This window comes from Calonectris borealis, chromosome 14, assembly GCF_964195595.1.
Source record: "Calonectris borealis chromosome 14, bCalBor7.hap1.2, whole genome shotgun sequence".
Classification (NCBI taxonomy): Eukaryota; Metazoa; Chordata; class Aves; order Procellariiformes; family Procellariidae; genus Calonectris; species Calonectris borealis.
In genome coordinates this window covers 21,364,383-21,634,827 of record NC_134325.1, presented here as the reverse complement: position 1 = coordinate 21,634,827, position 270,445 = coordinate 21,364,383, and the positions used below count along the sequence as shown (strand labels likewise).

The 270,445-nt window shown below is 52.3% G+C and overlaps 19 protein-coding genes and 1 long non-coding RNA gene across 51 annotated transcripts in view; 10 read left to right on the top strand and 10 right to left on the bottom strand.

Annotated features, from left to right (window-relative positions):
- LOC142088397 (inner centromere protein-like) overlaps positions 1-6,094 on the bottom strand; it is a 10,055-nt gene extending 3,961 nt beyond the window's left edge. The window contains exons 1-5 of the mRNA XM_075163725.1: positions 5,958-6,094; positions 5,482-5,595; positions 2,656-3,344; positions 1,462-1,513; positions 744-777 (exon numbers count right to left, since the gene is read on the bottom strand). Of these exons, the coding sequence (XP_075019826.1) occupies positions 744-777; positions 1,462-1,513; positions 2,656-3,344; positions 5,482-5,595; positions 5,958-6,094 (1,026 nt within the window). The remainder of the gene's footprint in view (positions 1-743; positions 778-1,461; positions 1,514-2,655; positions 3,345-5,481; positions 5,596-5,957) is intronic.
- Positions 6,095-6,639: 545 nt separating this feature from the next.
- On the top strand, positions 6,640-23,377 carry LOC142088391 (inner centromere protein-like). 2 transcript variants are annotated; one of them, XM_075163701.1, is made up of 17 exons: positions 6,640-6,968; positions 7,048-7,158; positions 7,737-8,509; positions 10,486-10,537; positions 10,709-10,742; positions 13,035-13,104; positions 13,661-13,712; positions 14,036-14,153; positions 14,241-14,375; positions 16,678-16,787; positions 17,173-17,293; positions 18,051-18,173; positions 18,734-18,909; positions 19,206-19,296; positions 20,844-20,957; positions 22,134-22,293; positions 23,034-23,377. In XM_075163701.1, the coding sequence occupies exons 1-17, from the start codon at positions 6,823-6,825 to the stop codon at positions 23,246-23,248; spliced, it is 2,601 nt and encodes an 866-aa protein (XP_075019802.1). In that variant the 5' UTR covers positions 6,640-6,822; the 3' UTR covers positions 23,249-23,377. The 2 variants fall into 2 exon arrangements, with proteins under 2 accessions (XP_075019802.1, XP_075019803.1); XM_075163702.1 differs by having other exon boundaries at positions 6,641-6,968; positions 18,737-18,909.
- A 94-nt stretch (positions 23,378-23,471) lies between these two features.
- On the bottom strand, positions 23,472-49,474 carry VPS51 (VPS51 subunit of GARP complex). 8 transcript variants are annotated; one of them, XR_012675846.1, is made up of 12 exons: positions 49,247-49,474; positions 48,283-48,412; positions 48,042-48,188; positions 47,234-47,456; positions 45,739-46,480; positions 45,233-45,451; positions 44,179-44,400; positions 43,618-43,739; positions 43,027-43,114; positions 42,107-42,363; positions 27,226-27,376; positions 23,472-23,738 (listed from the first exon to the last, which is right to left on the bottom strand). XR_012675846.1 is itself a non-coding variant. In XM_075163703.1 (11 exons), exons 1-11 carry the CDS (start codon positions 49,472-49,474, stop codon positions 27,295-27,297), a joined length of 2,460 nt encoding a protein of 819 aa, XP_075019804.1. In that variant the 3' UTR covers positions 27,115-27,294. The 8 variants fall into 8 exon arrangements, 6 of the variants coding, with proteins under 6 accessions (XP_075019804.1, XP_075019806.1, XP_075019808.1 ...); XM_075163703.1 differs by lacking the exon at positions 23,472-23,738 and having other exon boundaries at positions 27,115-27,376; XM_075163705.1 differs by lacking the exons at positions 23,472-23,738; positions 27,226-27,376 and adding an exon at positions 31,856-33,596.
- Positions 49,475-52,365: 2,891 nt separating this feature from the next.
- BET1L (Bet1 golgi vesicular membrane trafficking protein like) lies at positions 52,366-58,034 on the bottom strand. The gene is made up of 4 exons (XM_075163724.1): positions 57,894-58,034; positions 57,191-57,282; positions 56,346-56,402; positions 52,366-54,636 (listed from the first exon to the last, which is right to left on the bottom strand). The coding sequence occupies exons 1-4, from the start codon at positions 57,910-57,912 to the stop codon at positions 54,469-54,471; spliced, it is 336 nt and encodes a 111-aa protein (XP_075019825.1). The 5' UTR covers positions 57,913-58,034; the 3' UTR covers positions 52,366-54,468.
- Positions 58,035-58,044: 10 nt separating this feature from the next.
- Positions 58,045-72,673, top strand: RIC8A (RIC8 guanine nucleotide exchange factor A). Of its 6 annotated transcripts, XM_075163715.1 has the most exons (12): positions 58,367-58,465; positions 59,733-59,924; positions 63,044-63,091; positions 65,255-65,403; positions 65,506-65,869; positions 66,510-66,604; positions 67,431-67,581; positions 68,258-68,353; positions 68,644-68,788; positions 69,233-69,377; positions 70,407-70,526; positions 71,405-72,673. In XM_075163715.1, exons 2-12 carry the CDS (start codon positions 59,841-59,843, stop codon positions 71,523-71,525), a joined length of 1,518 nt encoding a protein of 505 aa, XP_075019816.1. In that variant the 5' UTR covers positions 58,367-58,465; positions 59,733-59,840; the 3' UTR covers positions 71,526-72,673. The 6 variants fall into 6 exon arrangements, with proteins under 6 accessions (XP_075019814.1, XP_075019812.1, XP_075019813.1 ...); XM_075163713.1 differs by lacking the exon at positions 58,367-58,465 and adding an exon at positions 58,045-58,198 and having other exon boundaries at positions 59,774-59,924; positions 65,255-65,869; XM_075163711.1 differs by lacking the exon at positions 58,367-58,465 and adding an exon at positions 58,045-58,198 and having other exon boundaries at positions 65,255-65,869.
- A 2,143-nt stretch (positions 72,674-74,816) lies between these two features.
- SIRT3 (sirtuin 3) lies at positions 74,817-81,373 on the bottom strand. 7 transcript variants are annotated; one of them, XM_075163720.1, is made up of 8 exons: positions 81,064-81,373; positions 80,801-80,924; positions 79,583-79,780; positions 78,765-78,997; positions 78,503-78,603; positions 78,129-78,290; positions 77,492-77,701; positions 74,817-76,131 (listed from the first exon to the last, which is right to left on the bottom strand). In XM_075163720.1, the coding sequence occupies exons 1-8, from the start codon at positions 81,116-81,118 to the stop codon at positions 76,066-76,068; spliced, it is 1,149 nt and encodes a 382-aa protein (XP_075019821.1). In that variant the 5' UTR covers positions 81,119-81,373; the 3' UTR covers positions 74,817-76,065. The 7 variants fall into 7 exon arrangements, with proteins under 7 accessions (XP_075019821.1, XP_075019822.1, XP_075019819.1 ...); XM_075163721.1 differs by having other exon boundaries at positions 74,817-75,754; XM_075163718.1 differs by lacking the exon at positions 81,064-81,373 and having other exon boundaries at positions 74,817-75,754; positions 76,031-76,131; positions 80,470-81,021.
- Positions 81,374-81,408: 35 nt separating this feature from the next.
- Positions 81,409-91,010, top strand: PSMD13 (proteasome 26S subunit, non-ATPase 13). The gene is made up of 13 exons (XM_075163700.1): positions 81,409-81,576; positions 82,118-82,196; positions 83,105-83,139; positions 83,218-83,273; positions 83,653-83,696; positions 83,960-84,046; positions 84,923-85,094; positions 85,575-85,654; positions 85,739-85,864; positions 86,571-86,633; positions 87,597-87,677; positions 89,314-89,430; positions 90,183-91,010. The coding sequence occupies exons 1-13, from the start codon at positions 81,482-81,484 to the stop codon at positions 90,276-90,278; spliced, it is 1,131 nt and encodes a 376-aa protein (XP_075019801.1). The 5' UTR covers positions 81,409-81,481; the 3' UTR covers positions 90,279-91,010.
- A 2,220-nt stretch (positions 91,011-93,230) lies between these two features.
- PGGHG (protein-glucosylgalactosylhydroxylysine glucosidase) lies at positions 93,231-112,767 on the top strand. Of its 12 annotated transcripts, none has more exons than XM_075163691.1 (17): positions 93,917-94,003; positions 96,847-97,464; positions 97,565-97,642; positions 99,562-99,692; positions 100,823-101,090; positions 101,389-101,599; positions 102,147-102,582; positions 103,667-103,786; positions 103,984-104,115; positions 104,444-104,555; positions 105,774-105,846; positions 106,362-106,498; positions 107,280-107,413; positions 107,655-107,750; positions 108,227-108,324; positions 110,912-111,126; positions 111,220-112,767. In XM_075163691.1, the coding sequence occupies exons 5-17, from the start codon at positions 100,838-100,840 to the stop codon at positions 111,282-111,284; spliced, it is 2,082 nt and encodes a 693-aa protein (XP_075019792.1). In that variant the 5' UTR covers positions 93,917-94,003; positions 96,847-97,464; positions 97,565-97,642; positions 99,562-99,692; positions 100,823-100,837; the 3' UTR covers positions 111,285-112,767. The 12 variants fall into 12 exon arrangements, 11 of the variants coding, with proteins under 11 accessions (XP_075019789.1, XP_075019790.1, XP_075019797.1 ...); XM_075163690.1 differs by having other exon boundaries at positions 97,561-97,642; XM_075163698.1 differs by having other exon boundaries at positions 96,847-97,642; positions 100,893-101,090.
- Positions 94,469-94,903, top strand: LOC142088389 (uncharacterized). The gene is made up of 2 exons (XR_012675845.1): positions 94,469-94,555; positions 94,756-94,903. It is a non-coding gene; the product is annotated as an uncharacterized LOC142088389 (long non-coding RNA).
- Positions 112,768-114,194: 1,427 nt separating the features above from the next.
- Positions 114,195-115,437, bottom strand: LOC142088023 (interferon-induced transmembrane protein 5-like). Its single transcript, XM_075162830.1, has 2 exons — positions 115,222-115,437; positions 114,195-114,532 (listed from the first exon to the last, which is right to left on the bottom strand). Exons 1-2 carry the CDS (start codon positions 115,405-115,407, stop codon positions 114,314-114,316), a joined length of 405 nt encoding a protein of 134 aa, XP_075018931.1. The 5' UTR covers positions 115,408-115,437; the 3' UTR covers positions 114,195-114,313.
- Positions 115,438-116,206: 769 nt separating this feature from the next.
- Positions 116,207-117,550, bottom strand: LOC142088022 (interferon-induced transmembrane protein 5-like). Its single transcript, XM_075162829.1, has 2 exons — positions 117,362-117,550; positions 116,207-116,687 (listed from the first exon to the last, which is right to left on the bottom strand). The coding sequence occupies exons 1-2, from the start codon at positions 117,545-117,547 to the stop codon at positions 116,541-116,543; spliced, it is 333 nt and encodes a 110-aa protein (XP_075018930.1). The 5' UTR covers positions 117,548-117,550; the 3' UTR covers positions 116,207-116,540.
- Positions 117,551-117,826: 276 nt separating this feature from the next.
- On the bottom strand, positions 117,827-120,061 carry LOC142088386 (interferon-induced transmembrane protein 1-like). The gene is made up of 2 exons (XM_075163687.1): positions 119,736-120,061; positions 117,827-118,801 (listed from the first exon to the last, which is right to left on the bottom strand). Exons 1-2 carry the CDS (start codon positions 119,949-119,951, stop codon positions 118,634-118,636), a joined length of 384 nt encoding a protein of 127 aa, XP_075019788.1. The 5' UTR covers positions 119,952-120,061; the 3' UTR covers positions 117,827-118,633.
- A 4,413-nt stretch (positions 120,062-124,474) lies between these two features.
- On the bottom strand, positions 124,475-126,172 carry LOC142088385 (dispanin subfamily A member 2b-like). Its single transcript, XM_075163686.1, has 2 exons — positions 125,901-126,172; positions 124,475-125,064 (listed from the first exon to the last, which is right to left on the bottom strand). Exons 1-2 carry the CDS (start codon positions 126,111-126,113, stop codon positions 124,864-124,866), a joined length of 414 nt encoding a protein of 137 aa, XP_075019787.1. The 5' UTR covers positions 126,114-126,172; the 3' UTR covers positions 124,475-124,863.
- Positions 126,173-130,374: 4,202 nt separating this feature from the next.
- LOC142088466 (N-acetyl-beta-glucosaminyl-glycoprotein 4-beta-N-acetylgalactosaminyltransferase 1-like) lies at positions 130,375-145,445 on the top strand. Its single transcript, XM_075163850.1, has 3 exons — positions 130,375-130,525; positions 144,301-144,443; positions 145,401-145,445. The coding sequence occupies exons 1-3, from the start codon at positions 130,375-130,377 to the stop codon at positions 145,443-145,445; spliced, it is 339 nt and encodes a 112-aa protein (XP_075019951.1).
- Positions 145,446-146,208: 763 nt separating this feature from the next.
- Positions 146,209-159,669, top strand: B4GALNT4 (beta-1,4-N-acetyl-galactosaminyltransferase 4). Its single transcript, XM_075163849.1, has 19 exons — positions 146,209-146,316; positions 146,702-146,812; positions 147,322-147,417; positions 147,740-147,830; positions 148,152-148,252; positions 149,010-149,077; positions 149,525-149,603; positions 151,363-151,429; positions 152,977-153,120; positions 153,369-153,478; positions 153,804-153,904; positions 154,293-154,375; positions 155,138-156,416; positions 156,592-156,899; positions 157,158-157,311; positions 157,692-157,764; positions 157,855-158,008; positions 158,380-158,506; positions 158,712-159,669. Exons 1-19 carry the CDS (start codon positions 146,209-146,211, stop codon positions 158,824-158,826), a joined length of 3,369 nt encoding a protein of 1,122 aa, XP_075019950.1. The 3' UTR covers positions 158,827-159,669.
- Positions 159,670-164,702: 5,033 nt separating this feature from the next.
- On the top strand, positions 164,703-172,010 carry PKP3 (plakophilin 3). The gene is made up of 13 exons (XM_075162827.1): positions 164,703-165,284; positions 166,315-166,391; positions 166,594-167,321; positions 167,730-167,853; positions 168,025-168,229; positions 168,460-168,634; positions 168,908-169,025; positions 169,311-169,478; positions 169,848-170,033; positions 170,302-170,455; positions 170,904-171,096; positions 171,510-171,597; positions 171,975-172,010. Exons 1-13 carry the CDS (start codon positions 165,059-165,061, stop codon positions 172,008-172,010), a joined length of 2,478 nt encoding a protein of 825 aa, XP_075018928.1. The 5' UTR covers positions 164,703-165,058.
- Positions 172,011-173,589: 1,579 nt separating this feature from the next.
- SIGIRR (single Ig and TIR domain containing) lies at positions 173,590-180,393 on the bottom strand. The gene is made up of 11 exons (XM_075163685.1): positions 180,041-180,393; positions 178,949-179,019; positions 176,785-176,922; positions 176,288-176,474; positions 176,061-176,191; positions 175,725-175,865; positions 175,454-175,597; positions 175,274-175,376; positions 175,045-175,195; positions 174,320-174,500; positions 173,590-174,169 (listed from the first exon to the last, which is right to left on the bottom strand). Exons 3-11 carry the CDS (start codon positions 176,789-176,791, stop codon positions 173,967-173,969), a joined length of 1,248 nt encoding a protein of 415 aa, XP_075019786.1. The 5' UTR covers positions 176,792-176,922; positions 178,949-179,019; positions 180,041-180,393; the 3' UTR covers positions 173,590-173,966.
- Positions 180,394-185,002: 4,609 nt separating this feature from the next.
- On the bottom strand, positions 185,003-199,346 carry ANO9 (anoctamin 9). Its single transcript, XM_075163847.1, has 24 exons — positions 199,273-199,346; positions 196,763-196,853; positions 196,408-196,524; positions 195,996-196,132; positions 195,642-195,691; positions 195,002-195,060; positions 194,709-194,791; positions 192,796-192,930; positions 192,588-192,684; positions 192,150-192,210; positions 190,967-191,049; positions 190,418-190,522; positions 189,708-189,872; positions 189,581-189,617; positions 188,898-189,009; positions 188,536-188,593; positions 188,256-188,353; positions 187,889-188,052; positions 187,203-187,355; positions 186,718-186,865; positions 185,916-186,035; positions 185,592-185,685; positions 185,329-185,441; positions 185,003-185,117 (listed from the first exon to the last, which is right to left on the bottom strand). Exons 1-24 carry the CDS (start codon positions 199,344-199,346, stop codon positions 185,003-185,005), a joined length of 2,469 nt encoding a protein of 822 aa, XP_075019948.1.
- Positions 199,347-209,130: 9,784 nt separating this feature from the next.
- PTDSS2 (phosphatidylserine synthase 2) lies at positions 209,131-254,530 on the top strand. Of its 2 annotated transcripts, XM_075163682.1 has the most exons (12): positions 209,131-209,330; positions 219,634-219,735; positions 226,096-226,178; positions 233,378-233,445; positions 236,458-236,592; positions 237,645-237,695; positions 240,295-240,408; positions 241,905-242,023; positions 242,757-242,871; positions 245,082-245,227; positions 250,398-250,583; positions 251,416-254,530. In XM_075163682.1, the coding sequence occupies exons 1-12, from the start codon at positions 209,131-209,133 to the stop codon at positions 251,558-251,560; spliced, it is 1,464 nt and encodes a 487-aa protein (XP_075019783.1). In that variant the 3' UTR covers positions 251,561-254,530. The 2 variants fall into 2 exon arrangements, with proteins under 2 accessions (XP_075019783.1, XP_075019785.1); XM_075163684.1 differs by lacking the exons at positions 209,131-209,330; positions 219,634-219,735 and adding an exon at positions 231,143-231,328 and having other exon boundaries at positions 226,100-226,178; positions 251,416-254,528.
- Positions 254,531-262,580: 8,050 nt separating this feature from the next.
- SYT12 (synaptotagmin 12) lies at positions 262,581-269,572 on the top strand. The gene is made up of 7 exons (XM_075163677.1): positions 262,581-262,648; positions 264,126-264,319; positions 264,644-265,036; positions 267,260-267,475; positions 267,577-267,697; positions 267,931-268,064; positions 268,719-269,572. The coding sequence occupies exons 1-7, from the start codon at positions 262,612-262,614 to the stop codon at positions 268,890-268,892; spliced, it is 1,269 nt and encodes a 422-aa protein (XP_075019778.1). The 5' UTR covers positions 262,581-262,611; the 3' UTR covers positions 268,893-269,572.
- The last annotated feature ends 873 nt before the right edge of the window (positions 269,573-270,445 follow it).

Sequence of the window (270,445 nt, the reverse complement as noted above, 5' to 3'; positions counted from 1 at the left end):
CAGCATCCTCGAGTGTCATGAGGCTGCCTGCACACAGGCCATGCTTTCCCCTACCTGCTAAGCTACCACCAGCTACCACCACCACGATCCGGAGCAGGGCCACCTGCCCATTCCTGCTGCCGCTGATGCTTCCCAACAGCACCAGGGAGCTGTTCTGAGGCAGAGCCCACCCCTCTCTCTGCTGGGCTGGTTTTCACCGCGGCTGGTTCGCAGCACAACACCACAAGATGTTTTTGCCAGCTCAGAGGAGGGGATGGGTTTCTTTGTGCTGCTAGCACTGCAGGCTTACGCTAGCTTGTGGCGTACGTAGCCTCGGCGGCCAAGTAAAGCACATTAACTTGAACTGCCCTCCTGATTTTTGTAGCTTAAACCAGCCACGCAACAGAGACAGGCTAAGAATACACACAGCCAATTACCGTGCCCAGGTATGACAGGCAAAAGCTCGCTGACTCCTGGGAACCTGGCCAAGCGCCTCCAAGAACTCCATCTTGAAGAGGCCTTACCAAGGCCCAAAATGTCGCCAGCCACCAGGAGCCAGAGAGCCAACTGGCTTAACTAGCTGCCTAAGCACTAGAAGGGCAGCACTGTGCAACTCGGCAGCGCCGTCACCGAGCTTGAAGGGATGAGACAGAATGATCCCTTGGCCACATTCCGGGCTTCCCGTGGTATGCTCAGCAAAAGGTATCCACTCAGGCAAGAAGATGTCCAGACAGATAGTTTGCGGGTTGTTCCTTGGAACTTACCTTTTCACTTGGGGGATTCAGTTCCAGTCCAAGTCTGTAAAAGAAGAGTTATTTTAATTATTTCAACTCTCTGAAGAGCAAGTTACAGGTGATGAAAGTATGATGGAGCCAGCATATGGAACCCCAAGGAAAGCGCAGATAAATCTAAGTACACCCAGAGGCACAAGCCTGTTTCAGCCAGGCCACACAGAGGTGGAGCTGTAAATTCTTCTGATGGGCTGTTCATTGCATTACTGAACAACACACCGATGAGCTTTTTCCCCTTCTGCAGAACTTCCATGTAGCAGGTAAAAAGGAAGCTCCGTGAGCCTTAGGCTGAGTCTCACCTGCCCACCTTTCAGGTCAGACCACAGCTGACTGACCTCCAGCACCACCAGGCACCCAGAGGCTGGTTACAGCCAGGAATCCCAGGACATAATTCACATGATGCCCGCCAACGCAGGCAGGGAAACTGCTGGCAGCCTCTCAGGCCTCATGGCATAGACTAGACCCCACATTGATGCAGTGCTTAACCTCACCATGCTCCGAACAGACTTCTGAAAAGGAAGGGCTGTGCCTGAACAGCAAACTTTGAAATATCAACCAGACCCAGGTGACAACAGCACCTAAAGAGTCCGTTACAAAACCAGACCTACGTCTGTAATACAAAAGCAACCCATATAGCTTCCTTGCAGGGTTTTCTGTGGTTTCTTCTGCCTGCTTTACACGGTAGCCTCACCTCATGCTGCTGGTCACATCTTCTTCCACAAAAACCTCCAAGGAGCTTTGACCTGGAGGAGAAAAACATCAGCTAGCTTGGGGATTTCATTCTGAGGCTCCCCAACAGCAGCAATGTGTGCGTGGTACAGCTCAGGTCTCTGTGCAGGCTTTCCTCCCAGGGAGCACGCCGATTGCTCATCTCAGCTTTCCACACCAGCACTACCACCTCCCTCAAGTGTCACTGACAAACTGGTGTAGGCTGGGAAGGCAGAGAACTGAAGCCGCAGCTCCTCTGCCTGCAGACTGCTCCAGCTGCACAAACATGCTCTTGCCTGTGTCAGAGATAGCATTTCCCAGTCAATTGACTTCAGCTACTGCCTCCCTACGTGGTTTTTTTCAGAGATTTGGTGGATTTAGGCTGATTTAATTCCCCCCATAACACCACTTAGCTGGAAGTGTTATAACAAATGCCTAGATACAGTGTGACTCAAAGCTGACAAAACTAAATACCAAAGGCCTCCGTGCTTTATTAGAAGCCAGTCTGACTTCAGAAGCAATGATTTTAGAAAGTCCAAATAGCAAAACCTTCCCAGGCGCAGTGGGAACAGAGGATACGAGGAGTTTAGTGCTACCAGGAATAGCCTGGATTTCTGAATCTTGTTTCCTCCGACGGCTGTGCTATTCGGTTCTCAGTCCATCCACTCTATCTTCACCCAAAAAGCTTTTAAGTTCCTCTGCCAATTGGAGCCAAATTTCAGGGGGTGGAGACATTCGGTTCCTGTAGATTTTTTGGAGTTGGCAGAAGACACTGAAATTAAAGCCCCTCCCCAGGGAATGCTATAGTCTCTTCTGATCGGCCAAACCTCACACGGGGCTAGAGCCAGCCAGACCGCACTCTCCCTTTCACTCGTGTTTTTTTGCCCATCCACAACCTATGTAACCCAACCTCCAACCCCTGAGCCTACGCCCCAGCAGACGCTTCCTTGACCTGCTGCAGCAAAGCACGGCCTGAGACTTGGTCTGACAGCAGATGAGGACCTGAAGATTCCACCCCAAACAGGCGGAAGCCACAAGGCCTATCGACAAGGAGACTAAGAGGAGCCAGAGACAGGATTAATACAGATGAGCAGATCCACAGCTGCTTGCTCCCCACACCAAAGCCGAGAAGCAGATTTAGCCAAATGAATGCACTCAGCCACAGAAAGAAACTTACAGCTCACTCTGCTGGAGGCAGAGGATGATTCTCGCGCTGCTGCCTTCTTTGAAATGGTCCTGCTGATAGACCTCCGCATCATGGTCTCTCTTTTGCTGGCCAGCGAACATTTCTCTGCCAAGGAGGCCCTACGGCTCTTGTGGGGGCCACCCACAAAGCTTCGGCGTCCAGAGCAACAGTGCATTTTGGACCTCGTGGTAGTTATTTTGCTGTCGGAGTCCTGGAAAAGCACCTTTTCAAGGCCTTGAAGAGATGGATCTCCTTGGAGCATGGCAGGATCACCATTTCTAGCAGCCTTGGGCGTGGAGGTACCTGCTCTTCTTTTGGGGGCCTCCTCCCCCTCCCTTGCTGTCTGGCCAGCAGGGATCGCAGTGACAGAAGACACATCGTGCAGCTCAGTGGCTGCATCCCCCTTGGGCAACTGCTCCCCGCTAACAGCCTTACAGGCTGCATCACTGCTGTCGGCACCCCGAGGGCAGTCCTGACAATCCGTCTTCGCCACGGGACGTTGTGCCTCTGCCAGCCACTTCCCAGTCAGTGCTGGGAGCTCCGTTTTAACATTGGCCTGAGACCTCACTGCACAGTCGGGCACAGACACCTCCTCCCCCTGACAGCCGGGGTTCTGGGGCTGCTCTTTGCTGTGGCACCTTTGGGAACTTGGCTTGATGCTTCTTCTCCTTCTGGACAACCTTAAATAGAAACAATTTCAAGTGAAGCGATGAAGAAGTCTCCCACTCCCAAATGATTTTTAGAGAAAAAAAGCAGACAACAAGTTTTGACGTGAACCTGCACGTTTCTTCCCTCCACCATCCCCCCTCACAACCCATCTCCTATCACTGGTGAAATGCAGGAGCTGAAGCTTGAGAGCTCGCAGATGCGCTCTGGCAGATTTAGCTGGAACAATTTAGAAATTGCTGCTTACTGCTCTCTGCTGCCTGCAAGATTTTTTTTTTGCTGGACGTTACTACCCTATACCATAGGCAGGAATGCAGGGCACATACCCTCACTGCAACCATCCCAGCTATCAGCCTGGCATGACTCACAAATAAAGGCTGTATCATATGGACACAAACTGCAGCACTTGAGGTACCAGGACACTCGTGGCTCTTTGCAGATAGGAACCCACAGCCCCAGGAGGAGCTGACACCGGTAAAGTCATACTGGTACAACCAGCTCCACTCTGTTTGCCTCAAGCAAAGTACAGACATCCACAGAGGGAGGGATTTTGGATCGAAGATATCGCAGTCTCCCCTGATCAACTTTGTGTGGAAGTCTCCCCTGTAGAGATCTACAAGATCCCAGCTAGAAACAGAAGGCTCTGCTGCTCTCTGGCAGGCTGCTCAGAATAAAACACATCCCCAGCACTGGGGAGGCAGGGACCCAAGCAGTGACTTGTCCTACTGCCGGTACTCGAGCTGATGCCCTCCTTCCAGCCTCGTTCTCTTAATTTCTGATTCTGACCTCTAGCAAGAAGAGGGACATTTTGCTAGGATTAGCAAAAAAGACTACTAATTGGGAAATGTGTAACTAACAATACACTAAGAAATGGGCTTTAAAATACGTACTGAGAAAAACAGAGCAAGGAAAACAACAATGGTCTGACCCCGCAGGATGGAGCACAACGTGCTGAACTGCAGCATGAACTTCCTGCTGACAAATGACCGCCTGCCCAGGCATTTTGTTGCATCAGCAGATCTTTCTCAAAATTAAGTTTAAATGAGGAAAAATACATGCAAGACTTGTCTTCTTCAGGGGAGCCATGCAGCTGCTACCTGAAAACTAACAGTATGTCTTAAGAGCTCTCCCTGTTTAGATCTGCAACATTTTTCTTCTCCTGCCCTTCTTCACCACACACACGCATGAACTTCCCACGCTTCCTTACTATTCTTGCTGTTCTCTCCATCCTCCATGTCTGCTTTCTGACAGTCTTCTAGTTCTAACTCTTCCTGTCCAACTTTCGTGGGTTTTTCACCATGGTTATCAAAATTTAAGTGCCTTAACGCATGAACAGTTTACTACTGCATGCCCAGTGACAAGGTTTGGGTCACACTACAGCAACTGTCAACGTGCCTACCCTCAGCTCACAGCTTCTCTGGGAAGGTAACCTTAAGCGCCTTGCTGCTGACCACAAGATGAGAGCAGATACACAGTCAGCTACCATGAAGCAGTGGCATCAAGGAAGTTAATTAGCATCACAGCCATCCCTGAGTACACATGCAATTAAATCATGCCCTGCACCAGCCTGCCTTGGCATCTGTTTGCAGGCAACTGTTGTCTACTTAGGACTAGTTTTAAAAGCCTCAAGTACAGTTGGTTCTAAGCAAATCGCGTGGAATTTCCACTTCAGTTTCACCGCTAATGCCTTTGAGCCTTTCTGCCTGCCAGTTCAAACGATGACCGCGGACATGCCGTTTCTGCACGTCACTGGTAGCAAGTTCCAGTCTCGGGTTCTCTCAGGCACCAGCCCAAAGGTTTAGGGAGTGAACACCAGTAGCAACCTCAGGTCAAAAATCGTGCTGAAACAAAATCAAATCAAACAAAAACCAACACCAAACAGACAACAAAATAGAATATTTATTATTCTTTGTTTCTAAGCAGACAAATAGAAAAAACAAAAATGAAAGTGAAGGAAACCAGCCAACTCTATCCCAAACTTTCACAAGAATCAAAATGTTGATTGATCTTGACATGCCCTTTTAAAGGTATTGGCTAACTTGCGGAATACAGTGGCTATTTTCTGTTCTTGTGCACATGGAAACAGTTACGATTTTGTTGTTTCACTCTTAAAGGCCACGTGGCAGAGCCAGAACAAACCGACTCACCTACCTGCTCCTGTTTAGCTCCTTATTTTCATCTTTCAGGCAGGAGGACTGCCTTTTCTTGGAACGTCTCCTCTGTGATGGCGTTTTGGGCATTAATTCAGGTTCAGCCCCAAAGTTGCTGTTGAGCAGACAAATGCAGAAAACAGAGATTGCTTCCCCCTGCTGCCTAAAACAGTACTACCCAGGACCTATCCACAAAATTGGGGTCACTCACTGAGGAGGATGAGTGCTGGGTGAGAAACAAGCGAGTGAAACCTACCAGCCACCTGGCACCAAGGCCCCAGCCAAGGTGCTGAACGCCCAGCTACATCAAATCACAGTCGCTCAGCTGTGAAACGCAACACCCACCAGGCCTCGCACCAGGGCGGGCCCCCCAGCAGCTGGGAGCACTCACGGCCTGCTGCTCACAGGGGCTGGAAGCGGTTTGAGACCAGCCAGCTCCCTAAGGGACAGGGAGGTCCCCTTGAGGGCGGCCCCTACCTATCCAGCATCCTCATGCCCTGCTCCTCCACCTCCCGCAGCCAGGCCAGGTGCTTGTGCTCGGCGTCATGGAGGAACCGGGACAGCCCCTGCCTGCACACCTCCAGCAGCCATGTGGGACCGTCAGCCTCCGCCATGGCCCTGCCTGAAACACAGAGGGAGAGGGAGAGGCAAAGGCTCGCCGGCACCCGGGGACACCCCACCGGGGGGAGGCGCCAGGCCCGCTCCCTGCCCCAGGGCGGGGCGTGAGGACAGGCCGGGGCTCGGCGCCGCGCCCTGGGCAGGCACAAGCCCAAGGTTGAGGCCCCGCAGGATCCCCAGGCCCCTCCACCTGCCTCCCCCTGAGGCAGGGCCGGCCCCCGCGGCCTAGACCTGCTTCACCACCACCCCACCGGGACGGCGCTCAGGCAGAGCCCTCGCCTCGCCTCCACGAACACAGCTTCCCCCTCCCGCCTCAAGATTATCCCAGCCTCCGCCAATCACAGCGCGTGCCTCCCGAGGCGGGGCGTTTTATTGGGCCACTGATGGGCCCAGTTATGGGCCATTGCCCACGTCCATCACTCCCTCGCCGTTAAAGCCCCGCAGCCTATTTGCCTGCCTCTTCAAGCCCCGCCTTCCAACCCGAGTCCCCCACGGCCACAGAGACTGGCGAGCAGAGCGGAGCAGATTTTGAGCGCTCCCGTGTGGCCTCGCAGCCAATGGGGAGGGCGAGCTGGTGGGCGGGCCGGCGGCGATAGGCTGGCGCGGCGCTGACGCCGCTGGGGCGGAAGGCGGGCGCTAGGTTTCAATTCCAGGCGGGCGGCGGGCGGAGCGGCTGGGCCGGGGGCGCGCGCGGGCGGTTGGGGCAGGGGCGGCTGAGGCGGCGATGATGGCGGCGGCGGCGGCGGCGGGCCCGGCGCAGCTGCCGACGGTATGCAAGCGGCGGCTGGCGGAGTTCCTGCGGCAGGTGGACGACACCGACCTGGTGTGGCTGGAAGAGATCCGCGAGGAGGCGGCCAGGATGTTCAGCAGGTACCGACCCCCCTGCCCGCACTGGGCCGTTACCGGCGCTGCCCGCGCTGAGGTCCCGCCTCTCCCCTTCCCCTCGCAGCCACCACAGCGACGAGCCGGAGCTGATGCCCAAGACGCCGTCGCAGAAGAAGCGGCAGCGGAGGAAGCGCCTTTCCGCCCTGCAGGAGAACCAGGAGCTGGGCAGGAAGAGGTAGGCCCGCCGGGGCCCTCCCGTGAGGAGGGGCTGGACGCCGGGGGAGCTGGAAGCCGGGGAGTGCCGCCTGGGAGCGGACGGGTGGGCTGAAGGTGAGGTAGGCTTCCCTCGGAGGCTGGGGAGGGCCAGGAGCTCGTGGGAAGCCGAAGAAATGCACTGCAAAGGGCCGCACGAAGGTAGTCTCCTCCCCACGGCGAGTCCCGCGGCGTTCCCTCCTTCGTCCTCACGTTAAAGGTCCGGTTAGGCGCCGTGCTCCGGAGCGCTCTCAGCCTAGTGGCCTAAAAACGTTGTGACACCGCGGATCTCATGAAAAGCACTGCTTTTTGTCACTCGGTTCCATCTTGTATCTCCGCGTTTCTTCCTTCTCTCGTTCTTTCTCCCACGCTAAAGCGGTTACGTACGTCAGTTACTTTCTGCGTTAGCCCCTTTCTGCAGCTCTGTGTACACTGAGCTCTTAGAGGGGCTCGTCCCAGACGTTTTAGCTTTGTTTCTCTGCGCGTTCTCGTTTATGCATAGAAGGGCTTTGGTCTATTGCTGAATCCAGTTCCAGCCTAACGCACTGTTTCTATTGTCAGATTATCTAGAAGGAGGAATAGCAGCCTCAAACTGGTACCCTCCACGCGATATTCTCAACGACTCCGAAATAAAGAGAACCTGGAACTAATCAGGGCTGAGGCCAAAGAAGTCTCTCCACCTCAACGTGTGACAAGGTCCCAGGCTGCAACATCTGCTAAAAGCTCAGAGGTCCTTCCTGAGACCCCTCCTGTCCAGCAAGTAGAAGGGAAGGTTCCCTTAGTAGAAGCTGATGTCGTTAGCACTGAGATACACCTCCAGAAGAGTGCATCTAAACCAGCAGAGAAGTTCTCCACGACCATCCTCCTGAGCTCAGATGATGGTTCTCCCAAGGAAAGCAGGGTTGCCAAATTGCTGCCTGTGCCTGCAGCCTCTGAGCTGATGGTCCCTCGTACCCCCGAGGCAAACGGTGCAGGAGAAAGCGAGGCTGTATCTAAGCTGGAGACAGCCAAGGCAGCTAATACTACCTTCATTGTAAGTGAAGAGCCTGGGCTGGAGGAGGTAGATGACTCTGCTCAGGTACAAGAGGGGTCTGATAAGGAGCCTTCCCAGTGCGTAAGGGATAGCCCAGAGACTCCGACAGGCTCTAGGCTGAGCCGTCGCTCGGTGCGCAGAAGTCTGATGGGTAAAACTTCCATGACTCGCAGAACCTCTTTGGCAGAGAAATACTCACTAGCCAGCAAAAGGCAAAGTATGATCCGGAAATCTATCACCAGGACGATGGTCAAGAGGAAGGCAGCTCGCAAGTCATCTGTGTCCTCCAGTTGCATGGATGGTAAGTTTGAATGTCACGAGATGAGTTTGCTTGGCAGCATTCCTGCTCTTTTTGTTGATCTACCGCTTTTCGCTGCTGAAGGAGAAGAACGTTATGGGGCTAGTTCTTCAGTTTGGGTGCAGCAGCTGATCCTCCTAGGCTAGAGAAGCTGCAATTTAGCATGGATGTTCTAACCGGCTTTCTAGAGACCTGTGTGAATAGAGAAACCCAGGTAACTGTGCTAGTTCGTGGCCTATGAGTTCAGCCTTATGAATCAACTGGGAGAACAGCCTTAATGTCTTCTGAGTTTCTGTGGTGGCAGCTTGCAAAGTTAGAGGCAGCTGGCGAACGGGCTTTGCTGCTGCTGGTGGCTGCTGAAGAGGGTTATGGACTCTCACGAAGGCCTGCCTGTTTTCTGGGAAATGAAGTAGCTCCCACAAATTCACCGCTCTTTAAACAGAATCTGGCTGCTAGTTCTAGAGCTTCTTTTTTGAGAAGGGGATTTTGAGGCTGACCTTTGTAAATTTATTAAAAGTCTTCCAGACTTTTACAGTTTGCAATAGAGGCAGGTCTTAGAAGGACAAACTGATCTAAATGTTCTTCCGTGCTATTGGAACGCAAGCATTGGATTTAGTGCAGGAGAACAAAGTGATGGATATAACCTCTTTTTTCAAGCTGAGGGAAAGAAGTGGCTCGTAAGTGGTGGACTAGTAAATGGCTCCTGAAATGCAGGTGATGTAAGAGAACCTCCTCCACGCAATTTGATGTTGAGGAGAGATTGGTTCTTTTGCATGGCATATTTCTTTTTTTGAAGGGAGAACTAATAATACAGCTGAAGTAACGTTACTGTAATGTGTTCATCTGCAGTGTTCTAGCTATGTGGGATTTGTGCTGTATAAAATTGACTTTTCTTGAAGAGTTACCCCGTTTTTGCTGTAGAAGGATGTGTCTGGAGAAGCACTGTAGCGGTTTTTTTCCATACCAATTTAACTGTTCTGATTGAATGTTTTTGCAGAGCCAGAGCATTGCAGTCCCCAGTACAGGGTAGCGTGGAGTTCTTCTAAGCACAGTGTTGGGGGCTCCCTCGGTAAAAAATGAAACTGTAGGGAAGTCTTCTCATCTGTAATTTTGAAGAGGCACTGAAGTAGCTTTATTGACCCAGTTTAAATGACCAGTCTGTATTGTCCGGATCTGGATTACCTGGGAGGTTTAAGGGAGGCTTTATTTCTTCCCTCTGCACTACTTGACGTGATTGTTCTTCTGCCTTGCCAATATTTCCGGGTGTAAGGAGAGGAACTGAGATGTTTTGGGCAGATCCAGTTGAGCTTGTTAATGCCTGAAAGCCCAAAGCACCTTAATCGACTGCAGAGTGTGTCTGCTGTGTCTCTGATGCATCAGATCTTGCGCTGAATATGTGTACGGCACGTGTGTTTGTGCTTCCTTCGATAACGTCTGCAGTGGAAGTATGGGAGCAGACTGCATGCTCACACACCCTGACTATGCGAAGTCTGCCCTTGTGTGTTCCACTCAGGCTGAAGCTGCATTGCCGCCTTAATTATTAACAGCAGTTTCCGGCTGTGCTGGTACTTAAAAGCGAGCTACCGTTGAGCCAGCTGGAATGCTTAGCAGGAAGCAGCACTCCGACTGTAAATAATGCTGGTTTTAACTACTGCTAATATCTGGAGATGGCCCTGCAATATGAGTCTAAGCCCAAACCTAGTCACTCTTAATGCAAGTTCATTGAATATCACTTTGAACTCATCTATAATTGAAAACATCTGTTCTCTTATATTAAAATTGCAGGCAGCATTTTCTCTAGTGCTACTTAGGTGTATTCAGCTGCCGTTACTTGTAGCAGCATGCGTTTGAATCGCAGGCAGTAACCCAGGAGGCAGAGCAAATGCCTCTACAGCAGTCTTGAGTGAACTTCGCTCCTACAAAGAGTCTTGGCCTGCACCTGGATGTTACAGCTCTAGCATTTTTTTCTTTTCCTGCAGTCTCCAGCTCTGGAGAGGTGCCAGAGGATGAAGAAACAGTTCTCAGAACTGGGTGAGACCGCGTTAAGATATTTCTTTATCCTTAATATCCTGCTTAGAGGATTTTTTTACGGTGACATTCTTAGTATAAAATGCACAGCTTGCAGGTAACGAGTGGCTTCCAGTTTCCTTGATGTTATTAAACATGGCTGCCTTTTTTCTTTTTTGTTTTTTCTTCCTCTAGGCCTCCTCCTGGACCTTGTACCCCCTCCAAGTTGGTAAGATTTGAGCAGAGATTAAAAGCATTTCTGTTCATATGGACTTGTGAGCAACGTGTGTTGAATACACCTCTCATTTGTTGTTGGGGAAGGAGGGAGCTCTGGCCACAGATCGTTGGACTCAGTCAACCTGCTGCATAGTGCTTGAATAAAGAACGCGTAGAGCACACAGCTCGCGTACGTTCATGAGCCTATCCATACCCTCCCTGGCTCCGATACACAGACTAGAGAAAGTCTGAGTTCGCCAAGTCTGTTTTAAGCACAATTTTGCTTAAAACAAAAGCAAAACAAAGCCCAGTACATTTTATTTGGAAAATGAGCGCATGTGATCCAAGGCTTATTCTGGATGCAAGCAGAGGTATTCTGTCAGTATGGTGTTACAATCTCAGATGCTTTCAAAGCCAAGGTTAGCTTTGACTAGGAAATAGCATTCTCTCTGTCACTTTGCATAAATATATTTAAACGTAAATGATGGGTTGACGCACACCGGCGCTGAATACCGACCTTGGTATCGCTGGCATTCAGAGTCGAGTCCTGCTTTCTGGCTCTTGTTTCTTAGCCTCTTGCTAGAGATCAGTTGTATGAGAATTCAATCCTGAATCTATAGAGGTAAATAACGTTCTTATAATTCAGGGAAGTTTTTTTCAGTTGGACAGAGCTTGTACACTATTACTATTTCTGTATTTTTAAAGCTTCTTTTGACCTTTTTGGTAGTCCTGCAGATTATTCAAAGCTTGTCAGTTTGTCTTAAGACAACCACAGAAATTTGTAAATATCATTCAGGTCAAAACATATCCCTCCACAATTCTCGCTGCCCTCCTGAGGAAGAAATCCCAGGATTATGTCAGTGTTTTGTCCAGAATAATTTTCAATAAGCAAAGACTGGATTATTGGAGTGGAGCTGTGTGGCCTTAAGCGCTTCTGTAAGCAAGGACAGGCTTATGCATGCTTTTATGGCTGTGCTTGTCAGTAGATCTGCAGAAGTTGAAATAAACTCAGTTTTTCTAGTGCCTCTGGACTTCCAGCTTGCCTGAATTGCAATTGAAGAAAAGCTTAAAGGGAAAATGGGGAGAAGAGAAAAACGAACAGACTGCTCTGCAGATCTGTGAATAGAGGACTCGTATCTTTTGTTTCTGTACCCTGATGAATTTATAAATACAGTCTAGTCCATGTAGTGTATTTGATCTATTCTTGATCCTCATCTTTTATTTCTATACCACTGCTGTTGGCAGTGGGACCTTGTAGCCTGTCCCATTCTTAGCCTATGTCACCAGGTTACCTTACCCTATCTATCTATCTATCAGCAGTTTTTTCGGCAAGCAAAACGTGGTTTGGTTTCTGCCAGAGACTTCCTTTGGGAGCTGTAAGCAGCGTGAAAATGCGGTGACTCAGCAACCTTCTCAAACCAGAAAATATATTTGTCTGTAGGAACATATAAAGACAGTACCTGTATGCATGCTGTTACTTAAAGGTCAGATTCTTTTCAGGCCTGATCTTGAATTAGTTAGATCTAAGTCCTTCTGTTGTGCTACAAGATGCTTCCTATACCTAGCCTTATGATAAGACTCTACGGAAGTATTTGGGGCGGATAAAGTTTCCGTACTTCTTTTTTCCTCCCTTCCCAACTCCTTTGTGTCTGCCAGCCTACACGCCGGCCAACGCGGGTTTGGGGAGTGGAGTTAATGCTTGTATTGCTAGCAGAGTGCAGATTTCAAAAGCCATTGCCTGCTCTCTCACAGGCATATAAAAGCATTATCACAACAGAATTTTGTATCAGTGTAAGTGCAAAGGCGGCAAATAGCATTGCATACCACACTGATAATAGAAACAGGTAAATCAAGGAAATGAGCTGTTTGTCTTTGCTGTCTCCTTGTTTTTCCATTCATCGCTGCTAAGTAAAATGAGCGCTGCCTGACTCTTTGCCAGTCCAGCAAGCATAAACAGATTTCCAGCTTGAAATGCTTTTGTCCTTAATAGTTTATGAGTTTATTCAGTTTCAGCAGTCAATCCCTCATTGCAGGTACTTGTGTTCTGTTAACGGCTATGCTTCTAGTGATGACATGACATCAAGGAATTTACCAAGATGGTATCCCGAGGTATTTTTCACAGCTGGAGGTTAGGACTTCACTCTGGATACTGGCACCAATACTTTATAATAGTACAGTGGTGCGGTTTTGCATTCTCTGGTAATATTGCAGACTGTGTCCGTGTCAGAATGACATCACGATTTGAAACAGTAATTGGCTGTTTCTGTGTGAGAATTGTGCTGAAACCCATTTGCTTTTCCTACAGAATCCACGAATGTCACTTCGCTCTCGAACTGTCAGCAGAAACGAACAGCCGCAGGAGACGAGCAACAACGGTAGCTTCCAGAGGATTTTTGTGGCAGAATTTTTAAAAAGTCTTCACTTTGTTGGGAGGCTGACTGGGAAGTTTGAAAGATTGGCTAGTTGATTTGAGAGCCCAGTTTGAAAGACTAGTCTAATCTTTGACAAGCGAGGATTTGTTTCAAGAGGTTAGCAGTGAGGAAATTCCGTGCTGGCGTTATTTTCCATCCTGGGAAGCGCATGGAAATGAAGATGGAGGGATGCATGTTCTCCAGGTTACGGCAGGCCTAGCTGAACCCCATTTCTGAAGCGAGCAGTTGCTCTGTATCTGTGCAGAACAGAATAGCATTGCATTAGTGCAAACTGCATACCACAGGTTACTTCAGACAGTGTTGCCTTATTTTGTATTTCTAGGTTTGAACGGTGCTGTGTGATTGCTTGCTGAAAGCAAGAAAGGTCCTGCTGTGCATACTTCATGGCAGCTTTTCTTGCTATTTAGTAAGCTGCTAGATCTGTTGTCTGCTTTCAAAGCTGTGTTGGAAGGGATTTTTCTTCTGCTAGAACTAACCGTGTAACTGTGTTTTCTGTCAGAAAACAACTTAAGTAAGAACGGGGAGACCCCGGAACCACCCCAGAGTGCCAGGTATGTTTGTAGAATCATTCCTGTTGGAAGGTGCCTCTGAAGATCTGCAGTCCGGTTCAAAGCAGGTTCACCACCGAAACATTGTTAAATGGCTTCGGTGTTTTGTGACTATGAAACTTTTGCAGTAAGTTTTCTCTGCTTCTATGAAAAGAGGATTTGATTTGTATCTTCTATCACATTAGAAATTTTTTATTGGATATCTACTTGTGTATACACAATGAAATATCTTTTAAGCTAGGATTTTTTTATGACCTTTTTTTAAACCTGACTTTGAGACCATCAGGAGGATTTGCCATGTATGATGGACTACGTTTTTCTCACAGGAGAAAGCCAAGTTACAAAAGAGCTGTGGATGAACGCTATGACAATCAGCAAGCAGAAGATGGAGGGCTTTCTCCTCCAAGAAGAAAGACCCCATCCCCTACCTTTCCAGCCAGCAAAGTAAGATCCTTGTAACCCTGATGTACTTCACCAAGACTTGTTTCTTACTCACACTCCTGAGGATTGTTTTTGGCATTCCTCTCACAGGTTGTACGTCCTTTCAAAACATTTTTGCACGCTGTGCAGAAGAACCAGCTCCTCATGACGCCAAGCTCTGTGGGGAGAAACGGAGTAATAAAACCTTTTATCAGGTACAACACTCCTCTCCAATCTGATCCCAAGGTAAGACGAGACTGTTGTAAGCTAGTACATGATGGTCTGATGAGTGTCTAAGTTAAAGCACAGATGCGAAAGAAACTTTTCAACCCATATTAGACTAAGTAGTAACTTTAAGCTGTCTGTTTACACTTATATAAACTAAATAAAATTGTGATTAGTCAACTTCCTAAAGAGCTCTACTTTGGACTCTAAGCTTTATTACTGTAGCATTGCCCTGTGGTATTAGCAAGTAACAGTTGGGAAGGAAAACTGGGAAACGAAAGTCAAGGGGATTTTGAATACTGCAGTTGAGGTGTAAATATAACTGAAGTCTGCACATCCAAAGTCTCCTTTCTAGGACTTTTCTAATGAGTGAGATCTGAGCAAATGCCTCTTAAATCCAAACTTCTGGTGTTCTGAGGTTTTTCAGACCTTTGAAGCAGGAAGAAACATGAGGCTGTCCTAAATAGGAGACTGCTGGGCCAGTGAGACAAGTATGCCAGTGTCCAAATCCAACAGGCATCAATATCAATGTAGTGTAATTGCTGCAACCAGCAAAGACAAACAGCACGCTGCTGTTTGCAGGCAGGTGCCTCTACCTATGCGATGCCACAGTGAAGTTTACAGCATCACAGGGGAAGCTCCTGCACCCCAAACAGAGTAGTTGTTTGGGTGGCTGGGATTGAGAAGATCTGGTTCTAGATTTCCAAAGGGAGTTTGTTTTCCCTGTGTTCTGCTTACACAGGAGAGTTTGGTCATAAATCATGATCATTTACTTACATGGGCTGGACTTGCAGTAGGAATACTACCTGCATCACTGATGGGCAGCCCTCGCTCTCACCTGATCTGCATTTAGATTTGGCATTTAACTCGGAAGAGAAGTCAGTGTTCAAGGAAAAGCAGGTTTCAATCAGTGTGCTGTAGTTCCTATTCCAGAATAGTGCTCTGACAGCGTCAGGCAAGTACGAGGGTGTAGCTTCATGGATGCACCTAGGGACATGCTAGAAGCTGGCATGCCGAGCATAGATTGCTCATACTTCTAATACCCAACAACTTGCCTGAAAAATAAGGTGATTTTAGGGCTTGTTTTCACTGGCAGGAGAGTGGGGAGGGAGGGGAGGGTATACTGCAGAAACTGGTTTTCCTGCATCTAGCTTATATCTGGCAACCTAACATCAGAACTTCTCTGTATTGCTTAAAGCTGTCACGGTTGTACGGCTTAGACAGTCTTGCTGTACTCCAGCAGATAGGAGAAGCCTATCATTAGGAAGTAGCGAAGGGTTCAAGCTTCAGTCTTGCTGGTGTTCCTGCTGACGTTGGTGTCTGTATTGGCAAAGGAGCTAATATGATGAGAAAAGAGTCGTCTTAGTGCATGCTTTGTTGCTGTCAGTTCATTGAATGCTATATTTTAGGTTTCATTCCAGTGCGGGCAACTTCCCCTCAGGACTTTTTCCAGGTGGGGGCTAAACATAACTAAATAGCACCAGAGCAACAAGATATCATTGTTAGTTTTAAATTAGCCAGTTTGGATACTAATAACACCAATCATTTACAACATGGAGCCCAGCATAAGGTAATCACTTGAATATTTCACTGTGCTTATCGATGGGTTTGTGCTAAGACCAGGCCTGTCATAGTTAGGCATCTGCAGTATCAAATCTGGCATTAAATTAGTTTATCTTGATCTGTTTGCTGTGACTGTAGTGATGGCTGGACCGTGCTCTTCTAATTGGCAGTACACTTAGGCTGAGTTAGCTGGACTGTTTAGAAAAATGAGAAAAATGCCCTGCATTTCTCTCTAGATCACATCTGGGGCTGACTGTGTGCTTGAAACAAGCTGTAAGCACTCTGTCTAAATGGTGGTGGTTTACCATGAGATAAAGCTTTGTGGGAAGCAAAGCCGCCAGTGGGAGCTCTGAGTTGAAGCAAGCAAGGTGTTTCCTAGAGCACCACCTGTCCCCTACACTCGCGGCAGGAAGTTAGTATCATTGCCAGGCATTAGCCCTGCTTTTTTTGTTCTTTTTACCAACAAAAATCACAGTGCTGTCTGTCTGCAATCTCTGCGGAAGCTGCCTGGACTTCAGGAGCTGATGCTTCTGTTTCAACTTCCCAGATTCCTCTCTTGGTCTCTAAGATTAACACCACTGCCTTTTTTTCCATCGCATCTGTTCCCAGACATCCATGACCACATCACAGGCTACCTGAGCTCTGTTCCAGGGTCGTTACCATTCCTTGGTGTTATCTCTGGGCCCTTACTTGACCAGAGCAAGTTGAGGTAGAAAGAAGCCCTGGGAGGTGGGTATAATCACATTTCAATCCACCTCAGGAAAAGGAGAGACAGAAGCTAGAGACTCTGAGGAAGAAGCAAGAAGCTGAGCAGCTGAGAAAACAAAAACTGGAGGAAGAAAAGAGACGACGACTAGAAGAGGCAAAGCTGTGAGTATATGCTTTCTGCCTTGTCTGGACTGCTCTCTCTGCGCCTGTAGGTCCCTCTATCTAGGTCTTTTATCTTGCAGAGTCCATACACGCAGCAAGAATTCTTGTCGGCTTGCTCTCACACCGCAAAGACAGTATTTGTTCCCAGAGTATCTATCTAGAATGCTAATAAATAGTTAACTATCCTAGCTGACTGCTTCTTCAGCTTTTCGTCTTAAGTGCTTTGTCTGAAATAGAGCTTAAAATATTGCTAATGTTTGAATGAACGGTGTATTTGGTTCACTGAATTTCATGCTGCCCCAGAGCTGTCTCTTGGCCTTGTATTTGAGTTGTAAGGAACTCATCTAGCTGGACTAGAATGATAAAGTTGCCCTGTGTCCTACAGGAAGCGTGAGGAGCGCCTGCGCAAAGTGCTGCAAGCTCGGGAACGGGCAGAGCAAATAGAGGAAGAGAGGAAAAGGCGCATTGAGCAGAAGATAGCTCTGTTTGATGAGAAGACTGAGAAGGTAAGGCCCAATATACCTATAGGGAGAATAAATAATCTGTTGAGGTGGATGATGCCACGCAAGTGTGCCTTCCAGAAAGAGAGGAACTGAGGCTGCTTGAAATCTAGAGAAAATGGAGTACAGCTGCATAAAGAACTTTCCAGAGGCTTGGTGATTCTGATTGACTGCCTTTCTCTTGGTTACAGCAAATGGCAGATGAAAACCCTTATTTTCCAGCATTACGGATCTAAATGGGCTTTATTAAGGCTTTGTTAGTCAGATGGGAGAAGAACTTCAAGTAGATAAAGCCAGTCTAATGGCCCTGAGGCTTTATCCTCTTGAAGTTGTTCTCCCATCTGACTAATAGATGACGAGGTGAAAATAAACATACTTCCTCCAGACCCTTTCTTGTATCCGAGACTTTCAGGCAATTTGCACGTGACCATAGCAGTCATTTGTCTGCTTTATCTCCATCTGCTTTTCTTATTTCATGCTTCTGAGAATATATTCTGATGGCTTTTGTGGTATTAGATGTATACATACCAGAATAGGATCAGCTCTTCCCGTGGAGATGTAAAAGAAGGTAATTTCCCGCAATATTACCTTTTTAAAATGAAGCACAGGTCCCATTGGCTCCTGGTGGCAAAAAAGGAAGCTTTTGCCCCGTGAGAGGGTGGGAGCTCTGCGTCTTTGCGACTTACTGCTGTGATATTTCACATGCACAGAGAACTGTCCCATCTGAGTCTTAAGTATTCAGCTAGCTCTGTGTGTGTCGTAGGTGCGGGAGGAAAGGTTGGCAGAAGAGAAGATCAAAAAGAAAGCAGCTGCCAAGAAAATGGAAGAAGCAGAGGCCCGGCGCAGGCATGAAGAAGAAGCCAGAAAACAAAAAGCACTGCAGCAGGTCTGTGCTGGAGCCCATCCTATCATTAGAATGGCATGCAGTTAGAATGGCCGCAACCTGCCACAGTCTTTGTAAGCAAGGAATCCAGCGGGAGTACTAACACGAACCAACTGGGTGAAAATTAGTGTAGCAGAGAGGCTTTGTCCTTAAAGCTCTCTGCAGTGTTGTGTTTCCTGCTTCCTCTTGCAATACGCGGTAAGCTGTTAGTGATGGTTGTGACCCACATTTCTTCTGCAGTTCTGGACAGATTCTTACTGAAGACCTTAATTTGTGGATCGGCAAATATTAAAATCTCTCAGTTAAACCTGTCTCTCGGAGATCCAGAGCATGGTGGCCGTTAGGCCCTTTGGGGCGCATTGCGGGCCGGGAAAGGCCAGCACTGAAATAGCTGGAGAGATGATGCACCTACCTTGAAAGCCCTGGGACTTTAGCCCTGGGTTGTTTCCCTGCTGTGTAGTGATAGGTGCTAGAGACTTGGGTCAAGTAACGTGTTCCTGCTTCATTATTCTGGAGCCTGTTCCTGCACAATGTAAGGTGAGTAATTGCCTTGTTGGGCTTAGCAGGAGGAGGAGGAACGTCGGCACAAAGAGCTAACGCAGAAGAGGAAGGAAGAGGAGCAGGAACGTGCCAGGAAGGTTGCTGAGCAGAGACAGGCAGAACAGGAGAGAGAGAAACAGCTGGCGGCAGAGAGAGCGCTGGAGAGGAAGAAGGAACAGGAGAGGATGCAGGCAGAAAAGTAAGACAATATCCATTTATGTACTAAGTTCTGTGCTGGGACTTGGCAAAGAAGCAGGAACAGAGGGCACTAGTGGAAGGCCCAAGCAGCGAAGAGCTACTTTGTGCTGTCAGCGCAACTCTGGGCCATCATGGGTACCGAGCAGCCGAGAAGAAATCCTGGGCTCAGTAATGTAGGAAGTATGGCGGGGAGTGCCTTGAAAAGCTGTGAGAAAAAGAGGGGTTTGCAGCAGGCCCTCGATGGGAGGGTACCCCTGTGTAGTTCTGAGAGTAATGGTCTGTTGCTTTGGTTCTCAGGCTACGTGAACAGCAGGAGAAGGCTGCTCGCCTGCAGAAGGAAGTGTTGGCTGCTAAAGAACAGCTCCACAAGGAGAGGGAGAAGAAAGAAGTAAGTACTCTCTTTTTGTAGACAGGTAGAGCCACATGGATCTGACTTCAGTAGGCGCCACTGTTAGGAGCAGCTGAGCTGTGAAGCTATTAAGAACCCCGATGAGTGAGTTGTTGCACTTCTGAACTTGAGCCAACCAACGATGCTGTTCTCTGTCTGTTTCAGAAGGTATGCTTGCTCTTTTTAGATGGCAGCAGTGCAAGAAGAAAGGACAGAAAATGCGCACGTTGAATTGAAGTGAGGTTTTCAGCTTCTCCCCCTTTCTGTGCCCAGGTGTATCTGCACCTCTCTTGATATCAAAGAGTAATTAATCCCAGACCTTTCAGAAGCAACACCTCAATTTTACATTTGGGCCACCTTCAGCAGAACCACGAGTACAGACTGTAGACTTTGTCAGGTTATTTTCTGCAACGGTCATGCCAGCATAGCTTAACTAAGCAGGCGTTTTTGCTTGTGGTGTTGCACAGGGAACTTTTGATGCCTTGGCAGTCCATGCTACTTGAATAAAGCAACTGCAGCTGGATAGGCTCAGGTTTTTGCTTAACACGCAGCACGCAGCATGCCTTTTTGCCAGAGCAGAGATAAAGCCCACAGGTGTTGTTCAGGTAGCTTTTGGAGTGTCCCTTCTGAAGGATTTTCACACAGTAATTGCTGGGAATTGGTAGAAATCCTTTGCTATTTGGACTGTTGCTTTTTGGTTTATATAAGATCTGGGACAACTTGCACTTCCAAGATGATGTGTGAGAAAGAACAGAAGATTGGAATAGTTGGTTGGAAATTGTCCAACGTTTGCCTGAAATCATTGTCACTCCGCTTAGCAGAGCTGTGGTATTAGCAGGCTGACAGCAGTTGTCCAGCTACCTTCAGGGAGCTGAATTCCTTGGTGGGGATCGCTGCGTGCCCACCAAGCTCCTCACCCTGTCAGTTAGCTTCGTGAAGTTGACAGGCAGCTGGTGGTAGACCTCTGTGCAACTTCTCCTGCTGTTAAGACCGGGTGGAGTTTATTTCACGTGATTTTAGGTGACTACTGTTTGAGCTAGCAGCCTCTTGGTTTCCTTTGGATCCAGTAGGAAAAGCTAAGCATTCACAGGGTGAGATTCTTTTGACCTGTTTGGGACGGTTACTGTACAATGGGGTGACTTGGCCTCTAAAAAGACTGTTTATTAGTCTAAAAAGAGGCTAAGATCAGTAGCACAGACTTTTCCATCTGCAGATGGTCAGCTGGTTTCTGATGTTTATATCCTAAAGATAAAGTCAGTAGCAAGTTTTTCAAAGCATGAGGTCATTGCATTATCAGAGGAAGGCAACTAATGCTCTTAAAGGGGAAGGTCAGTTTGTTTGTGCCACTTCGTGAGGAAAGCTCAAACTGTTGCATTGCATTTGTTCACTGTCTGCACTGTGTTCAAAGTGCTCCTTAGCATCGCAGGTAACAAAGACTTGCAATTAGATGCTTAGATATCTTTTTTGCATATCAAAAAAATGGATCCCTGGATTAGCCGTGTAGCTTAGTTCGTAAGATTAATTCATTTGTGATGTCGGCTTGCCAGCAGGAGGAGCAGAGGCTAGCAGAGATGAAGAGGCAGGAGCAAGAACAGAAGAAACTGCCAGAGGAACAAAAGGCTAAAGATATAGCCCAAACACAGCACCTAGAAAACAAAGAGGTAATTCTGCTCTCTCTGGTGAAATTTCTTTAAGAGATGACATCAGAGAACTTTGATTCCAGCACTGACGTGCTGTTACAATGGGCAGTTTTACCCTCTGCTTTTTTTTATTCCCTTTCAATAATGAAGGGATTCTGTGAACATTTTTCCTGGTTACCTGAGGTTGACTCCCGGTGGCCTCGAGTATTTAATTGACTTTTGGGGCGTGAAAAGGAGGGAAGGGAAGTGGCAAGTATTTGTCAGCGTTTTCTAGTTGTCAGGATAAGGCAGTGGCTGTTAAAGTTGCCTTGCCTTTGAAGCTCTTTAAATACTGGATGAACCTCACAGGCAGCAGCGACGCTGAAATAGTGTTCTTTAAGTTCAAAGTTGGAAACAGCCACAGGATGGCAGCAGAGTCTGTGGAATAGTGTTGCATTTGGGCCTCACTACCGATGGAACTTGACAAGATCCTGGAGGTGAGGTACATGTCTTGAACATTGAAGACGAATATACGGATCTTTATCTCCTTCCAAAGCTATATATTTTAGTCTTTGAGTGCAAAACCAGTGAAATATGAGTTAATGTTAATGGACACAAAGCCATGAAGGCAGCCTCTTACGGGGAAGAAAAACTGTCCCTCTAGTTAAGGACTGACTTATGTTTCATGGCTGGTGAAATTTGGAGTTTTAAGTTTTTCTTCATCACTTGCATTTCCCTCAGTCATGCTGGTCCCATCAAAATTACAGTACAGTTTGTCCTGTATTACCTACAAGGTAATATTCAGTTTAATATTATTAAACAAGCCCAGAAGTTTGGTTGCAGAGTATTTAAAACACATTACTTGTCTCCAGCTGTGAGGATGTAACAACTCCATTTAAACCTTGCTTGAATTGAACGGAACTGCTGTATCTATATTAGATGCATGTATCGCTGGCTTGTTCATGCCCTACATAGCCAATTGGGCAGCCTAATTAAAGAGGAGAAGGCAATGCAAAGTTGTAATTGGGTCAAAACTTTAGAACTTGGGTCAAGTTCTTGGGTCAAAACTGTAGAATTGCCAAACTTCAGGTTTTGCAATTATGCAGTAAAGCAAGAGGTGGAATGTTGCGGTATTCTGGTCTACAAGCATCTCGCTGCAACTCGGAAGCGTAGCCGTGCTATTGCATCTAACGCCTGTGGAATATATTTGTCTTCTAGAATTCACCTGCTTGCAATTCATACCAGATGACTCCTCAGGCCCAGAAAGAGCCAAAGGCCCCCACGATAAATCCAAACAACTATGGGCTGGATCTGAACAGTGATGACTCTACTGATGACGAAAGCCAGCCTCGCAAGCCCGTCCCTGCCTGGGCCACTGGTATGTGTTTGCAGGTTGAAATCTGTCCTGAGAGCCCCCAGAAAACTCCACTGCAGCTTTGCTCCAACGGATAATAAGACCTGGTGTAAGATTTTGCCCAGTTCCTCCTACCTGCACACGGCAGTTAAAAGTACTAACCTCTAGCAGTGTGGCTGGAGTGCTGAGTCAAGGGCTTCTCTATCACTTGGGGAGCTTCATGGGACAATATTGGGGAACAATACTCTTAAACTGCCTTAACAGAGCTGCTAGTGTCATTTTGCCAGTGTGAATGGAGTAATTATGAACTAGTGCTCTGGCCTTGAGCCCGCTTGACATCGATTTATCTTTGAAAAGCAAAGTAATGCCAGATGTCACGGGCTAGGCTCCAGACTGGCGGCTGTTCTGGTTCTGAAACAGTCAGTTCCATAATTTCATATTCCGTCTACCCCAGCGGAGCTAAGAAGTTGCAGGGAAACTAATAGTATCTGCAGGAACAAAAGCTGAGAAACCTTGCCTCTTGCAAACTTATTCTAGTTCCTGGACAGAATGCAGCACACGCAATATTCGCCCTCCAAGTGATCTATGCTGAAGCTTTAGGCTTAAACAGGGTGCTTTAAAACATCAAATACTGCAGGATTTCTCCCATTTGAGATCTCGGTGTGATTAGAGATGAGGAGAGCAGGGACACGTTGCATACAAACAGCCTACACAGCAATTTCGATTAAAAAAATTAACGAAAATTTAACCTTTTGTTTCTCCAGGGAATCAGCTTAGCCAAGCTGTAATCCGCCAGTACTACAACCCTCCCAATATTGACGCAATCTTTGGGGTGATCGCAAGCCCCAAGCTGGAGGACATCTTTTACAAAAGCAAACCGCGCTACTTCAAGCGCACAAGCTCTGCTGTGTGGAGTTCCCCGCCGTTTCCAGGTGCCAAATCGGTTCTAGGTCTGCCATACAGCCTGAAAAAGTACTGAGGTGGGCAGGGGCTGTTTCTTGTGGAGCAGTGGGTATGCATTTCTGTCTCTCTAGGTGAGAAAAGGGTTACTGTTCAGTATCTGTAAATCTTCAGGTCTTAGCATTGAATAAATGTCAGCTCTTACTGAGCCTCTTGCCTTTTCTGTTTTCAGGGCTTATTTTCTCACTGTTAGGCAAAACAGCAAGCTCTTGGGACATACTGCCTTGGAAAGATGCATCTCCTTTTACCCTTAGCTTTAAGCTGGCAAAGATTTAGACCTTGAGGTCATGAGAGTGCATCACCTAAGCTATATGATCCTTCCCTCTTCAGCCAAGCAGGCCTGATAGTTGCTGCCCGCAGCAGATGAAAGTCGTGTGTCTGTACTATCGCTGCCCACCTCGTGGCTGAAGCCAGAGTACCTGTACAGCTGAGGACCACTGCGCACGTCTTGGGTAAAATCCAGATGTGCACTGCTGATGTTCTCCAGAAGGTGTGGTCTTCATCATCTCCTGCAAATTGCAAAATGATGTCATTGTTTCATTTTTTTCAGTAATACACTTAATGCCAACACCAAGTGCGATTATGTGCGTAAGCTAGATCGATACTGGTGTTACTGCAGCTCGGGCTGAAACACCCAGAGGATTTTATTGGCCTTTTTTCCGTTGCTGGAGAGAGATGTGACCCTCAGTGTAATCATGTCTCCAGGAATACCGAGAGTAGCGTAAGCAGGCTTTGTTCTTCTAGGGTTCGTTAAAGAGAAATTGTACAAAGGTTCTGATAGAATTTTGTTTCTCTAATTTAAATTCTATGTCCGTGGCATAGATTGGATTGAAAGAATGAGTTTAACCTTAATCCCTGTCTTTCTTTTTTCTCCCCTTGGCTGTTTCATTTGTTCAGCCTCAAAGCTGGTTTTATTTCTAGGCCTGTTTTGCACTTCATGTTCAATAAGGCAGTGTCAAATGGACTGTTATCAAAACAATTTCCTCTTAACAGCAAAATATCAGCTCAGAATTTCAGTTCCAAGAGCACTTGGTGTTTTAGTCATTCTTGCTGCACCTAACTTACACAGACACTCATGTTTTCTCTGTAACAAGCTCCTGTATAGAGAGTAGAGGTCTCAGTAGAACAGTACCTACTGGAAGATTTTAAGGGAAACGGTGACATTGGTTGCTGTGGAAGTCTGCCTTCTGCAAATTAGGCAACCTATGTGGTTCTTGCCTCAGATTCATCTTGTTCTTGTGGCTTGATTTGTTTTAAAGGTGGGCGAGTGTTCATGGCTGCCCTTTCAGTACGCAAAAGACTGAAGAACACCGTTTCTGTGTACATACAACTCAGTCCTTTAAAAAAAACCCACTGTATGGAGATTATACAATGTGTAAGGAGACTTCTACCTTTCCTTGTGCATATAGTTAATGAACTGTTTGCAAGCAAATGTCTTTAAAATGATGTGGGGTTTTATATTTAAATACACCAACTGCTAGATGCTATGCTATTGATCAGTGTTTATATCTGTGAGATGATTGTACCTTGATAGCTGCTCTGTAGATTGAGTTTTGTATCTTAGAATGAACATAACCTTTTTGTAAGAAAGCTTGCTGAAATGGCAAAAACTTTACAGTGGAATGCTATTTCAATGTCGCACAGTTTGATAAAAGTGAGTTAAATCATCTCCTCTGGGCGTCTCTTCTGAACTTGTCATAGCTTTTTATTAGAAAAGTCTACAGTATTTTGGAATCTGTCCTTTTGGGTTGCTTTTTGCACTGTTTCTTTAAGATAGGAATGTTCTGTCTAGGAAGGACTTCATAACTCCTGCTACAGTGGAAAATATTTGTGCTTTGGTAACCCTGCAGAATTTGCTGACTAGTTTTACTTTCTCCTTTTGTTTCTGGAAATTCGAAGAGGGACAGTTTGGCACGATGATATATTCCCAGAAATCTTTGCTAAGGAATACATGACTTGGATTGATCTTGAACTAACCTACATCCCTGTAATTCACTACTTGTATAACTTTAGAAGATACTCAGAACTGCTACCACCAGATGTAGCAGGAACTTCAGTCACAGTATACAACTGGAGCACTGGTATTTAAAAACACACAAAAACCCCCACAAGTAGAAATCTCAGGAAATTACAACCTCAAGATTTTAAGAAAGGTATTTTCACTTTTGATTTCAGGTATTTCACTTAATTTTTACTCCTGCTTGCCCAGGCAGCCTTTCCTGAGCTCTGATGAAGCACTCTGCATGTGCTTTCTCGTACAGTCTGACTCCAGGTTTCTGCCTGACCCTGAGCTGGGCCTCCCTGGAGGTACGGCTCTGGATGGGTGTCCTCCCTGTGGGCTGAATTTCAGTAAATATTGCACAGGCAGATTTTAGAAGCTGCTCCCAAGTGAAGACAGTCTTAACCATAACACCCCAGTTTTTTCGCTGTTGTCCAAGACAGATTCCTGGTTGCATGCAGGGATTATTCTGCCCCCCCAGCTCTGAATCAGCTGTCGTATTCTGTTGGCTGTTCTGACTTACAGAAAAGTTTGATAAAAGCATAGATGACAGCATGGCAAGATCCACCTAACCTGCCACTGCAGCTAGCGCCCAGCAGATACCTAGAAAGGTATAACAGGGAAAGCATAAAGCAGTATTTCCCAAGTGAGTGAATGTGGCCATCAGTAATTTGCAACACTTCGTTCCACTGGGGGGGGGAAATAATCTGATATATATTGTCTTTTTTAGACTGATACAGTTTCCCTGGAGTCACAGAAAATACCTGGAGTCAAATGATACCAAACAGAAAAATGGGATTGCTACCACATGGTAAACTTGTGATCCTTTAAAGTTAGTTGAGGTCTCAAACCTAAAACTGCTCCAAGATAGAACAAGTAAAAGCAAAGATGTTTCTTGATGAGAATATTGAAGGGCTTGTTGTGGCTGGCTTTGGCTCAATGAACAAAACCTCTCCTGTACCTGAGGCTTTCCAGATACCACCTGTGCAGATGACCTCCATCCTCACGGGTACCCACGGGCGGGGAACTAGCAGTAATATGGTTGTGGTGCCTTTTCCAGCATGCTGGTTATTGGAGCATGGGCTGGGAAGACAGCAGAGCTCTACGAATCCAGGGCCTCCAAGGACACACCAAGTGGGTGCCAATAAATCAATCTGGCTACAACAACCCGACTGGCTTCCTAGTCCATCTGGCTTTAGGATACTCATCTACAGATCTGGGAAGCCACAGCCCTTGTTGAAGAGCCTTCTCTGAACAGCCGTTGACAAAAAGCACTCTGCAGCTAGCCTGTGGGCTTAGAGGGCAGGTAGGTCACATCCGCAGAGGACTGCACAGAAGCTGTAGGACAGGCAGGGTCCTTCACAGAACGGAGGGACAGGCGTTTTACGACAGTCTGCCCGAGGCCTCCTAGGGTCTAAGGAATGGGAGTGCCCTTGGGATACTAGAACCTTTTCCAGTTGCTACCAGTTTATTGCAAGTTACTGACAAGTCTGGAAAAAAAAAGGGGGGGGGGTAGTGGCGTGGTTAATACTGTCTCTTTAATCATGATGAGTGTTAGATACCTTATGAAAAAGGAATACTGGGAATTCAAACAGCCAAACAAAAGGTTGAGACGGCAGATTCTTGGCCAAAAGAAAAGCCATTTCCAGTCTTCAAGGACCACTTTAAGCTTAGTAACAATGGTAAAATCTAGAACTGATTTTTGCCATCAGATATTACTTGCAATGATGAGACAGATTCTGGCCTCAAAGCAAACGCTCATAGTATTACTTCTGAGCCATTTAACTCTTATTTTATACCACTGATCTCAACAAATTACCTGAGATTTTTGCTTCTGTCAGATGCTTCAGACTCATCCTTGAAGGTAAGCAGAGTGGGACGACATCTTGCAAACTTCAGCAGGTATGTAGAAAAAGCAGCTAGCCCCTCTGAGCTAAGCTGTCGTGTTTGTTTAGAACACTTTAAAAAAAAAAAAGGACGACAGGGACTTTTCTTACCAGGTCTTCTCAGTAGTACATGATCAGGACTAGGAACGGGAACAAGGGCCTCTCAACACATCCTCAGGATCACTGACATTTCAAAGCATTTCCCCCAGGTTTGTTTTCAGGTGGGATCCCAATCCTATTTGGGTTCAGAGGTGCTGAAAACCTAGCAAGAAAAGCTAGTTTCAAGTAAATAGAACTATTGAAAATTACTTCTAAGCATGCATGAGAGCTTGGCGTCCCAGCCAAAGCCTTACTGAGGTTTGGTTCCCATTGCCTCTGCCCATTTATACTTATGACTTACTCTGGCATTCCCTTTCCCATATTAAACATCTGAGTATCCTTCATCCTTTGAATTAAAATAAATCTAGAGTATGTGGCTGTTCTGCAACTGGTGCACAGCGACTGTGTTCTTTGTGGCTAATGCTTTCTCGGTCCTCTTTCCTGGGAGGGTATGGCTGTGTCCAAGGAGAACAGCCCTGTCCGAGGTAGCCTGCTACTTGCTCAGTAGCAGCCAAACAAACATGAAAAGATTGCAGTTGTGATTGGAAACCGGCCAAGAGCAGGAAGGTTTGAAGAAAATGGAGCCATGCTGGAAGATGTCTGGGTGTAAAACTGAGGTGAAGCACGCAGACCTCGGGAAGAGAGAGCATTGCCGCAGGCCTGGTTCAGGGGCTGCATCCCTCAAGGGGGTTGGCAGAGTTTTGGGGAGAGGACTCTCCACGAAGACCTGAATGTGGGTCCCTCATCTCCCCCCGTTGAAATGACTGGGAAGAAATTGCATGTCCTGGTGAAACCAGCTTCTCTAATTTCTACTTGTAACTTTCAAGTGTCAAGAGTACTTTCTCCACCTCGCCTACTGCCCTTGAGCCCAGGTGGCTGCCTGTCCTCCTGTTTGCACTGCACAAAACATTGACTCCTGGAACAACAAACAAGTGAACAATCCCCCTGTGGCAGGTCAAGCCAAATTCTGCTGCTTCTTGCCTTGAGAACACTGTGTCTATTAAGCCTTTTTCTGTGCGCCTTTAGCCTAAAACACTCACTAATAAGGCAGTTGTAGGTCTTTGCTTATGTCCTGTAGGAAGGCTAAGCTAGGAGTTCTCAGGAAGGGATGTGGCTTCAGTCACCTTCTAGATGCAGCCTCCAACCCACAACTAACGTCGTTCTCTGGAGCTACAGCCCTGCCTTGCACCCAGGACTAGCATTTCGCAGCCTGTGAGTTGTGGATGATGAGTAGCCCGCAGGATACCAGAAAACAGCATGCAAAATGGTTGCAAGAGTTGCATGCACCTGGAAACAAAATAAGAAATAAAAGGAAAACAAAAAAAAAGTTTAGCCTAATGTTTGTTTGGTACAAATTGAGAACCACATGGGCGATGCTGCTAGAAATACTCCTTGGGGTTGGGGGAGGAGGAGCAGTATCTGCATGTATGCTTTCCCCTCCCAGATAGGTTAGATGTTTGTGGAACCACAGAAAATCTGGAAATAGTGCATGAGGCTCGGCTCTGCTCAGACTGGCCTCACTGTCGTGGAAATAAACCCCTCAGCTAGCCAAGTTTGGAGTTACGCCCCTCTCCTGACCTCTTCAATGCTGTCACTGAAACACAACAGCTTTATTTCCAGGTCCCTTCTGCAAAGTAGAAGCAGGAAGGATTCCTAGAAATGAAAATAAATAATAAACGCCCTAGAGATGTGTTTACAGCGGGTCTCGCACTGCATTTTCTCCAACTCGTGCTGCTGGCTCAGCCCCGAGGTGGCAGAGCGCTGCACAAATCGGGACTTGACCCAACCACCCAACACAAACCCTCCCACCAGTCTTTGCCCTGGCACCCTAGGGACAAGAAAGGAAAACCCACAAAGAGGAGCTGCAGAAGTCATTGTGCACAAGCAAACTCGCTTCTGTACTGATCTGTTGTAAGATAAGCCAATAGCTAAATCTTTCAATGTTTGGATTATAAATGAGAATTAAGCAGTTAAGATTTTTATCTGCATGCTTTCTAGATTATCCAACCTGCACCAGCCAAGAAACACAACCCAAAAAATATTCATCACCTACTTTCATGAACTGCAGGTTTTCAACAGCAAATTTGTTAAAACTTACCTGTGTTTTAACACTAGGAACACATGAAAATAACTGTCTCGGTTGCATCCAGCCATAACCCTTTCATGCTGCCCTCTCTTTCTACCAGACACAGAAGGAGAGCCACCCCGTCAGCAGGGGAGGATGTAAAAACGATAGGATTTAGCATCTGTTTTGTCATACAGCCTTTCCTATAGCCCAGCAAAGCCCCTTTTAAAGACAGCAGGGTTTTCTTGCCTGAGCGACGTTGCAGCCCTGCCACCTACTCACTTCTCAGCCACTGCTGAAGTCTGTACAGCACCGGCCAACGCTGCGTTCCCTGGAGGGGTATCCCGTTTGGGACACGCAGGCTCTGCTGCTCCCTGTGCAAGAGAGAGGGCATGATGACAGCTAAGAGAAGGGCTTGGCAGGGCTATAAATCACAAGCAGCACCTTGTGCTGGTTTGACATTCCTGTCTTTCCACCACAAATAAGTCATGGAATTTAGGTACAGATCTCTTGGGATACACGATGCCTTCACGTCCACCTGCCATCTTCTTTGCTGTCTATTTATTTCCCTTCCCTGCAGCACTATCGTGCTCGCAAAGCCATTGTGCCGGTCATTCCAACTCCACTGCATCTTGCTGAGGAGGCAAGAGCCTGTCCATGGAGAAGCCAGATCTCATTTCTGAATCAGGGACAACTTGGAGAGTTTAGTAGAGGCCTCCCCACCCTCCCCAGTTTGTCACCTCCTCTGTGCAGAGGGGGAGCGGGGCCAGCTTTCCCTGAGCTGGCACACTGCGGGACACACTCCCAAGTACACAGGGGTCTTTCCAGTAAAGTTTGGACCCATCTTTTGATTGTTCAGGGATTAGTCTGAAAATATTATTATTAATTAAAATGGATTCTAGTGACCTGATTGCTGACAATATTGCCAGCAGTAGGAAAACAAGAAAAACAAACAGTTTTACGCAAATCCCCAAATGGCATTAAGTAGCTTACAATGAAAATCCAGATTAGCGGTCCTTGCCAAGGGACACGTATTTTCAAATACTGTTTCCTACCTCCAGGGCCACCACAGTTCTTTGCAGGCTTTCTAGAAGCTTATTTTCATTCAAATACATCTTTGAGGGGGAGTTTTCTTCTTTTTGGGGGGTAATAGGGAATAGGACAGCCAATTTTTTGCAGTCTCTCCTTTTGAGAGCGCTGAGCCCCTCAGTAACAGAAGCGCTCAGCATTTACACACCTGGCGCAGGAATAACTCACCAAATCACAGAACGGTTGAGGTGGGAAGGGACCTCCGGAGGTCAGCGGGTCCAACTCTCCCTGCTCAAGCAGGGCCACCTAGAACCGCTTGCCCAGGACCACAGCCAGGCAGCTTTTGAGTACCTCCAAGGAAGGCGACTCCACAAGCTCTCTGGGCAACCTGTGCGAGCGCTTGGTCACCCCCACGGTGAAAAAGGGTTCCCGATGCTCAGAGGGAACCTCCTGTGTTTCAGTTTGTGCCCGTTGTCACTGGGCACCCCCGAAAAGAGCCTGGCTCCGTCTTCTTTGCACCCTCCCCTCAGGTATTGAGATACGTTATGGAAGATCCCCCTGGAGTCTTCTCCAGGCTGAACAGTCCCAGCTGCCTGGATTAGATCTTTACTTTCGGATTCGGTATTTGCTTCCTCGTGTTCTCTCAGTATTTCCTGAAAAAGCACCCAAATTGTCTTTTCTTTCCTAACAGACACAGGACCAGCCTGGGGTTTTGCTAGTGCTTCCACCACCTCTTTCCTCTCAGTTCAACAAGCTCAGATGCGCTCGGCTTCTTGTCACTTTGGGGCCTTACAGATCAGCTTCCAAAAAGAGCAGACACCAGCCATAAAGGTGTAAGCATGTTCCGGATATGCTCCAGTCCCTGTTTACATGCAGGAATGTGTCACGAAACAGATACCGTTACACAGAGCGCAGAAACCTGGGGAATCTTTTATCGCATCCAGCCTGCAGTATCTGATTCACTCGCAAGCAGCTCTGAGCTGTGACTTGGCTCCAGTCACAGCAATGAAAGCAGTAAGCAAGCTCCTCATATAATTTCATCACTTCTCCCAAGGGTACACAAAGAAACTTGAGCTTTTTTTCAGACTAAACAGTATCTGCCACCAAAAAAAAAAAAGAATGTGCTAGACTGTATGCAACAAAGCCATCTTTTTTTGCCATGCTAACAATGTGTTTTCAGCTCCACATTCACTAAGGTACTATATTTTCAGGTGGTCTATTTGAAAATAATTTAGGTTTCTCATTACAATAAAATAAAATAAATAACTGTCTTTGTTCATTAATCTTATTAAAATGTAGGATTTGATAATTTGTTTTGAGATCATCCTTACCAGCTCTCTAACTCATGTGAGACAAGCAGTTGCTGAAACATATATACATTAACATCTATAGTTATCAGGTGAACAAGTGCAATACCACTGCAGTTGTCATTCAATTATACTAAGTTATGCACAATGAAGAGAAAACAGGAATCATTCTCGAAGAAAAATGTGATGCATTTTTACAAAGCAAATGCAAAGCACTCTCTTTTCTTAGATAATTTGTAATATGAGAGAGCATTGCTGGTAACGTAGGGAGTATCTCCAAGGAAGGAGACTCCAAAAGCTCTCTGGGGAACCTGTGTCCAGAGAATTTCCTGTGCTCGGAATAAAAACATATTCAAAGCAAGAAAACCACACGAGTTGAGTGCAGTGCCATCATCCCACAGGGACGGGAATGGGGGTATTTAGTGTCATAGTTCCAGCATGAAGATAATAATAGGATGCGTACGCCATGAAAGGATGTACTCCCCTCCCATCATCACAGACCTTGTTAAGCTGCTTGTCACTAATTGAGGCAAATTGGAAATTCACACTCTTTTAAAATAGAATTATATACATTCTTTGTTTAAAACCAGATGAACATGAAAAAAATACCTCATTTTCAAGGGCACCCTTGTTCACTCCCGGTGGGATCAGCTCCAGGGATGTAAAAATCAGGACAAGTTCCTGCCAGGACAGCTGGTGGTAAAATCTCCCTGGACCTTTTCAGATTGAATTCCTTAAACTTGCAGCTTAGAAACTGAACAGCCACAACACGAAGCATGGACTCAGCCTGTGTCCGGGGAATCCTGCAATACTCTCTTGTCATTTTGCTTTCAGGTGGCCAGACCTCCTAAGTGAAATGAGCTCAAGAGCTGGGCTGGCTGGGGGATTGTGTACGCCGTGGCCCTGCTCAGGCTGCCTCCTGCAGTGATGCTGTGAGGGGAGCAAAGCCAAAGGTACGAGGGTACAGCAGATGCCTTCTGAGACCATGGTTATTATTTCAAAGTCAAATACTTCCTTCTTTTAAAGCATGATGAATAAGCAAGAACATTGAAGCCAAGCAGCTAATAAGATCCCCTGGAGCTCCCAGCACAGTTCTTGCACCTCTCCTGTGGTCCTGCCATACAGAGTCTGATGGTTGCTGCCAGGCTCTGCTTGCTAAATGTCACAGCTTGCTCCTAGCTAAGGAATCCATTTTCTAAGCAAATAGGAAAATAAAACCCCTTTCCCCTTCTCTGGAATTCTCTGCCATGAAATTCCACGCATACAACAAATAAAACCATCTCGAGGACTGCGTGGCTTCCACTTGTGCTGTAGAGAAATGCTTTAGTGTATTATCCACACAGTACACAGCCTGCCTCAAACGGCACCTTGCTCACTCGTTTCTGTGGACATCCTCAAAAACTGGTGAAGGAGCTTTTCTGTACCCTAAGAATTTCTGACTGTCATACAGATATGTTGGAGCACAGAACAGAGAAGCCCCCGGTCTCCTAATTTAAACCAGAAAAATAACCCTAAGCAAATGGACCCAGCACTGAGGGGAAGAGTACAAAAGCAGCCTTTGCAAAACCCTTCTGAGCTAAGCTTCTAAGCAAGGATAGTGACGAAGTCTCCAACACCCAATGCTTCACACCTGAGGTCCAGGTAAGCAACAGCTGATCACGTTTGTCCAAATCATAGGACCGGTCCCTAATTTAATATATCCTGCAGGTACTGCTTATTTGCTCGCTCCATGGCTGCCACATCTTCTTACAGTCCACAGTGCTATGATTCCAGCTCCTGAGACATCCACACTGTGTCCATCTCTTCGTGTGCATCAACTGTAAACCCGAGGGAGTCCAGTCGTTCCTCTGCGCTTCTCCTTTTTGGCCAGGACATGTTTGGTGAACAAGATCTCAGGAGAGGGAAAACCCACCTGGAGAATGAATCTTCTGGCTTTGTTAATGCACTCTAAGCCAGCTTACAACTTGAAGTCAACTGTCAACCTGTCCCAAAAATGGCATGAAATATGAGAACATATTCAGGGAGGAATTTTATGTTATAATTTCAAATTTCAGTACTGTAGTCACGTAGACAATCAACTTCACACCAAAAAAAGATTAAAATCATGTATTTCTACAGTCCTATATGAAGGTCACCAGATATTCACAGTTTATGTAATTCTTCGTACCCATCTAAAAATAAACTATATCCTCCAATAATCCCTTGAGGCCCTGGACACCCCTCCACAACCACTTAACATTTTAAGAGGGGAGGGGGGGGACCTGTTATCTTTCAGGCACCCCACTTCTTCACCACGTTTTACTTGAGTGCTGATGGACTCTGAAACCCTCTGCTAAAAATCAGGGGTAATGACAAAAGAACAAACTGAGAGATGAAGTTACTCAAGACCACGCAGACAAATCCAAGAGGGAGATCTCAGAAGACCTATTCAGCACAGATACTAAAAGGGATCAAGTCGTATAGCAGGAAAATAAGCGTTTCTTTCAAATGGTGTTGGTTGCACATGGAATATGTAAGATCTCGGAGATAAAGCATACTTTTCTGATGTTTGCGGGGAGGAAGAAGATAGGGCAAAGAAGAAGATAGGGGAAAATTTTTAGTCTTTGCAATACCAGGGTCACGTCATTTGACAGTCATAGCTTGTATGTGTGGTAGCTGAATCATTCAAAAAAGCCAACCCCACCTCCCATTTTATTTACTGTAATACACTATTTTTTCAGGTGAAGATGCGGCCCTGTAAAATCTACTGCCTCTTTCTTCCTCACAGCGAGGATATGCTGAGCGTGCAGCATTTATTACCCAAGAGCCACCAAATGAAATCCTAACCACAGGGAGCGTTGATCATGACATGCTTCCCACCTCAGTATGTTAATCATTCAGAACACTCTGACATTTCCAGGGGAGGCTCTCACGCTTCCCTCTTCCCTAAAGGAGTCAGAAGGGAAGATGCCCCATGTCCACAGAAAGGCTCTTCCTTTCTCCTATCTCATTTTGTTCCAAGACATACACTGCCATTACTGCTTCCCTTCTGTCAGGGTAATTTTAGATTTTAGTAGGTTAGCAGAATGGTGCCATATAGTCAGTAATAGCTCGCATCTTACTGGGAAGGTCCACGGATCTGATCTTCGCTCTCCCAACCTCCTTACCCATCCACCTTGGGGCTCTAGTGGGGTCCACACATGCGCCAGGAGCCCTTCCAGCCATGTGAAGCACAGGGCAGAATGAAAATCAGTTGGGCTTCCTGACATGGCAGGAAGGGATAAGGCTACCTGGCTGCCAGCTAGCAGAATTAGGTCTGTAACTCAAGAATTAGCCGTCTGTGCTGAACGTTGCTTCAGCTGGCCAACAGTCCTTTAATTTTTACCTTAAAAACATGCTTCACTTTTTTTAAGTTCAGGAGTGACACTGTGATTCCATTCCGAAGATTGTCAACATATCTGATTCAGCTGCCAGTTCCGAGTTTATGGAGGCAATTTCTCCGTGCCTTGACAGTGCACACTCGGCTAAGAGCAGCTGAAAAGCTGTATAGAAGAAGCTATTAAAGATCGTGTTTTTCCTTAATGTGTGGTTATTTTTATTCAAGTATCAGTCTACTCTTTTTTCTATATATATATTTCTGGGCCACAGATCATGATACTTAAAAAAGACACGTTAGTCCCTGCAGAATTGGAGTTATAGCAGAGAAGCAGGGAAAACAATGGAAGAATAATTATGCAAAAAAAGTGGCAGCAGTTCTGTATGAAATCACATCAGAAGGCTGGAATAAATGAGCTTGAAAGTGCCTTGGATAAAATGGCTTGATGCAGTTTACTGGCCGCTGATTTTGCACTTCTGCATCTGACAGGGACAGAGCAACCTCACTCCTCGTGCTGAGCTTCAAACCCCACATCCCACAGGTAATGTCAGCGTGAACTCTTGCTAACAGAGCACTGTGTTCATTGTTCCAGGTCCAGTGACAGCAGTTGATGAAAGCAGAGGTCACCCACATTTTTCATCTGTCCGCTTCATAAACAAGCATGACCTGGATCCAGTTTTCGTGCAGGTGCACGACCTGTTGGGCCCATTCCTTCCATGATTGTATAATTCCCCACATATATATCCCAGGTCTTTGCGTTCAATTGCAAAGGGCGCTCACTGGCCTTCACAGCTTAACACACAACATACAGAAAATGGCGCGCTCTGCCATGAAGCTCACTGTTCCTCTTCTCATCATCATGGTGCTCTGCAGCTCCCTTGGTAAGTTTTGCAAATTAAAAACCAGAATTTTAAATTTAAATTTTTTTTTTTATAACATCGAACTCATTAAACTTCTGCACAAAGTATTCAAACTATTCAGAATACCATTAAAACACCTGGTGGAAACTATTCTAGGAAGCAACAGAAAGGCATCTTGATGCCTCCTTTAAAATCTGCAGAGAAAGCTGGCAGAAATGATGCCCCCTTGATTAGCACTGAAGACTTTTGGTGACGACAGGGAAATTTAGCTACCTGGCTTCCAAGAAAATACTAATCACAGCAGCTTGTGTAAGGTCTCTGAGATTTCTTTTCACTTGGACACTTACAGTAGGGTTCATCTGACTAAACTTGGTCCCTGCAATGTGATGGCCAGTGTTCGAGTACTCACCCTGGCTCTCCTCTGAATCGAGGGATTGGGCTAGAGTCGGTAACAACGCACCTCATCGCACCACAGTAATCCTACGCTGGATTAGATAATCTGTCCTGCTGGTTCCAGGGACTAGACCAGATGCGGAGGCTCAGCCTTAAGCAAAATGAAGCCAACATTACTCTGTCATTTAATGACGGGTAACTACTACCATCACCTAACATTACCTCTAGGCTTGGCTCCTTGAGCCCTCAAAGGTGCCTAATCTGAGGCATCATTGATGCCAAAGTGTCAGAAAACAGAAAATAAATATGGGGAAAGAAGTAAACTTGGAAGGTGGAAATGCATATGAAAACAGAGGCAATGTAACTAAACATGTTGAGGGGGTGGTGGTGAACTCACAGCCTGGTTAATTCCTCTGAGGTTATTAACCAAGAAGATAGTTATGTGCCATTAGAGTAAGAGAAACAGCAGGGTGATCAGGAACACGCTATACACTGATAAGACAGTCTAAATTATCTCATCAGCTGAAGAACCTCATGATTTTATAAAAGCAGGTAAAGAATATGGATTTTAATCAATGTGACTCTCACATTAAATCTCATAAATTAAGAACAGGGATGACAATAAAAGGAGAGAAGGGGAGGGGAGGGGAGGGGAGGGGAGGGGAGAGGAGGGAAAGGGAGGGGAGGGGAGGAAGAGGGCTGAAGACCAGGCAGGCAGAAGCTTATCCATGAATGGTGGGATTCCACCGAGGGACCTGTGCAACAGAGCAGCTCCTGCAGTGGCAACCCATTTCTCCGAAAGCTTTAACCCCCCCCGCCCCCAGAGCTGAGAACATGCTCTGCAAAAACTTGGTGTGATTTGTATGTCATTACTGGGGTGGAGGGTGTTAAAGGGTAGCAGGAGCTGAATCTGAGCAAGTGAAAGGTTTGTTCGTTACACTCCGCTTTGTCTTTCATACTCCAGGAGCTGGTTCTGCGCATGAGATTGTCCCTAGCTTTCTTCAGACACTTCTTGAAGGCTCTGCTGAACAGCTGTACACCGGGCCAATTTCTCAATATAAAGTCGATGATTTGACTAGAGCTGCTTTGACCGCATTAAAGGAATGTATTGATGAGCTTTCTCCTGAGCATGTAAAAGCCCTAGTCAATCTGCTGGTAATTCATTCCTTTTATTATTATCACAAATGTCTGTAACTGTGCAGCCTTCTACCAGATTCTGGACAAAGAGCACCCAAATACTTTAACTTAAGCATCCCTTGGCCTCAGGTTCGGTTGCATACCAGCATAAAGCTTCCAAGTGCTTTGAGAGAATCGTTAAACAAAAGATGGTCTCTACAACAGATACAATGATTTTTCTTACTGGCTAGAATTTATGGAAATGCTGACTCCCCCGGTGGACGAAGCACCTGCTTCATGCAGGTGTGTTTTCAGGAACAGAGCCAAGATGAAAGAAAACCTGTAGGTAATAGCAAGAAAGACTCCGGCATGTGTGACACTGGCTCTTTGTTAGCGTTTGCACATGAGCTCACGGCATGTCCTGACCTGGTGAGCACCCGCAGGTGAGAGACTAAGCCTTTGTCCTCACGCAAGTTCTGCCAGAGGTTACAACTTCAATATATAGCTCGGGTATCATAGGTAAGTCTGGCTTTTCTCTGCAGTTGTATATTTCGGCATGCTACATTCACTGCTCTTACTTTCTGTTTCAGAAACTTGTTCGGACAGAGACTTAAACTGACAAAATATTTGGCCCAGCTGCTGACAACGCTTCTCGATGACTTCCAGTTTCTCATATACAAAGCCTCTCGGAAAACAACAAATATAAAAATGTAGAAAACCAGGATGCTGGCAGCTGTTTTTCCATACTCTGTGTGCTGAGTACTACACCCTCTCACCTTCCAGTCTATTTTAGATCTTATTTCTTTAGAGGTAACATTAAGTTCTAAATAAAATTCAGATGATGTTTTAAAATTATTTCTGTTGTCTGTTTTTATAAATAAAGGTCTTTTTTTCTCCTTCTCACTGTTAGGACAAGATGCTGTTTGTTTCGATAAAGTCTAAACAACAGCATTATTATGTATACTGACTCACCCACAACACACAGAGGCACAGACACAAACACACACACGGGTCAGCAATTTAACTCTGGATGACCTGAGGGAACCACGTCCTCAACCAAAGCAACTTTTTCCAAGTGTTGACCATTTTTCAAAATAAATGCAGCAATTCTGATAGCAATGGAGCCAAAACTCGCTGAGCATGAGCCAAACAGTCAGCTCGCTTCAGACCACACTCGTGGTCCTCTGAGCATCCCCAGGAGGCACACACAGAGTCACCTGGAGGAGAAGGGATATTTCAGTGTCAGCACTGACTACAGCAAAAACCTGGAAGAAAGCTGGATACCCAGTGATTCCCAAGGGAAAAGTGGGCAGACAGTACAGTTGCACCTCACCACAGAGCTCTCGGCTGCTCCTTTGCAGATGGGACTGAGAGGAAAGTGCCAGAAGGGACAGTGGGTGGTAAACTCCATCTAGGGCTAAATACTGGCACCAGACCGATAGCCAACAAGTACCGTAAGGGAAAGTTGAAAAGAACTTTGAAGAGAGAGTTCACGAAGGCGTGAAATTGTTGAGAGGCAAACAGGTGGGGCCCGCGCAGCCTGCCCGGAGGATGCAACCTGGCGGGTTGCTGCCTTTCAGGATGCCTCCATTTAATTTTTGGATCTGCCACAGAAATCAGTCATGTCACAATTCGTATCTGTCCCCATTCCCCCGAAAGCAAGTCTGATCATTTTTAGGACAGGTTGTCTCTTTGTGAGTGTGAACACCGAGTAGGAAGGGTTCCAGTTTTCAGCTGAGGTTTCAAGCTACTCCTATCCTATAACCCTCTGGCATCTACTTCACTTGAAGAGAGGAAAATCAATAGGAAATTTAATCCAAACCAAACATTTACAGTAGTACTCAAAATGCTTGGAACCAGAGTTTAGAAGGACTTGCTAATGATTTCCTGCCAGTCAAAAACAGCTTTAAAACAACTAGCCTTGCCATTTGGATCACCGCATCAAAAGAAGAAAAAAACCTGAAACATCTAATGAGTATAAACCAAATCTGGATTTCCGTTGCTTGCTAGCAAAATGTTTGCATTATGGATTTAATCTACACAAAGACCCTTTGGGAGGATTTTGATGTTTTACAGTCGTTTTTTTCCAAAGATAATATCCAAACTGTTGGCTGTACAGAATTAGACAAGTGGACAAACAAAAAGTGAGGAAAAGTGGCTAAGCTGATGAGCTGCAAGAACGTTACTGTGAGAAAAATACTTTTTCCTTAGGAAAGTTTTAACATTTTTTTTCTTCCAGATAATCCTATTTGCTCACGTATTCCTCAGTTCCACACTGTCCAGCATGGCTGCAAGACGTCCCTTCATTCCGGCATTTCCCATCGATTCCCATTCCCTGATCACCCTGTGCAAAAGCAACTCTGGATTTTCCAGGTAGCACAGATACAGAGGAAATGGAGAAGAGGTAAGGGTGAATTAGGAGGCATTTCGACTGAGACTCTCCACACTGATAAAACCTCCCTGAACATGTGCTGGATTCAGAGTGGCAATTCTGCCACTTCTTTCTGAAGCAGAAGCAACTGGATTTGGCGGTGAGAATCTGCTCTTCCATTAGCAATCCTATAAAGTAAAACTTTCTCCTCTCAACCAACACACACGGCCCATCCATGCTGCTTCCTCCAATGCTGCAATGCATGGGCAAAAGAGAAGAAGGGAGAAAGAAAATCCTCTAGAAATGTTTTACTCTTGGGAACTAGTCCTAGCTCCAAGCCTTGTTTCTTTCCTAAATGGCTATGAGCACAGAGACTCCCTAGGCTGCAGTTTCTTTGGTCACTTTTCACACAGATATTCTTGCGTTTTCCCAAGAAACTGCTGTGGCAAATTTCAGGTCAGGTGCCAATCCAAATACTCATAATCAGAAAGGTTTAGCATCTCCTTCAACTTCAGCAGATTTTTTTTTTTAATGTACTTGTATTTTTGATCTTTTTGTAAACATCGTTCTAATTTTTTTGTCCAGACTCAGATACTCGTCAAGTGCTAAAGACAACATAAATCTAGGGATCCCCGATCCCCGATCTTTCAAGATACCAAACATCAGCTGACACCTGCTAATACCCAGCACCAAGAATCGCTCACTGAATATATTTTCTTTTTTTCTCTCCCTGCTTAGTAACTAATTACTGTAAAGTAATAGTAAAAAAAAAAAGTGTTGCAGACACTGGGGTTCCTCGAATGGAGAAGCCAGAGCAACTGAAATGAGAGCTTTGCTCTCTCACTTCCCCTGAACATTAAGATCATGACACAGACGGGATGAATCATGAAAAGCTGGATGCCAGCCAGAGATTGGGAGCGTTTTCAGATTTCTCCCCGAGAAGTCAAATGCGCTGTTTTTCATGGGTTTCTTGTACGGCTAAGAACTGTGAGCGGGCACAGAAGGGGTTCTGTACAGGACCTGGCTGGGATGCAGGTAATTTTTTTCATCTCAGCCTGCACGGTGCTGTCTTGAGTGTCAACAGCACCGATGTTTAGCTGTTGCTGAGCAGTGCTTGCACAGCACCAAGATCCTCTCTTCCACTGCTGTCAGTCCGTTTCTGTCTCACCCCGACTCTCATCCCCGCATGGGACAGGTCGGAGACTTCATTCAGTGCATAAACCTCTGCCGTGCCCGCTGCCCCTGAGCCCTGGGGACACCCTTCATCCCAGCCGAGAGGTGGCGAGTCCCTTTTTCCAGGGCCAGTGCTCAGAGAGCTGCTTCCTCAGCACAGCCCTTCCCCGACCACACATCTCGGGCACTACCTGTGCCCCTGACCCTGCTCCTGTCCCCCTTGCGGTGCCCCGCAGCGATGAGCAGGAACTGCATGAGCAGCACTGGCCCTGCTGAGGTCCTGCAGCCAGCTGGGGTGTGCAGGGAGGCAGCACCCTTGCTTGTGCGAGGCCCTGGGCGCACGCGAGCTGCTTGTGAGAGGTGGCTGGGAGGGCACTGGCTGCCATGTGAGAGCTGGACAAGGCTCTAGGTGCCCCCAGGTGCTCATGGAAGGGGCTGGGTGCTCCTTGGGTGCTCGTGCAAGGCACTGGGCGCACCCAGGGTGCTTGTGCAATGGTTTGGCAAGGGGGAGAGGAAGGGTGCTTGTGTGAGGTCGTGCGAGGGGCTGGGTCTGTCCCCCTCTCCACGGGGACACAGGTGGCCAAGGGACCCAGGCATCTAGGTGACCCCCCTTCATCTCTACACACCCCCACTGCCCCCCCAGGGACCCAAGCGTCTGTCCATGTTGTGTCCCATCCCCACCCCAGGCAGGGGACACAAAGCACAGCTCACACATTTATTTATTGTGCCCAACTGTGACAAAGGGGCTGTGCCCAGGGTGGTCCCAGGCACAAGGGGTTGTCACCAAGGTGGGGGGATGACATGGTGTGTCACTGGGGCCACAGGGACAACACAGGGTGTCAGCACATGTTCAGGGCGTCACTAGGGTGGGGGGACAATGTGGGGTGTTACGAGGGCCGGGGGTGGGGGGGTTGATGACATGGGGTGACCCTATGTGGGTGTGGGGACAGGGGGTGTCCCTGCATGTTGCCATGTGTGGGGACATGGAACGTCCTTGTGTGTTGCTGTGTGGTGGACACGTGGAGTATGTACGTGTGGGGACTCACGGGGTACAGGTCTGTCCCCAGATATGTAACAGGACCTAAGACATGTCCCCCTCCCAGAGGTGTCCCCACTCAGCTGTGCCCCATGGTGACATGGATGTCCCATATCCCTGTGTCCCCCCGCTATGTGATGCCATGTCCTGTACATCAACCCACGCCCCTGCGTGTCCCCGTGTCCTACCCGCGCTCGCAGATGAGCTCGACGACGCTGTGCTCCATGGGAACGGGGTCGAGGCAGCGGTGGGCGGCGCTGGCGGCCACCTCGTCCAGCAGCCCCTGCACCACCCGCTCGTCAGCGGCAAAGCGCCAGAGGTAGAGCTGCAGGTAATGACCGTCCACCTGCACCTGCTGCAGCCCGAAGCGCCCCAATGTCCGCAGCCGCACACACTCCAGCAGCGTCTTTAGGCTGATCTTGATGATCCCAGTCAGCACCGACACCTGGGACATGGGGACAGCAGCAACATGTGGCACAGGGGCACAGGCATGCCCCCAGGGCAGGAAGGCCCTAAGTCACATCTGCACGGGGATGTGGGGACATCGGGGACACCCCTCGCCAGGCCATCCGCTCCTAGGATACTCTTATCCTGGTCACCAGTCCCCAGGGATCCCCCGAGTCCTGACACATGGGATGTGGGGACACTGGGGACTTGTGGCACGGGAGAATGGGGGCTCCCTCGGCCTGGATTCTTCATGGGCGACACAAGGGACACCCTTGTCCTGGCTGCCACTCCCAAGCCTGGACACATGGGACAGCGGGACATAGGGGACACATGGCACAGGGGGATGGGGACTCCCTTGGCCTGGCTGTTGGGATCACAAGGAGGCCCTGAGTCAAGTCCGCACAGGGACACGAGGACACCCTCCCCCTGGTCATCAGCTGCAGGGACCCCGAGTCCTGACATGTAGGACACAGGAGCATCAGGGGACAGTGGGAACACCCTTGTCCTGGTCATCAGCTCCTGGGGACCCCCTGGGCCCAACACCTGGGTCATGGGGACACAAGGGACATGTGACAGCCAGGAAGGTGGGCAGTTTAGGGACCTTGGGGACACAGGGACCAGGGGGGCCCTTGGGGACATGGGGATGTCCCCGTTGCCTCACCTTGTTGAACTCAACAGGGCTGAAGATGTCAATGCGTTCGGAGAAGAGCTTCTGGATGTTGCTGAGCAGGTGGGTGTCCATGGGGGCGCTGGGGATGGTGACACCAGGACAGTCAGGGACACGGGGACAGTCAAGGACTTGAGAAAGCCAGGGGATGTGGGGGCAGGGACACAGGGACAGTCAGGAGACACGGGGATGGGGACACAGAGATGGTCAGAGGATGCAAGGTCGGTCAGGACTGTTGGGGGACACAAAGACAGGGGAACATGAGGATGGGCCGTGGATGTGGGGACAGTCAGGGAACGTGGGGATGGTCAAGGACGCGGAGAGACGAGACAATCGTGGGGCGCAAGGCACATGGGGATCATCAGGGGATACTGGGACAGTCAGGGCGAACATGGGGATGGTTGGGACATATGGGGATCATCAGGGAATATTGGGACAGTTTGGGGACATGAAGAGGGTCTCAGGGAAGATGTAGCGGTTACCGCAGGGGTGACACAGGGAGCACAGGGGTGACAAGGCGGCCCTGGAGGTGACCAGGGAAGGCCCAGGGGATGGCTGAGAGGTGGCCTGGGTGACAGGGCTGACCTGGGGGTGTAGCTGGGGGCGTACCGCCCGGGTGCCCGTGAGCTGCTGTAGACGGAGAAGGCGCGCCGGCTCGAGTCGCTGCTCTGTGCCCGCCGCACCCCCTCCTCAAAGAGCTGCCCCACCTGCGGCACCGCACCCTCTCAGTGCTGGTATCCCAGAATCCACCCAAAAACACCCTCTGGGACCACCCCCAAAACCACCCAGGATTCCTCAAATCCTCTGTGACCCTCCCAAACCCTTCTGGGACCCTCAAAGATCCTCAAGGACCGTATGGGGACCTTGACCCAAGAGGGGTCAAGTCCCCTCTTGACCCTTCAGGGACTTCAGCCCCCCGCCCCGGACCCTCTGGGGGTCCCAACTCTCCCAGGAACCCTCTGGGACATCTAGGAACTGCCAGCGGACTTCAGGGGCTCCTGCAGAGGCCCTCTGGGGACTTTCTAAAGTCCTCAAGGACCTTATGGGAACCTCAGGGCCTCTCTGGGACCCTGTCGGATGTCTGGGACCCCCCCGGGGGACTTCAGGCCCCTCCCAGCCCCTCTCGGCTCCTGGTGTTGCCCCAACCTGGACGTCGATAGCGGTGATGTCCTCGACCACACGCTTCATGACGGCACGAACATTGCGGGGCTCGACCGTGCCCAACCAGTCTCGTGTCTCCACACTCTTCCTAAGCATCTGTGCCACCGCGGCGCCCTGGACCTGCACATAGTGGTCGAGCAGCCGCTGTGCTGCCCCCCGCGCCTCTGCACACAGTGCCGGTCCCGGTGTCATTGCCGGACCTGTGTCCTGGGGGTGCAAGGGACGTGGAGACATGTGGAGACATGTAGGAACACTCCCCACACCTCCGCGCACAGTGCTGTCCCCACCGTCACCACCGGCCCTGTGGCCTGGGGATACAAGGGACATGGGAACACGTGGAGATGCCCGCCGTGCCTCCACCATCTGATGTCCTGGGGACACAGGGACATCAGGGGACACATGCGATGCTCTCTGGGCCACCCCACCTGCAGCAGCATCACTGCCATCTTCATATCCTTGGGGCATCTGGGGGGACTTGGGGACATGCAGAAGCCCCTTGGGGACATGTTGAGGTGCTCTTGGGGACATTTGGAAGACACCAGCACAGGTAAGGACCCTTCTGCCTCCATGTGCACTGCCATCCCCAGGGTCATATCCTGGATGGACATGGAGCGACAGCAAGGCACAGGGAGGGACTTGGGGACATTCTGGGGTCCCTCAGGGACATCTGGAGGCACCCAAAGACAGAAGGAAGATCCCCATACCTCCACACACACTGTTGTCCCCACCACCACATCCTGGGCGGACACAGGGCCACAGAGGAACTTGGGGCCATCTGAGGTCCCATACGGCCATTTGGGACCCCCTTGGGGCCATTTTGGGGACAATCAGACCATTTTGGGTCCACTCAAGGATGCTTTGGGGGACACAAACAGAAGGAAGATCCCCACGCCTCCATGCACACCATGGTACCCACCACTGTGTCCTGAATGAACGCCGGGACACTGAGGGATGCAGACCCATTTTGTGACATCTTGGGGACATTCAGAGTTCCCTTAGGGCCATTTTGGAGGCAACTGGGGCAGTTTTGGGGGCTCACCTGGGGGGGAAACTGCTCGTCGGTGAGAGTGAGGATGTAGCTGATGGTGGTGGCCTCATAGTCAAGACAGAGGCGGGCGAGGAGCAGCAGCAGGGCTGGGGGTGCCGCAGGGGCCCCCCGCTCAGCTGGGCCGTCGGCGAAGCCCCGGGCGGTGCGGCAGAGCCAGCGCACGAAGGCCACCACCAGCCCTTCGCGCACCGCCTCCACACAGAACTCCCCCTGTGACCAAAAACGGGGCGTTACACCCCAAAAATACCACCCCGGGGTCCCGAAAACCCACAACCTACCCCATACAAGCTCCAAACCACCCCAGTGACCCCCAAACTGCCCTGTGCAACCTCCAAATTGCCCATGACCCACGCAGTCTGCCTTGTATAAGCCCCAACCCGCCCTGTGCAACTCACAAACTTCCCTGTGCCAACGCCAGATTGCTCCAGTGACCCACCAAATGCCCCATGCAACTCCCCAAACTGCCCCGTGCCACCCTGCGTTGCCCCACAGCCCACCTTGAAGTAGGGAAGGCTGGCGAAGGCGACATCCTTGGCGGTGAAGAGCTGCACGTAGGCCAGGACGGCCTTAAGCTGGCCGAGGATGGAGGAGGCAAGCGTGGCCAGGAGATCGGGCAGGCCGGGACCCTCCTTGCCGGGGGGCCGGGGGGCGGCCAGCGCCTGGCGCACGTCGCCCAGGCACCCCAGGAAGAAGGTCTGCAGTGCCCGCAGGTAGCGGTCCACGCGCTCGCGCGCCGCCCGGGCCACCAGTGCGGCGCCTGCCTCGGCACCGGCTGCGGGCAGCAGCTCGAGGAGGGCGCGGAGGCGGCGGTGGAAGCGGTCGAGCGCCCGCACCAGCAGCGAGGTGTCGCCCAGGCCCCGCTCCAGCGCCAGGCGCCGCTCCAGCAGCTCGAAGTAGCGGGTGGTGAGGGTGGCGGCGAAGGCTTCCAGGCGGCCACCCCCAGCCCCCGGGCGCCCCTCGAAGAGGCTGCGGTACGAGGCCGCGAGGAGGCACAGGTTGCCCACGAAGGCCGAGCTGCCGCGGTCGACGAAGTCGAGGATGTCGGAGGCGGGGGGCGGCGTGGCGGCAGTGCCGGAGGGGTCGGACGGGGGCAGCTCGGCCTCCAGTGCTGCCAGCTCGGCCTCGAGGCGGGCGCCGGCATGGCTCAGGAACTCCTCACACAGCTCCTCAGGTGGCTCTTCCAGCTGCAACAGCATCTCCACGCACTCGGTGAGCTCCTTGGGGTCCAAGGTGTCATCCCTGAGGGGGTGGGGGAAATGAGGGGGTTACTTGGGAATGACTGGGAGGTTCCGGGGTTAACAGTGGCACAGCAAGAAAACAGGGAATAAGCAATAAAAGTCATCAGTGGGCTTCAGAGTAAACAGTAATTATTCATGAAACAAAGGAGGAAAAAAAAATACTTGATAGCATCAGCATGTTACAAAGTTAACAGTGGCTATAGTCATAAAAAAACTCACTAAAGATCATCAATAGGTTCCACAATTTACAATAATAATGAAAAATCACTAAAACTCCTCAGTAAGTTCCAGAATCATCCCTTTATCATAAACACATGAGAAAAAAAACCATATAACGTCATCTTTTAAAAGTTCTCAGCAATGGTCAGAATTAGCCCCCTTATTCTACGAATGTTCTGCACAAGGCATCGTTCCCGACGTTGCTATCAATATGCTCCACGGAAAATGCTCCCCTCCCTAGGATGTTTCTCGGGGGCTGTTATCATCAGGCTCCCCCTAATTTTTAACACCCCTGACCCCTTGAAAAGCTGTCTTTTCCAGCTGTTATCAGTAGGTTTCAGAGTTAATGTACCACAATCACCATCACCCCCCCCCCAAGAAGGCTGTTTACTGGAATGGCTATCACTAGTCTCCAGAGTGAAATCTTCCCCCCAAAGCCTGTTTCCCAGAGCTGTCATCAGTAGGGTCCAGAGTGAACATTCCCCCAAACCCGGTTTCCCAAAGCTGCCATCAGCAGGCTCCAGAGTGAACGCACCGGAGACGTGCACGGAGGCGCTGGGCCAGGTCGGCCATGATGGCGTAGCTCTCATCCTCGATGGCACGGAAGGAGGGCAGGTGGCGGTAGTGGCGGAGCACAGCACGGGCGCGAGCATGGCAGCGCAGGGCCCGCGCAGGCTCCGCCCCTGGCGCCGCCCACCGCCGCAGCCGCCCTGGCACCTCCACCAGGGACTGCAGCTTCCGCAGCAGCGCCTGCACCCCTGGGGGGGCCGGGGGTGTCAGGGGCAGAGTTAGGCATGGGGGCAAGAAAGGGGTGGGGCCATATCACAGGGCAGGGTCAGCCATTGGGGCGGAGTTAGCAAACATGGGCGGGACCAGGAGCTGGATCTGCCCCCCTGGGACCTCCCACCCCCCAGATCTGCCCCTCAGCGCCCCCCCCTCTGTTATCTGCTGCCAACACCCTGGATCTGCCCTCCACCCTGGGTCTCCCAACACCATGCTATCTGCCCCCAACCCCCCAGATCTGCCCCCTAGCCCCTGGATCTGCTCCCCTTGGGGTCTCCTCACTCCCCTGGATAGGCCCCTCAGCCCTCCCCCCCATTATCTGCCCTCCAACCGCCCAGTTCTTCCCCATAACCCCCAGATCTGTCCCCCAAGGTCCCCCCAACCCCCTTCAATCTAGCCCTGCCTACAAGATCTGCCCCCTAGGGTCCCCTCAACCCCAAGATCTGTCCCCAATATCTGCCCCCCAAGTCCTCCCCCAACCTCAAGATCTGCCCCCAACACCCCAGATCTGCCCCTCCACACCCCAGATCTGCCCCCTTGGGCCCCCGCCCACCCCGTACCGGCAAGCTGGGCGCCGCGACGGTGCCGGTCCTGCAGCGCGGCGCTGACACGGGCACTGGAGGTGCTGATGGCGGCCATGTTGGCAGCCAAATCGTCCATCTCTGCCTCCATGCGCCGGAAGTCAACCTTCATCTTTCGGATGGTGTCTGGGGAGAAGGGACGGGATGCCTGGGTCCCGCGGCTGCCTGGGACCCCCCCAGTCCCTCCCAGATGCCTGGGTCCCCCCCACTGGGTGCTCACCAGTGGCGGAAATGAATTTGTTGTAGTTCTCGTAGAGCAGCGTCTGCATGTCACTGTCGAGGGCGCGGATCTCCCGCCCCAGCGTGGCCTCACGGGCCAACAACTGCCCCAGGGGACACTCGCTGCGCACCTGGAGGGGGGCAACAGTTGCACAACTACCCCCCAACCCCACTGGCCCCCCGTGGGGTCCCACTGCCCTCTGCAGTCCCCCGGTTTACCCCCTGGAGCCTCCAGCTGTTCCCCTGGGGTCCTCAACTGGCCCCCTGGGGCTCTAACTGCCCTCCATAGCCCTTCTGGGATCCTCAGCTGCCCCATGAACCCATAACTGCCCCCCCCGCCGAGGCCCTCCCAGGATCACCAACTGCCCCCCTCAGAGCCCTAACTACCACCTGGGGAGACCTAACTGCCCCCCAGGCCCCTGAATGCCCTCCAGGTCCCTCCTGGGATCTGGAAATTACTCCCAAGGACTTCCTTCTGCCCTCCGGGGCCCTCCTGGAATCCTCAACTGCCCCCCAGAAGTCCTAACTGCCCCCCAAGGAGTGCTAGTTGCCCCCCCACAGCTGTCCCCCTGGGGCTTCAATACTGTCACCACAGAGAAACATATGGTATCCTAAAAAGTAGCTATGGAAGAAGATCTGCCTATGGAAGAAGATCCCCGTAGAGTCCCTTTTTGGGGTCCCCAAAGGCCCTGGGGTGGTCTGAGGGTCCTTCGGGGGCCCTATAGAGTCCCCCCGGCCGGGTCCAGGGGACGCCCATAAGGACCCCTCTAAGGGGGCTACAGGGTCCGTTCAAAGGGGTCCCCCGGAGATTTCATAGCGCCCTTTTGGAGGCCCCTGTAGCGCCCTTGGGGCCGACCTGGGGGTCCCCGGAGCCCCCTGTCAGGGGGCGTCTGCGGGAGGGGTCTCCACAACGACCTCGGGGGCTCCTGGGGGGTGGAAGAGGTCGCTGTGGCGTCAAAGGTCACCTTAGTAAGGAAAACCTCCGGGTCGAAGTGGGGCCCGTTGATGTCAGCGGGGTCCGGAGCCGCCTCCGCCATCTCCGCCACGGGCGGTCCGTAGTACCGCTGAAGCGGCCCGTGCGGACGCCGCCACCCGGTGCCGGTGCCGGTGCCGGTGCCGGTGCCGGTGCCGGTGCCGGTGCCGGCCTCAGGGCTGCCCCCCGCCCCGCTCCGCGGCGCCTCCACCTCCGCCATCGCTCCGACACTTCCGGTCCCCTCCGTTACTTCCGGCCCTTCCCCTGAGCGTCACTTCCGCCGGAACGTCCCCGTCGCCGCGGCACCCTGCTGCCCCGCCTGTCATGGCGGCGACACCCCAGCCGCGCCCCCGGCGCCGGCTCCCGATGGCCGCTGCCGCCGCTCTGCTGCCCCCGCCCCGGGACCCTGGGGCCGGCCGCGGGGCCGGTCCTGCGACTGGGCGGGTGACGGGGCGGTGGCTGCCTCCGTCCTGCCGTGCCCCGGGGACAAGGACCCCCGTGGGGACGGAGCAGTGGAGGGAGACGCCAGCCCCCGAGGGGTGAGCGGCCGGTGGCCCCACGTTCCCCGCCGTCCCCACCCGTCCCTCCACGTCCATCCCTCCCCGTCTGCCCCTTCCATCCACCCCTACCCACCGCTGTCCGCCTGTCCCCGTGCCTCCCTGGTGTCCCCGTGCCTCCCTGGTGTCCCCGTGAGGCCCCGGTGTCCCGTGCGTCCCCCATCCTCGTTGCCGCGTGACACTGAGTGGGTCTCCGTCCCCTCGGGGCCGCAGGACCCCCATCTGGAGGGTCCCTCTCCGGGTCCCGGGCTGGCTGGGGACAGCGCAGGGGCTGCGTCCCGTCCCCCCGGCACCTCCAGTTGCCCTCGTGCTCCTCATCGAGGGCTGGCAATGGGCCACCGGCTGATGCCGGCCGCTGGGATGCTGGGGATGGGATCGGGGAGGGGGGTGTGGGAGACACCAGGGAGGTCGGGGATGCAGGCATCGGGGATGGGGACGTCAGCTCCAGCCATGAGCCTGCCCTGCCAGACGGAGTGGGCATGTCACTCCAGTTGGCCTCAAAGACAAGATCTTTCCTTTCAGAGGCCTTCTAAAAACACTCGAGGGGTGTATTTTACCTGCCCCTGAACTCCTTTTCTCTTGCCTTTACGTTCCTCCCCAAAAAGGGGGGAGATGCCAATCGGTACCAGCAGCAGACCATCAGAAACGTCCCGATAACACAGGAAGTTTCCAACAAGCGTGCCACCGGGACAGGGGGAGCTAGCTAAAAGTGCCCAGGCATGCACACAGCAACGCATGACAAAGGCCAAATATACGTACATTAACTTGTCACGCCGGACGGCCGTCACCGAAGACAACTCTTCTTGAGAACAAGGTCATACTTTGTGGGTTTTTTCTCTTCCCCTTCTAGGTGATGCCGATCAAGCTCCAGGCACCTGCAGCTTCCCTGAGACCTGCAATCCCATCTTCAGACAATTAACTGCATTCTACTAATTCCAGTAAACAACTATGAGCATATGGATTCAGAAAGTAATTACTTTTGGTATGTCATCCACTGTTACCAAATAATTTTTTTGATGTTTGCTGCAGTGATCCGAGCTGCATGTTATACACTTTAGCTAGTGCGTTAATTGTGGTATTAGCATTCAAGAAAAATACAAGTTATTCTGTATGTAACGAGTCCCCGTAACGATTTGGAGATGCACCTTTAGATGGCGCTGCAAAACCACATTTAAAGTAACAGTTCACAGCTGCATTCTAATTCTTGGTTTGTTACAACTTCAATAAAAACACCCCCAAATATTTTGTACGTTCACCTTGAGCTGGGTGTGTGTGTGTGAGGAAGATCTGCTCTCTCTAATTTTTATGCCTCAGAAAAAACATTGTAATATTAGCACTATGGGCGAGCACTGAAACCAAAATAAACAAATTACTCAAATAACTAAATGTTTAGAAATGTTGAAGGGCTGGGTGGCGGGATATCTTCACGAGGGTACGTCCCAACGCTAACGCTGTTACATATTTGATCCTGCACCCTATCCTTGTGCTGCCTTCAATTGCTGTGTTGCTATCGTTGTGATTAACCTGTATTCTGAATTCTTCCTTCTCTCAGATTTTGCACTTCCTCAGCACGTTCGCTGCTGCGCAAGATTCTTTTGCAACACGCCTTCAGGTTACACATCCTAACTCATTTTTCCAAGAACTTCTTAATGGTGCAGCTCTAAGTTTCCGAGGATTGAGCACGGTTACGGTGCTATAACCGTTTCCCAAAACGCAACTCTCTACACAGATAAATCCCCGCGATGGAATTCATTGCCTGGCAATGCTTACGCAGCTTCCTGTGCGCATTGAAGCCTTTGCTCCAGCCACATGCTAACACCTAATGGTGGCGAACGCTGCACCAACAGGAGACGGGCACCTGCTGGGAGAAGCAGGCAGCAGCAGCCCGAGGCAAGAGCCTGGAGAAATGCCCGGAGCGGGAGGAGAGTGCGCAGTGCCCACAGGGCCCTACAGATGCAGCCTCCAAGTGCGTGGCTGCGCTAGGACGGGAATCAGCGGGGCACAACTCACTTGAGGTTCAAGAACCTTTACCTTCAATTTTTCAGTTTGAAACTCCTGCAGTTAACTAAGTATATCTTTTTTAAATCCCTTTTTTGAGTTCTAGAGGAATTCAAAGGATCAGAGACAAAGCATTAAAAATAGGAAAAGGTTTCCTTTGCAAAGAAAGGCCAAAGCCAAGTCAAACCTGGACTAACAGCTGACCATTTAGGACCCAGACCAACACAGAAAGATACTAAAGACAGTTCCCCCTGCAGCTTAACTTCTGAAGTATTGCTTGTTCACAGAGAATACTGGAGATACAAGTCATCTTCTGAAACGGCACGGGCAGATGTTGCAGAGCAATGAATGACCTGTTCCTTCCAAGCTAGGGCAGCTCTGCTCAAATCTCCCTATTTCAGTTCATTGCAGATGCACTGTTTCTCAGGATAACGTTGAAATTGGCCTTTGAGGCAGCAGGTTCTCTACTGTCCGAGCAGAACAACTGAGTGATTTGATCTTGGTATTTAGCCTTGCTAACACGTATGCACAAGGAAAAAAACACTTGAGCAAAAAATTCTAAAAACAGAGCTTTATTTACAACAGTAAAAGCAAACCAAAATCACCACCATTATGAAGACCAGGCTGTTCCAGTGGCCTTTCGTCAGAAGTCATCTGCTTCAGAAAATCAAAACAAAGTCCATCAATTCACCCATCATTCTTCCAAATGGAAAGAGTTTGGAGCTGCCACATCTTGCCAGAGAACCAGGAAGAAGAACCAGAGAAAGTCATTGCTGCCTCCTTTGTACTTGCCTTCCGTGCACATTTTTTCCCAAATGTGGAAAAAAAAGACACCTAATCCAGTTAGGGTAGTATTTTGTTAGCAGTTTGGTGCAGCTGGAACAAAGGACAACGCAGTCCATTTACAGATCTGGACCCGGGTTAGTCCAAGGACAAAGTAATTCCTAATGAGTACAAGGGGAAGACCAAAGGAAACATCCAGCCATTGATGAATACAGGCTTGCTGGAGAGGAGAAAGACTGCAAAATCAGACGAGGAATGCTTTAGTCCTGCAGCGGCGGTTGTTACAGGAAGATAAGAGAAGCAAACAAGTGAAGACTTTCAGAAAGGCAAACCAGAGCACATGAGCAGTTGGTACAGAAATAGACAAGATGAAACACAGTGGCTCTGCTCAGCAGCTTTGGAAAGTGAAAGGTTTATACAACAGGCAATGGAGGTTTGTCTGAAGAGACAAAGAGCGTTTTATTTTAAATTCTTTTTTCTTTCTCCCAACAGGCACAGTATTTTTAAAGTTACAGATCTCTTACTTCAATCATAGGCAGACTTAAATGATTCAGCTACGGAAGAATACAGCCGGGGTTGTGACATGAGTGAGCAGCCCATCGATCAGCCCAACGAAAGGCAGGGAGGGTGAAGGGAAGATGGAGTTCCAATCTACTGCACTCCCAGAGCTGCGAGCACCACCTCGGGAGAGGAAATCTGGCATGCATTGCACGTTCATCAGGAATGACTGCTTTGTAAACAAAACTGGTGGGAATGTGCCTTGCCACACATCTCACACGAGCACTGCAGGCAGGGATCCCCAAAGCACTAAGAAAGGCAAAGCAAGAGTTTCTTAGGTTACCTTCTACATGAATAAATAAATAAACAAATCAACCCTCCGATTAAATCCTTCCCTGACCTCCCACCACCACCCCAACAACACCATTTAGGAGGTTCACTTGACCTTAACCTCTGCTTTTATTTGCACAACATCTTCTCCAAATGCTCTAATACCAGGGTACCATAATAACTGAAATTAACTGGACCTTTTGCCATCGGATTTTCTTTATGCTGATTTAATAGTTTAAGGGAGTGCATTTGCAAGTATGTGGGAAGGTACTGGAAGATACTCTACGTGTGTAAATCAAGGTGGCTTACGGACTTTGGCCCTCCTTTCTGGCAGGGTTCATCCCCAGCTTTACCCACAAGGATGATAAAGACGACCAAGCTAGCATTTAAATAAAGTCTTGCTCCTCTGCAACTCTTTCACTGCAACAGTTAGAGAGTATCAGGGTCCAGATCTACTGCTAATTTCATTTCAAAGCAGTACAGATTTCAATTCAACCCAGGGACACCAAGGATATTAACAGGTCTCCAAGTCAAGGGGAAACTGAGACCAGGTATCAGCTGAGGGGCCACACTGGAATGTAAGTCACACATTCATACTTCCAAATCTCATAAATCAGCACCCTAAACTCTACAACTTCCAAAGGTCGGCTGGTTTATTAAACTTTTGAGTATCGACAAGTCTCTGGATTTGTCAGCCACATCTCCTCACAAGCCTAGTGACGAGTATCAGTAATGGAGGCAACACAAAAGTGGCCCTTAAAAATAGGCCGCAAGACATCGACAGCAAGGCAAGAGATAAAGGCGCAAGCATTTAACAACATCAAAATCGTGTTCTACATGAAAATCCATTTAGAATCAAACATACTCATTTTATAAAGAGATGTCTGAGACCAGCCAGAACAATGACAAGAAGCTGGTGGAAAGAAAAGTTATTTGGAAGGTCTGTCTGGAACATCTCAAAGACTCCACCACAGGGCAGACTGAGAAAGGCGTTCAACAAGTCTGTCAATCGTGTTTTTTGTTCTGTAAAACTTGCAAAACAACAAGCTCAAGTCCCTGCTTTGGACACAAGATAGTAGAGGATGAAGAAAACAACAATCAGTCCTGCTGAAAAAGAACAGAGCAACTTGCGATTATCCCTCCCGGACCGCGTCATGGTGGAGAAACGCTTCACGCTGCCGGTTAGCAGGCCAGTCACACTCATAAAATCTGAATCCTGAATGAGAAAGAAAATTAAGATGGAGGCATTACAAACAGATGAAGATATCTCTGAAGAATCTCCCACTTCCTGGCTAAAAAACATTTGCACAGGGAGCTGCATGGTAGCTGCCTGTCTCTCTCAGAAGGTCCTTCCCCTCCTGTGCCGAGGCTCCAGGAGCAGCACCATTCCCACCGCACTCAAAACAGGGAAACAAAAAAGACAGGGGAAGGTCTGTTGCAAATCTAAACCAAACCGCCTCCCCTTTTTCAAAACAGGGTCAAACTACCTGCTGCTGGACTGTTCAATTGTACCCATGCAGCTTATTCTGCCTGGAATAGCTTGTTAACAGCAACTCTACAAGGGAACGCTTCATCCAAAGGAAATGTCCCTACATGAAGCTAGTGCCATTAATGCACACCGGGGCAGGTTCACAAGCACAGAAAAAGGAGCAATTTCTTGCCATTAGTTCTGTTTTTTCTTCAGCATGGGATGGCATGCATGTGCCACTCCGCCAGAGGATGGCAAACAATTCTCAGATTAATGCAGTTCAGGCATTTCCATTTTGACTTCTGGTCTGGTTTCCTTATGCACAAACTACTTGGAGCTTCTGCTCATGTTGCTCCTGAAATGCTTCAAAACCTTCTCTGTAACAGAAGTGCAATTTCTTGCTGATTGAGGGCTTCTCCTTTAAGGTCTTTTGCCATTACGGCTTTTATTCTGATTCTCCATTCTCCTAATTTTTGGGCTGAGCAAATATCCATTTCAGACATTCTAACACTGTCAGCATCCACCGTTATTAAGCTCCCAAGCTGAACTTACACCTTTGACTCAACTGGTTTCCACACTACAATTATCGTTTCTCTTGCTTCCACGCACCAGCTCTCCAACATCCAGCACACGCAGAAAAGGCTCTCCAAGCACCAGTGTTATGGTGCTAATCTCCTTCTCAAATCTCTGGGCTGGATTCCCTTCCTCTCACAATTCAGTTAACAAATTACCTTTCTCCTAAAAAGCCTCAGCAGGTAACCCCTCTGCTACAGGAATGTGCTGTTCTGGCCTTTCCCCATTGCACTGTGATTTTCCCCATTGCACTGTGATTTTCCATCAACAACCAAAGCTTTAGAGGCAGATTACTTGGGAAAGCAATTTTGGTTTTATCGGGTGTTGTGTGTCAGAAAGATGACAGAACAGGGCACCGAACAACCTGAGTGGACCCAGAGCATCAGCTTTGCTCCTTCGAAGAACTACAAAGTTCTGACAGGTAGCCTGTGTTTCAGGTGTTACAGTAAGTAACCCTGACAGATTTATACAGCAATACCAAAAATCACAGGAGCAGCTGAGGAACAGGCCCATCTCTCAGCATTAGCCACAGGAGGCAGCTCTTTAACTCCAGTAAGGAGGTAATCTCCGCTGTACTTCTGAAGTGTGCTGTCCTAGATCAGTCTTTCCACGTGCTAGATACCAACTGTGTCGCCCATTCCGACAAAGCGATACTAGCAGCTGCTAAGTATCTGATGTTTATATATCAAGAAGTCCACTGGAAACAGGTTTAGTTACATTCCCTGGTTTGCCAAACAGACCACTGGGATCTAACTTAGTCTGCTAACTTTGAACTGCTAACTTAGTCTGCTAACTTTGAACTGCTATTAAACTTTCACAGTTAAGGTAACTGCTGAGAGCCAGCACAAAAAAGACATGCTTTTTACATTTCATTGGTTCCTTACCATGCCATCCAGGTAACGGTTTTGTTCGTCAGCATCTTTGTCGATATCCAGAGCCAGCTACACAGGGTAAGGGAGGAAACAGTTATTAATGAACTTTTAATGTAGAGAGCACCTCTTACCTAGTGCTGGTAAAATTTGAAATGCACATTAGAAAAGCAAGCCACTGCTTCCCTGTCTCCTACATAGACAGACAGAGGCTTGTTTGGTAGAGGAACAAAACAAGATTCTCATTTTGTTTCAGGTTGTTGAACTTTTTCAGCTCTGAAACACTGAAAATAAAGCTTGACTGTCTGAAACTGTCACATATAGGGCAGGGGCATTTAAATGCGGGGACACAACAGCTGGAATTCAGTCTTCCCTTCTACAAGGCGAGTCACTGACTTCTATTAAGCTCTAAATCAAAGTATTTCATGTTAGTAGGAGCAAACTAGCTTTAAGAACACCACTTACATAAAGACGTGTATTTTTCAAAACTAATTTACCTGCCTCTTCATTGTGACTTTTTTCCCCGAGAAGGTGTGCTTAGCAGTACCCCTCTGTGCAGCTTTTATGTTTCTCTCTGTGCCTAAAACTCCTTCCCTGAGTGCCGTGAAAACCACATCATTCCCATTAGATGATGTCGCTAACCCTCAAAAGGAAAGTGGAAATTCATAAAGCCGACCTTGGCATTTCACAAGTGAAAGTTAACCATTATATCACCAACAACTAAGAGTCATTAATACACAGGAAGCCCTCTGTATTGACCACAGGCTTGCATCTCCTGCAAGAGCCTGCACGAACAACCTAGATAACTGATGCCCTGTCCTTCCTTCACCGCAGCACCTGGCGTGAACTCGGCAACTCACCGACTTCAGCCTGGTGACCTTGTTGGCCAGGCTGTCTGCCATACGCTTGTTCTCTACATCCAGCATATCCTCCATGGCACTTGGACTCTGACCTGGGGGAAAAAAAGAGGAGAATGAGTTTTATCTGGCCTGACACCAGTACTGTGTATTTGCTCACCCAATGTGGCGGGAGAGGCAGGGCGAGCCTGTGGCCTGACCAGTCATCACTTGCCACGAATGCCATTACAGCTGCCTCCTTGCACCTACGGCCTCGTGGGGTTTGCGCCACGAAACGCTCCCAAACTCTTTTTGACAAAAACACACAAAACTTTCCCCAAAGGGACCGGGTTAAAAACCCCAACACGCACCCCGAGCTGCCCCCACCGCCCAGCAGCAGCTCGAAACAGCACAGGGGCTTTGTGCCCCAGCGACGCCTCCAGCGCTCCCCCAGGACGGGATTTGGGTGAAACCGCGCAAATCCGGGGCACTTTGCCCCCTCAGTCGTTTCGGGGCTCTCCCGGCTTTGCCTCCCCCAGAGGCGCGGGGCAGACGGGCCGCCCCCTCCCCGGGCCCGCAGGCCTGAGGCGGCTCCCAGATGGCGGCAGGAGCCCCTCCCTTCCCCCTCACGCCCCTCAAGCGGCGGCGGGGACGCTCGCCCACCCGCTCCCCAAATGGCAACGGCGGGGGACCCGCCGCCCGGCCCCGGCGCCCCCCGGCCCCTCACCTCGGCCCCACTCCGCCATGGCGGCCACCGGCCCCGCCTCGCCGGGCGGAGCCGCGCCGGCCCCCCGCCTCCACGAAATGTCCGCCACCCTCCTCCCGGCTCCCCCCGCGGCGGTGCTCCTCAGTCCCTCGCCGGGGGGTGGCTGCCGCTCTCCCGGGTGGCACGGGGACCCCTCAGGCCTGTCCCGGGGCCGGGCCCGTCCCCGCTGCCGGCCCCCGGCCAGCCCCGGGCGCAAGGCGGCGGCCTCCGCGGGGGAGGGCCGGGGCCAGGAAATGAGGCAGGAAGCCGGGGCAGCGGAGAGGAAGGTAACGGCGCTTCCCTCCCCGCCCCAGCTCGCTGGCTGCCCCTCTCCCCCGCCGGCGGCCGGGCCTGGCTGCCTGCGCCTCCCCGGGCCGGCCCTCACCCGCAGGGCCGAGGCTGCCGCCCCCCTGCCGGGACCGGCGGGGCTGGAAGGGCGGCGGCCGGAGGCCCGGAGTGCCCCCGCCGAGGCGGGCCGGGGCCGGGCCCAGCCCCAGCCCCAGCCCCGCGGCCCTGGCCCGCTTCGGCCGTCTCCGAGGGATTACGTGCCGCAGGTACCGCCAGCACTCTGCCCGGCTTTTTTGGGCTAAAAAAGGGTCTTGAAAGGGTTTTGAAAGGTGCAAAAAATAGCAGGGGGAGGAGGGAGCTGGGGGGGAATATGGCAAATGCTGCCATCTGCTGTTGCCGTTGCCCCCAAAAAACGGAGAGGAGTCCGCCCGGTACCCCAGCCCCTCGGCGCTGGCGATGCCGTGCCGCCTGCCTCCGGAGAGCTCATCCTCCTGTTCTCGCAGTTTTCTGGCTTCCAAAATGCAGGACTTGCCCTTGGTCCCGAAAAAAACCCCTCTTTGGCCGTGTTGGGGCAGGAGGGGATGACCTGGTGCTCCCATGTGATCTCCCAAAACCGTGCAGGCTCTCGGCACAGAATTGGCTCCCAGGGCCAGCGTGGTTTCTCGTAATTAGGTACGACCAGAGCTTGGTCACATCACAACACAGTGCTTAGCTACGCAGAGTCTAAACAGATGTACGAGCGCACATACGTACTCAAATTTGCTAGATTTTCCATCAGTAGGAGTTACTTTCCAGCACCGCAGACTTGCATGGCTCTATGAGCTGTTAAACTTGTGCCTGTGTCTAAAATAATCTCATCACCCACGTCTTTATGCGCATCTGCTCATTTACATTATTATCATGAGGCACATTATCTTCTGTAATGGTATACAGATTTGAGCTGTGGAGGCCAGCCATCCCCCCGTACGTGCGTTTTTACTGCATGTGCAGTGTATCTGCTGTAAGCTGATGCACAGCCTGTCTCAGGCACTGACCGCACGGAGCAGCAACTGCAACAAAATCCTAATGATCTCTTTCTTTCACCACCTTAAAAGGTAGCTCTGCCTTAAGCCAGGAGCTTAACACCATCTGTCTGGTGTTCCTCTCCATCCCTTTTTACTCCACAGGAATGTTTCTGGATATTTTTTTTTCTCTTATCCTGTGCAGTAACAGAAATCAGGCCAGCCAGGGGAGGAGGAGGCAGAGAGCTATTTCAGGGAGCTGCTGTTATCTGCTCTATGTTAATCCCCTGGCTGGGTGAGGGGAAGGTTTTCCCTGAGTGCTTCACTGGGAGGGCTTATATTAAACATTGAAAAGCAAAGAGAGGAAGGAGAGGATTAGAGGGAGAGAGAGGAAGCTGGCTGCTGGTTTTACTCGGGTTATCCATCTGCTCTGCTTTTATGGATGCAACAGCGTGAGCAATCTCACTTGGGGTTTTTTGTGTTTTGGTTTTTTCCCTCCTTCCTTTCCCACCCCTTTCTCTCTCCCTGTCAGATATCTGTGTATCCAGGTCCTTTTGCATCACTGTTATCCAGGAGCCCTGGAAGCCCCCTCAGTCCCCTTCCTTCTGGTTTCACTTGCTGTAGCTGAGCTGCTGAGATAATGGAGCTCAGGACTGTGGTAGCCACTGTGGAAAGCGGGGAGCAAGACACAGTTCTCAAGGTGCTTCAGATCTACAACCAGGAGGTGAGTGAGCGTCAAACCTCTGCCTGACGTCAGCTGCTGCTGTTTACAAGCCTGGAAGCAGGCTGGCCATGTTGTGGGATTTCTGTGCCATCCGGCTGTCCCCAGTCTGTCTCCTCTGCGCGCATCTGTCTGCGCATTACTGCCATAAAAATGTTACAGATTGCTTCGTCTTTTGCTTGCAGATGGTTTATTGCTTGATGTTTTGCTAGGAAGCAGCTAAGCAGCCTCTCTTTATCTTGGTTCCTTTGTATACTGGAAGTAAAGCATGTAGAAGGGATTTTTTCTTTTATTATTATCCAGATCCCAAGTAAAACCTGGCAGGGAAATAAACATCAGTGTGAAGACTGAGTAGGAGGAGCTTTTATGTTAAGGCAAGGTTTGGAGGTAATAAAACTGAGGCCTGGGGAGGAGCTGCAGGTGAAATGGTTGTCCTGATTTGCAAGTAAAAGATCATTAGAGACGGACAGGGATGGGCTGCTGGAGTCTGATACAGGTGCCAGATCTGAAAGCTGACAAGAAGTAAATAACAAATATAGAATATAAAAAAAAATGGTTGGGAAGCAGAGATGGAAGTGTTTCTAGCCTTAAAGTGGCAAAAGATTATCTGTGGGGGTAAATCCTTTTGAAATAGACTCTGGTTGTCAGGGAAATTTCCTTCAGAGGGTTTCCACCAGGATAGGGCTGGCCCTGCAGATCTCTGTGACTCATTCTGCACCATTCTTGAGTAGGTGGGAAGCCAGCAGGGAAAACCTGTGAATATTTTGCACGAGTGTGCAAGAGGGAGAGTGTGCAACTGTTTCCCGCAGTCGGTTTTGAAACAGGGGAGATACTAGCTAGGAAGGAGTGAGTTCCTGTTAAAGACAGTCTGCAGGATTAACATCACCTACAGCAGGTGTAATGCGGGAGAAATTAGGAGTACAAACAGAGTTTGATGTGTTACCAGCTTGAGGCATCAAACCACAATATTTTCTGTCAAATTCCTCCAGCTGGATCCTTTGTCAGTGTATCAAGTGTAGGAAACTTGTGAGAATGTCAGTGGTTTTGCTAGCCCGTCTAGAAGAAATGGAGCAATCAAAGAGGGTTATGAAACTGCAGATGAACTAAGCAACTTCCTTGCATCATTTTTTTACTGTAAAAATTGATGGTGCTGTATCCTTTTTCTGGGGATATATTTTAATTCACTGTTGCATACACAGTCAATTTTTGTTTGCCAAGAATAAACTACAGCTAAAGCAAAACCACAGGTATGGCAAAAATATACATGAATGAGATTACAGGAGCCTCCAAAGAAGATGCGATGGGAAAAGAACAAGTGGCGTGGTTGTCTGCAGAGCACGTCGGTTCCAGGGCTGAACTGCCGGTTCCTCATAACGCGGTGCAACAGCCTATGCACGGGTCAGCTCGCAGCGCTAAAGCACGGGAGGGCAGCCCCTGGCACACACTACAGGAGCACTGCTGTCCTGCCTCCACACCTGAGGTTTCTCAAGCAGCGTGGCGGCATCGCTTTGTCCATCATGGCTTGCTCTAGGCTAGAAAGACCAAAGCCATCCCTGGGATCTTGGTGACTGTGACACACTTCATCTGCAAACTGTGTCTTCTACTTTTAAGCAGACAGGAATTGGCAGCGTATAAAAAAGATGCTGAATGGCAGGGGAGACTACATTTGCAGAGTGAGCGAGTCAGGGAACACCTGCGATCTCCAAAAGCTCGGTGCAGTCAGTCTCGGGCTTTGCTGAGCAGGAGATCAGGTAGAGTTAGACAACTGAACAATTTGTAAGGTGATAAATACAGTGGGAGATGAGCTCAGCTGTTCAGACCTGTAGATGGGATATCCGTGAATTGTGATCACTCAAGAGAAGAATAAGTGCAGAGTATAAGAATGATTGATTGTGGTAAGACTAATTACCGTTACTGAGCAGCTCCGTACGTGTAAGCAGTGTAACTCAGTAAAAGGTGACAGTGAGTGCTAAGAAAATGATGGGAGAATTATGGTACAATTTTATCCATATATCTCTAGCTATAGATGCAGCCGTATCTATGCATACATAATTAGTGTTTTATAAATTTTAAACATGTTCGTTCTCAAAGCTTGGACCAAATGCTCTCTTGGTGTAAATGAGGATGCATGATTCACTGGAAAGTGCTGCTTTTCACCAGGGCACCTGTGATCTCCTGTACTCTCCAGTTCATTGGAAGCAGATGTAGCCAGAAAGGAGACTGTCCATCGAAGAACAGCCAGAATAGTGAGAAACGCAGAAATGCTTCCCATGAACAAAGAGGAGGGCTGTTTATTAAGGAAAGGGACATGCTGGCAGCGTAGAGATCAGGTCTCTCATGTTTAAAGAACACGACCTGAATAACCACAAGGATCTGTTCGCAAGTAATGAAGCGACAGTAGTACTTTCTTTCGGTCAGGAAAAGGAACAATAAATATCAAGGGGAAAAATGTGTAGGCACAGCTTGGTGGTGTCACTGAGCAGAGGAATTACCAGCTATTACAGGATATATGGATTGTGATGAATGCCCACTTTACTGCTGCAGTTTTTAAAAATAAGTGGCACAGCTTTGGCCTGTGGCAGTCAGCCTCCACTGTAGAGCCAGCGGAGGAGGGCAGTGGGTAATATTCATCACAAATGTTTTTCAAGGATGAGAGAGAAACAGGGGCCTCCAGGGTAGCGGGGATCTCACTCAAGGAAAGCACTTGAGACCTGCTGGCATGGTCCATCTCTGTGCTTTTCAAACCAGATTCATTCCCCCTAGCTGTGAAGTACATAGTTGGAGTTGCCTAAGTAGGAACAGTGTTGGAAAGAAAAGACAGGACCGAAAGAAAAATCTCGGTGGCAGGAAAGTGTTCCTTTTGTCTTGTTCCTCAGGAGCTTGCGCTGCATGTTATAAACCTCACAAATATTGTAGACCTCTCTAAGTGCTGTGGCACTCCTTGCCATGCTGATTCCCTGCCTCTGCGCTGGTGGGGACTGTTCTTGAGAAGATGTGCTTGCTTTTGCAGTGTGTTTTTAGACCTGCTGCTTTTCAGCTCAATGGCCCTCCCCTGCCTTGGGGGGAACAGTGGATTTTTAATCTATTACTGTATTTTGATTGTTTCTGTTTTACCCCCGCAGAAATCTCAGTGCTTCACCTTTGACGATGAGGAGCGGGAAGAGAGGAAGGTAGGCATGCTCTTTGGTTTCTTCCTCTAGTCGGATGGGTAAATCTGCTGCTCCATACTTGTGTCCAGCAGGGAAAGAAATGAGTGTTTTTTCATTAACTTGATTAGGGAATGGTGTGCTCAGAGCATCTGCATCCAGTTTTTCCATCAGTAGTTGGTGTTTTAGGATAAAGGTCAGCATTCTTCCAGCATTAGCAAACCCTTTGGGTTCCATGATGCGTATAGTCTCAGCCACGGGTGTATTGAAAGTGTGATCCTTTGTGTTTGTGGCATGACTTTGCTGGGCAAAGATCATAGCAACATGCAAGCCTCCAGAGGGTAAGTGTTTTTGCTGTGAGCCAGCTGCAGGATTTGACCAAGGCTGTATATTAACAGATACTTTAAGCTGGCGTAAACTGGCACTCAATGGAAAGAAACACTCCTGCCTGTTCATTCGTACTCTTGCAGTTCTTTCATGCCAGGGCAGACCTTTGCATGGCTGCACATGGTTGATGGGCTGATCTGCCTAAAGAATAACAATTTTTTTTCCTGGATTCTTTTCCAGTTGGATCAGTTTTGTGGTCCAGTTCATTGGTTGATTGCGCTAATGCCTATGTTAGCACATCAAGTGTGGACCAAGCAGCCAGGATGGAGAATGGGACCTCTTTTGTCCGTGCTATTGCCAGCTAATGCTAGCGTGAAGATTTTCCGGGTACCACCTGATGCGTAGGACTGGATCTCACAAGATCTGAGCTCTTTGCCTTGCACTGACTTGCTGCTTGAGCTGGGACAGTCACACAGGCCGTGAATTCAGACACAGCCTTGGGGTGGTCCACTTTTGGGGCATATATCATGAAATATGAATTGAGCATCACCATCTAGTTCCTGGTGCTCAGTTCTTCTGAAGGTTTAGCCCTGGGCACATGCTCCGAGATCTCTTTAACCCGAGTCAGTCAGAGGCTTTGGTTACTTATGACTGTATCTTTAACTCCTGTGTCTATCTCCTCGTATGGAAGGAGAAGAGGAAGGACTCTACTTTCTCACTTCTCAAGGGTGTGATTGTGGGGCATACTTCATGAGCTAAAGTTTGTTCAGTTCTGCCAGCCTCACATTAAGGACTAAAATTCATTTTTTCTTCATTCCTTCCCTCAGTCCTTTTATTATTATGAAGTATAACTGATTAGGCTGTGTTAAGCCAATTACAGAGAGTGATAGCAAACCTTGCAATCTTGGATTCCTTTGCTCTTGTAATGGAAATGCATGGAAAGAGGTGCTCTGATATGGTGTTAGGTTAGAGAGATCTGGGGAGATCTTACCAAGGTGTGAATGTCTATGCAGTGGATTACTAGTGTAATGTGAAGTGTTGCCACACATGGTTCAAACCAAGCTGCGCTTGGTTGTGTGAAGCATTACCTTTGCTCTTGTACTCTTCAGTTGCTTGCTGTCACATACGATGCTGTTATCCCCAAGGGTTAGATTTTCAGCTGTTGCGAATTGATGTTAGTGGAGCTCTGCCAGTCTGTACCTACTGAGGATCTGGGCTAGTAGGTCTCCAGACAGCACTGCGGTTTAGGGAGGTAGTACTTATTTGAATCTCCTGAGGCCTTTTCACCTCCTTTCCTATGGCATCACGTGCTCTTCTCACCTTGCTTAGGTCCTTTTCTCCTCTCTTGGCAGTTTTCTGAGTTGCCTCTCAACCTTTTTGGTCTGTTTCTGGAGCACCCAAAGCAGATGCCTCCCTCATCTTAAGGCTCTGGGTGGGAATAGAGAACTTCTGTTGAATTGGTTGTTGCTCCTCAGTGAAGCCATAAGGGACTTTTTTGATCTGCCCTCTCTTAGCTTAAGCAGCTGTCAAGTAAACTGTATTAGCCTGAACCATCCTAACCACGGGTGAAGCTAAAATATGCAATAATAGCAGTTGCTTGTTCATACTTTCCCCTTACATCTGATACCCTCTCCCAGCCGTTCTTTGTTTCTTGCTGGGTGTCCGTGCTCAGACTGGGTCAGGATCAGATGCCAGAGCCAAACACTTCCCGAGTGCTGCCAAGTGCACACCTGAACCAGAGCCGTTAGCAGGCCCATCTCTAGACGACACTCGTGTTTTCCAGGGCAGAGCATTGCAGGGTGGGGGGGGAGCACTGTGAAGTGTCAGTACACGAGGCGTTGCTTGTTTCCAACTGCACAGAAAATGGCCCAGCTGCTGATCAAGTTCCTGGAAAGAGAGCTGCAGCCGTCCTGCCAGGTCACGTGTTTGGAAAGCATCCGCATCCTCTCCCGGGACAAATACTGCCTTGACCCTTTCACCACCAAGGAAGGCCTGAAGACCCTCTCCAGGCATGCTGGCATTGATTACTCAGAGGAGCTCATCCGGGAGGTCCCAGACTTGGATGTAATCCTGGAATCCCTCAAATGTCTTTGCAACATTGTCTTCAGCAGCCCTAGGGCACAGGAGCTGACAGCTGAAGCCCGGCTGGTGGCGGGCCTGGCCAAGCGCATCAAACTGTACAACGAGAGGAGCCTTCCTCATGAAGTCAAGTTCTTTGACCTGCGTCTCCTGTTCCTGCTGACAGCGCTGAGAGTGGACGTCCGGCAGCAGCTAGCCCAAGAGCTCAGGGGCGTTAGCCTGATGGCAGATACCCTGGAGCTGACCCTTGGTGTAAAGTGGTTGGACCCCTGCGAAGTTGCCACTGAGGAGGGACTTCTCCCACCTTTGCCTCGGCAAGAGACAGAGCGAGCCATGGAGATCCTGAAAGTGCTCTTCAATATCACCTTTGATTCCAGCAAGAGGGAGGTGGATGAGGTAAGCTCCTTGGGTGTCCCACCCCGCTGCATCCACATGTCTCTGCGCTGTGGTTTGGCTACTGTTTTTCTCCTCTACTTGCATTTCCTCGTATTACATCCTGGCCCTCATGCAGCCCCCGGGTACATGTAAGGGTAGCAAGAGGCTTGTGTGTCTGGACCTTCCTCCTTAGAGCACTGCCTCTATCCAGTGCATCATTAACTCTTAAGATTTTTAGAGCATTAAAATTTAAAAGTTGGGCATTTTTCCTTCTCAATAACATGATTTTTTGCACAAGTGGGAGAGCAGAGCCCCCAGATAACTTGCTTCTGAGTGTGGCCTTGTACTCTTTCATCTTCCGGACAAGGTCAAAGGAAGGTGTGATGGAGAACATCTCTTGCTAATTCATGGGCCTGTTTTGGGGCCTCTTCCAGCCCTTTACTCAGTGTTGTAGAGTGAGGGAAAAGGTACCGGGCAGCAGGAAGACTCTGTGTTGACCTCAAAAGCAGAATCGGGAGGCTACTTCCACTTAAACACCCTGCTGCCAGTTATCAGGCTGCTGGTGGGAGGGATGGGGCTCTAGGCTGCAGGGACAGCAGGCTCTGGGTTGTGGAGGATCCTCGTTCCTGATCAAGGTTTTCATTTTCTGTTTTGGGGCCAGGAAGATGCTGCTTTGTACCGGCACTTGGGTGCCCTCCTGCGCCACTGCCTCATGATCTCTGCTGATGGAGAAGACCGGACAGAGGAGTTCCACAGGTCTTTGTTAGATATCTAGGTCATGATCTTCACGAGATACTGCCTGATCTTGGCATTAACATCCTCTGCTTGTTTGGCGATTGCTAAGGTCACTGCTAACAAGCAGGCATCTTTGGTTGGGCCCACAGGTTCCTCATGCTGCTGGAGCTGAGAAATAGCCCTGCCCTTCCCACTGTCAAATCATGGGCGCTAATGCCACAGCCTCCAGGTCTACAGGAGGAAACGTTTTCTCCAGGCCTGCCTGGGGCCATATTCAATATCCTGCATCAGGCCTCCTTAACAGTGCCACCCACTTCAGTGGGCAACTTGCCAGAGCAGATATTTGGTACTTTAATTAAAGAGTCCGTGGGCTGGCCTTAATTAACTGTCTGTCTCTTGAGCCAGGCTGAGAAATTGCCTGTGTCACACTGCTGAGCATTATTGGTCCGGGGGGGTCAGCTTTGAGCAGCATAGTCAGAGGAATCCTAAGCAATGCATTGCATTGAACATCAGGGTGAGAATGAGTGATGCAGCAGGAGACCCTAGAGACAGACCTTTGACCACCCAGATTGGTCCTACTTGGCCTCTGTGTCAAGATCCATGGTTTCTCAGTTGTCACGGAAGTCTCTTTGGACTTCCAGCAAATAGTTCAACTACCCAAAAAGCAGTTTAATTTATTCCCTTTTAGTGGTGTGAGGAGCTTGGGATGCAGCCCAAAGACAGCTTGGATCTCAGGGTCCTCACACTCCTGGAAGTTAGTAATGAACCTTCATTTCTGGATAGCTGAAGAACTGTGAACAAAGATCCATGACTATGTGTTCACTTCTTTTCTCTTTCATATGTTCAGTCATACAGTTAACCTTTTGGGCAATCTGCCCCTGAAATGTCTGGATGTCCTCCTGACCCCGAAAGTCCGGCCAGGCTCGCTTGAGTACATGGGTGTCAACATGGATGCCGTCAGCATCCTGCTGGATTTCCTAGAGCGACGCCTTGACAGGGTAAGTTGGGAGGCTGCTGTGCGAGTTTGTCACTGCTCATTTTCACAAGTTCACTGCAGGGCACCTTTCCTTCAGTCTATATTCATCCTTGAAAAGCCCAGTGCCAACACCACAGGAGCACCAGGAAGGCACAGTTAGTTTGGAGATATCCCTTTATAGTTTTTAGCAGAGGCAAAACTGTTATGGTTGGTAGGACTAAAACAACATCTGTCAACTGGGAAGGTGACTGCGTCATTGCTTTAGGGACTGCAGGTAGTGAGATTGGTTGAACAGTAGATGATTAGCTGGGCGATTGAAATATCGGTGCTCTGTTTCACTCGATAGTGATCTGGTGGGTAGCTTCTGAAAGCCTGAATTTGCATTATTTTCAAGCTGGCAGTGGTTTTCAGTCTCTGGAGGTATTCCAAAGGGCCTCCGAATTTTACCGCAGCACTTCTCTACTCTGGGTGCCCTGCACAAATATTTCTAGCACTGCCGTACCACAGAGCAGGGCTTGGAAAACCATCCCGCTTGAGGAGTGATGAAGCACTGAAATTCCTGTAGCAGAGGCTGGAAAGCGTTGGTGTCCCTCTGTTTCCGTGATGTTCTGTGCTCATGTTCTCCACCACAAGCCAGACAAGTTGAGCTCAGTGTGACTAACTAGCTCATGTTGTTTGTTTTGTGGATGCTTCTGCAGGGACACAAGCTGAAGGAGAGTTTGACCCCTGTGCTGAACCTGCTGACTGAGAGCGCCCGAGTCCACCGCCAGACAAGGAAGTTCCTGAAGGCGAAGGTACGCTGTAGTTCAGCCAAAAGTTGAATGATGCTGCACTGAGGAGAGAGGAGAATAGCAAACTGCCTTATTATTGCCATCCTCCAAACAGACCTGCTCTCTCTCTCTCTACTAGGTTCTGATATATGGGTGGTTGAGGCCTTTGGTACTGACAGTGTTTTTTCCACATCTCCCACACTCTGTGGATTTATTAGTTTTAGCTGATTTGTAAAACGCACGTACATTTTCCCCTGTCTGACCTGCCATTGCTGTTCCAGCTCCACTGATTGCCCCTCACTGTGGCCTTGTAGGTGTTGCCGCCGCTCCGGGATGTGAGGAATCGGCCAGAGGTGGGGAACTCGCTGCGGAACAAGCTGGTGCGTTTGATGACCCACATCGACACTGACGTGAAGCACTGCGCGGCGGAGTTCCTCTTCGTGCTCTGCAAGGAGAGCGGTGAGTTGCAGGGGCTTGTTGCGGGCTTTGGTGATGACAGGGAGTCCTGGAGCCTGGCCTCTGGGCAAGCCAGAGAGCGTGGGATGGGTGACCCTTTGCAGCCAACAGGAACTTCTGTCTTCCCTTGGGCCAGATACTCTCCGCTTTTCCCTAATCAGTGTATGCAAGTGCTCTGTGGGAAGGAGTTGCTGTCTCATGGCAGCGGTGAGTGAAAAGCTCTGCTGGAGGGCACCCCAACACTCTGCAGAACCTGGCCTTCATTCAGACCCCCGCCCTGGGTGGGGTTATCCCTGCCATTCCTGGTGCGTAGTGTGGGAGCCTGTCACAGGGTTCAAAGAAGCGTTGGCCTTTCTGGGTCTCCGAGGCCTTGCGCTGATCTTGCTGTTGGGGCACACAGGAGCAGGCGGGGAAGCACAGAGTGGTCTCTTTTCCCTCTCCTGGCAGTGTCGCGGTTTGTGAAGTACACGGGCTACGGGAATGCAGCTGGGCTCCTGGCAGCACGAGGCCTCATGGCTGGTGGTCGGGAAGAGGGAGAGTACTCGGAAGACGAAGACACAGACACTGAGGAGTACAAAGAGGCAAAGCCCAAGTAAAAAGTCTGCTTCCCCTCTATAGCACCCCTCTTCCTACACCTTCTTCCCACTCCTGCTCTGTCCCTTTCTTCATCTGCCTCCCTGCCATTTCCCTTGTCCTCTTTCACATGCGCATTTCCTTCTGCAGTTTCACCCTTAGCTTTGATGTCCTGTTCCACCCTCTCTACCTGTTCCTTGGATGAAATGCCTCTGTGGCTCTTGGTGTGGGTGGTCACTGGTGCATATATTGGGTCCCTGCAGCTGGGCACAGGCTCTAGAGCAAAGTGGGTTCCTTCAGCCAGAGCCCATTCTGCACCAGACCTGTTCAAGATGTGCACGTGGCAGTATCTCTCTCTCTAATCCATATCTGGCACCTTTTTTCTGGCGTCCGCACACCTCAGTACAGTGGCTTTTACTGTGCGCCGGGGTAAGGGATAAGGGTGGTCCCTTCTTGCAGCAGGTTTGGAAGTGCCAATTATTCCTCTCCGTCTCCAGAGCCCTGTGCTGCTGGAGTGAGCTGGTTTTTTTTTTTTTCTTTTTTTTTTCTTTTTTTTTTTCTTTGCCTGCTAGTGGGTGGTGGTAACTCAAGGATGAGGGGTGTGCAGGGGGAGCTCTAGGACTGTGCTCAGCTGTGGGTCCCATACTTTTTAGCATCCTGTTCAATGCGGTCTACAGGCTGGGTTTGGGTTTTTTTTCTGTGTTAGCTTTTTGCCTCCTGACTTAAGGAGAGGAAAGAAGTGTCATCTGCCCTTGTGCACCTGGTTTAAAACTGTGCTGTGGAATTGGCAGGATGGGGATGTTGCTCACACCAGAGAAATGATAGGGATTTTTAAGGGGATGACTGTGTAGGACCTACAGAAAGAGGTCAGAAGCACCACGTTGCACTGCGATAGCACTTGGGGCTAACGAGACGAGCAGCAATGACAACCAGCCTTGCCATTGTGTTCCTGTGCTCAGTAGAGGCAAAGAAGGTTTTTAAACAGCCCTTTTGTCACACCTCTGCTTTACCTCCCTCCTTTGCCCCGGCCTCACTATTCTTCTTGCAGCATTAACCCTGTGACGGGACGCGTTGAGGAGAAACTACCCAACCCCATGGAAGGAATGACTGAAGAGCAGAAGGAATACGAAGCCATGAAGTTAGTCAACATGTTTGACAAATTGTCCAGGTACTAGAAAATTGTGTATGCTCATGTCTGCATTAGCACCTGCGTGTCTGTGATTTACATTTATCACAGACCTTTCTTTGAATGTATTCCCAAGGCCACCGCTAACTGAAGGGATGTAAGAGAGAGTGGGCAACATACATGGGGAAATATTTCCTTAGGCTGGGCTCCGTTATGTGCAGGGGAAGGCACTGCAAGCCCCACTCACCTCTTTGGTGTGATTGGCATATTGCAAAATTCCTCCACGTGCCTGCACTGTCTTTCCAAGCACCTGCTGCCTCACCAGGTTTGGCCAGGTGCTCAGTAAGAACAGCAGCTGCTGTCCTGGCAAGGCTGCTCAGTAGGAAGCAGCATTTTGGGGACAGATGGCAGCCAGTGCCACCAAGTCCCTTTCCCTGCAGGAGTGCTTTCTCCAGTCATCTTTCATCCATCATTAATAGGTGCCACAGAGAAGAACCCAGAGTCTGCCATCTGAGTTCAGGCCACCCCCAAGGGTGGGAGGGAAAAGGGCAGCGCATTTATGGCATGTCTTTCCGTTGTTAGTGTTAGAGGGAGAGGAATGCTGACACCAGTGCTAGTTTTCCTCTGGCAATCCTGTACCACACAGAACAGGACTCTAAAACTGAGCCTATTCCACAGGGAACCTAAGAATGGCAACACTTGTGGATTGTGCTTCCAGCCATCGCCTCAGCACGCTGGCGGTTTTATAGCTAGAACTGTCCCCCACTTCTAAAAAGGGACTTTTGGTGGTGGCACGGGGTTGTTCTGGGCTGCCTCGGGGCAGTTTCCACAAGCCCACATTTCTGCTGTAGTACTCGTCTGTTCCTGCAGCATCTGCTGCAAATTTGTGTTGCCTTCCCCCCTCTCCTTATTGGTTGCAGAGAGCAAGTCATCCAGCCCATGGGCATCACGCCGAGCGGCAACCTGGCCCCCATGGAGAATGCCATCCGCGATATGGCTGACGAGAGGTCGTCGTCCGACTCGGACCTGGGGCTGGACTGATCCAGACCTCTCGCCCCAGCCTCCACCCGCTCTCCCTCCAGAACTGGTGCTGCACCCAGAGGCTAGTACTGGGCCAGGACTCTGCCTATGGGATCTGGATCCAGCCTGGACCCCTCAGTCCACAACAAGGAACACCTCCTGCCTCCTTTCCAGCTCCATAACCACCTCTCCTTGCAGAGGGTCTTCATGGCCTGGCTCCACCTTGGTCTCTCCTGTCAGCAGCCTTGAGGATTTCAGACTCCAAATTGCTTCCAGGACTTTCCAGTAGGATTTTTTTTTTATATACGTGATGTTTGGGAAGAAGGGTGTGTGGGGGGGAGGATCTTTCTGTCACCGTCAGGGTTCAGTAATCTGCAGAGCATCTTGTGTATGTGCCCATACGTGTGTGGCCGCTCATCAGCGCACGCGTCGCTGTGCGTGGCTACATGTGGCCCTATGTGGGGGGAGCCGCTCCCCGGGAATGCAGGTGGGAAGGTGGGACTGCAGGAGAGGGGTGTGAGCTGTTATTCACGGCAGTTCTTGGGGAGCGGCGTCTGTGGGGTGTCTCGGCATAGTGCATCCATTTCTTCAGCAGGTGGCTGTACGTGCGTGTGCTGTGTATGGCTGTGAGCGTGACGGTGTCTGTGCAAAACCAGGAGTGCGTGGACTCAGGAGTGTGTACGTGAGTGCAGAGGGGAGCAGTGGTGTGTGCACTGCGGGGAGGCGAGTAAAGCCTTCGTGTGAAGCTTCCAGCATTCCCATCGGCCACAGGAGAGAAACGCGCAGGTGACTGCCAGGAACACTCTGATACCCAGTCTCTGGCACTCTGCAATGTTCCTGTTACCACGGAGTTTAGTTTTTGGCATTAGCCTTTCCCCATCTCATGCTTTCCAAATGAAAGGCTGAAATCTCTGCTTTGTCTGCTGCCTTCTCGTCTGCCTTGGCTTTCCCACAGGTCCACTGCTGTTTGCACCCAGGGGCTGGTGTTGGTCCTGTCCTTTGCTGTGGCTTAGATTTGTCTTTTTTTTTGTGTTGGGTTTTTTTTCTTTTTAAAGAAAACTGTTTTAAAGAAAATCTTCCACTTTGTCTCATGTACCAGAGTTCCAAAACTTATTAGCGCAAGTATGAATGCAAAAGTGATGCTAGAATAAAGAAAACCTGACAAATGGGTGCATGGCAGTGATTCGTCGAATGTGATAGCTCTGAGCAAGTACGGAAATATCTTTGTTTTTTTCTGATTGGCACATGGTTCTACTCTGATCACCCTGAACTTTACAGTTTTATTTGGGAGGTAAAACTGTAGCATTAGACTGGGGCTAAGCCAGAACCTTTCCCTGCATCACGACCACCAAGTATAACCGAATGGAGCATCCCAAGGTTAAAGTAAGCACTGAAGCCTGAGGATTGCAAAACAATCTTAGCTCGACCCCTCGGGCCTCGCAACATGCAGTTGTTTACAGGACTGTTCATCTCCTTTACAAATAGTCGTAATGGTTGAAAATTGTGCACACCAGCTCTGCTTTCTGTCTGTGCAATAGGGATTTGCTGCTCAGCTTTCGCAGGACACGAGCCAGCCTCGATGGTGGTTTGGCTGTGTGGGTCTGCTGTGGTTTCTGGCTCCCCGTGAGGCAGCAAGTGCAGCGGGGCTGGGGCTCTGGAGCGGAGGCAGGACAGGCTGGCCAGGCTCCGCAGTGCGCACTGTATCGGACATCCAGGAGATCTGGCTCCGGGGAGGCTGCAGGTGCGCAGTGGGGCGAGCAGAGGGTTTGCAAGTGTTTCTGCCTGTGTATTTTTAGGAGTTGGTGCTTGTTCAGAAAACAAGTCGGTCTCTACGACATGAAAAGCTGAAGGTATGCTCCATTTAGTTTAGTTCTTCAGTGATTAAGAATTTTTTTAGTAGTCCTGATTAAAGTTCCAGGCTCTCCCAGGGGTATACAATATTTGTGTAAAACTGACCCACTAAGATTCACGGAGAGGCTTCTGTCATGAGAATAGCTTCAGTGTATCACAGCTGGAGTTTTTAGGCCAACTGCATCTCTTTTTTTTTTTTTTTTAAAGTAACTAGCAAAAAAACCCAACGCAGACCTTCTGTGTGAAAATGCAGACCTCTGATCTCTTTCCAGCTGTTAAAGCTCTCCGAAGCTTTCCATGCAAAAGGGAAAGTGGGAGGTGTATTTTTAATGCAATGCTCTGATATTGTTGTATTCTAATTTTCTATTAAAACCCTGACCTGCAACTGACAGGCCCTGCTTTGAAAAGCCCCGGTGCAGGGGCTGAACTTGGCACAGGGCGCTTCTGGACTAAGGGTTTATAAACAGGGTGCGGTTTAAAAACAACACGCTGCCACCGTTTTCAGTGTGAAGCACTGTGCCACGAGGCTTCTGGTGCTCTGCAAAGTGAGAGAACAATCCATCTGCTTTTCCTGAGTCTGCGCAATGAAATATATCTGCTGGGCTGGTCCCGGCTGTGAGGAGGAACTCGCAGGTACATTTGAATTGTGCATTTGGATAAACAAGTCTGCTCTCCTGAATGGGAACTTGTTCAAACCTTCCTTCAAGGAAGCAGCTGGGACACCAAGCACTGAACTCTCTGTTCCTGTAGCATTAGCAGTAGATGTGCCAGGCTTCTGTGGGGTCCCTAGAGCTAGTCTGATTTATAGCAGATGAGTATTAGGTCCAAACACTTCTAATTATATAAACAGATAGCTGTAAGACAGTGTTTTGAGGCTCTAGCTTTGCCCTGGAAGAGCTTTTAGGCATAGAGGTCAGTAACAGTGTTCCAGTGTTGTGTTAGTAAGACACAGCTGTGTGCTCAAATGCTTTTATTCCCTTCACTTGGGTTTTCTGCAGTTTAGCATTAACTGTAACGAATTGGTGGTGTAAAGTGCTTTGCATTTTGTTGTGCTTGTTCAGAGCTGGTACTGCTTGGGACTGCCTCTAGAACAGGTGCTGTGATAAACAGATGGGTCAGCCAGGGCCACCTGGGTGTGACTTCAATCCCCACAGCCAAATTTGGGTGCTGGGGTAATGAAATTCATGCCCTGTTGCAGGGAAGAGGCTCTGCTACACCTGTGACACGCACAGTGTGTCTGCTAGGGCACATTTGGGAAAGAACAGGACATCAGTGCGGTGCTCTGACTGATACTGCCTCTCCCTGGGACGGTGTTTACAGGGAGGAAAGGCACTTGTGTAAGGTTAAAAAGAAGAAGGAAAAAAACGAATTAAAAAAAGTAGGTGAAGAGTGGTGGTGGGGACGACAGAATGTGTTCAAACACTAGGGAAGATGTGAAATTTACAGGAAAAAACCCTCAGGTGACATCGGCAAAAGAATTAGAACTCTTTTTATTATTAAATAATTAACACTACACCAATTCAAAGCTCTTCCAGCAGCTTGGTGTTCCTGAAGAGAAATGGGGGGCAGCCCCCCATGACAGCATTCATCCCTGATTAGCAGAGATTTCATCTGAGGAATAAACACTACAAGTCTGCAGCAGCTGAAAGATCATGACTAAGAGAAGAGTGTCTGAGGAGGAGCTGTGAAAGGAGTTGGTAGATGCTCAGTCCGGTGGGGAGCTGGAGAACTCACTCCAGACTGAAGTGATTCTGTGTTGTCTTAAGGCCTGACCTTCATGGCATTTTCAACTCCTGATCCTTGAAAACCAGGCCCTCGGAGGTGTCTCAGGTTGGACAGCTCAGAAGGAGGGAGACCCAAACAGCAAGCTGCATACGCACAGCTCGCCTGACGTGCTGCATGAGCCCATGAGCCCCCGGCCACTTACTGGTGAAGCTCTCGTGGCTGGACATTGTCAGATGGTGTGCTGATGGGGTGACAGCCAGAGCCGTGGAAGAGGAAAGTCTCTCCTAGTGGGTGCCGAAATGAGGTAAGACAAGGAGGGAACGGTGCTCAGTGGCTACATCAACTGTTCTGAAGTCTCGGGTAGGAAAGCCTTCATGTGCAGGACCAGTTTGCAGCTTGGCATTTGGGCTTCGCTCCCTTCAGCCCGCCCTCCTTCGCGGGTGAAGGCCTCTCTGCTTTGCTTCCTGGCTGGCTGGATTGAGCCATGAGCACCCCCTCCTCCTCAGCACGACAGTCCTTGTGGATTTGCTGCTGCAGAGCCGGACGGCCTCTTCCATGGCTCCCTGCCATGAACTCTCTCTGCCCATGCTGGGCATGACAACATCTCCTTTTCAAGGTGAACATTGCTCTCCAGCAGCAGGGAGCCCGCTGTCCTATTTGTCTTTTGCATCCAGCTAAAAATAGAAAGACCACACAGTGTTTGCTAGCGTGTTTCAAACCTTCCAGCCCCTGTTAGCTCAGCCAGCAATGCTTCCTAGCACCAAAATTCTGGAGCAAGGAGGAGTTTGTTTTCCACACTTTAACACATTTGCATCAGCTTTATCCGTCAGTGATTTAAAGCAGCACTAGCATTAAACCAAGGGCTGGTTGATCTCATACAAACGCAAAATGGCTTGTAGTGAACAATCAAAAGCCTGACCAAAGGACTAATAGTTTCTATTCATTCCTACCCCATATCCTGATGAAAGTAAGAACAACCTGGATGTTAAAATTGGAATCTTGAAGGCAGATTTTCTCTTGGTTCAGCAGAAGTCATGTACGGACAGTGTACCTGTTAAAAATACAACTGGCTTCTTACTACAGCTAGTTGGCAGAGCCCCACTGCAGACATCGGAGCTGTGCCCTTTTACACAAGCGGAAGAGTTGGCCCAGCCCCCAAGTTACAACTTCTGCTTAAATTAAAAAAATGTTTAAAAAGTGTTTGATGCCAAATGTGGAAAATTCTTCCCAGCAGGTCTAAAATAATGTAACAATTAACATTAGCACTAAACTGAAAGTAATTAAGAACTTGCTCTCCTACAATTTCTCACTTCTGAGGATCTCAAAAGATTACAGATATAAGAAGAATGGCACAGGGAAATAAATGATCAGCGGGGGAAAAGAGTGAAGTCTTTAGTTGGCAATTCGATGCTGCCAGATGGAGCAAGTACCCTCACTCCTGCCTGCTGCTTGCTGTTCGTCGCATGCCCGGCCACTGCAGCACCTTGTTCAGTCTCAGACGTAGTGCAGCTAGAGCCTCCCTTTCCCTACTACTATTACTTACTTCTCACAATGACCAGAAAAACCACTAGAAATGAAACCAAAGCAATTAAGCGAATGTACAGAAAGAGGAAAGCTCCACTAAAGTGATGCTTGGCTCCTTGGTTTAGTTCAGCAATTATTCATGTTAATGTGCCATTAACAGCATCACAGGCTCAGGCTCTCAGCCAGGGAAAAAGCAGCGTAAAAACCAACGCCTGAACAGCAGCCTCAGCACCCGAGAGCGTGCCCCGCTGCGTGTCTGCACGCTCAGTGCAGTTTTCCAGTCTTCTCACACACATCTGAGGGAAGCATTGCCTGAGAAAGAGAATGCCCATGTTTTGTGTTGTTTAAGTGCAAAGGTGAGTCCTCTGCTGACTTACAAGATTATACTGGATTAACCTGATACAGGTGACAGAGGGGATTTCCTGGTTGGTCACTGCCACCTCCAGGAAACTGTACCTTCATCTGTAGGGCTTTTTCAGTGTGTTTGGGAACAAATAAAAAAAATAGATGAAATTAACCAAAAGCTTTTCAGTGCTTGAACAAGCCTTAAAGTACTCCCATTCAACCCAAAGCCTGGCCTTTTCCGTATTCTTCCTATTTAATCTGAGATTCACAGATCTGCATCCTCTCCTTGTGTACCACTGAAACATTCAGCAACACAGCACACTTTCTGCTCTGTGGCACCTTCACTGTGAAATAGTACTGAGGTTTGCCTTTTTTTTTTTTTAACCTTTTTGCACTTTTCTCTGAATGCAGACTGCAAGCATGGCAATGTCTGTGGTGCAAGTCTAACCCCACCAAGCACAAACCTACCCCCCCTGGAATAACTCCAGTACAAGGAACGAAGAGGCTGAGGGAGGGAGGCAGGGCTCCGAGCCCCTTCCCACCTTTTCTTTTTCCTTCTGAATTAGTGTTTGCATCTCTTCATTCCAGTCCAGCAGCTCCACCAGCTTCTTGACCCCACTGACCACGTCACCCAGCTGGGCTATGTCATTGTAGCGTTGCTGCCAGGCGAAGGGTCCTACGAGATTTCGGTTGATCAGGACTCGGGGAACGGAGCTGCGAACAGCTCCTGCCAGGCTGGCAAAGGGCTCCACCTAAAGGAAGGCAACCCGAAGGAGCAGAGAGAGATGGTCACCTTGCTGAGGGGCACTGTGGGCACGAATTTGCTGCACACTAAGCTTGTAACCGCTGTGTTTAACAGTTCTCCCACCGTGGGCTAAGCTGCCCCAGCTTTGAACAGGTTATGGATGTCACCGGTTATCCGGTGGCCTTTCCTCAGGTAGCCGCAAAACTCATGCTTGCTCTCCAGGTGCCCGCCTTTACCAGGAGCACACAAGGTTTTCAGAGGGTCTCTCAGAGTGCATGCGCCCTATTTCTTACCCTGCCACCTCAAATTTTACCTCGATTACCCAGTTTCTCGCCTTCTCCTCTAAACCCTCTCTCTCCTCCAGAGTCCCCTCGGGCCTTGTTTTCTGTGTGCCTTTTTCCCCCTGTAAGCGGGGGTTTCCCTTAGTCCCAGACCTCCAGGGATGTTCCGATGACCAAAAGCAGGTCTGCCATGGGGAAGTCTGTCACGTGCAGGAAGAAGCGCTGCGGGAGCTCCTCGCCAAAGAACACGATGTCAGGCTTGATGACTCCAGTGCAGACGGGACAGTGAGGGACCTTGTCTGCCATGACGTCCCCCTGAAGCAAGAGCACCCGACACCACTCATTACGGGGCAGCGCATACCTGCACGGCAGGGTCAGAACCACAACATCTCCTCGCAGCAACCTCCAGCCCCAAGTCTGGTCCCCTCCAATAAAACCTCTTGGCCCTGAGGGCAAAATAACAGGCCTGCAACAGGTTCTCCTCCTTGCGTTAATTTATGTGTCGATGCCCAGCTGCAACCACTTACCCTGAAGTCCTCTCCTGGGAACTTCCTTCGACAGACCGTACAAGTGGCAGTGGCAAAGGTGCCGTGGGCTTCCACCAGTCTATCGGGAGGGATCCCAGCAACTGGAATACACCGCGTGGGCGAGGACCAGCTCAGTGTGAGGTGACTGAACTGGAAACTCCACATTCACTAGGCATTTCCCCAGTCCTGCCTCCTATTCCGCTTCTCGCCTTCATCTCTTCCCTGTGCTCTGCTGCTGAGAGATGGGAAAGAGGAAACTCACCTCTCTCCAGCCCATCAATATTCTGGGTATAGAGGCGCAGGAGGAGCCCTTTGTCATGCAGGAGTCTCAGGAAATAGTGGGCGTAGTTGGGTCTGTAGTTGCCAGGGTAGAGCTCCTTGGCCAAAGCGAAAAAGGGCTTAGGGTTGACAAAGAAATACATCAGTTCGAAGATGGCTTCTGGGTAAGGGATGTCGTACTGCTCAAGGTTACTGTAGAGGCCGCTCCCCGGGGACCTGCAAAGAGAGGAGAGCAGGGCTGGTGGTCAGAGTGCAGGAAGAGATGCCACCCCCCACAGAGCCAGACCAAGACACGATGGAGTGGACAGCCAGGTCTCTGGGTTCTCTCTGGCTGCTTTGTGCTGTCCATTGTGTGTCAAGAGAGCAGCTGAAACTACCTCTGCATGGAAGGAGAACCTGCCTCACATCCCTGCTCTAGTCAGAGGAGGGGAGGGGATATGCTGTGAGTACCATGCTGTCTTCTAGCTGGAGGGTGTCCGGCCCGCGCCACGGCCACATTGGCTCTTCTCTGGTGGCCAAGGTGGTGCAGTGAGTGCAGCCACAGAATCAAGCAACAGGCATGACTTAACCATCCTGAAGACCTGGGCCAAGGAATGGCCCGAAGTCCGACTGGTGATGCCAGCCTGCCTTTGGCTGGAGAAGGAGGATCAGCAGGCACGGAAACTCCTGTGCCTAGTCTAGCCTGGCACAGGTAAACAAAATGGAGGGGTGAGAGGAGTAGCAGGCACCAGCATTATCTAAGCTGAAGATCTTGGCCCTCCCAGCACTGAAAAGGGACAAACGAAACGATGGAGGCATTACCTAAAATCCGGGATGCCGCTGGGGGTGCTAATCCCAGCGCCGGCCATCACCACCACTCGGCGACACTCCTTGTTCCGAATTAGCTCTGCCACATCCTGCAGGGTGAGCTTCTGCTTCCCACCATCATCTCCCCATCTGCCCATTCCTAAAATGGCTCTGGCAGCAGTAGACAAAGAGAAGGGCCTGGTCCCTTGGATCCTGCTCAGAATAGAGAGAAAGTACAGCAGGTAGCATACTGACAGCGACTTCAGCTGAAAACTGCTCAGGGGGAGAAAACCACCCCAAGAATTTTGCAGAAAGCTCTTCAGTTGGCAGGACTGTGTGCTAGTACTTAACAAGGAGAAAGCTTAAGCATTAGTCTAATCCATACCCAAGAGTAGATACCTTCCATTGCACTTTTTAAGCAGATCTAAAAATACCAAATCACTGGTACCCCATGAGAGGGGTTTTTTTTGGACAGGTGTGGACATAGGGCTGTGGGAACAGTAGCACTGGGACTCACAAGTCTCATAGTTGATTTACACTGCTCTTGGGCTAAGAAAGACTCTTTTGTATGTCCTGAGTTTCAGTAAGTTTCTAACAGGGTGACATGGTCACCCTGGGACAACGCTGCCCAGGTAGCACAGACATTTTCATTTCTCTGTTTCCCCCAAGGGCTCTGCCTTGAGAGAGCTCCACATGTAAATGGCAAATGCCTAAAGGAATCACAGGTCAGCATTATGTACAGATGGGGCAGAGAACAGTCATTATCATCTCAAGGAACAGCTTGTCCCCAGACAATTGGTGCTTGCTGGTGCCGGACATTATGAGCAGTCCAGAGAAGGCGTGGGGACGCGAAGAGCCAAGAGAGAGCTGCTGGATCGTGGCAATCTGCAAATAGCAATTACCGAGCTGTAAGTGTCGACTGTGGCCTCAGTGTGGTCGACACTGTCTTCACAAGGACATGGCTCTGCCTTGTCAGACCAGGTTCCCAGGGAGCTAAATTCACAATCTGGCAACCACTAACGTTTCTCTGGTAAATCTCTCTACTCTTCGAGCTCCCAGGCCAGCTCTGGCTACCAGAGATGGCGACCCATCTGCCTATTTGGACAGGCGAGGTGGTCCTCCATCCCATGCTTTCGTCGTAACAGTACCGGTTCCTTCCCTTCGGCATCCCGGTGCAGAGGCCTGGTGGGCATCAGGCACCGGCACCGGCTGTGAGGCGACGGACAGCCCTACCTCCGTGCTCCGGAGCCAGCCGCCCCTTTGCTGTCCCCAGACCAAAGGGAGAGCCGGGCCAGGCCGCCCGGGCCGCCGCCGCTGCCGCCATCCCTGGGGCCGCGCTCCCACAGGCTCCTCCACGCTGCAAGAAAGCACAGAGCCGGTGACGAGCGGGTGCGAGGGAGAACCGGGGGGCAGCAGCGCGCGGGTGGGGGTGCCGCTCCCGCCCTCAGGGCCCTTCCCCACAGCCCAGCCCCCTCGCTCGGCCCGCCGGGCCTCACCCGCCGCCAGCAGCCCGCCGCCCGCCGCCGCGCCGCGCCGCGCCCCCCGCTCCATGGCCGGCGCAGCGGCCGCGCTCCCCGCCGGGCACCCGTCGCGGCGCTACCGCAATGTCCCGAGTAGCCGCGCCGCCCGTCGCGGCCGCCTCTCTGCTAGCGACCCGGCCTCGCCCCCCCGCCTCCCCCCTCCGCTTTGGGTCGTTTCGGGGATTTTTGGGGTGTTTGTTTGGGGAGGGAGGGGGAAGGCCGGGGGCAAGGCGTTGCCATGGCTACCGCGGGGCGGGGAGGGCGATCGCCGCGGGGCCCTACGGTACCCAGCGTGCCCCGCGCGGCGCCGGAAGTGAGTGTGCATTTCCGGCGGCGGCGGCGAGCGCAGGGGCGGGCGGGTGTCGCTGCCTCCTCTCTCCCTCCGGCCGCCGCCATGAAGGACGTGCCGGGCTTCCTGCAGCAGAGCCAGAGCTCGGGGCCGGGGCAGGCCGCCGTGTGGCACCGCCTGGAGGAGCTCTACAACAAGAAGTGGGTTGGGGGGGCCCGCTGCTGTGGTAACGCCTGCCCCGGGGGGCCGCTGCTCTCGGCGGGCACGGCCCGGCCGCCTCTCCCGGGTGTCCTGGGCCCTTGCTGTAGGCTCTGCCCCTCCACGCACGCCGCGGGGCTGGCCGTGCGCTGCTCTGGCCTGTCCCGCGGAGCTCCGCGGCCCGCTCCCCGGGCGCTGCGCTCGCGGTACGAAGTGCTGGGCTGAAGAGCCCTCCCGGGGTGGGAATGGGCGGCTCCCAGCGTCCTTTTGTCACTCGGTAGTTGTTTAACCGGCACGCACGTAGCTGTGGAAAATCAGGGCGCTGATTTCCCTGTTATTTTCCTTGGGGTTGCTGTACGTTGGTGCTCTGAGCGGGGGTTAGTGGTCTGCCAGCGGTTTTGGTTTCTGACGTGTCTCCGCCGTGAGTCACAGCAGCCGCAGACAGGCGGGGTCAGCAGGCTTTGGGTGTGAGATAGAGTGTGGCACGAGCTGAGGAGCTGGTGTAAAGTGTGAACTCACCGAGTGACCTTCTCGTTTCTTAAGACTCTGGCACCAGCTGACTCTGCAAGTTTTGGACTTTGTTCAGGACCCTTGCTTTGCCCAAGGAGATGGACTCATCAAGGTGAAGTGCTTGATTGTTCCCAAGTGTTTTATGTTTCTGTAGTAGAGACGAGTGATGCTATTTTTGTGCTAGTGAAAAATAAACAGCCTGTGACTTGTCTCTGGAGAATTATGAAATTAGGTGAATTCAGCTTTCTGGGGTTTATGCACTAGATGTGAGTGCAGGATTTGCTTGGTGTATGAAAATTCTGCTAAAATTAAATGTGTCATTTTAGAAGCTTCACAATGAGTCTTCAATTTCATTCACTTAAGATTTTTTTTTTTGGGGGGTGTGCAGGGGGAGCCTTTTTCTTTCCCTTTTGTAACAAGGGGTTTACAACTGCAAGTGTGAGGTGGACTGTGAGGTGTTTGCAAATGCCTCAAAGTATTCAGTAGGTTATTTCACCCACTGTCTGGGCACTTTTTCCATTTACAAAGACAATGGCATACTTAGTCCAGAGTCACATATTTTCTGTATGCTACCAGTAATCATGTATTTTCACTTTCCTTTGTGTTTTTAGGTTAAAATTCAGCTTCCCAGGAGATAGTTATTTCCATGATAAAGAGCTGTGGGTTTCTAGAGGCAGTCTCTCTTCCGAATGTGTGCAAAGAGAAATTTGAAAGCTTTAGGCCTGTGCTTCTTTTGCAGTGATAACTGAAGGCATGCGCCAGGCCAGCCCATGCCAGGGAGGTGTTGTGTTGTAGTACCTACTAGCTTGTGAGCTTCTTGAATCACTCCTTGCAGTTGGAAGGAGACTGCAGAGATACAATTATCTAAAATGAGCAATTTTTGGCTCCTGGATTCTGTACAGTGTAGTTGGATGCCCACTACTTTGCTGGAAAAATGAATTGGGATACAGTGAAAAGCGAGTGTCGTAGCTGAAACGGAATATCCTTTTGCCCTGACTGTCGATATCTTTGTGCCTACAGCTGTACGAGAACTTCATCAGTGAGTTTGAACATAGGTGAGTTTGTTTGCCTGGAAGTGTTTAGGTAACCTACTGTTGGCTAAGGCCGTTCTGACAATGAGGTTTTTGTTCTAGGGTGAACCCCTTGTCCCTGGTAGAGATCATTCTTCATGTAGTCAGACAGATGACAGGTAAGTGTCCTTACCTGTTATTTACAGTATCTTTAGCAACTGATGCATATGAAATTTGACTACTTAATAGTGACGGCTAAATCTTCAATGTTAAGCTATTGTCTTTCTGCTGTATTGAAAAGGGAAAGCACTAACTCAAAGAGCTTAAATAATTACCGCTACATAGAGTAGCAAGTCTACTGCTTCGCTAGAGAAATGGCTGACGAACAGAAAGCCCGGCCTACAATAGTAGCACCTTTTGAAGGCTGAGCGGTACACTACAGAAAAAATATATTCCAGTCTTCATGAATCCAGTAAAAGGATTTATTTCTGGGTTGAGATTTAGTTCCATGGGAATTCCTGATATTGCTGCTTTTTTTTTTTTTCCCCTCTACTTCAGATCCCAATGTGGCCCTTACTTTTCTGGAAAAGACTCGAGAAAAGGTATTTTTGAAATTGCTTTTTCTGGTAGTCCACCTACAGGAATCGTTTTGCTTATGAGCGTATATGGTATAGCTGAAGAGGCAGATATGTGTATGTTGAAACCTGTGCTGGAGAATGCCTACTCATTTTCTCAGTGAACAACTCTGTATTTTAATGCAGGAACATGTTAACAAATGGAACGCAATCAACACAGTCTAGGTTTCAAGAGCCTATCTGGCTGAAAGGGTAACGCTCTCTAAACGTGTATCTTTGTGAAACTGCAGGTAAAAAGCAGCGATGAAGCTGTCATTTTGTGTAAAACAGCCATTGGGGCGCTCAAGCTGAACATTGGAGACCTGCAGGTCACCAAGGTGAGCGATGACTTGAGTAGTTCAAGCGTTTGGATATTTTGGAGCACTGTGCAGGCTTCAGCAGTTAGTACAGCATGGATGTGCCTGTGTCTGTGCTTCAGTTTTGAATGAGAAAATGATAAATTTGCAGCTCCTGGGATTTCCAGGAAGACCTGCAGTTCTGCTTAACATCTTGTAGGCCATAAAAATGCGTGTATAGTACTTATGGCCAAATCTGTGAAGTTTCAATACGATTCTGATGCATGTAGCCTTTGAGGTGCTTTTGCTTATTGGTGGCCTGCAGCTGATCACTGCAACTGTTGGTGTGCACAGCTCAGGAGAGAGGGAAAAAATATCTTGATATATTCCAATTTGCAGTTTAGAGGGTCTCATGAATTCAACAGTATATATGCTGCTTGTTGGCGAGCTGCTAACGATGACTGAATTAGTGTATCATTTCCTGTGCTAAGCGTGTTATTTAATCTCTTGGCTTTTTTTAGAACCGTCTATTAAAGCTACGATGAGCTTTTTCATGCAGTGCAGCTTTATGTCTCTTAGAGCAAGTGCAAAGTTTAATTGGTTTGGTGGGTATAAGTATATATAAAGTGTGTGTGTATATATATGTATGTAAGGGTAGCTGCAGGGTTGTATTTTTGGGGTTTTGGGTTTCTTTTTTTTTACCTAACTACTATGTAAAGGCAGAATGCCATTGCTTTATTTTTAATACTGTGGTAGTGGCTTTGACTGTGGTCTCATCTGCTTTACTACTGAGTGGATGTTACTTCTGGACCACACAAGAATGCTGTAACCCTTACAGTGGTGAACTGGAAGGCCGGGAGCACGGGTGTGTACGAGGTGTGCCTTCACCTGTAACAAACAGTTTTCACCCTCCTCTAGGAGACCATTGAGGAGGTTGAGGAGATGCTGAACAATCTCCCTGGGGTGACTTCAGTTCACAGCCGCTTCTATGATCTCTCCAGCAAGTACTACCAGACAATTGGGAACCATGCCTCTTACTATAAGGATGCTCTGCGGTTTCTGGGGTGCATTGATGTTAAAGATCTGCCAGGTACCTCCTCCTTTGCCAAGCATAGAAAGTCCCAGTTTTCATTCTCTGTTTCATTACTTCAATCTAAATAAATGCACTGGCAGAGAACAGGTTTTCTCAACGTTATTTGAGTGTGCCGTGGTTGGGCCAGGATCTAGCTAGAAAGAGGAAGAACCCACAAGAAGAACAGCTGAGTAGGATTCTGCTCCTAAGCTGCATTGAGGTGATGGGAGGGGGAAGTGCCTTGACCAGAAGGGATTGTTTGTTCTAGTTCCCAAAAATCTTCAATATAGATTCAAAAAGTGCTACTGCTGTAGTTACTGCAGGCTTCTGAATTTCAGGTTTGGGAGAGGATGAGAAGGAGGGCTGAGGATGATTTAATAGAGGTATAGAGAGGAGGGTGAGGGAGGGGTTGCTGCGGCTTAGACTGCTGCTTCATCCCAACTATTTTTTTTTTATTTGGTGTTTGTTTTTGTTTGTTTGTTTGGATTTTTTTCCCAGTATCGGAGCAGCAGGAGAGAGCCTTTACCCTGGGACTGGCAGGGCTCTTGGGAGAAGGTGTTTATAACTTTGGGGAGCTGGTAAGTTGATGCTGCATTGCTTCGCCTGTTGAGTATCAGGAATTGATTTTGCCCTGTTAATGCTGTCCCACCTGGTTTCTGCAGCTCATGCACCCCGTTCTGGAGTCCCTGAGAAACACTGATCGGCAGTGGCTCATTGACACACTTTATGCCTTCAACAGTGGTAATGTAGAGACATTTCAGGCTTTGAAGTCGGCGTGGGGTCAGCAGGTGAGTGCATGAGTTGCTATATTGCTTAAGGCCTAGGCTCAATATTTACAGAGGACACTTAGATTCTGTGGACTTTTACCTTAACAATTCCTGACTCTGGTGCATTGGTATAATTTTAATCACAGAAGTAGTAATGTTTCTTTCATCTTGATATGTATCGTTAGTTTTCATTTGGCTTCCCTCTGTGTCTGGTTGATTGAAAGAAGTAAAGAGAAATCTCTTGTGATCCAAGGGGAAGGCAAACAAAAACGTCATGCCGTCCTGCACAGGAAGATAATCTCTGATTTAGTTTCCATAATGCCATCCACTCCCAGTATTAAACTGCTTCCAATGTAAAATAGTGGTTTTCCCTTGTATTCTAGGAATTTTGAGGAAAACAGTGGTGTTGGATATTAACCACACTGGCTATACGAGAAATTATTGACATAGCAGTAATTTACAGGTCGACTTGTACGTCCACTTGTGCAAGGCTGTGGCCTTTGATAAAAGATTGCCTGCCTTGCGAAGTGCTGCATTTAATTGTGCAGTTCTTATGATTTGTTTTATGGAACTATTGCTAGGCAGTGGGTGGGTTGTAATGGTCACCTCCCTCGTAAATGAGGGTCGTGGGTCCCCATGTGGCTTACTCCTGTGTGTAGCATGCTGTTCTCCCCTGGGATGGAAAAAGTAATAATGAACTTATTTGTTCCATTTTATCCTCTTACAGCCAGATCTGGCTGCAAATGAAGCACTTCTGCTGCAAAAGATTCAACTGTTATGTCTTATGGAGGTGAGCTGAGAACTCTGATGTGTTGAATGTGGAAAATGGAAAGGGACTGCTCCAACTACCTTTTGGTGGGGGTAGCACTGTTCAATATTCTGTTCTCTGCTGGGTGCATTTATTCACTCGTCTCACGGAAACTCGTGGGTATAAATAGTTGACGGCAGATTTTGCCTCTAGGTGGTGCCAAAAGGCAAGTCCTGCAAGGAAAAAAAAGCCTTGTGGTGTACTACTTGTTTGCAATGTCACGGGTGTGCTCTTTCGGGCAGGATATGGAGGTGGGGAAGAAAAGAGCAAGCTTTGTATCTTGAGGATGGTATCTGAAATGGTAACTCTTAAAGTATGTTCTAGTATAACAAAGATTTCTAAAACACAGTTAAAATCTTAGTTTCCTAAGGACTGAAAAACCTTTCCCTGATAGATAACCCTAGACATTTAGACAGTTTCTTTCCAGTCACTTGAAGGCTTTGGCTCTGTTGCTACCAAATAATACTGGTGTATATGTGTGGCCCTGGATCTTTTTAAAAAACTTAAATATTGAGTTATCTGGAGTGTAATATATGTTTATACACACCCACATACCAATATGTCTGTATGTTAATGTGTGTATATATACCACCTGCAGTGTTTTATTGTGAAGGAGTTTTACCACCTATAGGTACTGTGTTATCTCAGGGATTTGATACACACTGGAACATTTCAACACAGATAGATTTGCTTTATTTGGAGATCATGTTGCCTAGGAAATCTGCTGCTTGGAGCAGGAAGGTGTGTGTGGAGGAGGGAGCGGTATTACTCCTTTCTGCTGACGTAAATGCATTTTTCTTTGAAGTATTTTGATTAAATATGAGAAATGCAGTTGCTACTGCAGATGGAGAGCTCAGCAGGACAGTACGAGGGAAGCTGTGCACGCTGTTGGAAAAAACTAAAACTGTATGAGAGAGATTTTTTGTTTTGTTTACTTGAATTCAGATGACTTTCACCCGACCGGCCAATCACAGACAGCTCACTTTTGAAGAGATTGCTAAGAGTGCCAAAGTCACTGTGAATGAGGTGAGTTTAGGTTAAGACAAACTTATTAATGTCTAAGTTCTGAAGATCTAGAAGTGTCTGGATAGACCTACTCCCACAGGTGAACTCTAAGTAGAAATGTTCTCCCCTGTTCTGGTGCATTTGGAGAACTTTTTTCTTTAAGAAGGAATTAACTGCTTGGTGCTCTTGTTTCTTGGTAAATAAATTTTTGAAGATTCATAGTCTTAAGTTGGAAGAGAGCTCTGTAGGTAATCTGTTCCCACGTACTCTTGAAAGCAGGCCTTTGGATTAAGTTATGCAGGGCCCTGCCAAGCTGTCTTGAGTATTTCCAGCGACAGGAAATGTCACTGATGTTTAATTTTTCTCACGGTGAAGAATTTTCTTCTGTTATCCACATGGAATCCCCACTGAAGCAAATCCTGCCTGCGGTCTCTTGTCCTTTTGCCGTGCATCCTTGTGAAATTAATACCCCTTATCTTCTGTGTTACTGCCTTTTAGGTGCTGGAAGACTGTGATGAGGTATCCCCAAGCTGCCTCTTATCTAGGCTGAACAAATAAAATTTCTTCACAATGTCAAGTTCTCAGCCTCCTAATCTTGGTGGCCCTTTGCTAGACTCTCTCCAGTTTTGCAGTGCCCCCCTTAAACTGAAAGGGGGTGATGCAAAACCGGACACGGTGTTGTAGGTATGCTCCAACAAGTGCTGAGTGGAGTAATCGCATCCCTTGATCTGCTGGCTGTGTTCTTACTGATGCAGACCAGGACGCGGTTCCCCTTTGTTGCTACAGGGACACACCTGTAGCACCCGGCTCTGCTCCTTTCCATCAGAGTATACTCTGCTGAGTATATTCAGAGTATGCCGCAGCCAGTCAGACCTCCGTCTGTGCTGTTGCTCGGGACCGTTTGGTCTCAGGTGCGGGACTCCATGCTTATCTTCACTGTACTTCATGTGATTCATGTTAGCCCAATCTATCATGGTAGCTCTTATTTCAAGCACATCTGCCTCTCCCTACCAGTTTGGCGTCATCTGTGAGATTGTCATCCAGCTAGCTTAAAGATAATTAAATAGTATCAGACCCAGTATCAACCCCTAAGAAGTGCTACTTGTGACCAGCTGCCTGTTCAACTTCAAGCCTCTAGCCACTACTGTTTGAGCTCGATGGTTTAGCAGATTTTCCACTCATCTTGTGGTCCTTCTGTCTGTCCTGTAGCTTACCAGCTTGTCAACAAGGATGTGGTAGGTCTTGTTGAGCACTTTGCTAAAACAAAGGTATGGGGCACCTACAGCGTTCTCTTCGACCACTGAGCAAGTTAACTTAATTTAAAAAGGCAACCATATTGGTCAAGCACATCTTACCAGTGGTAAATCCATGTTGACTTTTTCCATATACCTTGTTCTTCCTGGGATTTCAGAGAAAACGAAAGAAAAGAAATCTGCTCTTAGGGAAAAGAAATGTCTCCTGTATTTTTTGATGTCGAATCTCAAGGCAATATTATAACCTAGAAGATGGGTGTGAGAGAGGCTGCAGCTGCTTTTGATTTTTTTGTGTGTAGTAAACAGTCTTCCAAAAGCTAGTGCCATTTAAAGGTTTTACCCATCTCGGGGGAAACTGGATAATTCTCAATTGTTTCTTTGAATTTTTTTTTTTTTATTTTTAGGTGGAACTGCTGGTGATGAAGGCTCTCTCAGTAGGCTTGGTAAAGGGCAGTATTGATGAAGTCGATAAGAGGGTGCACATGACATGGGTCCAACCACGCGTGTTGGATTTACAACAGGTAATGACCAACTTGAATATTAAGGCAGTACTAACTTGTTTTGTTGTGTGAGGTGACCTGGAAATTAAAATAAGAACTGTGAAGAGTCATTATCTGAGAATGTCTCAGTGCTTCTTGAAGATGCTCAGGGAACGAGGACATGTATCAGCTTTTCCTCATTCCTTTTTACATTGCTGCCTTTAGCTTTTACTTTGGGTATATGGTGCATTTCGTACCTGTGTTTTGCGTTAAGTAGTTAGAAACCTGTCAGGAGATAGAATAGGGTGACACTTCTCTTCCGAAAGCCACACAAACCACCATAAAACACAAATGCTGTGACTGTGTCTTCCAGAAGGGTGCAGACATCTGTGTGGCTGCTTCAAGCCTAAATGCATGAAACAAAATCTCGGGAGTTTCTGGGTTGTAGGTGGCACACTTGTCTTGGGAAGAGAGAAATTCAGGGTGATAAAGACAAAGATACTGAGCGTCTCAAGTTCATCCTCGTAACACTTTAGGAGACTGTATAGGGTGCCTTTACGTTTTAAAAAAAAAAAATTCAGTACATGGAATACTAGCTGCAAACAATTCCTTTTGTGCATTTCAATTTAACTTTAAACGTTGTCGTTTTGATGGTAAAAGATGTTAAGTAGCATCTTTTCTAGATGTATGGGGTTTTGAGAAGTTGTTTGGGATCTCAGGTGTTTGTCCTTAAAGGTGAATATTGGTATTTCCAGTAGTTGAGGCATTAAAGTTACTGTGGGCTTGCCTTGCAGATCAAAGGAATGAAAGACCGCTTGGAGTTCTGGTGCACAGACGTGAGGAGCATGGAGATGTTGGTGGAGCACCAAGCTCATGACATCCTAACATAGAGGACCTTGCACTACCCCTGGGAGAGTAATTTTACTGCTGCTGACGCTAGCAGCACTCAGACCACTGACTCTGTACTGAATTATATTGAAGGGGGGTGGGAGGGCAGAGGGGAGAGCAGCTTTTTGACGCTTGTTCGGAGGAGTAAGTGGCCTTTTGCTGTGTAACCCTTTGGTGCTTGGAGTCAAGATTTCCCTATGCGCTAACATTAGTGGCACTGACTGTGAGAGCTCCCATCCTGCTCTCCTAAAAGGAGGACAAAGGCTCCGCAGTGGTTGGTTTATCAGTCTTGTTATCAAACTGTTGTGGGAGGATGTGATGCTGGTGGCATGTTACAGGAGCGGAGGCTGTTTGCCAGGTAAAGGGGGTAGCAGAAGCTCCTTTATGAAAACACGCCAGAGAGGTGCCTGACCAATATCTGGTATTACTCAGTGGTGTTGGCCTTGGGAGGGCATGACCTTCCCCAGTAACCTCTCTCCCCCTGCCCCTGCAGCAGCCCAAAGGCAGCGTTACTGAAATCATCTTTCTCCTTTTGCCCTCTTTCTGCACAACCCCTCCTCCTCATCTGCAGTAGAGGGAGTGTTTACTCCATCAAAGGGTTTTTTCCAGGATTACAGTTTAGTGGATGTGTTTTTATATACTTTTGGGGGTGGTTGTCTTTTACGAACACTTTGTGCTGAAGTGAGGTGCAGCAGTGTTGCTGGAATAAACTTCTCTGCCTTCCCTTTTCTGTAGTTCTGTGTTGTCTTCATAACTTGCAGTTGAGCCTCTGATCTGTTTAAAAATACACTTCCTTTTAAGCTTCCTGTTACAAAAACCCCCTGTCCAAGCACAATACAGACTTAAACAATCTGTTAATCACCAGTGGGATTAGTATGTAATTTACTTAGCTTGTAGTACCTTGGTATGTACTTTATTGTCAAGTTCCTTTGTTTTGTGGGAAGCTGTAGTCCTGATGCCTTTTCTCAAGTGGCGTAAGCATTACTGACTGAAAAGGCGTAAATAAGGCCTGAGACAACAAGTTTTTGTTTTGCTTTTTCCTCTTAACAACTACTTTAAAAGCTTTCTGTAATGTAATTGTTTTGCCGGACTGCTGCTGCGATTGTCTTTACAGGGATGGAAGATAATTGCGCACATCGAGAATTTGAAACAAATGCAGATCTGAACTGGAGGCTACCTCCAAGTATCCATTTGGTTGCATAATACTCCTAATTATAAGGCAGTAATAGCAAACTACACTAAGGTTTATAACAGTAACTTTAAATTGAACGGAGTCATATTCACATACCTGGCTAAATTCCTCGGGATGTAAGTGGATTTTTAAATGCAGCTGCCAATATATCCATAGTCAGTTCTGGCTTCGCAGCGCCAGTTTGGTTACTACTATGATTCAAGATCTCCAGTTATCAGTTTGATTCTCTGGTGTCACTCCAACAAACTGTACTACTGGAATTTTTATACTTTGCATGCTTCTTATAGTTTGCTGTCTTGACTGAGGGTTTAATGCCAGCAATGGAAAAAGCAAGCACATGGCTGATGCTAGACTGCTCTGCAGGTGCAAAGATGCTTCAGGCAAGGGAGACTTAAGCTTTTTTAAAAAAAACAAAACAAAAAACCAAAAAAATCAAACTGTCAGACCCTACACTTGGTCACCCTCCACCCTTCTGCCTCTAATCAGGTCTGGCCTAAATTTCTCCCTGGTTTGGAGCTGTTCAGTTCTGAATGCCTGCCTCTTCCCTGTCCAGTCCATCAGTTTTATCACTTTGCGCTGCCCCTGTTCGTTCAGCTGTTGGAGCGTGCCTTGAACCACATTGTTTTCTCCTCCCGTGTTGTGCAATTTGACTTTCCCTCGTTCATGCTTCATCTCATCTTCCAAAGCTCATTCCTGATGTGGCGTTTACTGACTTCAGAAGAGCATGCAGAGGAGACAAGCGTTCTGATCAGGAAAACGTTTCCTTTATTTCATAGCTAAGGACAGGAAAAGGGCTTCAAAAAGTACAATCTCGTTAGTAGTGTCATGTCACCACATGTTAGGAGTAAGCGAAACGCCAGCCCTGTGGCAAAGCTAACACATAGTAGGGCTGCTATCGCTTTAGATGAGTATCAAAAACCTGAAGTGTTACTGTTGAGACGGCACTAAAGTCTTCTCCTGAGAGTATTTTGACAACCCTCTGTACTGTGGGGAGTGCTCGCTTGTATGTAAATTTCTGAGCAGCTCACTGAAGTGAGTGTGAAGATCTGCAGCCTTAGTGAATTATGACAGTTGTTTCAGAGGTTTTTCCAAGATATCTGGAGTATTATTTGCTACCCAAACCTTCCTGTGTGGGAGCAAATGCTGGATGGCTGCTTCCCTAACACAAATAATTTAGGAAATTTGGTCTGTTTTTGGGGTGTGGAGAGGGTCTTCGTGCAGGAAGAAAAGTCAGATGTGCAGCACCCAGGCTGCAGGCCATTTTAAATGTCACTTGCAGCCTTTGAGTATTAGCTTGCTAGGAATTTAACTTGATTTTGCTTCCTCGCTAGTGCTGCAAGTAGTTCCTTGCTATCTGCCCTATGCTTCGCTGCAACTGTAGAAGGTAAAAGCTCCAGTGGGAAATATGCCTCCCTGCTGGAGCCTGCTGCAGACTTACAAAGGAATACTGCCTTTAGGACAGCGTGTTGTCCAACAGCAGGATTACAGATCCATTCCCCTGTGAACAAGCACATGGTTGACACAGAACCAACAAGCAATTATGCTGGTGCTAATGTGAATTTTAATGACCAAACTCAGAGGGTTCCCTCCCAGTGAAAATCTGTTCTGTGGTTTTATCTTCGCTCATACTTCTGCTCTCAACGGGGTGCAGGTTGTTCTTGCCACTTCTTACTCTGATCTGCTCTTGTAGTGCTCCACGTGTGCCAGGATCCAGGCTGTTGGCATCAGGAAGCATGCAGACATCACGGAAAACGCGATGACTTGCTCCTGCCGGCGGGAGAAGAAACAGAAGAATTAGTGGGATGGCTGCGCGAGGGCCACGCCGTATGTGGGGTTCCTGGGACGGTTGCACACTGGTGCTGCGTCTCATGCAATGGATCGAGCGCGCTTGTCTGTGCTTCTTGCTCTTTCCAGCCCCGGGGCTATCAGGTGGACACACCTTGGGGCTGTGGGAGGGAGATTTGGGTAAGCACAGCAGTTTCCACCAACGGTGGACCAAGCTGGTTGCTCTCTAGGTTTGTTTCCATCACTCTGTGTTTCTTTGTCATGATTCTTGCTGGGAAATCGGAGCAGCCTGTGACCTTCAGTCAGCAGCGAGGCCTGGGCCTGCAGTGTTTCCAAAAGCAGCTGTGCCTGACTTTCAAATGACTTTGAGGCGTGAATTGCAACCAGTAGCAGCCTCTTATATTTCTGGTGTACCAGGGCAGCACTTAACCCCTTGCACTGTCACCTTTATTTCTTTATTTGGCTAGAAAAAGTCTCCAGGCTCGTGAAGCACTTTGTTGCAGACGTTGGAAAGGCAGCAGGGGTAAACCCCACAAGCAAGGGGTGGAAGTGAAACCCTGCCAGGATTTCTGGCGAAAAGCTGCTTTTTCCAAGCTCATTTCACCCAGCCCAGGAGGGTCTCTGCAGCTGGAGCGGCTCCTTTTTTGGTGGGGATCATCCCCAGAGGGAGGAATGACGGAGGGACTTACAGGCTCTGGCTCTGCGATGACAGCAGACCCCATCCTCGCCCACGGGGACACCTGCTTTGGGGTGAGTGTCCCATGAAAGGGGGGGACGGGGCCCAGGTCTGTCCCTGTGCTGGCAGGGTGCCAGTGCCACTACCCTCTCCTCCCTGAGGTCCTCAGCCTGCCCCCTGGCTTAGCCTCCCTGGGGGACACCCTGGGCTGCAGGGGACCCTCAGCAGGTACCCTACACCCCAAAGATTAAGAAAGGATAAAATAAAATGGAAGCAAGAGCCTGAAGGGGGGGAGCAGGGCATGCACCCCCCTGTGGGGTGCAGTCTGGAGCTTGCTCTGCTCTGGGGGCACCTTTCCTCCTTTTTCTCCCCCCTCCCCTTTTGCTTTCACTGCTAACAAAAATAATTTGGCTATAATGCAGAGGGGGGTTTTGTGCCCCTCCATCCAGGGCCCCTGGGAGCAGGGGCTCCCCCCCGTTTTCAGCCCCCCACAAGCTACTCACAGCAGCAGAGAGTGGATGTTCGGGTGGCTTGGAGGTGACCTGCGCCCGGGGGACCCGCGGGGTCCGCAGCACAGTGGCCAGCAGCCGGGAGCCCCGCTGAAAGCCCCACATGGCGGTGGCAGGGTGAGCGCACTGCTCTTCTCACTGCGACCGGGCTGCAGCTGCCCAGCCCGTCACCGCTGCCACCGCCCCCCCGCTGCCACCCCTCGGCACGGGGCCTGCCGCTCTCCCAAGGGCACGGCAGAGGAAAACCCTTACACGGCAAGATTTTTCCAAATTGCTCACTACTTAATTTTTTTTTTTCTCTTCCCTTTCCTCAGCAGCACCCAACTCCCCATGCCTCTGAGGTCAAAAACCGTGTCCCCAGCCAGCAAGGTGGGACCTCTCTGCGATGCTCTGCTGAAGAGCAGAACTCTTCTCTCAGGCTTTTTAAAATTTATAACACTCAAAACACAATGTACTTTTTCTTAAGCTGTTGCAGACATGATGCCTGATCTTCTCTTTCTGATCGCAGTCAGCAGGACCTTGCTTGTCCCATCTGAGGCAATGGCTTCTCCACCTTCCATTTTGCATAGGCTCAAATGCAACATAAGCAGCTGGGAGAAGTCTCACAATCGCTAGCCCCTGTTCTCGTGGGGAACTTCAACTTACCGGATTTCTGCTGAAAATACAATACAGCAGAGGGGAAACAGGCTACTTCTTGACACAGCTGGTGAGGGAGCCAGCTAGGGAAGGTGTCCCACTGGACCTGTTGTTTGCGAAAGAGGAGCACTTGTGGGTGATGTGACGGTTGGAGGCCGTCTTGGGCATAGCGATCGCAAAATGATAGTTTTTGATTCTCGGAGAAGTAAGGAGGGGGGTCAGCAGAACTGCCACTTTGGACTTCCAGACTGCTTGACAGAGTCCCTTGGGAGGCAGTCCTGAAGGGCAAAGGAGTCACCATCCCTGGAGGTATTTAAAAGACGTGTAGATGAGGCGCTTAGGGACATGGTGTAGTGGCGGACTTCGCAGTGCTAGGTTAATGGTTGGACTCGATCTTAAAGGTCTTTTCCAACCTAAACAAGTATATGATTGATTCTAAAATCATGTATGCACAGGCTCCTCCTTACATGGTGGTGTCTGTCCAGCAAGCCTGTCAGCCACGCACTGTTTAAGGTGCTGACAGATCTGTTGCTGGTGTTTGATCAAGTTGGGCTGGAGTTTGCAAAAGCAACTTCCAGCTTTCCCTGAGCTGAGAGCAGAAGTGGCTGAAAGCCTTGAGGCTGGGTCTTGTTCCTCCAACGTGTGGATGCTTGTCCAGCGGGAGAGATAGTGCCCTTTCGATTTCAACACGTGCCTGCTTCGCTGAATAGCCCAGCTTTGTCCTTCCCTCCCTTAAAAACAGCTCTGCCAAAAGTTTGCCGGGATTTGTATGGACCTGCTCAGAGTTCTCCTTCCCGGAGTCGGGAATGCCACCTTCCTCTCCCTGACTCTCCTTGCTGCTCATGGTGGCAGCAGGCTCCTTTGTGGGATGAAATGGGGTCTTGTGTTTAGAAGGAGGTCAGAGCTCTTTTCCCAGAAACTGTCTCGGGAAGGTGCATGTTTTTACCTTAAAAATGGCACGATGGGCTGCACGGACCGTCACTGGTCAAGCACCGGTTTGTTGACCAAAGATGACTGCTGAAATTTAAAAGTGGTAACAGAATCCTCTTACCTTGTGTCTGCTGCTTGCAGCTGGCTTTCCAAAGGATTTCCCTTTGATTTCCTGTCATCAGAGCCTTTTTCCAACCAGCTGACAGTCAGTAATCTCTCTCTGCAGAGACACAAAGCTGGGGGGGTGGCAGAGCCTCCAACAGTAAAGATTTTTCTTTTGAGCAGTTTCACAAATCATCTGCCTCTGTGAGACAAGGGAAAGGAATAAGTGACCTCCAGGAACCCCCCTAGATGACATCTCACACTTCTCTGCTGCCCCCTTAGCCTTAGTTGATTTTCTAGAGCAAACCCGTGTTCTGCTGTGCCTCTTTACGCTGCTTTTAGTGATAACAATACTGACCTGCGTGTCGTTGGGAGCAGCTCTTCTTCCTCCTCCTTGTCAGGAAGAAGCATCCAGGCAGCAACCATCTCCCTCCCTATCTTGCCCCAACTGCCCATGGGCTGTGAGCGGTGCTAGCTCTGTTTCTGTTAGTCTGGACCAGATTATAGAGAAGGACCTGTCTGCTCAGGGAACCACTCAAACAAGAACGGCAGTGCCCGTAGGCACCGGCAGCACGGCCGCTCCAGTCGGCCATTTGCTAGCATCGAAGCAGGCATCTCAAATCCCCTTTTGCCACCAACCCTCACATGTTCAGCATTTCAGAGTGCGAAGGAGGGGGAGCGTTCCTGTGCCTCAGTCCCTTCCTGAAAACCTACCTAGAAACCTTCTTTTGCTCCTGTAGATCGAGCTTCTCGGCAGAGAACTATGGCAGAGTTCGAGGAGGTTTTGGCTGCCTGGGAGAAAGGGCTTTTCTGAAAAAGAATATTTCCATATTCCTTTAATGAAGCAAAGGGAGCGGAGGGCATGCCTGTTGGGTCAGCTGGGGGAGTGAAATGCTCTTCGCCTGTGAGCTGGCGGCTGCTGGAGGAGATACTCGCGCCCCAGAGCCTTGATGGGGTCTCTGAAGCGTGGGCTGAGCCCGCCTGCTCTCTGGCAGGTTGGATGTACTTGCCTCTGCCATAGACTCAGCCCGTGCCTGAGACCAGCTGGCGGTCATGAAGATTAAAGAAAAGACTAAATTAAACTTGCTGTGGCAAGGTATGAGTTTAGATCCTTGAATACAAAGGGAGTAGAGCTGGGAGCAAATATTAACGGTTGGGTCTGCCCTTCGCTGCTCGTCAGGATTTCTCCAAGGCATCTCTCGGGTGGGTATCTGCAGCAATGATCCAGCAAGGCTCTGCTGTGCAGGGAGCATCTGCCTCTTCAGCTGCTTTCCTGGTGAATCTGGGAAGCTGGTGAGGAGAAGACCAGGAGCAGTTGACACAGGAGAGCTCTTTGACCCTTTCCACCTCTCGTTTTGGTAAGGAAGGCGTACAGCAGCTCTTTTTCTTAACCCGGACACCCTTGCTGCTCCTCCTCCTTTTCCTCAGCTTCCTCCCTGGGTGTTTTTTGGCAGGAAGGCCACTCCAGGACACGTTACCTCGTGTGCCCATGGAAAACCTTCCCTTCGGTCCTGTTGAACGCAGCTGGACCCGGAGGTAGGATAAACAACATTGCCTTTACCTGTGCCCCCCAGCCTCTTCCCTACAAGCTCACGCCGTGTTTCCAGAGCGGCCTCTGACCTTGCGTTCCTCCTGACTCAGTCGATGGTTGTATCTGTTCTCTCTGGGGCTGGCAGTGGTGGGCTTGAGGCGGAATCGGAGGGACTCGTCCCGCCTCGCCTGGGAGGAAGCGGTGAGGGGCTCTCAGCTTCCCCAAGCAGCAGCCGGCAGAGAGACGCGGTGTCTTTCACTGCTTCTGGGCTGAGGAAACACTTTTTCGCTTCCTTAATGCTGATGGCAGCTTTGCTTGAGTTGGGCATTGGCTTTTCTGTGGATTTACAGAGAGGAGAACAGATGTGTAATATCTATCTGGTAAATGCCGGATCGTTCAATAAGATGATAATCCTCTCTGAGCAGCAGGGCAGAGGCGGTGGGTTGGTAAGAGAGGCACAGCAGTGGCTGCAGAGCTCTCCGCGTCTCCCTGATCCACGAGGACAGGACCGTAGATCTCCGTGCTAAGAGGGGTTTGTTTCTGCAAGGACCAACCGTGCTGCACGGGGTAGGACAGAGAAACTGCTGACGTGATGCCCCCCTGAGGTGCTGGGGACACGGGCAGTGCTCGGCGGGGGCTGAGTAGGGAACCTTGCAGATGCTCCTGCTGCAGGAGTGTGAAGGCTGACGAGTAAAAGCTGGGGCTGCCCAAGCTTGGGCTGAGCTCAGAGATGGCTTTGAGGTAGAAGAGACATAGGATCAAGTAACAGTGGATCTGCGAGCCTCCATCTTCTAGGGAGCGTGGACAAGTGAGCTGGAGGCATGTCTGGGATCCAGGGGAATATCCATTTAGATCCACGGTGATTTGCTCTTCCCCACACCCCGAGCTTGGGTTTGTAACGCAACACTTCTGTGCTGTCCTACGCTTGCTGTGTTTGATGGGGAGTGAAAGTGTCTATGGAGGGGCCCTCACCTCCCTTTGCTGAAGGGCGTGACGTGGGGTGAACGTTGGCTGTTGCATTCAGCAGCTGTGGGGTCTGCTTTTTGGCTCACCTGCGACACAAGGCCGTAGGAGCTTTGCCAGCTCCAAAGAGGTCTGCAGGGAAACCGATAGCCTGAGCCTTTGCCACGGTCAGAGGACGCGCGTGCAGCACGGTGACTGCCGGCTCTCTTGAGGGCTCACACTGGTCAAACTCCGTTTGGATCTCTTTGGAGAACCACGTTGCAGCGAGGCAAGAGCCGGGGCACGGTCACGCCAGGGCAAAGAGCCTGCTGGGGACGGGTCCAAGTCGGTGTGGCCCTGGTGCGTGGTGGAGCTCAGCCCGGGGAAGGACGGGCTTTTTCTTGTGCAACCTGGCCCTCTTTGGGGACAGCTTGGTAAAACGCTGCTCCGTCTGTAACTGGGCTTTAGAAGTGATAGGAGATGTTGGGGGCTGGGAGAAGCGGGGCTGGGTGCCAGCAGTGCCCCTGCGGTGCGGGAATTCGGGGCGGGTGCTCGCTGGCACCCGTGCTGTGCCCGGAAAAGCGTGCCGCCGCGGCGGCAGAGGGGTCATGGGAAGGAAGCCGGGAAAAGCGTGCCAAAGCTGAAGCCCAGATCCGTTCCCTTGGAAAGCAGGAAAAGGGTCAGAGCGTGGCTGGGGACACAGGGCGGTTATCGCACGTAGCTCCTGCTGCAGAGGTGTGTGTTCTCCTCCGCCCGCGCTCTGGCTGGCGAGCAGCCGCAGCTCTCCGCCGGGGCCACTGCTGCGTTTCTCAGGCGGCTTTTAGATGATAAGTCATCGGAGTCTGGTTTTTATCTCTCGGTTCCTCCTTCCCCAGAGTGCGGGGCAGCCCCGCCACCTCTGCGCTCCCTGCCGTGGGCAATGAGCTCATCTGGGCAAACACCTGCATGATAAGATTTATTTTTTTATTATTTTTTTTTTCAGGAGGGGGAAAAAAAAGTGATTTCCTTCCTTCTTCCTTGTTTGGGTAACTTCCGTCCTTCCCCCGAGCAGGAGCCCCACGTCAGCAGCCTCCGCCTGCACGGCCAGAGTTCACGCTCAGCCCCAGACCAAAGGCAAGATCTAACCTCCTCACTTTCTGCACCCCTTTTGTTTTTGTTTTTTTTTTTTTAACTTTCCTGAAGGGAGGAGGAGGATTTTTCTCACCATTCAATCTCGGGCACCGCCTGGCGTGAGGAAACCCAGCCGTCCCCGAGAGCTGCCAGCAGCCGGCTGCTATCGAGGAGGGATTTGATTTTGGGGACTGCCAGCCTGGCCGGAGCGCGCTCTCGCTGCTCTCGTGCCGCCCCGGCCGGCTTTCCAGCTCCGCTTGGAGAGTGTCTCCATGCCTTACTTTATCGTTTCTATATTATCCTAGTGCTTGGCACTGCCAGGCGCCAGCCACAGCTCCCTTTTGTAAGGTGCTGTTTATATGTGTCTGTATCTTTAATATATATTTCTATATATGTTTATAAATTATATATAAATATATCTTTTATATATTTTTATATATATCAATGAAATAAAAAGCTCCTACCCCAGCAAGCCAGTAACTGAAGCTGAGCCAGAGATGCAAGAGTGAGGGGGGGCACAGGCGTACAGTGAGACGGGAGATGGGAAGCCGCTGAGGCCACAGAAGAGTATTATTTAATAGTGTCACGGAATAGCGGTGGGAGGAAGAGGAGGAAAGAAGAGGAAGGTGGCTGTGTTGTATTGGGAGAAACTGGTGAGATCCTGTCACGGAGAGGGCAGCAGAAGAGGAAGGGGGGGGAAATTGGAGAAGCGACAAAGCCAATGAGTCGGTGAGGTTTGGGCGAGCTGGAGGAGCCGCCTTGCTTGGCTGGGAGACAGCTGGAGCGAAGAGGGAACAAGGGAAACTGCAAAGGAGGAAATGAGCCCGGGTGGAGGAGACCCACCCCAGGCGCTGGGAGGAAAGCTGGGGTGGAGGAAAACCGCTGCTGGAGGTGCTGGTGGTGATCAGAAGGGAGACTAAAAGAAATGAGGACCCTGGGACGAACGAGGCTGGAGGCAGGCAAGCAGCCAGCTTTGCCGGTGTAACTGGGGTGTTACAGGAAGGTTACAGAGAGAGGAGCAGCTTGCAGCCCCCGCTTTCGGCTGGCGTTCAATACGGCCACGCTCAGCCTGCCCCGACGTTGTCCGTGCAACCCTTGTACCTGACTCTGTTGTTGTTGTTGTTGTTCTGCAGCTTGGGTTGGTAAAAATGGCTGATGGCAAAGAGGACCCCGCAGTGTTCACCTCCACTTCTCTGCCCTCAGACCCACGACTGCTGGCTACGGTGACTAATGCTTACCTGGGCACCCGTGTGTACCGAGACATCCTCCACGTCAATGGCGTGTACAACGGGGCGGTGGGAGACACGCACCGTGCCGACATCCCCAGCCCCGTCAACGTTAGGATGACGGTGCCCAGTGCAGACAGCCTGGCTGAGACCTTCACTCTGAACACCCGGACGGGTAAACAGCAGAGCATGGGAAGGAATTTCCCTGTCCTGCTGCCTCCTTTCAGATTTCCATCTTGGGCACCCATCACTCTCTAACTGCTGGTGACCCTCTTCTAGAAGTTAAAAGTCTCTTTGCCTGTGTTGCCTCTTCCACAAGGTCGTATCTTTCTTCTCCCCATTCTCTGTTCACCTGTGGGGTGGTGTTCTTCTGAAGTCGTGTTGAACCAGTAGATAGGGCAGAAATGGGAGTCTGGGGCAGAACATCAGGACCTGATGGTTCAAAAGGCTGACGGTTCTTGTTGTGCTTACAGGAACCTTCAGCCACGTGCTTCAGTCAACTGATTTTACAGCCACCCATCAGATCTATGCTCACCATTCCCTTGTTCACCTGATGGCCTTCAGCATCACCATCCGACGATCAGCTCACACCACCCAACCCATCACTGTCCAGCTCCAGGCTCCTTTTGTGCCAGAGAGCCAGGACTTGGACCTGAAGCTAGGACCAGACTTCCAGGGAGCACAGTGAGTGTGGATCACGGGGGACCTTGCCCTGAATACATCCGTCATAGGCTGTTGCACGCTGCCCTGCTCACCGTTAGGAAATAAATTGCAAAAGTAAGGCTAGAGCTAGACTGACATGGTAAGTAGCACGGCGGCTTGTGCAAATCTGCTTCTTCCTGGAAGGTATATAAAAAAAACAAAATTAAGTATAGAAACATTTTTATTAGTTGCAACTCCAGAACTATTATTTACACTGCCGTGTAAAAGAGCAACGAAGGCCACAGGGACTAGGTGTGATTACAAAGAAATGAGTTTGGGGAAGATAGTGGGTTTGGAGGAGATGACCTCTAAAAATGGCTTGCTGGGATTGGGGACCAGTTGTAAAGAATTTCAGTCTCCTGCGCTTTGGGGTGGGACGGCAGCTAAGCTGAAGTGTGGGGACAAGGAGCTTCCATCCCAGGTGGGAACGGGAGCCTGATACTCAGCTGCTGGGGGGAGGTCCCCTCTGTGTGGGTGGACGTCCACCCGCTCCGCTCTCCCTTTCCCCATTGCTTGCTGTCTCCTGCAGCTACGTCTACGGGAAGACACTGGTTCCCGAGGTGCAGGGGGGACCTCGTCCCACAGTTCACATGCTCTGGACTCCCGTGCCGCGAGCCTTGACGTTGTGCGGGGAGGAGCGGGAGCGATCCTGGGAGTTCCTGACGGCCGTGGCAGAGAGCGAAGAGGAGGCGAAGAGGAGCTACAGCGAAGGACTGGCCCTCGTCGCTGCTGGCTCCCTGCACTCCTCCCACGCCCACGCGTGGGCCGTGCTGTGGCGAGGCTGCTGCATAGACCTGGATGGACCTCTGCCCTTGAGGCAGGCCCTCTTCGGGTGTCTCTACTACCTGCTGAGCGCCATCCCGCCCCGGGGGAGCCTGGGCTTCCTCTTCCACGGCATCAGCCCTGGCGGCTTGTCCAATGGCACTCAGGGCGAGGACTACTGGGGGCACGTCTTCTGGGACCAGGTGCGTGGGCGCCGTGCGCAGCGGCTTTGCACAGCGACTGGGGTGGAGAAGACTCAGCAGGAGGCTGCTGGGAGGCCTCCTCCTCACCCCCAAGCAGGGGTACCTTGGCACCCGCCTCTTGTTGGAGACCACCCTCCTGCCTTCCGTAACAGCTACCCAGACCCAGCTCGATCCCTGGAGTTACTCATCTGGGTTGTCCTGTAACTCAAAAGCAAATTGCCTAAATCGAAGCTAGCTGCCTGGGGCTGCTGCGTAGCCAGTGGGGGTGAGGGGCCGGGAGAGACCCCACCGCAGGGCAGCCCCCTTCCGCAAGCTGAGGTCTGGGACTAAGATAGTTCAGGCTGCTCACCCAAGGGAGCTGCAGTGACTAGCTTAGAGCACGGCCATCAACTTTTAGCTGTTTAAAACGAGGCAAGCTGAAACCTGCCCTTCTCCCAGCTTCGGTGGCGTTGGCAAGCCCCGTTTCGCCTCAACCACTGAAAAAAACAGGAGTGTTTTCAGTAATGGGCACATTCAGCTTTTAAATGTAGGTTTGATGTGTACTCAATAAGCTGGCTGGGCTGGGTGGCTTTGCCACAGCCAGAGGCTTAGACCTGCTCTCGGAGCAGCCACGCTGAATGGGTGCACAGCTCTGCAGCTGAATAACTGCAGCTGATTGCATGGCGTGAGCAGGAGACACTGCCAGATGGTGTTGAGGCTCCTGTGCTAAACCCAGTCCGGCCTTTCAGTGGGCAAGGGCTTTTTGGTCCTGTGGACCTTGTGTGCTTTCTTCCTGGTGATGCGTGTGGTTTTGACCCTCTCCAGAGCCTCTGGCTTTGGAGGACTCCTGCCTCCCTTCTCTGCACGATGGGAGGTCCTGCTGAGATCATCCTAGTGAGGTACCAGAGAGTAGCAGGCATGGGCAGAAGCAATCCCTTGTGTTTTTATTCCTTTTAATAAGCCCATGGGACATCACCTTTAAGTAGTAGCAAAATCACGGTCAGAGCATTTGGGATGGGGGTGGACTTGAAGGGTTAAACTGGTGGGAGCATTTGGGTGCCCCACCAGCCGATCCCACCATCCTGCCTTGCTTGGATGTTTCCAGGACACCTGGATGTTCCCGAACATTCTGCTGTTTTATCCTGAAGCTGCCCGAGCCATCCTGGAGTACCGGATTCGCACACTGGAAGGAGCCTTATGCAACGCGCAGGAGCAAGGCTACAAGGTGGGGATAGAGATGTTGGGCTGAGGGCAATGTGACCCAGCCACTGTCACGCAGGAGGACAGCTGGGCGTTGCTCTTCCTCTCTGGTTCTAGTTTTAGCCAGGGGCTGTGAGCAGGCCATTGCCCGCAGGTGGTGGACTGGGGAGAGCATCTCAAAATGTTGTGCTCAGCTGCCTCATGGATGTCTTCTCCTGGCAGGGTGCTAAGTTCCCGTGGGAGAGTGCAGCCACTGGCCGGGAAGTCTGTCCTGAGGAGATCTATGGAGCCCAAGAAATCCATGTCACTGGGGACGTTTTGATGGCCTTTGAGCAGTATTATTGCACCACGCAGGTAAAGGGAGCGTGTGCCACCTGGATGGCCTGGTGGCAAGGCCTGCAGGGCATCTGGTGACTGTCACTGTCCCTTCCCAGAGAAACTCTGTTGTTCTCAGCTCCTGTCAGAATTGCTGGTAGCACCCCGGGGTCCCTTCTTCAGCCCTGTCTCCTCTGTCCTTGCTCCTTGTGGGCGGCTCAGCATCCTGTTGCCCCAATCCAGGCCAGTTTTCCAACCTTTTCTCCTGCTACGTCCCTCTCCTTAGAGCTCCTGTCCTCCTGCTGAGTTTGGGTCTGGCTGAGTCTCCCTCATGTCCCCGTTTTTCTCTGGCTTTGGCTCCCTCCAGGACCAGAAGCTGTTCAGGGAGGATGGAGGCTGGAAGCTGGTGGGTGCCGTGGCTCAGTACTGGTGCAGCAGGATGGTGTGGAGCGAGGAGGAGCAATGCTACCACATCAAAGGTACTTCTGCAGCTGCTAGACCTGTTTGTAGGGAAGGGGTTTGCGAGCAGAGGCTCGGTGCCCCTCCAGCCAGACCTGGACGGGAGTGCATGGGCTCTTCAGACTCCTGCCCTCTGGAATATCTCACAGATAACGTTTGTGTCCGTGCTAATGCGGGACAAAATGCTTAGCTCTTTTCCAATGCCACAGTATCGGTTGTTTTTTCTCTCAGCCCCTTGCCACTCATAAGACACCTTTAAATGTCTCTTTCCATGGTGGTACAAGCATGGGTGCCTTCAGATCTGCTGTTGTGACTGGTGGCACTTAGAGAAAACAGAGTGCAAGGGCTTTAGAGAGGAAAGACTTCTCTTTTCTAAGTCTTTTCTAAGAGACCTGAGTTTAAATTCCCCAGGAGCCTGCAAGAGTTTAACCCCTTGAAGAACATCTGGTGCTGTTGGCGCCGAACAAGTACAACCGCTGATATGTCTGATAAGGGTCTCTCTGCAGGCAGCAATCCTGCTGAAGCACGTTATGCTAACGAGTGAAGTTACCCACTGATGGGCTGCTTCTGAAAGGGGACACTGAGGAAGAAAACGAGAAGTGAAGGAGAGGTGTTTGTGGGAGGAGGGTCTGGGTTAGAGCGAAGGGGTCTCGATGCAACTGGGGTGATCAGAGCTAGGAGAGCCCCTGGGGTTGCTGCAGGCTGACTCTTGGTGTGAAGATCCTTGGAGACAGCGCCAGTACCCCCAAAGGAGTCACGTATTTAAATGTCTATTTTCACGTTTCTCTTGGGAAGCGGCCTTCTCTCCTTCTGGGGACAATCTGCACGAAAGCAGCAACGGAAGGAACTGAGCTTGTAGCTAGGGAAAGATTTAATGACTTGATCAACTTGATTGAATGACTTGAAAGAATTAATGACTTGAAGGTCACCTTGCCTGTGAAGTGAGGGAGATGCCCTCAGGTTGAGGGCATCTGCTGCCCATCAGCCAAAGCTGTAAGCCAGGTTATTTCTCCTTCACAACAAGCACCACTTATGTCCTCCTCTACGGAGTGTCGCACCGAGATCGCTGTGGGATCCTGCCAGAAGAAGAGAGGCAACACCTTGCCACGTGGGCAGGCATCACTGCCACGGGAGGGGTTCCGTCCTCGTGCCACTTCCCTGAGGAGGGGCACAAAGCCATGCCAAACCTCGGGTGTGCTGCGGTGTGAAGTGTCCCCTTCCCCTTCCTCTTCCTCCAGGTGTCATGCCCCCAGATGAGTTTCATTACCGGGTTGATAACTCTGTTTACACCAACGCCGTGGCCCAGCGGAGGTAACGCGCATGCCTTGTTGAAGCTCCACCTCATCCCTCTTCTTTTCTGCCTAGCAGTCTGGCAGGGGTAGGAGGCAGCAGGGCTCCCGTGTGGGATACAGGAGAGCCTTTCCTCTCTTCACACACCTCTACCTGAGCTGGTCTCCTTTGCCTGCTTTTACAGTCAGCGGAAAGAAGTAGGTGGTCCCGTGGCAGTTCATCTGACATGTTTCAGGCGTCCACATGAGACTGAGAGGGATTTCACTTCACAGGAGGGTTTCTCTCCCTGTATTTTATGAGATGTCTATACAATTAGCCAGCTGGAGACGTCTAAAGCTAGGGGAATGGACTCCCAACTCCAGCAATGAAAGCTGTTACCCCAAGCTTAAACTTTGACCCATGTTCTTTCAGAGTAGCTCTTTCTTTGCAGTTATGGCTCAGTGAGTTCTTTCTGTTCCCTTTCTTCTCTTTCCCTCTCTGAGGAGGTCACAGGCACCCATGCCTGACATAAAGCACCGTTCCTCGCTTCTTTTCAGCTTGAATTTTGCCGCTGATGTTGCTCGGGACTTCTTGATCCCTGTGCCAGAGGAGTGGGTGGACTGTGCCAAGAAAGTCAAAGTGCCCTTTGATGCGGAGAAGAAATATCATCCCGAGTACGACGGTTACAGCCCAGGTGAGTGGAGAGGCAGCAGTAGACCTTTGAGTTGCCCACTGCTCTTTCTTCGTAAGCCTGCAAGAAGTGGGGACTCTGGTTCAAATACTGGGACAGCGGCTGAACGGTTGGCTGAAATAAAAATCTCTAGCGTTGCTCTCCAAGTGCAGCATTTGGGTTGCCAGTGTGGAGACGTTTTTTCTGCCTCTTGGTGGATCGTTTCTCATTAGCAGGCTCATAAAATTGGGAAATTTGGGAACACAGAGAGTAGGAAGAGACTTTTAGTACGGGGCTGCAGATGACATGGTTGCTATGAACCCATTGCTGACAGTTAGGTCTATCTTTCCAAGGTCAAGTGCCATGTGTTGCCCTTCCAGCAACCCCTGGCCCTCTGGCAGTGAAGGGGCCAGTTCCAGTGGAAATGCATGCCCAGTTTAGTGCCCCTTGTCTCACAGTTAGGGGCAGGGTAATCTGGATGCACAGGGTCGTGGGAGCTGTTCCTTTGCACCTGAAGCTTAGGTGACACCGGTCTGGGTGCCATCATGTTAGAGCTGTGCCGGTGTCCTGCCTCAACACAGCACCAAGGACAAACCATAAGCTGCTGTTCTGGACTGCCTTCAGCAAGGCAGCAGTGAGTTGTCCTCCCTGTAGTTCCACTACCTTCCCCCTGCCGATCTGGTGTTTTTGTTCTAAGTTTATGATTCTGTGTGAGTCAGGTTTTTTCCCTATATGAGTAAATAGACAATCAGTCTGCCAGTTATTCCCCGCTGGCGTACGTGGTCTGACCGACTCCTTTCCCCAGGTGAGCCTGTGAAACAAGCTGACGTTGTCTTGCTTGGATTCCCGCTGATGCACCCCATGAGCTCTGAAGTCCGGAGAAATGACCTGGAGATGTATGAACCCGTCACTGAGCTGGATGGGCCAGCCATGACCTGGGTAAGGAGAGGGGCAAAGCCTAAGGTGGGATTCATCCACGAGGTGGTGGTCACTGCCACCCCCATCAGCGGGCACGATTTGTCAGACCTGCTTTAAACTCTAAGCTCTAGTGCAGAGCTAGAGATGTGCGCTGAAAATGTCTACTGTGGGTCAGAGGGGTGGTGTCACTCTGAAGCTTTTGCTGTATTGTCACCCCTGGGGGAGACAGCAGCTGGTGAAAGGCCATTTTTCTCTCCTGCAGAGCATGTTTGCAGTGGGCTGGCTGGAGCTAAAGGAGGTGCAGAGAGCCCAGAGCCAACTGAACAAGTGTTTCAGCAACATCACGGAGCCCTTCAAGGTTAGCTGCGTGGCGTGGGTGCTTCCCGGTGACAAATGCCTCTTGTTTCTCTCTTGCCTGTTCCCAAGTAGGTCGCGTCACACTGAGAGACGCCACTTGGACTGGATGCTGACTGCACTTGTGGTCACTAGGTTATTGTTATATTGAGCTAGGTGGTTGCACGCTCTGTCTCTTCTTTGCATGCTTCTGAAGAGCAGTGAAGAGGCATCCGCTTCCTACCACGCAATACAAAGCCATGGGTCAGTACCATGCTCACCCCAGGCTTCCTTCTGCCTGCCAGGGATGGGAAAGGGAATGGAGATGGTGGTATTTCGAGACACATTGGAGCCCCCCCACCCCCAGGATGGGCGGCAGGGCATGGTCATTGCAACACCCCGATATGTGACAGTGACGATGATAAGCGTATTCAAACCCACGAAACTGTATGAAGAGTCCCAGTGCAACTGTTGAGTCATTTCTTTCTCTTGCTGGAGCAGATCTGGGTGGAGAACTCAGATGGGTCAGGAGCTGTGAACTTCTTGACAGGGATGGGTGGATTCTTGCAAGCTGTCCTCTTTGGCTACACAGGGTTCAGGTGAGACCTATGTTATGTCGCATTTAATTTCTAAGCAACTAGATGTCACTTGAAACCTTACTGTTCAGCTGGAGTAATGTGGTTTTACTCATGAAAAAGAAAGGAACTTGCAGCATCCAGAATATCCTCCAAAGCTCCCAGCAGGTAATGAACAAACAGGAATGTTAATGATCCCAGATGAACTGCGGATACTGGGGACAGTTAGTCACTGGTGGAGGACCGCGTGGCGTTATCAGAAATGAGAAGCTTTGGTCCATTTCTCCTCCAGCTACATCAGTGTTGAAAGCCATTGGCTTCAAAAGGAGACAAAGCTAGGCCAACACCGAGCTCTTCAACGCTAGTTGACACCCTCAGTGAAGAGGGACATCTCAGGATTGTGGCTAGCCTGTATCATTCCAATGTCTGCATATCAGAAACACATCTAGACCTGCCCACTCCATAGGTGGTTTTAGCTTTGGTTTCTTCACTAAGTGGATGAAGCTTAAAGACTATGATCCACCAATTACATTGGCCTTTTGGTTAACTAATTGAGGAGAAAGTCCATACAACCACCTTGCAGGCAAATACAAGACTGCTGCTTATTATACCTTACACACTGTGGTCTTTCTAAGGGGACCTTTGTAAATGGAGACCCTGTCCTTTGCCACCACACTGAGCTGCCATAGGCCTATTCCCACTTTAAAAGCTGGAAGCAGATTTGGAACAGGTAAGAGACTCTCTCCGCGTCACTTGATGAGTTAGTTGCACATTTGGGAAGCTAAATGTCATTCCATAAGTCTGTCGTCTGGCTTAGCTATAACATCATCCTATCTCCTTTGGATCTGGTGTGGAAAGACCCTCTGCAGCTCCTCTGAAGCAATCTGCCATCGGCACACATGTGGCTCTGCAAGCCTCTGTGGAGGAAAGTGCTCAGCTGGCATCGCCACAGCGTTAAAATATTTTAGAAAAAACATTAAGCTATTTGTATAATTTCAAAGCTGTGTCTCGTATCCAAAGCAGCCTGGTGGTTTCAACCCTGGAGCAACAGTCTCTTGAGTGTATTCTTAGTTTAACTGAGGATGGATCAAACTGACAAGCCTTTTGATTTCCAGTGAAACCTTCTAGCACTAACTATGTGTTTCTACTCTGTGTGTGTGGCCAGAAGCTGCTGAGAAACCCACCAGTTTCTTGGTGGAGCTGGGTGTGAGCTACCGTATTCCCAGCTGAAAACCTTAATCTCAGCTTTTGCGAAGCGCGAAGGTCTTCAGATGCTCTGTGTGTGTCAGGTTGGGCCCCTCTCGGCACAGGCTCAAGCCACAGGCTTTGGGGCTCCAGCCAAATTTCCACAGATGTTGAGATGACATTTATGCAGCCCTCAAGGCCGCGCTCTTGCCTTGCCCATTGTAAGCCACGGACCCTGGCTGGCGCGTTGGCCTGCTGCTGAGGCTCTCCAGTCTCTTGGGTCTCTCTTGAGTCCTCTCCAGTCTGTTGAGCCCTCTCAACAGACTGGAGATGATTGTCAAGAGCTCTCACATGTCAAGATTTGAGTAGGAGATAACAGTGACCATTGCCTTTTCTCATCCAAAGCCAAAACACACAACTGGGCTCTGTTTGACTTTGGCTAAGGGCTTGGAGAAAGAATTCAAGCTGTTTGCTTGATTTTTATCTTTTGTTGAGGGAGCACATATAGCGGTGCTGAGTTTAAAGCCCTTCAAACCAGCGGGAGTGGGAGCTGATGCGGATTTCTGAACGTTACCTCACCGACCCGCTTCGGCCGCAGCCCAGAGGGAAAGTGAAAACCGAGCTGTGCGGACGCATCTTTGTTGAGATGGCAAATTGCAGAGAGAGGGACAGTGCTACCAGTCAGGCGTCTTGCCATTTAATTGAGCAGTGCTTCCAGGAGCATCTCCAGCAGGCGAGGTGAGCTCCCACCACCTCCTCACCAGCGTCGTACAGCTTTCAGAGCAGTGGCAGATGAGAACGGATACTTGCTGCTTAGGTATTTTGGCTGAAGCTGAACTCACATCCTAAAAATCCCAGCTACAGCCATCTCCTGAGCTCCTCCCGTGGCTGGAGCTCAGTTCCAGCACATGGCCCAGAGCCTGCGCCCATAGGTTCGTGTGACCAGACTTCAGTGGCAATTCCTGCTTGGGGTCCGTGGCCACCTCTGCTCGTTCCTGTGCCCTGTTCCCCTCCCCGTCTCAGAGCAGGGTATTCCCAAAATTTTGCCAGAGTAGCAGCTGATGAAGCCACGCTCTGAACATGAGTGAGGACCTGAGCTGCCTTAAAAAAGAAGAAGAATCCAACCTCATGGAAACACAGACCCCAAACGTGGAACTGGAAGGAGACAGGAATGCCTTAGGGTGCTGGGCTGTGAAATCACGACCTGAGTAGCTCTTCACCACAGATGCTTCTGCGTATTTGGGATTTGCCCAGAGATCCTTGGGATACACCAAGGACTCTTTCTGCCCACGGATGCACGGAGTAACAGGAGGGCTGTCTGGGATGTACGAGGCTGTGCTGTCTGGGGAGGTGGCCGACCCCACAAAGCTGCTTTGCTTTGTGGCCACCCTTTGTTCCCACCGCTGACCTGCTCCTGCCTTTCCAGGATCACAAAGACCAGCCTCCGCTTCAACCCTGCCTTTCCCGATGACATCAACAAGTTGAAAATCACCGGCGTCTCCTACTTTGGCAACAAAATGAAGTTCACCATCACCAAAGAAGAGATCAGGATCCAAGTGACCGAGTCTCCCCGGGACCCTCCGGCACCTCCCCTGGAAGCTGTGCTGGAGGAGTCGGGGCAGTGGTTTCCCCTGCGTGAAGGTACAGCGTCTCCACCTGGGTCTGTTGTCTAAAACAAAGACAATTTGGGGGGAAACCATTCCCATATCTCACACAGGTTGGTTTTTGTTGTAGGGCAGAGCGTCTCTTTCCCCACGGCGGCCGGCTGGATTCAGAGGTCGTCCACCAAGGCATTTTAAACCTTCGGTTTTACCCACCGAAGCAGCAGAAACAAGTTGAAGAGCAGATGCTGGTGGAGTGGGAAGGTAAAGGTGGAGTGGAAGGTGGGGGTCCCAGGCTGTGCATAAACCCTTTGCCCCCATGGGGCTGTGCGTGCTGTCTTCTTTCTCTTCTGTGGCCCCAGGGAGGGGTGGTGGGCTCGGAGCTCTCACCATGGCTGGGGTGGCAGCAGCTCCCCAAGTGATGCTGAGCATCCTTGCTATGGTGGGGGGCACTGAGCCCCCTGACTCCCCTTCACATGCCTTCAACATCTCACTTAGCAGAGGAGATGAAATCAAGCCTGAAAGTGACTGTTTTAAATGAGTTTTCTAAACACCCATGACTTCTTTATGCTTTAAACAACAGCATTTATAAGGATGCCCCTACTGATAAATCTGTACTTAGTCCAGCCCATACGCGCGCTGACTCCCAGCTCCTCCAGCACGTCCTGGCTTGGTCACGGACGCCTGCGTGGCTCAGGGGGTTCAAAGGGCTGGGGAGACTCAGCCACCGCTGCTTCGCCACGTCACTCCCGCCTGCCAGCGAGCAAAAAGAGGAGGATCCTTGGCTGCAGCGCACAGCTGCCTCTGTGGTCGGGGCCCCCCAGATCCTGCTGACCCCCTATGAGGAACTCTGCCAAGGCAGCGTGGGGCAGCAGGCAGCGCTGCAGAGTGGGCAGAAGTAAGGCTGGAGCTGAGCGTTATTTTGGCGCTAATTAGTCACAAAATACACAGCCAAAAGCATTTTAGCCCCAGTGCACAGCTCCTTTTCTTTTGAGTTATTCGGCATATAACGTCCCTATCATGTTTTAACCCCTTATCTATGTTATCATCTCTCTTTTCAAGCAGTTTTGGAATTAGAGCTCTTCTAACTTGATGTTTGAAGGGCTATGGGAAACCAAGGCATCAGTTATTGTTAATATTATGTCAGGTGACGACATAATGGGGTTTGAGCAGAGTCCTCCTCCAGCTAAGTAGCCTCAGGGCGAGCAAAGACCTGCTGTGTATTTGCTTAAGGCATTTTCAGTGTCCTAGAAAGCGCCGAGGGAGAGAAGAGGAAGGGCTGCGCCCGTGTGCCCGTGCAAACGGGAGCATGATACCCCCACACCCCACTCTGCACCGCCCAGCATCCTCCTTCCTGCATCCGCCTTCCTGGGGCGGTTTTAGTGCCTCATTTCCCAGCCCCACGCCTTTGCTAGAGCAGACCTGGGTCAAAGTGAGGGGGTGTCGAAGGTGCTCCCTGCCCTGCCGGGGTCTGTCCTCTCTAAACAAACCCCAGGAATCTCGGCTGAATCCCGCAGAGTTTATAAAAAGCCCTGCGGCCGCTTCCTGCCGCAGGCAGCATGTGGGAACACTTAGGGAAGGAGCCGAAGCAACTCCCCTGCCTTATAATTACGCTGGCTTTCTGTCAGGCCCCTTCAAAAGTCACCCAACCCCTAATTAGCAGCAGTTCTCGGCAGCAGGGCAGGACCCTTGCCCCGGTAACAGCCCTGTGGACTGCTCCTGGATTTGGATTTGGATTTGGATGTGTCTGGGGATAAAGCCCAGCTCTGAGCCAGGTCCCAGGTGGCACTAAAAGGGGTCCCCTGTTCCCCCCTGAAAAAGGGATCCTTTTAGTCCAGTTGCCAAAATGAGCCAGCTCTGGCCCGGGGAGGGCAAGGGGGAGGGATAGCGCAGAGCAGCAGGGTTGCATCCTGCGCTCATCCCCTCTGTCCTTGCCGGGGACCCGCTGGGGGATGTCTGCTTTCCTGCAATGAATTTGCAAGTCTCGGCTCCCCTTGGAGGGGATGACATCTCATCTGCTTGAGCGTGTCCCCACAGGGCCAAGAAACTTCTCTGCTTCTTTCCCCTCCTCAGTCGCAGGTGTGGCCCCGATACCTGCGGCTGTTTTAGGCTGGGTGGCTCTAAGGGTCACGGAGGTTGTTCCTTCTCCTGGCTGCGAAGAGGAAGATCAGAGTGAAAAAGCCGTATTTGTACTGTCCCTTTAGCATCCTGAAACAAAGAAGTTCCTGACAAACTCTCTAAGACTCAATTTGGAGTTTTAGAAAGCAGGTATTCTTTATTGCGACGTTGGACGCACAGGGGATCGCTCCACCTACTGTGCGTGCCGAATCCCTCAACCATAGAAGTTATATACAATTAGAGTGTACATATTCTTACATTTCTGAGAAATAATCTAAATATTCATGTTATTCCCCGGAATTCATTAACATATGCAAAAGTCTTTGACGCATACGCCCTTGTGTTCATTGGTGGTCTTTCAGGGTCTCCCGGTGGTCTTTTAGGGTCCTCTGGTGGTCGTCGATAGTCTTCCTCACAGTGTGCTTTAGTTGAACTCAGTCTTCACGCATGCTCAGTTTTAACTCTTGGCTTAAATAGTACAATTCTCATTATCACGAACTAGCACTACCCCCTTATCTATTTTACTCAAGATACAAGGTAAGCCTCTTTATCTATTTTACGCAGAATACTAAGTTTCAAGGCCTTTTTATCTACTGGCTGTCCCGCCTGTCTGTTTGCGAAGCATTACTAACCGTCTGCATCATTTCAACCAAAGAACCGTCTGTCTCTTCACTGTTCCTTTGTATTTGGTATCAAGCCCGATCAATCCCCCTGCACTATACACACGCACGCAGAAGACTCGCAATGTGTGAAATGATTTAATGATTTAAATAGTGATCACTGAGGCTGGAGGGATGCTGTGCTCCACACAGGATAAAGGGTGTTAAGAAAACCCAGGGTAATCGAGCTGCCCCAAGAAGCGTGGCCAGGAGCCGGGGTCGGGCACTGCGGGGCTGGGGCTGCTGGGGAGGGTGAGGGGAGATGCAGCGGTGTGGGAGAAGCTTGTGGGGCTGCCCCCCCCCCGCCACGCACTGCCCGGTGGGTGTGAAAGCTTGCGGATGTGGCCCTGGGGGGCAGAGACGGGTGGTGGCTGGGTTATGCAGCACCAGTGGTCTTTGGGGAGGCCACCAGCAATGCGAAGGAGTTTCTACAAGCCCTTCGCCCACTGGTCACTTGTCCTCGTCGTCGCTCCCGCTGAACTGGTAGGTGAAGAAGCCGACGGACTCCTGGGCGAGCTTGGAGAGGTGGATGACGCCTGTGACGAGCAGGGCGGCGAGCAGCAGCGGCAGCACCACGCTCCCCGCCGTGGCCAGGGCGTTGTAGCACCTGGCCTTGGAGCTGAAGCGCCGAGCGGCTTCCACATCCCCGGCCACTTTCCGGTCCCGCGCCTGCAACAGCCAAGAGATGGGGCAGCAGCGCCTGGGCTGCCCGCAGCTCCCTTCCCGTGCCTCCTCCCAGCCTGGCTACGTGGCTTCGGTGCCCTCGCAGCCTGTAATTTAGACCTCCGGGCAGTGCCACGCTGCCGACCAGCTCCCCGCCAGCCAAGAGGGTGGCCATCCATCCGTCCCCGGCTGCCCACTGGCTCCACACACTCCTGCTCCCCCCGGCCCTGCTGTCTTTGCCACTGGGTTTTTCCCTTCTGCTTCTCTCGTGTTTCTTTTGGAGCCTCACTGGCTCCAGCCCTCGCTTTCCCCCATCGCTCCACCCTGGTCCAGTCCAGCTGGAGCTGCTCCTGCCAGAGGGCAGGTGGAGGGGCCGGGGGCATCACAGCTCCCCAGCACCTTCTAGGAAGAAGCAGTTGGTCCTCCGGCAGTGGCAGGAGGCTGTGGTTATCTGGGGGTCTCACCGCCTCATTAATAGGTGGCAGGAAAAGTGTGGGGACTTTACCAGGCAATGGTGTCGCCTGCGGCCAGCTTCCTGAGGGTGTTGGGCTTTCGTCCCTCTCCCCCAGCCCTCCCAGGTACTTATTTCAGATGCTCTGCGTCTCTTTGGGAAGTCCATCCCTCGGCATCAACGTGGGGAGGGCTCCCAGGTGACCCCAAATGTTCAGTCTCCCATCCCCGCTCGGCGCCCATACCTTGACGGAGAAGGCGAGCGCCACGAAGCCGAGACAGCAGAAGTTCATGTAGATGGTGTTGAAGATGGACCAGATGAGGTGGTCGCGGGGCGGTGGGGAGGTGCCGACAGCGAGGACGGTGGGAGACGGCTCCCGCTTGTGGGCCGGCGTGGGCAGGTAGTCCTCCCGCGGGTAGGAGGTGTCCATGGCCACGAAGAGGGGCACCCCGCGGCTCTCCTGCTCCACCAGCCTGGCTGGGGGAGCGGGGCAGGGCGGCCCCTTTATATAGTGCTTGTCTACGGCCCGGCCTCGACTCCTCTATATATAAACCCGAGAAATTACAGCCCTCCCCGGGCTGTGGTTATCGGACATGCTTGGCTGGGAGCTAGGAGAAACAAACTTGGTTTTGCGAGCTTACGGGCTTTTTATATCTAGCCTTCCTCCCGCGATGAGGAGCACAGACGGCTCCAGCATGACGGAGGGAGAGGCCGAGCACTCGGGGAGGACCGTTGGGATGGAGCCGTGGGATGACTTTGAAACCAAGTGACTGTCACCCTGCGGGGCCGAGACAGACCCTCGGGTGCCAGGATCTCTCGCTGTGCCAGCTCGCACCAATACCTTCAGCCTAATCCCTCCAGGCCGTCTTGGCTGGGAAGACCCCTCATTCACAGCGCGTTTGGGCCGTCAGATGCATTAAATGGGAACTTAATGCCAAGATGTGGAAGAGCTGCTTCTACAGGGTTCCCTGGAAGTGGGAGGAGATGGGGCTGTGCGGCGGGATGGGGTGTGTATGGCCAGAAAAACACGGAGATTTTTTTCCTTCAGTTTTCTGCCATGCCTAAACTTTTAGGAAGAAACTTATCTGGGCTGGAAGTGCTCTGCACCGCGGCGGGGATGGAGGCAGAGAGCCATGGAGCCGGCAGCGGGAGGAGGATGCTGTCCCAAAGATGCACAAGGACTCTCTCCTCCTTCCCCACTGTGAGTAAGGCGACAGGTGAGGGGGTTTGGCCGGACAAGCTTTATTTGTGGCAACAGTGACCTATACACGCGTTGCAGCTTGGTTAAACACCGGGAAGCCCAGCAGCTCCCTGCCAAGGCGCACAAGCGAAGAAGAAGGGGGGGCTGTCCTCAGCATCCCAGCCCGGCCCACCCATCCCCTTCCATGCAGCGGCTGTGCTGGGACACCAGGGGTGCAGGCAGCGAGGGCACAGGGCGTCGCGCTCTTTCCCCCGGTGCCATGCACCCAAAGTGGAGACACAGGGACATTTTGGGAGGAAGAGGAGTGGGGAGGAGAAGCACCCCATGTGGTGGCAGCAAGCAGGTCGGTGGCTGCGTGGCAGTCAGATGGTGCTGGATATGGCAATGATGACGATGATGGCCACCACGGCGAGGACCAGCAGCAGGGAGCAGATGATGTTTAACACCTTGGCACGGGCACCATGCCGCCGGGCACCCTCCAGGTCCCCCAGCACCTTGCAGTCGCGGGCCTGTGGAGGCAAATGGGGGGCTCAGCAGGGGGGACCTGGTTGGGGGCCTGGCCCTGGGGTGGCTGCAAGGTGGTGCTGGGACCTCAGGGACGCATTGCCTCGGGACAGGGGGTGAAGCCACTGGCGCTGCCCGTTCCCCCTGCCCGTGGTCCTGGCTCTCGGGATAGGCAGGCTCGGTGGGGCAGTGGATCAGGTGGCGGGGGACCGGATCGGAGGGTCCCAGAGCAGGGTGGAATCAGGGGGGTCTGGGATGGAAGACTGGATCTGGAGGTCCTGGCATGGGAGAAGGGTCTGGGGTGGGCTAGGGCAGGGGGTGTCCCTGGCTGGGGAAAGATCCGAGTCGGGCTCGGTCGGGGGGTTCCGGGGAGTGGGGCTCCCTGGCCGGGGAAGGGTCCGGGTCGGGCTGAGTCAGGGGGGACCGGATCGGGGAGGGTCTCAGCGCAGGGCTGGCGTCGGAGGGGGCTGGGTCGGGGGGTCTCAGGCCGGGGGGTCTCAGGCCAGGGGGTCCCGGGCCGGGGAGAGGGTCGGGACGTGTCGGGGGTCTCGGGCCGGGTTGGCTCTTGGGGCTTGCTCGGGAGGTCCCGGGAGGAGCGGGCTGGCTCGGGGGTCCTGGGACGTCTTGGCCAGTGGAGCGGGGGTAGCGGTGGGGGTCCCTGGACCGTCCCCTCTCTCACCTTGATGGAGAAGACGAGCGCGGGGAAGCAGAGGCAGCCCAGGTAGGCGAGCCCGCAGCCCAGCAGGGCGTTGAGGAGGGACCAGAGCACGTAGTCCCGCGGCTGCCCGTCGGGGCCGGCGGCGGGGGTCGCCCCCCGCCCGGGGGGCTGCAGCGAGATGGACACCTCCGCCTGCCGGGGCTTCATGGCCGGGTCGCGCCGGGAGCCGAGGCGGGGAGCGCCGGGGAAATGAAACCGACCCCGCCCGGGGAGGGGGTCCGGCCCCGCACCGCCCCCAGCGCCGGCCCGGGCCCCCCAGCGCGGGCGGGGCGGCCGGACAGCCCCCCCGCCCCGGGGGCCACCCTGGGGCTCAGCCCCCTCCTCGGTGGGTGGCACTGCCACCCAGGGCACGGTCGTCCCTGTCCCTGTACCCCCACCCAGCGTAAGCTGGCGGGTGTGGGGCAGCATTGGGGATTCAGAGGGGACCTTGGGGACTCAGAGGGGACTCCAGGGGACTTTGGGGACTCAAAAGCCAAATTTCCCCTTCGGAGAGCCGCTCCATGGGCAGCGAAGGGTGGGGAGATGGCACTGCCGTGGGGCAGGGACAGGTGTGGGCTTGGAGGATGGTTTCAGGGTGCCGAAATGAAGGGCAGGTGGGTGCAAGGGAAGGTGGGACCCCCCCAGCTCCGCTGCTGAGCCCCGGGTTCCTCAGCAGGGGCTGCAGAGCCTGGCGGTCCCCCTCCCCGCAGTGGCTATCTCCGCCTGGGATGGTAGCTGACACAGGCAGGAGGAAGCACAGAAATTGGTCCTCGAGGGGTGTGGGGTGTCTCTGAACACCCCAGAAGCCTGGGCAGGGTGTGTGCGTTTACATTTACCTAACAGCACCAACATGGCACCCCCTTTGCAAGCCCCTTTCCTGCTGCTCTTCCTCGCTCAGCCCTGCCTCCCCGCTCGTCTGAGTTATGGGGTAGCCCAGCCCCCTGAGGTGGGGGTGCCTGGGGGGAATAACGCCCCCCAAAACCCAAATCCATGATGTTTCCCAGGAGAAAGGTGGGGAAGGAGCTTTATTTGCTGGGAGCTCATCCCATGGGTATGTGCTGAAAAGGGTTGTCTCAGCCAGGGTGCAACCAGGAGGGTGCCTGAGGACACCCCCTTGTCCAGTGGGAGTGGGGAGAAAGGTCCCACAGGACCCACGCGTCTCCCCCAGGAGTGAGGCGGGTGAGTTTTGGATGAGTGGGGTGGAGGGGAAGAAAAAACGAGGCCCCGGTGCTGCTGCTTCTCAGTGGGACGGAGTTAGAGGCGGCTGCCCGCCAGCAAGCTGTTGTAGTATACAACCAGCACCACGATACAGATGATGGTACCCACGATGCCCAGGCAGAGCGCTGCGACGTTCAGATGCTTGGCCGTCCTCCCGTAGCTGCCCGCAGCTGACGGGTCCTGGGCGATTATCCTGTCTCTGGCCTGTGCATCGGGAGAGGAAGATGGGTAGTGAAATGGCACGAGACAGAGGCGGAGGTGGTGGTGGCGATGGGCCGAGGGGACATGCCGGTCTCCCTCGCCATCGAGCAGCTGGCCTTGCCGAAGCCTGGCACAGGGATCCTCCGGGCTCTGCCACAACCCCGAGAAACCCACCCCGATGCGGCAGAAATGGAGCTCACAGCAGCCTGAAAGCTTTCCTAATGCCTTATGAAAAGCCATTACGCTTGGCAACATGCTGCACAGTCCTCTTGGGAGGCTGGGGCAGCAGCGCGGGAGGGGGAGAGCCGGGCAGAAGAGGGGGGGTCTGGTCGGAAGCGCCCACACGGCGCTTCCTGCAGTGCCGGCAGATGCTGACATGCGCCTCTCTACGGTCATCAGGGTGCCCGTTGAAAATTATTTACTTTCAAGGTAATAAAGGAAAAGTGCGCAGGGAGCAATCGTTTCTTATCTCAGATAGGGTGAAGCCTCGCAGTGGTTTTGGGAGGGAGCCGGGAGCCGCCTGCCCACCTTATCCCCCCGGTGGGAGACAGTTTGGGGCTCGCTCAAGTCTGTGGGAGGAGAGCTGGACTGGCCGCGCTGCCCGGGTCCCCCTTCCCAAGGCACCAAAGGAGAACAGGCGGCCCTCGAATCGTGGCTTTGCTGGGGACGTTGGGTGCGGAGTGGCGTGGTGGGGCTGGACGTGGCAGAACGGAGTGGGGGGGCGTCTCATGGGGGGAAGGATGGGGATCGAGGTGGGGATGGGGCGGTTTGGGGCAAGCTGGGGCAGGGTGGGACAAGATGGGACAGGGTGAGATGGGGTGGGACAAGATGGTACGGGAAAAGATGGGATCAGGGAGCCCTGGCACGGGGGCAGGCAGCAGGCGGGACTCCCGAGCCAGGCAGGGGGGTGGTGGGATGGGGGTGACTTTCCCCTCACCTTAACGGAGAAGATGAGCGCGATGAAGCCCAGGCAGAAGGGGTTGCAGAACATGCTGTTGAAGAAGGACCAGAGCACAAAGTCCTGGGGGTTGGGGACGGGCTCCGGCCGAACAAAAGAGGTGATGGTGGGGCCGAAGGCGGTGGCCGGGGAACCTGTCCCGTTCCTGCCGTAGGGATGCATGTCGATGCTGACGGACGGGGGCAAGTTCTCCATGGCAGCCCGGCCCTGGGTAGAGCGGGGACACAGGCGCCCCGGCTAATTATAGGTAAGAGGAAGGGTTTGCTGGGGTGGGGCCGCCCCGCCTGACACCACGCAGGGCACCGGGGCGGATCTCCTGCGGACGGGCTGCGGGGCGGGGTGGGCTCCCGGGCGGGCTGGGGGCCCGGCGGGGGGGGAGAGCCGCAGCCCCGGGCGTGGTCTGGGGGGCAGGCGGAGGGGAATGCCCATGGCTCGGGTGATGCACCGGGGCGGGCGCCTTGCCCGTTCCTCTTTGCTTTTTTCACTCTCGGGCTGATGAGCAATTTCTGCCCGGGGCAGGTCAGGGCAAAATCGCACCTCTGGGGTTTCTCAGTCGCAGCGGGGACATGTGGCACTGGATGACAGCGAGGACATGCCACTGCTGGGGGGGCGGCCACCAGCCCCCTGAAACTCCCTCCCCAGCTGCAAACCACCGCCGAGGGCTCGATCCCCATCCGCAGAGGCTAAAGCCAGCAGCAGCAGCGGGGGTCACCCAACCGCTGGGTTTGCAAGTTGGGTTTTGGGGGTTTTCTCCTTCCCCTTGGTTTCGGCATCCATGATGAGGTGTTGCAGCCGTGGTGAGATCTTGCGGCTGCCAAAAAAAGGTTGAGGGGTGGAAAAAAAAAAGAAGAACGTTTCAAGGAAACAGCAGGGAGGTAAAAAACATCGGAATCAAAAAACCGCCAAGGCACAGAGCTACAAACTACACGGGTTTTGGAAATACCAGCATCCTTCCTGCTCGGTGGCCGGCTCCTGGAGGCTGAGTGAGAGGTTGATGAAGGGAAACCCATACCTGATATTTTTCTGAGAAAGGGGTTTTTCCCCACCTAGTAAGAGTGGAAGATTTGTGCCAGGAGGAGGGCAAAGGCGTTCATCACCTGCGCTCGCTGCCCCGTGGCTTTTCTGGCCATCCTGGTAATTTGGGGGGTGGTTCTGAAAGTCCTGGCCCCTAACGTCACTTGTCCTGAACCCACAGGAAATTAAAGATTTTTTTTTTTCTTTTCCTCAGCTACTTCCCTGGTGGCAGGGGGCTGCTCGTTGAGGTTAATGAGGTTTGTTAGGTCATGGTGTTAATTAAGGAATCACTGCGGGGAAGTGGGGAGGCTGGCAGGGATGGGCAAAGGGATGGTGGGGGTGGCGAGGGCTCGGTGGCAATTTCAGTGGGGTGTTTGTACTCCAGCCCCAACGCCTGACATACGGTGCTGCCGAAAAAGCTGCTTGCAGGAGCCCGATGGGGGGTTCCCCATTTTGGGGTGCTGGGGTCCCTCCATGGGGCACCACCTGCTTCTCCGGCTCATGTGGAGGCTAAGGGACCCGTGGTGTCGGGATGCTGGCCCAGGGCAACTGGCAGCCTCAAGGACGGAGCGCAGCTGATTTGCTCCTTGTCCATCATTTTGAAGCACCCGTTTAGGGATCCCATTTCCCACAACCGGCCGGCACAAGCGGGATTACAGCTGGTGTCTCACCGACCCGAGCTCGGCACCAACTGCCCACCAAAATTCCCACGTCCCCGCCTGCGTTTCCAGCTTTTTCATTTATTTGCCCTTGCACCTGAACAAACGAGACACTAGAAAGCAGAGAGACAAAGTTCAACCCACATTGCTGCTGCGGCCGGGTGCTTCCGCCCCGCCCCGCTCCCACCTGCAGCCCCAGCCCTTGGGGAGGTGGTTTAGTCCCCGGGGATGCCCGTAGCGGGGCCGGGCAGAGTTAAGGGGATGCGGTGGGTGATGGCTTTTGGGGCAAGTGCCGGGGGGAGGGTGCAAGAAACCGAAATGCCAGGGTGGCAGGAGGCTTTTGCATGCCTGGAGGGAAGGGTCTGCGAGGTGAACGCGGGACCATTAGGTTTGCGGGAGGCTTGTTACCCTGGGTTGAGAGCGGCTCGCTGGGTTACAGGGCTTGCCGAGGGCTGGCACGGGTCCCACCACTCGCTCGGCGCTCCCTTCTGGCACTGTGGCCGGGAGTTCAAGGGCTTGTTGGCCGCTTGCTGACAGCCTGAAGCAATTGCTGTAAAAGCACAAACAGGCTGTTCGCGTCCTCGGAGCACCACTGCCCTGCTCCTCCCTGCTGCGGGGTGGTAGCCCCCGAATCGGGTGGATTGACCCCAGAAAAAGGACTTTGCTCTCCCTGCTTTCAAAGCCCCCCCTGTGCCAGCTGTCCCACCTGTGCTGCTTTGGGCTGGGGTAGTTAATTTTCTTCACGGTAGCTACTATGGGGCCATTTTGGATCTGTGCTGGAAACAGTGTTGATAACATGGGGACGTTTTCGTTCCTGCTGAGCAGCGCTGACACAGGGTCAAGGCCTTTTCTGGTCCTCACCCACCCCACCAGCGAGCTGGCTGGGGGGACACAGGGAGTTGGGAGGGGACACAGCCGGGACAGCTGACCCCAACTGACCAAAGGATATCCCATACCATATGGCGGCGTGCTCAGCATATAGAGCTGGGGGAAGAAGAAGGAGGGGGGGACGTTCGGAGTGATGGCGTTTGTCTTCCCCAGTCACCGTTAGGCGTGATGGAGCCCTGCTGTCCTGGGGATGGCTGAACACCGGCCTGCCGGTGGGAAGTGGTGAATGAATCCCTTGTTCTGCTTTGCTTGTGCGCGGCTTTTGCTTTCCCTATTAAACTGTCTTTATCTCAGCCCACGAGTTTTCTCACTTTTACCCATCCCACTGCGGGGGAGTGAGTGAGCGGCTGTGTGGTGCTTAGCTGCCTGCCGGGTTAAACCACACCACCACCTGGCTCCCTCCCGGCACCGAGGGGCATCCCCATGCTGAAAAACCCCAGTCGCCCTTTGGGGAGGCGCGGGAGGGGTTTGGGGTGGTGCAGAGGGTGAGGGGCTGCTGCACCCTCTTCAACCCCATCCTGCTCCCGTCAGGCATATCGGACTGGGACCGCCCTGGTGGGTTTTCGGCTGCAGAGCATCCCTAAGGGACGTGCCCCAGGATTTTTTGCATGTGTTGGCTGATTGAGGAGGGGGGGAGAGTTCCTGGGGGTGCACGGTGAGCCCATACCCCTGTGCCAACCCAGATGGGCATCAAAATCCCCCAAGGCAGCAACGTGCCGCAAGGGATTTGGGCAGAACAAGGCTGGATCCTGCTCCTGCTGGGGTCGGGGAGAAAACGGGAAGAGGAAGGAGCGTGCAGGAGCGGGTGCGACACAGCACACCCCGCCGGCGCGCCGCCAACCCCTCGTATAATGGGACGCGGCTGTTGCCAGCGCTGTAACGAAGCAGCCAAGAGCCTGAAAGGTCAGGACGATGTTTTCGAGCAGGGGTTTGCTGTCCTTTTAAAAAACTTCTTGACCCCCACAGCTGGATGGGGATGTTTGATCCGGTATCCCGCTGGCGGGCATGTCAGTGGCCTGCGAGCCGGGCAGGCAGTGAGCAGCCCTGTTTGCAACCGGGAGCACGTGCTTGTTTGCTCTTATGGGAAGAAGTGGAGGAATAAATGATTCACCAGGAGGTTGGTGCCAGGGATCCTGCAACAAATAACCATTGTGTTTTGCGGGCAGGATTTCTGACATCTTACTCATGAGCGCAGCTTCTTGGCAGGAGCCTAATGTTCTTGGAGAGAGGGAAAAAAAAAAGGCTTTTTTTCCCATCCTCATGGGGCCCCAGCCCCGAGGACCCGAGCCTGCCGAGGGCAAGGAGCGCAAAGGCTTCCAGCAAGCTGGGGAGAGGGGAAGCCGGGCCAACCGCATACTTGAAGCTCTGCCAGATGGCCTTCAGCCAGGATTTTTCACGGGGTCCTGCCTGGGTCACTTCGGACACCGCCGAAGCCGGGCAGCCCAGTGCCACGTGCTGGCAGCCCCGGAGGCGCGAGGATTACTGCCGGCTTCCCAGCCAACCCGTGCACTGAGGCGGTGGGGATGGTTGGCCTGATGCTGAAAAGGCTTTGGAGGAGAGGAGAGGGGGGTCACATCTTGCTTCACCCCGAGATCAGCCCTGCCTGGCTGGCGTCCCCATCACCCGGCGGTCCCAGCGCCGCCCCATCTCTCAGGGCTGAGTTGCACGGCTCGCTGCCGCAGCAAGGCAATTTGGGATGGAGCCACACCACCCACAGCTTCCCCTTCCCTCTGGAAGCCTCTCCCGCCCCCACTGCCCCGCGCATGGCTGCAGAGAGTCATGTTCGAGCTCGTCTTGCTCAAGCCTTTGCACAGCCCCCCCACCCAAAAATCAAGCTTGCTCTCAGCTCCGCTTGCTCCTGAGGGTCGGTGAGGATGGGGGTGCTCCTGGTGACACCTCGGCAAAGATGAGGTGCTACCTGCATCCTTGGGGTGAGCCTTACAAGCACTTTGCATCCCGTATGGATGCCTCTTCCCCACGAGTACCCGGGTTCACCGAGCCTGGCGCATCCTCGAGCATCACCTCCGTGATGCTCCGTGCCAAGGGACAATTTCCCTCTCCGGGCGCGTCCCAAGGGCGGACGCCGTTTCTCAGCCGGCCAAGCTGGGGTGGGTGGACCCCAAACCACCCCCTGCCAAAATGAAACTGAGCCAGGGGCAAAAGTGAAAGAAACCTTTATTCGAACCAGGTTTTCTCCGAACGAGGCGCTTCTCCTTAGGATTCTTCTTAGAGGCACTTGGGGCACTTAGAGGCACTACAAAATCAGAGCGAAGCGGCAAGCAGAAAAGCACACTCTTTCCCTTTGCTAGTTTTTGGATGCTCGGCTCCTGCCAGAGGAGAGGTGTCTCCAGGCACTTCCAGGGAGGCCAATGAGGGCGGCCATCAGAGAGGGCTCCGTCGCGGCTTTGAGCAGTGAGGAAAGCAGGACAAGACCCCAGCGGGCTCCGGGGGGCCGCATGGGGGACATCCCCCCCCAGCTCCGAGGGGTGATGCGGGCTCCTAGCAGATGTAGAGGGGGATGCTCTGCCCGCGGAGCAAGGGAAGGGCTAAGTGGGGCCGAGGAAGGGGTGATACTCCTGCTCGTGGTTGAAGAGGCTCACCACGGCGATGGTGCCGCTAGCGATCAGGGCGATGACGAGGATGATGAGGAAGACGTTGAGCAGCAGGGCGGTGATATTCAGGTACTTGGCGGTAGAGCCGTAGCTGAGTGCCCCGCTGTAGTCGCCAAGGACTTTGCGGTCCCTGGACTGGGGGGAGGCGGAGGAGAGAGTCAGTGGGGTTGGGGGGGCCAGTGGAGGAGCCCGGCAGGCTCCAGGCTGCAGCCAGGTAGGAGAGGTGCTGGAGGGGCCGTGCAAGCCTGAGCTGCCGCGCTGGGCTGAGCTCCCCCCGTAACACCAAGAGTACCCCAGGGTGCCAACTGCCCCACTGCCCCGAACCCCTGCCTCCTCCAGAGCGTCCAGCCAGGGCCAGGGCTCTGTGGGGCCAGGGGCCCATGGAGCAGGGGCTCTGTGGGGTCCATGGGGCACCCTGGGGCTTGGGGGCTCTATGGGGTCCATGGGGCTCCTGGCTTGGGGGCTCTGTGGGGTGCTTTGGGCACCCCAGGGTTGGGGCTCTGTGGGGTCCATGGCTCTCCCTGGGGTTGGGCGCTCTATGGGGTCCACAGGTCTCCCTGGGCTTGGGGGCTCTGTAGGCTCCATGGGGCTCTGTGGGGTCCACAGCGCTCCCTGGGCCTGGGGGCTCTGGGGGCTCCATGGGGGCTCTATGGGCTCCATGGGGGCTCTATGGGGTCCATGGGGCACCCTGGGGTGGGGGCACTGTGGGGTCCACAGGCCTCCCTGACTTTGGGGGCTCTATGGGGTCCATGGCCCTCCCTGGAGTCGGGGGCTCTATGGAGGACACAGGGCTCCCTGGGCTTGGGGGCTCTGTGGGGTCCACAGGGCTCCCGGACTTTGGGGCTCTGTGGGGTCCATGGGCCTCCCTGGGGTTGGGGGCTCAGTGGCGTCCCCGGGGCCGCCCCCACCCCACCGCGCAGGCGGCGGCCGGGCTCCCCCCGCCCCCCGGCCCGGCCGTGGGACCCCCCCACCTTCACGGAGAAGACGAGCGCCAGGAAGCCCAGGCAGCAGACGTTGGCGTACAGCGTCATGCAGAGGGACCAGGCCAGGTGGTCGCGGGGAGGGGGCGGCGGCGCCGGCTCCACAGACACGACGGTGCTCTGCGGCAGCCCCTCCATGCCCAGCTCCTCCGCCAGCGGCTCGTAGGGCGGCAGCGCCGGCGCCGGCGACCGCGACCGCTCCATCCCGGCGGGCTCGGGGCTGCGGCGGGCGGGGGGGCGGGCGGGGGGAGGCGGCGTCCGGCGGCGGTTTCGTTTCCCCGGGACCGAGGAGGGGGCGGGACGGGGCCGCCCCGCCCGGGCACCCCTGCCCGGCGAGGAGAAGCCCCCCGGCCTCCCCCTGCGCGGCGGGGGCATCCCGCGCTGGCCGCTGCGCCGGTTTGGGCTGGGGTGGAGTTAATTTTCTTCCTAGTAGCTGTATGGGGCTGTGTTTTGGGTTCGGGATGAGAATGACGTTGGTAACACACTGATGTTTTAGCTGTCAGAATGTGCTGGTTTGGGCTGGCGTAGAGTTAATTTTCTTCACAGTAGCTAGTATGGGGCTGTTTTGGATTTGTGCTGGAATCAGTGTTGATAACACGGGGACGTTTTCGTTCCTGCTGAGCAGTGCTGACACAGGGTCAAGGCCTTTTCTGCTCCTCACCCACCCCACCAGCGAGCAGGCTGGGGCGGCACAGGGAGTTGGGAGGGGACACAGCCGGGGACCCAACTGACCGAAGGGTATTCCATACCATAGGACGACATGCTCAGCATATAGAGCTGGGGAGGAAGGGGAGACGTTCAGAGTGACGGCATTTGTCTTCCCAAGTCACCATTGGCGTGATGGAGCCCAGCTTTCTTGGAGATGGCTGAACACCGGCCTGCCGGTGGGAAGGAGTGAATGGATTCCTTGGTTTGCTTTGCTTGCGTGTGCGGCTTTTGCTTTTCCTGTTAAACTGTCTTTATCTAAACCCACGAATTACCTATTGAACTGTCTTTATCTCAACCCACGAGTTTTCTCACTTTTTCCCTTCTGGTTCTCTCCCCCATCCCACCAGGAGGGAGTGAGCAAGCGGCTGGGTGGGGCTTGGTTGCCAGCCGGGGTTAAACCACGACACCCCTTCTTTCCCCCTTCTTTCTTTGTTCCCCTCTTTCCTTGTCCCCTTCTTTGCCCCCTTCTTTACCCCTTTCTTTGCTCCCTTTTTCTTTGTCCCCTTCTTTGCCTTCTTTTTTCTTTGTTCCCTTCTTTGCCTTCTTTTTTCTTTGTTCCCTTCTTTGCCCCCTTTTTTCTTTGTTCCCTTCTTTGCCCCCTTGTTTACCCTCTTTTTCTTTGCCCCCTTCTTTCCTTGTCCCTTTCTTTGTCCCCTTCTTTGACCCCTCCTGGGATGGCCGACTGGGGTCAACTGTGAGTGTTTTGGGTTGCTTGGTGAAGAAACCCTAAATAAGGTCCCCGCCGCACGGCACTGGGAACCCCCTTCCCCCCCCTGCTTTCAGCCCCAAACCCCAGCTCCCCGCTGCCGGCAGTTTGGATTTTTCGGTGTCTGCAAGCGGTCGAGGCTGATGGGATACAACTTCACGGCCCCTAAAGTTTCTAGCTCCATCGAGGCGAAAGGCTTTTGGCAGAAGAAGCCCTGGCCGGGATCATCGTCCCTTTGGCACGGCGCGGATCGCCACTCCCCTAATTTTTTGGAGGAGGGGTTCTTCCCGGAAACCTCGTCAAGGCAGGGCCAAGCACATTGCTGGCACGGGGAGGAGGCAGGATGTCGTGCGAAGGGCTTGGGCATGTGTCTGCCTGTGAAATCCCTGAAATCCTGCTGGTGGGGGGGCAGGACCAGGACAGGCTGCGGCTGGCCCAGAGCTCGTCCCCTCTGGCTCTGCCACCTCTAAGGCAGCCCTTCATAGGGTCCAAGCAGCCAGGAACAAACCCCACTCTTGCGGAGGCACCCAAGCCCGGCTCCGACTCCGTCCCCCACAAATGTGGGGTGAGGCCGGAAGGTGCCACTTGTTGGGGACGTTGTTTGGGACCTGTGAAAAGCCCCATGCTGGCTCCCTGTGGTCCCCAGGGCACCATCGCCCTAACAAAAAATCCCTTCCCTAACTATTATACCAGCCAGTTTTTACGTGTGACAGTGTATTAACTTTGTTAATATGTCTTAATTCACATTATAGACTGTAATATAAGGAGGTAATAAAATTTTACTGGCAACTCTGGGATTGTTCATGCTTAAATAAAACAAACTGAAGGACAGCCCGGCCCTGGAAAGAAGGACTTTGCTTCTCAGAAGCTTCAAGCTGTCCATGAAGCATAAAGGATACCCCGGGTCAACCAAGATAACGCCAGCGTCCTAGCCCTTCCGACACGTCTTTGAAACCCTCCCAGCGTTGTCTGGCGTCATAGATCAGTAACTCCAGCAAGACTGATGGCAGGGACATCTGGATCAATAGACAAGCAGCAAGAATGCTGCAAAACCAGAGTTGCTTTGCAAAGTTTTACAGTGATTAGTAATTGGTAGCGTGGGTGCTAGTGATCAGTCAAGTCGTCTTGTACCTAAACAATTGAAGGGTGTAAGAACCCTGCGTGAAGCCACATTCGGGGTGCCCCGATTTGGCTGGGACTCCTCATGTGCATGAATATTTGCTCTTGTAATTCTGTACTTTGTGTCCCAGCCTCTCTCCTCGGTCGGCATGGGCCAGTCACGAATTTTTTGGGACATCCCTCCGGTGTTCCCAAACCTCCCAGTCCCCCACAGGGCTGCTGGCGGTGTGGGAAGAGGCTGAATTTTGGTCCCCTGGCCGAAGGCTGTGCAAACAGCCGTGCCCCAACCCATGGCCTCCTGCTCCCTTTGCTGGAGAGGTGCAAAAAACAGGGGAAATAACGGCTTAATTTCCCCGGATGTGCATCTTCCGCATCCGTTGGGAGCTCCTTGTGCAGAGATCCCCTTCAGCCCGGCCTCCTCCTCCTGCTCCTCCCGGCTGGGGCAGCCCTGCAAGCCCCGGCCGCCCCAGCCTGCTGCAAGGATCGGGAAAGCTCTGCCGCTTTCCCCACCTGTCTGTCTAAATTGGGCTTAATTACGAGCTAATTGACCTTCCACATCCGTAATGGAGCTGAGCGCAGGGAAACGCAAACCAGAGCACTGGTGCCCTCTAGTTTTCCGAGCTGTGAATGTATTTTTTTCCCTAATAACTGATTTCTCACTTGTTTTTGTCCCAGCCCCAAGCTGCAGCGAGGAGGAGCTGCTGCCTCAACTTGTGGAGCGGCAAAGGAGAAAAAAAAGATCTGATGTTTCCACCACCACGCTGCGGAGGGAAAAACCAGCCGGTGCAGCGGTGAAGTGAGTTGTGGCCGGCCTCAGCCTGGCTGAGCACAGGTGGCCCGGGGGCGCAGGGCCGTGGCCCCAAGGAGCAGCCCTGGCGAGCGGCTCCTTCGAGGCGGCGCGGTCCGTACCGCTCCTTGGTCGCTGCTGGCATAATTCTTATTGTTGGTTACTGTTAGGCTTTGCACAGGGCGAGCTACAGCCCTCGCGCTTCCAGACGGCCCCGCCGGCAGAAGTGGCCTTGGCCCCGGGGGTCCCTGCACCCAGCGAGGGGGATCCTGAGGATCCCTGCACCCAACGCAGAGGATCCCGGGGATCCCAGCCCCCATGGGATCCCAGCACCCAGCGAGGGGGATCCCGCGGATCCCAGCCCCCATGGGATCCCAGCACCCAGCAAGTGGGGATCCGGGGGATCCCAGCCCCCAGCGAGGGGAATCCGGGGGATCCCAGCTCCCAGCGAGGGGGATCGGGGGGATCCCGCCCCTCCCGCGGACCGCACCAGGCCCCGGCAGCCCCCTGCCGCGGTCGCGCGGAAACGTACCATCCCCGCCGCGGGGGGGAGAGGTCGGGGGGCGGCCCCGCCGAGGCCCGCGTCACCCATCCTGCCGGCCCCGCCGGGCCCCGCGGCACGGAGCGCCCCTCCTCTCCCGCCCCGCCGACGGCCCGCCCTCCCGCCCCGCAGGGACAGGGGCAGGGACAGGAACGGGGACACGGCCACCCCCCCCGCGCCCCGCATGGCCTCGCCCGCGGCGCCTCGCGGGGATGCCGGCCCGTTGGCGTGGAGACGTGCGGCGCCTCCGCGGGCTCCTCCCCCGCGGAGCGCCCATTGGCGGCGGGCTGCCGCTGGGCGACCCGCGATTGGCGGGCGGTGCCGTCGCTCGGGCTGAGGGGGCGTGGCGGCAGCGCCGCCGGGGCGGGGCCCCTCGCAGCACCCCCCGCTCCCGCCGCGGCCCCGCTCATTCATTCCCCCACCCGCGGGTGCCGGCGCGACGGGGCGGCGGCGATGCACCGGGCGGCCGGGGGTCACCGCGCCGAGCCGCGCCGCCGCCCCGCTGCCCTCGCAGCCGGCCCGTAACGAGCGGGCTGGGCGGGCGGGGGGCCCGATGGGCCGGGGCTAGGCCGGCGGCGGCGGCAGGGGCGATGCGGGCGGCAGGATGCCGCGGCTCCCGGTGAAGAAGCTCCGGAAGCAGCTGAAGCTGCTGCTGCTGCTGGTGCTGCTCACCTTCGCCGTCTGGTTCACCTACCTCCACATCAGCCTAGTGCGCCAGGGCCGCGCCCTGCGCCTCCCCTTCGCCTACGGCAGAGGTAACCGGGGGGGGAGGCGGGCGACCGCCCCCCAAACCGGGGGCAGCATCGGGACCCCCCCACCGGCCCCCATCACCCCTCGGTGCGAGGCCTCGGTGGCGTTTGGGCCCTCCCCCAAAGGGTGGTGGGTGCCCCCCCACTCTGGGCTTCCAGAGCATCGCCCGGCTCCGTTCTCCCCCAGCAGCCGCAGGGGCGGGAGCCCCCCCGTCCCAACGGGGGCTTTCCATCCTGCATCGCCCAGGCGGGTTTGGGGAGAGCGGGACCCCACCGTGGGCACCTCGGCACCGCACCCCGGCCAGGGTGACCAGGAGAGACCCCCAAACCGGTCGGGGTTTTTTCATTCCCCCCCGCCTCGAGCGGCTCTGTCCTCATTTTTCCGCCCGCCGCTTTGCTGCGGTGACAAAGGCGGCCTTTTATAGCCACTCGTCGCTGCCTGGAAGGGGCAAACCCAACCCTCCCATCCTTTCCCAACGCTTTCTCGGCCTGTGCTTCTCCATCGGAAAAAATCCTTCCTCCTCCAGCCCTCGGCTAGGGCCCGGGATGCGGCCCAGGATGCTCCGGCAGGGCTAAGCCGGAGGGGCAGGTGCTCGCGCCCGCCCTGCGGTTTTGGCTTCGTGGTTAATTGCTCCCGGCTTTACCCTGCAGCCCTCGTTGGGCTGCTCGGGTGGCATAAAACTACAGGAGATACGGGCGGGTGAAACTTGAGCTGTAACGTTTCTGTTAGGACTGAACTCGCCTCGTGGTTTTTGTGCTGAAAAAAATTAGAAAGAAGTGAGATTTAGTGCTTATTTAGGCAAGAAATGGCTTTCCTGAGCAGGTCAGAGCAGTTCTGGAGGCCGGCGAAGCCTCTCAGCTGGCAAACCCAAAGTTTCCGACTGTAGCAGCAGCATGATCTGCAAATTTTTGGGCCTTACGGTAAAATCGGGGAAATTGGGATAATGCTAATAAGAGGAGCAGGAAATGAGGCTGCTTGTGCATCGCCTCAAAGGAGCGGCTACGGGAAGGCTGCGCCGCTTGTTTTCTTTTCTCCGCTGCAGGGTCGTGCTTAATGGAACAGCCACAAGTTACAGAAGTCTAACCACGAGCAGCTGCCCCGTGTCTCTGCGGTTATCCTGGTGTTAAGGAGGGCTGAGTCCTTCCTCTTTTGGGACAGGCGGCCTCGGGCAGGGGGGAGATAGCGTGGGATGGCCGGCCCTGCGGAAGGATGGCTGTGAAAACTGCGGCTTGGGGTCCCTCCGGGTGTGGGGATGCAGCGGCACGAGGGTGAGGTTTTCCTCCACGGCTTCATCCGGGGCGGACGCACAGAGTGATACTGGCGAGCAAGTGCCTTCCCTGCGTGTATTTTTGGGTGCTGAACCGGTGGGTTCAGGCTTATTCCTGCCCTTCCCCACCTCCTCCCTACGCGCCCTCCATCCCAGCCTGCCCCTCAGCGTGCTCCGAGGGGGGCCGTGGGGTTTGCTGTAGCAGCGAGGAGATGCACAGCCCTGCTCCGTCTTGCAGTGGGGAAACCCTGCGGCTGCAGCGCAGCTGAACGGCTGCGAGCCGGGGGAAGGTCGGCGCATGGCTTTTGGGGAGAAGAGGGTCCGCGAGAGGTGGGGAAAGAGATGGGAACGTGCGGTGGACAGGGACGGGGTGGAGGGATCGTGGCTTGGGAGGTGCCGGGCGAGGGCTGCGCTCCGGCGGTGTTTTCTGCTGGTCCGGCGATAGGATTTGGATTTGCCCCATGCCACGGGGAGCATGAGCATGGGCATCTTCTCTGGCTGGGGTGCGGCGAGGTGGGTGCTTCCCCAGGGGAAGCTGGACCTCTCCTGGGCTGGATCATGCCCCTCTCCGCTGTCTGGGACTCCGGGGAGATGCTGCTCCTTGCACTGGGATTTTCCAATCGGTGCTTAAAGCCTGGGCGAATGTGTGGCAACGCTGGCGTTTAGGTCCCGCTGAGCCTTTTTATTGAAGTGTGGTGATGGAGAGGCGTTGGGTGGAGGCTAGGGAGGGGGTTCGGTCACACGTAGATGGACCCTGGTCCTGCTGCTGCAACCCAGCAGGGAGCTGGAGTGGGAGAGCCAGGGAGCTGTTTTAGTTGGAAAAATATTGAATGGAGTGAATGGAGTTAAAAAAAAAAAGAGGAGTAGAAAAATGTATCCGAGGGAAAAAAAAAAATATTCAAGAAAAAGCGTGGTGCGAGAGTTTGGGGGGAGAGGGAAGGGTTTGGGGCTGAGCCATGGGGAGAGCTGAAGGGCAGAGTGGTGCTGGAGAGGGGCTCTGGGGCAGCCCCCCTCTACCCAGAGGTGTTTTTCCCCTCTGCCTCACTCGTGTTGAGGCCGCCTTCGTGCTGGGGAGAAAAGCTTGCTTCCCGTGGCCCCGGGGGTCTCGCTGCGGTGGGGATGGGGTTTGCTCTTCTCCATCTCCCAGCTTTTGCAGGAGACATCCCCCAAGCCGGTGGTGGAGCACAGCTGCCGGCGCGCATTGCGTTCCCAACGGAAAGCAGCTGGTACCTGGTATTCCCCGGGGCTTAGCGGATGTCCCTGGGCTGGGGCGAGCAAGCGGGGGCGGTCACTGTGCCCTCCCAGCTTGCGTGTCTCCTTCTTCCTCTCCGATCCGTACGGCTGTGGGATCTCTTGCCAGCCTGCTGCTCTGGTGCGTCCTGGTCCCAGATCCCTTGGGGATGGGGGGGACACTTGTCCCTGGAGGGGAAGAGGCGGCTGGGGAGGATGCAGGGCTCTTCAGCATCACTGCAAGGTGATGAAGCCTGTGCACCAAAAGGTGTCTGAGATTTGGGGATGGATTTTTTTTTTGGCCGCTGTGAGCGAGAACCTGTCTGCCTGCCGCTGAGGATGCTGCCCGGCTTGTGTCAGCTGGCAGAGGATGTATGAAAAAAAAAGGTTAATTACTCATTAAATGGCGTGTCACCAAGCAGATGTACTTTCTGGAGGCTGAAGGTGCAGGGCACGAGGCTTTTTGGTAGCTTGGGGGGATGTAAGGTGGGGAGGACCAGGCCAAGCGGCAGCGGTGAGGTCTGCGTGTTGAGGAGCACAGCGAAGGCGTGGGGGGATTATTCGGGGGGGACCCACGTCCCCTCGGCTCAGCCGGCGGTCGCATGTGGAGCTGGAGCATCCGGGGACTTGGCTGGGAACCGTGCTGGTGCTACGTCCCTGATAAAATAACCCCTCTTTTCTTATCTTCTACAAGTAGATAATTACCCTTCTCTACCTAATTGAACACACAGATTCCTCATCTGAAATAATGAGGCCATTACGGTGTTCTCCTGGCTGGAAACAGCTCCGAGTCAATGGGGTGGAAATGCTGGCGTGCCAGGTGGAAGGAAAGAAAAAAAAATCAAAAAAAGGAAGAAGGGGGAAAAAAATTACAATAAAAATCTAAAATGGCTCTTAGCAGGGCCGTGGGGCTGGTCCTGCTTCCCCGGCAGCCGTCTCGCCGGGGCAGTGATTTAGCGCATGGGGGTATTTCGGCGGTGCTGGGAACTGCGTTTCGGGAGGGTTTTGCGACTGGGGGAGCGCAGGACGTGTGCTGGAGGAGGCGGGGAGGCTGCTAAAGCCAATTCACAGCTAAAGCGGGGCCGTCTGGGGAGGAAAACCCAGCTGGGCTTCTTGATACCCACAGGACGCGGCACCGCCTGGGTCTGGCTGCCTGCGTCCTCGGGAGCTTTGTCTGGAAGAAGAGCTGCTGGCGTGCGGGAGCAGGGGACACCCCTCTGCCGTGGTCCAGAGGGCTCCCAGAAATGCTCTGAGCCGGAGGCAGCGATGGGTTGGATGCTCGTTGTTCGGCTCAGCCCGTCCCTGCCTGCAGAGCCTTGTCCTTGCCTGTCCCTCCCTGGGGACCTGTCCTCCGGGGTCTCGCTGCAGGGAGAGCAGGAGGGACAGGCTTTGGGATGACGCACAGCAGCGTTTCCCCGAACTGCAGGGAATAACGCATCTCTTTTGGACAGAGCGGTGGCGATGTGTCCTTTGATTTTAATTGGGAGGCTGAAACGCTGCAAACAGCGGTGGGTTTCATTCCTTTTGTCAGGGATGCCGGGAGCATCCTGACAGGTAGGGAAGTGGATGAGAAAGAGCCCTTTGAAGAGGAAGGGCAGCGGGGTTTGCGAGGAGGCTGGGTGCTGCTTTTCTTTCTCTTGGCATCGCCCCGCTCTCCTATCCCTGCTGGAAAAGGCTGCTTTCCCTGGACGGACACCCCCTCGGCTCGGGGTCCTGGTGCCGGGGAAAGCTGGTCCCATCCCTGCTGCGGAAAAGGGAGGTTTGGAGCCAGGGGGGTGGGCTGGTTTTGGTGTCACTGGGACCGTTCCTCCGGCTGGGGTGCCCTGCAGCCCTCGTCTTCCTCGCCGGTCTGTGGCCCGGTTTGCCCTGGGCTCCCTGCCCTGCTCCTCTCGGGTGCCCTGCTGCCCTGAATCGGCTCTTTGTCACCGCGCCGGACCTGCCAAGAGCCAGCCGGACGGAAAAGGAGGCGGATGGATGGACAAGCGAGCCCTGTCCTTCGGTTGGGAGGGGCTGTGAGCGTCTCGGGGCTTTTTGGCAGGTGATGGGGGAGAAGTATGGGAAAAATTTGGCATGTGCCTATTTTGGGTTATTCAAAGGCAAAAATTTGGCTATTCAAAGGCACAACTGGCTTCGAACCATGCCGCGGCAGCACGTCTCCCCAGCCTGGCTGCTACCCGGTCCCCTTGGCATCCGGGGGGGGTCCCCAAAAACGTCCCTTGAAGCCAAGGGAGGTGGGGAATTGCAGGGCTTGATAGTGAAGCGAAAACAAATAGGTTACGCCGGGGTAATTTATCCTTAACTCTGCCCTCCGCCAGCGGTGGGACGGGGCAGGGTGCCTGGGCCTGATCCTGTCTCTGTTCCGGCCATCTGTCCCCAGGGTCGTGGTGGGCTGGAGTGACCGCGTGGGGACCCTGAGCTGGGCTCGGCCGTGGGGGCTCGGTGCCGGAGCCGGTCCTCTTGCCCGCAGCCGTGACCGGTAAGGCAGGGTGTGGGGGGAGCCTGCATCTGACCCCGTACCCAGGGAAAAGGGCTTTGGCCCTGGGTCCTGCTCCCTCTGCCCGCAGTATTCCGGTGTGGGGTGGGTGAGGGTGGGAGTGGATCCCTGGGGATTCACCCTGCGCGCCCCAGGGTTTCCAGCACTGAGCGTGCCATGGCAGGAGCAGGGATGCGGCTTTATTTCTAGGGATGCTTCGCCCTTTGCTTTGCCCTCCTGCGGGCAAAGCTGTGCGGTCCCTGCCAGGGAAAGGATGTTGTGGCGCATTTGTTGCTCCGGTCTCTGCAGAAACCCCAGGCCCCGGGCAGAGGGGATGGCTTCGGCACGTGTGTGTCCCTACGGGGATGGGTCAGCGGGTCCCGCTGGACCTCGGTGATGGCAGAAGGAAAGGAGAGCAAAGCGCTCTGTCCCTTCATCGCTCCTCAGCCATGGAGGCTCTTCCAAGTCCTGGCAGCTTAAGTCCTTTTAAAAACAATAAAAAAAGACATAAAACACGCTGATAAATAGTATCCCCCATCCCCTTTAATGTGGGCATTTGCTGTCAATCAATTTCCTGTGCTGTTTTCCTCCTCTTGGGGCTTCTGTTGAAGTCTCCTTTAACTGCGGAGCTGTTGATGCTCTGCAGTGAGCTGGGGTCGCTGGTCGCCTCCTCTGTGTCTGGGAGAAAGGCGGATCCGAACGGAAAGGGCCTCCGGAAAGCCTGGCTGGCCCAGCGCTGGGGCGGCAGGTCCCTCAGACGCACGGCACACCTCCTCCGGCCTCGACGTGCCGTGACGGAGTTGAGCAGCTTTCGGAGCATCCCGGGGAGGGCATCGGAGCACCCATAGCTCTGCTCATCCAGCACGGCATCCCGGGGGATTTGGCGTGGCAGGGACCTTTGCTCGCTGCCCGTGTCCGCCGGGCTCGGAGGGATGCGGGGAGGCGAGCGCATCCCCAGCCGGGCGCCAGCTGCGCGGCCGCGCTCACAGCCCTCTCTGTGCCGCCGGCTTCGGCGTCAAAGAGGCGATTGAGGGCGCGCGGCGGCGGAGGGGGGCGGGGAGCAGGTGGGTCCTGGCGTGCCGGGCCCGGCGCGATGCAGAGAGCTCGATGCCCTCTGAGCCCGTGACGGCGCCGGGCGCGGCGCTGCTCCGGCAGCGGGCGCTTGGGTGGCCGTGGCTGTGCTGGGAGGCGCCGCGGGTTACCCATAAGGGCGTCCCGGTGGGCGAGACACACCTTGGCCGCTGCCATCGCGTGCGGCTTCCCTGGGCCTGGAGGTGACGGCTGCGAGGGCCGGGGCGGGGATCTTGGCTTTTTATTAGGAAAACGCTCTGCTCCAAAGGCGTACATCTGTACATCTGGAGATGCTTGGGGAAGGCGAAACGCTTTAAGCGGCCTCTAAACCACTCATTCGCGACAGCACCCCACGGTACGGGCTTTTCCCAAATGCCAGGAGCTCTTTGCGCTGGTGTTTGGGGAGCCCTATCCTCCCCGGCACCGCCGTGCATCTCCCCTCCACCCCTTCCCTGCACCGTGCTGCGGCTGGGCCCCCCCGGAGCCCCTCTTTGGAAGGGGACGAGCAGCCGCCCCGCAGTATCGGTGGCTGGTTGCCTTGGCAATGGCAGGACCGAGGGATTTCGGCTGGGCGAGGAGACGGGTGGCAGCCGCCTGCTGACCGGCGGGGACCGCACAAGTGCGAGGCGCAGGAGGATGTCGGGGGAGAGGCTGAACAGGAGCGGATGGTCCCCACAGAGGGGTAGAGCTCAGCCGAATTCGCTGCCAAATTAAAGCTAAGGAAAAGGTTAAAAGCACCCAGGGCTGGTGGAGATAAACCAGACGCTGGCTGAAAGAGGTTGGAAAGCTGGCAGGTGCAGTGGTGAACCCCGCGGGCTGTCTGCAGGGCACGCGGAGCTCGGGGGCTGAAATGCTCTTAGGCTGAAATGGATTCTGCCCGATTCCCAGCACGTCACAGGCTATGAGTAGCCTTCTCCGGAGGCTGCGTCCCGGGAAGCGAAACCTTCATGCCAAGGGCTGTGAGGGAGCGTCGTCCCCATCGAAGTGGGCAGGGCGGGGGGACGGGTGTGTGGTCCGGCCGGAGCCGCTCCAGCACGCTTTGGAGCTGCGGCAAAACGAAACGATGCTGGAGGAGATGGGGAGTGGAGGGCAACGGATGCGCGGTGAGGTGTGAGCTGGGGAGAAATGGGGGAGATCTGGGTGCTGTTGATGCACAGGAGGGATTCGGGACCCTGAGTTGAGAGTTGAAATGTCGGGGCTGCCTCTCCTCGTGGGTGTCTGTCAGCTTGAGTGGTCTCATGGCAGCTCCGTCGCCAGCCCTGAGCGATTCGGCATCGATTTCCATTGTGCCGGCTGAGAGGGACGTCACAGAGTGGGTAAACAGCATGGAACGACTTGGTTTGGGGGAGGCAGGAGAAAAACCCCCTTGCTCCTCTGGTTGCCTCGGCGAGGCGTCTGTGCCTTGAGGTAGTGACCCAGGGACCGAAACGAAACCCTTTTCTCAGCCAGCGGCGGGTAGAAGTGGCAGCTAAGCAGGCAAGAGTGACCGAAGCAGGCAGGGAAGGGCTGTCCGGGGGACTGCTCCTGCACCCCTGCCTGCACCCCCGTGTCGGCCACAAGCCCCATCCTCCTCGACCCCGTCACTGTCATCTGCTGTCTCTTGGCTGTCACCCGGTCTGTGTGAGCACCCACCGCCTGGGTTTCCCCCCAGGTGCCATGGAGCAGGCAGCGCTGCGGGCAGCGCGGCGTTTTTGCGGCAGTGGAAGGGGGTTTGCAATGTTGACTCCTTGCTGGCTAATTGTAATTGCTTAACAGCTCGTTAGGAGGGTCGGTGGAGGGATGCTCGCGCTTCGCTCCTCTGGCGGCTGACTCGGAGGCTGTGTCTGCGCTGGAGAGCACCGGGCTGTTGGTAATTAAACCGGTGGGTTTAGTAAAAATGCCGATGCTGCCACCTTCGCTGCAGCTGTGTCTGGGTTTAAATGTCACCTCGCTTCATGTCGCTGTTGCTTCCGCTCCCCCCCAGCCCTGTCGGCAGGGTGCCCCTGTTCAGCCCCTGGGGCTTGAGCCCTGAGGGATGGGCTCGGTTTTCTGCCCCCAGCAGCATCCTGGGGGCATGTGCTGGGGTGTGGAGCAGTCCTGCACGGCTGCAGGGATGCCACCGTTCACATTGCCGGGGAAAACAGGAGTGTTAGCAGCTCTCCAGGGTCCGAGGATGGGCACCAGAGCCCTGGGGAGGGCACTTCTCCTTTCTGCTGGGAAGCGCGATGCGGGATGAAGTCATCCCTCGGGGCGGGCAGCCCGGGATCGGCACTTATCCTGCATCTCACCCCGTCACCCATCCCTCGGCTTCGGGATGTGCTGGGGAGCAGCTTTGGCATGCTGAGGAGAGCAGCAAATCCCAGGCTCGTGGTTTTGCGAGTAGTAAAACCCACCTCCAGCTCTGGTTTAGACCACAGGGCTTGGCGTTGGTGGGGATGCTCCGAGCTCTGGCTCTGGCTGGGTTTCTCCTTGCCTTTCCCCATCTCCCGTGCATGGGGGGTGGTGCTGCTTCCCAGCTCTTCTTTTAACGGGGAGGTAGGGATCCAGCTCTGAACACACCTAGATGGTTTTGGCAACCCGTTGCAGCCCAGTCCACCGGCATTTCAGGGATGGACGGTGGCGAGGCTGCTCGCAGCTGGGCTGGAGGCAGCTCTGGCTCGCTTTGGCATCTCCCATCCAGCGCAGATTTTGCTGCCGGAATGGGAAGACAGGAGAGCAGATGGTCACCCCCGGGGGGGATTTCTTGGAGCGCCAAGCTAAATCCATCCATCTCCTTTTCCATCGCTCCGGTCACGGTGTGCTTGTCGGGGTAGCTGGTGGGGAGCCGTAGGCTCCTGCGTGCAGCAGTGCTGAGGCTTCTCGCAGGCACCGGCGTCTCCTCCGCGCCGGGCTGCCCTCGCCAGCCGAGCCCCGGGGCACGGGGCCGTGCCCCAGCGAGGGGGAGGCTGCCCACGGCGTCAGACCCTCGCAGGCGACACGGGGCCTGGGAAACCAAACCGCAGCTCCCAGGAGGCCCCGCGGGGCACTTCCAAATTGCAGCTTAAATCTTAAACGCTTTTTTCTTTTTTAATTTTTTTTTTAATTATTACAAGATTTTGGGGGTTTGAGCTCAGATGCGATGTTTTGCTGGAATATCAACATTTTTCCAGTCTTCTCCAGTGGCAGCCAGCTTGCCTGCATCTTTATCGGGGCTTTGCAGGGGCTGGGAGCTTTGCAGGCAGCCGGGCTTGGACAGGGAGGTCCAGGGCAGGCAGGGGACAAGCACGGGGGGCTGAAGGAGATGGGGAGCTCCGCAGAGGGATGTAGCTCTGGCGATGGATAAATTGCTCCGCACGTCTGCTCTGGAGCATCAGCTTGGTGGGAAAGGGGTCGGAAATAACACAGGGACCGTGCCCTGAATCCCACCCAGCCGATGTGCTTGGGAACTCGGGCTGGGGTGCATCGTTTCTCCTCTCGCTGGCTGAACCCCGGCGCTTGGTGCCCTTTGGGGTCTCTTTTGGAGGGAAAAGATAGAAGAAGGGTCCCAAGGGTCCTCAGCTGCTGCTGGTGCTGCTGCCGGAGGCTTCTCCCGAAGGAGAAGTCTCACCTCTAAGCCCCAAGGACTCAGCATCGTTCACCCGGATGCACAGCCTGGAGCAAAGCAGGGTCGGACTCTGACGCGGACCTGTGTCGGACGGGAGGATGCTGTGAGGTCCCGCGCGGTGCTGCCTCCTCCTCCAGCGCTGTGCCCACTGCCGAGCCGATGCCCTTCATCCCCGAAGAGTCCTCGTCTGCCACTTAGGGGTTTTCCTGCTCGCATGGGCACCTTTGGGACGGGCAGCAGAGCCGCAGCTGGCGCTGGGCAGAGCACACCAAGGCGTTCCCCGACCACCGTCCCATCCCAGCAGTGTCTCTCTGTGGCTCCATCTGTTCCGTACGTGGTTGCCTGATGGCCGGGACCAGCATCCCACCCGACGTCTCCCCGTGGGATCCTTCCCGTTGAGCAGCCGGAGCTTGTTGGGGGAGAGCATCCAGCTGGAGGGCAGGAGCCAGGGATTTTGGGAATCCCAGCCCTGATCCTTTTGCAGATGCTCTTGTGAGCTTCCCCCGATCCGTGCTGAGGGAGCTCGGCTTGCTGGGCTGTGTCTGGGTTTATCCCTGGGTGACTGGTCGGGGAACGTGGTAGGTGAGAGCGGAGCAAGCTTGCAGCAAGTGACCGTGGAGGGGAGACTCCTTAGAAGCAATTGGGAGATGCGGGAGGAAGCGTAAGCGAGGGGCATCTTTAACCACATCGGAGGGTTTGGAAAGGGTCCAGAAAGCTGCAGGAGAAATCCCGGCTCCGAAACCCAACCGAAGAAAGGGGCTGTGTTCGGGGCGAGCGAGCTGCGTGCTGTCAGCCGAGCAGGAGGGAAAGAGGAGGGAGGTGGGGAGGCAGGATTTTGCTGTGTGAAAGGCTCTCTGTGCTTCCCAGCGGAGGGGGGAGGCGGCTCGAACGGGGTTATATGACCACGGTAACGGGGAAACTCGTCTCGCCTGGGGAGGCATCGCCCTGGTCTCTGCGCCGTGCGAGGGGGTTGGTGCTTGGTCCCTTGCACCCTTGGCCTCACCCTGAGGACCGCTCCCGGCCCTGGCTCGTTGTCTGGAGGCTGCTGTGACTCAGAGCTGGTTCGTGCGATGGCGTGCGCCCCTCCTGCCCCCTCCTTGCGCTGCTCTGAAAGCATTAGCGTCGCTCCCGTGCTCGCTGGGGAAGAGCTCGTAATGCATCCCTGCTGAGCATCCCCGCTGAGCATCCCCCGGGTAATCCCCAAGCGAGCAGGTCCCTTGCTCGTCCTCCAGACCTTCCCCCATCCTCTCACTCCCTGCTGCCCACCTTTACACGGCTCTTTCTGGTCCTTGAACAAGAGAAAGAGGCAGGTTAGCAGAATTAATCAGCGCGGCGGTGCTGGCTGTGCACCCCGGGGGGATGCTGGGGGAGCAGCCGGGCTGGGCACGGCGGGCGGGTGGTCCCGGAGGGCGCTGGGAGGGTGCGTAGGAGAAAACCAAGCCAGGGGGAAACCGAAACGCCCCTTTCTCCCAGCGCTGCTTTCTCCCTCCTCTTCTTCTCGTACCCCCTGCCCTGCTCCTCTCTCGCAGGGCTGAGGTTCAGACCAAAGGGGCTCAGGTTTTTTTTGGGAGCAAAGTGGTGCTCGTTGGTACAAGGTGCTGGCCTTTCCCTCCCCGTATCAAGGGGGGCATTTATTTCCAGTTCCCACACAGGGTGATTAGCATTTGGGTGTTTGGCCAAGGCTGCCCTTGACTTTCCTATCCAATATTTGAATTGCAGAGGAATAAACATCGGTGCCGAAGCCTGGAAGCCTTTTTCCGGGGCACTGCTGGCGCGTTTGCTCCTGCTGGGATGCGGGCGCCTCTCGGAGCGAGCACTTGCCCCCCCGCCGAGAAGAGAGAGGGTTTTGCTGAAGGCACACAGGTTTTGAGCCTCAGTGTTACTTAAACCCCATCAGAGCAGCGGTGGCATTTAATTTAGATGCAAACCAAAGTAGGGAGCACAAGCCCTGTCCTGCTCCTTGATAGGAGTTGCTTGAGCTTGAGAGGGTCCCTGATGAGGCTGGAGCTGGGTGATGGGGACGGAGAGCGAGCGGGGGGGCTCGTGGCTTTGGGTCTTGAGAGCCTCCAAGGACAGTGCCTGCGCGGCCTCGCTGGGTGCGAACGCCTGTGGTTTTTTGCCCCCTTTGCTCCAATTTCTATCAAATAATCTCTCTCCAATTTACCCGATGTCTTGTAGCAGAGGCCCAAACCCGGTGCAGTACCCAGAGGTGAGCGAAAAGGGCCGAGCGAAGGGGGGTGACCAGGTCCAGGCATGCCCTGTGGGTGCAGCCTGGGAGGCTGCTGGCTCAGGTTTGCTCGCCAGCACCCGGGGCTTGGCAGCAGAGGCCCGTATGGGGTTTAGTCCTTCCCGGGGACAGGACTGGCAGCGTGGCACCCCCAGCCTGCATTGCAAATGGCTGCCGAGCCAGCAAACCTGGTGGAAGAGAGGGTCCTCTTCTCCGAGGCCGGGCAGATACCCTGCGCGGGTACCGCAGAGCCGGCCGCTGCATCCCATCCCTTGGCAGGTCCCTTGGGAGCATTGAACTCCTCCTTGTGGCCGTGATTAATCCACAGATCAACGTGGCGGGGAATAACGCTGTCCCCAGCGCTCTGTGCCGGAGCACCGGCATCTGCGGCCTCGGCAGAGCGAGGATCGGCTTTATTTCCACTGCCTTTATTTCCATAGGCAGGAGCATCCCTAGGAGTGATGGGGGTCTCGAGAGCGGAGGAGATGAGAGTGCTGGACCCGGTCCCGCTCCTCCCTGCGACGCTCCCCATCACCTCCGTGGGGCTGCGGGAGGAGCGGTGGGGGATGAAGATGGGCGAGGGGAGGAGGGCGGCTGGAGGGAGGCAGGGAGCTGCCAGGAGAGAGACGGAGCTGCCAGGGGCTGAAGAATGGCTGAGAGCAGAAGAAGGGGCTTTAGAGCTTAATTTCCTGTCCCCGCGGTGGGGATGGGATTTGTGCTGCCATCTCCAAGGAGACGCCGGCTGCGCGGCCGCTGGAATACTAATGGCATGGGAGGCGTGCGGTGGGGGGCTCTGGGGGCACCCCAAGCCCCTCCTTGGCCGGGCTGCGGGGTCCGAAGCCACCCCAGCAGCTCCCGCCGCGGCAGCCACCGGGACTGTTTTGCTTTGGGGGGTAGGAGCCTCCCAGGACTTGCTGTTGGGGGACAGGTCACCTTGGGAGGGTGTCGGTGACCCCCTTGCCGCGATGCCCACGGCTGGAGGAGGGCTGTGCCCAGGGCTGTGCCGCTGCTTGCGACGCCTGGTGCTCCCTCTTATTGGGATATGGGGGTGGCTGGCTTTTGGGGGGACCCACGGGTGTTCGCGGCGGTGGCTCTTAGACACCTGCCTCTCTAAGCGTCACGTTGAGCTTCCCTTGACGCCGGTTTGAAATGCGGATGCCAAAAGCGACGGTCGAACCGCGGCAGCGGAGGAGCCACTGTCACCTCCCTCCATCTGACCCTCGTTTTGGGGTGCCTGTCTAAAAGATTCAGAGGCCCCCCATCTGCTGTGGCAGAGAAAGGGGATGTGCCCCCAAAATAACTACATTTTCCAAGTCTGTGCCATTATTTTGGGGGAAGGCGGTTATTTTAATGCTGGGAAGTGAGGGTGGTGTAAAATAAACGCTCCCTTTGCAGCCCGAGGAAGATGGGTGTGAGCTGCAGAGGGGAGTCCGTAGGTTGGGAATAATTAATGCAGCACTCGGTAACGAAGCTGTCTGCGACGGGGCTGTTAGCGAGGTCTTCGCGATAGTGCCTTTAGTGTGGTGTTGGGGGGAGGGAAGATGGATTTGGGGAGAATGTGTCTGGGGGGGGCTTGGAGCCAGTGTGCTCTGGGCAGAGCCGTGGGATGCTCCAGGCGAGCCGGGGACCGGAGGGGCAGGGGAGCAGGGATGTGTCCCCAAGGATGGATGTGGAGTGAGATCCCACAGAGCTTATCCCGGCTGTCTCCTACATAAAGGGCCGTGAGCTGGGCTGTGGGGGGTGTAATTAAACCTGATGCTGATGAGCTGCTGCAAGCTGCTTAGTACAATGTGGTGAGGGGAATCGCAGCCAGAGCCCCCCGCCGTCGGGGAGCAGCGGCGATGGCAGTGCCAGCCCTCTGTGCTGGGGGAGGGGGTGTCCCCAAAAGAGGAGGGGTGTTGGGATGGGGAGGACGTGGCTGTGGTCTCACTCCTTCTGCTCCCCTCGCAGATGGGGAGAGGCTGGGGGAGGTGACTGATCCCGGCAGGCGGCCGGCGGCAGCCCAGGCATCGGCACGGCGGAGGAAAGCTGAGGACTCCAGCGAGAGCCACGAGGAGGAGCTGATGGTAATTGGAGAGCTGGAGCACGGTCAGGTGGGAAGGGACCTATGGAGGTTGCTGGTCCAAGTGCCCTACCCAACACATGGCCAACTAGAGCAGGGTGCTCCAAACCTTGTCCAGCTGAGTAGATCAGATGGAGAGGGCACAACCTCTCTGGTTCTCTGGTTCTGCTCAGCAACCCTCACGGTGGATAAAAAAAATCCCTAATATCCCATTGAAACTTCTAGTGTTTGCCTTGTGCCTCTTGCCTTGTTGCTGTGCTCCTCTGAGAAGAGTCTGGCATCATCTTCTTTGCACCCCTCTCGTGCATAGCTGTCAACGGCAATAAGGTCCTGCTTTGCTGGGCAAAGCCACCTTCTCCTTGTGTCCTCTGCTCCATCTTGCTAACCTCCACTTGTCTGTCCCGGACTGGAGAGCCCCAAACTGGACCCAGTGTATCCCAGGTGGGATCTCCAAGCAGAAGCTGGAGAGAGGCTTTCCTTGCTAACAGCCCAGGAGGCACTTGGCATCGTAGCCACGAGGACACCCTGCTGTCCCCTGTTCAACTTGTCACCAAGCCTTTCTTCAACACCCTGCTGTCCCCTGTCCAATGCGTTGTCACCAAGAGGCTTTGGAGCAGGGCAGGCGGGTGGGGTGGCAGGAGAGGGAAGCCACGTGGTGTCCCCTGCCCTGTCCCAACAGCAGGTCACTGCCAAACTGCTGCAAGTGACAGCCAGTTGCCATCGGGGTGGGCGTTGCTTGGGCTATTCCCAAGCCACGGTGCTTTGAGCACGGGTGAGTATTTTATGTCTGGAGGGAGGGGAAAGCATCAAGTCCCTGCGCCCGGAGTCCTCTCAGTGCCCGTCACTTTATGCCTAGCCCTGCTCGGTGTCTCTCACAGCCGCTGGACATCTACAGCATCACTGGCTCTGCAGTTAAAAGCAAATTAACTGCCCCCCCATCTCCAGCTGCGGGGAGCTGGGCTGTGAATAGTCCCCTCTGCTGGGGCAGGCGGGGAAAAGGTCACCCCACTTCGAGCGCAAACAGGCCGGCTAGGAAGGACTCCGCAAACCAGAGCAAAAAAATGCTGCTTCAAAAAAGGAGGTGGAAAACTTTCCCCCTGGTGAGCTCCCAACCGCGGATCTTGCTGTTGGCCCAGCCGGTTCTTTATCTCTGGGGCAGGGCAGGGATGCCGGTGGCAACACCCGTCTCACCCGAGGGATGGAGACCCATCCCAGTGCCTCTCCATAGAGAGGGGCAGAGAGGTTTTTCCAGGGGCTGGGGGTGGAGATCCGCATGCCGGTGAGGAGAGCCGGCTTCAGACTAGGTGAGAAATACGGACGGGGAAGAGGCTGATTGCGCCTGGCTGGCTGGCAGGGGATGGGTGAGAAAGGACGACCCCTGCTCTGATCTCTCCCAGCTCCTCATAAATAAGGGACAGATGGACAAAGGAGGAAGATGAGATGCCCAGAGAAAGCACGGGCTGGCGCTGGGTGAGGACGGAGCGGGACAGCAGGAATTGCATCTCGGCTCTCCGCGGGAGGAGGGTGAATCCTCCCAGCAAGTGCGGCACAATTACACCACCTCCCTAATAACGTCTTCCAAGGGCGCCGCTCCCCTCCTCCGGGACACTAATGAGTTCGTTTAGGCAAAGTTTGCTAATTATTTCTTTGGCACTGTGCATCCTAATGGGCTGCGCTTTGTCGATGCTGCGGTTCTCACCTGGGCTCGGAGCTGGGCTCTGCTTTCGGAGAGGGTCGGCTCCGCTCTGCGGGGGGTGGCACGGACCCTCCTTGCCCGGCTGAGGCCATGGGGGACGATGACTGTGAATCCTCCTGGGACAGGTGGCAGGGACATCCGTGCCCCCCTCGGCCCCATCCCTTTAAGGGAAGAGGGGGAGCGGAGAAGCACCCTGCTTCCTCTGCCCGTGAGTGGACGTAGCGGTTGCTTCTGCTCTTTTGGAGACAGAGCCCAAAATACTCCGTTTCCAGTAGCCTGTCAGAGTGGGCAAATATTTTGGATGAACAGAAAACTTACTGTTTGGGAGAAGTTTCTCTCCTTGGCAGAGGAAGGGAAACGAGTTTAGCTGGAACATTTTGAAACTCTGCTCCCTGGGACGCCTTGCCAATATTTTTCTGCCTCCTCCTGCCCCTGCTTTCCTTTGCCATTAACCTTGAAAGCTTTTGCCTTGGTTTGGCAACGCTTGACATCCAAAATGGGGTGTTTAGATCTAGGGAGACCTCCTGCAAGCACGGCCGGGGTGGCCCCGATCCCTCCCCATCTCTCATCTCTCCCTCCTGCTTCCTCGGCAGAACGACGGGCAGGACTTGGACGGCTGGTTTGCCAGAGGCCAACGGTCTGACCGAGCCACCACGCACCCCAAACTCAACCTGACCAAGCAGGCTTTGCCCTGGAACGAGCAGGTAAGCGGGCAGGGAGCAGCAAAGGGGGTGATGGTGGAGGAGGAGGTCCCAGCAGGAGGTCCACCCAGCCCCTCCCTGGGGAGCCCGCAGCCCATGCCTCCCCAGCGTGCCAGGCTCCAAAGCCGTCTCCAGCCACCCTCCTCCCTGCTCTCCATCACCCAGCCCGGCCCGGGGCTCTGCCTGGTCCCGCAGTCAGCGTGGTGCCCATGAGGATGAGCTCCTTGCCTGCGTGCGAGGAGCCGGAGGGTGCGTGCTGTGGGTGGGCATCAGCTCCCTCGTCAGGGTGTGCCCCCGCGTGTGGGTGTGCAAGGGGACATCTTGCTGCGTCTCTTCTCAGACGGGTCCAAGTGGGAGCTCAGCCCGTCCTCAGTGTCACTGCAGAAGAGTTGAGGCCGGGCAGGACATCAGGGGCTTGACATCCACGTTTCAGCCTGCCCTAATGCTGTCCTTGGGAGGCGAGGGGGGACGTGAGGAGGACACCCCGCTCATCTCCCTCTCTCGTCCCCCAGTACAAAGGGAAGGCAAACTTGCACGTCTTCGAAGACTGGTGTGGTGGGGCCGTGAGGCACCTGAGGAAGAACCTCCATTTTCCGCTCTTTCCCCACGTGAGTCCCAGCCCCGATGGCGGTGGGTCGGAGGGAAGGTCCGCTCATCCCTCTCTGGGTGCTGCTGGATCTCCACTGGCTGTGGGCTTGGTCCTCAAGACCTTTGCTTGCAGACTTCCAGGTTTGGTTCGGGGCAGGTAATTCCCAGCAGAGCAGGGATGGAGGGAGAGGTGGGCGGTGGTGGGACCTCCACGTCCCCTCTGGTGCCAGGGACATGAGACCCTGGGATAACAAGGAGGAGGTGGGCTGGGTGATGTTGGTGCAAGGCGTGAGCCTGGGCATGAACTGTTCGTGCTTTCATGTCCCTGTTTCTCCTCCGCAGACCCGCACCACAGTGAAGAAGCTGGCCGTGTCGCCCAAGTGGAAGAACTACGGGCTGAGGATTTTTGGCTACATCCACCCCTTCAAGGATGGTGAGTGATGGAGCTTGGCCTCTTCTCCTCCTGCAGCAACATGGAGAAGCTGCCTCCTTCCCCCTTCTTGGGCCACATGAGGACAGAAAGCCTCTTAAAGACAGTTCCCAATCCCCTGGCTCTTAGGCAGGAGAGTCTTTCGGAGCAAAGACCCTTTTCCCTGCTTGCTTCGAAGGGAGGTGAAGCCCCTGTCCCATCCAGGACGTGGGGTCCGGGGTGGTCCCATCACCTCTGTTCATCCATCCCTGTTTCCCCATCTCACAACAAGGCACCGGGGCTGCTGTACCCCTCTGTGGTGACCTTCTCCTTTGCTCTCCGCAGGGGATTTCCAGTTTTCCGTGGCATCAGATGACAATTCGGAGTTCTGGCTCAGCTCCGATGAGAGTCCGTCCAACTCCCGGCTGGTTGCGTTCGTGGGCAAGGTACGTGCTGTCATCCTTGACCCTCTGTCTTTCCCCGCGCCGGGGATGCTCGAGCTCCCTCTGAGAGCGTCTCCTCCCTTGGGGTGCCTCGCTCCTCGCTCCCGGCATGCTGATAACCATCCCGAGTGCCTTTTGGGGATCCCTAGCGCTCAATTAACAGCGTTTCAAACCCACGTTTAGCCACCACAAATTCTCCCTTCTACAAGTCCTGCTGCTGCAGCAGCTCTTAAAGGGAGTGCGCGGGGCCCGTGCGTGACTTTGCCAGAGGCAGCTCTCCTGCTTCTTTGCCCCCTTGGGAAATGCTGGGCTATTTCAGCTGGTTCCGTCTCTGCCCAGGGCCAGGCCTGATTTGGCCTCTGAAGGACCATCTGCCCCTTGGTCCCGTCCTAGGTGTAGCTACCAAAGGCCAGCTTATGTCCCAGAATAGGAGACTTGATATTTGCTCCTGGGTTTTCTTGACGTTAACTCCTATAACGGGAAACCCCGTGGTCCGTCATCGCGCCCATGCATTTTTGGGACCTTGGTGTTGGCCGATGATACAAGTTCTTGTGGCAGGAGTGCCACCAGCTGGGGACAAGCAGGCCCTGGGGTAGAGCTCCTGGGATATCCTCCTGCCTGAAGAGCCTTTCTGCAGCATGGCATAGTGCCCGATGGAGGTGGAGGAGAGATTCTCACAGCCTGGTGGGGTCTGGGCCTCGATCCCGCTTGGCCCGTGGTGTCCCTGGCGCTCTCACATGCTCCTTCTTCCTTCCCCCAGCTGGGTACCGAGTGGACGGCACCGGGAGAGTTCACCAAATTCAGCTCGCAAGTCTCCAAGCCTCTACGGTAAGTGTGTCCTTGCTCCCGCTGCCCATTGCAGGTGGATGGAGTTGGGGAGATGGAGCTGCTGGCTCCACGCTGGCTCTGACCAGTTCCTCCTCCCCAGGAGGTGACCCTGGCCATGGTCTCTTCCCAAAAGGCACGTGGGGTCTGGGCTGGACCATGCCCCCAGGCCCGTGGCTTGAAGATGTTGGGGGTTGTAGCCACCTCTGCAGATGATGAGGTGGGGACAAGGGATCCCCCGATCTCATGAAGCTTCTCAGCAGTGGGATGGGGGAGCAGACACCCCCATCATGCTGCCTGTCTCCTTGCCCCAGGAAGGTTTAGCCACATGTGAGCAAGACGGGGGGTTTTCTGAGATGGCTGCTCTAGCAGGGGAGCGCCCATCACCCTGCCAGTGGTAGCAGTCAGCTTAGCAACGTTCCCTAACTGGCTTCTTCCCCTCTTGCGCAGCCTCATGTCCTCCAGACGCTACTACTTCGAGCTGCTCCACAAACAAGACGACCGAGGTTCAGACCACGTGGAAGTTGGCGTGAGTAAATGCCCCCACCCTGTGCTCCTTTCAAGGCTTGTCCTGTTAAGAGCCAGCGCCAGGGCTTTTCCCAATGTGCGTTAAACGCTTTATCCTGGAGCAAAGCCACGATTTCCCCTGCCAGCAGCTCAGCTCGCAGAGGGGAGGCGTCAGCGTCGCTCTGCCGGAGCTGGGGCTCATCTCCCCATCTCCCTGGGCTATTCCTGTGCAGGACGCCTGGCACGGGCTGCTTTTCCCCGTGCTCATCCGATCCTTTCGTGCTGCTGGCCTTTCGGGAGCTAAAGACCCTGCCGTCCCTCACTTGTGCTGCTGCCTTGCCGATGAGCTCCGGTAATGGATGCTAACGGAGCAGCCCCTCTGCTCTGGGCTCCAGTGGCGCGGGGACACCCAGTTCTGCGTGGCCAGTCCCATCCCTTCTCCTTGGCCTTCTGCAGAAGGGCTGGCAGGGGTAGGAAGGTCCCCCACGGGCTGCTTCTCTGAGGAGCCCGTTGCCGTGGGCAAGGAGAGCCCGGACCATGTAAGGTCAGAGCAGGCAGGTCCCAGGACACCACCTGCGAGTGGCAGCCCACCTCGCTGGCTTGCATCCCGGGGTCAGTGGTGGGAGAGATGGCCGAGGCGATGGAGTGGTCCCTGTTTTCTTTTCCCCCATAGAGATACCCTGAGTTTCAAATCTCAACTTGTCTGCCTTGGCTGCACAACCCTAGCAAAGCCTGGAGCTTGGGCTGTCTTTGGGAGGGGAAGATGTTGGCTCATTAGCAAAGGTTTCCTTTCTCCCAAGCAGTCATTAATCACTGGAGTCAAACTTGTGCCAGCAAAGCATCAGAGAGGCTGACAACACCCCTTCCTCGCTGGCTGTCTCCTCCCCATCGCTCAACCTCGCCCTCCCAGGGCTCCATCTCGGTCCATCCCGATAAGATCTGCATTTCTGCTGTGAAAAACAAATAGATGGGGGAGACGTTTTTTTGCTGGAGGGGGGGAAGCCGTTCAGATGTTCAGAAAGAAACAACAACAACAAAAAAGCAAGACCCTAATGCGTCTCTCCCTGTGGGTGTTTAAGGGCTTGTCCCGACAAAGGCTCAAGACGTGCTTTTCAAATGCACGTGGTTAGGTCAGCGCAGGCAGCTATGAAGACCCTCCGAAGTCAATGCAAACTCCTCTGCTGCTAACGTGCGTTCAGGCAGCACCGGAGCGAGGTGCGGGAAGGAGAGGAGGTGGTGTAGGTCTCTGCGCGTCGGCTTGGCTCAGGTCCTTGGTGGGTGCCGTGGCCTCCCTGCTCCGTTCCCGAGGTTGAAGTGGGGCGTGCGGAGAAGCTGCCCCTGCCCCGGCATCGTCCCTCCCCTGCGAGGCAGGACGTGCGGCTGCGCTGCCTCCCGTGATGTTTTTGATGCCGCTGCTGATGCGGGGCTGGATCTGGCCTGCCGGCCCAGAGGACCACGGGTGGCCGTGTGGCAGCCCCGAGAGGGAAGCAGCACGAGCCTGTGTCCCACCGCCGGGAGCCCCCTCTCTGACCACGCAGGGGATGCCTGCTAATCCCAAATCACCTGGGGTAAAGGCAGGAGATGGGCCTGGGTCTGTGCTGGGGCAGGATCAGTCCTTTCCCTTGTTTCTCTCCTGCAGGGTCCGGCTGGGATCAGTGCAGGCGAGTTTCTGGGAGCTGGGGATGGGGGAGGACCCATCCTGGGGTGCCTGGGGTGGGGCAGCTGCATCCTGAACCCCTGCCACCCTCCCACTCCTCCTCCATCTCCTTTTTTTTTCCTAGTGGCGAGTTTTCCTCCCCAGCTTGAAGTTCGAAGTGATCGACTCCTCCTACATCTCTCTGTACACGGGTAAGGGCCACGCGTGTCCGCCTGCAGCCACGGCAAGGAAGCTCTTGAGGGGGCTGTACGTGTTGGTGCAGCCGGGGAGAGACGGCACCAGAGCCTGGGAAGTAAACCAGATCCTGGGAAATCAGATCCTGGGGGAAGATCTCAGCCTCTGCCCCCACCCCGAGCTTCTGCTGGGTGTAAGGAAGGAGGCAAAGGGCTGCGGTGGGTAGGGGTGATGCTGGGAGTGTGCTGCGACCCTCCTAAAAATGGGATGTGGAGATGACACGCCGCAGAAACACAGCTCTCCTGGTGCTCCAGCCTCGTCCCCGCTAATGAGACCGCGGAGGGCTGGCTCCTTGGCCTGGCCCTGAGTTATGAGGAGCTGTCGTGTAAGCAGGGATGGATGGCGCACGGTTTAATTAAATCTATAGATCTTCTGCTTCCTGCCCCTTCCTGGCAGCAAGAAAGGACTTGATAGATTGGTCCTGCCCCGGTGCTCAATACGCTGGAGGGCTGGTCATCAAACATGCCCTGGAAGGTGTCGATAAGGCAGGAGGGGACAGGCAACAGGCGGGGATCAATGGGGAGAAGAGGGATGGGGGGGTATTGCTGGTATTGATGCAGGTGCCCCTGAGATGGATGAAGTGCAGATAAATTTCCCCCTGAGCGCTATCCGTCAGTGCCAGCTCTTTCTGCTTCCCTTTCCTGCTTCCCGGCCCCTCAGACCCCAGCAGCATCCCGGGGCGAAGCCACGTCACTCACGGGGAGCCATCCCCATGGCGTGGGGGACGCCAGCAGCGCGCAGAGCATCCTCCTTCCTTCCCTTTCTCTGGGCTTTTCTGGGGGTCGCAGCCCAACCTCAGCCAGCTGCATGGCGGCGTCTGGGGAGCCTTTCCCTGCTGCAAGCAGAAGAATTTGGGGCTCGGGAAAGGGGGTCCTGTTCGCTTCAGGCCCTGCCTGCTTCCCCGCAGCTCCGCAGCAGGCAGGGCTGCCTGGAAAGGGAGCACCCGTGGGTGCTCGGGGCAGGCAGCTCTGAGCGTGGCCAAGGTGACCGGAGCAAGGTGACCTCCCTCGGGGAGGTCTGGGGGCTGGTTGATAGCCAAGGACAACGTGCCACCCTCATCCCTGAATAGGAGGCAAAACCAGCTCATGTTGCATTTACCTGCACCTCTACAGGGAAGAACATTCACGGTTTAATTCCTGTGTCCTTGGAGTTACAGCCCCCGAGCGTTCCCACCCCTTGTCTTTGAGCGTGGTGAAATCGGAGCTGGGCTGCCTGGCTGAGAACAGTTGTACCCTTGTCCTCTCGGTGCTCGTTAGTTGATGGCAATAATCATTAGACTGATTAGTCACGGGGTCTGTGAGCGTGTGAGAGGGCTGGAGGAGCTGGGTTTGCCCTCCTGCAAACACATCGGCTCCCCTGGGAGCAGGAGGAATCCACAATGCTCCAAGCCCACTTGGTGGGAGGGATGGAGAGGTTGGGAAGTGCCACCTTGGAGGATGCTCCTGGGACAATGCGCTGTATGTGTATGCCCGTCGGGTTCAGCCCCTGTCCTCGCCTTCTTCAGATGAATCGTCCCTGAAGATGAACCACGTGGAGCACATCCCGCAGACCTTGGCCAGCCACAGCGGGAGCTACCTCTGGGAGGCACAGCAAGACGAGCACGGGGCTGACATGCTGAAGCCTGACCCCAGGGACACCTTCTTCCTCAGTAAGCGGCTGGGACCGGATCCTCGCACATCTCCGTGGGGTTTTGGGGGAGGAAAAAGGCAGGACCTGGCTGTCACAGGCACCCGGAGCATCCCTCCTACCTTCTGCCCATCTCTTGGGTGGAGGGCATCTCTGCTGGGGTCTACACGGGGCAAGCTGGGATGGTTTGGGCTACAGACTATAAGGTGGCTTGGGCTACGGGGGTGGTAGGGCACGGCTTGGGGCTGAGCCGCGGCTGCTTCTCCTCAGCCCCTCCGATCGAGGCCTCCCGAGTCGAGGACGTGCTGGTGCCCTGTGCCTACAGCCCCACCTACGTGGTGAAGGACTTCCCCATCGCCCGCTACCAGGGCCTGCAATTTGTAAGTGTCTCCCTGCGACAGGGACGGGGTCAGACATGGTGAAGCAGCACGCTTTGCCCCCATCCCAGGGCAAGGGACGTTTTCACCTGGTTAAAATTCAGGAGAAAACGTCCCTTGCTGGAGGATCAGGCTGACCTTCCCCATCCTGACCCGAAAGGGTTTGGGTTAAAAGCCCCGTGGGGCGTTTGAGATGCTGGGGGTCACCTCGGCGTTGAGGGGCCGTGCCGGTGGCCTTGGGTCCACAGCTCCTAGCCCTGCCGGTCCCCGCGTCCTCAGAGTGAGCCTGCTCTGCGCCGGGGTGACGGCGGCGTGGTCATCTCCCCAGGTCTACCTCTCGTTTGTGTACCCCAACGACTTCACGCGCCTCACTCACATGGAGACGGAGAACAAGTGCTTCTACCGGGAGTCCCCCCTCTACCTGGAGAAGTAAGTGCTGGGGGGCCGGTGTTTGGGGGTGGTACTTGGAGGGGGAGGAAGGGGCTGATGTCAACAGGGTGCTCAAAGAGCTGGAGAAACGGCGCTGAGGTGATGCATCCTCAGCCATGTGTCCCCAAGCTCTGTCCCCCATGGAAGGGCCACCTCCAGGCTGCTCTTTTCCCATCGCTTGGGCACGTAGCAGCTTGAGACCTGGCAGCGCTCCTGGATTTTGGGAATCCCAGCTCCCTTCGGAGCCGGGCTGTGCCTGGGTGCCTGCGCTGCAGCTGGGGATGTTCCTTCCTACGCACACGTGGGCTCGCGTGTGTGCGAGCACATCCCTTTGCGCGTACACCCCTCCCTTATCTCCGGGACCTCATCTTTCCTCTCTCTCTCCCAGGTTTGGTTTTTATAAGTACATGAAGATGGACGAAGAGGAGGAGGATCCACGCCAGCGAGCGTTTCTCTTCCTCAACCCAGACAGTGAGTCACCACACCCCGCTGGCAGCTTTTTGGGCATCTCTCAGCAGCTTGGCACGGGGCTGAGCACTCGGCATCCTCGCCCACCAGCCCATCCGCTCGGGGCTGCGGCTCATCGGGCTGCGGCTCATCGGGCTGCGGCTCATCGGGATGCCTCCCGCGATGCCGGGGGGCTTGAGGAGGACAGGGCTGCACGGAGCAGCTTGCCTCTGAGCAGTCCCGCACGCTCCATGGTCACGCATCCCGCTCAGCTCAGCCACAAAGCTCTGCGGGATGTGGGAAGCAGGATGCTAGGGTTGGGATTCGCCCTCCCTGCTTCTTGAAGCTGTGTACCCGCATCTCATGGATTGGCCTGGTCAGTGGGCAGCAGGATACGACCGGACCTGGTGCGGAGTCTGGGGATGTCTGTAGAGGCTGGGGATGCTGACGGGGACCCGCAGGAGCCGGGTTGTTCAGAGCCTGCCTTGCTGTCGCTTTGCAGCCCGGCAAAGCCCTGGCAGGCTAGGTTTGCTCCCGGATGAAATAAGAGTGGTGCCGAGATGCAGCCAAGGTTTGGAGGGGCTGATGGGCAGAGCCTGGAGCTGCCAGCCCTGGTGAGCATCGGTCAGTGCCCGCCAGCTCTGCCTCCCGCGCCCAGTGGCTGTTCACAGGTTAATCTCTTGCTGCGGACGAGCTTTCCTTCCGTGTCTTGGGCCAGCGTGCTGCAGGGGGGTGTGCCCAGCGGCCGGGACCCTTGGGGTATTCATCTCTGCCTTCACTCCCTAGATTTCCTCGAGGATGAGGAGGAGGAGGAGGAGGAGGAGGAAGGAGTGGACAGCCCTGAGCACACAGACCCACCTCCCGAAGCCAAGGAGAAGAGCTTTGGGCCGGTACCCGGAGCCAAAGGGAAAGAGACCCCACCGGTCACCGGGGATTACGGAGACGACCTGGACTATTACAGCTTTCGCCGCAAGCAGGGCCAGGTCCGGGACGAGGCGAGCACGCCTGGGCAGCCGGGAAGATGGAGCACGTCCCGCCAGGCCAGTGCCAGCCCAACGGCCGTCCCCGAGGACCTCCAAGGCGATGAGGACGTGGGCCCCGTGCCGGAGCAGGTCCATGGGCGGATGCTCAGTTGGTTACCCCAGGATCCTGGCGAGGGTGAGGAAGATGAACTGGGGTTGCTAGCGTCTTCGAAGCATGTCGGAGCTCTGAGCCTCCAACCCCACCTCTCTGTTTCCATCTTTGGTGGCAAAGCCAAAACGCCGGGTCCCAACAAGTCTGCAACACCCAGGGAGGACAAAAAGCCCCGGAAAGCCCAGGAGAAGGTCTATGTGACCAGGCTGCAGCCGGGGAAGCGCAAAGCCCCGGCCCAGGAGCCGGTCTTCCCTGGCATCTTCCTTTACCCAAAACCTCTGAAGAAAGTCCATCTTCGCTCCAGGACCCCTCAGAAGCATTCCATCGCCTCCGGCAAGCTCCGTGCCATCCCTGGCCACCGGACCCCCTGGCTCCTGAGCAACATCTCCAAGGAGAGGGACCCTGCCAGGCGGAAGAGCCTGCGGGCAGGTGGCCGGAGGTGGGAACGTCCATCCAAGCTGGGGACCGAGCGGCAGGCGCTGCCCAGCCTCCTTGCCCTGGGGACCGAAGGACTCTTCAGTAGGGAGACCCATGAGGACACGACCCCTGCCCCAGGCAGGACAGCGGCCACCACTGATTACAACGCCTCCGAGGCGACCCGCTCGGAGGGGACACGGGTGACATCCTTTCTGAAGATGTCAGAAACGACGGCATCCCAGCAGGAGGAGGGAAAGGGCCAGGAGGAAGAGGAGGAGGAGGAAGAAGAGGTGTCGGACTACAGCTACGAGACCGGGGAGCTGCAGCAGAGCTGGCTGGAGGACTCCATCAACTGGCAGAGGACGTTCAGCGTCAGCTCGGTGGACTTTGAGCTATTGCGCTCCGACTGGAACGACTTGCGCTGCAACGTGTCGGGCAACCTGCAGCTGAGCGAGAGTGAGGTCGTCGACGTGGTGGCGCAGTACATGGAGAAGCTCAACGAGAAGAATGGAGGGTAAGGAGGGAGCGGAGCACGGGTGGGAGGTTGGGGGGACATGCCTTCGCCCTGCTCGGCCTCTTGGGGCCAGGTGAGCTGGATGGTGGGTTCAGGCCAACCCCTCGAGCAAGGGAGCTGCGTGGAGCAGAGCTCACGGTGATGGCGCTTTCAAGTGGTGCTCCTTTCCCCGTAGCATCTACACCCTCCTGAGGATCGTCAACGTGGAGAAGCGTCGGGACACGGCCCGGGGGAACCGCTACCTGCTGGAGCTGGAGCTGGCGGAGCGGGGCCAGCGGACGGTGCGGCTCTCCGAGTACGTCTACGTCCTCTTGCACCAGGGCAAGCAGGACGACAGCGCTGAGGCCAACCCCGAAGGGCCAGCCCTGGGGGCCACCGAGCCCCAGCCGGGCACCTGGAGCATCCTCTATGGAAGACCCGTCCTGTGCCGGCCCCTGCGGCTCAGCTGGAAGCAGGACGTCATGGTGCACTTCGTGGTACCTGGTAGGTGACAGCAGGACGCGTCTCTCCAGGGTCTCTGTGGCTCCCTCTGCTCTCAGCATCCTCTGGCGGGAGGAAGGCAACCCCTTTGCTCCCCGGTTGCATCCTCCAGCTGGCCCAAGGAGGGATGAGGTTCTCTCTTCTCATGAGATGCTGGGGCTATCGCTTCTCATCGGAAGGGGTGTTGGTTTGGTTGGGGAAGGGGGTGCTCTTGGGACCCCCATGGTGAGCCTGGGGGACATTTGTGGCTGTGTCCGGCAGTGAAGAACCAAGCCCGCTGGGTCCAGCAGTTCATCTCGGACATGGCCCGCCTGTACGGGGCTACGAAGGACGCCAACTTCAATGTCATCCTGGTGGACTTTGACAGCGACGACATGGATGTGGAGAAAGCCCTGCGGGATGCCCGACTGCCCCGGTAAGCCACCCCGCATGAGCTCCGGGTCCCACCCTGCTCCCCCCGAGGCTGCCCAGGGGGGTCTGCGGGGCTCCTCATGGTGGGACGGGCCATCCTGGTGGTGCTCACACAACCTGCCGCTCCTTCTCCAGCCCGGCACGGGTCTCTGCCTCACTGCCCCTCCCCTCCTCCTCCTTTTTGGGTGTTTAAACTTGTTTCTCACGTGGAGGAGACAGGGATGCAGAAACCTCCTCTGCCTCCGTGGGGGGACCCTCGGCATGAGTTGTAGGCCCCTGACCCCCGTCCTGAGAAGGTCCCCTCTCCTCGCTGATGGTCCCTTTCCCCCTCTTGGCTGTGTCCCTTTCGGTCACCAGCACTAACCCCCTGTCCGCTCTCCTCAGCTACCAGTACCTGCGGCGCACGGGGAACTTCGAGCGCTCGGCCGGGCTGCAGGCTGGCGTGGACACGGTCGAGGTGAGCCGGGGGAGAGGAACCAGCTCCTGCCTTGGCTTCTCTCCCGGAGCTTTCACCCTGACCCTCCCGCTTGTCTGTCCCCTCCCGTAGGACGGGCACAGCATTGTGTTCCTCTGCGACCTGCACATCCATTTCCCCCCCAATATCCTGGACAGCATCCGGAAGCACTGCGTGGAGGGGAAGCTGGCCTACGCGCCCATCGTCATGAGGCTGAGCTGCGGCAGCTCCCCGCGGGAGCCCAACGGTAAGCGGGGTCCCCTCCGCCGTGATGCCTTTCCAGCTAGACAGTGCCCCGCGCCCGCCCCAGGAGAGCTGCGGCGCTGGGTTTGGGTTACAGCCGGGCTCGGGTGCGCAGGGAGGATGGGTTTGTTTTGCTCTGGCAAGATGGGATTCAAGCCGAAGGGTGCTCGAGGCGCGCTGGGTGTGATGCCCCCCAAAACCAGGCTGTCACCCGGTGCACCCCCATGGGAGGTGATGGGGACAGACCCGTGGTGGGAAGGGGGGTTGGGACGGGGCGCTCCCATGGTTCCCAGGTAGCGGGGAGAGCGCAGAGGTGATGGCCTGAGGATTTGGGGGCCCCCCACACCCCTCGCCTCAATGCTCTCTCCCCTCCAGGCTACTGGGAGGTGAACGGCTTCGGCCTCTTTGGCATCTACAAGTCGGACTTCGACCGCGTGGGAGGGATGAACACGGAGGAGTTCAGAGACCGCTGGGGTGGGGAGGACTGGGAGCTCCTGGACAGGTGAGGCTGGGGGTCCCGGCAGCCCCATAACCCCCCGGGGAAGGGCTGGCCACGCAGATTTGGGCACATCCCCTGGGAAACCCTCCCTCCCCTCCGTCGCGCTGGCTAAAGGCTGGGGGGACGTGGCGGAGAAGGGGCCCCCTTTTAGGAGGGCTGCATCCATCCGCTCCCCTCCCTGAGCGGCTGTCCCTCCGTCCGGCTGCAGGGTCCTTCAGAGCGGGCTGGAGGTGGAGCGCTTGCGTCTCAGGAACTTTTACCATTACTTCCACTCCAAGCGCGGCATGTGGAACGCCCGCAGCAAGAAGCCACCCAAGGACTAGCGCCCCGAGCCCGGCCCGCAGCCACCGACCCCCCCCGCGCCCGCCGGAGGCAGGCCGCCGCTGGCGCCCGCTTGTCCCCGACCTCCACCGACGCGCCTCGGTGCCGGCACGGAGGGCACCTGTAAACGAACCGCGGTTATTTTGGGGAGGGAGGGAGCGGGGAGGGTGAAAGCGGGTGGTGATTTTTTTCTTAAGGGTCTAATTTCTTAGTCAGAAATGAATTTATTAACTCATTAGTGCCGGGACAATGGGCGTCCTGCTGTCGGGAGGGGTAAATCCTCTGGGCTGATCCCCGGAGCCGGTGAGTCCCTGGGGGCTGTGCCAGGCTGGTGATGCTGGAGGCAGAAAAGCGGTACCCAAGCTCGCAGCCGGCACTCGCTCTGCAGCCCCTTTGCTGGGTTGTCCCCCCCAAAATGCCCAGCACCTTATCCCTGTGCCAGGCTGGAGAGCTGAGCTTTTTGGGGGGGCTGCTGGTATCCACAGGAGGCTGCAGGTGGTACGAGCCCGCTGGGGCTGCCCAAACCCTCCTGCTCCCCTCCCCGGGACCCATGGGGCCACCGTGGAGGGGAAAGGGGGTTCGGCTCTGCCCTGCTGCATGGGGACACGTACGGGGTGGGGGGCAGAGCCCCTTGGCGCCATGGGCTGGCATTGCCTGTGCCTGGGGGGCTGGGTTGGGATGGGAAAGGGCAGAGCCCAGAGCAGGTACGGGAGCAGGGGGAGAGCAAAAGACGTTTCCAAGCTAATTTCTGTGAAATTATGAGGTAGGAAGCTGTTTTCAGGAAGTTTTGTCTGTTTTGGGTTTTTTTTTATTCTTAAAAAATAAAATCAATGTCTTGGCTGGGATTTCCTTCCCCTCCATCACTCCCGTGCCTTGGCAGGATGTGGGGCACAAAAAGCCAGGTTGGCCTCTGTCCCTCGCCCCTCGCGATGGCAGCTGACCGTGCAGGCTGGGAGGACGCTTTTGCCTGCTCCAAATCGCTGCTGCCGCTTGTAACACCCAGCAGGGCTCAGGGAGCCCGACCCGGCGGCAGGGCGGGGAGGAGAGCCGCCTTGCCCCGTGCTTGCGGGGAGCTCGCTGGGGAGCGCACCGGTGGAAGCATTGGGCTGAGCCTGGCTGGCGCTGGGAGGAAAGGTCAGAAACCCCCAGGCAGGGCTCCCTGCGCTCCCGGTGGGACCGAGGAGGAGGAGGACGGGTACGGGGCAAGGATCCGCTCTCTTTGGTGGGAGCGGGCAGCAGCAGTTTTGTGCAGCGAGGAGGAGGAGGCAGCAGCTGTGTGTTTGATGCCCGGACGCACGCCCGGGCTTGCAGGGAGGTTGCTGAGCCTCCGCCCCGCACCTGGGCTCCACCCGCGCAGCTGCCTGCACCCCACACGCTGCACGGGGGGCTCGCCCCGATGCTCCCCCAGGGCTGGTGAGCTGCGGGGAGAGCCACGAGCTCCTCCGCTCGCTCCCGCGCGCCCTTGAACGCTTGTTCGCAGGACGGCCGTGTCTGCCCGAGCTCTTTGCTCGCCTTTTCCCCTGGCGTGTGGACGTGCCCGGCTGCACGCAGCGCCTCGTGGGCTCCAGCAAAACCGCTTTGCCAGGGGCCCGGCTGCTGCGAGCTCCTTCTGCTCCTCAGCTGGGTCACCCTGTCCCTGCACATCCCCTGGGCTGCGACCACCGCATCCTTGCTGCCCTCCCCCGTGAGCTTTCTACAACCGTGAGCACCCCTGGCAGAGCTGAAGTAGCCCCGGAGTTTTCCCCCCCAAGTGTTTTATTCCCCATCTGCATCGCCCGGGCTCTGAGCATCCGCTGAGTTTTGGGGTGAGGATGGAGGTGGTGGGCTCAGCAACCTGCTTACCATCAGAAAACAGCCACAGTCTGGGCCTCTGGGGGCTTTTTACCCCAAATTGGCTACTTCTGACCCCGGGATTTGCTGGGAGGGGACAGTCTTGGGCAGGCAGCGGGTTTTTCTCTCCACGCTGCCTGTTTTTTCCAGCGCTTTGGAAGCGCTTTGTTGTGGGCGAGGGCTCTGCCCGCTCTGCTGGGAGTTGGCCTGTGGGCTGAGAAGTCCCCGGCAGGGCGGGTGGCCCCGCGGAACCCCGGGGCCAGCAGCGGGATCCCTAAAGCCACCTTTCCTTAGGCACGACTTTTCCAGCAGCTTCCCAGCTGGGCGAGCTCGCAAAGCTGCCGGCATTGGAGCGGGCACTGGGCTCAGCCAAATCCAGAGCTGCCGCTGATGCTGGAAGGGACTGGTGCCACCAGCCCCATCCCCACTGGGGACACTGGTCCAGCCCCGCTGGGTGGGAACAATTCGGAGCCGGCAATGGTGTCTGCTCGGGGCAGTGCCGGCAGCAAAATGCCGGAGGGTTTTGTTTCTCCAGCAGTGGCTGAGCTGTGGTCACGGGGAGCACGCGGGGACCGCGGGGAGCCTCTCCCAGGCCAGGCGCAGGAGCCCCAAGTGACAGCAGGGTGCAGGCAGGTCCCCGCTTTTAGAGGAGCAACCCCGGTGCTGGGGTGAGGTGTTGGCCGGGCGGCTCGCCCTGCCCCGGGGGCACGCTGGCGAAGGCGTTGGGGCTTGTTCGGGGCAGCAGAGGCGAATGGCAGCCCGGCGCGGCCTCGCTGCAGGGCTGCCCTGGCCACGGGGCCGAGCGAGGGGTTGGTGGAGGGCGAGGGGGAGCACACCTCCGGGCTGAGAACGGGCCAAGCAGGACAGCAGTGGCCAGGTGGAGGGTCCTGGGCAGCCTCCCGCCCTACGCCAGGCTTTGCCTGGGGGGTCACCTCTCGGCAGCCCCCAGCGAGCGCCGGGTGTGGCGTGGAGCCCGGGCTGCGGTGCGGGTGGAAGCGATGGCCCCCAAACTGGTTTGGCCCGTTTCAAACGCTCCCTCTCGGCTTATCTGGCTTCAAAGGGCTCCTGCTCCATCCCACACATGCAAACACGCTCTCTGTGAACCCCCGGGGCCCAGAGAAGCCCCCCCCTCCCCCCCCAAACCGTGCCACCCCCCAGCTCTGCCTCCCCTCCATCTTCTCCTTTTGGCAGCCCCAAAACCCTCGTTGTTGCACCCGTGGGTGCCCTGTGCTGGGGGGGTTCAAGGGGATGCGGTGGAAAGAACACGTTGGACCACGGCCATGGTGGTGGGGACCGATGGTGACTTTTTGGAGCATCACGAAGGCAGCTGAGATGCAGCTCCTCTGCCCGGATGGGGCAGCCGGGACCCCCGGGCACCCTGTCGGCACCTCGGCCGTGCTGAGGCTTTTTGTGGAGCCGCCACAAGCCCCAAAAGCCCAAACTTGGCTGCGAGGCGAGCGGGTTTTGAGCGCACATGCAAAACAACGGCAAAGAGACTGGTTGGGTAAGCTCCCGGGGCGGGCCCGCGCCGCGGCCCCACGCCCGCCGCACCGGCCCCGCTGCAGACGGCATCGCCCACCCCCTGCCGGGGCGCCCGGCACCCGTGTAGCACCCAGGGGTGCACCCGCCTGCCCGGGAGGATGCTGCAGGGCAACGGCCCTCCAGGGCCACCCAACAAGGTACGTGCCGGCCGGTCCCGCACCCATCGGCGTGACTGTCCCCAACGCGGGTCCCCAGGGAAAGCCGGTGGCACCCGCCCTGCCACCAGTCCCCATGCACCGGGTGGAAAGGGACAGCGCGGATGCTGGATCTGGCAGCTGCCTGCTCCTGGCCAGCTTTGGCCAAGAGGCTTTTTTCTCCTCTCGTGCCTCAGTTTCCCCAGCGTGGCTCTTGGCACATGTGCGCTGTGGCCAGGCTGCGTGGTGCCGCGTCAGCCACTCCCTGCTTGAACTGCCGATGGCACCGGCAGCCACGGGCTTCCCTGGGGACCCGGTTTTGGGGACAGGCACTCGGTGGTGCTCAGGGGGTGGGAGAGGACAATGTGCACCCAGGAGTTGGGGTCTCCCTGGGGATGTGGCTCTGTCACCCCACGGAGGAAGGGATATGAGTGCCTCCAGGCTGGAGGGGTCAGTGACTGCTTTAGGGACCCCCAGACCGACTTTATTTAACCCTGCGTCACCCTGACCGTGGCCGGATCCCCTCGGGAATCCCCCAATTTTGCTCCAAATGTGGGGGGGTTTTGTGCCAATTTACTGCTTTATAAGCATCCCAGCGGATCCCCGCTCCCATCCAACACCTTCCCCTATTAACGAGCCACTTTACGAGGCGAGCGCTGACAATTTCGGCTTCAAATCTGCCTCAACCCCCCCCAAACCCCCCATGACCCCCCAGTTTCCACCTTTAAGCTGCAGGGCAGTGTCACACCGGGGAGATGGGGGCTTGGAAGTGCGGCAGAGCCTGGGGGAACGGGGCTGCCAGCAGGCTCGGGGCCATCCCTGGGAGCCTCTTCATCCCCCGGGGATGGAGGGGCTCCTGGGGCCGTCCCCAAGCCCCTCGGTGTCTGGCACGGGGACGGCGGGCAAGCATCGGCTTGCACAGGGAGCGAACCGCCCTCCCCGCCTGCTCCTGGGGGGGAACCCGTGATTCATCCGGGCTTGGAGGGTTGGGAGCGCCCCGCTGAGCTCTGCCAAACTCAGTGCACCCACCGACACTCCCCGTGTGGGTGGTGCTGAGGTGGGAGAAGAGGGGGGGCCCTTGGAGTTATCCCTGGGTGCTGCACCCCGAAAGGGTCAGGTGTGACCCCTAAGCAAAGGGAGGGCTCCCAGTAAACCCACAAAGTCCCTGGACCCCCCGAGAGCTGGGGAGGTGGGTCTCCCCGCATCGGTCCCCAGGCACCATGCGATGGTGGCACCAGGGTTTGCAGCCCACTGAGGCTTGGGGATCCCATCAAAGTGGGGACCGTCACCCCAAAACACTCGCCCGCAGCTCTTGCCACCCTGCCCCGGCTGCTCCTGCTGACGGCGGCACATTCCTCAGGGACAGGCGCCCTTTTCACCCTCCTAACGAAGCACTGAAGCCATCCTGGTGTTGTCATAAATGTCCCAGCATTGTCATCACTGGGTGTCGTAAGCCCTGGCCAGCTCACCGGCCAGCAAAGCCCGTACGCTTCTGCCAGGCGGGTTTGGAGCGGTGACGTCGAGCTTGCCGGGGAGCCGAGGCCGCGTCGCCACGCTCGCCTTCAAACGGCCAAAGCCGGCACCAGCTTCTCTGGTGGATGGACAAAACGCGCCGTGCCCACGAGCAGGGGCAGAGCCTGAGTGCCTGGGTGCGGCTGAGAACGGGCACAGCTCGGTTCAGGAGTGAGCAGCTCAGTTAGCAAGTCAGGGGCCAAGGGAGAGTGGCGTGAACCAACACCGTGGGCATTTTGGGAGCTGTTCCTGAACACAGCGGGCTGGGGGGGTACGTGGCGTCCCCCACCCCGGCCATGCCGAGGTCGGCTGGGACGGCTCGGCGGGTGGGGCAAGCCTAATTAGTACCTGTGCGGTGGCAGCGGCTGAGTCACCCCGTGTTCATTACCACCGGGCCTGCCGGCGCTGAGCTGCCCCTTTTTTTTGTTTTGTTTTGTTTTGTTTTGTTTTGTTATTGTTGTTTTTTAATTCCCCGGCTGATTTGACAAGCAAAGCAGGGAGAGCCTGGCCAGTAATTACTGCCAATTAGCCCCTGCTCCGGCCCTTCGGCGAGGCAGCGCCCCCCCCAGAGGGGTTTTGGTGGGCAGCCCGAGGGGGCTGGGGTCAGCGGTGGGGCTGCCCGGGGGTCTGGGGCTCTCCTGGGAGGCCGTGTTGGGGGTCTGGGGCTTGCCAGAGGGACAATGTGGGGGTCTGGGGCTTGCTGATGGGGCCATGTGGGGGTCCAGGGCTGGCTGGGGAGCTTGCCCAGGGGTCTGGGGCTCTCCAGGGAGGTTGCCTGGGGGTCTCGTTGGAGTGACAAGGTGGGGGTCGGGGGCTCAGTGGCAGGGCCATGCAGGGGTCCGGGGCTCTCCAGAGCGGCCATGCGTAGGTCTGGGGCTCGCTGGTGGGGCTGCCCGGCAGTCTGGGGGTCAATGGGGAGGCTGCCCGGGGGGGATCCGGCTCTCCCCGCCGGGGCCGCAGGTACGACCACCCCGGGCCCCCCAGGGGCTTCGCCTCCCTCGCGCCCTCGTCCCCGCGAGGTCGCCCCGGGTGCCTCCACCTGCGGCAGTGACGGTGGCGGCGGGGCCCGGTGCGGCCCCCTCCTTCCCGCCGGCGGCAGTGGCCGAGGCGTGGCGGCGGCGGGGCGGGCCGGGTGCCTCCCTACAGCTCAGGGAAGCCGCCGCCGCGCTCACCTGCGCAGGGCGGCCTCGCTCGCCTCGGCCTCCGCACCGCCGCCATGCAGGAGACTAACACCTTCTTGCTGTCGGCCCTGCAGCCCGAGGCCGGCGTCTGCTCACTGGCCTTGCCCTCGGACCGGCAGCTGGACGGCAGGAGCCGGGAGGCGGCCGAGGCCCAGCGGCTGCGCAGCGCCCGCGTCCAGGAGCAGGTCCGCATCCGCATGATGCTGAGGGGGCAAGCGGCCACTCGCCCCGAGGCCCCCGACCACGTCGATGGCGGCAGAGGTGGGAGAACCCCCGGGCGCACGCGTCGAAACAGGCGGCGGGAGCTCCTTGGCCTGCCCCGGGCTTCGGCTCGCACCCTGGCGTGGGGCTGGGGGTTGCCCCCCAGCCCGGCCGAGCCCCCCGAGCCCCCCGCCGCACCCCCAGCACCGGGAATGGGGGCGGCACGGCCCCAGCGTGGGCTCGTTTCACCCCACTCAGGGGTCGTGCCTCGGTTTCCCCACCTGCCCTCTGGGGGGGATTTGCAGTGGGGGGGATTTGCACTGGGGGGTCCCACACCCCACTTTGGGCTGCGGGGGGAGGTTTTTCTTGCCCTGGCAGATCCCTCCCCGTGCCCCCCAGCCTCTGAGCGGCGCCGCTGGCCGGGCTCCAAGCTCCTCCATTTAACGTCTGCGCTCGCGGCCTCCGCCCTGCTGCTTCGCCCGACACCGGCGCGGGCTTTCACCGAGCCCCCCGATCCAAGGTGCTGGGGGACCACAGCGGTGGGGAGAGACTCCCCTCCCGGCACCCCGCGGGCTCTCCCGGGCGCGGGTGTGAGTCACGCTCCCGTCACCGCCGGGACTGGCAGCGTCCTCCCTGTCCCCGCCGGTGGCCCCAGGGCGGTGGCAAGGCGGGAGGGCGGCGCGGGGTGCAGTGGGGCGGCTGGGTCCCCACCGGGCTCCCGTCCCCAGGGTGGTGGAGCTGGGACTGGCTTTGGGGGGGATGCCTGGGCTGCCAGTCTGGCTATGGCGGAGGGAATCAGGCTGAGCCGCCGCGTCCCCGCCAAGATGGCAATTACTCCCCTTGCCGTTGGGGCACAATGGAAGGCGGGGAGGCTGCTGCTCGGTGCTGCCGCCGCCTCTCCTGCTCCTCGTTGCCAGCAGACAGGCGAAGGCAGTGTCCTCCCGCTCCCTTGTCCCCCTCAGCGCCGCCGGCACTGCCGCAACTCCCAAAGCAGGTCCCCCCGGAATGAGTTGAGGGGGATCTTTGGTCCCCAAGACCACCCCTTTGGCCCCGCAGTGCTCATGTTGATCCCTCTGTCTCCGTGCCGCAGGTGGTCAGTATGGCACGACCCTGCGCTCCTCCTTCAGCTCCTGCTCCCAGAGCAATGGCTTGGATCCCAAAGCCTCGGTACGTACTGGGGGGTTCGTCCCCCACCCCACACTGGCGCCCATCACCGTGGTAGCTGGGGATGCCGGCAGAGACCCAGCCGTCGGCTGTAGCTTTGTTTGTGCCAGGGGAGGCTCTTGGCTCCATCCTTTCCTCTCCCCATGGTGGGGATGGAGGGACAGGCTCGTGGGCACCTCCGAACCCCACACTTTCCCCCCCGCAGCTGTATCAGCCGCTGGCCAAGAAGGATTTTGGCACGCTGAAGGGCAGCAGCTGGTCCTCGCGCTCGGCGGTGGACCTCACCCCGCACAAGCGGATGGCGACCATCAGCAACGGGGTTCTGGCAAAGGGCCGGGGCTACGGCACCGGCTACGCCATGTCGCAGGCTGCCAACACCTCGCCACGGCCCAGCTCCTTCCACGAGCGCAACTACCGGTCCCGGCAGAACTTCGACACCCTCTCGCTGCGCTCCCTGCGGCTAGCCGACGGGCCACTCCAGCCCACCGCCATCGCAGATGACCGCTATAGCGTCATCTCAGAGCAGCTGGACCCCGTGGGTCACCGTCCCCTCTACAAAAGCCAAGGCAACGGTGGCTTCACCCGGTCCTACACCTTCGAGAGGCAGATGAGCGCCGGCTCCACCGCCAAGGCCGCCTCCGACTGGCTGGAGGGCGGCGAGGTGACCCAGAGCCGCACCATCCGGGCACCCGCCATGCGCACGCTCCAGCGCTTTCAGAGCAACAACCGGTCGCGGCTTAGCACCGGCTCCTTTGGCAGCATCCAGGCGGCCTTGCAGGCGGGCGTCGGGAGCTCGTACATGGGGATGGTGGAGCACAGCTCCCGCGCGCCCTCCGTGCGCAGCCTGGCCGAGTCCAGCCACCACCTCCAGGACCAGCGCGCCATGGAGATGTACAATGGGCACAGCACGCTGCTCAGCCACCAGTCGGGGGGGTGAGTGCCAACGGGGCTGGTCCGGCACCGGCTCAGTCCTTGTCCTCACCTCAGTCACTTGGCCAGTTGAGGGGAAACCCCTCCGTCTCTTGCCTGGCGTTACCTTGCTGCAAGGGGCGGGGTGAGATGGTGGGCACAATTTGGCCCCACGGCAACCCAACGGCATGGGCTGACCTCCAAGCGTGTCCTGCATGTGGCCTTAGCCCCTCTCATGGGTACATCCTGAGGCGTGAGGGTAGGAAGATGCTCATCCAGCTGGGTCTGGAGTGCCACGCCCCAAGAGCGTGGTGGGGAGGGAGATGGGTTGACGCGTCTCCTCCGAGATGCAGGATGTGGTGGGGTGCAGAGGTGGAGGACCCCTGTGGGATGCTCTGCTCGGGCTCTTCCTCACCTGCCTGTGGCTTCCAGGTTTGACGACATCGACCTGCCCTCCGCAGTGAAATACCTGATAGCCAGCGACCCCAACCTGCAGGTCCTGGGCGCTGCCTACCTCCAGCACAAATGCTACAGCGACAGCAACGCCAAGAAGCAGGTGAGCACCCAGGAGCCAAAAGGGAAGGGACTGTCCCCAGCCCCTCTGCCATGGTGGGGTGCCCCAGGGAGGGTGGAGGAGGTGGAGGGAGCCCCAGCCGAACGGGAGAGCGGCTGGGCGTCTCGGGAGGGCGGCTGGGCGTCTCAATGCGGCTGGGCTCTCCCCTCCCAGGCCCGCAGCCTCCAGGCCATGCCCAAGCTGGTGAAGCTGTTCAACAGCCCCAACCAGGAGGTGCAGCGCCATGCCACGGGCGCCATGCGCAACCTCATCTACGACAACGCCGAGAACAAGCTGGCGCTGGTGGAGGAGAACGGCATCTACGAGCTCATGCGGACGCTGCGGGAGCCGGATGACGAGCTCCGCAAGAATGTCACAGGTTGGAGACGATGGCAGGGGCGGGCAGGGGTCCTCCTCCCCTGAGGGTGGCACATGATGCCCCCACCCCACGAGTAAAGCTGGGCTGACACTTCACGGGGATGACGTCTTTGCATCATTGTTACCCACCCTGCCCCATGGGTGCTCCTGGCTGCGGGTGGTCCGCGTGAGCCCCCTGGGGAGGTGAATCAGGGTGGACGTGCTCTCCAGCCATTCCCCTCCTCCGCGCAGGGATCCTGTGGAATCTCTCCTCCAGTGACAACCTGAAGGATCGCCTGGCCCGGGACACGCTGGAGCAGCTCACGGACCTGGTCCTGGTCCCCCTCTCTGGGCTGGGGGGCTCGGGTGTCATCCAGCAGAACCCCTCGGAAGCAGAGATCTTCTACAACTCCACGGGCTTCCTCAGGTACCTGCTCTGGGCCGGCTCTGGTCCTCCCACGGTGCGTAAAGTTCTGGGTGGAGGAAGAGACACCATCTGTGCTGTATACATAGGGAGCAAGGTCCCCAGGGCTCGTTTCTGGGGTCCCCATCCCTTGCAGCACTTGTGCATCAAGGCAAAGCCTGGTCAACCTTATGGGAGAGGTATTAGCTGCCCTCCCCGTGGTAGTGCCTGTGGCAGGAGGGGGGTGGCCGTGGGGAAGCCCCTTCTCGCCATGATGGACCCGTGTTCCCCGTGCAGGAATCTCAGCTCTGCCAGCCAGCAGACTCGGCAGAAGATGCGCGAGTGCCACGGGCTGGTGGACTCCATGATCCACTATGTGAACAGCTCCCTGGAAGTGGGCAAGTCAGAGGACAAGGTGAGCCCCGGGAGCTGGGTGCTGAGAGGGTTTGGGTGCCCTCAGGCAGGGTGCTGCTCCCTCCCTCCTGGCAGCTGCCTGGCCATCATGGTGCAAAGGCACATCTTGATGTGATGGTGGGAAAACCAGTCTGGCTCTATCCAGTGGGGCACCGCTGCTGTCATCGGAGTGACTCTGGCCACGGACCCCCATGGGATCGCGCCCCAGGGGACGTGCCAGCTGGAGATGCACTGGCAGGCAGCACAAGGACCGACACCCTCATGTCCCATCTCCCCCCCTCCGCAGAGCGTGGAGAACGCCGTCTGCGTCCTGCGCAACCTCTCCTACCGCCTGTACGACGAAATGCCCCCGTCCTCCCTCCAGCGCCTGGAAGGCCACAGGAGGAACAACAGCAGCACGGTGACGGGCGAGCTGGTGGGCTGCTTCAGCCCCCAGAGCAAGAAAGCACGAGAGGTCAGTGGCTGGGAAGTGGTGGGCACCACGACGGCCGTGTCACCTGGGGCGGGGTTGGCACTGGGAAGCAGCTGGCAGTGGAGGTGACGCTGGGGCGGAGGTGGACGCCAGCTTCAGCTGATGGGTGGGACACGCGGGTGAGCTCAGCAGAGGGTGAATCAGGTGTGTGGGGTGAATTAGGGTGCCAAACCCCCACTTTGCTATGCCATGGGGCATGACGCAGCCGGGGTGACCTGCCGGGTCACTGCCAGCCTGGAACTGCCCGACGGTTGAGGCCAGGCACGCGGGGAAAAGGGGACACCAGCAGCAAGGGATGCTGCAGAGGAGACATCCCCTATGAGTCTAACAGTGGTGCCCCCGTCCCTGCAGCACTACCTGAATGCGGACATTGTCACCTTCACGGAGGTCTCCAAAGACCCCAAGGGCATGGAGTGGCTCTGGAACCCACAAATCGTGGGCATCTACAACCGGCTGCTGCAGCGCTGCGAGCTCAACAAGCACACGACGGAGGCGGCCTCGGGCGCCCTGCAGAACATCACTGCTGGGGACCGCAGGGTGAGGGCACGGGAGGGGAACATCCCCTGGGGCTTGCCCCGTCTTGCCTGGTTGTCCCCACCCCTGGCCAGTCACTGCTATGCGCAGGGAGGGGATGCACCTCCCTGCGGGTGGGTACCAGCCTTTCCTGGGTGGGGGACGTGGCCATCACGCTACTCACCACCTGAGCTGGCCCTGTTGAGCAAGAGGGGGAGGAAGATGGGGCGGGAGGAGGCGGCAGCCGGTGGGTCCCTGGTGGGTGTATCCAAGCGGGTGTTTGCCTCGGCAGTGGGCGGGCGTGCTGAGCCGGCTGGCCCTGGAGCAGGAGCGCATCCTGAACCCCGTGCTGGACCGCGTCCGCACCGCCGACCACCACCAGCTGCGCTCCCTGACGGGGCTCATCCGCAACCTGTCCCGCCATGCCCGCAACAAGGACGAGATGTGTGAGTGCTGGGGAGGGACGGGCAGGGCCAGGGCTGCGGGGAGGAGCCCGACGGACGCCCTCCACCCTTTTCTTCCTTGGTCTGGCCTCCAGTTACCTCCAGCCGTGTCTCAGCACCTTCTGGCCTGCTGCATCCCTGCTCACAGCTGAGTGCACGGCGGCCGGTCCATCCCCCATCTCCCGTAACGGAACACTCCCCACACGTTCTGCTCTGCCTCCAATCTCACCATCCCACTTGGCTTTGCCCCCGTCCCCCAACTCCACTCCCAGGTGCCAGGTAGTCTCAGCAGAGACTCCAGAGAGCAAAGGGCTTGAAGATGTCCCTGGTGCTGCCCCGCTGGACCCTCTGTCCCGTCATTGCCCCTGGGAGGTTGCAGGGTTCATCCCCAAGCTGCTGTGTGTTCCCCGGGTCTGGCCACCAGCCCTGATGTGATGCCTTTGCCTACCAGCGACCAAGGTGGTCAGCCACTTGATCGAGAAGCTGCCGGGGAGTGTCGGGGACAAGGCACCGCCCGCCGACGTCATCGTGAACATCATCGCGGTCCTCAACAACCTGGTGGTGGAGAGCCCCATGGCTGCCCGTGACATCGTTTACTTTGATGGCCTCAGGAAGCTCTTCTACATCAAGAAGAGAAGGGACAGGTGGGAGCTCCCTGTCCACTCTACTGTCCCAGCTCGGACCTGGGGTCCAGACCTGCTCTCCCCTTCCTCCCTTGGTCCAGCAAAGTGGAAGAGGGTCACAACCAGTCTCCCTTCCCAAGGCTTGGTGTTGGGAGTCCCCAAACCAGCTCAGGGTGTCCTCAGGACACCCCATCACAGGGTTGCCGATCGTTGCAGCCACCTTCTTCCCATCTGGGTGCTTCTCACCTCTCCTGCCAGAAGCGGTTGCCACCCTGCCCATTGTGGTGGGCTCCAGCCTTTAGTCTTCTGCCTCTTCCCACCAGCACTAAGTCCGCAGCCCCTCCGGGCCCTTCTGGGGTGGTATCCTTGGGCTGATGGGCACCATCCTGTGGCCAGCAGTACCCAAAGCTCATTGCATCCTGTCCTTGTCCCAGCTCGGACAACGAGAAGTCCTCCAGAGCAGCAGCCAGCCTCCTGGGCAACATGTGGCAATACACCAAGCTCCACCGGGACTTCAAGATGGTATGTACCACCCTCGGGTGCCTCCTCCAGCCGGTGGGATCCTGGGGTGGATCCCAAGGAAGTCAAGGCCAGGGCCTTCACCCCGGAAAGCCACGCCACCCAAATGCTTCCAGGCATACGATGGGCCCCAACTCCACGCCTCCCCCTCCTGAAGGGGCGCGGATGTCCCCAGAGCATCGTCCCTGTGGTGGCACCAGTGGGGTGGGGACAGCCACGTGCCCAGCGTGGGGACAGCGTGGCCCTGTCAGTGCCAGAGCAGAGTGGGTTTGTGTTCGCATTCCCACCCCCCAGTGAGGCATGGGCAGGGGTGTCCTCAGGCAGGGAAGGTGACGGCGCTGGCGTCCCCCCTGTGTGACGGGTGGCCTGTCTCCTTGCAGAAGGGGTACCGGAAGGAGGACTTCCTCGGCCTGTGAGGACAATCCCCGGGAGCCGGACTGCCCAGCCCTGACTCTCCCCGCCGGGATGCTCCTTGCTGCCGGCCGTGCCCTGGGGAGGCTGCTCGCCGCCGGACCCCCGCTCCGTAGCATAGTCCCTGCCGCGTCCCTCACGACTCTCCCCTCTAGCCAGGTCCCCCTTCCCCGGATGGGGGGACACTTGTCCCCCCTCCTGCCGCAGCAACTGCTTTTGGTTCTGCTGCGGGGCCCCGCTGGGACCCCAGTTAGCTGGGGACAGCCCTATGGCACCCGAGGGTCCTCAGCCCCTGGGGACCCTGCCCGCTCCTGGGGAGCCGGCTGTAAAGCTCAGCTTGTCTCGTGGCTCGGCGGAGGAGCAGGAGCTGCAGGGCTTTGGGGAGGCTCCTGCAAAGCAATGCTGGTGGGGAGGGGGGCTTCTGGGGGCACCCCATCCCAGCTCCCCAAATCCCGGCGCACCAGGGGTTGGGGGGTGCCGGTGCTGCCACGCCGGTGCAGGGCGCGCTGTGGGTTGCACATGCTCTGCCCTGGCTGGGTGGTGACGGAGCTTTGCATAGCTCAAGGGGTTTATGGCAGGTATGAAGTGGCTTCCCAAATTTTTATGGGGTTGGCACCGCAGCCGTAAGGAGCTGGGAAGCGGCGTCGGCGACGCGGTGCTGAGACCCGCCCTTTGCCGGGGATCGGGGGGGCTGTGATTGAGGCTGCCCATGCCCTCGCTGCGAGAAGCCGGGGGATCTCTGAGCCATGCCGTCCCCATCCGTACACCCCCTGCGGTCTGTCCCTGTGCAGGCAGAGCCGCCGCTGCTGCTCCTTCCCAGCTGCTCTGCTCGGGGCTGGGCCTGGCCGGTGCTGCGTAAGCAGGATTCGGGCAGGGCCAGCCGGCTTGTGTCTGCTGGGCGGCGTCTCCCCGCGGGGTGGGGAGATGCCCTCGGTGCCCGGCGCGGCTGGCGCAGGTGAGGGCAGTGGGTCCAAAGCTCTCCCTGCCGCGGTGGCGGCCAGGCTGGGGCGCGCGGGTGGGCTGCGGGGTGGCTTCGGTCTGCTGGTGGGTTTGGGGCTGGGTGGGGAGACCCTGCGCTTGGGGGGCACTGCGCGCCCCGTTTGGGAAATGAGGTAGAGTAGGTACAGGGGGTGGGAGGGCAGGGGAGACCGGGTGGCGCTGCCAGGAGGGGCCGCGTCCAGGGCTGGTGTGGCCTCCCTGGCGTGCCGGGACCCGGCGCGGTCCAGGCTGGGGTGTTACGGTACGTTTGCCTCCCCAGCTTTCCGTGTACAAACTCCCCAAGCCCTGTGTATTCCCAAAATAAAGGCCTTGAATGATGCCTGCTTGCCCCTGTGCTTGGCCGGCACGCGGGAGCCGAGGAGAGCACCCCGCGGAACGCCGGCATGCGGGAGAGCTCACCCTGCGGTGCCACCCCACTCGCCGCGTCTGGGCTTTGCTCCGCGTCAGCATGGCAGGGACGCCAGCGCGGGGGTGGGATGCGGCACAGTGCTGCTCGTGGTGGGGAGAGACCCACCGGTGGCACCCGCATCCCCGCAGATGGACGAGACCCACTTGGAGCAGCAGCATTTTATTGCCACAGGGGTTTCCACGGGACAGAGGGTGCTGCAGCCGCTCCTGTGGGGCATTTCCCAGCCCCTGGGCCACTGGGATTGGGGCACGTTGCTTCTCGGAGAGCATTACCCATCCCAACGCCTGTCCATCATGCAGGAAAAATGTTCCTGCTACCCATGGCGAGGGAGGGGGCCCAGCACCCAAGGGTGCCCAGGCACTACGGGCAGGGGTGTCCTCTAGTGATGGTTTTCCACCACAGAGCGTGCTGCCAGAAGGAGCCAGCTCCTGTCTTTCCAAGGGAGACCTTGGCTTTCGTCCCATCATAAAGCCTGGGTTCCTCTGGCCATGATCTGGGTCGGTGCGGCCCTGCGGGGAAGGGGGATGCCACCTTTGCTGGCCGGCGGCCCCTCTCAGATGTCATCCTCCGTCACCAGGCAGTAGAAGTCCGTGCGGGCGCCGTAGTTGCGCGATCCCAGGTCTGAGACATCGAGCTCGGGTCTCTGGCCGTCTCTCAGCTGTGTCTCCTCCGTCGCACCAGCAGCTGAAGCCATGGGAGTGCCGAGGCCGCCAATGCGGGGAGGTGGGGGGCTTCTGAAAACGCACCCTCGGAGGCCTGGAAGGAGCGGGGAGATGGTTTTAGGCGGTGGGGAAGAGGCTAAACCCAGCCCGCCTGCCACAGGAGGGTGAAGCAAAGCCCAGAGATGACCTCCAGTGCACATCTGTCCCCCCCAAGAGAAGAAGCTGTCCCCTAGGGGATAAGGACCTGTACCGAGGTCCCCATCTGGGTGGAGGTCTCCACCGCTGTCCAGGTAGCTGCTGTGCAGGATCAGCATGGGGTCCTTGTCCTCCTGCAGCTGGGTCTGCGGGTCGCCCATGGTCCCCTGGAAGGACACCTTGCGGGGCAGGGCCAGGCACAGCGCCTTCCAGAAGTCCGATGACGGGGTCTGCGTGAGGCAGGGAGGAGATGAGCTGCGTCAGGGCAACCACGAAGCCAAGCCTGGCCCCGCACGGGGCTGGGGAAGGCTTTGTGGGGCTCGGCTCACTCTTCCCAGCGCTGGGAGCTCAGCCAAGGCGAGGGCTGTGCTCCCGGCATGGCAGCGCGCCCGCACGCCAGTGGAGAAACCGGCCCAACCTGCTGAAATGCTCCCGAGGGCTCCAGCTCCCAGCCTGGCCCTGAAATGGCCACAGCAGCCACGGGCCAAAGCTTCGCCCTGAGAGTTGAGGCTTCACGCTGGTGCCTCGGCTGGGAGACCCCAGAGTGGCATGGGGCTCCTGATCGCGCAAGTTTGGGGAGCGAGCACCCAGATCTGGGGCTGTTTCTGTTGTCTTTTAGAGGCAATTTTAAAAACACGAGTGCCCCAACCTGCTTTTCAGGAGCACTGAAGCGCATGGAGCAGCCCCGGAGCATCACGGGGAAGCTGACACAGAATGGGGCACGGGGGATGGAAATGGGGGTGCCAGTGGGACAGGGTCCTGCTCAGCTCTCACCATGGAGCCAGCTCGCCACACCAGCAAGGTCACCGCGCTCCGGTGCTGCTTCAGCAGGCTGATGGCAGGGTGGGCGATCTCCCGGTACTGGCTCTCGAAGACGATGAAGATGGGTTTCTTGGAAAGCTCCAGCAGCCTCCAAAGCCCTTCCCTGTGAGACAGGTGTGTGGCAGGAGGGCGAAGGACCCGCCGGCTCCTCACCCCGGGAGCAGGCAGGAGCCGCTCCTACCTGAAGCTGGTGTTGCACCAGTCTTGCTCCAGGTACGCGATGGAGAGGACCACAATGAGACGCCGGCACCGGCTGACATTCATGATCAGGTCGGCTGACGGCTCTGCAGGCAAAGGGAGTTCAAGCCCCCAGGTGCCGGTGTCTCTCCTCTGCCCGACCCCACACGGGTCCGGTGCCTACCTGAGTTGGGCAGGATGGTTTGCTCGTCCAGGAAGAGCTTGTAGCCGTAGCGGTTCTCCAGCTGCGGCTTCACGATGAAGTGGACAAACTTTCGGTCATCCGGGGCGGTGGCGTGGGAGACGTAGGCGTCGTACAGCTTCCCATCTGGGGAGAGCCATGGGAAAAGGGGGGTGTAATGCCGGGGAGGGCTCTGCTCGTCGGCGAGCCCCTGGCCCGGGGGAGGCTTTTCCCAAGGGGGGCACCACCTCTGTGCCCTTCTCCGGCGGCTCACCGTTGATCTCCAGTTCGCCGTAGTGGTTCCGGTACCAGAGGAGCACGCTCAGGCGGCATCGGACGTAGAGCCCGGCCAGGAGCACCAGGAGCGCCAGGACCAGGAGGGCTGCCAGCACTGCGGGCACGTGCCCTGCCGCCTCTGCAAGGACAGGGAAGGGCACGGTGAGCCTGGCCAGTGGCTCCTGGCCCAGGTTTTCTGGGTTTGGTGTAGGTTTGTGCCGCGATACACTGCCCTGGGAGAGGTAGTGATGATCCCCATGGGGCTGCCATTCCTGCCCTACGCAAGCGGGTCCTCCTTGGAGGTGTCCCCTCTCTGCCCCCAGCATGTCCCTACCCACTCGCCGCAGGGTGAAGGTGGCCGTGGCGTTGCTGACCCAGCAGGCGAACACCCCAAAGTCAGCATCGTGTGTGAGGTTGAGCTGCAGGACGCTGGTGAGAAGCCGCTCCGAGGCATTTTGGGCAAACCTGGGGGGAGATAAGGCCACCGTAGGTTGGGCCATGTGGCGACCCACTCAGACAGACAGACGGACGGATGGACATGCCCCAGGGTGGGCTCCTTACCAGGTGGTGTCCTGGCTGCTCTCGCTGCCCAGCCACTGCCCGTCTTTGGTCCAGGCAGGGACGGGCTCACAGCGCTCGGTGGCCGCCCAGCGCACGGTGCAGTTCAGCGTCATCTGAGTCCCCAGCACCAGCTCCAGCGTCTCGTTGGCAGCCGGGACGAGGATTTCGGGGGGCATGCTGCAAAGGTCTGGGGGCACAGTGGGAAGGGGGTTTTGGATGGGAAAGCTGATCCAGCTCCCAGCTGGGCAGGCAACTATCGTAGCCATCCCAGCTTCTCCAGAAAAACAAGCTCTGCCGCGGGGGTCTGGCAGCGAGCGGTGCTTGCAGCTGTTTTGCAACAGGCTGAGCCAGTTTTCAGGGCTGGGATGGACCCTCACCCACCCTACGAGAAAAGCCGGAGCAGCGAGCCGGACCCCCTGCCGTGCCTGCGAGCGAGGGGTCCTTCCCAGCTGAAAACAGCTGGGAAAACAGGTGAAAGTTTTGATTTTGCAGCCTACCTGCCATGGTGTGCTCAGGAGATATGCGGGGGAGCTGCCGGCATCACCAGCGGGCCAGCCGCAACAGGAGGGTGGCCACGGCACGGCGTCTTCCGGGGGGACAAAGTCCACCTGCCACCACCGCAGGGCAGGCTGGGCCTGGAATAGATCAGAAATGGCTCCGTGAGCGCTGGCTGCTCCAGGCCGGGCAGGCACAGGGAGTGCCCTGGCAATCCCCATCGCTTCCTGCAGCGATTTGGGTCTGGGGGCAACAGGTGCCGCTCTGGGGTAAAGCTAAAGCCATGTCCCGGCCATGGCTTGGTGGCCACTGTGTCACCTGCCCTCCCTGCGCAGCGCCGACTTGCAGCCTGGCTTTCCCAACCGCGAATTTATGGGTGGGAGGTGATTAATGACCAACCGGGAGCTGCAGGATGTTAAAAACATGGCCAGTGAGGGGAAACGAGCCACGGTCATAGCTCAGCTGCGGGGCATGCAACACCTCCTCATGAAACCACGGCGAGCTGCCGCCGCGGCTGTATTTGGCAGGGCTCAGCAGGACCCTCTTCATCCTACCAACACCCTGTCTTGGCTGCAGTGCTGCTTCCAGCCTGACATGCCCATTGAAATCGCTAATTAAACAGCAGGGCGGTTTATTTATAGAAACACGGGCTTCCTATCTCGTGAGCTCTCGTAGCGTTGAGCTAAGCCAAGTGGGTGCAGCGCTCCCCTCGCGTTAGGAGGCTCGGCGCATTGCTACACTGCGGCCGTGCCCGGGGAGAGGCATAGCCGCACAACGTGCCACGCGTGCAGGCAAGCGGGGAGCACAAGGGGACTGGGGGGACTGGCTCTTGGCTGGCATCGCACAATCGGCGGCAATGCCACTGCAATAGCCCCGCGGGAAGAGGGGGCCCAGGGAGGACACCCCGCACCCCACCGATAAATCGCAGCGGTGGAAAGGGGCACTGGGAGGAAACAGCAAAGCAGAGCCTGGTGGTGGGATCGGGCTCCTCCATCCCCAAACACCCGCAGAGCCCCCGGCGCGGGCAGTGTGTCTGCTGGGGCCGGTGTGGGAGTAACAAGGACGTCACGTTGCAGGTGTTTCTGCAAGGCAGCATGATGTAAACACATCCAGCGTAACTGCAGGGGCCAGGAGGGATAAAAATCTCTCTCGGCTGCTCTCTGCCCCAGAGCTTCATCGCTCTCGGTTGCAAACTGGTTTTGGGTAACAGCAGGGCTGCCGAGGCTGGGCTCATCCCTGGAGAAACCACGTCTCTCTGCTGCCAGTGTGAAACGGGAAGGGGGGAGGTCTGCAGCGCTGCTCCGCCATGAACAGCGATGGAGGCACGTTGCTTCCCTTTGGCACAGCAGCCCTGGTGCTGGGCGTGGGGCGAAACTGTGGGTCAAGGTACGTGGGGACACTTATAACGTGTTCAGCTTGCGCAGCTGGAAAGCGATTTATACCCAAAGTATTAACTGGATTTCTCCGTGGCCAGGGACGGAAGAGCAAGGCATGGAGATGAGCCAGCCCATCCAGCTTTCACACGGGGAAGGGGATGGGAGATGCTACACCAGGGTGGCGTGGGGCTTTCTCTGCCTGGTGGGGATGCTCTGGCTCTGCTTGGTCCTGCCCGGATGGGTCGCTCGTAAATCATTTCACTCTGATGGTTGGAAATAAGGAAGCCCCAACAAGATGCAGACTGGCCGGAGAGCTCAGGGAGGCCGTAAATGCCTCCCCAGCCCCGTGGAGAGGCGCAGCTGGCCAGGGCCCCTTTGCTCTGGGGCGTGAAATGGCGGCGGACGCCCAAAGGGAGCTGGGTATCAGGGCTGCTGCCCGCAAGGGAGGGAGGAGCACAGGTTAACGGGCAGCACAGGTTAACGCTCCCATTTCCTACATCTTGGGGTTGGGGACACCCCGGTTTTGTAGCCCTCCAAGCACAGCAGAGGACCATGCGGCGGTAGGCGATGGTTGGGCTGCAGCATCCCCCCGAGCACGGCCACGGGGGAAGCGAGGCGGGCAGGGAGGCACGGCGGCACGGGAGCCGCAGGTCTGCGTACGCCGGAACAGTAAGCGGGGCCAGGGAGCCGGAGGAGAGCAGCAGGGCTTGTAGGGAGAGGGCGAAACCCTGCTGACCCCGGCCGAGATGGCATCGACGCGGAAAGGGAAGCGCAGGAGAGCTGCATTTACCTTGGGACCTTCCCCCGGTCGCAGGCTTCCTGCCAGTCGCCTCCCCTGTGTGCCGCTCGAGCCGACTGGACCTGCCAGATCAGTGCTTGTTTTTTCTCTCTCTTTTTTTTTTTTTAAATAATTTATTTATTTCCCCCCTCCCCGGTTCAGCCCCTGCCCTTCGCCAGGCTCTCCCGCCGCCCCAATCGCCGGGCGCCAGGCCTGCAGGAGGGGTTGGCCGTCCCTCCCTCCCGCTGCTCCACCTCCCGCTCCACCTGAACCTGTGGGGGAAAAAAAAAACAAACCTCTGGCTTTAGGGGAGGGGAAAAGAGGAAAAAAGGAGGGGGAAGGCAACCCACCCAGCCTGCTGGCCCAGCGGCCCTGGGGAGCAGGCGCACGCAGGTTGCACAGGGCTCCCGGGGCTAAGGAGGAACCCCCCCGGCTCTCCATGGCTGGAAAAGCCGATGGAGGTGTGGAGGCAAGAAGAAACCCGCACCCAGCACCTGTAATACCAGCTCCCTGAGCCACGGCGGCAGCCGGGGGCCTGCACTGGAGTGTGCCTGGGGGGTTTGGGGGGTCTGTGCCACGCAGCGCCGTGGGGAGAGCCCGGGGCAGAGCCTGCATTTTGAGGCCATGGTTTGCTGAGCACTGGCAAACTCGATACTCTCGGGCTTCGTTAAGGTGAGTTACTGATGGAGGGAGGTGTGGGGAGGCCGGGCGGCCGGCAGCTGTGCCCGTGTGTGTCTTGGGGTCTCCCGTCTGTTTCCTTCTCCTCCGTGACTTTAAAAGCCTCTTTGCAAGTTGAAACCCGTACCGCGGGGTGGCTCCTCTGGCTGCCGCTGGCCGCAGGGAACCGGGCCCAGCCGTGGCCGCTCGCAAACAGCAGGTGATGGCTTTTAATAATTACCGAGGAGGCAATTAGAGCCCTAGCACGCCCCAGGCACGGGCTGCATTCATAGCGGCGGCAACATCTGGCACTGCAACCGGCCTCGGCTGGCGTAAGAGAAACACGGACCTGACCTGCAGCCGCTGAGCAGCGAAAACATTGGCCAGCATGCGCTTTGGGGCCAAAAAGGGAAGAAAAGAGGCTAATTTCCACCTGCAAGGCCTCACCTCAAGCAGGATCAGAGGCTGGTGTCGGGGCACCTTTGCCGGGCTCGTCAGCAGCGGCTTTCACACCTCCCCGCTGAGGCTGGGGTGGGTGAGCAGCCGGCCAGGAAGGGCTCCTTCAGCTTTCCACAATCCCCAACTTGGAAAAAAGATGGCTCTAACGTCCCCTTTGCAAAACAAAACAAAACAAAACAAGGACCCCGCTCCAGGCGAGCGGTGCTGTGCAGCGAGGCGTGGTGTCGGACACAGCACTGTGCGGCTGGGATGGGGCAGGACAGGCGCCCCCGCCCTGAACAACCGGCCTCCTCCTCGCTGCCCTGCCCGGAGTGGTTTCGGTTCTAATTATTCATTTATTTTTATTTTTTTTACCAAATCCCTCTCGCGGCCCGGTTGAAGGGCCCGGGCCTGCGCTCCCGGTGTGCTCCCGCCTGCGCCCGCGGGCCGGCGCCCCGCTGTTTCCATGGCAACTGTGCGGGGCCGCCCGCGCGCGGTGCACGCCGGGTACTGCACGCCGCGGCACTACCGCTCCCAGCATGCCCCGCGCGGCGCCAAGATGGCGGCGCTGCCCCCAGCGAGCCGCAGCTGCCGGGGCCGGGGCCGGGCCGCCGCCGCACCGCCCGCCCCGCCCGCCCCGGGGAGCTGCCGGGCTTCACCGCGGGCGTGGGAACGGGGGCGCCGCGGGCTGATTAACGCCGGGTGAGCGCGGCGCCGGGGCCTCCCCCGCCCCCTGAGGGCAAAGCTTGGAGGCGAGGGAGACAAGCGCTGGCAAAGTGCACCAGTGTACAGCTGGTGCTCGTCCCGATAGGGCCTCTTCTCCCTGGGTGAAGTGTGTATATGTGGGGTTTTTATATATATCTACAAATACACACATAGGTACAGGTCACAGGTAGGTGTGTGGGCCCATTCACATGGAGAAACATCCTCCACTCCTAATCCTTATGGTTATTATGTAAAATATTGGTGCTGTTGACCTGTTGTGGGGGGGAAAAAAGGGATAGAGGGAACCCCGTTGGAGGGCTGGTGCTTTGGGAATGGCCCCGTGGTCCTGTGCCCTCCAGCGAGGCAGCGGTGTGCATGTTTAGGGTCGCAGCTATTTCAGCAGCTCTTTTGGGGAGGGCTTCTCTGTCGTCCACTTTGATGCTGCGGTCACTTTGATGCACAGGCCACGAAAGCCAGTGTAAACCAGTTGGCTTTGTGGGATGATAAAGGATCCCAAGGAACAAGCCCAGGTCCTGGGGATGGCGAGGGCGTGAGGAGGCTTGGTAGCAAATTGGGAGCTGATAAAACCTTTTTTGTCCATCAGAGTTATTCCTGTGGGTAGCAAGAAGGAGTGGAGGCAGTCTTGGTTGCAGTGGCAAAAGGACAAAACAAGCCGGAGGGCTGAGAGCATGGCTCCTTTCAGTTCCCTGCGAGGTAGTTATTTGCTTTCCATGCTCTTGGGAGTGAAGTTTTGAGGCTGAGTTAACTCTGGTGCATTTCTCTGCAGTACTAACTCAGGCATGTCGCCTCTGGGAGAGTTGCCTTCTGTCTGCGGCTGGCCTCAGCTACGGGGCACAGCCCCTACGGACCCAGCACCGCCTGGAGGTGCCTGCGGTGGGACCCTGGGGGACTCTGACAGCATTCAGGTTCGGCAGCAAAACAGCTGTGACCCTGCCCTGTGCTTCGACTGTGTCCTGCCAGGCGGGCCATGCCTGGGGTCAGCGCGGCTGGGGAAGGAGGTGGCTTTCCCCCGGCTCTGCGTCTGAATCCCCTGTCGAAATCCTCTTGAGCTGAGGCTGTCGCCTTCAGACTCTGCGCCACGCTGGGGCTTGTGACCCCGTCCTGCCTGCTGCTGCGCCCCAGCCTGAGGTGAGTGCAAGCTGCTGCGGCACGAATGGCTCCTGCGAACTAGAGGGTGAATGAAAATTACTGTGTAGCGTGAGCTCGCTAATAGCCAATTCTTGATGCGTTTAACAGCTTGAAGCTAATTAAATTTAAGCTACTTAGAGCTGCTAGGCAACTGTTTTCCGAGGCCATCGATACAATATGAAACCGGGGTTCGCTTCCAAGTCCCAGAAATGAGAATATTGCTAGAGGATGAGGTGCCACCTAGTAACAGACCTTCAGTCACAATCACTGCTCCTCTCCGAGGAGGCACAGCGCTGGCTTTTTGCTCTTAAACCGGGGCTGAGGACTCTCCAGGTGCGTGGCTGCTCTGACCTTTCAAGCAAGCTGAAAGCGATGTGGCCTCTTGCGATGCATGCAGCGCTCATGGCGTTTTATACAGCGGGAACTGATTTCATTACAGGAAGAAGCATCACTGTGCAGACTTCTGTACAGCGGTATGGCTCTAGCCACAGCAGGGGCTTGGACCAGTCTGACTTTTAATTACAGAACAAGACAAATCAGCCCTAATGAAATAGTTGTTCCTGACCTGTGGTGCTCCTGTGCTTATCTGTGTCTTTCTGAGTTTGCGGGGTGGCTATTGCAGCTGTTCCATGTGCACACACACGTTCACGCTGTGGCACCATTGTAGGTCCCACGTGTCGTTCAGTTTATCCCCACAATTCACCTCCAATACAGGGAGGCACCTGTTGCCATTTTATAGAGGGTGGAGCTCAAGGTTAAGCTTACAAGCCGGTTAAAAGTTTCCAGTTTTTATAAAGAAAAAAGACTCTAAAGCTTTGAAACACTCTAGTGGATTTGCCCTGGAGTTTACAAGGACCATAAGAAAATTGGAAACCAAGTTGCGGTGACCTGTCCTATGCTACTGCCTTCCTCATTAACTGAAATTAGGAAAAATTAAGAGAAAAGCTTTTTCCCCGTGCATTTGCAAACCCAGCTCGGCGAGGCTGCATGGGCCTGGCATAACGTGTGTGGGGAATCTCAGGGGGCATCAGAGGGCTGTTTCTGCACTCACGCCGAGTGAAGAGTCACGTGTTCGAGGGCACCTTATCATTCCTGGGCGGCGACAAGGAAAGACTTTGTTCCTTAGGCACAAATAACTCCGCCTCAGGTCACTAAATGAATCGCTAAAGGTAGACCCAGCAGAGAGCAAAGCTAAGAGGCCGGGAATGCGCGTATATTAGAAAAGTCGCAGTGTTGGCTGCGACAGCAGTCCAGCCGTGGGATGTAACCCCTGCTCTCTGCCGCAGACAAAACGCCCTTCTGTCTGCAGTTGTAGGGAGAAGGGGGCGGCCGCTGCCAGCACTGCAGGGCTGTAAGGGAAGAGGTGGAGAAATGTCAGGCTGGCAGGGCTGGGGTTTAGGCTCGCAGGTCGTGTTTTGGAGCAAGAGATAACCCTTGCTAGCCCTATCACTGAGGATTTTCTGTGTAGCTCAGTATTTCTGTTACCCCATCACATCTAACAGGTTGTTTTCCCACTGCGCATGGCCAAAGTGCCAACTTCTTCTAATTGTCTCACCAGCCAGCACCCACACTCAGCCCTAGCTATGGGCTACGCACAGGCACTTCAGCTCCAGCCTTTTTTGATTATCCACGGTAAGACAAAAAACGATTTGGGGGGATGATTTCTTTGCGTGATGTATGTGGCAAAGGAGGGAGGCAGGAATGATACCAATGTGAATACAGTGACTCAACGGCAGCTGACGATCTGGCTGCTTGTGCCTGCACGGGTGTTACGTTTATTTATCATTTTGCTCGTGGTAGTTGAGCCAGGCACAACTGTCAGGCGTGCTTAGGGCAGATGCAGAGGTTCGGCTGAGCCCGGAGCAAAACGCAGTCAGGCTAGCAACTGCAAATTTCCAACGTCCGTGAAAACAGCAGGTTGGAGCTGCAGCCACGTGGTAGTCGTGCCGAGAGGAAGATTGTGCTGGCTGCGGTGAAAGAGGAAGGACTCAAGTTTCTTGGCGGTGCAAGAGCAGGGAGGTCACTGAAGGCAAAGGAAAAAGGGGCCAAAGTACAAAAAAAAGAGCTGGAGGGAACCTGGAATGAGGGAACTGGCTTTTCCTGTGACACCAAGTTACACATTAAGGCCATGGTTGACGAGGAAGCCAGGTCATCTCCTGCTCGCCCGACGGCGGCCGGATGCTGCACCGTGGTTTGCCTGTAGTGCCAAAGCTCTTCCCCAGCTACTCGGCGTGCTGGGAAGGCACCATCCCTGGCTCTGCCGCGACTTCCTTCCTCCTCATGGCCGTGCAAGTCGGAAAGCATCCTGCTCTGGCGAAGCCACCATCATGTCGTCGCTTCCCAGTTCAAGTCCAAGCTCGGTCACAGCCGGGGCACGTGGCCCGTCTCCGCGGGCACTGCCGCGGTGGTCCCTCCCACGCCGGTGGCACTGCCAGGCTGGGGAGGGGGGCTCAAGTCCGTGTTTCTCATTCTCCTCGGGGAGCGGTGGCTACACCTCGGTGGAGTACTCCATCATGCTGGGGGGAAAGGAGAGGGGCGTCGTGGAAGGGAACTGTCTGAATCGGGAAGCAATGGGGAGGTGTGGAAAAACATTCAGAGTGGGAACAGGGCCTTTTGCCAAAAATAAATGGAGAAAGAATGACACACTGTTTGTGGAAAATCCCTGGTTGTGGGAAATCCTGCTGTCAACGGGAAGCCAGAGCCTGAAAGCTGAACTGTGGCAGCTTCCTGAGCCCTGCTCGCCTCTGCTCTCGCCTGGATTTTGGGGTGGCACCGGGGATGGGGCGGCAGCTGGGACAAGGTGGCTGTGAAGAGGGGCAGGCTGAGCCCCCCTCCAAAGCGGGGCTCAGTCCATGAAGGACAGCAGCACCAAGGTGGCCCAGCCTACGACTCTCAGCTACATTGGTTCTGTTTCCAGCTGAAATACTTAATTTTTTTTTTAAACAAAGTTTAAATGGAAAATTTGGGCAAAATTGCTCCTTGTTTTTACCTGGAGCTTTTCTTTTTCTGAAGGAAAAGCCAAAGCCAAGCAGACCCTTCCACTGAGCTTTAGTATAGAATTGCCTCAGGTGGGACTCATTTCACTGGCCTTGAGTGCCTAAAAGCCAGGCATCTGGGCTAGTGAGTGAGGCCACAGGCATGGAGGGAGGTGGATCCTCGTTTACGGATAATGCAGCTCATCTCAAAAGGGACATTTTCTGCTGTAGGTGCCAGGTAGAGGCTGGGCTGGAAGCTGGGGGAGAAGCTACCCTGAAAAGGGTGTTGGAGGAGCTGCCCTGAGGACAGGAGCTCACAGCCCCACTCTCTCCATGCCTGCGGTGGTGAGTGTTAGCCTGATTGTGGGGCTCTGGAGCAGATGGATCCTGCAGCCAGGCAGGTCTCCCGCTGGAGGCTGTGCTGTCTCTGAGCACAGCAGCCCCAGCACCTTCTGGGGCATCACCCACCTCAGTTCTTTACGAAGGTTGCTGTGTTTTCTGTCCAGAAATTGATTCTTAACTGACTGAGGGACATCGGGAACGTACCAGGCTGCAATCAGTTTGATGCAGAGAGCCACGTGCTGTAGAAAGCAAAGGGAGCCGCCACGGGCAGTGAGGAGCTCCCCGGGCTGGTTAACGTGGCCCGTGCGAGTGGCACGGACCCAGCCCGTTTCCCCCTGCTGCCGTCCCCCTGATTGCCCCAGCCTCCTCCTGCCTCCCCAGGTGCTCACCTCAAAGAGGATGAGGAAGGCAAGCCGGGCTGCGAAGATGTGCCAGAACTGGACGGTGTAGCTGTAGTCATCGGCGTTCCTGTAATCCCGGTACCTGCAGCACAGCCCCGTCGGTGCCAGCCCAGGCCCCCCCCACCCCAGGCATCGTGCCCTGCCTCCGCTCCCTCCGTGGGGGTCCGAGAGGAGCCCCGGCGGCTTCCTCCGCATGGCTGCTTCCAGGCCCTGCTCTGCCACCTGCCTGTTCCCCGGCTGCAGGCTGGATGTCACGGTGAGGGGCTTGGGAGAGGGGAGTGCTACTGAGCGATGGTCATGGGCTGCTGTTACCTGCACTCCTTGATCTCGTCCCTGACAAAGTCTGGCAGCATTTCGGGCACCTTTGTGTACGGCTCGAAGTCCTGAGTGCGGAAGACGGAGAGGCTGTGGTTGATGTAGCCGGTCGAGCAGCTGCGGGGGGGAAAGATCATGTCTGCACACATTGGCCCGGCGATGACGGGGGGTGCTTCTGGTTCATGGCCACGCTGGGGGGTTGTGGCATGCCCTAACCGAAAGCTGCAGCTCTTGTGTCTTCTAGGGGACTCAAAGGCCTCTGATTGCTACAAAGCCTATCTGTCTGCAGCTTTCATTTCTACAGCTTCCCTGGTGTGTGGATTCTCAGGTGACTAGTAGTATGATTGAGCACAGACTATAGCCTCCCATTTTGGGGAAGCCAGCACTCATCTGGGGCTCTCCCTCACCTCCCTAGCTACCCATTTTCACAAAGCCTGTGGGAAATGAATGTTTCCGAGACTTCTGTCCAGTTTGACTGAACTTGGCCAGCGAGCCAAGGCTTGGAGGAAAAGGGGAAGGGCAGGAGAGAGCATGAGCAGGCACCCAGGCAGTCCTGCAGCTCTCCACATGGTGCTCTTTCTGTTCAGGGGTACCAGTTTACCCCCCACGGGGATGATGTGAGTGGGAGGCTGGCTGGGATGCTGAAGATGGTGCCATCTGGAAAACCCTCCCCTGCTGCCCTTTCCCCCCACCCCGCTGTGGGGGACCGCTCAGCTGCCTCGTCCTTCTGCACCGGTGGCACTGAGGTAGGCAGGGACACTGCAGGCAGGGCTGCGAGCAGCTGAGTGGCAGCACTCACTCCACGCCAGTGCTGTTTTCCGTCATGCAGGGGCTGTACATGTACTTGTAGACCTGCATGGGAATGAAGTCGGATGTGATGGCGATCACCAGTCCATTCCCGATGACAGCCAGGATGCCGATGGCCTCCAGGACCTGCAGCCAAATTCCTGTGGGAGAGGAGCGGTCAGTGAGGCCCCTCTGACAGCTCACTGCTGCTGTTCAAGGGTTGCAGACCAAGCCCCAGCTCAGGGACAGGTTTGGCATAGCCAGAAGAGTTCAAGGAAGGAGGCCTCCAAGCGGCCCCTCAGCCTCTGCAGGGTCTGAAATTGCTTCTCCTTCCCCAACCCACAGCTCTGCCTGTGCTCTTCTACCTGGGCGGTGAAGTGATACCAGTCCTGGCAAAGGGATGCTCAAGGGCTTCATGCTGGGGAAAGGGCGTAACGCCAGCACCGTTCGCACAAGCAGCAGTGCTGGAAGGAGGGTGCTCCGCAGGCCCCATCTCACCGATGTCGTTGGCCTTCCTGGGCACCATGCGCCGGCGCAGCCGCATCATCTTGATGGCATCCAGGCGGATCTCGAAGAGGTTGTTGCAGAACGCCAGCAGCGGGGCGAGGGGAAAGGCAGCGACAAAAATGGTGGTGAAGCTGTACTGGATCACTGCAGAGGGGGAAAATGCCAGGCGCTGGTGTGAAGCCACCGCAGAGGGGACATCCCACGGGGTCCTGAGCGCTGTCTGCGCTTGTCCTGCTTTGTGGCTGGTGCCAGAGGGGCTTTGCAGGGGTGAAAGGGGGAGATAGACCTGTCTTGGGGACCCCACACCCCCACAGGGGACGCCCACCTCTCACAGGGCTGTTGGAGAGGGGGATCTGTGGGGGCCCCGCAGGGCACTGGCTGAGCCAGCCAGGCAGAGGGACCTCCCTGGGGTTACAGCCATCACCTTGACACACCTGGGAGGAGAGGAAGGTCCTAGGCAGGGGCCCAAGGCCAGCACAGTGGCCTGCTCTCCCTTGTTTTGGGAATGATCTCCTTGGTGTGCCAGAGCTCTTGGAGCCGGGCTGGGAATGGAGCTGGGTCTTGGAGCTCTCCCTTGCCTACATATGGGCTCCCCAGCATCAGGCTCTCTCCGGCCGAGGAGGGCCCGTGGCTCTGCACCCAGCATCCCTCCTCGCTTGACCCCCTGCCCTACGTACCCATCTCCAAGAACTCGTCAAACAAGCTGAAGGTGTTGACCTCGTTGAGTTGGTAGTTGCTCAGCCACTGCCTTTTGCAGGGGTCCTCGGCCTCCTCCTCCTCTCCTAGCATCATGCTTCTTTTCCTGGGGCGCTGCTGCTTGCGTAGCTTGTGGGCTACCCAGCTGCAAGGGGAGGGAGCGATTTGTACGGCTGCCTGCAGAGGACAGCAGGGCTGAACTGCTGCCAGCGACAGCCCTGGAGACCTGAGGAAGGAAAAGGAGGAAATCTTGGCCCAAAGACCAGGGTTACTCTCTGTAAGAGCTGGGAAGCTGTCTTGATGCGCAGGAGCACCGGTGAGCACTCCGCGGGCTGGAGGAAAGCTTACGGGACAAGATACTCCATCACGTTGCTGATGGTCTGCTTGAGCAGCATAATGATGGCCATCTGGATGAAGAGGTCGGTGATGCAGCCGCTGGGGTGGCACTGCAAAGGGACGAGAGGAGAGGATTTGTGCCTGCAAGCAGGGCGGCCTGGCCGAGGGGCTGTTTGGCCAAGGCAGGTACTGCAGGAGGAAGCTGAGGTTCCCAGAGCCTTGCTGGGCAGCAGGGCAAGGAGGAGTAGGAGTTGTGGTGCAGGGTCACAGAGCTTCATGGCAAGGCCCTCACCTCCTCCAGCCTCCACTTGCCAGCAATGCGCACGTAGTTCCCTGGGTGGCCGTTGATCCTGAGCAAGGAAGCAACAACAGCGATATCTGTTGAGCCCCGCTGCTGACCCCCGTTGAATGAACATCCCGGTGCAGGATGGAGGGCATCATCCTCTGGGCACTGGTGGAGAGGCAAGGGACTTCCCCTACCCACTGTGCCCACAGGGAAAAGTCATGGCCCTCCTGAGGTCCCAAAGGGGGTCTCTGTGCCTGTCAGGGGGACAGAGGGACTAGGCTGTCCCTAGACCCTGGGGAAAGTTGGGGATGTATGCCCTAAACCCAGGCTCCCCTCTGCTCCCCCCCGGACCCCCAGCTACCACTCACCGTCCCAGGAAAAAGGCAATGTAGATGAGCGAAGAGAAGTTTGTGAAGAACTGGAAGGTGAAGATCTTCACGGTGAAGTTGTTCTCACGCTGGGAGAAGGTCCGTGGTTTCTCTGGGGGAGGGAGCAAGGTCCAGGGGCTTGGTCACGGAGCGGTGGGACCTTGCCCTGCTCCCCCTTGGATGCCAGAGCGGCTTTTTGAAGGTTGGAAGGGCGACTCTGCCCTTTGTGGAGCATTCCCTGCCCTTCATCTGAGCCCTTTGATGGAGCTGAGCCCAGCTAAGCAGGGAGGTCCATCAGAGCCATGAGCTGGGGCAGAAGGGGCCCTTCAGCTGAGAGGAAAACCATGTTGTGAGCTCCCCTGCAGCTGTGGTGGCTTCCTGCTCATGCCGGGTCTCAGCCCCATAGGATGATTGTCCCTCCAAAGTGTAATGTGGCTGTGGGACAGCCAACTGGCAGCATGTGGGCCGCAGATGAGCTTGTGTGTTGGAGGGCTGCTGGCCTCTCATGGGCATCTGCATGGCAAGAGCTGCCCAGTAGACGCTTTGTGATGGTGGAGGAAGGGAAGGGGCCAGGAGCCTGGCTGCATTTGGGGACCAAGGGGTGCTGCGCTGCAGTCCCTGGGTACTGCTGGGCAGCTTGGCGGTGCAGGTGCAGGTGGGAGACAGCCCCTAGTTTCCCTTACCCAGGTCACAGAGATAGAGGGCCACATGCCTGTTGACCTGCAGGAGAGAGGTATAAAATGAGAGGGGAGGGTGATGGTGGAAAAGCAAGGAGAACACCCGCTGCCCACCCCGTGTCTCACTCCGCACCTTGGTCATGATGACAATGGTGATGTAGTGCAGCACGGCCCCCGTCATCACCGCCATGGTATTGGCCTGCTCGCGGAGGAACTCAGAGTTGCTCTGGGTGAAGAGAGCTGTTGCTATCACCCGGTAAATGACGAGCGCATGGGCGATGCCGATCAGCACGGCAATCTGTGGAGAAGGGCAACGTGGTGGTGAGAAGCCGTGCACGGAGGGCATGTGCTCCATCCCGCCTGAGGACCACCTGCCCTTCAAACCCTGGCTCCCTTCACCAGAGTTCATCTGGATGTGGCCTCAAATGCAAGCCAGTGCTCTTCAGTTAAGGATGAGAGGTTCATAAGGTGGATGTCTCCTAGAACTACTCGTCTAGACTCTCTCCATTGGCCCATGGGGAGAAATGAGGGCATCAAGGATTTGCCTCTTCCTACCCTCTGTGTTACTGCCTTGATCCTCACTGCCTTCTGCTGCAAGAGCAGAGCTTTCAGCCCAGATCCCCAAAGGGTGGTTGGCCTCTCCCATCAGCACAGCGAGGTGTGAACATAGGGAGGCCCCTGGATCCTTGTGATGGGCATGGACCTGCCCTAACAACCTCGTTTCTGCCTTTGCTCCAGCAATAGGACACTCTGAGGTGCTGTTCTTGCAGCGCAGTAGGGAGGGAAGGAGGAAAGCCCATGTGCCCTTAAACCAGATCTTCCTATGTTCACCCTGGCACATACCATCACCAGAACCAAGAGGAGTATGATGGTGCTGCGGAAGTAGGAGTGCTGGTACTGCCGGGGTTCATGCTGCAGATTATTGATCAGCTCCATAGCCAGCTCCTCCTTAAAAAAAAAAAAAAAAAAAAAAAATCAATCAAAAAACGGGAAAGAACGGATCCAGCAGAGCTGCGCCCAGGTAGTGGAAAGTCCAGGGGTCGTTGTGTTAATGGACATGTGGGATGAGCAGCACCAGAGAAGGACAGGCATGAACACCCAACCCACAACAGCGTGGCCAATCCTGATTTGAGTTCAAGCCCTTGTGCAGGTGGAGAGGTGACTAGCAATGCAGAGAGGTGGCTAGCATCTGCTTAACTCTCTCAAGGGCTCTGTCCCTCCCAGGACTGTCAGATGTTGCCTTTGCTGTTTGTTTAAATGTCTCCATTAGATGTTTGCATCTACAGAGAATAAAGCTGGGCGAGGGGGTCCCTGTGATGTGTCTTTTCTGTAGGTCCAGTTGACTACTGCCCTGAAAAGGGAAGCACTGAGCAGGAAAGATGACATCCTCACCTCTTCCTCATCCCACTTGTACAGGTCCCAGTTGGTCACCACGGTGGCTCTCTGCCTCTTCCACAGCTCCAGGAACACAGTGGCTATGGGGGGAAGGAGAGAGTGCCGTGACACTCGGGGATGGCTCTGGAGACAAAGTCACCCCTCCATCCCACAGAGCGGGATGGAGAGTCATGTTACCATCCACCCTCATGGCAAATCAGCCCGAACTACCCTCGGCCCATGAAGGACAGGCAGCCACCTCTGCAACTTGGCGACCGGGAAGGAAATGCAGCAATGAGTGCTCTGCCCCACGTAGGTATGGGGATGGAGGTGTGCGGGTGAGTTTTCACTGGGAGTCAGGCCAGCTCTAGTGTCTGTAGGGGATTTGGCATAAACCAGGGTAAGTACCACGGCTGTTCTGCTGTGGTGGGCATGTTTACATGGCGCCAGCCAAACACATAATCCTGGCTTAATGAAAAATACACCTTTCAAGTGGAATAGGTATCCTGCACTGCACCCCAGCACGGCTACACCTCTGCAAATCCATTTACAACCACCCCATCTGTTAATCTGGATTGAGCTTCCTGAGCTTGTCCCTGTGTAAACCAGCCCACAGCGACACACGAGACCATGTCCGTGACCTGCTCAGACCATGGTCTCGCAGGTGAAATGCCCAGCCCACACATGCGGTGGTGTTGGTAACTGAAAGGGCTGTAGTAAAGCCGATGTGTAGCTAATATGGTGATGGGAACACATCAGCTCAGAGCCCAGTGGTCTGCTATGCTTATTCCACAGCAGCTAAGAGATCATGCAGCAATCTGGGAAGGTTAATGAGGGATCTGGTGGTCCTTCCTTCTGGCAGCTGCGACTACTTACAGGCAGCTGCTAGAAAAGCCCAGCTAGAGAGGCTGTTGGGTGCTTTGTGGGAGGTTGCGGTGGGTGAAGGGGTAAAAGCTCTCCGGCAGGACGGGTCAGGAGTGTTTGGGGAGCTGAAGGAAATTGCTGGGGTGATTTTGTCCCTTGCCTTGTCTGGAAGGGGAGCTGATGGCCTTGGAAGTGGAGGAGATAAGGACTAAAAAGCTCCTGAATGGTGAAGCTGTGTTAGTGTCCCATTTTCCTCTACCTGTTCTCCCCCTAAGCTACAGTGGGCTGCTCCCTCTTCCAAGCTTTGTGTGCTTGGCACCAAGATGTTGACACCTACCCCAGATCGCCATGAACATGGCAAACAACACTGTCCCCTCGTTGTCAATCATGTGAGTGACCTGGAGAAGATCAAGGAAGAGCGTGATGGGGGCAGCGGGGTGCAGGGGCTGTGGCACCTCGGGGTCTGGGGAGAGGCCTCTGCGCTCAGCGGTCCTCTTGCCACCCTGGTCCCCCCTGAGATGGTAAAGATGCTGCAGGAGGGCAAAATGCAGGAAGGGGATGGGCATTGGGACGTAGTGGTAAATTCTTCTTGGTGGCGATGGACGCTGTGATCTGGCTATACCTCCTCCTTGTTACAGAGGTTAGTGGAGGTTTCCTGCGTGTTGTAGCCAGCTGTCTGGGGTGGCTTTTCTTTCTAGTGGTGTGGGAACAGCACAAGCTGGGAGCGTTTCCCCATCCTTTGCCTTGAGTCTGTCTTGGGAAGGGGGCTGCCTACCTTGGCGTAGGTGCAGGTGTCGGAGAGCAGCCAGAATGGGCACTTCTGGTCACAGAGCGGGCACATGATGGTGTTACTGGCTTCGCAGATCTCCTTGCTAGATAGAAAGGTGTAGAGGGAAGCAAAGGGGAATAACAGTGGCTCAAAGCCACATGCATAGCAAAGGCTCGTGAACGGGATGCGCATTCGGCATTCCCAACTGCCTTACCTCACCTGGCTGGAATTGAAAACAGTAATCCCAGCCACGAAGACCACCAGCCCGGCCACTGCAGCTATTCCCAGCAGGTAGGTGTACCAGCCCAGCCACGCAAAGTACAGGGCCACCTTCTCACCAAAATAGCACCTGGAAGGAAAGGTGAGATGTGCTTTGGGGCCAGTGGAGGAGACGATATTGCTAGGGGTCACTAGAAAATGCTCTTCCACCCCCAAAGGGGTATGAGGCCCAGGAGCGGCAGTGCTGTCTGCATGTCTGGGGATTTTGTTGGGATTGGAAGAGTCAGCCCAGCTGAGTAGAGGAGCTGGAAGGACCACAGGCGTGCAGTGTTTCCCAGGGGATTTCAGCAGCAGCACGTGCAAGGAGAGATAGCTGGCTCTCCTTGCGCTCTGACTGCATGGGAATGCAGTGAAGTGCATTGCGGACGTCACTGTGGGGCTGCAGAGCAAAGACGTGCTGAGAGCAGAGCTCCGGCTGAGAGGTGAGCGCAGGATGCAGAGCAACAGGAGGCTGTTGTGGGGGCTGGCTTGGTCTACGTTGCGTGGTGTAGGGCACGCTGCCTGCAGGGATTTAGAGAAGCCCCTGTTCTTAGTCAGCCTCGTGACTGATGCAAACTAAGGAGTGAGATTTTACTTCTTTTTTTTTTTTCTTTTTTTTTTTTCCTGCTTTCCGCCCTTGGTTAATATGCCAGAAGGAAAGACACTGTCGCTGATGCTCACTTGCATATGAAGTGGGCATGGTCCCACAAGCACTGCTTCTGCCTTTCCGTGAAGGGAGCCCAGAGGGTCTAACTCAAGGGGAGATGCCTGTGTGTGGTCAGGTTGACCGTATGCCAGGTAAGAGGGGTGGGAACGGTTGAGAGACCAAGTTGCAATCAGTGTCTACAGAACAATTGTAGAAATGCCAGGCTCGAAGAAGATGAGAGGGCTGCAGGGTGCGGTGTTTCTCAGACCAGAGCAATTTCTTCTTCTGGGCTCAGCTATCTCCCTGCAGTGCTTTCACATCTCATTCTTATGGTGGCAGTATCTCAGTTTTTCTGGTGTGGGGAAGAGGGTTGGAGGCATGGGTAAGAAATGACAGTAATTACTGACTGATGGACCGGCCTCCCCTCCTGTATTCCAGAGAAATTAACTTTCTACCAGCCATCAAAGGTGGTGATGTGCTCCCTGGCCTTTGTTTAAAACAAACAAAAAACCTCAGCACTCCTCCCCCCAGCCCAATTTCATACTCAGCCCCTTAATCCTTCTGCGATAATAAGAAGTGATGCATTGACCTTAGAAATGATGAGTTGTCTGACCTTGTGCATCAAGGATCCCTAGTGCCTCTGCGAGACTTGTAAACTGTAATAAACATTTAAGGAAGTAGAGCACATCTCCGTTTTAACATTTCGTCTCCCTAACAGAGCCCACTGACAACTTTATGAAGTAGCATGTTCTTTTTGCCCTCCTTCCCCTGGCCACGGAGTGTTAGTTTTCTTCCCCCTTTAAAATAAGAGCTGTGCTCTTCCCTGAGTTTTAACGTGGTTATAGGAGCCCCTTGTTGCCTTTAATGCCCCAAGTTCAGCCTCCGGCTGGATGTGCTGCACTGATGCTCTGTTCCCACCTTGCCTTCCTTTTGAACGTGGGAGTGCGCGGTTGAAAATGTAACGGGCTAATTAAAAACCGTGCAGATGCGGGGGTTGTTTCATACGGCAAAATTACTAGATAGAGCTTGGTGCCACAGGGATAGCCCTTAGGGTAAGAACTTTGGAGGCTTCAGAAGAAGCCCAATATGTGTGAGAAGAGCCAGATTCAAACTCATGATTTAAAAGAAAACACAGGAGCCTGGCAAAGGGCATAAAGCTCTCTGGGTTTCAGGTGGGACCTCTTGGTTAGAAGGATTTGCTGTGCCTCTTCTGCCTGTGTTACCTGATCTTCTCAATCGGCTGTTGGCAAAATATATCTCTCCAGCGAGCCCATTTCTCCTTTAGGAATTCCCTTACCTCTTCTTTCTGAAGAGCAGAGAAGTTGGTTGGATACAGGAATATTAGGGCAACCTTAATCCCCAGCCCAGCTCCCAGGCTGCTGTCGGGAGCTTTGTCGTGCCCTTCATCCAGAGAGGTCTTGATGCAGCCCCGGTTACCCAAAGGTCTCCCCCACCCGGTCTTGCTCCTTCGCCTCTCGTGGCTTTTCCTCCCAGGCACCCGACTGCTGAGCCTCACCTCGTGCAGGGGGAACGTTGCCTCGAAGACCTTCTTCTTCATCAGGTCGGGCAGCTTCTCTGGTAGCAGAGCAGAACGGAGATTAGTGAAGCTTTGCTCTTGCCCCATGTGCTCCCTGCCAGGCAGAATCACCCCAAACCTTTTCTGGAGCCTTTGAGGCGGGCAAAAAAAAATGCTTGCAAGAGGCTGAGCTATTCAAAAGGGATCAGCACTAATCCTTGTGGTTGTGCCACTCTGCTGGGCTGCTGCAGGCTGCGTTGTGGCTGGTTCTGGGAGCAAGCCAGGTAGGCAGGACCTTAGAGACAGCTAGAAAGCCAGCACCCTGTGCTGCCCTGCTCGTCCCGGGGTGTCAGAGAGGGATGAGCTCTTCTGGGCACACAGGAGAGCGGCAGTGGGTAGCTGAGGTCAGGGTCTTGGGGAGAGGGAATAGAGGGCTGTTGCTGGTTCCTGCAGTCCCAATCTCCCCGCCTCTGGATACAGCAGCAAATTTACTTGTCTGAGCTGCACCCTGTCTTTCTCCCCGCTTCTGCATCCTCCCCGGGGGTGGCGAGGCAGCTAGGGATGCCTGTGCCTGCCACAGGGCAGGAGCCCTGCTGCAGATCCAGGCTGAGCATCGCCCCTGCTGGCCCCGTTCCCTTACCAAGGTCGGGTGTCATCGTGTTCTGCAGGATGAAGTTCACAATCCGTATCCTGAGCAAGGAGAAACTGTGGTTAAAAGCTGCTCTGGGGATACAGACTTGTGTGGTGTGGCCCTGGAAAGCAGGGGAGGAAAGGGAGAAGGTGTGCACCAAAATCCAGGGAAGGACAGGGGGAAGAAGTGGGGAGCTGGCTGTGGACAGTGAGAAGCTGTCAACTTTGCACATGGTAGGTGGAGGTGGCCTTCTGCGGAAAATGAAAAGCCTGGCACAACTGTGAGGTGAGCTGCAAAATGGATGCTGGTGTGGAGAAAGGGGAGTGCAAGATGCTGGAAGTCAGGGCCCGGCTCAGCACCCACCTGGTGGTCACTGGTACGTCACGATGGACATCGGAGTTTTGCAGCCTGCTGTCGGGGTTCCTCAGGAGCCACTGGTATTTCCGGAAGATCTGTTTTGGGGCACGGACTCCATAAAATAGCTTCTTGTCCTCAATTTTCTAGTGGGTGGAAGAGAAGGGCTGTTAGAACAATGCTGGCAGAGCCAGAGGGGCAGGGAAAGGGGCCAGAGCTGCAAGGGCCCAAGGCTATAGGAGTCCTGGGTCTGGGGTCTCCCCTGGCTGAGCAAGTTTATTTTCCAGCACTGATATGGTGATCAGCTCAATGATTCAGGTCTCTCCCATCTCCTGGGATGCAGGAGCCCAAACGAGGCTTGGATCCTGGGTACCACAAGATAGCCAAGTATCCCCTGCCTTTTCCTCCTACAGCCCCTCACCTTGATAGTGAACCCCTTCTTGCTCAGCTCGTCCAGGAACTTCTTCCTCTTGATCTCCTTCTCGCTGCCCACTTCGTGGATGTTGCTTACCAGGACGAAATCCCACTTCTCTTCATCCTGCCCACAGAAAACACCAGGGAATTTATGGGGGTGGCAAGCCGAGAGCTCTCCCTCTCGGCTCCAGCCTCTCAGAGGTTTGGACCTTCATCGTGACTGTGTAGAGGGCCCCTGGGAACTGAGGGTGAGCAGGAGAATGGGCATGGGGAAACTGAGGCAGCTGGTGCCTTGACACTGCCCTGCTCCCCTCTTTGAGCTGTGCTGAACTCGCTGCGAGTGCAGAGGGAGCAAAGCTTACCAGGGGGGCAAATGGGTCCGTGTCTTCGACAGGAAAATCCCTCCAGGGAGTCAACAGAATTTCATCCTGCGGAAGAGAAAACCAGCGAAGGCTTCAGCGGGCTCCCTGGGAGATCCCGCATCTGGGCATGGAGCAAACCTCTCCCTGCAAATGTTTGGACGGCATGGTGATGCCCTGGATCAGAGCCTGCTAGGGGATCGGGATGAAGCTGCCCGCTCCGGGAGGTGAGTGCAGGTGAGCAGTGTTCTGTGGTACACCGAAACCTGGCCATCAGCAAAGCCTGCTTGGTGTTTAGGTGCTCTAGGATGTGTCATTGGTCGTACCTGCAGTACATCAAAAAAGACAGAGCCCATGTAGATAAAATCAAGATCCACCTGGCCCAGTTTTCCTCTCCCCGAAGCCACGAGGGGATGCCCAGGGAGGAGGGTAAGAGCAGGCTTGTCTGAAACCTTCTCCCATACACTCCCGCTCTCCAGTTTGGGGTATTCCTGAGCCAACTATGGCTTTGTGTTTAGGGATCCTGGAGGGACTGCTGCTCCATGAGCATGTGCAGCCCCCTCTTGAACTCAGGTAATGCCCAACATTTATGGTACCCTGGGGTTGCAAGGGAGACAGACAGGAGGAAAAAAGCCAAACCCCTCCCTCTGCTCTGGACTTTGCTCCTTCTTGTTTCATCTGATGCCCTGATACTTGTACTGGAAGAGTGTCGACACTTAACTCTCTCTCCATGCTACAGTGGTTTTTACAATCTTTAATCAACCTTTTCCCCTCATTACTTGTTCCTTTCAGACAGGGCACTGTTAACTTTTTTGTGAGGGTGTGGAAAGTAGTTTTAAAGGGCGAGTGGGGCATGGACAATCGGAGGCTTGCACAACCCTGCAGACTGCAGCAAAGCAGGTGAAAAACGAGTTCTTGGAAAACACCTTGGATGCCTCAGTCTGCGGCCAAGGGACAGAGAGGGGAAGATGAGCTGCTGATGTTTTGCTTCTGCCTGGTTCCCTCCCGTTGCTACCGGCTCCAAAGAGAGAGGCTGTGCAGGGGCAAATGCAGCGGCTCACCTTTGCTATTTAAGCCTGATTATGCTCAGACACCCAAGTGGTGCGGCTCTGGGGTGCATGAAGCAAATAAGGTGGCCTTGTGGCAGCAGCTGCCCTCTGCCCAGCGTGATTTCCCAGCCCAGGGCGCCCCTCCGCTGAAGGATGCTGCAGCGAGCACCCTTGGGTGGCCTGCACCTGGTGGGCACATCAGCTTCAAACCACTTTGTCCCTGTCCTCTACGCCTGGCTTCCCTGATGTGATCTCAGCCTGGTTTTGCAGCGATAGTTCCCTCTTAGGCAAGAGGGGATTAGTCCAACCGGTCTTTCAGTGGATTGGCAAGAGCATGCCGGGCTTCAGATCCCGGTGAATGCAATGACTTTAATAAAGACATGCTCTGCAGGCCATACTGTGACAGGGCCAGGGAATGGATCATGTCTTAAAAACAGCATTTTTGGGGGTGTTTGCTGTTCTCTGATGTGACTCATGGTGCAGCCCCACAAACAGTTATGCCGCCTGTCCTGAGGGCACGGTGACGCAGCACAGAAGCGGGAAGGAGGTATTGGGGATGGGGATAGGGATATTGTCGGTCAGTATTGCCACCAAAGACGTTGTGACCTGAAACAGCGGCCAGCCAGACAAGTTCATCCAGCTGTAATCTCAAGAGCAGAGTGGTGGTGGTGCAACCATGCCCTGATGTAAGATCTGGATCCCAAGCCTTCACTGAAGAATGAGGCCATGGGAGCAGGAGAGACCGGGATGAGGAAAGGGCTGAAATGCTCTGCCAAATCGTCTCCCAGGTGGAGCTAGGGCCCTGGCTTCGCCCGAAGCAAAAGAGCCGTGAGGAGACTGACGAACAGAAAGCCAAAGTGAGAAGGCTTGAGAAGAGGGATATTCTCCCGCAGAGGTGCTGCTGAAATAAGAACCAGAACTTCCCACTGCTAAAAGGTACTCCAATATAGGTCAAGACACAGAGGCGGGGTTATGGTGCTCTGCCAAAAGCTCTAAGCAGGCTTTGGGGTGGCAGAATTGGGTTTTGGCTCGGGTTGGTCTCCCCAGGTGGGTAAGCGCCTAGCTGGTGTGGCAGCTTTCCACGTCCCTGGCTGAGACCCCCTCTCTGAGCACAGGGAGGGAGTAGGAGTCCTGTCGGGGCTCTGCCCCGTTGCTGATGCTCTGATGCTGGCACAGATCTAGTCTGGCACCACCTCTCTGTGGGTCGCGTTGTCTCACTCCTGCCTGGCTGGTTTCTCTTGGCCTGCGTGTGCACCAGTCTCATCCTGCAAAGATTGCCTGCTGGGGCTGCCAGCCTTCCAGCTCTACCAGTGATCCCTGCAACGTGGAGGGGAAACCACCCTTTGGGGACAGGGGGGTTTCAAGGTGTTCCTAGATGCCACTGGGGTCAGCACCTCGACACAGCTGTCCTGCTGGTGTTGACCCCAACAGAGCTCAGGACGAGGTGAATGGACCTGCTAGCACCACAGCTTCTGTTTCCCGGTGGCTCCCAGCTCCACCGTCTGCAGGCTTGGTCCCTTGCTCCGGAGCCAAAGCATCCTGACCAGCAGATCCTGGGGAGGAGGCTGATGGGATTGCCAAGGTAGGCTCACAAACGGGACATATCCAGGCATGGGGCTTGGTCTGTGTAGCCAGGCTGGGGGGGCTGGAGTAGCGGAAGCCTTACCCGCAGATCCCTGATGGTGCTACCAGCCCCTGTCTGTGCCTCTTCCCCGCAGGGAGAGCATCGGGGCTGAGCCTGCAGAGCTTCAGCAGAGCATCCTTCCTCCATCACATTCCCAGTCGTAACATTGCTGGTTTCTCAGACCCGACACAGCCAGATCCTGTCCCTGCTTCTCCATGCTTCCAAAATAGCAAGCACTGATTTTAATCCCATGAGGGACTTGTTGCTTTTTAACTTTCCAGTTAAACCCTAAGAATCAGTGGGGATGCTTCTCAGGCCTCCCGTGCACAGCGCTCTAAGCAATAAGGATGTCGCGGTAGCGGGGTCCGGACTTTGTGTTCCCATAGCAACGTGATTTACCGCCTGGTACCCACTCTGCAGGCACCGCGAACGCCTCTGCGTAGGACTGAAAAATGGGGAGGAATTTGCGAATTCTTTGCAGATTAGCACAGACAATTCCCAGTACCCACCTCTGGAGCGGTAACAGATAAAAATTGCATTCAGCTGCAGAGGGGGATTTGCAAGCCTGTGGTGACGGAAGAGCGATATTTCAGCAGGTTTAATTCATTACGGTGGCTGCTGGCATCCTCACGAGGCAAAGGCTGCTTTAAGCCTTGGCTGCTCGGACGGTTGTGCCGGAGCCCAGCCTGCTTTTGAGGCCAGATGTGGCTTGTACGCAGGGACAGCTGCAGAAGGCAGGGACCTCGGGTCACTGGTACTCCAACACCTTTTCTTTTTTTCTTGTCCCGGGGAACTAGCAACACTGTCAGGTTATGGCTGCTTTGCTCTGGCAGCACAAGGCAGTCAGATCGGCCCTGTGTGCAGGCAAGGCCACCTCGGCTCTGAAGCAGTTGTATAAGCCCTGGACTCTAATCCCTGCTATCAAGGAGGACGGTGCCTGTTTTGCTCTTTCCTGCCCCGTGGTTGGAGCAGGGTTGGAGGCCCGCTGGGCAAAGGTGTAGGAGAACCTGCACAATGAGAAGCAGGAATTTCCATGTTAAAAAGGGTTTGCGTGCCTGGTTGCTCTCCAGCTGTATCAGTGGGTCCTTGTCCCCTTGTCGCTGCCCTGTGCGAGGTTACTGGATCCCTCAGAGAAATGGTAACAGGCACCCTTGGGCTGGGGGTGTAGTCATCTGTGTGAGTAACTCGGGCAAAGGACCTGGATAGGATCCGGTATCCTTGTTTTCCTTTCTAACTGTGGATTGGTGAGGGTTTGGGTGGTTCCCATCACCCACACTGAGATGATCAAATTGCTCTTATCTCAGGGATGTTTCTTACAAACACTTCGCTTAGAGCACTTCCAACTTACCTCATAGTTTCCCAAGAAATGTGACAATCCTTAATTGAACAGGTAGATGGTACACCTGTACATCTACTAGCTGCCCCAATCTTAGAGAGTTTGCCTGGCTTTTTGAATAAAAGAAAACTGCATCTTTTCTTTCAAGCTAGGGAAACAAAACTTCACAGCTCCCCCTCTCCCCTTGCTTTATTTCAGCTGCTCCTGAAACATCTGGGGCTGTCACCTCCGCTCCTGTACGCAGTGCCTGGGTTTATACAAGCAGAAGATCTGGTCTCAGTCCAAATCATCCTTCTCTGATCTGTGCTCCGGCACCTCTGAACTCTGGTACCAACATCTGGGGCCATGCGTGACCCCCCTGGCCTGACCCCGCTGCACCTTGGGGTGGTGCGTGGGGCTCAGCTCTGCCTCGCTCCCCGGCTGCAGGAAACTGCAGAGCAAGCAGCACACACCGTTTTCCCCATTGCACGTTCATGGCAGGAATGAGATTGCTCGCTGGAAAGAGGAACGGGAGTTTTGTGGTACATTTTGAGTACTTTAAAGGCTGAAAGCACATGAGTGGTAGAGATAGGAGCTTAGAGTGTCCCATGTTTCCAAGCTACAGGTGGCTCAGAGGTGCTGAAAAGCAACCTCTTGGAAATAGCTGAGCAGTATCTGTTTCCTACCTGCATGGTGAAGTGGAGAGCCTTTCTCTTTCCCCCTCTCTCCTTCTGCTCCTCCGGGCAGATCTCTAGGAGCTGTCTGTCGGGCAGATGGCGTAGCTGAGGCCGCAGGCGGGACAAGCTGCAAGGCTCCTGGGGTTTCGCCGCAGCGTGTGGTTTCCTTCCCCAGCTCCTTCGCCTGAGGTCTCATGTGAACGGAGCGGGGAGTTGACTTCCGTGTGGGACTCTCACCTGCCCTGGGCGGGAGCTGCCTCTGCCTGGCAGTGGGCAGATATCAAGGAGGAGGTGAGAAAGCTGCCCTTCACCCTCGCTCAAAGGAGTGGCAAGCCCCGTACCGCCCAGCAGAGCAGACAGGTAACCCTGACGAGTTCCTCTTGCCAACTCCAGTGCTCTGCCACCCCCATCTTCCTCCTCTGCCCCTCTCGGTGTCAATGCTGCTTGCTGTATCCTGTGAACATCCCCAAAGAGGTGTCACAAACAGGGTCCGAAAGAGGAAGGAAGTATTAGCAGAAGCTCTAGAAAGCGTTAAACTATTTCTTGCAAGGAAGGCAAAAAACCATTAAACCTAAAAAGAGAAAATAAAGCTGAGCTGTGCATAACCTGCCTCATTCTTGGGGTGAAGTCTGGGCTCCACAGAAGAGATTGGATGTGAGAGGTGGAGGATGGGAGCAGCACAGGCTTTGAGAGTGGATGGGATGGGGCCAGGGTGAGTTTGTTCACAGCCAGGACAAAGAAAAGAGGCAAAGCATGAGAGAGACAGCTCCACAGTTTTTTCCATTTGAATGCAGCCTTCTTCCTCCCTGCCTTGGACAGTGGTCCGGTTTGCTCTTTATCACCTTGGTTTCTCTATGTGGCCTCCAGAAACCCTTTTGTGAGCCACAGAGGCTCACAGCCAGAGGCTCCTGGCTTCCTGGAAGGACTGAACAGAGACCAAAAAATCCTTTCTTCATGCCTCTCTGGCTGGCAAAACAGCACTGGAAGTCATGTGCTGGTTTTCCCCATGTGTAATAGTGCTGTTGCATGAGGGGCATCAGGGTTTGGCATCAACAATTACGGGAACATCTATAAGTATTTTAAGAGTCCTTAAGAACAAACATCCCCTCCCTCCTGGCTGAAGAGGAAAGCATCAAAGTGTGCTCTGAATGTTCCTCCAAACTGCAGAGCCCTCCTGCCTCGCTGATCCTTAAAATCTTGTCACTTCTAAGTAGATATGATTTACTAGAGTACGATGGCTTCAGCCTCTGCTTTCCTGATGGCATTTGTGTCGGGATGCTCAGCCATGGCCCACTGGAAATCGTAACCAAATCACCGAGTGCTTTTTTTGTTCACAAAGTCTTGATCCATCTGGACCTATGGCTTGGAGCAGGGTATAACTCTCTTTTTACAAAAAGGATGAGTGAAAAGGTTGTTATGTGTAAGCCAGGTCTGACAGCTCTCCTTATACCTGTTTTCTGAGTTTTTTGTTATTTTAGTTTCCAAGATAAGAAGAGCTGCCTTTTCCTGGGTATAGCAGAAGGGCCAATAACTGGTCTGGATTCCCTTGTGCTCTCCAACAGCATTGCTGTGCGTCACTCTTAAATAAAGTACTAGCGGGTAATCCGGCTGCGTCCTGTCAGGAAAGGCAACCAGTATTTCCAGAATCTTGTTCCCAGTCAAGCCAACATCACTCTGCAGCTTTGCCAAGTGCCTTGAACAGACTCCGAATCGGACCTGCAAATTAAAAAAAAAAAAAAAAGAAGAAAAGAAAAAGTCATCTTCCAAATTTCCTGCTGTGTGTGAAATCAAGAGCAGAGCAGGGGAAAGAGCGGGCACACCTTTAGCCTCCCAGAGGCAATCTGCTGGGCTGGCCAGGAGAGGAAAACTGTCTTTATCACCAGCAGCTCTCCAAGGGTGTGGGAGAATGTGTGTATGTTTACCTGGAGAGAGAGTGAAGCCTTGTAAGATAGGATCGATGGTGCTTTCCACATCTCCTCACAGAAGACCAAAGATCTTTGCAATGTGAGCACTGCTGGCTTAAACGGAAACGGGCTTACATGTAGGTGGGACAGCCACATCACTCCACCTGCACATCTGTTTCTTCCTCCTGCAAACTTTGCCGAGTAGGACTAGGAGGATTTTGCTCTCCAGTTAGGCCAGCTAATTGAATGCGGGCATCCAGCAGCAGTCCCAAAATCTCATGGGCTTTACTAGGCAGTGGGGAAGGTGAGTCTGTGCCTGCAGATTGGCTTTGTCCAAGGTATCCGACCCATGCAGCATCTCTCATGGCACTCAGAGCAGACAGTGCGCTTTTTCTTTTTCTGTTTAGGAGGAATTTGGCTTTGCCTAGGCAAGATTTAGCTCCTTTTGCAGCAAGGTAGGCAACCAAATTGATGGTGTTCCTCTTTCAGCACTTTCCTTCCCGTTTCCTCCTGCAACACACCATCTCAGCATTTATTGCTCTTGGGGGACTGGTGTTGAGGACAGCAGCATGAAAAACTAAAATCAGGGAGGGTACTGGATGTACCTTCCAGTCTATTGGTGAAAAATCTGCTTAAGGCATGAAGTGTTGTGGAGCTCTGGTTCATACGTGTGCTGAGGTATTGCAACTGCACAAACCCTTTGTAAGCAGCTAGAATTATTTAAGATAGTATCACCCTCCTCTGTTTATTGCTGCTGGGGCCGGTCACGTGTTCCCAACCTAATCCACCATGGCATCGCATCAGCCCGATAGACTCCAACCACTTTGGGCAGTGGTTTGACCCGCACTGAGTGAGTTGGCATCAAAGCTCTCTAGGAGTGCTCCCTTGACCTGTTAATCCTGGCTGGATGCAAAGATGGTAATTTCCACCTGAAAAGTGGTAACAATTAACTGCTGAAGGCTTTCATGTATGAAACCACTTCAGCTAGGTAGAGGATGCCAGTCTGCACCCCACCTTACAATGATGCTTTCTGACAGGGAGCTCCTCTTCTGAGTGCGCAAAGGCTATGCTGCATGCAAGCATCCCTAATTTAGGATGGTGCTAAAATATTCATTTGCTCTTTTCATTTCCCAGGGTCTTGGATTTTTTTTTTTTCTTCTGCAGGGGAAGAGTTTAAAGGGTATTGCCTTCCTGTGTATCTGGCTAGCAGGACATGAAAGAAGAAAGATCCTTCAGAAGAGGTTGCTTAGATGTTTTTCAGCACCAAACAGCAACTTTCTGGTTAGTGGGGCTGTGTTTCCCTGAACCACTTTTATGTCACTCATGAACTGATTGGAAGCAGAGGTTCTTCATCCTGCCCAGGAATGTTGTTGCTCCAACAAAGATAGGAGCTGGCTGCTCATCTTGATATGAGAGCCCAGCACTAGAGATATCCTTAGCTACTACAGGAAATTGCAATTCAGTTTGTGTAATGAGTGGCACAAAATGGGTGGGGGAAAAAAAAAAAGAAAAAAATTTAGGACTTTTTCTTTCTGTCTTCATTTTGAAGACATCAGGCAAAAGCAGATAGAAGTGTCTGGGAAAAACTGCTAAATGGAGAAAATTAATGTAAGGCTTGAATCCTACCTGCTGTTGGAAAAGGAGAGGGAAGACAAGCTTCAAACAGAAGCCAGTGATGCTGAACCATTGTACGAAGCCTGACTAATACTTGTTAAACCTGTTAGGCTTTAGGATTGATTGTAGTGTCTATGTTTCTCAGCAGCTAGTAAAAATCCTGTTAGAAAACAGCACTAATGAGCAAGCTGGCCAGAAACAGAGAACCTGGCAAGAAGAATATGTTGGATCTGAACACTCAAGCTGCTGTCATCTAGCACCACCAACTGTGCTTTGGGGATAGTTCAGCAGGAGTGGTTCTGGTTGGGAAAATTTCCACTTACTTGGCCAAAAATTGTTTTGAAATTTGAGACTAAGGCAGGCAGAGGAACAGCCAGCGAGCTGCAGAAAGGCTAGCCCACAGCTGGCTCTAGAGGTGATAGCAGAGCGGCGTAGCCTTTCTCTGGCTGTGCGATGTGGTGCTGCTTTGGGTAAAAGTACTGGGAGTCTTCACTTCACCCCGTAAGTCATGGAAACATAGAAGTGCTGTTGGAAGGGGCCCCTGGAGCTCTCTAGTCCAACCTCCTGCTCGAAGTGGGTGACTTGCCAGCATTAGCTCATCAGGGCTCTGTCCCAGCTGAGCCTTGAAAGCCTCCATTGACAGAGATTCCCCCCACCCCTCAGGTGATTTGTTGCAGCTCTGTGCAGCCCTCCTCGGGGAAAAAGCTTCTCCTAAAGTTCAAACTGCACTTCCCAACTGCAGTTTATGGCTGTCGTGGTTTAACCCGGCAGGCAGCCAAATACCACGCAGCCGCTCGCTCACTCCCCCCGCCCCCCCAGTGGGACGGGGAGAGAATCGGAAGGGTAAGAGTGAGAAAAACTCGTGGGTTGAGATAAAGACAGTTTAATAGAACAGAAAATGGAAAATAATAATAATAATAATGATAGAATATACAAAATGAGTGATGCACAATGCAATTGCTCACCACCCACGCTGACCGATAACCAAGTAGCGATCGGTACTTCCTGGATCACGCCTACCGTTCATATACTGAGCATGACGTCACATGGTATGGAATACCCCATTGGCCAGCTGGGCTGGCTGTCCTGGCTGTGTTCCCTCCCACCTTGTGTACCTAGCTCAGTCAGTAGGCACGGGAGCTGTCCTTGGACTAGGAGGGCACTTAGCAACAACTGAAAACATCAGTGTGTTATCAACATTCTCCTCGTACTAAATCCAAAACACAGCACTAGGAAGAAATTTAACCCTATCCCAGCCGAAACCAGGACAATGGCCTCTGTGGCAAAGTCTGCTCTGGCTGTACATTTTTGGCCTCTTGTGAACTTCTGGCTGTCTTAGGCCAGTGAGTGTCTCTGAAAAGCCAGGTCCTATGATGCCAAAGGCCATTTTGCTGAGGAGTTGAGTGGCAGCACAATTGTCTGCGTTCTCTTATAAAACTGGGGCATTTTCAGCCAAACCCTAGTCTGTTTAGGTCCATCGGTACCCCTGGAACTACAGTTGATACATTACAGCAGAGGATGTGGTTTGGGGTGAAGCCCTCCTTGTAATTAAAAAGTACCAGGTGCTTGGGAGAGTAAATCTCCTTTCCAAGCACGAAGAAAGGCTTTTTGTGCTGCTACCTGCTAGTGCGGGAAGCTCTGAGACCTCGGGGACTGCTTTCATGTACTGACACTGTTCAGCTTGCTGAAGAAGCTCCGCTGGACTCACCTCGACACATCATTCGCAAGGTATCAGCGTTTCCCTACCTTGGAGAATACCTACCTGTCCTGAAGGCCCAAAGCAGCGGTGATCGGCCCATGTCAACACACAGGGAGACGAGAGGCCATTAAGTGACCAGGAGGCCTGGATCTGGCTCAGTGCTTGCCATGACTGCAGAAAGCCAAATCATCAGCTGCCCTGTGAGTATTGTGTGTTTTCTCTTTGATGTTTTGCACGTCGTGGCTGCAGGGTGGGGGGAAAAGGGCACCCAAAAGAGTTTATTCACATTTCCTTCGTGAGACGTGGTGGATGCTCCCCACTGGGACAGAAAGCTGTGCCACCTCAGCCTTTGCTTTTGCAGTGGGAGGTGGCATCTCTTGGAAGAAGCTAAGTGCCTCCAGGTCTCATAAAACATAGTGGGGTGGCCAGAAGAGAGTGTTTCATGTTGGTAGGGGACGGTGCAGTAGCCAGAAGTGCTACTGCAGAACTGTGTTTTGTTGTTTTCTCAAAGGGCAGGAGTATTCCACCTTCTCAGGGAACCTTTGGTTAAATCCCTCTCTGTCAGATGTGGCAACTACACAACAAGCTGTCTTTACTAATGTACTAATTCACTAAACCGCACGCTCCCTCTTCCCAACCCAGCTGGGTGCTGCCATCATGTGGCCAGCCCATTTATTTGCAGTCACGTAAATGTTTCCTCTCATTTCTTGCTCGGTTTCGTTTCTCTGCTCCTGCAGGGCTTTCTCTTTCCTCCACATAGCATCCTCTGGTGCTTTCTGCCTTGTCAGGATGGCTCTAGCATCTTGCCAGAAAGAAAGGTCTCCCTGCCTGCAGGCGGGAGCAGCGTGCGGCGTTTGGATTTGTTCTGATCCTCGTGTTGATTTCAAAGAATAATTTGGAAAGCTCTGCTGTGGGTAAGAGATCCCAGGAGGGGGGTTGAGGGATTATAAGAATAGGGCAGGGCTTGAGGGCACAGGAGCACACAACACCCTGTCTCTTGTCTCTCAGGCACGCCCCAGCGTGCACCCTGCACCCGAAGAAGCGAGCGCGCGGCTCCAGCCCCGGTCAGACCCGCTGTGTGGAAAGGAAAACCTCTGCCAGCAAAACACTCCCGCACTTTTGCAAACGCGAAAGTGTTCGGACGGTTCATGTTTCATTGCGCAAGGAAGCGGGAGCTGGGACAGCCGTGGCATCAGGGATGGAAAGCACAATCTGGGGTACTTGAAAGCTGCACAACAGTCTGGCAAAGAGCACTTGTCTCTGAATAATTCAAGTGAGCACGTATAGAATTAAGCCATTTTCTTTAATTAGCATTCTTTGGCTACTTTTGCCAAAAGATGTAGCAATATTTGATGCTAAAATTCTGCTGCTACAGTTTCCAGATGCCAAGTTTATGTACTCATAGCACAACACTCCCCTGTCACAGCTGAAGGGCCTGTTTTCTTTATTCTTTTCTTCCCCTTCCTTCGTATTTTCTTGGAAAGAGAAAACAGCATTCTTCTCTGCTTTTTTTTCCCCTCAGACAAAGAAAATGCCTGCCACCTCCAGCAAAGGTATTCCCAGGTTTCAAAAGCTGAAGGCACATTCACCAAAGATGATGTGGTAGTTCTCGATAGTGTTGGGGATGCTTCCTCCTGGCTGCGGTGAAAGAGTCACCTTAAATGTCAGGGTCAACGTGCCTAAATTCCTGGTGCGCTTTCAATTAGCCGTGCTTCCCTTCGCCCATCCTGCAGTGTTGTTTTATGTTATCAAAACACTACTTGAACTTCCAGCTCGAGGACTGCTGGACTTTTGGCCGTGAGGATATTGAGCAGAACAAGCCTTGAAGTGTGTTAATGCATCTCCTCGCTCAGCGCCCTGGCCTGCGTCCTGAGCAGCAGCTTCCCCCCGCCGTGGGGGGTGACTCCGCAGCCCTGTGGGCAGCAGCGATGCTCTGGGTCCTCTTCCTCGGGGCTGGGGCCTGCGCTTCAGCCTCGGCTTTTACCTGTCGCAGCCCCAGGAGGGGTGCCTTTGCAGCGGCTGTGGAAAGCCGAGAGCCTGGCGAGGCCAGCGGAAGACATGACTCCGTCGTGGTGGGGCAGAGGCCGCTGAGGGAGGGCGCCGCGTCTCCTCAGTGAGGGAGCGGTGCAGGCGACGGGACTCCCGTCACTGAGGGGGAACGCGAGGGCGGCGGGGCTCCCTCCCGCGGCGCACCCGCCACGGCCGCGGGGCGGGCCGGGCGGTTGCCACGGCAACGGGAGACGCCCTGCCTCACCCCGCCCTTCCCCCGGGAGCGCTCGTGCGCTTGCGCCGACCGCGCGAGGCGGTGCGCGCTCCGCGCCTACGTAGGGTCGCGTCGGGGGCGTGCCCCGCCCCGCCCTCCTCACCCCCCTTCGCCCCTCCCCCCGCCACGAGCCCGGCGGAGCGGCGCGAGCGCGGGGCCGGCTGAGCGCCTCGCGCGCCCGCCCCCCTCCCTCCGCGTGCGCGGCCGTTGCGCGGCCGTTGCCGCCATGAGGCGCGGCGAGCGGCGGGGCCACGGCGGGGCCCTGGGCAAGGCCGCGCTGGAGGAGCAGCCCCCGCAGCCCAACGGCGGCGCCCCCGCCGCCGCGGCAGAGCGGCCCCCGCCGCCCGGCGCCGAGAGGGACGGCCCCGGCCTGCGCCGCAGCACCGAGTCCGAGGTCTACGACGACGGCACCAACACCTTCTTCTGGTGAGAGCCGCCCCCTCGCGCCGGGGCCCGGCCGGGCCCCTTCCCACCCGCCCCCTCGCCTGCCGGGCCGCGGTCCCACCGGCACTCTGTGGCGAGCAGGCCTCCGCACCGAGCTGTGGTTGCCGGTTCCCCTCAGCTTTCCCCGCTGGCTCCCCGCGTGGCGCAGCCCTCCCCTCCTCGCTCTGCGGCGCTCCGCCGGCGGCGGCGGTGGCCTTTAACTCCTCCGGCGCCTCTGGGGGATGCGCCGCTTGTCAGTACAGGTAGCGCGGCCCCGCAGGGCTGTGGGGAGTTGCTGAGAAATGGGTTATCGGGCTTGGGGCTCCAGGAGGAAAAATGAAAAGTTACTGCGCGTTATCTGCCAGCTACCTTGCTCTTGCTTCACTGCAGCAGCTATCGGTGCTGAAATTGAGAAACCGTAGGCTGTGTCTAAAGATGTTTTTCCTGGTATTGTGGTGCTATTAATTACTGTTTCCTGGCAATTTAACAGTGATTTAGGACTGGCTTTTGGCAGTGGCACCTCCTTTCTCAGTCCTGGTCATAAACCCTCGAGCAGTACTCTTACTGCTAACCAAGGCGGCTTATCTCACCAGGTGAGCGCTTGGGAGGTGTCCTCCCACTTCGGGAGCCCACGGTCTGCGGGGAAGCTTCAGTGCTTGATTCTGGCTGTTTTATCAGCATCGTTTATATGAACTCCACCTATTTCTTCCCCCTCCCTCAGTCTTGGAAGAGGCCTTTTTTGTCCATGTCGTTTCGTGTAATCCTGCTAGAGAGCTAAAGTTGTTATGCTTAAGTTCTGCTGGTCAGGTGTTTCGTGGCATGCTCAGTCCAGAAAGTCAGTGCAGAAAACCATGACTGTCTGTGTTAGGCCAGATGGGGCAAGTCAGTTTTTGTTAAATTTGGTCCTCGCAGGAAGAGATGTGTTTGTACCTAGAAAAGTGCTTCTAATCCCATCTTTGCTGGAGTTGTTCCAGAAATCCGCTTCAGCACACATGTGTACATCCATAGTTTTTCTGTGTGTGTTAAATGCACGTCCTTCTTAATTAAGGAAACCAAGCTGACATTCAAGTCCCTTGTTTGGAATATGAGCTGAGGGCAGCGATTTGGCTCGAGTTTGACATTAAGGGGGACGTGGAGGGGGAGGGCGCTTGGCTCTCACCCTGCCAATCTGGGCAGCAGTGGAGCGGGGGGTGTTGGTCTTGATGAAGCCGCTGATTCTAGCTGATATTTCTGCCCGTACAAACTGCTAAGAGACACTTAGATGCTGCTGGGTGGCAGGGTGGTCTCTGCAGAAGCCTGGCACGCGCAAGTGTAGCCGAGGGACATTGTCAGCTTGAGGGCAAGAGGAACTTTCTTGGAGAGCCCTTTAGTGTTGCCACATGTAGGCTGAGTGAACGATTGAATAACTGGATCCTGCCGAGGTCTGCGGATCTTATAAATGGAAAATGGGTAAAACTTCATTTTCTTACTGTCTGGCTCTTGCCAGGTGTTTTGTGATGCTGTTTTTATTGTGTAATCTCACCTGGTTGCACCTTTTTCCTGTTGTGGGGGTGTGGGGCCAGCATGCAGTCTGCCACTGGTACAGGATTGTCATCCTAAAATAAAGGCTGTAACTGCAGTTAATTTGTCCACATGGATTGTTCTTTTGAAAGTGGAAATGTGCCACCACTCTTTAAGGAGCTTCCCTTCTGTGGGCTAGTCCCCTCCAGGAGGGCAGTGCGGACAAGTGTGTTGCTGAATTGTTCCTTAACTTACATACTCATTTTATTTTCTTTTCCCTAGCAGCATATGTTGCTCGTGCTGGCAGCCAGGAGTTCAAATGCTTGTAAAAGTTTCAAGGTTTTTCCTACTGTTACTTTTGACCTGTGTATGACAGCGTTGAGTGTGTTAGCGTGTCCTTTGGTAATGACTAAGTTCTTACAGTGGTCAAGAATAAAGATAATACAGAGGAACAACTTTCTTCCTGTGACCCTTGGTACTCTTCTTGTGCTGTGTGTTACGGAGGTGGTCACAGAAAATGGAAATTTAAGAGAGTAGGTGGCCTCTGTCTTTGCCCGCGTGGAAATGTATGGAAAGTACCTTTTCTCCTTGAAGTTGAGAAGCTAGTGGATAAGGTTACCCACATAGCCTGCTCAGCTTGGAAAAATTCAAGAATTTGGGACTTGTAGACACAGTCAGAAATCATGCGAGAAATAAAGTAGTTCAATTTGCAAAGGTAATTTTACCGCTATAAATGCAATCCTTGGGAAAGGTGGTACTTTCTAGCTGTCTGCCTGCTCTTTTTAAATCTTTGAAAAACAAGTTACATGCTGTTTAATACTTCTTCAGTCTTAATAACTTGAAACTGGAAAATACTATGTTTTAATTACGTTGTTGGAACCTGCTGAGTCAGTACCTTGACAGTTCTTTTTGTCACTGGGAAATGTCAAGGAAAGGAAACGGGAAGAAGCTTTATGAAACAGATCGGCACTCTCTATATCCTTCATCCCTGAACTAATTTCAAAACATCTATTACTACTAGCAGAGAGCTGCAAATTGTCAGGCCTGCTTGGCAAGCCACTGTTCTAGGCAAACGTGTTCAGTGTTGTTTCCAGTACCTTTGATTGTTTCTTGCCTGTCTGCTTACAGAATTAGCTTTCTGAATACAAACAAAGGATTCTTTGTGGCTGAGATTTTGACTTCTATTTTTTGTACAGTAGATCTGATATCTTTACTGAGCTAGCATGGAAAAACCACCGGTTTTGTTGGTTTTGTTTGTTTTTTTAAATATCCCCACGTAGAGCTTTCTACAACATCTCTCTGGCTTCGTTTCTGTAACCTGTGCAAGAGTGAGTGCTGATGTGTCTTGCAGGTTTTTGCTACTGGGACTTTGTTCTGTATGGGAAAAGGTGAATCCAATAGAAGCTGGGGTTTTGTTACCTGTGAGCAGTAACCATGACAGATGCCTAAAGATACGTGAAGCTGGAAAGAGAGGAGCTTTTTTTTTTTTGTGTCGGGGAGCAAAAAAGCTCAGTGAAATACTATAATTGATTTATCTCCACTCTGTGATAAATGTAGAGGTGTGCAGCAACTTTTCTGAGGAGAAGAGGAAATGTTGCTCCCCCTCCTAGTAGCCAGCGAAAGGCAGCAGAAGGTGGTGTCGTGTTGAGTCTTCTCATGCTGGCCCAGCCCGGTCTTGGATTGCCAGTTTGGGATCATCTAGTTAAATATTGTGCATGATTTGCTCCTAAAATTTCTGTGTCAGCCCTGATTTCTGTATATATTTCATAGCTTGTATTTAACCAAAGCATGTCTTCCAGGAAGGCTTCCAGTCTTGATTTGAAGGTGTTGGGAGGTACCAGATACATCTTTGCCACCCCATTACGCTGTGACTTTATGGGTTAATTACTTTTACTAAGCCTTACTTTAATTTGAATTTAATTAGCTTTAATGTCCTCTGTTGGTTATTGATGTGTCTTTGTCTCTCACACTAAATAATTCCATATTGCCATCATGTGGATATGATGTTAGTTACTAAGGTCATAGTGCGGCAGTGGATATCTATGGAGCTCAGGAAGTTTAAAAAAGAAAAAGAAAAGAAAAAAAAGAAAAAGAAGAAAAAAAGAGGGAAATGGTAGGTAGGAGACCCTATGGGTTAATACAGCTTTCGTAGGAATTAATTCAGCCTGTTTGGTGCAGAAAGCATAGAAATTGCAGCTAAGGAAAAGGTAGGCTATAGATGCCTCTGCCTGGATGTTTCTCTTGTTTTGTTCAGTATTGTGAGAAATCTTTCCTGATGGCCAGCACAGGGACATTTCTTTGGAAATGAGGATACGTCTGTGCAAACCAGCCATATTTGGAAATATAGGATTGGTATTCAAAGCAAAGTATTACTTAGCCATTCTTTGCACATTGTTCTTATCTCTAAAGAACTAACCTTACAGCAGTATGAGGTTTTCTAAAAGGTGGTCTGGAGGAAGAGATGATGAGTTATCTGAAAGAGAGATTAGGGAGACAGAAGATCTGCAAATTGGTGGGAATTTTTTCTGTACCCTCTCGTGAGGGTTGGCTGCAGCACTTCCAAGGCAACATTCCTCAAGCTTGTTGGAAACTTAACATCTGCTGGATTTTTTTTTTTAATACCATAAAAGCTTGCCGCTTTAAAGCGGGCCATGGTGAGGTTCTGTATTTGCTGATCCACTTTTCTGATTCTCTACCTGGTCAGAATTGACCAAGTTTAGGCATGTTGCTTAACTTGAGCAGAGAAATCTTGCATCAGGCTACTGATGTGTCACTCAGCCCGTGCTTTTTTAGTGTTTAGGTATGCCCTGGCAGTGTCCGATTGCTAGAACATCCAGGAGATAGTTGTGCAATCCGATTAAGTCATATTAGTTGGCTGGGTATATTAACTCTTGTCGCAGATAAGGGTAGCTGTCTCCTAAGAACTGCTATTAGAATGTCGTTACCCTTTCCTGAAAGGAAGGGATTGCATAGTTCCTTCAAGCAAGCTAGAAGCATAGAAGAAATACCTTTATGCAGAGACCTTGTGAGAGTTTAATGCCCCACGCGGGCTTTAGGCCTAGTATTAATTCTATCAGTTTCTTTTCCGTAAACACGCTCCAGAAGTTTTAAGGAGAAGGGGGGGAAAACTTGGTGGGAATCAGCCTGGGGTACCTAGGGGTGCTTTTCATGGGGGAGTGCAAAGACAGGCCCCCACTACCACAAGCAATACAAGTTAGTTTTCACTGTCTGGTCAAATCAAAGGCTCAGCATGCCAGGAGCGTGCAGGATTAGTTTCACGCTGGGGAAATCACCTGTCCTTGTAATGGTGTATCCTGTGCACGGAAAGAGTTTGTGAGTGCACACTGGGATGGCAGGAGCTCTCTACAGAGAGCTGCTTCTGTGCTGGTATTTGAACTCTGGCTCGTCAGAGCGCTGTCATAGGACTTGAATTCTACAGCAGTTTACAAAACAAATCATCAGCCGAAAAAATAGCTCTGTGCTTTTATGCAGTTAAACGTGGCATAAGGGCACCTTCCTCCCATTCCCGTTTATTGCCATTTTTTTAAAAGACCTGCTTAAAGTGTGTGTTATCTGTAATGCAAAGTCATGCTGTCTCAGTGGAACTGTTTTAAACTAAAACCTGAAACAAAGATTTCAATAGGTTTAAACATATAAAAATGTTTAATATTTAAAATAGATTGTTTGGGGAACTTTAACTTGTAAACTCTGTAGAACTGATGAATGGAAACTTTCTTTTCTCTCTTCTCGTTCAAAGGAAAATGACAAATTTGCTGAAGCTTTGCTTTTTAATCCATTGTTCTGGTTTCTCTGTGGAGGTATGTGTTATTGTACTTCTCTTACTGAGTGATCATTTTAGGAGAGGCACCAACTTATGGCAAGGAAAATGAACGTTGCTATTTTGGAGTGTCACAAGTATGTACAGAAATTTAATCAGCGTTGCATACCTTTATAGATGTGCTGAAGACTTGTTACTGGTCTAAGAACACATACTTTTTTATTGTCTCTGAGAGTTTAAACATTAGATTTTAAAATGCAGCCTATGGCTTAAAACCAACAGCCATGTTTCTGTTGCATTACAGATGCAGATGCTTGGAGCTTTCAGGCAGTGTCATGTACAAAGTACATACTTTGGTTTGGTTGCCACTGATTATTTTTTTGTGATCTAGGTGGATGAGAGAGATCTCATGTCACAAACTGGCAGTTAACCTCTTATTTTTGAAATGTTGAGGCCTGACAGCTTGCTTTGGCCCTGTGCAATGTGAACGTCTCAGTTTCGTGTCTCTAATTTTGGATGTAGTATCAAGATTATGACGAAGGTTTGTTGAGTGCTTCAAAAACCTCTCTATATCCAAGCAGGATCGTTTCCCTGTTAATTACAATTTTGATTTTGAGTGTCAAAATATTGGTCAGTTTTAAGTTGTTACTAATTTTTGTTGTATTTTCCTGTATCTTGTTCTTCACAATAACTTAAATACTACACTGCTGTTGAAGTAATAGATTTGTTGTGCTGTCTGTTTGTCGTATTTTCTTAGAATTCCCAGCATGTGTCAGTTGATGTGTTGGTATATGGAAGTGTTGGTATATGGAGGGTAGAGAGCTTTGACATTTACTCATCTTTTAAAATGTCTTTCAGAAATACTTTTATGACCTTACCATTATTTGGAATAAAGAAAAAAATTATTCTTTGTGAAAAAGTTGATGATAGGCTAAGATGGGACTAGTTGTTTTTGTTGACAGATTCTTTCTCTAGCAGTAGCTATTAATGTAACTTTTTACACCAAAGAGGCAAACTGTACTGGCTGTTCTTTGGAATTTTGTTTCTCTTAGAGAACTGACAAAAAGATTAATAAATAAATCCTTTGCATAGTGTTCTCAATGATTGTTATTAATGTAGTTATTGCATCATTTATGACAAACAAGAACACTAATGCAAAGCAATGGATAATAAGGGTGTGGTCCCATTTACTTAGGCTGATTTTAGTTTGTGCTGGAGATTGAATGAGGTCATCGACTGCCCGCTCTGCTGGGGTGTTACTCCCTCCTTTCCGTCCAGGGAGCTGGTCTGTCTGAGCCTCCCCAAAAAAAGAAATAGTTAAAAATTTTCCCTAGGTCATTTTTGTCATATACTTTATTTGGAAAGGAAAAGCTCTGATAGTAATTTCCTTGAAAAACCTACCGTTTCTAAAAGTGACAGAAGAATGAATTACCGGGAAAAAGAGAAGTTAGGATCAAACTTAATCCCATTCACTGGAAAAGCCCCCCACTTTGTAGCTACAGTGCAGGAGAGGTGTAGTGACTGATGCTGCCTGTTGGACTGCCTATATTGCTCTTACTTGGTATTTAACTAAGTTAGCAGGGCAAGTATTCTTATAAAAACAAAACTTGAATTATTTCACTTAAATGCCCCAGTGTTTAAATGGGGAAAGAGCTAGATGTAAGAAAGACAGAAAAATGCTAATACAGAAAAATAAGCTACTTAATGTTCCAGCTTTTTAGTAGTTTGGGATTTATTGTGAATTCTCTTTGACCTTCCTGGCTTTACATATTTTTGTATGTGTATACTTTTAGGCACTGCTTGCTCAGATTTTTTGACATAAAATGTCCTAGAACTGGCTGTAGTCTGTATCCCTCTCTTGCTTCTGGTGTATTGCCCAAACTCCTGTATAATTCTAAGGGGAAGATATCTGGTCTGCTTAGCTTAGCTCTTTTCAGTCTCCACAGACTCCAGGCTAGGAGAACATAAGCCTTTCTGCATAATTCCTGTAATGCTTACCTTGCTGGGGATGTTCTTAGCTGTGTTGTCTTCCTCTTGCTGTATTATTTTAAAGTGTACGTGGAGACGAAAATAATCCCTCTTTATGCGGTTTAGTTCATCTTGACTTCACCCGTACAAGTACTTCTGTATGCTATTTGTTTTTCTGGCTACTGTAACAGCTTCACATTTTGTCTTGTCCATATGACTGTGGATTTCTATTTTTTTTTTTAACTCTCAAGCTGTGGAAAGATACGGTGTGTATCTATGTTTGCCTTTTTTTTTTTCCTTTCTTCTCTGACAGGTAGGTTTGCATGATGCTCTGCTACCTCTAGCAGCTGATATCTCTTTGTCACTACTTGCAGTTTTCTGGTTAGACCTGCCAACTTGCTCTTTCCAGAAGACAAACCGATTTAGAAAGTCTTTCATCCTGGCTTCTGGATTTCATGTTAGACTGAAAATACGTTTACATGACTAACCATCTTGAAAACTTGCTACAAGAGAATCTGGCTTCAGTTGGAAATGGAAACTGAGCTAAAAGGGAAATGATAAGATATATAGCCTCTTGTTTCCCATTAAACAGGGGAGCTTGTTGAATTTCAAGTTGATGGTTGTGGCACCAGAAATAAACCAAAAGCAGGGCGCATGAAGCTCTCAAACACCCATTGTTTACTGTGCTGCAAACTCGCTGCATGGATGAATGAAACCAGACCATCATTGTTCTAGTAGACGAGTTTCTAGATGTGTTTATCTAAATGAGGACATGCTAATAACTGTTTTTTTGGCAATTTACACCACACTCAACGCATTGAAAAAGTAATTGACTTCATATAGGTGTTCAGATGGTGAAATGGTAAGATGGAAGACAGCATTTCTAGATTTATTTTAGTAGCCTCTTAGATACTGGTTCCAAAAAAGTAAACAATAAAACAAGGCTTAAAATATAACGTATAGCCTTGCAGTTAATGTCACCTTTTTCTATGATCGAAGTGTAGGTTGTTTTTGTATTAATTATATATACATATATAAATGCAGCAAACAAGACCATGGTCTGATTTAAGTGAATTAGAGCATTTAATTCAGACCCCTGCTATGATGCCTCCTTCGAGAGGACTGTATTTAGTTTTCTAAACTATGTAGGTTACAAAATAGGCACCGAGTCACGTGACTGTTAAATGAATGTTAAGGATGTGATGTCTGAATCACCTGTTATTTGGCACCCTGGGAGGCAAGTCAAAGGGAAAATGCATCTGTTGAGCAGGAAGCTTGCTGCTGCGAAGCCTTTGTGTTTTTGTTTTTTTTTTAACATATTGATTCCTTGCTAATTTTGAAAATACTTGTAGGTCCTTCCCTTTTTTTTTTCTCCTGGAGCTGGTTAGTCTGTGTCCTCTGGACTGCAAGGAAGGATAGTGTTAAATGCCGAACACCTTTTTAGCAGTGGCAGAAGAGGATTGCATCTGCTTATGAGGTATTGCATGTGTTTTCCAGTGGGATTAAAAGGATGCTGTGAGAAGTGGCTGTGTTTTGGATTAGGATGAAATTGTAGTTCGAAGTAACGCTTATCTTAACTTTCAGGGCAATTTCAGGTAGATTACTGGGTTTGATGTTTGAAGGTAAGTCAGTGGACTTCTTAGAAATCCCTGGTGATCTCCAGTTTATCATGCACTGTACAACTTGAATATATACAAACTTTGGTCTTTTGGCATAACATGGAAATGTAATGCTAGCTTCTATTACAATATAATATAAAAAGAAAATGTAAAAAGAGCCAGTATATATGAATACTTATCACATACAGTCATTTTCATTCACAGTTTTTCTGTTCTCTAAGCTTGATGCTTTATACCTGTGTTATTTTAATCATTTGTATTAAGAGATGTTGTGTAGTCCTCTAAACCAGAACTCGTGTCTTTATGATTTGGTCGTAAATGGCCAGACTTTCCGTGCTTCCGAGCTGAGGTCAGATAAGTTTTCCACCGAAAACAATAAATGGCTTCTCATTAGGAAAGGAATTTTCAACTTTAAATAAAAAAAAATGCAGACAGGGCAATGTAAGAATATTATATATGTTGTAATCAGTAGGTGTATGGGTATGCATATGAGCTTGCTGCAGTAAGTTCTCCTCTTAACTCCTGGGTCTGGCTGTGTGTACTTAGCTCTGTTCTTTCACTCCTAAGTGCTTTACCAAAATCAGTATAAGCAAATGAACTCTCATGGATGGGGAAGCGAGAACTTGTGACTCCGTGTACGCTAGCAATGTTCTGCCTGTACCAGTATATTACACCAGCAAGGTCGTACATTTTAACAGCGTAGAACAACAACCACCAAGCTTTACGGTGGAGCTTTGCTGACGCGGTTGTTCCAGCAGAAACCCCTTGTGTAGAGGTGGCTGCATACAGTTCTGCGGGCACAAACCTCAGTCTGTGCCTGCTCTTCAGATCTAAGATGAAATGAAACTGTAAGAATTACTGGAAATAAGGCATCTAGAGGCAGCATTGTAATTCGTACAATTGCAACTGTTCTCATTCAGAGATTTTTTTTTTTCTTAAATGACTAGTTTTTCTTGTAATGTGTAATTCCCATGTCTGGAGTGAATTCCCTTTTGTTTAGTCTTAAGAGTCTGTTCAGTCTGCTGCAGTTTTTATTAATAGGCTTTGAAATAGAGCTGTATAGCAGCACCGTCAAGTATATACCTGACAAACCAGGAGAGAAATCTGGAGATTTTTAGATCTAAGTGTTAGCACAGTTGGTGCTAATTTTTTTTCAAGTTGCTGTTGTTCACTTGGCAAGTGTTTGTCCAAATCTTCCGTAACTCAAAGCACCGGGGGGGGGAATGAGCAAGACCTGTTCTGTCGCATACTAGTGCACAATGCACTGATAACTAAATTTAAATGCCATTGTAAATTCTGTTTTCTGTGCTGTACAATACATAAAACTTCTTCAGTGTTATTGACCGCTGTCTATGTATCAGACTTACTAAGCCTTCACTGACAGGTGAAGATAGAAGTTTTTCTGCTTTCTGATGCCAATTTTCTCTCTTCTAAACTTTAGGAGAGCTCATACCTTAACAGTCTTGTTCATCCTCACGTGTGCTCTGGGCTACGTAACCTTGCTTGAAGAAACACCACAAGATACAGCCTACAATACAAAGAGGTAAATATTTGAGAAAGTGTTTCTATAAGGTGTATATTAGAAAAGGGTGGCTGTGTGAACAAGTTACCGTACACGCTTTTACCTTGTGGATAAGCTACCTCAAATGACCTTTGCATTAACTTGTTTAAATGCCCAAACCCTCAGAAAGTGACAAAACCAAGCATAAGTCTATAAGCTCCTTTGATGCTGGTCGTTGAATTTAATTTCTAATCAGTTTAGTGTCACTCACTGTCATACCTGGTGGCTGCCGTGCATGTGTGATTTAAAACAAAATACGAAACTCTTTCTAAAGCCTCAAAGTACTAGCTGTGTTTCTTTGGCAATAATTCTGTCTCTTTTTCTTAAAATATGTGAGCTGTGACTAAAATTTTCTGACTGAAGTGCTTTTTGTAAAATTATGTTCAAGATTTCAATATAGATCATTATTTTTTGTTGAAAATTAACATGAGAACTTGTAGCCCAAAGGGAAACTCTTGGAAAATAAGAATGAGATGAGTCTTACATGTGTGGTCCATTTCTACCATAATTTAAACTGATTAAATGTAGTTGAATTCTCCTCTTTTTAAAGAAGTACAGTAGGGAACAAAAAGGGGGAAGAAAAGTGTTCTTTTAAAAATTTAAGTATATTTTAAAAATTAAGGGGTTGCTTACAGACTGCAAAGCATCCTTGCTATAAGCATGAAAATAATTCCAATTTCTACCAGTCTGGTTTCTTAAATATAATGCCATTTTTTTCCCCTCGCTATCAAAGAGTTTCTTCCTATTTTTTTACATTTTTTGAAGTGACGCAGGTTATAGTGACGCTCCATATTCGTTGTCATGGAGGTGCAGGAATTAGGGTATTTCCTGAGATAATCTTGGTTGTTATTCTGTCAGTTACACAATTGGTGTAGCTAACGTGATTTACACTCACGTATGTGCCGAGCTGAGGGTTTGTGTTTTTATGCATGGAGGTGAAATGGGACAAGTTGGAACACAGCGCCCTGTCTGGAACTGGGAAAATTTCTGCAAGGCTTTGGTGTGAACAAAATGCCATTTTATTCCCAGTTGTAACAAGTGAGTCTAGGGAACGGATGGAGACTCCGTTGACATTCTCTGGAATGGCAGTTCAAAATAGAGGAGGGGAAAAGCTGAAAGGGAAGTGATGACACATCATGAGGGAGTAATACAGATCTAAGGTGACTCAGTGGAATATCTTATTATTGAGATTAGAGCCTTTCCGGCTTTAATAAAAACAAAACCAGAGAAGATTAATCAGCAGATTAACCTTTCTTTCATTAAATAGAAGTTGCTTTCTGCATATTCAGTTCAAGGAATAATGTGTCCAGTTGTTAAAATCAATTTAACAGCATCATACCAGGAAATGTTCTTGATCACTTCTGCATCTCTGCTTGTGGAATACTGCCTGCAATATCTAGATGTAAAAATACTTGAAAAGCAGCATCCTGAGCATTGTCTGTGGTCTTCCAAATATTGGTTTTGTTATTGGTTTTGAAACATCTCTGTTTCCACTCATGCTGCACCCTTATGCTGTTGCCATAGTCATTCAAGCTACACACCGAATTCTGAGATAGTAGTAAACTGAGCCAAATCATTACTTTTTCCAAGCTAAAGATCAATGCAGACATAATGCACGAGTCCTGTGGGCCTTTCCTAAGTACCTCTGTTGCCTTGGCCCTAATTTACAGAATGGCTGGAAGTGTCTGTGTTGTTCAGCACACTCCTTATGCTGAGTCAATTTTCAGTGAACTCCTATCTGGTCTCAATTAAATCTCTTTTCTAAGGTCCTTGAGGTAAGTGCTATGCCAAGTTTAGCACTATTACGCATGACGGATTCCAGCTGAATTCATGTTGCAGCCGTTATTCTTACCTTCTTTAGCATACGTGTGCCTGCCGCTCTCTTGTATTTCACTGTTCCTGACAAATTTTATGTGGCTCTTTAAGTGTATATTGAACAAAAAGAGGCATTTCAGAGCAGGAGTGAGATGCTCACAACATGCATAAGTATATCCATATCCCAAATTTTCAGATTTTTTTTTTTCTTCCATAACTTAAAATACCTTATCCTACCCTGAGATCTTTTTCAGTCTTAATGTAGAGCTGTTGTGTTTTGATCTAAAATTTTGGCCTGCATGAGCCTGTCGCTGCGTGCACATATTTCATGGGAACACTTGTCTGCTTAATGAATCGAAGTAGTTTTGTTACCAATGAGCAGTGTCTCTAGCTGTCATGCTTTTTTATTTCCAACTACTGCACAATGACAGTGGAGCAGTGTTTCAGTGCTTAGGTGCAAAGTCTAAATACACGCTTGCAAACACTTCAACCTCCTTTATTTTCAAGCTCTTGCTGAGAGGTGCCAGCATGCCTGTGAACTGCATTAGGTGCTTAGAGCAGAACATTAAATTGAAGCGAAGTATACAAATTGCTGTGCTAGGTGCTGTTGCTGTGTTTCCTGGACTAGCTAAAGCAATAGGAAGACATCTGAGGCTCCCGTCTTCTCCCCTGTAAAAGTGCTTCATCCAGTCACTTACAGAAGCAGCTGAGGGCAGGGTGAGTGGCTGGATTCATGCAATAAGTCGTCAGGAGAAATGATGGACAAAAAACAAATTAGAGCATGAACCTATGAGATCATGGGGTGTCGTATCTATAGCTGAGATTTATATTTGCATCTGTTTATATGCTGACATTTGAGTGCCGTTTCCTTCCTGCAACGTTAGGGCAATTAAAGAACGAATTTTTTTTTTGACGGTAAGATTTATAGAAATGTTTTATATGTAAATCTAGTCAAAGTTCATTAGGATCATACACACAGATGTTGATGTGATCATGTGATATATGTGATCAGATTGCCTCTGTTGTAAAGACAGTTGAAAATTTACTTCGTTAGCCAAAGAGATGTTGCGCTGCAAAACCTGTCTGATCGATGAGACTTTTTATTCACACAGTTCCTACAGCATTCAAAGCAGCCTTGAAATAGTCCATCCCGACTGACAGCTGTCAACTCCTCCTCTTCCCAGGAGGAGCTGACTGGACTGAGCTCCAGCTCTGAGGGTAGCTAAATAAATACTCAGCAACCTCCTTTGGATACAATGGCTGTGGAAGAAATCCACATCTCCCAAATTCTTGGAATGCTAAGCAGGGGTTCTTGGGAAAAAAAGTTAATTTTTTTCCATATAAAAAACACATTCAGGTTCAAAAAATCCTGTATGCATCAGGGTTATACTTTGAATTTCAAGCCGTGAAACAGTTTCTCTTCTAAGATGCCTTTCTACACTAGTTTTTGGCAATAACTGATCACTGCTTAGCCGTAGTAATAAATCTAGGTGTATGTGTATTTGCAAGTTGATGATCTCCAACTCCTGTCGCTGAACACCCACAGAGAAAACAAGGAAACAAGGAGGCTAGACCTCCATCTGCCAGTCTACCAGTTCTTCAGCTTGTGATACCACTGAGGGGATTGTACCAGTCATGCCACTGTGGATACAGCCAGAGAAGGGACAGGGAGTGGGAGCTGACTCGTTAAAAGCCTAGAACAAAGGACGATATACAGATACTCATAGACAAGCTTCATTGTCTTGTGTCTCTGAATCGACTTTTAAAATAATGCAAACAATAGCTTGTTTGTGCTAACGAAACTGTTGCCATGTTCCCCCTTTGTTATTTGGTTAAGTGCTAAAATTATTTTTGTAGGCACGCGTTACTATTTAGTGTCTTCCTGATCTACTGCTCAAGAAAATACATTAGCTCAAGAAAATACATTAGCTCAAGAAAATACATTAGCTGTGTCCCTCCAGGCTGCCTGCAGGGGTAGTTTGAAGAAACCCCCCCCTCAAATCCTAGAGAAGTTCTTACCTCAAGCCGTGGTAAGCCAGCAGGCCAAGCTGCTGGTTAGGTTTTGAAAGCTTCATAAGGAGGCAATATGATGATGTTAAAGGGAGAAATTTAGTTACTACAGGAAAAAAAAAGATAATGGAGCTGGCATGGTTATTATGCAAATTTGTGATTTTCTTCAAAACTTTCTATGGTGAACTTGAAGTAAAATAACATAGCTGTAACTCCAGCTTATTTCAGCGCAGCTGCTGCATCTGCTGTTCGGCTGAGAGTGGATTTTAGAAAAAGGAACATAACTAAGTTCCTGTGGTGATTTAGATTCAGGTCATCTCCGGCTTTGGGAAAATTACCCTCACAAGGCCTGAAACAATGATCTTGGACATCTTGGTTCATGGCTGAGCATAATGATAGCGAACAGAGAGATGTGTATTGTTATGTGATACAGAGTGCAGACTATTCTGTGTAAATGTAAATTTGTAGTCCTGGTATTTCCAAATACAGACTAGTGACTCAAAATGCAGAATATTCTCATTATTTGAGATCAGCTGGAAACTTTTTTGGCATCTTCATCTTTGAAAATCATGATGGAACTATCTGTTTGCTGTTTCATTCAGTAGCTAATTCTGTTGTGCTTCCCAGTGTCATAAAGCAAGCAAAATAGCTGAGTTATATCTATTAAGTAAAATCCATTTTTATTTTCAGGAAGGACAAACTTTTTATACTCAGAGGTGAATGTCGCAAAATAGTTTTCATAAATCCTTTTGTTTTCTATTTTGAAAGAAGTTTTTGAAATATTTAAAGTATAAATAGTCTACTATTGCTTTTGATATGTACCATTTTCTCAATAAAAGCAAAATTATTAGGTATTTCTCTGGCTCCTGCAAACAGGACCATTTTACTTACAGTCAAGAGTTGCATCATTTACTGCAAACACGGCCTACACTTACCCTGCCGTGTAGCAAGGTATTTCTCAATTATCTATCTCTTCAGCCAGCTCTTAAGCAGGTATTATGAGGAAGCATGAAAGTTCTATTGGGAGTTCGGATGTAGGAAAAAGAGCATTTTTGGATTGCATTATACCGTTTCATCCATTAAGACTAAAGGAACATGCCCAAGTATAGACCATGGGGTCTTGTCTTCATGAAAAACAAGTGGTGACGCCTGAAAAGAAATGCTGGTTTGTGCACGTGAGTTGTTTAAAATCTCAATTACTTAAAATCTCTGAAGAATTTTAAGTTGATGTTAGGTATTTTGAAATTAAATGCCAGACCTCATGCCTCAGTCTCTTCAGGTCTGTTCTGCATACTAAAGGACGGTAAGGCTCAGGCATTCAGACATGAGTTACTTGCATTTTCTCATTTTTCTTTTACTTGCAAAACAAAACTTTATTGAAAAACATGCTGCATGTAATTAGTGGGTTTCAAATCCTGGATCGTGAATGTGGCTTGCTTAGTTTGCTGTTTGATCAGTAAGGATCTCTTCCTGGAGCCTTCTGGCTGCTCCTAAGGGTTCAATTCCACATTGGCTTAAGCTGACGGTTTAGCTTTAACTGGGGGCTGCTATGTTCCTTCCGTGTGAGAGTGGTGAGCTGAGCCAACTGAATATGAGTTGTTTTTTTCCTAGGTTAGTTTTCAGCTGGATCAGTCCTTGCACCATCTCATTCTGGTAACGTGCAGGAACGCTGCCTCCTGGAAGGAGGCAGACAGCAGGACTGTGGCAGTCCTTATTTAGGTCTTACCTTGCTGGGGATGAGAAAACAGTGCAGGTCTGGGCTTAGGGTATTGGGATGAGGTTGTGGGTCTTAGGTATACTTGGGCTCATGGTCTGATAATTATTATTTTTCTTTAATGTCTCTGTTACGTTCTGTTAGGCTCTATATTATAGTTCCAGCTTTTGAAATAGCACCAGTGCTGGTCTGGTTTTATAAGCTCTTTGTTTTTAGTTGACTATGAAAATGTTCTGGAGTGGTGACAAGTTCAACAGTTCATTTTTAAATTTCATTGAAATTTTACTGGAGCAATGAGAAGCTCTCTCGGTGCTAAATTTTAAGTGTCTTTCTGACAAAGTGAGCATAACAGCTTCTAAAAGACATAGGGAAGCATCTGACTTATTGTGCATCTCACGATCATCTGCAGGGGAAGGCTCATCACGTGGATCAAGGAACTGCTCTTTTTGTTTTGTTTTTGCTGGATGAGTTCTCAGCCAGATCAGGCTCCTTGCCTGGCTGGCTGGCTACTAGTAAATGACAGCAAAACAGAAGGAATGGAAGCACGCAGTTAGTGGGGAGGAAGGGAGAAGGGTGGATGGGTAAACTTTGGGGTTTGAGACAGTCTGTCCTGAAACCACGCTTAAAAGTATGGGAATTTATACCCGTTTCCCTGAAATAGAATCTCCAAAAGGCATCTATTTGATTGACATGTTTACTAGTTAAGAAACAGACCAGACATTTTTTACATCAAAGAATATAATTTACAGTTTCATTAGGAAGATGATGCAATATAAACAGTTTGTTCTGTTTTTCACTTTCAGAGGTATTGTTGCCAGTATTTTGGTTTTCTTATGTTTTGGAGTTACACAAGCTAAAGATGGACCATTTTCAAGACCTCATCCAGGTAATTTAAGTTGCTTAAGTCACTCAGATATTTCTGATAAATTGCATGGTTTATGGTGAACATAAATATTTGTGTTACTTGTAGAGAAGGTAAGTCGTAATTTAAGTAATAATATAGGTTCCTTAACACTGCACACTTATCATGTAGCCTCCCAGCTTCCACCTTCCCAGCCTCCAAACAGCACAGTGATTCTTCTGTGCTTTCAGTCTGCATGTAGCATAGGATTTTTTTTTTTTTTGGGATCTCCCTGTTTTGGATTCCTGTTGTTAGTAAAAAGCTTTGTGTGAACTGCCAGATTCTTGAAACCTTCAGTTCCCTTGTTTATCTCTTTTTTTTTTTTCCTCCTTTCTGTAATAGGACTGCATTTCTGACCGTGTATCCGGTTGCTGGAGCACTATGCTCCCTTTGCTGTATGTCCATTATCCACAATAACTGGTAGATTAGAAGCCATTGATTATGATTTTAAAGATTTCTAGTAAGACTGTAAGTCTTGAAAGCATTTGAAAGCACAACACAAAACCTCTTTGATGTAGTGTTGTATCAGGTGAAGTATGAAAATATTTTAATATCTTTGATCTTTTGCCTGTTTTTAGATGTGAATCATTGAGAAAGAATTAAGGGAATTTATATAGGCTTATGTAATATTCCTGAAAGCATTAGGCTCTCCTACAATCAAATAAAGCTATAAGTATTTATGCTAAAAATTTAACCTTCCAGTTTAGGAATGCTATTCTATATGAGAAACAGCAGACACGTTAAAAACCTCGATAAAGCAGACGTTGTTCTAGAGCAATGTCCACAGCATACCTTTGCAAACTTAAGGTTTTATTCAGAAGTTTGCACTTCTGAGGTCTTATTAAATAGCAGTTTTTAGTCTTTCGTTCCTGTTACAGTTAATTCTGGTTCCTCCTATAAGACAAATTACTCCTTTTAAAGGACAACAGTGATATTTGAGTGCTTTCAGTTTTAGAACATCCAGTGGTTTTGTCTGGGAGGGAAGTCGTTTTTATTCCCTAGGACAAAGTAGTACAAATTGGATGGGGAAAGTCCAAAGGTCAGAGATCTCTACTGAAAACTTTTAGCATAGACTGAGCCAAGGTCTACCACCTCTGTGTGGTACTGTCTTGGAAACAGCAGTTACTGGACTGAAGCTGAGTATCTTTCAGCAGAATCAAATCGTCCATGAACAGGGTGATGGAAGAAGCTCCCATGTGTTCAATCACTTCAAATACCGAGTCTATTCATGTTATCTTTTGTCTTAACTTCACCTTTCCTCTAGCTTGTTTGATGGGATGATCTTCTGAAGCGTGGTTTTCAGGGGCTATAGCAGTTCGCTAGGATAGTGGATACTTCCACGGTCACAGCAAGACATCTGGGTGCCTGTTTAAGGGAGAATGGCAGTCTTTCTCCATACCTGTCCTGTGGGAAGGCTCTTGCAGGCAGCAGAGGGCATGGCATTGCAGCCAGTTACAGAGGGGTGTATTAGGAAGTCCCCGTCAGGCAGTCGAGCCTCTGACCTTAGCTTCGTGGTGCTGTTCCAGGAGAAAGATCTCATCTCAAAGGAAGGGGCAGCGCAGGCCACTGGTGTGCGCTGCTTCCATTTATAGGGCAGAAGGAAGCCTTTGGGTCAGTCAGGTCACTACAATCACATACAGCCACATCAGATCTCTTACATGAACTCCTCAGGCTGTATCTTAAAAGTAGCTAGGTTTCAGGCCCTGCTTCTGCCGGGTGATTTTGGAGCCCTGTTATTCAGTATATGCGTACTTATTTATGACCAGCTCAGAGATGTTCTACATTTTGGCTTGTTTTTTGTGGCTAATGTTTTTCTGTTTCAATAGCTCTACTTAATCTGTGTTTATCTGATTTATTTATACACAACCCATATATACCAATTTGCCATTGGTTTTGCTAAAGCAACAAGTTTTGCTTTTAGTCTCCCCCCTCAATATAAGTCTGCTTTCCTCCTAAGGTTTTGGTAGTTCCTCTCTTTGTGTGTTTTGAGTTTTCTTCTTTGAAAAGAAGTCTGTCTGTCCAGAACTCCGCAGGATATTGCAGATGTGAGAGCACTTAATGTTTTTTTGTGACAGCGTTAATGCTTCTCAGTATCTCTCTGGCAGTACCTTGATGGTTATCTTTATATTGCATGTGCTTTTTTCATGACTGTATTACAATGATGGCTCGGTGACTGGCAGATAATACCGAATCCTTCTGTTTCAGCTGATGAGCTAACATGAAAACTTACTGGTTCCTAAGTGTGAAGCTGTATTATGAGCTTTTATATTACTCTAGTCCTTGGAGATCATCTGATTTTCTTTTTACTGTCCCTGTCTTCCCTGCTGCTGTTGTTTGTGCTTTGTGTTATTAACCTACTTTTCACTTAAGGCCATTAATGAAACTGATCTTAGCCACCAAGTGGTATCCATCCAGACTGGTGATTTTTTTTTTTTTTTTTGGCCTTCCTTTCAGTATTACCGGCAATGTCAGCTTTAGCCAATGGCTCATCCAGCTTTACCATCTTTCTACTGATTTTTTTCCCCCTCCCCCTGCCCTTTCTCCAGTTTAGCTAATAATTTGCCACTTGGACCTACACCAGTTGCCTTACTGTAATTCAGAAATGTAGAACTATCATGAAAATAAGTATGTATGACTATTTAGGCAAGACTTCTTTACAAACTTACCCTGCTTTTTATCCCATTTTCCATTTCCTTCCTGTAAATCACTGGCTTCAAGGCCTTCATTTGGTTCCATCCAAACCTTCTAGCAAAAGAGGAAAACTGCCTTATCCCCAAGGAACAATATTTTAGAGGGGACAAATCTTAAGTTCTGCTTGAAGGTCCATTTATTAGTCCACATTTGGGGAGTGTTATGCGTTTCATGATAAAATTAATTATGGATAAAGTCAGCATCAGTATGCTGACTTTTTAGTATTTGCAAATAAAAGATATTCTTCATTCTTATTGTCAACTCCTTTTATGCAGGCTTGAACATGCAAAAGGCCTGGTTTTGCAAGGGTTCGATGGTGCTTTATTGTTTTTATCAAGATAACATGCCCACACTGTAATTCTCAAGAAATTTTCCATGACAGTTATTAATGCCTTAAGAAATAGGGCATTTTAATATTCCCAACCTTTGACATAGTTATTTTGACTTAATACATCATGCCTGACAGCACAAGCAGTTTGGAGAGTAAAGTATGAAGTTCCTAACTAGCCCATAGGCTAGAGGGCTGAAGTAGCTAGAAATGAGCAGGTAAGAACTGGATCTCTTCTGTCCCTGTCCCTGGGTAGAAGGCACAGGCAAACAGGCCGCTGATGGAACTGCGTGGAGCAGCTGGTTGCCTTGTAATTCTGCAAAGTTCATTAGAATTTTATCCAGGGAACAGTATGTGATCTGCCCCTTTCTGACAACTCCTTTAACAATTCAGAAAGGTGGAATACTCACCACTGGTTTTGCATAAGTGTATTGGACTATCGGGATAGTGATACTAATTGGCTGCTTTTTCACTGACTGGGTGGAATAAATGAGGGGTTTAGACAAGCTGACCTTTTAATTCATATTTTTCTGTCTTAACATAGCATTTAATGTGTTCAGGCATTACATTTAGAAATACAAAATTGCGCACGCAGCGCTAGGACTAGTCTGAAGGGCTCGCCTGCCTCTGTCCCTCTCTCAGTTGTCCCACCTCCTCGTCATTGCAACTCACAGGTCACGGGTGGTGCTTTTGAACCTGAGCTTGCTATGGAAAACCTTGTACTCTGGAGCAGTAATTGGAGCAGACATATGCTTGCCCAGGCTCATGTGGCTGCTCAGACCAGACAGTTCTCCCTGCTCATGTCCTGTGCAACTTCTGATTCGCACTTCATAGCTTCCACCCACTTAGCAGCTCTAAGATAAGTGCCTTGCTTGGGCAAATAACTTAGGATTTGTTTTCTTTACTCATTTAGCCTTTCGGGTGGCATGGGTCAAACTCAAACCTCTGTTGATAAATAGGGGTAAGTGGCTGGTTGTGCACTCAGCCAGGCAGTGATCTCTGGTTAAGTGTTCATCTTGTGTTCGCAAATCTCCCTACAATGGCAACAGTTTAGTGTTTGAGCATAGTAATCATTAAACTATCGGGTATGTAAATGATTAGTTGAAGCCTACTTAATCAAAAGGATAGTCCTAATTTGAGGGAGGTTCATGGTGACAAGTGCATTTAAGGAAAACAAATATTAGAGGTATGCCAAAAATAACTTTATAGCTAGAGCTGAGGCCAGTCCAGGAAGAGAGATAACACAATGTTTGTACAGCTTTGAAAACATCTTGTTTCTGGTGTACACATACAGATTAAAAAGTAGTCTTCAAAACGTGTTGGGTACTTATGTCAGCCGTGGAGAAAGCACGCTGAATTGTAAACAGATCTTATTTTTTTATTATGAAGTATTGCTCAGCGTATTCAGCAGCTACAGATCATCTGTGGTCAGAACCCTATGTCTGTAGGAGAAGAAAAGCTCAGATAAGGATTTAGATTTTTCTGCTTTCTGATCTGTATGTACATCAGTTTCAGAACTAGTCTGCCACGTTTACGTCTGTGAGTAGTGTAAAATCTGTCATACAAGGCTTTATAGGTCAGAAAAACCTCAACATTTTTAAGGCTCATAGTCTCAAGGTGATGTTTGAAGGAAACAATGCTCAGTTCTTAGGGGAGAAGTGTGGTAATGAAAGGTTAATTCTTACTTCCGGCACGAACATAGTGCTTTTACTCTTCAAGGTGTGCATTCATTATAGGAAAGGATAGAAAACACCTTATCAAACACAAACTTTAAAAAAGTCACCACTGTACTTCTATCCTGCAGACTCACATTCAAAAGGCTGAAGTATTTTTCAGCAGCACAGTGGTGCTGGTTTGAGGAGAGGTTCCTCTCTTCCAAATAATCCTTTGACCAATGGAGGGGTTTTTTTGTTTGTTTGTTTTTCCTAAGCTGCATTCTAGAAAGACAGGAGGGTGCGTGCACACTCTCGGTCAGTCCTTCCAAGTGAAATTTGCCAGTGGATTTGAAAGATAATCGAATCTGAAGGAAGGCAGAAGTCTCAAGTAATGGATTTTACAACTTTTGTGTAAGGACAGCTGCACGAGAGACACTAGTTACTGCCTCACCAAGGAGAAGGTAGGCTGACCTCTGCTTTTCCTTCCCTCAAGGAGACCAAGGGGCAAAACCACCTCATAACGTGTGGTTAGAGGTTTGGGGTTTTTTTTTAATGACTGACCCCTAAGAAGACACTTCATTGTATTGCATAATTAAGAAATGGCAATTATGTTTGTAAACTTTAAGTGAAAATCTTAAAAGTTCCAAATTTCCAGTGAAAGCTGTTACAGAGTTCTGAACTTACTGTTATCCAGGCTACACCTGCCTTTTTTCCCCCCCCCCCCGGAAGTGTAAAGTAGGCCATTTTGATGAAATTAATTTAGCAGTTTTGCTGAAAACAGGTTACACGTTCTCACATTTCAGTCTATTTTAAAGATTGTGTCAGAAGCATGCTGTCAGAGACTTCTTCTAAAAATGTGGATTTTTTTAATTTCCCCCTCTTCCCCCCTTGAGGCTGAATTGGGCAAAGATGACATTTATCTTTGTTTCAGGGGGCAAACAAGCCTCTACGAAGCTCTGCAACACCATGGCTAGTTGATTTCAGGTTCTGAGCTGATAAACAAGTATGTTTGCAAGCCTGGAGTTTATGTTTAGTTCTTGCATTAACATACCTAAGTTGCCTTGGAGTTAATAGAGATAAATGCCCAGACCAGGCCTGAAGGTTCGTGGTTTTTTCACTTCATGGCAAACCATGTTCATGCAGGTGGAATAGCTTGCTGTCTCCATTCAACCATATGAACGACTGTCTTGATTCCTCTTTGCCCCAACCCAATTGTAACTATCACCTAGATGGAACCATGGAAGGAGAGCTCTGTTTTATAAGTGTAAACAGGAAACACCTAAAGGAAAGTCTGTTAAAATCATTCCAGAGTGATTAGTATGTGATGTTACTGAGAGATTTAAATACCTACTTGGAATGAGTCAAGTTTTGCTGAATTACCTTGTGTAAATTTTTGGATGTGGTTAGGAAAAAATGCCGGAGCACTCTGTACGCACACTGGCTCTGCGTTAATCGGCTTCCTCCCGTATAGGAGTTAACAAAAACGCTGGATGAGATTTCAGAGCCCAGAAATCACTTTACAGAATAGAGGCCGAACCAGTCTCTGGGTGGAGTAGGATGAATTAAAGGCATGAATGCAGCCCATGGACCACAAAGCTTGTATCCAGGACAGTCAGAGAGCCTATTACCTGAGGACTGAGTCTTTCACAAGAACTGAGGGGACAATGGTGGAGCTGGAGATGTACAAATACTTTAATTTGTGTACCCTTTAGATGTTGCTTCAGTCTGAGAAGAGCTATAATCACACATCTTGGGAGGGTGAAAAACGACTGCAGACCCTAAAGCAGCTCAGTTCTGCATGATGTTTCTTTTATTATTAAGAGTTTCAGCTGATCTCATAGGTCTTGCATCTAGCACCTGCTAAACCTTTGGTACTTTTTTTTATTTAATTCCTAGTAAAAGTGAAAATATGTTTGGTGTTTTTGAAATGCTTTCTGCCCCTTGAGGAAAAAACTTTGTCTTTGGGGAAAAAGATGGGCAAACTAAAAGCAGTGGTTCCTCCTGCCGGTCTTAGTCTTGACTGTTTTAGCACTACATAGGCAGAAGTTGGCAAAGCATGTTAACCATGATAGGGCTGGGAAAACCAAAGTTGGACAGGTCAGGTTATGTGAGATCATGGAGAAAGAAATTAGGTTAGCTCAGGAAGGATATAGTTCCTAATCCGTGGACTGCTAGAAAGCATTGCAAGTGGCATGTATCATTCCTTCTAATTCTTAAATACTTAGTTCATTGGGTTGAAGCGTTCTTATGGATCCTGGCCCATTCTCACATATCCTGGTCATTGCCTGAGCAACTCTGGCAAATTTACATAGCAGCCTGTCTGGTAGTTAAGGAGCCTTTCTGGTTGTACTCTTTAGGAAGGATGGTGAACACATTACTGAATGCTGGGCTTTATAATTTCTTGGTGGGAGCATCTCTTCTTGAAATGTTTAGTTATATTACAGTAAATGAATAATCGATGGCTGTTTTGTTTGAAAGCTTGCTAACATCCTGTTTGCCTGTTTCTGTAGCTTACTGGAGGTTTTGGCTGTGTGTCAGCGTTGTGTATGAGCTCTTCCTCATCTTCATACTCTTTCAGGTAAGTAACTTAGACTTCTAGTTACTAAATCCCAGTTTAATGTGGATATAAAATCCTTTGTGGTGTTCTTTAGAATTCTCGCTGACTACAGGAAATGCACTTCATTTTTGTGAAATCAAATCATTGTGCTATTTAATGAGACTTCTAGGCTGAGGAAAAATTATTATAATATAAAAATATTTCACCTTGTCGTCTAGCCTTCAGTTAGTCTCAGCCTAGGTTAGACACTGCAGTGAAGTGTTCTTGAATGAGTTGATAAGTCAGAGTTCTTGTTTAGATCAAATGATCAGGAGTTGGTGTTTCTGATGTTTAGTCTCTGCTCTGCTGGACATGATGTGACTTGCTGAAGTTGTGTACCAGCTGTTAGTTTCTTAGATCCTACAGATGTGGAGTGAATTCATCTTGTTTAATCTTTTGAAATACTTTCTTGGATGATAAGAGCTTTGAACGTTTTTTCTGCAATAAACTGAAACTTCATACACAACTTTGTGTAGTGGCAGCAAACTGAGGATGATGTTTTTTCTAGAAAGACATGCTATTGGTACTTCCAAATAAAGCATGTTATTTTTTACCATATTCTTGTCCTTTAGTAAACTGAGAATTTTGCCCTGGCTTTTACAGTTGTATGACTTCTCAGAAATGCAGCAGTTGAGGTAAAATATTTTGAGATAAGGGAGAACAGCAAACCTGACGCTATTAACAAAGGCATTGTGTTCCTGTATGTATACTTACATCACTGCAAATCAAGTTTGAGTGCCAAGAAAGTGCTCGAGATTTTGAAGGAGGCTCACCTTCCCTCAGTTACGCAATCCAGTGATTGCAGTCATCTCTTCAGGCAACAGCATGTTTTGAAACCAAAAGCAAATGTAGAGATACTAAACCGTGAGACGTAATTGTCCTGTTCTGTCAGACAGCTGGCTACTTTTCAGATTTAGATTCAAGTTAGAGTCCCCAGTTGTTCATTTTCAGATAGGTCCTTCTTGCTGACATCTTAGTAATGTTTGGTGCTCTGTATTTTAAAAAGGTTGTGCAAGTACCATCACATGCTCATCAGGTAGCTTCAAAAATCATTTCCGATGAGAGAAGGAACATGTTTTTAAAAAAAAATGTTTTGTATCTAGAGGCCAAGTGAGCTTGAAGAAGTGGGGCTGGAATTCAGAGGTGTCAGGATCTGCCTTCTGTTGGAGTAGGGCATTTGCTTTGCAAACAAGTTTTTAATATTGATCACACCCTTTCCAGCTAATCAAAGATTTCCTTTGGCTCCAGCATTTCTTGTTCTACTTGGCTTTCCTGGAGCCTCCCCAAAAGTCAGTGCCAAGCTCTCTTAGGAACACAAAACTATCCTTTTTTTTTTTTTTTCTTTTTTCTTTTTTTCTTTTTTTTCCTTTTTCTTTTTCTGTTTGCCTGGCTTGTTGTTTCAGTGGGCAGCTGGAATGTGTCCGCAGTAGATCAGTAAGCAGCAATGTGAGTTTTTGTCCCATTGACATAACCTGGGGGTTCAGTATAAACCCTTACGCAGGGCCCTAATATCTCATTAGGGTTTCTTTCAGGCTGCCTGTCCTGCTTGGAGGGAGTGGAGTTCTGACCCTTTCACAGGCATGAACAGGTCTGTCTTGCCGTTTTTTGTTGTTATTCCTCACCACTGAGGAATACTTACTCAGTTCCAATTTATTCTTATGTTCTTACTGTTTCATGTCACCCTGTTTTTTTTTCCAGGCATCCTTGTAAATGATACTCCTGACTAGCTGCAGTCAGACTGAATCATATGTTTCATTTTTATTTGCTAGTACTGTTGTCGTTCCAAATTCTAATAGAAAAGCCTGGAATTGCTTTGCTTTCCTCTGGCGGTATGTTATGTTACCAGCCAGTAGTTATTAAGGACACTGACTAGCTGTTGCTCAGCTCTTTGCTAAAAATCCATTATTACTTTGCACAGGTTTAAATAAGGTTAAAATTTTGCTGAGTCTGTAAGTGACTAAACTTCTTTAAAAGCAAATACAGGCTCGCTCTTAGTTGAAACTTGTCTTACAGTTAATGTGACTTTAGTGGTTTTATTCTGTAATTTTATTATTATTGCTATTAACTAATTTTGGCCTTGCCCTGCTTTTACTGTCTGCTAGTCTGTCATCGATGTTACATTGCTTCTGTTGTAAAACATTGACCACAACAGTGAGCAGTTTCATTGGGAAATACTTACTCAGCAAATGTGTGTGTGAGTTACTAGTAAATTAGTTCAAGTTTTGGTCACTGTTTATAACTAATATTTTGATAATTTCTTCCTTGCTGTTTGCTTCAAGTTTATTACCCGTGCTGCTAGTGGGACCTTATTTGAAATGACTGTTTATTCAACGAGCTGCACTAAATTTTTTCTGCCATGAAAGGCAGTGCAGTTCTCGACTTTCTGTAGCTGAAGTGAGCTGAGTACACATGCACGACTAATCCTGCTAACAGTGCACGTAATCGGTGTGCTCAATCTGCTGATGTTTGCATGTACAGTATTTCTTTTGAGCTGCATGTTTAAAGTGCTGCTGGATCTTTCCCATTCTAGGAAACCAGAAGGTCACTAACACAGGAGATGCAGCCATTACATGAGCCTTTCCTGAGTTACTGGCTGCTTTTTATTTACCCTCGCCAAGCTCGAGGAGGGGAGAGGAAGGGCAAAAGGGTCAGTGGGAAGGGTGAATTGTGTGCCAGCTCGAGTGCTAAGTTTTTGGGAGGGAGGAGGCATAGAGGAGTGGCTTAGGAAACTGAGTTAAGATCTCTGATTTTTCATCTTTAAGAAATCTTAATTCTGTGGTCATTTTTTTCCTTAATATTTAGTAGAAAGTCAGGTATATATGCTGTGTGATGCTTTGAGGTCTGGATGTATTTCAAGAATTGTTCTGCAATGTGTTTTAAAAAAAACCACCCACCCATCCCAGAGGATGCAGTGTTGATCTTAATTATCTTTGTACTTTTCTGTGTATTAATACTTATTAAGAGGGAAACATGGGTTTTGTGTTCCTTTTGCAGACTGTACAAGATGGCAGACAGTTTATGAAGTACATTGATCCACATTTAGGTGTTCCTTTGCCAGAAAGAGACTACGGTGGAAACTGCCTTATTTATGATCCTGGCAATGAAACTGATCCATTTCACAACATCTGGGTAAGAAACAAATAAAGTTACTTGCTAATGAGTCTGACTATTTTTTGGTAAAGGGTTGCTTAATTGAACTCTTCAAAGTGCAGTCGTGAGTCTTTCTGAGCGTTGAATGAGAGAACAGGTCATGACTAACTCTTCAGCTTTTTTATTTCTCTTCTCTTGATCTTTCCTGTCCATCGGATGGAGATGTGTCTTTTTATAGTCTTTTTATATCCTAATTACATTGCTGAGGAGAGGGAGTAAACTGTTTAACAATCCTTGTTTCTCACATTATTGATGTAAACCTTTTCCCCTAGGAGCTTGGGTTTATTTATGTGCTTAAAGAATCTTCTACTTACAGTCACCTTGAGGCACAAAGTTCAAAAGTTGCATGTTGCCACGCAACCCATAAGTTGCACTTTTCTGAATACCAGAAACTGTCAGGTTATTGTTTCTCGCTGGCAAACAGAAGACTGTTTCAAGGGCAAAAGAATTCTCATTGTTTACAACTCCCTGATTGCATGGGGCTGTTAGGACTTGTGTAGTGAGGAGCACTGAATCCTTTGGGTCTACTGCGTAAGTCTTCAGTGCATCAGGGACTGGAACAACTGAGAGCAATTACAGCTGTCCTTTTCTAGTTTTGCAACAAAACTATGAGGAGGAAAGGCACTCTTTGCCCAGGGTGGCAGGTGGCAGGACTGATAAGATTTAAGAAGTTCTGCTAGATACAAGATGGGGATCTGATGAAGAAATGCGTGTTCTTGCTCTGGCTTGAACGTGTTCTGCTTCTGTCCCCTTGGAAGGCAAGGAACATGACATTTAGCGTTTAAAAGATAGTCTTTGCTTTATCAACACAATCCTATTCCAGTTTCTGCCCCTTAAAATTGTGACTTTGCTTTGAAGATAGCTTGTTTGCTCACTGTACGTGAGAACAAAGAAACGCATAAAATGCATCTAGTATTTATATGTGAAATGACTGAAGTTTATTGCTGCATTTTTCTTGGGGAAAAAAAGTAAGTGTTAATGGGTTAATGTTTGTAGTGCAAAGTGACCTACACTCTCTTCTTGGTTTATAGGACAAGCTGGATGGATTTGTTCCGGCTCACTTTTTTGGCTGGTACCTGAAAGTAAGAATGCGTCTTCTGTTACATTTCTGTTACAGTACTATTCTACTTTTAAAGCTTGACTGCTTCTGTTTTAGTGATGCCAGTCTTTGTGATCAATTATATTAGGCAGTCATCTGTGAACTAGACTAAGTGTTTGTAATACATGAAAGGCTGAAAGGCTCTTTTTTTTTTTTTTTTTTTCTCTTCCCTCCCGACCATGTTAGGTCACCTCATTTCTTTCCAAAGTAACATTACATTGACAAGCTCCCTTTTCCACCATAATTCATTCTGAGGTCAGATCAATAAAAGTAAAAACTTCTGCTCCTGCAGCAAGATAAATACTTGAATGACCTTTGAATGTAGAGTACAGGGAACACAGCATTCAGAGAATTCAGTGAAAGTCTACTGTTACCCAAACATAGATGCATGATGATATGCTACTACTGTTCCAAGGCAGGCTTTTCCCAGTGGCATCCAAATCAGGATTTTAAATCATTAAATGGATAGTGGTTTAATTCTTGTTACTTTTTAGTCTGTATCAACCAACTGTGGAAAGAATTCCAGCTGTGCTTGTCTCTGGCAGAACACATTCAACATATTTTGCTGATTACTTTGATCTAAATATTAGCTTCTTTTTAACATGAGCAAACTTACTAGCTAACTTTATTTTGCCGTGCAGACCTTGTTTGGTCTTTTTACCTACAAGACCACCATATATATTAAACTATAAAAGCTCAGGCCATTTTAAAAATAAGCCAAAACTGTTTTGTTTTTCCTTTTCAAAAGTGCAGATGTATTCCTATCAGTGTTTTGTTTTGTTCTGGTTTTTTTCCCTTGTAACCAAAAGATGAATATGCTAGGCATGGGAAGACTTTGACTTTAGATCAACTTGTCTGTGGCGTGCTGTATTAGTATACAGAATTGTAAATTTGGAGAAACTTCATCCAAGAGAATTACATTAGAAACTTAAAATAGCATTTCAGTTACATTCTGTATTTATTTATACAAATAATGTCATACTGAGGAAAAAATGGCTAAATAGTGAGAGCCTGGTAACAAGACATAAGGGGGGTAGTAACACATTCCTGAGGAACTAGAATGGGGTAGAATTCAATATGCCAGTCCAATCAATCAAGCTATTATCTGTCTTTGTCTGGAAGAAGCCTCCTTTTTATTGAAGAGGCTGTTTCTGCAGAAATGCATGAGATGATTGTCATCTTGTCAACCTGCAGTCTGATTTGAAGAGCCCACCATACTCCACAAGGTGTTTGTTTCTGTGCTGCTAAGCTTGAAGGAAACTGGCTGCTATATTTCTTATTTGTCAGTTAATATATTTTTCTGTAAAAAGCTGGAAGTTGAATGTGTTATCTTTATAAACAAAGATGAGCACGTGTTTGGGTTTGTCCTTTTTTTTTTTTTTTTTGTCTGGTTTGTGTAACAGACTCTTAAGCTATATCTCAAAGCACCAGAATGGCAATATTGAAAATGAATGTGCCTCATTCATCAGAAATTACTGTTGGCCTCCCCGTTTGCTTTGGAGCCATTTAGATCACATGTTGTCAGACTGTGTGAAAATGCATATCTTATATTTTTCCATCTTCTGGTTGAGGCGGTCAATGCCAAGCTACATTTACTTTTGCAGAATCAGTACTAGCACATTTGGGGTTGCTACCTTCCATCTAGGCATCCTGCTGAGGATACAGCAGACCAGATGTACAGGCTCTCTATGCTCTTATCCACCTATAACTGTCTAATAAAGTGTTATCACAAATCTCTTCCCTTGTTTTGACAGTAGGCTGAGATGATACATATGTTCTAGGACTGTAGCTCAGCTGAATCCTTGTGCTGAATGTGGAAGAAGATGCTGCTCTTCATTGCTCTCCGTGACAAGCTGCTAGCTGGTATAAAGTAGACTCAGGTCTCCCAGCACAGTCAGGGCTGAGATTTAGTGCAGGTGACTTTTTAAAAGTTTGCATTAAGCAGGCTCTGAAGAGCCTTTTTCTGAGCAGCATTAGAATGATGCTACCTGTAGTGATGGAGCACCCAGTAATTCCATTCATTTAACTAACTTACTTCCTTCTGAATCCCATTTTGCCTGCCTCTTTTTTTTTACGTAATGGTATTAATGTCATCATCTATACTCTTCAGTGTCTTTCTTGTCTATTGTGCTGCATACTTGATAAGTTTAGAGACCTGTGAGCATTTGGCTTTACTAGACTATCACATGATAAAAATAAGATTGTCATGAATTTCCTGAGCCTTTTCTGGATACTGGAGACAAGATATTCAACTGCAGAAATAACCGGTAAACAAAGCACACCATGTGTGTCCTCTGTGTTCACAGTCCAGAAGAGTTAATCTCATATTCCTTAAGTAATCAGTTTTGAAATCAGGAAAAAAGGTAATAATTTTTCCATACACTGTTGCAAAACTGTTAATCTGAGCAGTGTCTCTACAGTGTTTATGGAATTCTCCTTTATTTAGATTTCTAAAGGGCATTAGTGTAAGTGGTGTATGATTCTACTCAGTCTGGTGTGCAAGTATTCATTTTCGTAATGGTTTTTAGTATGTTGTGCATCTGTTGTGGATATTTGACAGACTTTTTTCTCCCTTTATGTAGACATTGATGATTCGAGACTGGTGGATGTGTATGATCATCAGTGTAATGTTTGAGTTTCTGGAGTACAGTCTGGAACACCAGCTTCCAAACTTCAGTGAATGTTGGTGGGATCACGTATGTACCGCATAGATCATAATATATTTGTCTAAATGGAAGTATGTCTTTTAAAGGGAGGGGGTAGGAAGTGGTGAGAATTAAATTATATCATGTGCTTGTGGCCAAAGATGTATGTGTGACTACTGCAGCTCAGGAGCATTGGTGCTTCTCCGTGTTGAGTTTGTAATAAGTTTGTCACTGTTTGTATAATTTTGCGGGTTTTCAAACTATTGCACATGGTTAAATATTTGGGTTGGTTCATTTCACACCAGAGAGAGAACCTAAAGCTTTACCTGAACATTTTCAAATACTTGGTGATGGTAAAAACCATAAAATCTGAAATTAAGAGAAAGGTAAAACTTTGCGTATAAGGTTTCAGATGGTGATTTTTCTTGCCTGTTTAAAAAAACAAACAAACAAACAAACCCCAACCCCCTTCCCCCCCAAACCACAAAAAAACCCAAACAAACAAAAACAAAACAAAAAAACCCCGCCAAAACCAGACTCAGTGCAATTTGTGTCCAGCTCTTCCTTCTGTGCAAACCTATCTTCACTGTTTTCTGAAAACTGTAAATATTACTGTGTTTAGAATTTCTGGTGTGGTTTATAAAAAAGGTTTTAAAAGATAAAGGTTTGCCCTTACTGAAAAGCTGTATGGTCTTTGCACGTGATAGTCTGTAACCATTCTTGTCCTAAGCAACACACTTTTTTTTAAATTTATTTTTTATTTTCCTATGAAGTGTAAATTGGTTACCAGAGCAATCAAAATTATCCATATTAGGGCACACGGCTATGGTTCTTATGTTATTTTGGCTTGTTTTTATTCTTACAGTACAAGCTCTTTCCCAAGCTTGTAATGATTTGGTATGTGGTTGTATTTATAAAACTAAATGCATTATGTATAAAGACATCAAGCAAAGCTATTTTGCCTTCAAAAAAACTTCTTATGAAATTAACACTCAGTGCTCCGCTTCTTTGAATGCGGAGGATAGCCAATTTTTTTTTCAGCTCAAGAGCTCCATCTCCAGAATTAACGCTTGGCAATAAGACAGAGCATGGGGAGAAATCACTTGTTTAATTTCACATCTTGAGCCTGGAGATAAGTCATTTTTTTAGGACACAGCCTGAAGCTTAAAGAGTACATTAAGTTATTGGGCATAGTAAAATCCTGTCTGTAGGAACATGTTCAGATTCTTTTTTTGGTGTGTTTCTAAAGTTCTCACTTAACAGAGTGGAGTTGAGCTGATAGTAAGTGGGAAGAGGTCTGTTCTATAGCAGAATTAATAGAGCAGAAGAGAAGCTGCAGCAATCATCTGTGGAAAACTTTTGCTTTATTTGAGTAGACTTGGGCAGCTGAGATTCTTTCTCCCGACTAGTTCATGTACCTCTCTTCTCTGAGGATGTTCAATCCGTGTGACTGAGAGTGTGTCTGCATGTGTGTGTACCTATAGTATCTTCCCTTTTACAAGCTTTAGTGTTTCTTCTCCAGCATCACTGTGTTTTTCTCCTTTCAGTGGATAATGGATGTGATCTTATGTAATGGATTAGGAATTTACTGTGGGATGAAGACTCTGTCTTGGCTTTCTTTGAAAACATACAAATGGCAAGGACTTTGGAACATTCCTACATACAAGTAAGTTGGTGTAGAAAGTAACTCCACAAGCAGTAACACGGTGCAAAGTTTGGGCCAGTGTTAAAGATCTTGGTTGTTGAAGTGTTACTCTGTTGGGGTTAACGTGAATTAAAGAATTCATGCGTGTTTAGATGATTCAAGTATCTAGTAACTTATTACTGCATGGAAGCTTGTTTATGAGAATTTTATTTAACTTGCGAATGACATTGTTGAAAATATACCTGTCTGTCATGAGCATTGCCTCATGTCGAGGAATGAGGGCATCTTGTGGAAATGAGCTTATTTAATGAAATTGTTAAAGGAGATGCAGGGATCCAAGTCAGGATCATACTCTTGCATTCACAGCAAGGATCTATTTGGTCCTTGTGCAAATAATGCATTCTCTAGTAATCAGAACTTCATAGTAATTGGGACACTGAAACTTAAAATTTAATAAATCCCTGTAGTCTTTTACCAGTAATGAACTACCCTTTTTTTTAGTGTGTCTTTGCTGAGCAAAGCAGAACTGAGGAACTGCTTACTACAATGGGTGTAGTATATTAAAGTTTAAAATGATAGTCCAAATAACAGGCTTCTCTCTAACTCAGAGGGTTAATCTCATTAAGTAGTAATTTTTATGGAGTAAATGGAGGCATTTTGCATACGTGAGTTGGTGTCTCAAATGGAAATGTTAGTAGATGCCTGTTATGTGCTGTTTCTTAAAATTGCAAGAATGTGTTCTGCTTTTTTTCAGAGGTAAAATGAAGAGAATTGTCTTCCAGTTCACCCCGTATAGCTGGGTTAAATTTGAGTGGAAGCCAGCATCCAGCTTACGCAGATGGCTAGCAGTTTGCGGCATAATCTTTGTAGTAAGGAAACTTCTCTGTCTTGTCTTTTCTCTATCGTTTGATATAATGTTTTGTAACACTCAAGCAACTGTACAAACGGTAACTTAGGCTGAAACTCTTACATGGTGATATTTCTTTAGTTGAGGCTGGAAGAGATCACTTCCGAATCCTGCAGAAAAAATGTCTCTTTCCCTGTCTCTGGTACAGTTTAGAGATTCTTTGCAACAATATTTGTTCTTGCTTGCTGAACAATGTTGATTGGCAATGCGAGCAATGTAAACTATGATATACACATAATTCAGCAAGTAACTGCTGCTACCAAAAACATTGGCTTTGGATGAAAGTGGCTTGTTTCTCTCAGTCTTAAGCAGATACATATCACATTACAGCTGGAGGGGACTGTAACCAAAGCCTCAGGCTTCTATATGTTAGCCCTGAGCAGCATGGGTCCTGAAGCGCACAGTTTTGCCTTAGATAATATTTTTATACATATTTTATTCAATTATCCTAGATTTTTTTTTTTTTTATGTTTCACTGAACACGTAGCATGTGATGTATTAACAGTATCCAGCTTGACCAATTCAGGGAAAGTAGCTCCCCCATTTAGACAAAAGAGAAAGTTGACTTCTCCAGCAGTCACAACAAATTGACAGTCTACCTCCTTCATCTAGCCATCTGGGTGGCTGAATTTGCATTATGGGAATGCATCATCTTGGATTCGTAACTTCCCTTTCAGTCACAGGTATCGCGCACATGACACTGATGGGGAGGATAAACTTGGCAGCTCAAGTGCCTTTTCCCCAGTCCTGCTTCTTGTCAGCTGGGGGACTTTGGCCTCTGTGCTATCCATGGGATGTCATTTGGCTCTGATTTGAGCAACTGAAACTTAATTCAGTTCAGTAACTGTGAAGTTTAACTAAAAAAAGCCTTGTGACACTTCTAGTGATTCCAGAGACAATGGGCATTAACCAGTTTCTATATTACTGCTATGGTACAGGATATAACTGTGTATTTTTTAACAGTTGCTAGAACAGCATACCTTTAAGCATCTTGAAATATGGGGAATATGAGACTGGTGGTGGTTTATTTTGGTTTGGGGTCTGTCCAGTGAAGTTCCCTGTTACGGTTTGCTGAGTGGGACACGTTAGTCAGCTTGGCAAGCCACCACCACCTCTTTCTCTCTCATAATAACATAGCATTTTACGCTGATGTCAAATTGCAGACCTGAGTGTGCTCCCGGAACAATGTGCTGTCTGTAAGTACTCAAGCAGCATACAGCAGTGCCAGCAATGAGTGCCAGGCAGTTTGCAAACTCAGTCAGTTGAATACAAGTTCACATCACCTGATTTCTGCTACATAAAACATTTGCCAAGTTCACATAGCACAACAGACTTGCTGAGGTTCCCATAGTTTATGGGAGAAGTAAAGTAAATGTGCCTGCATAAATAAAATACTTTTCTCCGAATGGTTACTGTGTGCATACTCCCAACTTTTTGCACCCTGAAGAAATAGGGTTTTAGGTGTTTTAGATTTCACAACTGAGAGATTCCATTGAATTTATACTAGTCTTTGGTATAATAATGTTTCTTTTGGCAAAGCCTAGCTTCAGCTGACAGTTTATAAGCAGCTTCAGGTATTGGCTCACTCTTTTGGATTAAACAACGCTTAATTCCATTTGTTATCATTTCTTTTGAAGTGAGAAACTTGTGTCTTCTTGCTCACTTAATCACATTGCCAGGGCAGCTCACTTGAGAACATTTTGCTATAAATGTATAACCAGTTCTCCTAAGTTGGCTTTGGCAGTGACGTTTGCATAACTGTGTGAAAAAACGAACCAAACCAAAAAACCCCAGGATATACTGTTTATGCCTCTTGTTATTATGGGGTTCCCTCAGTCAGATTTTAAATGATCATTAAAGGACAAGTTGTTGCTTTTAGGATTTGTTATCAGTAGTTCTGCAGGTACTTCAAACTCCTGATAAACTTGTTCAAAATTAGAGGCAGTGCTTGTCCAAGTTTCTGTTGTGTTTTTTAAATACCTCTTCCAACACACAGAAAATTTTTACAAACCCAACTGTTCTTGGTCATTCTTACAACTGCTGATGGTGCGCTCACTAATACTGAGTAGGACTTCAAAGGAATGGTGGGGGGAGTCATGCAGGGAGAGAGGGAGATTCCAGGCTTCATTCAGTGAAGTCTTCTGAATGTAATTAAAATGTCCTTTTTCTCAGTTTTTATTGGCAGAGCTGAACACATTTTACTTGAAGTTTGTCCTTTGGATGCCACCAGAACACTACTTGGTCCTGTTACGACTTGTCTTTTTTGTCAATGTGGGAGGTGTGGCTATGAGGGAGATCTACGACTTCATGGACGACCCGTAAGCCAGTCCTCTGTATATACCATGTCAAGCTTCTCTTGCTTTATTTTGAATTTGCTCCAGCTTGTTGGCATCCATCTCAGGGCAGTAGTTCAGCTTGTCGGGGACAAAAAGACCTAATTCCAAAGCATCTGCTTTGTGTTCTTTTGTTTTGGAGGTAAAATTCTGACTACATCTGGTTAGAGAAAGCTGTTGTTAAGGGCATTCTATGTGCACTGTTTTTAACCTCGGTTTTTAATAAATGATCACTCTTTTGAGAATGTAATGTGTAAATTAGCTGGAGTGCCACTGGCTTCTGGGCAGAGGAGTACTGAACTCCGCTTTCAGACTGATAGCCAGGAACTACAGTCCTTAGATGTACCTTCTAAGGACAACAGGGCCCAAACTAAAAAAAAAAAGTGTTTCTTAAAGGCGCTTCTTTTCTTGAGCTATCTTCCGACTGGTCCCTGGTCCTCTGGAGCTCTCGTGGCACTCTCTTGCAGATCAGAGGACCCTTTATAGCAAAGCGTATTGAAGGCGAAGTGCACCCATACACAACAGTGCGTGTACTTTCAGACTGTTCCTACTTAAGCATCATATTTGTCCTTGCTGCTTTTGTTTCTGCAGACCATGTAAGACCTGAGAAAGCTTGTTCTCAAAATCACGTTTTCTTTTAAGTTGTAGTAGTAATGTCACAAATTGCCTGAGCCCACATCTTAAGTCTAAGACAACGTCTGGCTTCAAGGGATGTTCATTGTCTGTCGCTGACCAACGCAAAAAGTGTCTGTGTTCAGAATTTAGGGTTCCAACATTCTATGAAGATCAGTTTCCCTTGCAAGGCTTTGACTCCTAGAACTGGGAAGAAGGGTCAACCCACATTGCTTAGTCGGATTTCAGGACATTCAGCAGTGGCAGGCTGCCCCTGCCTTTGTCGGACCTACTGGTTTGGGACGTGCCTCCAACTCAAAGGTAAGAAGAGGTCTCTGCCTCTCACTGGTGAGCTCCTCTCCTTAGCACCATTCACAATCTTCTAGTCCTTGTGTTTGGGTTGGAAAAACTCTTTTGCCCTCTGTTCAACTACATGGCATAACATTAAAATTTAGGAGAATCATCAGTCATCAGTGCTTCATTGCAGATTCATTTTGTTTCAATGAGCTGGAGGACTTCATCCAGCAAGCAGAGACTCTCATCCTGAACTGCATGTCTTCATCATTGCCAGCACCGCCTACTCTTCTATTTCTCTTGGTGGGTAAGGTGACTAGCCCCCTCACTTCTGAGGTTCATGGCTCTGCTTGATGCACCATAGAGCTGACCTCATCAGACTGTTCATGCAAAATGGCAGAACCTAGCATCTGGTCTTACCTAATATCTTCTCTGCGAAGGCTTTTGCAATTGGACTTCGATTCCTTCGTGCATTTCGGGTCATCAAAGCAGAGATAACATACCCTCGTTTTACCAACTTAACTGGATGTATTTTCACGTGCACATCATTTTGAACCAAGGAACCATTTTGGATTCTTCCTGTTGTGTTGTAGGGAGAAGCTGCTGGGGAAGAGCAGGCTGTACCAGAGGCTCCCATCTAACAGCATGTGAGAAGCCTTCCTGACCTTTTCCTTTTGGAAACTCACTCAACTTCTTAATGGACAAAGGTTGGAATATTCCATTGACCTTCCCTGTCAGAAACATGGCTCATTGCCTTGTCTGGTAGTGACGGGATTGTCTGAGATAAACTGATTAGATCTCTTCAGCTAACCTTGCAATATTTAGTCTAGAAAGTAGTGAAGTTCAAATATGAAGACTCCCTTTTTCTCATTCAGGATTCTTAGTATCTGCAGACAGTTCTAGGGCTTTGCTTTCAGGCACTTTGGTCTGAGCATGGTGACAATAAAGTATCTAGAATTGAAATAGTTGAGGAGAAGGGTGGTTCTTAAAGCTGTTCTCCAGCTCTTACTTGCCATGCTGCTATTGTGATCGACATGCTGCCTCTGAGTTCTTGAGGACTGGCTATGCGAAATGTTCCTGACCAGAAATATCTTGATGCAAGAGTCTGTAGCATTTGATCTTGTCATATCTTCCTGGTTTCTAGTCTTCAGGTCTCTTCCAAGGAGTCTGCATTGAGGCCATGAATTTTAATCTCATTCATCAAATAAACAAATGAGTTTTCTTTAAAAACTTTCATGAGTGGAAGGGCAGGAAACAAACTCTCTTCCTTGGCAGCTTTAGGTTCTGCACAGCTCTTCTGTTGGGGTTACCTTTAATTCTTTTTTTTCAGTGTGCTGTCATAAGCTAGTGAAAGAAGACGATGGCAAATGAGGAAGCAGATCAGCAAAGCAGAAAGCTGACCTAGTCATCTGAACAGCTTGAGTTCACAGCGAGAGATCTGCTGTTTTGTTTTTTCTCTCTATCCATGTGTTAAGGCTAGTTTCTGCCCGTTTAATCTGTCATACCAGATGAACCACCTGGAGCAGTTTCTGAAGTCCTTCATCTGAGTTGATCTAGGCAGGATGCTTTTTAAAATGGAACGCATTCATCCCATCTGCATCAGCAATAACGTACACTTGATTTAATGCATCGTATTTTATTCCAGTGTATTTGGACGATTTTGTGTAGTTTGAATTTAGCATTGGTGTCAAATATGACTCTCAGGCCTCGTGTTTAAGAAACCATGTGTTTTATGTGCTTGACTTGCAATGACTCCCCTGGATTCAGGAGAGGGAAGAGAAGCTCTGTTTGCTCTCCATGCTTAGATCCCTTCCCAGATACTGAGAATCCAAGGGGATGCAGTGGAGCAGATATGTCTGTGCAACAGCAAAACGCCTGCTAAAGGGAGGCTGCTCTCCCCAGTGCAGCTGCTGGCAGCTGATGAGAAGAGGGGAAGAGAAACTGGGAGCAAATGTGCAGTTGCAGCTCCCTCTGCCCCGGCGCTATCGGAGATGCTTGGGGCCTGTTCTAGTGTGTGCGCACTGGGCAGTATACCAGCTGGAGGCGAGGGGGTGTCAGGCAGGCTTGTTTCTCTGCCTAGCAGAGGGAAGCACTAGCGGAGCAGCCACTCTCCAAGGAAATCCTAGTCAGGGATTTGTAAGGTGGCTTCTCTTTTTCTCTTTCATCCACTGCATGGCGAAACCGGCATGAAAATACGGCCCAAAGAGCTTACGTGACTAGTGAGTATCACAGCATTTACTAAGTCAGCGCCTCAGCCAGACAGGAGGCTGTAGATCACAGCAGTCATAGACCAGACTAGAATTTCCCGTTGCTGCAATGCCCTAGAAGTACCACAGAGGTCATCTTAACATGTCCATCCCTCTCTCCCCAGCCCTCTGCAGGTTTGTTATATCGCTTTGCTCCCCATCTCTTCTGTCCTGCCACAGTAGTTCTGCCACTTAACACTGAATTCTTCCTGGATGTGTTTCATTTCACATCTTACGCTGTGGTAGGAATGCAGTAACACAGTAAGCTGGACAAAAGAGAAAGGACCTGGTAGGAAAATACCTACCTGGTAGGAAGAATACACGATGGTTAAGTGAGAGGGCAAGGCCCTTTGTAGAATAGATGCTCCCTGTGATTAAAGCAGAGACATATAGAACAAAGGCAGAATAAGGAATAACAGAAGGCGAAAAGAACAGCCACCTTTAAGTTTAGTTGGTGGTGCTTCTATTTGCATGGTTTATCTCGGGCATCTTCAGACACATAATAATCAGTTAAGGTAGTAGGTGTAGGGCTAACAGGAAAGTCCACCAACATGCTTCTTTGTGTGGTTTTTGAGTAAAAGATACCATCCAAAGGCTGTTGAGAAAAGTTAGCTGTGTGTGCTTGCTAGTGAAACAGTTGGTGATTATGGTGGTTGAGGGTATTGCTTTTTTCAAGTTCAGTCTTCTTTGATTCAAATCAGTAGGATTTCAGGAAACATTTAATTAAATCATGCCTTTGAAAAAAAGGGAAAAAATACATACAACTTCTAGTAGCTTTCTCTCGGTTCTTTCCTCTAATAGGAATAAAATCCCATTTTTAGATGCAGAAGATGGGTGATGGAAGAACAAAAAATTAGTCTACCAAGCAGAAAGTGATGTACTTGACTGTGCTGTTGCATAGCACATCTGCGTGCACCAGTGGTGCTGCAGTGGGCAGGATTTCAGTGCAATCTAATGCATAAAAAAAGGGCTTGTCCTGTTGCCCAAACAGAACTCCATTTGATTATTGACATGTGAATCATCTGGTCTGTCAGGTCAGTGAGTTGTAAAAATGTCAAGTCTAGAAATGACGTGAACAGACAAGGTCAAGAAGTGGAGGATTTAACTGATTTAGATCAAGCAACTTACCCACGTTTCTAGCAATAGGCTATTACCTGTGAGGGTAATGAGGTTTCCTGAAAGGCAGCCTATAGGTATTTTTGGTTTTATATATTTCCCATGCAGGAATAGGTGACCCAAAAGATGGTATATTTCCAATCTCTCCTTCTGCAAGTTGAGCCTCTGAATAGATGTCTTGATTCTACTGCAGTTTAATTTCTGGCATTACTGATTGATGAGTCCTTCACTAGACTTGTACATAGCACTGCAGCTTCTCATTGCCGTGTCTGGTACAGCTTAAAAACAAACCCTGGGGATTAAATATTAATCATGTATTTGCCCCAAGGTTGTGTTGTCCTAGAAGTGAAACGCCGTCCTTGTGTCTTCCAGTATCTTTTGTTATTAAGCTTGCTTCTTTTAAAATCCGTTCAAAGATCATTAGTGATGGCTCATTGAATACCTTTTTGGGAAGAGAGTACGTTTCAGAATGCAATTATATAGGCGTTAAATATGGTTATGGCAGTGTGACTTGACATTTGCAGAGGAAATCTAGGAGTAGAGCTCCTATTTCATACTGTACCCTGAACCTCAGCTCATCTCAAGCTGGTCAGATAATTGTTTTATGTGGATTTACCAATACCCTGAAAATGGGGATAATTCCTTGTCTCATGTGATGAAGTTTTAACTTTTCACATATTTTCAGAGCCTCTCAGAGGAAACTTAAGTAATACCAACATGAAAGTCGTCAGCCTACATAGGCTTAGTACATGTGTAATCCAAACTAGACTTCTAGAATCGTGCAAAGCTGAATGAAATTATTACCCCAGCTGTCTTTTTATGAGTATTTCTCTGGATGCTTAATTTTACAGCAATAGCTTTGTTTTATCTGTGCATTTATTTTGCAGGAAGTTCCATAAGAAATTGGGTCAGCAGGCATGGCTGGTTGCTGCTATTACTGCCACGGAGTTTCTGATTGTCGTGAAGTATGATCCCTATACACTCACACTTTCTCTTCCTTTCTACATTACCCAGTGCTGGATCTTGGGGATTATACTTGTGCTCACCTGGACAGCCTGGCGTTTCTTCATTCGGTAAGCAGTGTTTGATGTGCTACATTCAGGTCTAGCCTGGGTCTTACGGGAGGAGTTGCTCTGGACATCCGTTCAAAAGCGCATCTTCAAACGTGCGCTGTCTTTAGCCTTCAGTGCCTCCTGAAGATAGATTACAACTCTTTTGGATGGCTAGAGCTGCAGTGTTTCTGTGTAAGAATTATTAAACAGGGAGTTCTCTGTGCATGGTCCTGGCAGTTTTCTTTCTGGATGAAGCCTCTGGTAGCTTTGGTGTTTGTGGGACTACTTGCGTTAGTGTTGCTGTAGAAGCAGGTGACTGCGCCTGGACTTCCTGGATGAGTGAAGGTGGCAGTCAAGATCAGTGTTCTGTTTTTCCTGCGCTCCGAGTTAGACAAGACTAAGATGTTTTGCAGCTTCATTGCAAGAACAGTCTGCCGTGTTGCAATTGTCTGAGCTGTCCCAGTGTCAGCGACAAGTGAGCCCAGTTAAATGTGTTTGGTTTGGATGCTGCTCTGTGCGAGTAAATGAAAAGCAGCTGCACAAGGCTGAAAGAATTACACTGCTCTATAGAGGAGACCCTGTGCAACAGCAGTGGTTGCTCTTGTGAGCATGCTTCTGAAAAAGGTGATAATAGCCAGACTACTAGCAAGAAACACAAATTTCAAGTGAATCAATGCCATCCGCAGTTTTAGAAATTCACAGCCAAAAGGCTCAAGTGGGTTGTTATCCCAAGGGCACTTGCATCCAGAACAGACTTGCCTTATTGTTTTTATTGTATATTGACATTGTTTTAGTGTATATTGACATAGTTTATTCTCATCACTAGTTCACATCTGTTTGTTTTTCTTTTTAGTGACATCACTTTGCGGTATAAGGAGATAAGGCGACAGAAGCAAGAGCACAAATATGAAAAGGACAAATGCTTGAGCAATGGTGATGGACACTCATCAATACTGGATGAACAAAATGGGAACAAACTAAGGGAGAGGAAACTTTGAGCAACAGACAAAGGGCTAAAAGGAACTCCTAGTGCTCAAGTTGGCCTGGTGGACAGTTTCAACCTTATCCTACCTAACTTGTAATTTTCATAGTTAGCTTTCCAATGTGTGAAAATCCTCTCGGGGAAAAGATGTCACTTTGACATGCACACCCTTTCTCCTCATGTACACCTAGTCAGAGTCGGAGAAAGTCTGTGTAGAGGGAAGTCAGAACCAACACCGTTGCAACAAGATGGGATCTTCATTCAAGCGTGTTGTATGTCTTCCTTGAAAACAAGGTTTGGAGACAAGGGGCTTTAAAACAAAGCGCAAAGGGAATCTAGCTGATCTATTTCCAGTAAACTGTGAGATTTTGATTTTGATGTTTGGGCATTAGGAACACTTGTTTTGGAGTGTACAGATACCAGACACAGGAAATGATTTTTTTTTTTTTTTTTTCCTGCTGAAACTACCTTGAGCTGTGGAGTAAGATTGTTTAAAGTGTTCAGCCACCAATTAACAGAACTGCAGCGAGATAAACATAGATAAACTGAAGCTTGTGAACTAGTTGCGTAACTTGCACAGAATGTAATACAGTACACTACTGTTACAGCCCCTGTAATATGGGGGTTATTGCCTTTCTCTAAACTGACTTTCAACATCCTGGAATAGCCTACAATAGTTTTATGTTGTATCACAGCTCTAGGGAGACAGACAACTTCTCCTTAGTTCATTTGGGTTTTTGGGGGGTTTTCTGTTTCGTTTTTTTTTTTTTTTTTTTAATTCTTCTTTTTGTCTTGGTCATCTCTTAAATGTAAGGCAAGGTTAAATAAGAAAGGTCAACCTGCCTTTCCTTCGCTTTGTGGAGTAAAATGTATTACAAGCAGAAAACTGGGAGTTACTCAATCAGTCTTAAGTTATTTGCCTTATTCTCAGCTCTTTTAGTTTGCTTACCAAGAGCATTTAATTCTTGGTGTCTGCTGTATGGGACACGTAGGGTTCTGCCATCCTTCAGAGCTGCCCCGTTCCTCCCAGGGTAACTCCAGACTGAGCAATCTCCTGAGTCCAACTGGAAAAGGCGTTCTCTGCAGTCACGCACAAAATAGCTGTTAATGTGCCCCCATCCCTGCCAAGAGAACAAGCTGAGGCGAAGTGCATCGTTCTTCCCCAAGCACTGTGTAGCAGTGGAGGTCTGCAGGCCAAGCTAGACAGCATTTTTGCTAGTGATTCAGCATCTAGGAAAAGAAATTGGAAACCTGGGCTGCATTTTTTTTGAGGTCATTATTCCAAAATGTAAGTGCTACAGTAAGCATCAATTTTATAACCTCTGCTCTAAGCCTTTGCATTGGCGTCTGAGGCACTGATGTAACCGTAACCATATCACTTTTTAAATACTGTGATCTAATCTGGCTGTTAAAGGGTATTTTTCAGGGAAGTGTTTATCCAGAAGAGAATGACATAAACACCACCAGTAAAATTTCAAGAGTGCAACCCCAAACTTTTTAAGTGGCAGGAGACTTGCAGAGCTGCTGACTAGTAAACATCTGCATTTTTGGTCCGTTTTGGTCTTGTACATGAATGACAACCAAAATGTGCATTTCTCCCCTGTTTACAGAATGACCCAAATTTTCCATCCCTAAAGAATGGGCACTTATCAGTAAGTCAGTCTTCAATTAATCGAGCAGTTTGGTTGCATCTGAAGAGCTCAACAAATGAAGCAGAGTGTATGGGCCAGGGGGGCTGCCCCAGTTGCTTAGCAGAGGGAGAGGAGGATGACCAAGATGAGAGGTAGCATCAGGCTTCTTTCTCGAGTATGTACAATGTACTGTGGAGAGTTGCTCAACGGCTGCTCTTAAATGACAGTATTTTGCTGCTGTGAGGTAGTGAAGAATATATGGCTGTGTAACTAGATGCTGACAAGTTTGTGAATGGGCAGACAATGCTGAGTTGAGCAAGTATTTGTTTCTATGCCTTTCTACCCGGAGTCGTTCTACTTCCAGCTTTAGACCAGTCTTTCAAACTGTTAACGGATTGTTTGGTAGCTCGTACCAGTGTGTTGTGCTTGTGTAGTCCCAGCTGAGCAAGGCTCAGGTCAGTATATCTCCATTCTGTTTGTGCTGATTAACACTGTGGCCCCCCTCTGATCCCTTTGCAATAAAACCTCCTGGGTCTGTCTCATGATACGGGTGGTAGCAGGCACACGTGGGGAGGATCTGTCACTGTACCTGCCTCCTCCTCCCCTCCCTGCCAAAGACCCACTTACGTGCGTTTGAAACAACTGGTGAAGAATACCTGGTAACGATTCTGGAGCTTTGATCTAATACGTAAAACACTGACTTGTTTGTCTATATCCATCTAAACAGCTTTTATGGTTAGTCCGGATAACTGAACCAGTGTAATAAAGCGATGTTTGCTGGTGTGTTCTTTGGTATAACGTGTGCGTGCTCGTGGTTTATCTAGCTTGTCACCTTGCAAGTGGAACTGCGGGGCTAAGGGGACTTGGTCTGAATTCCCCTCCGGTAGAAAGGCTGTCAAATGCATTGGTGCTGTCGGTAATGGATGATGGTCCTTAAGGTAATGATCTTGTCCAGATTTTCAGAGAAACGGATGTTACAAGCCCTTGGTCCACCCTTGTAATTCGGAAATTCTTCTTGCAGTACATTTACACGGGTGATCTTTCTGCTGTGAAGTGGACTTGGGCTATGCACAACATGTTGAGTAACTTCATAGTGGCAGTGCTTCACTTACAGGCTAATGTCTAGCGTTGCAGGTGGGCTCTAGTCATTGCAGTCTTGCCTGGTTTTCGGAATCCTTTTGTGATCATCTCTGAGAAGTATACTCAAAAGCAACCTCATATGAAGGAGATGAAAGGACAGCTGATCAGCCTCACTGAAATAACATTTGGGGTGGCATAAAATGAGACTGTCCCTACAGAGGTGAAAGAGGCAGCAGTCTCCCTCTTCTATACACATCTGTATCTTGCTGCACATTTTCTTAGCTTACCTTCTTTGTCAGAAAACTGGAACAAGATACCTTCCTGGTGTGGGTATGCCCTAATATTTGTAGTGAGATTTACCAAAGGTAAGTTCCTGGCTTTAAAAAGGAAAAATGCAGGGGAATGGGTGGGTGGGTGAGAACATGCTCAGCTGATGCTGTTGTGGGTGACTTTTTTCTTGCAAGCGGTTTCTCTTTGTTTCAGAGGCAAGCGAGCAGGGGGTTTGACACTGCTTTGAGGTATATAGTTTTGATGTCCCTCAAGCCCACTTGTGTGGACTGTCATGTTTGCTGCAACAGGATTTCAGGTGATGGTTCCGAGTTTTTAATACTCTGGTAACTGCCTCTGAGAAGACCCCCTGCCTGCACCCTCGTTTCTGTCCCGGCTTGCATGTGATGCAGTAGTGCTCCACAGCCCTTAAAAAACAGTTACTCCCTTCCCCTTGCTGTACACACGCAGCTTTAGTGAATGCAGCCATTGGGTTCGATAGTAAAGGGGCTGCCTGAAATCCCCTGGTGTTGCACGAAGGAGGTGCTGACCCTGCGTGCTGCCAGGTGTGCTGTTCTGGGTGAAGATTCAAGGGGAAACAGCTGCTTCAGAGCATCTTAAGTTACTCAGCAATTAGCTTTACTTAATTGTTCCAAACGGCGCTCTGGAGGTACCCATTCTATGAGCTTGCAGTGAAAGTCTGCTAACTTGGGCAGTCAGAAGACGGCTCAATGCAAGCAACCTGTACCCTGCAGTCTCTAAAGCTCTGATTATCACCATTTTGTGGGTCCCTCTTGCCACCCTTTCCTCTCCCCCTTGCAATCCCCCAGCTGCTATTCCGGCTGCCCGTCGTGCTGGGAGGAGGCAGCAATTGCAGCCAGGGCTGCAGAAGGGTTTCTTTGCTGCTTTTTCCCCCCCAGCCCCATGACTTTTTGGTCCTATTGCTGGCCTTAAAGGGCCTGTATGATGCTTTTGGCATCATCAGCTTCTGACACAAGTGTTCTGCTCTTTCTCTCTCTCTCTCTCTCTCTCTCTCTCTCTTTTTTTTTTTTTTTAAGGTGGAGTTGCTAGGCTGAGCCTAACAAAGCAATAGGCAATGGCCCTTGCTCACCTGCCTGTAAATGCCAGGCGAAGGAGCAGCAGTGATTTTGTTCCTGCAAGGAGGTAAGCCGGGGAGGGCACAGGGTCTGTCAGTGCTCTTTTTCCCTAATGCTCCTTCCTCAAAGGTACCCTTTACCTTCCTCTGCTGGTGGGAGCCTGCGGTGAACAGAGGTTTTGGCTGAGCGGCTGCTGGGCTATCTGAACATTTCCTGCCTTCTGCTCATCAGTCCCGGACAGTTTGTCCTTTAGGTTTGAGCATCTTCTTTTGGTTTTTATGTGTTTTTCTCTAAAAGGATAACTGGTCTCTTTTTTTACTATTTTTAGACTTAAAAGGTTGCAGAGCACTGCTCTAGATGGTGTTTTCTACAGGAATTCAGACTTGGGCAGAGGAAAGTAATTCGGGTAAATGACCTGTGGCTGAAAGAGCACTTAAAAGCTGCCTGCTGTTAGATGCAAGGTGAGACCCCCTCCATAGGTGAACATGTAAGAACAACCAGCATGGGAGAGATGGTGTAACCATCTGGAAGGTGCCAGATATGCAGGCTGGCTGCTGTTGGGGAGCTTTTCCAGGAGTATTTTGACCAAGAATAAATAGCTTTTCCCTGCATAGTGGCTGGCTGAATGTGCCACCAGAAACAGAAGCCAGCTGAGCTACTTCTGCTGTAGCTCCATGGTGGTCAACCAACCCAAAACCCCATGAGGGGTGCGTGAGCCACCTCGCCACTAGCTGAACTGCTTGTGTGTTGGTCATTGGAAGGGATAATTGGTCTGCATCATTGAGATGCTGTTGTTAATTATCCTCACAGTTATCTAAGGCCTGACCCCAGCACAAGGGTGATAACAAACTCATGCCATCTGTCAGCAATATGAAACTGATGTTTAATAGATTAGTTGGCATCTATGTGAGGCTGGATAAATCTTCAGATGCCAAACTGGGGCCTTCGGAGATTACCAAAACTCAGCCAAACCCACTCCTGTTTAAAACAGCTCTCTGTAGGTCAGCTGCAGCTGCCTCTGTGAGGCTGAAGCGATGGAGAGCCTTGTGGCGGCCCCGCAAGAGGGTGCTGGTGGCCCCGGCTGCGCCGCAGAGAGGGACAGCCTGCCAAGTCCCTCGGGAACGTAATTTCTAGTCTCTGTTGTAGGTGAGGCTTGGGAACTGGGGAAGGAAGCCATGGTTTGCTCTTTTTCCAACTGGTTTTGATACACCTAGAGGAAGAGCTGGATTTTGGAAAATCCTGGGTGGGCCAGGAAGCCCAATGCTCTTGGAAAGGACCCTTGATTGCAGGATGAGACTCCTCTCCCACCCAGGCAGCATTTTTGGGTTACAGTCAAAACTTGGTCTGTTTTCTCCCTGAAAATTAATTCTCTACCAGGAAAATCATGGGACCATCTCCCAGTGCTGGCCCTCCCTGGATCGACATGAGCTGGAGAGCCCTGTGGCAGGGCAGCGTATGGGTGAACTGGCCCCGCTGCTGGATGTGGTGGGTTTTCCTGGGAATAAAGGTCCTCTGGAGCGTCACGCTGCTCTGTGTGGCCACCTGAGACCGTCTTTGCTTGGGGTGCGTGTTCCCACCTCCCTCACCCCCCCCAAAAAAAATTATGATTATTCCGTTTTCTCCAATTCAAGCAAAGTGAAATCTCTTGCTGTTTGAAATTATGGTGGTCTGGCATTTGAGGTAAGGTGGCTGAAAACATGGTTATGAAGCCAGGGTAAGAAAGGGAAAGCTCTCCATCCCTGTTGCATGAGAGCACGTGTAGGGGAGGTTTCGCTGATAATCACTTTGCCAAGGAGAAGGCCCCTGCCAGCGGGCACTCATCTCTTGGTCTCCAAACTGCTAAAAGGGATTTTTGGACCAAGTCCCATCTAAATGCCATTTGGCACTTTGAGAAGAAGCTTCACCTTCTGCTGCACTGAGGGAGAGGAGGGCTGATGGATTTTCTTTATGAATAGGCAGAGCCAAGACCTTGCTGCTGGACAGCCCCAGTTATGCCCAGGACCCTAAGTGTTCCTGCACGGCCGGCTGAGAGGTGGGATGGAGGAGGGAGGAGGCTGGTGTTACCCTTCCCATCCCTTCAGGAGAGAAGAGCAGCCTGGAAGCCTGCACTTGGGACAGGTGAGGATCCAAGGATTTGGCTCTCAGGTGATGATCCACAGACCCCAAATGGCTTTTTCGGAGGAGAGCGGCACCCGCTGGGGAGCAAGAGGAGGGGACGCAGGTCCTGGTAGAAATAATAAGCATGGTCCATGGGTCCTCCTGGGTGAGGGGGGAAGAGCTGAAAGGCGCAGAGGTGCTGCAAGAGGCAGCAGGGGAGCGGAGGGTGTTGGATGGGCGAGGGGGGGTCCCTAGGCGGCAAGAGGTGGGATTTGGGGCAGCCCTGGCTGGGTGCAGCAACCGGGGGCTGAAGGATGCTGATGCCGTGGAGCAGGAGCGGGGCTGCGCTCGGCTGGGGGAGCGCCAAACTCAGGGGAAGCGGGGGTGAGGGGGGCAGAAGCCCTCCCCGGGTCACCCCAGCGTGGGGGGGTGCCGGGGGGCGGGGCGATCCCCCCCTCCGCTCAGGTGGAGCCCGGGGCGGCACCGCCCGCAGTCCCCGCTCCGGCGGCCGCGGCCCCCCCGCCATCGGCCAGAAAATGCACCTTTTTCCCCCAAAGGAGCGGTGAGTCGGAGCCCGCCAGCGCGCAGGGTGGGCGGCTCTGCCCGGGGGCGGGAGGGGACGGGGGGACGACGACAAAAAGGAGTGAAGCCCCTGTCCAGCCCCGGGGGATGCGACACGGGTGACAGCGTGGGGAGAGATGCGGAGGGGAGGTAGGTGCACGCTGCCGGGGTTTGCCTTGTGTGCCCAGGGCTGCCCGCACGCCGCGGCGGGTCTCCGGTCTGCGGGGACTGGCAGCGTGCCCCCTCGCTCCTTGGTGGGTTTGGGGTGGGGTTTTGGGGTTTTGGCTGGCTGAGGGGTTTTTTTGGGTGGTGGTGGTTTTTTTTTTTTTACGGCAACTTCCTAAGGAAAGTTGCCAGCCTGCGGAGCCGGGTGCTGCGCGCCTGGGAGGCAAACCAGAGCGGGAGACCTCTGCGCCTCACCCCCCGGCCCCCCGAAGCTTCCAGGCTCCCCTCGCCCCGCTGCCCGGCACGGCGAGCCGCGGCCGTGGGAGAGCAGAGCCATCTTCTCGCCGGCCCCGGGAAGCGGCGGCTTCCTCTGCTTGTGCAGCCCCGGTTATTGCAATCCACATGGCTGCCTAGGAGCGCCTCTGGGCAGAGGCGCGGCGGCCGCGGTGTCCCCCCGTCAGCCCCGAGCGGGAGAAACCAGGTGGGAAACGCTTTCCAGACCAACCTTGCTTGCTCCTGCGGGGCAGAGAGCCGCGGGCAGGGGAGCCGGGTGGCGGGGGGCTTGCATCTCCTCCTCTGCTTTGGGCTGGGTTAGAGCAAAACCTGCAGGAGGGTCTGGCCAGCTTGGAGAGCGTGCCTCTGCTTGGAGGGTGCAGAGACCGCCCAACTCATTGCACGAGTGAGCAGGAGTGTAGCCCGCAGCCGGGGCTCGAAGGGGAAGGAAGCAAAGCCTGGCAGCCGATCCTGAATCACAAATCTCCTGCGGCGAAGCATCCCAGCCCAGCATCGGAACGGGGGGCTGTTTGGATCCAGGAGCCATCCCCACTGAACTCAAAATCCATAGGGAGCCCTGGGAAGCAGGGAGCTGGGCAGTGCGAGCGCCGGCTCCCCAAGACTCACTGCTGCACAGTCGCTCTGCTGCGTCCCCATCTCGGTTACCTCGGAAATTGCTGCATTTCTCTCCCCTCTCAGGGACGGCTGGGGAGCGAACACGCTGCTGCTGCTCAGCTAATGCCGGAGGCTGCGAGGAGGGTCCCCGCTCTTCTACGTGGAGCCCCAAAGATTTTTTTCCTGCCCACAGTGTTTTTTTTACCTGCCCAGGTAAAATACAGCAATAAGCGTTGGGAAGGAACCAGACTTTTGGTGGTGGCAAAGCCGGCGTTTCTTGTGCCGAGCCTCGTGGCCATGGGAGGTGTCAGATGGTGCAGGGTCATCATCTTTGGGGCTAAATGAGGTGGGATCGGTGCACCGCTTGTTGCCCGAGGTGTAGGTCTGCCAGGGAGGTGGCTGCTTTGTCTCCTGCAGCTCCAGTGTTAGGATGGGGAGGGCAATGGGTGAGCGAGTTTGTGGTTGAGCATGAATGAGGGGCAGAGCCCAAACCTTTGCGTTTTGTCAAGTTTTGGATGTGTTTTTATTTTTTTTGGCAAACGTGCCAGCAGCAAACTTGATCCTACTTTTCTGGCTTGTGGATCGAGGCCAGACAGGGCTTTTCCCTTCTGGCAGGAGAGGGATGGAGAAGGATGGAAAAGCCTTGCTCAGAGCCCGGGATGGGTGGGTGCGAGCAGCAGGGTCGGTGCTGGAAGAGAGGAGGGGTATTGCTGGAGAGCCAAGCTTACCAGTGAGAAGAGTTTAGCCTGGTCTCAGGCACCTGGCAAAACCAGGCATTGGTGTCTGGGTTAGGGCAAGAAGGAAAGGATGAATATGGAGATTGCTGCTGCAGTTTATAACTGGGACTGTGAAATTTGGGGATTGCAGCGTGCTCTGGAGGGTGTCTGCATGGCACGGGGCCGTACCCATGTTCGTCCAGGGGCTCTGGGACCAGCGACCAGGGTTTCTGTGCAAGCTCTATTTGGCCTCGGATGGCCATGATGCCAAAACAGCAGCGAGGTGTCAAACCTCCCTAAGTCTGGGGGGAGGCCCCCCTTTTTCCAGAGGGGACACAGGGCTTCGTTGCTGTTTCTCTCCCCGCATCGAGCCATTTTATCGTCCCCCCCCGAGCAGGAAAAGGTATCCCGAGGGCTGCAGCAACTTGCGAGGAAAGCGGAGCTGCCCCATCCCTCAGCAGAGGGGTGCTGCGGCGGCAGAGGGGGCTCTGCACCCTCTGAGCCGGGGCAATGATGAGCTTCAATGTTTTCCGCGGGGGAAAAAACAGCCATCCCTGTGCCGCCAGCGGTGGGAGAGCGATGCCTGTTCCCTCCTAATCCCTAGGATTTGATTTCCCAGGAAGTGATTTGAAAGGCAGGTTGGGGGGACAACAGAGCATTTCAGTGAAAAACTCACAGGGAAAGAGCTTAGTTAACATAAAATGCAACAAATCTCTTCCTTGAGCACCTTGCACCTTTATTTGCTTGCTCAGGAAAGGCTGATATTGTTTTGCTAATAGGAAAATACCACCTAATTTAATTCCCGTGCTGAACACTGCAGCCACTCGGTGTCTCTCTGGGTGATGCCTTGGAAATGTGGTTAAGTTGCTGCTTAGAGCTCACTAGAAAAGGATGTTTTGGGGGGAAAAGCTTTGAAAGAAATGGAAAATTCAAAACTCTTTCCAATTTCTGAAAGAAATGGAGGGTTTTTAAAAATTATGTTTGCCCTTTTGCAGAGAAAGTTGGTCTTGAGAACTCCTGTATTTTCATATTAAAAAAAACTACCAAGAAACATGGAAAAAAATGGAGCCTCTTAATTAGGCATGGTAGTTTTTCAGGACATAAAAAGAGGCTGTTTTGGGTAAATCTCCATAATGTTGCACTATTAAGATGTCAATGTGGATTTCCAGCGCTAAACAGCAAAGTATCCCTTAAGCTGAGCTCAGTCCATACATGACACGAGTTTAGCATGTTCTCGGCCAAAATTTTACTGGGTGTTTATCCATTGCACACAGAGGTTTGTGTGAGGAAAGATGTTGGGGGACGAGATGGGCTTTTCCCAGCCCTGTCCCAGCCTTGCTGTCATTTTGGGTTAGTGACCCAATTACATTCAGAAAAAACCTTCCTCCTGTTGTTACTCCAAGGGTGGACGGCGTGGCCCTTGCAATGGGTGTCCCCCAGCCACGTCAGGCCAGCGTGGCTGATATTTTACACTGTAATGCACTGCAGTTTCCACCTTTGCCTATTAAAATCCAAGCCTGGATGGTTTTGGGGGAGTTGATCACCCCTACAGTCCCTGAATCTGTGAGCATCTGAGGTGAGCTGGAAGACAATACCCGAATGTTGAGTGACTGTCCACGCGAGGCAAATCCAGCTCTTCCTCCCACGTGACAAGTGGGCTTTGTGAGTTTTGCAGAGGGTTTGGGGGGGCTCTGATGGGGACGGTGGGGAGATTTTAAGTGCGGTGCTGAAGATGTGTCCCTGGGCTTGGGGTTTGGGGATTGCGGTCTGTGGGATCGGACAGTGGTCTCCTGGCACAGAACGGGGGTGCTGGCTCAGTTCGCGTTGGATTTGCTTGTTGGGTATTTGCGGGGGGATCCCAAACCCCCTTTGCATAGCGGGAAAGAGCTGGCTTGGATGAATCCCCTTCGGCATCACACGATGCCTTTGCTGGGATCTGTCTCGGAAGAGCAGCTTCCTTACGTTTAGGATGGATCTTGCATACGCCTCACGTGGGAAAACCCCTTCGGGGAGGAAGGCAATGAAGCTTTCCTGCTGCAGGAATCAATTCCTGGGGAACGGCATCATCTAACCCTGCAGCAACCCAGAAATTGGGCTGCTCCTCTTGCATGTGGCAGAGCCGTGGGTGCAGAGCAGCCCCTCAGGTGAGGCTGAGGAAAGCCATGGAAGGCAAAGGCAAGAAATAAGCTGGAAAAGACATTAGAAAAGCAGCGAAGGGCTTAAAGGGCTCCCGGAGAGGTGATGTCCATGCAAAGAACGATTGAAAATATTACCCGTTAAATAATCCCGCGGTAAATCACGCAGCTCTGCGTCTCAGCATGGCCACTCTCCTGGTTCCCGTGGGGTTTTCAGTCCCTTCTTTAGCTTCTCTGTTAGTGGCTGAGGTGCTTTAGCACACGTTTGCTCTGTGCCTGGAAGAGGAGCCAAGGCCAGGAGCGATGGAGGGGGAGCAGCTATTTAGCATCCCTGCTAAAAAAATCAAAAGGCATTTTTAAATTTTTTCCCTTTATCCTAACCCATTGTCTCACACGTTGCAGGCTGTCCCACTAGCGGGGAACATTTGCCATGGACAACGGTCATGTAAGCAGATACCGCTTAAGCGGTGAGTACTTCTGAGCGAGCCCCGGGGAAGGGTTTTGGGGGCAGAGCTGGCCGCGGCTTGCACGCCAAGCTGCTCTCGGGAGGGATTGCTGATCCTCACTGCTTTCTGCAGGAGGAACTCTTTGCTGCACATGCACATGGGGTTTACTTTCCTAATACAAGGGTAAAACCCTTAAAACCCCCAAGCTTTCCAACATTAGGTGCTCAGCCCTAGAGAATGGGCAGGTACGAGTAGGAAGCGGGTTTCCAGCTCAGCTGGGATTTGCACCTGGAGTTATTCAGAAGTAGGAGCCAGTAAAGGGTTATTTTGCCCCAATTTTGCCCCCTGCCATAGTGGAGCAGGTGAACTCCTTGGAGCTGGACAGCACCTCCATGCGTAGGAGTGCCCTAGAAAGCTGCGGCGCTTCCCCCAGCATCCTTAGCCGGGGGTGCGGGGGATAAATCACAGCCCTTTGCAGATCGTAAGGGGTTTGGGTTGGGGCGGAGGAAGCAGGCCATGGCTCCTTCCCCGAGGCTTTAACCCACGAGATCCCTCTGGGCTGCTCCTGGCCCTCTGGAGGGATCAAAATTAGGCGCTTTGGATGCGGATAGTTGGTTCCTTTTGATACACCCCTTTGCTGGCTCCTGCCGGAGGAGGTTTGGGGGGGCGGGGGGAAGCAGCGGGTTGTCCCTCTGCTCAGATGTGATGTGGGAGTAAGCCTGGCTTAGGCTTTTTCTGGCTCTGAAGCTGCTGCTGAAGGAGGGAGCGCCGCGGCGTGACGCGGGAGGACTCCCCAGCAGTGCTCTGTAATGAGAAATCTTCCCCCCCACCCCCTTTTTTTGTGTTAACAGTAAGTGAGTGGTGTTGGTTCAGTCACTGGTGTGATGGAGGCTGGTGCAATGCAGCAACAACTGCTCAGTGTACCATCGCAGGGCTGCTGTGTCTGCCCCGCTTTGCAGCCGCAAGCCCGGCCTTTCTCCTTCCTGGATCACAGCAGCAGCAGTTGTGGGGTTTTCCCCATTTCCAAAAGCTGTTTGTTTGTTGGGTCTTTTTTTTTTTTCCCTGTTTCTGGATTTTCTTGGCATCCTCAGCCCGTGGGAAACCAGGCAGCAGTGGGGCTTTCCCTGTGGTGGGAAGGGCGATGCAGATGTGCGCTGAGCACAAGTGGGACAGATCTGTAGCTGGTGAAGGGGCCCCCCGGCACCCCTGGGGAGATGCAGCCATTCACTGATCTTCTTTGTTTGCTGGGCAACAGGGCTGAAATACATCTGCACTTCACCTCCCAGGAAACAAAGAGAGGACTGTGATTTTTTTGGCTTGTAAAGCTGCTGCCTGACACCATTTGCAACCCGCCCAAGTGGGACGCTGTGGTTTATCCCCCCCTTGGCCGATCCCATCCTCACAGCTTAGAGCTGAGGTTCTGGCGTGGGAGCAGCAGAGGATGAAGCCTCTGCCCTGGGGTCGTGGCCGGCTGACGGTGCCTCTTGTCCCCTCGCAGTCGCCACGAGCCCGCCTCGGTGGGAGATCGGTATCTACGCCGCCGGCGCCTTGGCACTGCTGGGGATAGCTGCCGTCAACCTCTGGAAGCTCTGGCGCTCCGGCAGCTACCCCGCGCCTTCCCCCTTCCCCAACTACGACTACCGATACCTGGAGCAAAAGTATGGGGCGGCGTATTCGGACGTCAAACACAAGGTAAAAGGGCGGAAAGTTTGGCTCGCCTCCTTTCCCTTTGCAACACGCGAGCCACTGGAGGGGCAAAAATATCGCCTGCATCCTCTCGCAGGGGGGAAGAGCCATGGGCGGTGACTTGGTGCTGCTGGGGAGTTTGGGGGATCAGCACAGAGGTGTAAATAGGGCTTGGGAGCTGCAGGAGGTGCAGGGTTTGCTGCCGCGGCAGCTTGAGGCCAAGCAGGGGCTGTAAGGCGTCCAAAAAGGCGCCAGTGAATCCCAGCTGTCCCCGGCTTTGTACGGAGGGATGGGATTGCATCGCCTGGTTTTCCCTTTCCCTGTTCGCAGCGAGGGCTGGCCCCGGGCTCGCAGAGGGCGCTGGATAAGACCTCACCCATCCGCAAGACCAGCCTGCGGGCAGATGACACCTTCGAGAGCATTAACGAGCTGGGGAGCCTGGAGCTGATGAGCAAAGACCTGGGCTTGGCCTCCTACGGCCCCTTGAAGAAATCCATCTCGGCTGACTCCCTCAGCTCCATCTCCTCCATCGGGAACAACTTTGGGCAGGATTTCACGGTGGGGCAGGTGGAGGTCTCCATGGAGTACGACGGGAAGGCGGCCACCTTGCACGTGACGCTGCTGCAGGGCAAGGACCTGCTGGAGAAGGACGACGCTCGCTTCGAGTCCTGCTTCATGCGCATCAGCCTGCTCCCGGCCGAGCAGATCGTCGGCATCTCCCGGGTGAGCCGCTCGCCCCTCTTCGCGTGAAAACCCCGTGCGTACGTGGCATCGCTCACCACGTGCCCGCTGCAGCCTTCGCTTTTGGGTCGCAGCATCCCTCGGCCAAGCTCCCCGAGACAGTGATGGGCCCTTGGGAGGAGGGAGGTCCGGACACGCTGGGGCTGGGTGCGGTTGGCACGGGATTTTTGGAGCCCTGCTCAGGGTGTTCAGCGTTCTGTGGCATGGGGGGGTCCCAGCTGGGTTTGTGCATCAGAGACCCGGCAGAGGCAGAAATTTCCCCCTCTTGACTGGGACGCACGATGACTTTGTCATCTTTGAGCGTGGCTTGCGGCAACTTTTTCTGCTCAGCTTTCCCTGCTCTGGGGGCCGGGGATGCTGCAGAAGGTGGAGGAAGTGGCTGCAGGGGGGATTTGGGGAGAGGCGGCATTTTGGGGACGTGCTGCTGGCATCGTGCCGTGTCCCCGCACACTCGATTTACCCTAACGAGTCCCGAGCGCGGCGCCCCGCAGCCGCCTCTCCTTTCTGCAGCAGCCGCGATGCTTTCCCTCCCCGCATGGGACGAGGTGGCCAAAGATCCAGGTGGCTGTACCGGCGCCAGCAGGGCCAGAACCAGGGGTGTTTTTGGGGTGAAACATCCCTTTTTAAGTGCACCAAAAGCTGCTGTCAGAAAGCAGGAGCCTCAGTTTTCTTTCAGCAGCTGCTTTTTGCAAAGCTCAGGGACAGCCAGTTTGATTTAATCAAGATATTCCAGAAAGGAGCAGAAAGCTTCATCCCACTAAAGAAACCTTTCCACGGGGTGGAGGTACCTTTCCAGTGAGCACAAAACCACTGCCTTTAAAATATTTCCACAACGCCCTTTTAAGACCATTTTTCCATCCAAAGATCAGGCTTTTTATTTATGCTCTGGAGATATTTATTATTTAGCATCATTATTTATAATTCACCAGCGCTATTTACCCTCTTTTGCTGTCCTGAGACAAGTCATAAAGACACATTTGCTTCTTTTCCTTTAATGCTTTGCAGTACTTATGTGGTGGTTTTTTTTAAATAGCAGCTAACATCTCTGTTGTACCTTTCATCCAGAGATCCCAAAATATAATGTCGGCTGCAGACAGATAGTCATCAGCGCTGTAAAGCAGACAGCTGCAAATCTGCTTTTCCCATAGAGGTACTTTAATCCCTCAGGGACTCTAGGGATCGGTGGTATCCGATGGGAGAGCGGGGGACCGCCGCACTAGGAAGGGGACGATGGAAGGTACCACCTCGCGAGCTGCTTCGTGTCTTTCATCCCAGGGATGGAGCACGTCTGTGAGAAGACAGACAGATGTGAGAAAGTCCTTGGGATGAGATGAACCATCTCCCCACTGCTGCTGGGGAGTCCGGGCGGCTCTTGGGGTGATGAAGCCCAATGGGTTCAGGGCTGAGCCCCCTGCTCCCACAGCAGGATCCCTTTTCCACCGCAGCACCCGGCTTTGGATGGGTAGCGGGGAGCTGGTGGCTCTGCTTTGCTCTGCGCTGTCCAAGGCTGCGGCTTTCCATCCCTTGGGAGCACCAGGCCTCCTTTTAGCACAAACCCCTGACTTGCGGGTGGTATCTTGGACGCGAAAAGAAATAAGGCTGGAGTAGGGGAAAAAGAGTCTCTAAAGCCATGATTTCAGAGCAGTTCCCCCCACCAGCGCTTTCGGACCGGGTAGTGACCAGCACTCTGCAGGATGGGGCGCCGGGGAGTTGCTGCTGCGTTTGCTCCAAATGAGTGATGTGACGTAGAGATGATGTCTGGCAAAAAGCATCGTCCCCATTTGGCACGTCTAGGGCTTGTGAAGCCCGCGGGCTCTGGCTCGAGAGGGGCTGGGGGTTACACCCCCTCGGCCAAATCCCGTAGCCTGGAGTGGCTGAGCCAGCCACACATCCGAGCTCCCAGGGCGCAGGGATGCCCGGCCCTTGCATCTGAGAGCACCAGACCAATCTTAAATTTTTAATTAAAAGAATTAATGGGCAACGGGGCAGGCCGTAGCCCCTATTTTCTAACCCAATTGCTGAGCAGCTGCTGCAGTCAGGTGGGAAATAACTTTTGTCTTCATGGAGGCTGGGACCCCCCAGCTCCTTTGGGAGCCACCCCAAAGCCGTGTGCTCCTTGCAATTCCCCCGAGAGAAATGGGGTAGATCTCAGATGGGGCCCCAAAACCCGGTGGGTATCAAGGTACCCCCCCCTCCCCGCGGCAGATTCAGCGGAGCGCCTACGCCGTGGCCTTCGACGAGCGCTTCTCCATCCCACTGGACCCAGTGGCGCTGGAGGAGAACAGCCTGCGCTTCTCCGTCTTCGGCATCGACGAGGACGAGAGGAACGTCAGCACCGGCGTGGCCGAGCTCAAGCTCTCCGACCTGGACCTGGCCATGCGTCCCTTCAACGCCTGGCTCTACCTGCAGGACATGAACAAGGTGAGCAGGGGGGTGTGGTCCATCTCCCACCCAGGTTTTTTGGGGGGTTTCTCCTTCCTGGCGGCTGGAGTCGATGGGTGATGGGACGTTGTGCCCCGCAGGCGGTGGACACGGTGGGGGAGATCCTGCTCTCCCTGAGCTACCTGCCCACGGCCGAGCGCCTGACGGTGGTGGTGGTCAAAGCCAAGAACCTCGTGTGGACCAACGGCAAAGTGACCGCAGGTGAGTGGGGGATGCCGGGTGCGCACAGGGGTCCCTTGGTCTTCTGCAGGCTGGAGGTAGGCTTTCATCCTCGTTTATCCTACTATGCTACACAGATATTTATTGGAGTGGCTCCCGTTGAGGACAGACCCTACCAGGAAGGTCCGCCAGAGATGGTTTCCCCCACTTTCTCCATCTCGCAGGGGAAAGGCATGACTGACCCTGGGGTTTTTCTCTCCCCCCACCCTGAGCAGATCCCTTCGTCAAGGTGTACCTGCTGCAGGACGGGAGGAAGATCAGCAAGAAGAAGACAGCAGTGAAGAGGGACGACACCAACCCGGTGTTCAACGAGGCCATGATTTTCTCGGTGCCGGCCATCGTGCTCCAGGTCCGTCCCAGCTCAGGGGACATGTCCCAGCCTGGGGGGCACATCCCACCGCTCCTCGAGGTCCCCAAATCCCTGCGCTAGTGAGGACTCCCTGGGGTGTGAGGGTTTCTGGGGGGATCGTAGGAGCTGTGGGGTGGGGGCCATATATGTACCTATATGGTTTGGGGGGATGTATGTATAGGGTATGGCTGTTGGGGGAAATGGGTATGTGTGATTGGGGGATATAGGGGGATGCATATGTATAGGGTATGGTTGTGTATGTGGACAGGTGCATATATGGGTTTAGGGGATGTGTAAGTATGGTGGTGCGGTATAGGAGGATGCATATATACGGGGTATGGTTGTGTATGGGGATAAGCATATATAGTTTTCAAGTATGGGGGGGTGAGTATGGGGCAATGTGTATGAATGGGGTGGAGGTATAGAGGGATGTATACATATGGGGTATAGCTATTTTGGTGGATGTGTATTTATGAGGTGGGAGATATATAGGGGATGTGTATGTATGGGTTAGTATTGGGGGATATGTGTGTGTGTGCATGTGTGGTTGGGGAGGGTATGGGGCTATGTATCTATATGGGGGTGGTGTCAGCGCTAGCACTGCAGCGGCCACTCTGTGCTGGACCGTTGTGACGGCCTCCTGCTCCCCCGCAGGACCTGTCCCTGCGGGTGACGGTGGCCGAGTGCGGCGAGGACGGACGCGCCGACAACACAGGCCACGTCCTCATCGGCCCCGCGGCCAGCGGGATGGGCATCACGCACTGGAACCAGATGCTGGCCACGCTGAGGAAGCCCGTCTCCATGTGGCACCCGCTCCGGCGGAACTAGGCTGCTGGCGGGGGGAGCCCGTCGCGCCCGCGGGGTCCTGCACCCCGACACTGGCTCTGCCCCGGGGACAGCGGGCAGAGGGGGGCTCTGCCTGGCCGGCGGCTCGGCCGAGAGCCGCTGCAACGCGGCGTTTGCAGCCGGGCAGGGGTTGAGTAAGACTTTACAGCGCTGAAAAGGCAGAGCTGCTGGCGTGCCTTGGCCGGAGCATCTTGCTGCCAAAATACTTGGGGGGACGGAGCAACTCCTTGGCTGCGTCTCTCTCCAGCCGGGCCGCCCTCGCATGTGCTGGGGGCTGCAAACAGACCCGCCGAGAAAGGAGCCCTCCCTTCGAATGGACCAAAACCAGCACCAACCTCCCCAAACCGCTGCCTGGCCGCCAGCCAGGCTCCCGAGCATCCCACATGCTCCCCGGCAGCCCCCCGAAATCAGTGGTGCCCTCGAACGTGGATCCCAAGGGCTCCCGGGGCGGGGGTGGATTTCTTTGGAAGGCGTTTTTTGGTCAAACTGGGGGGAAAACAGGGAGGGGGTTGATAAAATGCCAGCACGGCGTGGTTTCTCTCAGCATGCGTGTTTTTTCTGTTGGGTTTTGGAGTGATTTTGGTGCGCTGCACCGGGACTGAAACATTTCCAATGAGAATGGAAAAAGGGAGAAATAACAGCAGAAAAAGAAATTGTTATTATATATGGTTTTTCCTTCCATCTTTTTTCAAGCAGAGTAAATCTCTGCCCATCCCTCCGCTGGCTGCAGAGGGGTGTCTGGACTTGACGAGTGGTTTTTCAATCTCTTAGGTTTGAGGTCAGACCCAGGCTGAGAGTCACCCCCTAAAGGTCCAACATGATCGGGTCAGCTTTTCCCACCCCAGCCCTTTTCCCAGCTAAACTAACCCTCAGGGCTGCTCACTACAGCATGGAAAATTCCTGCTCTTTTAACGCAAATCTCGCGACTGGGGCTTATTTTTTACAGCCCCTAGTCCTGGAGTCATGCTTGGACTTGCTCATCCCAAAGCTCGCTCATTTTATCCAAAATCTGGGTGCAGAGAGGAACATCTTGGCCCTGTGACCAAAGGTGGACACAAGAGACCCCTAATTTCATAATTTTTAAGCCCAACGCTTGTTTCAAGGGGAAGGGAGGGGAAAAATCTATTTGGATCCTGTCTGCTCGTGGGCTCCTGTCCCAGGCAAGGACCAGCCCCTGGGTAAGGTCTGGGGTTTTTCTTGGGGAGCGGATGCCCACCCTATTTTCTGGAGGGTGACAGACGGAGGGCTCTGATGGAGCTCCCCCACGGCATGGGCTGGTGGGCAGAGGATGCCCTGGCGACGCATCCCTTGCTTGCACCAGAGCCTCAGCTTTTCTCTGCCTGCAGAATGCTGGCAGAAAGCCAGGCAGGGAAATCTGGGGGTGTTTGGGGCTGTTTGCCAGAAAGCCGGTGCCACGGGGTGAGCATGGTCGGCGATGTGGTTGCTTGAATGATTTGAGCAGGAAAAGAAAATGTGAATGAGCCATTTATCCCTGTGTAAAGATGACGCCGTGGTGGTAGCCTGAGCTGGCAGCA

Bases quoted from the DNA above. Each gene is read 5' to 3' on its own strand.
- LOC142088391 (XM_075163701.1), top strand. From the start codon at position 6,823: ATGATGGCGGCGGCGGCGGCGGCGGGCCCGGCGCAGCTGCCGACGGTA. The intron at 13,713-14,035 runs GTATGTTTGTAG...TTTTTCTCACAG, and splicing joins GAACCACCCCAGAGTGCCAG to GAGAAAGCCAAGTTACAAAA. The intron at 20,958-22,133 runs GTAATTCTGCTC...TTTGTCTTCTAG, and splicing joins AGCACCTAGAAAACAAAGAG to AATTCACCTGCTTGCAATTC.
- VPS51 (XM_075163703.1), bottom strand. From the start codon at position 49,474: ATGGCGGAGGTGGAGGCGCCGCGGAGCGGGGCGGGGGGCAGCCCTGAG. The intron at 45,452-45,738 runs GTGGGCTGTGGG...TTTTGGTCACAG, and splicing joins CCAGCCTTCCCTACTTCAAG to GGGGAGTTCTGTGTGGAGGC. The intron at 43,740-44,178 runs GTTGGGGCAACA...GCGGTGCCGCAG, and splicing joins TCACCGCTATCGACGTCCAG to GTGGGGCAGCTCTTTGAGGA.
- BET1L (XM_075163724.1), bottom strand. The intron at 56,403-57,190 runs GTGAGTTGCCGA...TACCCTGTGTAG, and splicing joins AGGTCACCAGGCTGAAGTCG to CTGGCTCTGGATATCGACAA. The intron at 54,637-56,345 runs GTAAGGAACCAA...TTTCTCATTCAG, and splicing joins ACCGTTACCTGGATGGCATG to GATTCAGATTTTATGAGTGT.
- RIC8A (XM_075163713.1), top strand. From the start codon at position 59,841: ATGGAGCTCAGGACTGTGGTAGCCACTGTGGAAAGCGGGGAGCAAGAC. The intron at 68,354-68,643 runs GTACGCTGTAGT...GTGGCCTTGTAG, and splicing joins GGAAGTTCCTGAAGGCGAAG to GTGTTGCCGCCGCTCCGGGA. The intron at 69,378-70,406 runs GTAAAAAGTCTG...TTCTTCTTGCAG, and splicing joins TACAAAGAGGCAAAGCCCAA to CATTAACCCTGTGACGGGAC.
- SIRT3 (XM_075163717.1), bottom strand. From the start codon at position 80,735: ATGCCGAAGGGAAGGAACCGGTACTGTTACGACGAAAGCATGGGATGG. The intron at 78,604-78,764 runs GTGAGTTTCCTC...GGTGTATTCCAG, and splicing joins TATTGATGGGCTGGAGAGAG to TTGCTGGGATCCCTCCCGAT. The intron at 78,291-78,502 runs GTAAGTGGTTGC...CTCTTGCTTCAG, and splicing joins TCCCAGGAGAGGACTTCAGG to GGGGACGTCATGGCAGACAA.
- PSMD13 (XM_075163700.1), top strand. From the start codon at position 81,482: ATGAAGGACGTGCCGGGCTTCCTGCAGCAGAGCCAGAGCTCGGGGCCG. The intron at 83,274-83,652 runs GTAAGTGTCCTT...CCTCTACTTCAG, and splicing joins TGTAGTCAGACAGATGACAG to ATCCCAATGTGGCCCTTACT. The intron at 85,865-86,570 runs GTGAGTGCATGA...ATCCTCTTACAG, and splicing joins AGTCGGCGTGGGGTCAGCAG to CCAGATCTGGCTGCAAATGA.
- PGGHG (XM_075163688.1), top strand. From the start codon at position 93,926: ATGACGGAGGGACTTACAGGCTCTGGCTCTGCGATGACAGCAGACCCC. The intron at 101,091-101,388 runs GTAAACAGCAGA...TTGTGCTTACAG, and splicing joins CACTCTGAACACCCGGACGG to GAACCTTCAGCCACGTGCTT. The intron at 107,751-108,226 runs GTTAGCTGCGTG...TTGCTGGAGCAG, and splicing joins ACATCACGGAGCCCTTCAAG to ATCTGGGTGGAGAACTCAGA.
- LOC142088023 (XM_075162830.1), bottom strand. From the start codon at position 115,407: ATGGACACCTCCTACCCGCGGGAGGACTACCTGCCCACGCCGGCCCAC. The intron at 114,533-115,221 runs GTATGGGCGCCG...TGGCTGTTGCAG, and splicing joins CGCTCGCCTTCTCCGTCAAG to GCGCGGGACCGGAAAGTGGC.
- LOC142088022 (XM_075162829.1), bottom strand. From the start codon at position 117,547: ATGAAGCCCCGGCAGGCGGAGGTGTCCATCTCGCTGCAGCCCCCCGGG. The intron at 116,688-117,361 runs GTGAGAGAGGGG...TTGCCTCCACAG, and splicing joins CGCTCGTCTTCTCCATCAAG to GCCCGCGACTGCAAGGTGCT.
- LOC142088386 (XM_075163687.1), bottom strand. From the start codon at position 119,951: ATGGAGAACTTGCCCCCGTCCGTCAGCATCGACATGCATCCCTACGGC. The intron at 118,802-119,735 runs GTGAGGGGAAAG...CCCGATGCACAG, and splicing joins CGCTCATCTTCTCCGTTAAG to GCCAGAGACAGGATAATCGC.
- LOC142088385 (XM_075163686.1), bottom strand. From the start codon at position 126,113: ATGGAGCGGTCGCGGTCGCCGGCGCCGGCGCTGCCGCCCTACGAGCCG. The intron at 125,065-125,900 runs GTGGGGGGGTCC...GCCTCCCCCCAG, and splicing joins CGCTCGTCTTCTCCGTGAAG to TCCAGGGACCGCAAAGTCCT.
- LOC142088466 (XM_075163850.1), top strand. From the start codon at position 130,375: ATGCCGCGGCTCCCGGTGAAGAAGCTCCGGAAGCAGCTGAAGCTGCTG. The intron at 130,526-144,300 runs GTAACCGGGGGG...CTCCCCTCGCAG, and splicing joins CCCCTTCGCCTACGGCAGAG to ATGGGGAGAGGCTGGGGGAG. The intron at 144,444-145,400 runs GTGGGAAGGGAC...CTGCTGGGGCAG, and splicing joins GAGAGCTGGAGCACGGTCAG to GCGGGGAAAAGGTCACCCCA.
- B4GALNT4 (XM_075163849.1), top strand. From the start codon at position 146,209: ATGACTGTGAATCCTCCTGGGACAGGTGGCAGGGACATCCGTGCCCCC. The intron at 151,430-152,976 runs GTAAGGGCCACG...CGCCTTCTTCAG, and splicing joins CTACATCTCTCTGTACACGG to ATGAATCGTCCCTGAAGATG. The intron at 158,009-158,379 runs GTAAGCGGGGTC...TCTCCCCTCCAG, and splicing joins CTCCCCGCGGGAGCCCAACG to GCTACTGGGAGGTGAACGGC.
- PKP3 (XM_075162827.1), top strand. From the start codon at position 165,059: ATGCAGGAGACTAACACCTTCTTGCTGTCGGCCCTGCAGCCCGAGGCC. The intron at 170,456-170,903 runs GTGAGTGCTGGG...TTTGCCTACCAG, and splicing joins CCGCAACAAGGACGAGATGT to CGACCAAGGTGGTCAGCCAC. The intron at 171,097-171,509 runs GTGGGAGCTCCC...TCCTTGTCCCAG, and splicing joins ATCAAGAAGAGAAGGGACAG to CTCGGACAACGAGAAGTCCT.
- SIGIRR (XM_075163685.1), bottom strand. The intron at 175,866-176,060 runs GTAGGGACATGC...CTGTCCTTGCAG, and splicing joins CTTCACCCTGCGGCGAGTGG to AGGCGGCAGGGCACGTGCCC. The intron at 175,598-175,724 runs GTGAGCCGCCGG...GGCTCTCCCCAG, and splicing joins CGGCGAACTGGAGATCAACG to ATGGGAAGCTGTACGACGCC.
- ANO9 (XM_075163847.1), bottom strand. From the start codon at position 199,346: ATGCTTTGGCTCCGGAGCAAGGGACCAAGCCTGCAGACGGTGGAGCTG. The intron at 189,618-189,707 runs GTGCGGAGTGAG...TCTCTCCTGCAG, and splicing joins CCATTGTCATCATGACCAAG to GTCAACAGGCATGTGGCCCT. The intron at 186,036-186,717 runs GTGAGTGCTGCC...TCCCCCCCGCAG, and splicing joins GAAAACAGCACTGGCGTGGA to CTGCTCGACCGGCTACATCA.
- PTDSS2 (XM_075163682.1), top strand. From the start codon at position 209,131: ATGAGGCGCGGCGAGCGGCGGGGCCACGGCGGGGCCCTGGGCAAGGCC. The intron at 219,736-226,095 runs GTAAATATTTGA...TTTCACTTTCAG, and splicing joins ACAGCCTACAATACAAAGAG to AGGTATTGTTGCCAGTATTT. The intron at 226,179-233,377 runs GTAATTTAAGTT...CTGTTTCTGTAG, and splicing joins ATTTTCAAGACCTCATCCAG to CTTACTGGAGGTTTTGGCTG.
- SYT12 (XM_075163677.1), top strand. From the start codon at position 262,612: ATGGACAACGGTCATGTAAGCAGATACCGCTTAAGCG. The intron at 267,698-267,930 runs GTGAGTGGGGGA...CACCCTGAGCAG, and splicing joins CAACGGCAAAGTGACCGCAG to ATCCCTTCGTCAAGGTGTAC. The intron at 268,065-268,718 runs GTCCGTCCCAGC...GCTCCCCCGCAG, and splicing joins TGCCGGCCATCGTGCTCCAG to GACCTGTCCCTGCGGGTGAC.